Consider the following 288,358-nt stretch of genomic DNA (forward strand, 5'->3'; position numbering starts at 1 on the left):
TGTCTGGCCATTGCCATTGGAGTTCCAAATTTTGACTTTACACTAAATTGTACAAAGTTTATTAACCCCAGAGGGGTGATAGGCAGAGTCAACCCCGACCGGGATTTGAACTCAAATTGTGAATCAAAACGCTCCAACCAGCTCTTCTAATTCTTTACATGCTTGTTATCGAACATTTTAATTAATAAAACACCACACGATAAGTAAAGAGCAGCCGTAATTGAACGTGCCATACATTGCAATTCAAAGCTAAAGTTAACGAGAATTGCAAAGGTTGGGGCAATTGAACCTTAGCTTGACCGAAGGTGCAGCTACTGATTTTAATACATTTATTTCAACCTTGATGCGAAATTTCACTGAGGGCATCGGCCTTCTTTTGAACCATAAACAAATGGAAATATTGACTACCTTGGCCAGGACCTCAAATGCCCGCCCATTGCCCTACACAATGCAATGGAATGACCTCTTGGAAATGAGCACCCGGCAGCCCAAGCCAACCACTCCGATGATTGGAGGTCTCTTGTCATGCGCCGGGAGGTGCCAAGCTGCCTGGGGACTCAGAGCCGTTTGCTCGTGGATGGGTGATCACTTTACCGTCACTGAATGCCAGAACCCATTCCTATGACTGGCGCGGTGTGTCCACGCTGTCTGGGACTGAATCGATACATTTGGCAGTGGAGAGACACCGTGAGCACAACTCTGCTTGGTGTCTCCGCTCCAGTCCATCGGCCTATTGGCTCTCGTGGCGGATGCTAAACAAATGCAGACTTTGTTTAGCGTGCCTGCCTCTGTGGATGAGACCCAGAAGTTTGAAACTCTTCCAGGGCTTCCTTGCTCAAAGGAACTACAATCTAAGTCATACCCGGAGTATGATTTTAACTTGGATCATTAAAAAAGAACTTTTAGTGCACTCTTTAAAAAAAGGAACTGCGTCCATAATAGAGGTTTTTTGGGGTTAGATCGCGTGATGTATAAATGTGTCGTTAAAACCCGCCACCACCCGACACAGCCAACTCGTAAGGGTTGTCACGTAAACAGAACGTGGCCAATTCGTCACTAGTACAGCACACCGGTGTGTTGGAGAGCCAAGCCACAACATTTGCAATCTGAGTGGTGGCGGGTTTAAACGACACATTTATATATTAATGCGATCTAACCCAAAACACCTCTATTGTGGATGATATTGGTCGCGAAAGCCGGCGTGTTAAACTTCCTCCGATGTGTTTGCTTGGTTGTAGCTGTGCGCTGTTCGGCATCGTGTCCAACATTTTTCTCCACATCCTGGGAGCTTCTTCAGACTATTCAGAAACGAATGAACTAAAACTATTCCGATATTATTGGGTTTCTGAAGAAGCTCCTGGCGCGTCAAGAAAAACGTCAGACATCATTCCAAACACGCGCTACATCCCGGATAAACATCGGGCAGATGTACAGCACAAGCGCCAAAACCTCAGTAGTGGTGCAACTACCAATACTTTCACAAAATTTGGACCTCATTCTATTGATTTTGGACGGAGGTTGAAAGTAGTGATGGGAGAAACGGTGGTTGATCAACAGCCAAGTAAAAAAAACAGAACTCATGTGTTACAAAATGATGTTAAAACGAATAAAACAGCTGTGACTCGTTTTACAGGACGGAACGAGTTGACAAACAGTGGGTGCTTTTTCTCAGCCGTTTCTGAACACTGAGTGGCTCTGAGTTTCACAGCACGGAAAGAAGAGTCAGGTCCGGTGTAACTTGAAACAGCCGAACCTAAGTTGAACATCTGCCATCGGACGGAGGCTCTGTCTGTTAGATAAAGTGGTACGAACATGTTATTGTTTGTCCTTTCTGCAGGTCTCCATTATTCTTACATTTTGATTGTGAAATATTTCAAAAATATACCAACATGTTTAAAAATTATTAAATTTTAACCAATATCGAGTTCGGTTGGTGCCGTATTTAGATCTTTTGACTGACAATTGCAAGTTTACAAGTTCAAATCACAATTGTCGAGTCAACTCAGCCTATATGATTACCTTGAGAGTTGATATATCTGAGTTATAAACGTGTGGGAAGTTAATCGTGGTAATCTTATGCCATGACTGACCTCTGCCAGAGTAATGTGGAAATTCCACCGCTGGCTCAGCACTGCCGCTGATTGGAGCGGGGGAGACACTTTGACTTGAAACAATTTGTGATATTCCTCACTATAATTTGGTGTGTTGAGATCGAAGCTCAGCAGTAATGAAAAAAAGTTTGCTTGTGACTGGCAGCAGTTAGCGCATCAGCGCTACCAACCCGGCGAACCGAGTTCAATTCCCACTCACGGCCAAAGCGCTTTTCCTTCCTTACATCGGAGGAAAGAACATTCCGAATGGCCACAGAAGCACATCCGAAAGCGCGTGATGCAGTGACCGTCTTTGTTCGATGATTATCAAAAAGCCGCTGCTAGTTTGACTCGAGATCAGAACAAATAATTGCAGCTGATTCTTCACAATTAACTGTAACATCGGCTTAAAATTGCTTGCTCTCACAATATGAAGTGATTTTCTTTACGTCAACTTACATTTCCAGACTAATCGCTTGTTAATGTCCAAATTAAGCATTATCTCATAAGCCTAATTGTGGATTCTTTGGTTGGATGTAAGTCTCCAAACTTTGTGACCTGCAGTCAAGCCTGTCGACACCTTGACCCCAAGAGCTGTCAGATGTTCATCTGGGTGCTCTATCAATTGTAGTCTCCTGTCTTCCGCTTGCCTAACAACACAAAGGCCTTACAAGATTATGTTATTTTTTTACCCATTTCCATTTATGTATTTTTGAAAAAAATAAGAACATAGGGCATTTCGCACAAAAAGTGCATTTCGAATTTCACATCTCCTCCGTTTTAGTTTAGACACTTTATTTATGATGTAGGTTACATGCTAAAGATTTCCCACGGACTTCAGCATCAATTGAGAATTCGAGGTAATTACTGTTGGAGCAAATACCTTTGTAGTTATTGCCAAGACCTTGCAAGTGGAACACCCCCTGCCAGCCCTCCTCCTAAAATTGTAATAACACATCTGAATCTGGAGACCGTTTAAACACCAGCCGAGTGGATTAACTTTGCTAAAGCCAGGGCGATCGCTCTCCAGACTGCATTGCAAAATGAGTGTTCTGTCCAGGCAGGGATTTCACAACTTACATGGGTTTTCTTCCATCAAATGCATAAGTGAACGTGGGGTGACCATGGTAGTTTTTTTTTGTTTGGGTGTAAAACAGACCACATAACCTTAAGCTGTCGGCTTGCATGGGCGTCTGGATGGATTAGGGACAAGGCCACAAACCACAGCCAACCTAGAACTGCAATTTTCTCTTTGCCACTTTGCTGTCATTTGAACCTGTCACATCATATCCCAAAGCGCAGCATAAGCCTCACAATCAAACAATAGCACAATACAGAGTGGTAATTACAGCTTCTCTTACTGTGTATGTGGGCGCGTGTGTGTTGTTTGCGAGTCCTCACCGTGACCATTGTGCCGATCCCGGCCCTCCTCTAGGTCGACTCAGCCTCAAATAAGTACCTGGTGCAATGTGTAAACATCGCCAGTGGGGAGACAAAGGCGATGGGACGTGGTGTTGGCCACCGCACCATGTCGGATATGACGGCCTTCATCAGTGCTTGCTGTAACATCACTTGCCAACCGTCTTGTCAAGGCTACTGGTCAGTGCGATACACGGCAATGGCATTGACCCATGCTTGACCCCTTGCCGACAACACACACGCTTGTGAGAAATTGTCTGTGAACAGAGTCCGAGCTTCCCCTTGGGTTTACTCAGCCTGAAATCAGTGTCTTGTTGAGGTGAGTTCAACGAGGGGAGAGGGGGGGGGTGGAGACAGAAGGAGGGGTGATGTTGTTTTTGTCCCCAACTCCTGCGCACTTTGCAAAGCTTAATTGGTGACTCACTGACTACAGCTGCCCTCATTGTCTATCCAGGCTTACGCTGTGGGGGGGGGGGGGTCTTTGTCGTCATTATTTTTTTTCAAACAGCGCACAGCAGCTGAATGAGCAGGTAGTGTGGGCGCCACGGCCGCGAGATGTAACTCTACCACGTCTGGTTTGCAGGAGGTCGTGGGTTCAGTCCCGACCCTGACGCCTGTATGTGTGGAGTTTGCATGTCTCTCTCCACGTGGTCGCGTGGATTTATCTCCGGGTCCCTCCGGTTTCTCCCTCCGCATTTAGAAACGTGCTCTTAGAGTATTTGTTGCCTGGTATAAATTTCCACGTGATGAGCCACTTCATTGAGCGATCATTTGTGGCCAGGTCGCTTCTGAAAACGAGTGACGTAGCCCAGTGCGCCTTACCTGGCGTTACACTTCTTTCACACCGTACATAATCGGAGGCGCGCATTGCTCCAACGAGTAGCCAGTGCAGCGTGTCAACACGGACAGGGGAGAGACAAAGGTGACCCATGCGTGGCACTGGTCGCAGCGCAGAAAGCGCCGCAGCAATTAGCACGGTTGCATACGTAGGGGCGTGCGTGTTGTGAGAAACAGTGAATTTTGTGCTTGTGTTTTGTCACGCCACTTCACAATCCAAACAAGAGAGATCGACTCTGAATACATTTGCAGTCGCCGCATGTATCACATAGTCCCTGCATGCGGAATAGGGATTTTTCACCAGCACGTAGAGCACTTTCCCAATGTTTGATTGAGCTTGAGGATGCCTTGACTTGACTTTATGAATAAATAACTGCTTCCTGCCACATGTTTGTGGTATGTCCATGGCTGGGCTATGACCGCCAACAGGGATAAGTAATTCCCAACACTTATTTGAGCGCGAGGGACCATGGCATGTTTTGAAGCGGTGGTTAATTTATCAGCCCAATACAATTTGATTAGAGCCACTCGTTAATTAATAACGATGCACCGACAATCTTGCATCACGTTTCCGTGTGACCCAATTCCCTTACTTCCGTGTGTCTTTCACTCCAGAAGAGAATGCCGTGCATCATCTCTCAGCGGCCCCTCTCTACTTCTCTCCACAGAGGGATGGGTCACGCCCGTCTCGATACTGTCACGGCCCTCGAAAGCGCAGGCGGTTGCCGCGTTCGTCATCGTACGCCAGGGTCAATCCACTGCTGGATGAAGGTCTCCTCAAGTCGTTGCCGTGTCTCTCTCTCTCACAATCTGCCTACCACCTGGGTATGAGATAATTTCATGAGACACGTTCCATCCCCTGGTTGCCTTCATTCATTCTTGATCATCATCTCACCTGGCCGAGTTTCCTGCCCAAACCTACTTCCTTTTTTTGTTACAGTTAGAACGATGCTTTTAACCTGCGTATCTTTGCGAATCCATGTGTTCCTGTTTGTGTTGCCACATTCATTAAATTGATGCAAGAAATTGCGGACCATTGTGCATGCACAACGTGCTTTCAAGTGTCCAGACTCATGTCTCTGCTCGAACAAAAGTGATGTGATGCTCATTTCCGTTGGTAACCCGAAACCATTGCTGAACATTCCACATTTTCATAACAGATGTCAGTCTCTCCATAGAGCAACCACTGTGGATTTGAGAAAGCAATACCATTGACCCCAGAAAGATGGTGGACCAGAATTTTAACTTGTGACATGATTGAGTCAGACATTGAAGCCAAATCACTATTGTAGGCTATAAAGGCACTGCCTTGCTGTGGTAAGGAGGTTTGAGTGCATGGTGCATGGTAAACTAGACTCTTATGGTTAACTGGACTCCCTTGGTAAACTGGACTTTTATGGATAATGGACTTCCATGGTCAACTGGAGTTCCATGGTCAACCGGACTCCCATGGTAAACTGGACTCCCATGGTAAAATTGACTTTTATGGTAAAATGGACTTCTATGGTGAACTGGACTCCCATGGTAAACTGGACTCCCATGGTAAAATTGACTTTTATGGCAAAATGGACTTCTATGGTGAACTGGATTCCCATAGTAAACTGGACTCCCATGGTAAAATTTACTTTTATTGTAAAATGGACTTCCATGGTGAACTGGACTCCCATGGTAAACTGGACTCCCATGGAAAAATTGACTTTTATGGTAGAATGGACTTCTATGGTGAACTGGATTCCCATAGTAAACTGGACTCCCATGGTAAAATTGACTTTTATGGTAAAATGGACTTCTATGGTGAACTGGACTCCCATGGTAAACTGGACTCCCATGGAAAAATTTACTTTTATGGTAAAATGGACTTCTATGGTGAACTGGATTCCCATAGTAAACTGGACTCCCATGGTAAAATTGACTTTTATGGTAAAATGGACTTCCATGGTGAACTGGACTCCCATGATAAAATTTACTTATATGGTAAAATGGACTTCCATGGTGAACTGGACTTCCAGAGTAAAATTGATTCCCATGGTGAACTGGACTCCCATGGTGAACTGCACTCCCATGGTAAAATTGACTCCCATGGTAATCTGGACTCGCAATGTCAGGGGTTGGCAACCAAAATAACAAGAAGAGTCATTTTTATTGAAATTTGGTTTAAAAACAAAACCCTCAGTATTTCAAGAGCCGGAATGCTCGTGAATAAGAGACGCTGGTCCTGAATAAACAAACGTGTCTCGAGGCAGTCCTTAAGAGAGCCGCGTGCAGCTCCAGCCACAGAACCCCCTGGTCACCTGTACCAGTCAGCTACTCGGAGGGACAGAGGTGAGACAAAATGCGCTCGCTTTATCAACTTGCAATGACCAGCATGGTGAAGTATGGACCTAACAGCCTCCCCCCCCCCCCATCCGCCCGCCAACGATCGACGCGCCTAAACCACAGCTACATCAGAGATGGCAATGGCTTGAAGAGACCATCATCCTGCAGTGGATTTATCTTAGCTGATGAAACAAATGGCGAAATGTGCAGTGGACACCAACGGGCTATCCACCCTTGGACCATGATGATTCATTTTAAATAAATACAAATTTTTGATATTGCACGATGTATTTTCGTTTCTTCGTTTAATAGCGTCAAAGGCTCACATTCTGCCATGCGCTAATGCATCTGTGCAGAATTAAACTAATCTAAATTACCCATTTTCAAGGATTAATGATTTAAATCAATTACGTAATTCTATGTTCTGTCCTTATGTTTTCCTTTCTCCACACCAGGTTATTATTTAGTCTGCTTCCATTGTTATTGCACAATGGTGCTCTTCATTGTTTTGCTGTTTAATATACCACTGCATTTGTGTAAAGCAGAACACAAAGGCTAATTGTGGTTGTGTTCTGTGACATTTTATTCCTGTCGTCTTAAAAAAAATACTGAAAAAACAATGTGTAAAGAAAAGAACAACTTGGTTCAGGAGGTTCAATCTAAATTCATAATTCACCGTTATCTACGTAAAGGAATATTTAGATTTTTTTTGTTGAAGGGCGTTCAGTACTTTGCTATTCTATTTAATGTTGTTTCAATTGTCTGTGAAATGAATCTAATTTAATCTCACGTCCCAGTGGGACAGCTCAGAGTTAGCATGAGTGTTTTTGCAGCAGGGGTTGCGAAAGGAGCCGGGTGTTTATTTTGAGTACCATTATAATACAAAGCAGTTAAAAAAAACACATCCATCATGTGAAAGCAAGTCTCATTTTAATACATCAGAGTACGTGAGGTCACTTGCACCATGGTTGTACTGCTCTCACCATTGTGGTGGCAGGGTGCTGCACTGGGTAACGCTTTTCCCTCATAACAAGAAGCATCTGAGTTCGATTCCGGACTCGGGCACCTTTCTACGTGAAGTTTACATTCCCCCCTTGGTTTTGCATGAGTTGCCTTCAGGGTCGCTGGTTCCCTGCCATAGCTACAAACACACCCGATAAAATTGGTGTTGGCCCCGACATCCCAATGTACGATCACCCTGGAAAACTGTTTTTGACTAAGATTGGCTTTCCTCGGTAAATAAATAAGCGTGCCATAATGCAGAATTTACGCTGGTGGCTCAGAAACGTCAGCTGATGTGAGTGCTGACCCATTTTCTTGTTTGAGCAGGGAGACAATGTGGACCTTGAATAGTGTCTGCAATACATTACAGCTTAACAATTAAGGTAATTTATATTTTACAGCCATGTCAATCCACAGACGCCCCCCCCCAATCCTCCTGTGTTAGTGATGGTGGTTATTTGACCATACATCACCAATGTGGTCAATGCCGATTCGAAGAAGGGAGGCGTTCAGATATAACTTGTCACGAATGTTAGCCATTTGTTAGGATGCAATTCAAGTCGCGAGGTTATAGCGCAGTGCGATAACCCACTGCGCCACCATTGTCTTCCCGAGTTTAAAAATACATATGTATGTAATAATAGTAACAACAATAAGAAAGGACATTGACAATGATATCACTATTTCATGTACCGCTTTATTTTTCATCTTTAAATTGGATGCAAACAAAATAGAGATGGGCACTTCTGACAAATCTATAACAGAATCGCACGCGTAAAAATGGCTTTGTTCTTCATAAAATGAAAAAAAAAACTATACCTCAAATTAACAAAAGAAAGTAAACTAACGAGGAAACAACTTTTTTAATTTTTTCCATTTTCTTTTCAATTGATTCAACTTAAATAAATAAATTGCAATTCTGCGCGTTTAACAAGTCCATCGTTGTAAACAGTCAAATCCGCAAAGAACACATAGTGTTAGGTTCCCCATCCATCCAGGCTATCAAGAGCATTAGGGAATATACAAAGAGATAAAATAAAACTCTGTACATTGGAAAACAACACGCAAACATTTACATTTTTCAGCCACGTATGAGGATTTTAAGTTCATGAGAGTTAATACAGTACATGCCTACGCTTTACATTTGTATTTATTTCATATCACTTTCATTATGTTCACAAGTTCCACAGGCTTGCTGTTGGATTGCGCCTGAGCTGCGGCAATCTATTTTACTTTTTACAGATGTGATACCCACCTCTAGAGCGTACCCGGTTAAGTGTGGCGTGCGTGATAAGCTTAGCTGCGATGCAGATCAGTCGATGATTGCAAAACACGTCGGAGGGAAGTTTCGACAAACGGCATTCGGGACCTCCCAAAAACAACCCGGGTTGTCGAGAGGCAGTAGAGTGGCATCTTAGATGCCTACGGTAGGCCCACGAAACATTTTGTTATCCATTTAATTCAAAGCAAAAAGAACGTCTCTAACAACGACACGTGGGTTAAAGAGATCTGCCTTTAAAAATGATACACTATGTACACATTTATGATACAAAACAAAAGCGGGATTTGAAAGAAATTCGTTGGAAATGGAGCACCAGTTGATTTCACCGGCTGGCCGTGTAGATGATGATGATGATGGTGATTGGTAGTTAACCCTTTTCCATTTCCAATGACGTATGCGTACGTCATTGGAACGGAATCGGAAGAAAAACTGAAATTAAATAACTGTCGGTACGTCTTCAGGTCGGAAGACGTACCTTTGCTCATGCTCAGATCGGAAGACGTACCGAGGCTCCGACAAGGCCATGCGGTAGGTCACGCGGCACGGCTTGCCGCCAGCTATCGTAGAGCGTGGTCGTGTTGCTACGCTTGTCGGGGGTGAGTCCAATGTCTTTAAAAACAACGGTGCTATTGCATCTCTAAATACAATTATCTCCGACACGCTTGCACATTCTGAGATTCAGCGGTGAACGGGACACCCACCCTGCAACGTCAGGACGTCTCAGAACGGGAAACGGTGAATGTGAATTTGATCTTTACCTTACATCGAAAAGGGAGTGTTTTTTTCATTTACTTCATACATTGAAGGCATTCAAATTGAGGTCATTGAAAAATGACGGTAGCGATGGTCCTAGTATTCACGTACACTTCTTTTCAGAGAACACCACGCAGCAGTTTGCACAAATGGATGCTGAAATATTGCTTAAATTTTTGCAAGCTCCCGTCATTAATATTGCAACACATGTCGATTCACTTTTGAGTTTGACGGCGTGAGCGCAGGAGCAAAGGGGTGGATAAGGCTAGAGGGGGGCTCAGCCCCCCTTGTAAAATCTTGTTGCCAAGTAAAAAGATGTTGGTAGGAAATGAGTCGAATTGAGCGCCCGGGTGTCTAGCAGCCTTTGTTTGTATACACGGTGGGGGGGGGGGGGGGGTGAGACTCAGGGCAGAATGTACGACAGACGGCAGCAGATCGCCGTCGTTACTCATTCTGTTCAGCTTTTAACGGTGGGTCACACCGCAAGATTGTGGCCGATGGCTGACTTCTGCGTTGATTAAAATGGACATCGTTTTGCAGCAAGACAACCGCTGACCGTCGTGTGATTATACAGGGACCAGCCATGGGAACGTGGAATTTCAGGGGCTGCCCAATGAAGATGAGCGCCAATGCCAATTATTTTCTGTTTTCATCATGGGACCTCCCTTGCCAGTATCAAAATATAAGAATAAGTTGATAATTGGTTCTTTACCCTTCTATCTGGCAACAAAACTGACACCTTTCTGCAAGGAGTCATGTTTGCATAGACCGCAATACCTGCAGTCATAATACAAACAAAAGAACATAACTCTGATAATGTGCACTGTCCTTGAAGTTGAAGTTGATTGGTCCACACCCGAGACATCAACTTCAAGGACAGTGCACATTATCAGAGTTATGTTCTTTTGTTTGTATTATGACTGCAGGTATTGCGGTCTATGCAAACATGACTCCTTGCAAAAAGGTGTCAGTTTTGTTGCCAGATAGAAGGGTAAAGAACCAATTATCATATTTTTACTGGCAAATGAGGTCCCCATAGTATAGGAATAAGTTGTACCCTTTCTGGCAATAAAACAGGTGTTAAGATGTTAACACACGAAATTGAAACCGTGTATAGATTTTCTTTTTGTTTTATAAAGCTTGGGCTCGCGGCGGCAAATTTGACTTCCCATTCAACTCGACGGCAACTCTGTTTGATTCCGCTTTGTTATTATTTACGGGTCTGGGTGTAGCCATTCGAAGCACGCAGGCCGATGTTTTAAACCGAATTTCTGGTCGCATCAAGGAAGCGGCGGAGGAGGAGGATGTGTTTGTGGCCGGACGGGATTTGTTTTGTGTTGTCGGGAGGCGGAGTGCTCTGGACTTCATGAATCCAGGGCTCGGAGAGGCACGCACGTTCTCCCTTTCTGTATATAGTTTTTCTCTCTGTATGTAACCTGACCACACATCCACATCTCTCACCACGTGTATTTACAGTACAAGACAAAGACCCCCCCCCCTCCACTATCGCCTTAACAGACTGTTGGGGCAAGTGATGTTCGCTAGCACCTATGAAGGCCACCACGACACACGAGGGGGTGGGTGGCCAGCACCACGCCTGGCCGCCTTTGTCTCCCCAGTGGCGATGTTTACACACCGCACCAGATACTCATCTGAGGCTGAGTCGAGCTGGGCAAAGCCCAGGACCGGTTCAGATAATCGTCACTGGGTGTTTGTCGTGAATCAAACTCAGGTCCCCGGATTCGTAGCGTAGCATGCTAACCGCTACACTACCGCTCCCAACACACACACTCACACACATCGTATATATGTATATACGTATATACGCACGCGCATACAAAGACAAAAATAGCCTCCATTTCGCCTTACAGGCTGTAGAAGCAAGTGCTATTAGCGAGCACACACTATAGCTCGGCATGGCATACAAAGGGGCGGTGTAGCAAGGAGCCATTCCTGGCTGCCTTTGTCTCCCCAGTGTCGATGTTTATGCACTGCAGCAAGTACTCAATTAAGGTTGTCTCAACCTAGCGAAGGGCCATGGCCATTTCATGTAGCGTGTACCATTGCTGTCATCCATGACTGAATAAAACCCTGGTCGCCCAGCATTGTAGCGCAGTGTACTAACCATTGCACTACCGCTCTACGCGTACGTATATCAAAGATGCACACACATGCACGCACGTCGTACAAACCTGCAAGCAACGGTCTTTCTGTCCTGCCCCTTCTCTCGCTCTCTCACTGTGCCTCCCGCCTCCACCCCCCATGGACCCCCCCCCCCCAAACACCCACACAAATCCACAGCTCCCCTCTCCGCGCCGAGCTCCTTCACCGTTCCCGGATGACCCAAACAAATGAAACAGCAACAACAAAAAAAGTTTTGGCCGTCTCAAAATAGCGCGCGGTGGACGGGGAGGGCCTTGTGTTTAGGCAGCTGGGTCAATCTCACACGTGCACTCCCTGGTTGTGCAATTGCACGAGGTCCGCCTTCATGCTCTGAACGCTGCTCAGGATCTTCTTCTGGTGCCCGATGAGCGTGATGCCTATTCTCACGATGTCACTGCAACGACAACGGACACGACGCAGCGGACACGTCAGTGCACTGCTTATCCAACCCGAGGTGGTCCCTGCCTCTCTTTAACACGAGTGGCCGTCACCAAACCCGCAATGGCTTTTAATGACGACGACGATGACAATCGTAATACATAGCAGCAAAATAACAAAAGGGTTTAAAGGTGACGCCCTGCGTTCGCACACCTCACGCCACCGCTGGCGGAAGGGCCTCCACTGGAGGGAGCTCTAGGAAGCCAATGGAGGGGTATATTGGCCTACTCTTCCAAGTTGGTCAGACATCTCGTTGCACCACGGTAGCACCCAGCATATAAAACTAAAATAATAGCGACACCCATCTGTGTGTAATTATCCAGAGGGGTGACGCAGATGTTTGGGTTCACGAGTTTGCAATGGGGAGGTCGCGAGTTCGAAATGCCGGTTTAGGGGGGGGGGGGCTCGGCTCATCTTTATTATTAGTGTGAAACGTGTCTCTCGTGAAATCTCTCTGAGGTCGATATAACAAGAAAAATTCAACTTTATTGGAAGTCAGCGGTGGTTGTAGTTTGGGAAAACCTGCCCCACTCACCCACCCCTTTGCACGCGATTCTTGAAAATGCTCCACTCACGTTGTGACTCTCTTTATTATTTTTCATAAAAATACAGGAAAGGCTCGGGGAGTCTCACGACATTTCATCCTTTTATCAGGAGGGTCCCCTGTAATGCGACGTTTTTCCAATATCCTTTTTCTTTTTCTAAAGACAGTGTTTATAGAGAAAATGTGACACGGGAGGCAAAACATTGTCGCACACCGCTGTAAAACTAACAGACGGCGTGTTTTTTCACGGAATCCTTTCTGTTGATATTACCGTTATTAGTCGTTGGATGCTCAGAACGGGGCGTTATTTTTCCAACGATTTTCACCGCGACATAACAAAAGGTGTAATTGCCATACTGCGAAAAGTTCCTAGAAAAATACACAATTTCTACACAAAACCTGGAGCGCTTCAGTTGGGAGGCTTAAGTACATTGACCGGCAATGTTGGCTTAGCCTATTCTTTATTTGTCTTTCTTTATGCAGTGCAGGTCTATTGACCTTCATTCCACATCATGAAGGATCTATAACCTCTCCGCTGGGGATGTCACTGTGGTTGGGTTTCTGCACAATCATCTATGTGCGCGTGTGTGACTAAAGTAAAATGCCATGGAATCGCACACGTAAACGGAGGTAATTACTAGTGAAATACGTAATAACGTTCAAATCTTTATATTCTTGGTTCTTTCGGTAAAGTCACGTAGAAGGGAAATAATGAAATAATATTTATATAAAACAATACAAATTCTCACGACGTTTCGACTGCAACACAAGCAATCATCATCAGGTGTGAAATCCACAGCAAAAAAAAAACTTCGTGAAATTTTGTATTGTTTTATATTTATATTCTTTTATTATCTCCCTTCTACGTGACTTTACCGAAAGAACCAAGAATATGAATCCCTGCAGTCACGAAAGCTTTAAATCAAAGTTCAAATCTTTGTCAATGGACTGCTAGACACCTCAGCAACTGTCCAACGTGGTGACCATACTTCACCGCGCTACTTCTCCGGTCGTTTTTTTTCATATGCGACCTATTCTTGCTCTGAGGGAAAACAAAAACTTTTCCTCATATGCATGAGAGAAATAATGATGATGATGATGATAATAGAGCTAAAACAAAGGGGAAGAATAATGATACATTCGCATGGCATGTATAACCATTTCTAATCTGGATCTGTCCTCTGAAGTAATTGGATATAATGATACCTGTCAGGTCACACAACGAAATGATGTCACACGCAATTATGGCATTGCAAATGCCAGGAGGGAATCGTTTTTGCACTGCTTATTTATTCTTGTTGTTTTTGTTTAGTTTAAGGCAACCCTGCGATCAATCCATCCGATTTTCAACGGGATATGCCCCTAATAGCACAACAAATTTGCACTAAACTTTCGTTGGCATTGTATCATCTTCACGAGAGTTATCGTGACCCCCTGGACACGAACAGATGGACAGAGCTAATTCAGAAGTGCTTACAACCGTGAACAATTTTACAAAACATCAATCAAGAGACAGAGAGACAGAGAGAGAGGAACGACTCTTTCTCTGGTCATGGAGAAGGGTGCTATACTCACTCGGAGTCCAGTTGGACCATTTGCTCAAGGGACGTGTACCCTGCAGAGGCAAAGTTGTCCTTGTAGCGACCCATCTTGATGGCATCAAGCCACTCCTCCACCGAGCGGAATGAACCAAAGTCTGGGATGCTCTGGTCCAGCAGGGAGTTGGAAGACCTGGACAGCGCAACAGTGGAGCAAGCGTCGATGTAGCACCGGCGTATTGAACGGCAGAAGAACATCGCGCGGCCGATGCAGGCCACCTCATTGCAAACGCGGTCACCGATCTAACGCCACTGCTGCGATTCATTGAAAAAACGTCGCTTCGGCTATAATACCAGGCTGCTGCTGAAGCTGATTCGCCAAATCTTGACCGACATGAACACATGAAAGTTACCGGTCAACTGCCCCCCACGACGTTAAAGAAAGTTAATAAAGCATAACAGCTGGAAGCTGCCACGAGAGTTAAAATACAAGCCCCGTTCTGAAGTTGCTCTCACGTATCCCAAGTGTTATCTGGCTTAAGCTTTGGGTTTTGTTAAACTGGAGCCTTGCAAGTATCGGGTAAACTGAATCGGTCTATTGTGTATACGTCCAGTGGTACATTGAATACTCCTTTTGAAAGACATTTGATGTAATATATATTTTTAAATTCTACTATAAAGTTACAGTGTAAAATAAAACAACTAGAATTTAGACAAATTTCTTTTATTAAGGTCATGTAATTAACGAACCCCTCCTTGGGTTACTGTAAGTATCTAGTTGTCACAGTTTTGTTCATTATATTAATATTTCCCCCCTATTTTATGTCAGTTGTACTGCTCGTGTCATGAGATAACTTATTCGTTCAGAACTCCCAGACTAAGTGTCATCCCTTCAAATTATCTCTTTTTCATCTGCACATCAGGGGGCACACGTTCCCATATGACCTACTGCAAAGATATGCTCATCATGTGCGAGTCCAACTGTTATGATTTTAATTCTCAGATCTGAAGTGAGTTGCCTAATTACGTGAAACCCACATTTTATTTGATCAAGATGCGACCACGCTGCATTTCGTAACCCAAATTAATATGTGGCTCTACCAACTCGGTGCACTGACCCTTGAGTCACCAGGTCATCTCGAGAATTGTCAACATATTCTCACATCTCAAAGAGTCAAAGTGGTCCTCCTACTAAAATGAGCAATGGTTCATTTCTCTTGGTGGACAAGTGGCGGAAATTCCACATTCCTATGGAAGGGGCCAACTTTTCCTTTGGATGACCACGGCTGACTTTCCCACGAAGTTTAACTCGTGGCATTGAATCTGCAGGGATGTCACCATAGGTTGAGGAGTCAAGTAGTAAAACAAAAACTCAGCACATTCTTCAAAAACACTGCCTTATAGTATATTTATAAGTCAACGTTTTGGGAAACAAAACAAAAATGTCCCCACTTTATTGTACTATGAAGAAGGGGCATTTCCCAAAATGTTGCTGATTATTAACGTTTCCTTTTAAGGTCACGGCGTTATTGAGGAATGTTAATTGGGCGTGTGCACCGCTGCCAATTTAGCATCACCAAATAATGTAAAAGTTTTCTCACCACCTTGAAAAGTTCAAACATTTGCATCATACATGCGTATGATGCCATTGTAACACTCGTCTTGTACAGCATTATACTCATAAAATATAAATAACTTTGTTCAAACTAAATAAACGTATGACTGCACTGGGATTGCTGTGAAAATGTTTTTATTTTATTAGCCTGCAGCATTATCAGCTCGAATTATATACTCCAAAGTAATAACCCCATTAATTGGAATGCCGTGAATTTTTTCAATGATTACAGGCATAAAACAAAAAAATGTTCAGCCTTATCTTAATTAAAATCTGCAAATGACCTTTTTCCTCTACTCCCACGAACTGGGAATTGGCAACATTTTTTGGATGATTATTTTAATAGTCAGCTGATCTATTCAACAGTGTGGCGTATTCACCTGAGACCAATAAAATAATAATAATCACACAATCAATAGCGGGGGACTTAAACTCACACGCATCATTGCAAATGTAAAAAAAAATGGGCCTCAAATCAATATATTATCTTGCAGGGCAAAGCTACACAGCAATTTCTTTGAATAAATCTAATATGTTGCAACAGAGAAGTTACACGGGTATTATCAGCATTATTGTCTGGGCTGGGACACATGACAATTACAATTTTACGTAAAAAATAACACGTACATGTGACTCCATCTGGCAGACAGTCTTGAAATATTTAGCATTTCATTCAAAAGCACAAGCACACTGTCCTTAAATATCTAAAATACTGGACGAAAGTACATGCATGCAGCTTAAATTGTGGATATTTAAACTCGAGTACTTGTCATGAAAACACATACATATAAATATTCCCCACTTGGCATTATAGACTCGATGGGTGAGTGCCATTAGCGATAATCTAAGGCCAGCATGGCAAATGAGCAAGCAACGTGGCCAATGCAGAAAATCCACGCGTTGTCACAAAGGTCACCCGTATAGCCTCAACACACTGTAGGTGGCAAGTGCTGTAAGCGAGCATCTATGAAGTCCGGCACGGCACACGAGAGTGTGTGTGGCCTATACAATGCCTGGCCACCTTTGTCTCCCTTGTGGCGATGTTTACACGCCACACCTGGTATTCGTTTGAGGCTGAGTCAAAATATGAGAGGCCCAAGACCGGTTCGGATAATAGTCACTTGTGTTGATCGTGAGTGGGAATCGAACACATGAGTTCAGAGTATATGCAACTAATGTCGAATTAAACATTTTCAGCACGCACAGAAATGTAGAAAATGTTTCGTGATAATATTTATCTATCTAACATGTGTTTCCCTTATCGTAGTCAATGTTTTTTTAGCGAAGGATATTTCACGGTAAGCCTCGCTGTATCCCTGTTTGGAGTAAAGAGCCAGGAAGTGTAAAGCCATCAGCTATTAGGTCCTAAATTAAGGTACTGTGCCAGCAAGCGGCATTCAGCATTGTGAGTGCTTTACAGATAGATCTTTTGATGATTGCGAAATGCCAAAACACCAGCATTGGAAAGTAACAAGTACTGAATGCAATGGCTGTAATCGAATTACAAAGGGCAAATAACAATAATATCCTTAGATTACTCCATTTGAAGTGTGCAATCGGAGATGACTTAGCATTTAGAAGCTGATAACTTGCATAGTCGTTTTACTTTTTGCTCGAGATTGATGCCAGCGGCAACTAAAATGAGGAAATTAGTTAATCGGAAGCACGCGCGATTAAGAGAAAAGCAGCAACCCCGTGCACGTTGGCCGTACGTTTTATCCGAATGCAAAGGCATGCAAGTAAATCTGATTGTTAATTTGGAAATAATAAGAAAACATTGTTATTCCATCACACTACTTCTATACGTTCAAAGTATTCGTATTGAGAGAGACAGAGAGAGCCGGGCTGACTTTTTTTTTTAAGTTACTCTCCGAACCCTGTCCGTCGCACCGCCGCGTCACCCAACACACCTGGTCGTGACCTCTCCAGACGCGGACGTCTTGAGGACGTTGGGGTTGCGAATCATCTTGTCGAGAATGCCGACGATCTGGCCGAACTTGGGCCGGTCGGAGCGCTCCTTCTGCCAGCAGTCGAGCATGAGCTGGTGGAGCGGCAGGGGGCAGTCCATGGGCGCCGGCAGCCGGTAGCCCTCCTCGATCGCCTTGATCACCTGCGGGGCGTGCGGGGGACATCGTCAGCAGCTCGAAATGTCGTCGCTAAAAACCCCCCTCGATAACTTCTCTGCAAGGCGTCAGGTCGATTTACGTTCGCGTGAAAAGCGCGCGGTGAGAAAGAAGAAGGACGCCTGGAGGTACCGCTGAGAGAGACAGAAAGTGGAGCACGTGCAATGCCAGAACGCACGTGGGGTTAATGGCATCGTTTCAAACTGTTCGCAAGAGTATGTGGGCTTGGGCAGGACACGCCACGAGAAGGGATGATGGTGAAAAGTATGAATGGAGTGGTAGCCGGTAGCCCTCCTAGATCGCCTGGGGGCACGGGCACACGGGGGCATCGTCAGCTCGAACGTCGTCGCTATACCCCTCGATAACTTCTCTGCAAGGCGTCAGGTCGATTTAGATATTTTCTTTAACACTTTTTATTTTTACCAGGTAAGGCCCACTGAGCTATACAGATTTGTTTCAGAAGTCACCTCGCCACAAATAATAGCTTAACGAAGTGGCTTATCATGTGGACATTTATAGCAACCAAATACTCTAAACGAGCGCTCAAAATGTGAAGGGAAAAACTGGATGGAGCTGAAGAAAAATCCACGCGGCAATGGGGAGAGCGAACGTGCAAACTCCAAATATACAGGCGTCAGGGTCGGGATGGAACCCACGGCCTCCTGCATACCAGGCGAGGTGATTAACATCTCGCCACTGTGGCGTATAAAAAGTGTGCAAACAAGCATGCCTGGAATTATCACCCGAGAGACACAAAGTGGAACACGCAGATACCAGAACGCACGGAGGTTCATGGCGTCAAGTGTTACAGAATGTCACAACCCCTCCACCCAAAAGTAGAATATACCGTGCGGCAAATGGAAACCTAAACATACCCACTTTGGTAAGAGAGAACAATGAATAGAGATACATTGCCAATGCTTTCAACAGCCTTGCGCAGGTATCAAACCTAGATCGTTGCTCGAGTATGCCTGCCTCAACATGAAAGTATCCATACTCTTTGGTTCTTTCGGTAAAGTCACGTAGGTATAAAATAAAATTAAATAGATCACGATGTTTCGGGCGCAACACAAGCGTCCGTCATCAGGTGGGACATTCCTGCAGTCACGAAAGCTTCAAATCAAGAATGAAAGTATCCAGCCGGGTGATGTTGCGGTTCGAGCATCGATTGTGGTTATGGCACTTGGAGGATGTGGGTTCAAATCCACCGTGGGAGATAGATCAGTGCCTCATTCCTCCTGTGTGTATAAGCAAGCGTCACTTTGTTTGTTAGCCGTTAATGGCGGCTATCTTCTGGAAACGCTAGCCCCTGCCATTGGAACGTGCAATTTCCATAACTGGATAGGAGGCTTCACGACCGTCTGAGGTCACGTGATGCAATTATGTTGCACTCATTAATTGTCCTCATGTCGTATTGGCAGCCAATGATGTGCATCCAGCACGGGACTTGACCACTCAACAACTAGGAATGATGCCGGCGGTGCGAGGTTGAGGTGGGAAGTTTTGACTTAAAAATTAGTGAATGCAGGAATTCATATTCATTGGTTCTTTTTGGGAAAGTCACATAGATAGAAAAATAATAATAATAATAATAAAAAATGAAGTGAAAAAAAGATATATAAAAAGTCTTTTATTATTGATTATTTTATTCACTTTTTATACAAATAAAATATTTTTTTTATTCACTTAATTTATTATTATTTTTCTATCTACGTGACTTTACCGAAAGAACCAAAGAATACGAGGTGGGAAGGCTTAACGTCCCAGTATTTTATAGCAGCACCTCAGAGGAAGTTGTCGTGTGTGTGTGTGAGAGAGAATGCTTAACACTGTTGATAAACGGCGAGTGGAAAATACGGGGAAACTGAGGCAGGATACAGAACAACAATGATCGTGGCTTGGGAAAGCAGCGATGAATGGTAAAAAAATGACCACCTACCAATCCATCATCAGTTTTTTTTCTTTTTGCTAGTCCTTCATTCATAACGTGAGCTTTTACGTGTCCTTCTTTATATTATATTTGCGAATGTGCACGGACACAACGAGTTTGCTTTTGCTTCCATGAGCATGTTTGAGAATTTGTATAAATAAACAAACAAGAGACATTTCTTGCGCGGGTTTTTTTTGTTGATTCAAAGATTGCCATTCGCCATTGTCGAGAGCAAACTCGAGCGCTGCCTTTTTGTTATTGGTGTATATTTTGTCTCCATGGCATTCACAACTTCGTTGGGGTGTGTGTGTTTGGAAGCGGTAGTGTAGCGATTAGTGCATTCCACGAGGGTTACCCAGTGACTTGGGAATCCCCTAGGTCGACGCAGCCTCAAATGAGTATCTGGTGCAGTGTTGCCAACATCGCTACTAGGGAGACAAAGGTGACCAGGCGTGGTGTTGGCCAACCCACCCCCTCGTGTGCCGTACAGGTGGTGCTCGCTAAGAGCACCTGCCCAAAAAGGTCTGTGAAGTCTATACGGGGTATCTTTGTCTTTGTCTTGTGCACGTGTGCTCATGTTGAAACATTGGTTAGCACACTGTGCTAAGATCACAGTGACCTCGCTGGGATTCCCAGCCATTCACATCAATAATACATGTTTTTTTTTTTTAAAGCCTGTCCTGGATATCCCCTAGGTTATCTCGGCTCCATACGAGTAGCTGGCACAATGTTGAACATCAGCAACTGAGGAGGAATACATTGACGAAGCCCCACAGTGGGCCACGGTACGTGCCCTTTCAATGTTAATTTTCAAACAGTTGTTAAATCCCCTACTGATGTACATTTTATATATTGTTCCAGGTCACACTTTCAGGAAGATTAGTATCGCAATATTCTGTTGTTAAATCAAAAGATGTCCTATCCGTTGTGTTGACACTGAAGGGGCTTATCAGTCTGTGTCGATTTCCAGATGGGATTTTAACTTAAACTCTTTCCATTGTGAGCCAAGGTGGTCCGCAACACTGCCACCAGGAGACATTGTGCATGTACGCGTGTGATTATATTTATAGAGAGAGAGCGGTAGTGTAGTGGTTAGCGCATTGTACTACGAACCTGGCGACCCGGGTTCGATTCCCGCTCACGGCAAACACCAGTGACGATTATCTGAACCGGTCCTGAGCCTCCCCTAGGTCGACTCAGCCTCAAATGGGTACCTGGTGCGGTGTGTAAACATCGCCGCTAGGGAGACAAAGGCGGTCGGGCGTGATGCTGGCCACCCACCCCCTCGTGTACCATTCCGGCCTTCATAGGTGCTCGCTAACAGCACTTGCCCCTACAGTCTGTTAAGACTATACGGGGGGTCTTTGGTCTTTGTCTCACATGTGTGTGCATGTATCTATAATTTCCCTTAGTAGACTGGTGAAGGTTGGTGAAGATATGTGTTTCTATGGGAGGCGATTACTAAATAGTTCATAACTAATGTTGCAAGTTTGTGATGCTAAATGTTTGGCTGCAGATGATGATGAGCATATTTTTGTCATAACACAGCATGCTATAATATTCATTCGACAATTTTACCTCGCTTGTGCAAGCAACCTAACTCTGCTGTTAGTAGTAGCAATTAAGCTACAGCGAAGTATAAAACACCAGCCACAATGTACATTTCAGCTATGCGCAGCACTACCCCAAACTCCAACACAATAACACGAATGATAACTTTTTTGTTTTAATAAGCGAATAAAAAGGCAGCATGAAAAGAACTTTGAAAGTTGTGGTATCCATGTATGGGCTAATCAGCACAAAAAAAGCCAAATATTTAGTTTTATTTTCATCGTTAAAATATTTTTCCCACTGCCTGTTTTACCAGCTTCCATTCAAAGGAAACTCTCTTTCAACTCGCTTGTGTATATCCCCCCCACCCCAACTATGTTTGACAGCGACAGCACTCCGTGTACAGGCAGCACGAGTGTCCTGTGAACCTTTCTTACTTCTCAAAGCACGGATGCTCTAGGCACAGGACAAAGAGAAGGGAGAGAGAGAACACTGTGGCTTAAAAAAAACAAGAATATGTACAGAGATTGCTCGAGCAACCAACGTGTGGAAAGAGTGGCCCAATGCGTGACTGACCAGCAACAATTACGGTTGGACTTTACAATCACGTGCGGTTGTACATGTATAGTGTACGTGTCGAATGGGCGATGAGGAAGTTCATGAAAAGTATTATTTTTGCCAGGGTAAGTAAACAATAGGGTTACGTTGTAGCTCCTCTTATCCGCATACCGATTATTATCCAAACAACTGCTGTTATTCAAGCATCTGAATGAATACATACAAAGAATATCAAAGAAAACTCAAAACATTCGTCCATAACACTATGGTCTGAAAATGAAAAAAAATATGTGATTGGGAACATATCAGGAAATGGCCCTTCTTCAGAGCACACACAACATATGTTTGCGTTTGGTTCTCCAGTCGAATTGTTTGCATAAACGTCTTCTCAAGTAACTGCTGATACATTTGGCGACAACATAGATCCTTATCCGCCTCCGTTTCTCAAATGTGTTCTATTTTGTTCCTTAGAGACACTGTAGCTATTCCATTCTTGTCAAAGGTTTTTTTTTAGTCATTCCTTCATGTGCGTTTTTTTTTTATTTCGGCCTTGGCTGTATCAATTTCTACCCAGTCAATGCATTTTAAAATTCCACAAAGGCCAAGCAAAATGGTACTTGATATTCACTCTTTTCAATTTACAGAATCTGATCTGATAGCACGTGCATTTAAGCAGTCACGAGTGCTTGTTTTCATTATCTCTCATGTATGTCATTGGGAAAGATGAGGCAAGCATTTACGATCTTTAACAAAGGTCCGCGATGACGTCTCTCATATGTGTGACGCTGTGCATTCGTTAACCCCAGCTAGTTGTGTGCCATATTGTCTTTGAATGACTCACTTCCATACCTACGAACCCATACGGATTCATCCCGTATTCCTGTACATGGAAATTGAGTTTTTAGGTCCTTACGGCATACAGCGGTTTCAATACGGGCAACGTTTTTTCGTCTATTTGTTTGTGTTTCTCCCTTGTGATGGGACTGCGTAGGACGAGTGTTGGCCAATGAGGTCTGAATTGGTCTTTAATAAGTTAGAGGCAACACTGATAAGTGTGTCGACAGCTGAGCACTTGGGTCAAGCTGGGCCGAAACGACTTTGCAGCTCAACTAACGCAGCCGACGTCGAGCATCGCTCGACAGTTTAAGTCTGCAGAATGCCACATCGCAACCTTGCTGTTGCAAGGAGGGAAACAGGTAGACGTTAAAATGTGCAGTCGCCGCAAATGAATTATGTAAACTTTTCCATTAGAGTACTTAACACGGTACGCTGTTATTCCGCGCTCACAGATGGGTTCAGAAAGCACCTCCTGTGCACACACTCCCTCTCCATTGTGAACCTGACATTCGGGGATCTGCGCCATTCATAACGTGCTTTTGAATATTCACAAAAGCTCGCAGCCTAATTAACACGGACAATGCCGAATGGTTGGCCATTGTACTGCGTACTTAAATGGGGGTGAGATGTTTTAAAATTGTAAGCTGTTATTAAGCTGTGAAAAGCGTCTGTGATTGGTTACGACCTCCAACCAAGGAGCAATTACCCTTCGTACTCATTTTAGTCCGTCACAATTTACGTGGACTCAATTCGAGGGTCTCTCCTTGTCCGTTGGCGATACAATACGCAATAACACGTGGACGGGTCGACCACGGTCAGTTTATGGGCAGCTCGCCTGTGGTGGGGTAAAGTGTGGGTATGCCCTCCTCTTTCAAGACACCTGGGCATTGTGGAAGGGGAGGCCGATAGAGCCGTTCCCCATGGAGGGCTTTCTGCCAGCTGTGGATTGAGCGTGCAATTGCTGGGCTGCACCTTTAACAATACCTTTTATCAAACAAATCACGAAAAACGTCTATAAAAAAATATTCAGCATATATATTAAAATATTTATCATGTATACTTTTATATATATGTACTGTACAGTGTATATATTTATACCACGAAAGACTTCTCATGCTTAAGCAAGCACTAAGCACTACTCATCTCCACTGACAAGCCGTTGGTGGAAATTACATGTCATTATGGCAAGCGTCAGTTGTTTCGATTAAAACCATACTTGAATTCCCAAAGTGGCATTTATTTTAGCGACGCCAGAGGAATGATTGGTTGAGTCGACGACTGACTTAGGATTTAAACTCGTAACCTTCCCATTGCAGTACGGGCAGTCTTATCGTAGCACCACTTGGCCCGGTATATTTTTTTACGAACGGCACAATATTCATACATCTTACAGGGCCACGCCCTCAGCAATTGCCGAAGCCTCTATTATTATTGCGTCCTAAAGTAGACTCTAGGATGATAGTTCTGTGTATCCTACTTACACGTGTAACGTAGCGATGGGAAATGATTTTGGGAAGGCGACAGAAAACTCTTTCTTGTGAAATGCGATTTGAAAACGTGCTATGTTGGGAAGCATCTCATATCGCCCTCTCACATGGATTATTTTTTCAAACGTTACAGCCATCCGCGCCGTAATGAGTGGCGTTGTTGTGCACTGCATCTCAAGGGTGAGATTTTTGTTTTCATTCAATATCTAGTCAAGGTCATTTTCAGTGGTGCATCAAAGCAAAGCAAGAGATTTCTGCTTTCATTTCTTTGAATCAAAGAACCAGCTGTCACAGTCTGCTTATAATATATTTGTCCTCTTGAATTTTATACATATGCATGTATAGTATGTATACTTGTATGAACATATACAAATACAAAGATTGCCTGTGCAGCCTAAACAGATTGTTGGGGCAAGTGCTGTTAGCGAGCACCTATGAAGGCCGGCACGGCACACGAGGGGGCGAGTGGCTAGCATCACGCCCGGCCACTTTGTCTTCCTCGTGGCAATATTTACACACTGCACCGGCTACTCATTTAAGGCTGTGTTGACCTAAGGGAGCCCCAGTGACCGGTTCAGATATTCATTGGTGATGTTGGCTGTTAGCAGGAATTTAACTCTGGTTGCTCAGTTCGTAGCACAGTGCACTAACCACCATACTACCACACCCCACTGCACATATATATACACACTCGCACAAATACTCGCATATGCAATAAGTGAATTATGAGCAGTCTGACACTGACATAATATAGGTTTGTGTATTGGGAGGATCCCGTGGCAGTACTTATCACGCTGTGTTACAATGCAACGTGTCACCATGTTTTACAAATGCAACGTGTCACCATGTGTTACAATGCAACGTGTCACCATGCCCTAATGAGCACTGAGACAGTACCTATCTCTGTTGATGGGCCCTATGCCATTGGGTCAATTCTGCATTCGCATTGTGGGGGAAAATAATACAAATAATATTTCAAATTCATAATGTGCATTCCATCCGATGATCCCAATGCGCGATGCATGACAAGCAAGAAACAAAAACAGAACCAGGGCAACCGACCAAACTAAAGATGGAAGGCCACTTTAAAGAAATGGGTTTTCAAAGCGGACTTAAATGTATCTACTGACTCCGTTCCATAGCGTGGGTGCCACGCTAACAAAAGCCCGATCACGAAAAGCCCACAACCTAGACCTGGTAGTGCTGAGCAGTTGGAGATCAAAAGATGTTAAGGACCCTGATGGAATATATAAATGTATTAGTTCCTTCAAGTTTAGTGGGGTGTGCCCTTTTAAAGCCTCGCAGGTTAATGTGGGATAGTATCTCCGAAGAATAATCCCTTCCAACTTCCCTCAAATGGTACTAATTTTATAGAATCTGCAGAGATGATTGGCTGGATCACCTCCGCAAACCAGAATTTGAAGACGTAACATTCGATTTATGAATCGAGTGGCTCTGCCAATTTGTGCAAAATTAACTATTTAAGATCGGGTATTGAAGTCAGATTTCTTAGTTTGCAGTGCTCCACTGCTCCCACACACACACACAGTGTCTCAAGCAGAGAGAAAAATTTAAACTTGGAGATACAGGCACTTCTTTCATGTGTCTCCACATAACAATACCATATTTTTTAGACCATCAGACTTTTGCCTGTCCAGACTAATGCTATCCAGTGGTATTTGTTGAAGAAAGCAGACTCTGGACTGGTTTGGACCTTCTTGGCCTCATCAGCAGAGTCGGGTTCGTTAAACAAATGCTGCTGGTTCACCAGATTGTAGATAACATTTTTTTTTTGTTAGATCGCGTAAATATAAATGTGTTGTTAAACCTGCCACCACCCGACACAGCCAACTAGTAAGGTTTGTCACGTAAACAGAACATGCCAATTCGTTACTGGTACAGCACACCGGTGTGTTTGAGAGCGAATACACGTGTCCAATTTGAGTACATTATGGATGATATTGGTGTTTAAAACTCACCAGATTGTATTGGCAAGAGCACTCCGTCTACAAGAATGGGGGCTCTGTTCAATACAAAAAAGTGAAATTGGATCCAAACTCATAACAGCGGGGGGGGGGGGGGGGGGGTGGAGCTGCTAAACGCACGAAGCCAGATTTCGCAACGGGTGGGTGTACAACACAACGCATCCGACGTGTTTGTTCTGAATGACATAACATCATAAAATCAGGAGAGCGATGACTGCCAGGCAGGTGTCCGGCGGTCGAACTCACGTCCTGGTTGCTCATGTCCCAGTAGGGCCGCTCGCCGTAGGACATCACCTCCCACATGACGATGCCGTAGCTCCACACGTCGCTCGCAGACGTGAACTTGCGGTAGGCGATCGCCTCCGGGGCCGTCCAGCGGATGGGGATTTTCCCTCCCTGCACGCAACGCAGCGCCGCGGGACAGTAAACAATCGTCAGCGATGCGATGGTGTTTTTTTTTTAACTTACCACCGCCACCCAGGAAAGCCTCACCAAGGCTCCCTTTGAAACTTGTTTCAAGCGCTGTCCGGAATTGCGATGATTGGTCAATTCCCACGAGTGTGTGTTTTTTATTTCATTTTTTTACCTATGTGACTTTACCGAAAGAACTAAGAGTAGGAGGAAACCAGAGTTAGCAGGCATCTTAAGTTGGGGGGGGGGGGGGGGTAACACTCAAATGCATTGCTGTTCTTGTATTTTCTGGCCACATTACAGCCAAAGTCTGTTACCAGAAAATCTCTCATCTAAGGACTGACCAAACTCAACCTTGCAGGGCTGTAAATTCTCCCGGGATTTCATGCATTCACGGTGATTTGTACACGGGCAACGCGAGAAAGTGGGGTGGGAGGGGGGGCGGCGTGACTGGACAGTGGTTCACGCATTGCGCCGTTACCACGGTCGATCGAGTTCAATTCCTGGCCACAGCCAACATCGGCAATGGGTGATACGTGAACTGCTCCCCTTCTCTCTCAACTTCCCCCTCTTCACCGAGCAGCGCTGACCAGCCTGAACTCTGATCAAACAGACTCCAAGATTGACGTGGTGTGGAGATGCCTTCATCTAGCAGTGGAGTTGCAAACACCATTCATCTAATCCACAAGAGGTTAGGTTTTTTTTGGTTTGGGTTATATCGTGTAAATATAAATGCTGTCGTTAAACCCGCCAACACCCGACACGGCCAAATATAAAAATTAGTAAAAACCTCTAGAATGAATAATAATGATCGCGAAAGCCGCCGTATATGTCTTACTGATCATACGCAGTCTTGAAAGCTTGAGGCTCAACATTACAATCCTGGTGCTTTGCAAAAAAAAAGAAATCTGAAGGCAGTTGATTAATTAAAATTGATCACTGCCCACGTTTTATCTTATTATAAGCGTTTCCATTCTGAGGCAGCATCAATGGTTATCGTTGCGATGTCTTCCATTGTCAGTACAATCCCTGATGCTTCATTAAGTTCGTGAAATTTAATTGAACCCGAAAATGTTTTGCCCGCACAAAATATATATTTATAATTTTTTCTCATTCTATTTACATGAAACGGTTACAATTACGCGACCACCGCTTGGAGTGATTTAAGTCAAGCGGGGTTCTTAAATGTCTAATTTAGCAAAGTGCACGGGGCGTGCAAATTTGTCAAAAAAAAAATTTTAGCGATTCGACCGATTTGGATTGGCGCTCAAAAGGCACCCCTTATCACTGTGTTTAGACTCGTTAGGCATGCACCAGTGCCCCATGCTGCTACCAACGCTCTCTGTTGCGTGTTTGAATTATCCGTGACGGGGTCTCGCAGCAAATCAACCAGGTGCCGTGAATGTAATTTGCTGCACGAGTCTTTGAATTAAATGAGATGCACAGCACAGTCCACTAAGTGGGCCTTTCAATTTAAAAACGAAGTTATTAGCAGATGTAAATTACTGGCTGGCCACAGCATGCGAGGACTTGGCACAATTCATGACGTACCAAACAATTATGACCTCCCTGATTTATTTGTGCATCAATGAATAAAGTGGGGGACTGCTTTTTGTGTGTTCAGTTTGTTGTCCTTCCCTCGCACCTCCGATGAGGACGGTTGGCTACAGTACGGTGTGAAAGAAGTTCAAAATACATACGTCATTATTCACAGCAAACACACTGTGCGTATAAATATATATTTATAAATGTGGCTTTGATAAAAAAAAAAGCTGTTTTCTCTATAGTGATAAAAGTCGCGTAAGTATGTTTTGATGCTGGGTAGAATTTTCATGAACGTTTTCTCTCTTTATCGATAATGCACGGCACGTGCAAACCGCGTTGGTCCTAATTTGACAAGTATGCGTGGCACGTTGGGCGCGGAGTATTTTGCGTGGCATATGTTGAATATTAACATCAGCGACTAAACAGTGACACATATTTGTACCCTGACCATATGCCCTGAAGGTGCTTTTTACCCAGATGCCCCATTAGGTTCATTTGTACTTTTGCCACTTGTGCCCTCTTCTTTGAATTGCATGAATTTGTAAAGCACGTGCTTTCAAGAAACCACATCCATAGCTATACAATGAGCTTTGGATTCAGAATATAATTTCCCGATACAGTCTGGCATGTATGTACGTTGAACTTGAACTTCTTTCACACCTAGCGTAGCCAACCGTGCTAATCGGCGGGGTGGAGGAAGGCCAGCAAACTAGGGCATATGATGTAAGGCATACTTTAATTCATATACAAAAATCACGCGACCGCATAGTTGACGAGTAAGCACGGTTGACTGCCACAGTTGTGTGGATGGTATCCCATGGTCCTCCTCCATATCAGAATCAGAATTTGTATTAATCCTGGAGAAATACTATGAGCTACGAAGCTCTTCTTTCACAGATGTCCATGACATATGACACATGTCACGCATAAATCCATCAGGGTGATACATTGCCAATTTTCTCACCTTTCAATGAAAAAGGTGAAAGCTACAATTGTCCTCTGGGGTTTTGCTCGTCCCGTCGTCCCTTCTCGGTCAACAACCATGACGAGCATTTCGAGTGAATAACAAAAAAATCAACCGGTCCTATGCTACGCAGAGAGTGGTCCCTTCCATAGACATTTGAAAATTGCCTCTCATGGCTCAAGGTCACCGATGGAGATCGATCCCACCCCATTGGCTGTTTGAACAGGGAAAGGCGGGCGACATGGCCCACGTGGTTTTCGTGTCGCGCCGGGACCCTCTTCCGGAACGGATACCCTGACGCAGCGCGCGGAGAGCGTGATACGTTGGGCCGCACGGCACGGCGGCTGTCGCCTATCGAACGCCGGCGGGGCTGCGACGCCGCTGCTCACCCGGGTGGTGTATGCGGCCTCGGGGTCGTCCTCCAGCACCCGCGACAGCCCGAAGTCGGACACCTTGCACACCAGGTTGCTGTTGACCAGGATGTTGCGAGCGGCCAGGTCGCGGTGCACGTAGTTCATGTCGGACAGGTACTTCATGCCGGCCGCGATCCCGCGCAGCATCCCCACCAGCTGGATCACCGTGAACTGGCCGTCGTTCTTCTGCGTGGGTAGGGGGGGTAGGGGAAGGAGAGAACGCAGAGCAGTGTTGAGCTGCGGCGGTACGGGACCACTGTGCCAGGCGCAAGCTCGTTTAGTGAAACATTTCGCAGACACAAAGTACTCGCCACAGATGATAGGCTCTCTGCCTAACTCGTCAAAGAGCACAAACCATCGTCACACCAACTCCGGCCATCCTTGCAGCAGCTGCGGATTTTGGCTGGCCATCGAATTAAAGCGGCCACCGCGTTGCGCGCTTTCAAGGTGCGCATCTGCGGCCGTCTGGAACACTCTTCTTGCCGATATTAGGAATCCGCTGGAGCTGTGCACTTTCAAAGCTACATAGCAAACTCATTTTTGTTTGTTTAGTTTGTTGTACTTCCCCTGCATCTCTGATTAGCACAGTTGGCTACATACCGTGTGAAAGAAGTCCAACATACATACACGAAGTGGCTCATCATGGAAACATTTATAGCAGCCAAATACTCTAAATGCAAGTTTCTAAATTTGGAGGGATCAAACCGGAGGACGCGGAGAAAAATCCACGTGACCAAAGCTTCAAATATACTGGTGTCAGGGTCGGGATTGAACCCCCGACCTCCTGCATACCAGGCGAGGAAGATCACATCACACCACCGTGGTACCCCTGAAATAAGTAAATAAACAAGCCACATAGTTCAAATCTCAAGTATATATTTTCCACGTCACGTGAAATTGCATTTGCTCTGACTTGGCAGAACAGACATGTGACTAACACAGTGCAGCGCTTGCTTCTTGCCAGACTTAGCGCATGTGCTCCAAGGTTAAGCTGCTAAATAATTGGATGCTACTGCACGAGGCCCATAGCCTTAGCCATGGTTCGGCTCAGGGTCGGCTCTGGCTTCAAGTGAACTGGATCAAAGCCATGCTCATGCTTAATTAGAGCTGGCTCCAAGGATGGTCCCAGACACTCAGTTGATTTACATCAACGGAGCCAAGCCACGGCTGAGCTTCCCATGCAAGCTTGAGCGCAAGTGAGTGACTCAAGGCGAAGCTGAGCCATGTTAGAGGCCAAGCGAGAGCTGATCCGTGACTCGGAATAGTGCACTAAGTGGTTGTGTATATATGTGACTCCAACCAACTTCATGTGTCTTCTTGGTTCTTTCGGTAAAGTCACGTAGAAGGGAAATAATAAAAATAAAACATTATAAAATAATTCTCACGACGTTTCGGCCACAACGCAAGCAGCCGTCCTCAGGTGAAGACCTGTCTTCCCGACAGACCTGGTCTTCACCTGAGGACGGCTGCTTGCATTGTGGCCGAAACGTCGTGAGAATTATTTTATTATGTTTTTTTTTATTTCCCTTCTACGTGACTTTACCGAAAGAACCAAGAAGATTAATCCCTGCAGTCACGAAAGCTTTAAATCGAAATTCAACTTCATGTGCACTACCGCATGTGTACTGTGCTCTGTTCAAATGTGCTTCTTCGTTCCCATTGGCACTTTGAAAGCTGCTCTAACTTGAGTGAAGCATGAAGTATGAAGTGATTAATGATGATGATGATGATATGTGGCCACTGCATATGCTTCCTTACGTATAGGTTGATCTATGAGAATAGGCGTGTAATTATGCATAGATTCATGGTTTAAAATATGTTATCGATAAGCAAATTAAATTGTGCATGTGAGAATGATTTTTTTAATGAAAATTACATGATAAATATATGGCAATACTCCATTTATGCTATTAGAGGTAACTAAAATGTACAAACGAGACGGGAAACAATACGACTAATATTGAAATAGAAAGGCCATGAAACGAATTATTTAATCAATCAATTGGCGATCGAGAATTGTACCAATTCATTGAATCTCTGTTGGAATGTATGTATGTTGACCTTCTTTCACACCGTACTGTAGTCAACCGCATGCATCGGAGGTGCGGGGAACACAGCACCCATTCACTATCTTTCAATATCCTCTTATGCACAGTAATAATATGAAGGAACCACAGATAATTGAAACAAATGTAAATCTATCTTGTTTAAACAATTTTCCAATCCAAACCTCTAACCATAAACCCATCACAGCATTGCCTGGCATTGTCACATTTAACCGCAGTACCAACGGCATTAGTTTTACTTTGTCGCTCATGTCTGCTTAAAATAATGCTTTGCATAATACCACAAAACAAATGAAACGCCAGGGTTAGCGTGATCATTTTCTCCTGGGCCTTGCATACACAGCCTTTTATTCCTGAGCAGCAGGTTAGAGATTTAGCTTAGCTACCTTCCCGTAATTAAATTTCATCCCGACACTCAGGGAATTACTTTTGAATGGATTACGCAACACTACGTGGTCATAGGCTGGCAATTGCTTTGTTAATTTTTCTTTTCAATGGGGGATAGTTTTGGTTCTTCTTGGCTGTTAAATAGGCGTGCCAGTTTACCACTTGATGTGCGTTTGTGTCTGTACCTGCCCACGTGTGGAGAGACAATTGTGGCAAAGTTGAGTGTGTGCTCTGCTAAGTTCCGCCTAAGCAGGCCTTTAATCCTGGCGATAATTCACAACCCACAGTGGCAATTGGAATCTGAACTTGCTGACCTGTGGCCCTTCCCAAGATAAAAGTCAGCGTAGTGATGCATATCTGGTCAAATCCGAGGCAACGCCAATCGTCTCCGTGCTCAAATGAGCATTGACGCGGCATTGATCTCCATCGGTGGCCTTGAGCCAGCAGTGACATTCCACATTGCCAGGGCGGGGAAGAGTGTGCTCATCTGATCATTGCAACACTTTGAGACTTGATTTTGACTGCATACAAAAAATAACACGCGTGTTGGTTGCTCACCCGTCATAAATGGGTTACACGTTGGTTCGTGCAACTGCCTTCGGCATACTCGAGTTTGATTCCTGGCCACGGCTCACAACAGAAATGCTCCTGCAATCCCCCAACCCCTCACCTCCCCCCCCCCATATTCACCAAAGTATGGTCGGGAAATCCCCTCTAACTGAATATGCATTGGGAGATCTTCATTCACTGGTGGAGTGAAATAGGTTGTAATTTTGGCATGGGTACATGTATAAATAAATACAACTGAGTTTATAAGCATTGTTTCAGGAGCAAACGATTGACTGTGAATGCAGTTTGCTTGCAGTTTAACGAACAGGTTTGATTATAAACTAATCCATTGCAACAACCTATCCATTATGCGAACAGCGGCAGGTTAAGTCAATGTTACGTTGCTTTGGTAGGTAATCAGTAGGTCTATTACACTGCGAGTAGCATAATTGGGCTGATGAGACAAGGGTGGAGTGCATTAGATATTGATGCTTCTCAGTCAATTCCCAGTGTTTCTAAACAGCAGTTTTTAGCACGTACATTTGCGGCGATGGAATGCGCTTTGAAAAGTCTCCATTTGAATGAATGCTTCCCTGAAAGAAATTCCATTTCCCCTCTCATGCTTCACACTCGGCGTGGTGGACTGCAATGGTTTAAATGAGTATGAAATGAGAACAATTTACACAATAGATCATGGCCAATTGGAGTTATGCAGCCATATCTCACCACATCTGCTTTACTCTTGCGAGATATCTCAGTTGCTTGCAGTCAACACTTGACCTCCAAAGTCCACTCTTAAAGTAGTCTGCTATTCGTGCTATGTCCCTCTGTTACCGACCTCTCGGCAACACTGTCGGATGTGCATCTCAGTAACCTTCCCTCCATCTGCATTGCTTGTCTTCTTGAGTTCTTTCGGTAAAGTCACGTAGAATGGTAATAATAAAATAATAAAAATAAAACATAATAAAATAATTCTCAGACAGAGTCTGAATGAGACTCTGTCTTCTCGACAGACCTGTTCTCCACCTGAGGACGGCTGCTTGCATTGTGGCCGAAACGTCGTGAGAAACATTTTATTGTGTTTAATTTTTATTATTTAATTATTTCCATTCTACGTGACTTTACTGAAAGAACCAAGAAGATGAATCCCTGCAGTCACGAAAGCTTTAAATTGATACATAGCTTGTCTGCCGGTCTTATGATCCCATCAAAAGTCCCCACGAGACTTGGGACCCATTTAATTTTTTCAAGCTTTACATTTTCACTGGCACTGTTTAAGCATTCTTAAGAAAAAACAATAAAAATGCAGCACCTACACTGCACATAGGCTCCTAAGAAAAAATATTAAATAATTGAACAGCATTGTAAAGCGACAGACGTCTTTACGGCACAATTCCCTATGACACATGACTTCCTATTGGATTTTGTGCTCAGTAAACACGCATCACTATAAAGATGATATAGCACGGCACAGGGTGCTGTGTGCTCTGCATGTATCTGGTTGTAACACCAGAATCTCACACGTAACTCTCCCGGTGAAAGTGCAATGAAATGTGAACCTACAAACTGCTCTTTGCAAAGATGTAATTCTCTTATGAAACGATGATGGTGGTCATCATCAGAACCGCAGCGCACGGATAATAGCAGCAGGAGGAGGAGGAGGATGATATAAAAGTCCCCGCTGTGACCCGAACATTAGTGGAGATTTATCTACACCAAACGTCCAGTGAGCCCCGTGGTTGTATAGAAACGTGTGCCTGTGTGTGTGCGTGTCGAGTCGTGGGTGTGAGTGCCGCGCGTGTGTTGTGTGGCGAGCAGTTACAGTGGTTAGCACATTGCGAGATACTATTCCTATGCACCTCTCCGGTGCGTGTTCGGATTGCCGTTCGCTGCAGGAACTGAGAGATTCTGAACATTTCCTGAATGGTTCCTTTCGGTTTTTGCCTGAATAAAACTAATGCGTGAGACATTGGACTTGGGCAAGTTTCATAGCACAACACGCTAACCAGTATGCAAACACTCCGTAAGACACGGCCAAAAAAATACACACTGATAATTTTTGAATTATAAAAGCCTGAAACAGTGCCAACAATTTTGCTAATTGTTTATCGGTCCGCGTAAGTAATTTGTCTATGATCTTTACGTAGTTTGTCTTGCACGGAACATTTTTATTAGTGTAATTGATAATGAAGCTCATGAACAAACACGGCTCATTCCGGGACGTACAGCCATTATATGGCATGCACACACACGACAGAGCAATAAATCCCATTAATTCTGCTGTCATAGTCCGTGATCTCATTAATACCGGGTCACTAATACCCACCATGCAGTGCATTATATGCATGCGTCTCATGTAATCCGCTAGTCAGGCAAGCCCACTGACCACCCCAACTTTAAGGCCCGTGCCAGATAGACCTAGCTCATTAAGAATCTATGTTGGCGTTAACTCACAGCCGTGCGCACTTGCTCATATCAAACTATTGCGTTTATATATACATGCGTGAATGAATGGGTGACTGAGTGCAATTCTGTGCCTAATTCTGATAGCGAACCAAAAAAAAATGTTAATTATCACATTGGAAAGTGTTGGCAGGTGTGGTGCCGTGTGGGTAAACTGACCTCATTTGAACCAATATAATATTGGCAGATTAAATTTAAAGCAAGTTGGAGTGTTGTGCCTCTGCTTACACGTGCAGATGTGGAGACTTGTCTACAGTTGGTAACCATTAGCCACAGATGTACATTTCACAATTTCTACGGCAGAGACCAGTTTGTCCAAAAATACAGAAATGGGTGGAAAAAAATAAACCCACTGATGACTTCCATCAACGTTGTTCTGATTTAATCACCCTGAGAGTCAGAATCTGATTGCGATTTTAGATTTCAATTTTCAGATCGCACCATCCAGACAGAACTCCAATCAGTCTGTCTTAACCATTACTGATGTTTAACATAGTCATGTTCATGTAATCAACGCATTCATGAGTCATTTCAGCCATAGTTAACACTGGTGGCTGTGTTGTGGATGTACTTGTCCCTGTCATACACATGTGGAAGTTTCTACCACTTGCTCAGGATCAGCAATGGATTTGAACATTGTCCAGTGTTCACTTAAACTTTAAGTTGCTTTGATGTTTTTTTCTTTCTTTTTTAAAACATGCAAGTCTATAGTGAATTAATTATGTAGGGCATTTAATTAGCCACTGCTTGTAATATCGCAATAACCTTGCTTCCTCTAGTCAATATTTGTTTAATTGTGTCCCTCATAAGGAACCACAGGACTCGTGACAATATCGATGTCTCAACGTAATTTTTAAAATGTTTCTTATGATTGATTGCCCAAACATAACAGTTAATTAGATTCATTAATCATCATTGCCAATGCATTTTTTCCAAACTTAATCTCAAACTTCTCAATCACAACTCGTGGAAGTGGCCCGTTTATGGCAAACACCCTTTAAACTGTCACACTCTGGATGAGTAAGTCAATACTTACGAAGATTAATACATGAATATTCTGGCAAGACTGCCTTTCGATGCAGATGTTCTAATTACTGTATTTTGAAGAAAAAAGCACTGAGAAATTCATATACTTTGCCACATATGACCAAAAATGACACTCCATCAACTTAAGTAGCGTTGAATAGTCATTAATTCAGACGGTTAGGCATTCCGTATAATTTAAATGTCCATTTGTCAAAATTTGACAGGCCTTTTTCAATGACCGTGATCAGGTCATGGTACAGTAATAAGTAATAACCTTCTCAGCCGCACACGCTTGGAGTAACGCATTTTTACAGGTGATTTGGTGTCAATGTATAGAACGGGTTTGCCTGCCTTCTGCACCGCTTTAACACTCAGTTGTGACCTTCAAAAAAAAGGCCAAAACGAACTCTACCATGAATAATGTAGGTCTGTTGGGAGTTTTGTGTTGGTACACGAGTCTGTAAACTCTCACGCGTACGTGGCACTGTTTTCAGAAGTGTTGGACTCAAAATTGCAAATGTACAAGTTTCCAGGTCACGATTGTGCCATCACCACTTCGTGGGGAAGTCATCATTGGGACATGGAGGCACTCTACATGTAACTGCATATGTGTATAACCATATATATCTATGGGTGTGTAGGGAATGTTAATGTGGTATTTAGTACAATGTGTTGCAATGCATTCACATTCCTGGCCACACGCAATACCTGCGCAGTTGTGTATCTGAACATGGCACGTGTTTCACTCTCTGTCAAGTCGTCCAAAAATTATCTGTTAATGTCAGCACTAAGGCAGCCGAGTGTGGTGCTGGTTCTACGAGGCACTTGTGTACGTTGCCTGCTGTAATAGGTGCTTACTAACAGTGTCCGCACCTAACAGTCTATGTGGTTGAACGTGTTTAAGTGTGTCAAAGTGTTTCTCTGCTCCAAATGAGTAAGTGAATGACACTAATCGGCATTGACGACCCAATATCCATTGGTGTAAATTTCACATCCCATGGCGGGGGACCAATCTATCCATAAGTCAACCATCGTTGACCCCCCAAAAAAGTGGTAGTAGCTTTATCAGCGGGGCATGACGCGTTGAGTTGAGCCCCATTTGCGAGGCAAATTTGACTCTGACCACTGTGCCACAGATGGCCGACTCCTGTGTATACGGTTTACTACACTCACCATAAGCATGCAAGGGTGAGTTACAATCATTACAACCGTCGCGATAATCATTGCAATCAGTGACCGAGTTGAATCGCGCGCAAAAAAAAAAACGCACAACGCGGGTTTCAATTTCACTTGCCCATTGTACGACTAGGCAGGCGCACGGACACCGCATCAACGGAAACGAGTTAATGAAAATAATGTGCTTACCCGTACGCAGATTAATTAGTAAAATCCCATGGGCGGCTCCTTAAAAAAAATGTGCTCATTAGGCCTCGCCACGTACGAGTGTCAGTCATTTCTGCGGTGCAAAGTAATGAGGTTGCTGGCTCGGCTCACCCACTGGGGAAATGGTTCCGTGTACGTTGCAGGCAAACACACTTAGCGCGTCGGTATCGGGTGGGAATAGGGTGCACTGGCACTATTAACCTCACCGCACCTCGCGCACACCGTGAATATTCGCTGGCCGAGACACCGCTGGGCACCTCGCTATCGAACGGAGGAGCCTTGACAGAGCCGATATGCTCGTGGGCATTTGCAACGCCCTTCAGGTTTTGCCCGCACTTTTATTTGACGTTTATTTATCTCTGGCGCGGCTGGAGAAAGTCAAAGTGTATCTCTCTCTCTCCGTTTAAATGAGCATTGTGGTTGCCCCACACTTAGACATCTGGCTTTGAGCCAGTGTTGCAAGTTCCACATTCCGACGGCAAAAGTCAGTATCTTTTTATTTTGTTTCGTGATTTGCTTACCTTTCCTATACTTTGAACTCATATGGTGTTTTTGTATTGTTCGTTGTTGTGACTTTATGAACCGCCCCTACTGGGCATCTGTGAAATAGAGCTTTATAGCTCATCAGATTCCTCCTACAGTATCAATATTCTCATTCTGTATCTGCATTGCATGACCAATGTTGACTTCCCCAAAATGGTACTAATTTGATTGACCCTGGAAAGAGCCTGGGCTGCAATTACCTCTTTAATTTAAATCAATAAGGCATCTGCAGGCATTGAATTTACGTCTCTATAATAATACTTTCACATTTATATAGCGAATGTAGACACTGTGTTTTATTTGCCCTGCCAAATGGTGAGGGTTGCCATCACTGAGGTACAACAAAAACCAGGCCACGTCGTGGAAAGAAGAATATCTCAGAATAAAAAAAATAAGAAAATCCTGAGAATCCCAGGACAGGTGGCAAATGTACCACTGGCCTAGCTGGGTGTCTGTATATACTGTCGTGTAAATGTTGCATTGTACGTAGCTTCAGTTAAGAAGCAGCTTTGAGTATGCTTGAGAAATAGTTCTGGATCAGAAAAGGGTATAAGTCAAGTTTCAGTCGTTAATTTCAACGTAATTCCTGTGCCCAGTACTAACGATGAATTCGTTTTTGAGCAGGGACGACGGAGAGAATAAATGCAATACCAACATCGTTTTGCCCTAAGAACAGTGAATCTGACTTGCCAATAATAGCAGTGATGTAAAGTGGCCTTGCTACTTACCCTTAAGAATAAATCCAAGGATCCATTCTCCATGAATTCAGTGATGATCATGACAGGTTTACCTTCAGAGAAGAAGAACACAAAATGCATTAATTCACAAAACCATTCACAATTAATAATTTCTGGCAAAATAATAACCACTACACGGTAGCATTCACATATTATATCACTGCTGACATGCATCGCCATGTGTTTATATATATATATAAATAAAACATATGAGCACCGTATCAATCTTCTATGACCATGGTGATGCCACAGTATATGATATATTTCCATCCTCGTTAAGTTGAAGAACTGATCAATATATAACAATAACAACAAACGTGACGACCGTCACTGCTAAATTTTGATTTAAAGCTTTCGTGACTGCAGGGATTCATCTTATTGGTTCATAAAACATAATAAAATTATTCTCACGACGTTTCGGCCACAATGCGTTGTGGCCGAAACGTCGTGAGAATAATTTTATTATGTTTTATTTTTATTATTTTATTACTTCCCTTCTACGTGACTTTACCGAAAGAACCAAGAAGACCGTCACTGCTACTCGGACTGAGCGGACTTTGCAATTGAAGCACCACTTCACAAGTATCGCCGATCACATAACGAATGCCTCAAGAGAAGGTGCCATCATGAATAGGCAGCTGCGAAATGTTTAATGTATTCCGACGGTTATTAAGAAGTCTGCGCGCTTACACTTCAGGGGCAGAAGCGCACGGCAGTTAGGTTAGCGCACATCACAATTGGCAGGCAATCATATTGCTTCGGCAATCGCCGCATTCTAAATGCGCTTTGGCTGCGTGCAACGGTGGGGGGGGGGGGGCAGGGGGTGGGGGTCTGAATTCTAATGGGCTAAAGCGTTTGTCGGCCTTTGAGATTGCTTCCCTCCTGTCGGTGTGTACCGAGTCTTGGGCAGGCGATATTCATCACACATTCTGCTCTCGTGTTGCTCGAGCCGTACTTAAGAATGCACACCAGACGCCAGATCTTGATTAATTCAAAGCTCGCGGGCAAGGTGGCCAATTTTGTGGGTCCCACCCACTTATATGATTAAGTCACCCTGCGGAGACTCGCAACGGGAGCCGGGCGTCCACAAACATCTTTTTTCTTTTTGAGAATTCTTCAAAGGAGCGTTCTGTTGTTGTTGTTGAGAATATGCAGCTATCATGCGACCCAAGGGCGGGTTCACGCTGGGTCGTGCAAAAATCACGTAGCCTAGCGTAATGGCCACTTGGAGCCCTCACTTAAGTGACGTGGTCACCGAGGTGGAGAGTTAACGTGGCGCTGTGTTGACAAAGTTGCGCCTTTGAGCGTCAAGTGAACGGTAAGAGAAACCGCCTGTCGATCGGGGTTAGGGAGGAGCAAAGAGGGGTGATCGCACGACGATGAAGCAATCATTATCAAGAAGGTGGCACGCTGCGTTACACGTAGCGTCGCGGTCAACCGTGGTGATGTGAGCACGCTTCACACAACGTAAGTCGTGATTTTCACTTCACGGATTTAAACGATCCAGTGTGAAGCCACCTTGACCCTTCTTAAATTAGCCTGTGCGCTGACTATCCTCTGCCATAGCAATGTGGAATTTACACTGCTGGCACAGAAATTACATTGGAAATGAACATTGAACCCACTGCTCATTTGATGATAGACACTCAAAAACTTGGCGTTCTTTAAGACTCATCGAGTACGTGTCTAAGCCAACCTTCATGAAGGTACTGATCTAGTAGAGGAAGTTCGAGAAAACGACGTTGTTAAAAATCACTGCTGCAGAGCACATTTAAAATACGGCCCTCAAATAGAGTAATAAGGCCAATGCGGCCGATTATAATTAAACACATTTCTTGAATTGAGCAAGTTATTATGAACTTGTAAAATTAGATGATGATCGGGTAGGGGAAGGTGTCACTCAGTAGGAAGTAGAAATACAGAACAAAAGAAAATGCTGCTTCCTAAGTTAAGGTAGTTGCAGACAGTATTGCAGGGCCCTTGTTGTGGTAGCGACTTTATCGACCCTAGTGAGATGATGGGCTGAATTAACTCCTGATTGGGTTTTCGACGACAACCATTTTTTTGTGATTGCGAAGCGCTCGCTTGCCGCCCGGTCAGGGGGCAACTCGGCCGATCATCTTTTTTTGCGGTTAAACAATTAGTAATCCACACGTGAGAAGTCAGCAATGGTTGTCTGACGGTCTCTGCCGCAAGGCCAAGGGCGCGTGTGTGAGCACAGAGACGTTTCGACTCGACTCAGTATGCGGTCCCTTCGTACGAGCATCAAAGTCGTGTAAATTAGATAGAGCGTGCTGACACCGCGTCGATAAAGACAAACAACAAGGGTGCCCTTCTCTCTATTCCAGCACAGTGTGGTTCACGGAGCCGCATTCTGTTCACGGCAGCACGTAGCGCACGGAGGGCAACAAAGGCGCCTCTCACAACAGTTTTAAAGCGCAGATTAATCACTTTTTTTTTTCCGTCTTGAGCTGCACTGGAGCAAACCCAACTGCCAGCTAGCGCGCGACAGCAGGTCTCAAACCCCGACTTGCCGGGATTGCATCTCTCAGTCTGCTAGCCCGGGACACCATCATTCAGCGCCGCGCGCACACACAAACACTCGGGCGTGCACAACTTATTAGGTCTCATTAGAGAATGCTCCCTTATGCAGAGAGATGGGAATTTGGCCAAGTTGAGATTGTGGGGGTGGGATCACTTGCTGAAGTTCAGCCAATGCTCTCAAGCCGGCAATATGCACTGAAGTGTCCCCTTGTTCGTCCACACAACCCATTGAAGGCTTCTTTAACTCAACAGACATCTTACGGGCAACTAATTAAAAGTGTCCCGTACAAAAACATTCCTACCTTGACATTGAATTACAAAGGCGGATAATATGAATCGGGTGCTCTGCAGTGATAAAACTCAACTGAACGACAAAGCAGCATTGCAAGATTGTGTGGGTGATCGTAATTCTAATAATGCAGAAAAATGTTTAAGATAATTCATTCGCCAGTTACTTTTCACGAATAAACATTCCGATATAGCATTGTACGTGATTCCCATTTTTGCACAGTTAAACAATTTGGATCGGATAACTCTGAGAGACAGGACTTGGGGAAGCCTTCATCCAGCAGTGGATTGTTCATAACTAATGGTGATAATACAATTCTGTAGACTATGTAAATAGACTTCACTTGAGTGTTTGTTGTTGTACAGCATTGAGTAAGGGCTCATTCTGACTGGAAGTATCTAGGGAACTATTGTACTGTCAATTATCAGCTATGATCAATTAACTTGGCAAATAAAAAACACAAAAATAACATTTTCACTTTGATAATCTTAAAGGATTTGTACAAATTTGGAAAACTCTCCATCAATTTTGTAGCGGGGGTAGTTTTCCATAAATAAGAAAAGTCTGGGGAGTGTGATCCATAACTTTCAAAGTAACTTTCTTTCATTGGGTAAACTTGATTATGGTAATGGTCACCGGCTGGCAGAGGACAATGCCTTTAGAGCCTTCCAGTTTTGCTGATGTGGTGCACTTTCATCAAGGGTTGGAGGTTAAGGAAAAAAAAAATTGCATGCACAGGGCAGAGGTCGCAACCGGGTACCCGATACCAGTACCCTACCCGATACCCGGCTACCCGTACCCGGCCGGGTACGGGTACGGGTACCCGTTTGCGACCCTGGTGCGGCCGGGTAAGGGTATGGGTAGACCGTGAGTTACTGGTGAGTAACTGTTTGTCACTCATTTCCCAACGTCTTGTCTCTTCTCACAATTCAAGTTCCTAGAATCAACCCACACGCGCCTGCAACATGGCTTCATACCAGAGGTCCCAATCAGGTACCTGATACCCGTACCCTACCCGTACCTGGCCGGGTAGGATACAGGTACGGGTACGGGTAAGGAATCAAAACCCGTTTGCGACCTCTGGCACAGGGTGGCCTCGTTCCACATATTCGCATCACACGCGGTAAAGGAGCCCGCGCGTGATTTTAAATGAGTAAACTGTAAAGCGATCCGTTGGCAGGCGGCGGCAGCCATTGCATAACATATTAAAGCATGGGCAATTACACGCAAGTACGGCAATCATGGGCAGCAATCCTGTTAATAATGCCACACCTCACCATCACTTCCTTCCCGCTGCCTGATGACTCAGCTATTGAAACCCGACCGCTGTTATGTTTTCGTACAGTAAACCAAAGTGACAAACAGGATGGCACCAACAACGAAATGTACACAAAGGAAAACGAATCACGATCCGGGCCTAATTGTAAGACGGGAAGGGGACAGCAGCATGGGATGTTTAGTGAACAGAAATACAAAACACGACACCCACTGCAGGGGACGGCAAGCAGCGGACAACACTGGCGATGGAGGACATGTGATGGATGAATCACTGGGGCACATAAAAAACATGAGATGCACGGTGCACATCAAGGGGTAAGCAATTATACTGCAGAACCAAAGCGGTTATAGTAATGCATTTGGGTGCAGGACTAGATTGAAAGTGGCTTCATAATGATGTCGTCAACATGGTAATCATCATCATCGTTGTAGAACTACACAGATGTCCAGTAGGTGCAGCCGGCTTTCAGCATCTTAGTTGTAGAACTACAACTATGAGGTTAAATGAAACCACTAGAACAAACAACAGGGGCGACTTTGAGTCTCAATATTTTTGTCATCAAGGGTCCTGCATTGGAAAGTTGGTCCACTTCATTAACGTGCATGCGATTCAACTGGAGTACCTCAAGAAAATCCCACAAACGAAAGGGTACAATTATACCAATCTAAATCTGGACAGACATAACAGCAATTTGGTGTGTATATGCTGCCATTGTACAGATACCATCAAATGTATCTGCCACAATTCATACATGTGCATGCGTTTGTTCTTCCTCGTCTAGAATCTGTTTGATTGATTGGTTGAGGTGCCTTGGTGGCAATATGTTAATTACCTCGCCTGGTCTACATAAGGTTGTGGGTTAGATCCAGATCCCTCACATCTAAATATTTGGAGTTTGCATGTTCTCCTCGTGGTCGCGTGGATTTTTCTCTGGGTCCTCGGGTTTTTCCCTCCACATTTAGAATTAAGTATTGGGCTACGATACATTTTCACACTGTTAAAACCACCTCGTTGAGCTGCTTTCACTTGTGGCCAGGTCGCAAATGTGAAAATACCAGACATTTGTGAAACTACTGGACATCTGTGAAAAACAGCTTCATAGCTCATCGGATTCCTCCAGTATAAATAAACACTCTGATTCTATGACAATTTCGATTTAATGCTTTAGTGACTGCAGGGATTCATCTTCTTGGTTCTTTCGGTAAAGTCACGTAGAATGGAAATAATAAAATAAAATAAAAAATGTATTATGTTAAATTTATAATGTTTTATTTTTATTATTTTATTATTTCCATTCTACGTGACTTTACCGAAAGAACCAAGAAGATCTATTACGATTCTGAAAAAAAAAAACTATATCGCTCGGTGGGCCTTACTTGGCGAAAAAAAAATTAGTTTAGGTAAGTTTGATTGTGTGGAACTCACTCTTGGTGATGACCCCCTCCAGCCTGATGATGTTGGGGTGGTCGAACTGGCCCATGATGCTGGCCTCGCACAGGAAGTCTCTGCGCTGCTGCTCCGTGTAGCCGGCCTTCAGCGTCTTGATGGCCACGCACACCTCCTTCTTGCCCGGGTGCTTCAGGTAGCCGCTGCACACCTCCCCAAACTCGCCTGGGGGTCCACGATGGTGACAGTGGGTGGCACATGCCATGGATGTCACTTTCTTACTGTCATTATATACAAGCGTGTATATAGCAAAGGCCGGATATAAGCACACCCTTATATGAGCGCAGTTCTCACAAGTAACGCGTCATTATATTGCCCTGGAACAGGGGTGGCTAACCTGCAAATATCTGGCTTTCTGTACAGCACGGGGGACATCCTTCATCTCTTTGCTACGACGGTGATCGCGCGTTTTGCGTCATGCCCCTTCGATAGAGCCACGTGTGGTTGACGTAAGAGCCCCACGTGGCTCGGGAAGACGCCGGTTTGACCACCGTTACCCTGGAAGAAGGGACGGCGATGGGGCAGCCCTCTGACACGAGCACATTTCGTGCGCGCGCGCGCGTGAGTGGCCTCGCTTCCGAGAGGTGTGCCTACGGCCAGCTTCAACTGGACGAGTTAAATGTGGCGATGTAATCTATAATGGGCGCATGGTCTGCATTTGAGCTTCCGCAGCAGCTCGAGGTGTAAGCAGCGTTAACCGTGGGATGTGCAGCGGCGGCGCCGGTCGATTCACCCACCGCGCTACGAACCCGGCGGCCCCGGGTTTAAATTTGGGCTACGGCCAGCATCAACGATATGCAAAGCGATTATTGACACGACGTGGGGAGGCCTTCATCCGGCAGTGCGTGAAGAAGGGATGTACCTAATCTAGTATGGCTATTATTACAATGCACATTACGGAGAGACTGGCCGTTGCTATAGAAATGTGAATTTAATACCAGTGGCTTGGGGTCACCACCCATGGAGATGAGTGCTACCCCACTGCTCGTCTATACCTTGACTGCAAGCATTGGATCACCGCTTGCGTGCGTAAATTTTAGTCCCCGCATTCCTCCTCACCGCTCTCTACCCCAGCCCACCTGCCCCACTGCTTGGGTGTGACGATCCCGCGACGGGCATCGGGATCACGAGGTACAGGCAACGCGGACACGGTTTATGATTGAGAGTCTCACCCGCTCCGATAACTCGTTCGATTTTGACGCACGAGGCATCAATTTCCTTCGCAAACTCGTGCACCGCCTGATTGGGGTCCTCGTACGTGTGCGGGTCTATGTACATCTTCAAGCCCGGCAGTTTCACTGTGGACGACAAAGTGACAAATTACCCAGGCTAGGCACAAGCCGAAGGATGACATTTATTATGCACAGGTAAAAAAAACTATAATCACACACACACACCCAGACAACACTACAAATTTGCACGTAAACAATTACTTTTTTTTTGTGTCCGATAATTCGTCATCTCTGAACCAATTACTTTCCTTTGCAGCAGCTTTTGTGCCACTAAGGATTATCCTCCCAGTACGGAAAGAGAAATTATTTTCCCAGAAAGTGTACTAAGAAGAGAAATCGTGCAATTGTACTCCAATTCCATGTGGTTCGTCTAATTTGTCATGATTGGGCCATTGCTCTGACTTATTATGCAATGCCTCTTTAGAAAATATAAAACAGGTTGTTGGATAGAGTGTAAATATCACGTGCTTTATTCGAACCACTTTGGGAAGTCAACATTGGTTGTTCTGCGGAGAGATAGTCTCTGACATAGTAATGCGGAATTGTCACCATTGGCTTAGCACCAGCAATGGATCGCTTAGGACAACGAATGGAGATCAGCATGAGCCCATGCTCTTTTCATCAGAAAGATAGTTCCATGTAACAACAACTTCTTTGAATTTCTCATTGTACGTCAATGCAACGCACACATCAAAACGTAAGGACTTCCATTCAGCCAAATTCTCCGAAAGCACATCGATTCTACACGTGGAGCGACAAAACCAGAGGACCTGGATATAAAATCCGCGCGACCACGGGGAACACATGCACACTCTGAATGTGCAGGTGTCGTCAGGGTCGGGATCGAACCCACGACCTCCTGTATTCTAGAATTAAGGCTTTACTGTATACCACCGCGAGGTCGTTAACATCTCCTAGCCACCGTGATGACGACGCTGAGAGAGACGCGCAAACTTCAAATACACAGCAGGCGTCAGGATCGGGATCGAACCCACGAACCTCCTGTATACCAGTGCGAGGTCGCGAACATCTCCTAGCCACTGCAGCGCCCTTGACAGGACAAGCGCATGGCAGGGCAGCTTCACACCCCACCACCCCCCTCCGAGTGTGCCACACATCATCCACACTGCGGCTTCGCGGCGGGAAGTCACACTTCTCCACCCCTGCCACTGACAGCCGTGGCATGTGTCTGTGTGTGTGAAAGTGACGTGCTGAGTCCGGTGTCGTTGCTTTGGGGGGTCGGGTGGGGTGAGCATGGCACTTCAACTGGAGGCTCCGCTTTGAAGGTGGCACGTCACGGGCCGTGTTGACTAAATGGCATTCTCTTAAACGAGACGGAAGCTTCATTTGACTGGCATGCTTTGGATTGCCGAACAAAACTGTTTTGGTGATGACATGTGTTATATACGCAAACATGGTATATATTTATATATCACAGCCATCAAGGGTATGTATCCAAGTTGCCGATGCATAACGCCGTCGCCGAGTTTCAAGTTCAACAAAATATGCCTGGGAAGAGCGTTCACGCAGCTTGAGAGTGGCGGCATACGCCGTGTGGTGTGCGTGGGTGTGGAGGCGAGAGAGGCGGTGTGTTGTGCGTGGGTGTGGAGGCGAGAGAGGCGGTGTGTTGTGCGTGGGTGTGGAGGCGAGAGAGGCGGTGTGATGTGCGTGGGTGTGGAGGCGAGAGAGGCGGTGTGTTGTGCGTGGGTGTGGAGGCGAGAGAGGCAGAGTGGTGTGCGTGGGTGTGGAGGCGAGAGAGGCGGTGTGATGTGCGTGGGTGTGGAGGCGAGAGAGGCGGTGTGTTGTGCGTGGGTGTGGAGGCGAGAGAGGCAGAGTGGTGTGCGTGGGTGTGGAGGCGAGAGAGGCAGTGTGTTGTGCGTGGGTGTGGAGGCGAGAGAGGCGGTGTGCGTGGGTGTGGAGGCGAGAGAGGTGGTGTGGTGTGCGTGGGTGTGGAGGCGAGAGAGGCGGTGTGGTGTGCGTGGGTGTGGAGGCGAGAGAGGTGGTGTGGTGTGCGTGGGTGTGGAGGCGAGAGAGGTGGTGTGGTGTGCGTGGGTGTGGAGGCGAGAGAGGCGGTGTGCGTGGGTGTGGAGGCGAGAGAGGCGGTGTGATGTGCGTGGGTGTGGAGGCGAGAGAGGCGGTGCGGTGTGCGTGGGTGTGGAGGCGAGAGAGGCGGTGTGCGTGGGTGTGGAGGCGAGAGAGGCGGTGTGCGTGGGTGTGGAGGCGAGAGAGGTGGTGTGGTGTGCGTGGGTGTGGAGGCGAGAGAGGTGGTGTGATGTGCGTGGGTGTGGAGGCGAGAGAGGTGGTGTGGTGTGCGTGGGTGTGGAGGCGAGAGAGGTGGTGTGGTGTGCGTGGGTGTGGAGGCGAGAGAGGTGGTGTGGTGTGCGTGGGTGTGGAGGCGAGAGAGGCGGTGTGATGTGCGTGGGTGTGGAGGCGAGAGAGGCGGTGCGGTGTGCGTGGGTGTGGAGGCGAGAGAGGCGGTGTGCGTGGGTGTGGAGGCGAGAGAGGCGGTGTGCGTGGGTGTGGAGGCGAGAGAGGTGGTGTGATGTGCGTGGGTGTGGAGGCGAGAGAGGCGGTGTGCGTGGGTGTGGAGGCGAGAGAGGCGGTGTGATGTGCGTGGGTGTGGAGGCGAGAGAGGTGGTGTGTTGTGCGTGGGTGTGGAGGCGAGAGAGGCGGTGTGCGTGGGTGTGGAGGCGAGAGAGGTGGTGTGATGTGCGTGGGTGTGGAGGCGAGAGAGGTGGTGTGTTGTTCGTGGGTGTGGAGGCGAGAGAGGCGGTGTGCGTGGGTGTGGAGGCGAGAGAGGTGGTGTGGTGTGCGTGGGTGTGGAGGCGAGAGAGGTGGTGTGGTGTGCGTGGGTGTGGAGGCGAGAGAGGTGGTGTGGTGTGCGTGGGTGTGGAGGCGAGAGAGGCGGAGTGGTGTGCGTGGGTGTGGAGGCGAGAGAGGTGGTGTGGTGTGTGTGGGTGTGGAGGCGAGAGAGGCGGTGTGCGTGGGTGTGGAGGCGAGAGAGGCAGTGTGTTGTGCGTGGGTGTGGAGGCGAGAGAGGTGGTGTGGTGTGCGTGGGTGTGGAGGCGAGAGAGGTGGTGTGGTGTGCGTGGGTGTGGAGGCGAGAGAGGTGGTGTGGTGTGCGTGGGTGTGGAGGCGAGAGAGGTGGTGTGGTGTGCGTGGGTGTGGAGGCGAGAGAGGCGGAGTGGTGTGCGTGGGTGTGGAGGCGAGAGAGGTGGTGTGGTGTGTGTGGGTGTGGAGGCGAGAGAGGCGGTGTGCGTGGGTGTGGAGGCGAGAGAGGTGGTGTGGTGTGCGTGGGTGTGGAGGCGAGAGAGGCGGTGTGTTGTGCGTGGGTGTGGAGGCGAGAGAGGTGGTGTGGTGTGCGTGGGTGTGGAGGCGAGAGAGGCGGTGTGTTGTGCGTGGGTGTGGAGGCGAGAGAGGCGGTGTGTTGTGCGTGGGTGTGGAGGCAAGAGAGGTGGTGTGGTGTGCGTGGGTGTGGAGGCGAGAGAGGCGGTGTGTTGTGCGTGGGTGTGGAGGCGAGAGAGGCGGTGTGTTGTGCGTGGGTGTGGAGGCGAGAGAGGCGGTGTGTTGTGCGTGGGTGTGGAGGCGAGAGAGGTGGTGTGGTGTGCGTGGGTGTGGAGGCGAGAGAGGTGGTGTGATGTGCGTGGGTGTGGAGGCGAGAGAGGCGGTGTGTTGTGCGTGGGTGTGGAGGCGAGAGAGGCGGTGTGATGTGCGTGGGTGTGGAGGCGAGAGAGGCGGTGTGTTGTGCGTGGGTGTGGAGGCGAGAGAGGTGGTGTGGTGTGCGTGGGTGTGGAGGCGGTGTGGTTACCGTGGCCGCTATGGAAGCGTGTTTTCTCCTCATCGTAATCCTGCTTCGCTTTGCTGTAACCGCACCTCCTTAAACGAGAGGAAGCGTGACGCATGCAACAATTCAACTCGACGCAACGCGGTCGCACACGCGCAACTTTATTATTTTATTTTTTGGAGGTCGAAAAAAGGAGAAAATTACATTAAAATAAACGCGTTAAAAAGCCAATGTGTGCTCTGTGGTGGTACGATCTCTAATCAACTTCAAGTGAGATTGCCTATTTATGCCACAAAATAAACAGTGGACCACACAAAATGAGAATTGGACCCATTATGCAAAGAGGAGCATGCACGGACGCGCGGCATTAAATGAACACGCGCGTGTGCGCGTGTGCGTGCGTGCACACAGGCGGCTCAGATGAAAGGGAGGGGAACGGCAAAAACGAATTTGTTTGTGCGGCGAGAGAGCAGAAGAGCTCGCCCCGGTGCCCTTGCTTATTACCTCCTTTTGATGATGAAAAAAGCGGTGATGAGTAGGAGCACGACTATGACGGCAAACACAAATGCCCAGATGAGGGTGTCCTGCTTCTGTTCGCTCGGAGAGGCGACGTCTGTTGGGAAAGCACATCAAATACTCCTTTCATAACAGGGCAAAATAAACACGCACGCGCGTGCGTGCGCACACACACGCGCGCGCGCACGCACACGCACCGCTTAACAAATTCCATCCAACGCTATAGCTGCTGCCACCCTTTGTTTGGTGGGTGCGATGCGTCGTGCCGTGCGCTTAGCTGCTCGCCGCAGCTCCTAATGACCGGAACGCCCGCTAAATTTTTTCATGGCGACGTGCTCACTTCACTTGGGCGATGCGCGCCCCACAGCCAGCGTTTGGCTCACCGAAATGAAACGCTCGTGACGCCTCGTGAGCTCGGCGAATGTCACCAGTGACCGCAACCGCATTCGCGAATAATCGGAGATAATTTCGATGTCGCCGTGCTCTGAATGTCGGCAGTGGAGATTGTGATTAATCTACAATTCGTGGCGAGTTATACAATAGTAATACTTTCATTGCATAGAGCGTCATTCATGGTCATAGTATCCCATAATGCTGGATATTAAATATATATGGACGAAATCTCATATGCAGACACTATCAAGCTAATTTAATGTCTACTCCCAAGCAAAATCTAAAATGAATAAACAAATTAACTTACAAAAATGAGAAAATGTCACCAAAACAAAAAGCACGAACAACAACAACAACGTTATCACCACGTAAGACAACCACTGTTGACTTCCCACCAAGTGGTGCCTGTATCGTCAACGACTCAAAGGGGCGATGGGTCGAGTCGAAACACCCAAACACCGGATGTTTGAATTCACAACCCTCCGATGGTGAGCTGAGCGCTCGGCCGCACAATGCCACCTGGAACTTAAACTGAGCGCTGAAATGAACGCGATCAAAAAAATATATACAGACCGTCCTTTCTTTCTCGTCTTGATATCCTCAAGTATGCACGCACTTATTGTGAATATTTATTGTGGATATTTATTGCTGAATATTTATTGCGAATATTTATTGTGAATGTTTATTGCGAATGTTTATTGCGAATGTTTATTGCGAATAGTTTATAGCGAATATTTATTGTGAATATTTGTTGTGAATATTTAGTGTGCATGCACCGGTAAGGCGTTCAAAACATTTCAATGCAAGACACCGAAACTAGCACCACCAACCCAACTTCGGGCTTAATTGTAAAAGTCTGGATGGAAATGCAGTAAACGTTGGGAGGTAAGTCAGCAGTGGTCATGCTCCAGACAGAATGACCCCCACCATAGGAATGTGGAATTTCCACCACTGCTTCAGGACCGCCAAGGGACCACGTCATGCGATTTTGAAAAGGGAGCTGCTCTAGTTTTACATTTTTTGCGAATTTAAAATAGGTTTTGTGCTTGAAAAAAACGTGCCAGTCAGTGCATCGAGAACTTCACTTGAGTCATCTGCCCAGTGGCATTGGACTCCAACTTCGTCCACTCTGTCCCATATCTTGGAGATTTCCTCTTCATTTCACTGTACGGCTTTCCCTCCCCGTTCATTCAAAGTCCATCGAGCAAGCATCTTTCTTTCTCTGGCGCGTGGCCTGAGTCCCGGCTTCCTTCCGGAACGCTCATCATCATCATCACCATCCACATCTCCTCTCGTTCATTGCATTGTTGCGAGGATATGCGGCAGCTGAAGCTGTTGACCAATCGCAAACGTGCTCGCAGTTCCGCATCGGTGTGCGTCGGATAGAAAATGGCCTGGGGGAAACAAAATTCGCCCCTCGGCATCTATTGACCCTCCCCCCCCTCCACTTTGCATCTCCGCCCAACGATATCTGCAGCAATCCTGTGTCTATCGATGCGCTTGGCCTGGGTGATCCTCATGGCAGTGTTACTCGCTCTATTCGCAAACCACTACAGCACGCGAAAGTTCACATCGATACAGGAGATAGTGTGGAATAGAAGCTTGCACTCAATTTGTGCACATCCGTGTGATGAATTCCTCATTACGCCTTGGGAATCAGCGGGTAAACCCTGCAGTAGGAATATATAATTGTCGGTCTAAAAGTTTTTAAGGTTATATTTGTTAAAATTCACATTCATGACAACTTTTTGAATACTATTACCCTTACAATGAGCGTACTTGTGTAATAACCATTACATGCAAATGAAATTTTATATCTGTATATTTTGATCGCACTTTCATGAAAATGCACCAGCATTTGAGTGTACATCTATATACAAGGTTACATGCTGCATTACATTTGAGTGACTCTTCGTACCACGATCTCCAAACCTTGTGACCATGCTCTTCTTCGGCATGAGACACTGCGGTTCATAATGCAAATGATCGGCCAATTTGACCAGTCAAGTAACGCCATCGTGACGGTTTTGTTAGCCACTGTCTCCGCACATTATTTTTTTTTTTGCCAACTGCGGTTGATGATCCTTAGGTCAGCCACTTTGCGTCAAGGCTCCAAGGAAACAACTGAAGATGGGGATTATGGCCATGACGACGATGATGAATTCTGGCAAATTGGCGAACTGAGATGTCAGTTTAACGCGTATTCGGCTTTCGCGACCAATATCATCTACAATGCAGGTTTTTTTTTCTTGGGTTAGATCGCGTGGATTGTAAATGTTGTGGATTTGTTCTCCAACACACCGGTGTGCTGTACCAGTAACGAATTGGCACGTTCTGCTTACGTGACACAAACTCACTAAGTGGCTGTGCCGGGTGTGTGACGGGTTTAACGACACATTTATATTTAGGTGATCTAACCCCAATCCCCCCCCCAAAAAAAAAACCTGTATTATGAACTGAGATGCGAATGCAACCTCACACCGCGTTGTTGCCACCGTACTCGAAGCGCACTTACAGCCACGGGACACGGCGTGAACGGCACTTCATCGACACGAGCGCTATCTTCACAACGCTGTCACTTATTTTTTTTTATAAAACGTGCCCGCCGGTGTCCGTTGTGAAAGACTCAACACTTTCACCATTAGCGGTGACTTAGTTGACCGTTCCCATACGTCTTGCTCACAATTTCGAACAACCTGCTTTGCCGGCATGAATCAGCGTCACAAGCAAACACTAATGTAATTACATTGTACCAACGTCTGTATCGAGCAAACACTAAACTATCTTATAGGGACTTTATCAAATAAAGTCTTTATTTGATCGGTGAGCCTTTGCCTAGTACGACAGCGTCTGTATAATTTTCAAGGGCATTGGTTTTTGCAACCATGTGGAATTGATCAGATGGGAAACATTTTAAACAAATTGCTTAATATATGTATGGGGCCACTGTATATTTACGTTGGATATTATGAGCTTGGAAAGTTGTTTAGAGCACGGTTCTTATACACGGTACGACTTGTATTACATTTTTAGTTGAAGCAAGAATGTAAAAAAAAGTGTTCAGAATGTAAAAAAAAAAATCAGGGATGGAATCTATGTGCTTCAGCCAAGACCACGCACATCAAATTAGAGAAAATCAGTTTGATGAGCATTGAACAATACTTGCTGTGTGTGTATTTTGCAATACGTGTCAGTGCGAGTGTATGCACGCGTGTGAACATGTGATCGTGCATACACACACACTGTGTCATCCCATCTGTACTGTGCACGACCAGCATATTGCAGGTCAAAACGCTTCTCTTTACGCTCGTTTCCTCACACTGCCCAATTTAGAATTCCCCCCAGCCCCTCCCCCCACGCTGCGCTACGAACCCGTCGACCCCCTGAGTAAATTCCCGCTCACGGCTAACATCAGTGGCAATTATCTGAACTCGTCCTCGGCCTACCGCCACCCCCACGGGTCGACTCGACGATCCCAGATGCTAGGCCTCTCGCAAGCCGACTCCACGCAACTGACCCGTGCACAGTTCCGCCTCCATAGGTGCCCACTGCCGGCACTTTCACCGAGAAGCGTGCGCGGAGAACGCACGCCTGGAGAACGTGGTGCGTTTACACACACGCGTACCGTGGAGACCCAAGCTGCTTTGCTTTCTGAACTTCCGCGAATCCATTAATATCGACACAACGGGTCGGTTACCGCCCATTCTGCCGGCGTTGTCTAGGCAAGTGCACAGCGATGGGATGAGAGATATGTAGGCCGCGCGCGGGGAGGGCGGCGAGATCTGTGCCCGCGCGCGTGCGTACGCTCGTGCGTACGCTCGTGCCACGGGGGCGCTTGCGCCGCTCACAGTCGGGGGACGTCTTGAACTCGACGGCGGGGCTGTAGTCTCCGTAGCCGGCGGCGGTACGTGCGCGGATCTGCAGCGCGTACACCACGGCCGGCTTGAGCCCCGTGATGGTGGTGCTCGTGACGTTGGAGCGCAGCGTCGTGTACTTACTCTCCTTCTGGTCCTTGCGGGTCCGGCAGAAGGTGACATAGGAAGCAGGGGGGGGGGGGACACAGGGTGTGGGGGTGGGAGTCATGGCGTGCACCAGGTGCCTTGTCCTCACCGATGCAGAGGGGTGTTTTTTTGAGAGGGGGGGGGGGGCGTGCCGATCGTTCCACCACTCCCCTCCAAATGCACTTGACATTTGTCCTGGAAAAAACTCGGCAAGGCGCTTTACGAGCCACCGTTATTTGAACGAGTGGCCTCTATCGATGTGCTCATATGTATGTATACACACGAGGGGAGAATGCCGGGCTTGGGGAATGCAGGGAATGCAGTGCATTACACGCACTGCTTTGCTTTCTAAACGTCGCAAGCCATGATCTCACAATGGGTCTGTTATTACGGATTCTTCCCAGCGTTGTTTAGACAGTGCACAGCGGTGACATGAAAGATGTGTAAGCTGAAGGGGCCACTGCACAGTGTTTAACAATCTTGTCCTCAGTAGTAAATAAAGATATACATGAATAGGGATGCTGCCTTGATTTAATCGTGAGCGCACTCGACGTGAAATTTAGAGGTCGCCGGTTCGATTCCATCTCCTGGCGCGGAAGTTGAAACAATGGGGTGGGTTTCATAATTCACGCTGACTTTGTCCATCCACGAGCAAAACAAAAAACGTGCGCAGCACAGTTTGTCGACTGGCAAGTCGCATATGCCAGGGGCCAAAGCTCTGGGACTCCCTGCGAGACATCTGGCCGGCTTGGAAGAGCAGGCCCAATACCGTCTATCAGGACTCTAATCTTGATTTGAAGCTTTCGTGTACTGCAGGAATCCATATTCTTTGGTTCTTTCGGTAAAGTCACGTAGGTAGAAAAATAAAACGAAATAAAATAATACATCACGTCGTTTCGATCGCAACACAAGCGGTCGTCCTCGGGCGGAAAAATTAATCCAGCAGTGGAACTGCTGAACCAGCGAAACAGAAGTGAAACTGCTGAGCTATGTAGCTCTTTTTCAGAAGCAACCTGGCCGCAAATGATAGCTCAACCCAGTGGCTTATCGTGTGGAGATGTATACCAGCCAAATACTCTGAAGGCATTATTCTAAATGTGGAGGGGAAACAACTGGAGGACCCGGAGAAAAATCCTTGTGACCACGGGGAGAGCATGCAAACTCCAAATATACAGGTGTCAAGGTCGGGATCGAACCCATGACCTGCTGTATATCAGGTGAGGTAGTTAACATCTCGCCACCATGGCATAAGCAAGCACTGGTAGGGCTGCACCTTGAGGACTTTGGTTGTATACCACACGCGCAAAATAATGCAATAAAAAAAAGTATTGGCCACACTTCCCAGAGCAGAGAATTTCTGAAAAAAGATGCCTCAAACTCAGTGAGGCCTTCCTAGGCATTTGAATTCTTGTAAAATTCATTACCATTATTGAATTGTGTATATTTATCTGTAATATGCCAGTTTGAAATGCTTGTTGATTCGAAACCCTAGTTCAAACAATGATAGCGCTACCACAACCAGGCCAGAGACCAGTAACCCCATGCCTGTCGATAATTAACATGTGACTGCTTATTACATTATTACTTATTACAGTTTATACACCACAACCAACTAATTATAGTCCGATCAAAGGCAACCAGAATGAATGTATGATATTACAGTTACGTCATAAACTCATGACAAGCTGACATTATTAAACTGCTAAGGTGTAACCTGATATGTGGATACTTTTAAACTTAAACTATACATATGAAACACAAAAAACAATGATCACCCCTCTGAAAGCATGAACATACTTTTTTTGGCAAGTACTGATGAACGAGCATCTATGAAGGCTGGCACAGCACAATAAAGCATAGTATGACCATACCAGGTACTCATTTAAGATTGAGTAGAACTATGGGAGGCCCACTACCGGTTCAGGTAATCGTAACTCATGTAAGCCATGGCCATGAGTTGAACTCGGGTCACCGGGTTCACAGCGCATTGTGCTAACTCTACTGCGCTCGACTTTCGAACGCAAAGACAGTGATTCCACCGTTGAGCCTCAACAGATTGTTGGGGCAAGTGCTGTTAGCGAGCAACTATGGAGGCCAGAACGACACACGAGGGGGCGGGTGGCCAGCACTATGCCGGGCCACCTTAGTCTACTGAGTGGCGATGTTTACGTACCACACCAGGTACCAATTAAAGGCTGCGTTGGCCTAGGGAAATCATATCTGGTCCAGTTAATCACCACTGGTGTTGGCTCTGAGTGAGAATCAAACTCGGGTTGCCGGGTTCATAAAGCAGCTGCGCAAACCAATGCTCCATCACTTGACACACACATGTATTCATTTATATATATACAATACATTCCAAAATTGTAAGACTTTCATACCTTCTCATAGTATTTGACCTCGTAGTCCAGAATGATTCCATTAGGCTGCTTGGGTTCGGCCCAGTTTAAAATGATTGCATCTTCCGAGATGAGACCCTTCTGGACGTCTGTGATGGGCGATGGTGCTGCAAACAATCCCAGGACAAGCATTGACACTATAAGTACATACATCTTTAATCAGCTGTGCGTGCGTGTGTGTGTGTGTGCTTTGTGATGGGCTCACCATACATTAGTAGTGAGTATACATTTGGCTAAACACCAACATGGCAAGCAAGGAAGACTTATAAACTAATTAAGTGATGTCACTACCCCTGGGAGCAATCTAAATATGTGAAGGATAAAGAAGTGCTGAATCAATTACTGGGGGAAATGGCCAAGGCAAGGTGCTTATTTCATTACATGCCTTATTACATTAGGTTGCAACCTTGACTTTCACATGTTTGGACAGGGCTTAGTATGTGCACTGCATAGTGATATGAAACCATATTGTTATATTTTCCACAATCGTTATTATTGTACTCAGTGGCAATATAATAATCAGCTTCATAATCATCATTGATGGTATCATCACCATCATTGGCATCTCGTTACTACATTGGCCAAATCATAAGTATTACTTTGCATGCAATCCACAATGTGTAATAGCGCGGCATTGTGCTTCCGACTAAATCAAAGGGAAAACAAAAATGCTCAAATGAGCATTGGGTAATGCATTTTGGTGTAGATGGTCCCAATTCAGTGTTTAAATTCCATATTACAATGACAGGGAGCAGTCAACCCAGGCAGTGCTCACGTGACTAACTTCAGAGAGAAAGATGGGTGAGCCCTTCCTCGGCAGGGATGTGAACTCGTGGTTGTATAATTGGATGGCTGCTGTCCCACATACTGAGCTGTGCCGTGTGGTTGGCTCTGTACCCTCAAGTTCAATATATCCCGTAATTGGCTGCGCCAAGTAACCTGTGCTTGGCTACGTAATTATCTGTCCCAATTATGTCAAAAAGGTGGTACAAATTGTTCAGACTGTGTTACGGCTCAAACTTTATTGGGGCCGCACTCATCTTTGTTGAAAGTCCTAAGCCAGAATATAAAATTCTACGTTTCCATGCTGGGGCCAGACTACAGAAGTACGACTGTTGCATATGCGTGCATTCAAATCTAGGAGACTGGCTGATGTGGAAACGTAGTCTGGTGTAGAGTCAGGGAATTCCGTTGCCTGCGGGTTGTAAGGGCTTTGAGTGAAAAATCTGTAAATCAATGGCCCAATTCACGTGTTGGTGAATGTTGCTTTTTGTCCGTTTTTTTTGGCAAAAACACGCCAATGTCTCTATCACCAACAATGGAGCAAATTCCCACAATGCAGTGTGTTACAACGGTGCCACCAAGAAGCGAATTGTGGCCCTCGGCACATAAGGCAAGAGGATCAAAGCCACCATGCAGAGGTTAGAGATTTAAATCCCAGTTGGAGGTTGTCTCAGGCCCAGTTTCTTTCCTTGGTCATATGAATGGACCACCCCTCTATGTAGCAAGCCAATGGTTGCTTTTTTTGTTTTATTATGACAGCATGGTTTCTGCCGTAGGAATGTGGAGTTATTATCACTGGCTCAACACTCTCTTGATTATGGAAAGTCACCTTCAATTTAATAGCGCAAATCGTTGCAGTCTGACATTCACAAATGTAGATTGACTCTTTAGTATGTTTTCGTTGACGAAAATGCGTTGGTTTAGAACGTGCTGCTGCAGTGAACTTGTACATAAAATAGGAGGTTTATTTGAAAAATAACATGTTTTATTTTTTTCCACATAAGGCCAATTAGCCAAACATTGAAATGCACCATTCCTCCCAGTGCTGTTATCAAAACCCTATTACGATTCATTAACTTGTTGTTTTACAGGTAGTTTGATTGATGAGTGGTCCGTTGAAAGGTATTTTCAAAGGATATCTGATTAAAAATAAACACATCAAACACTAATAATGGACAATTGAGGTATAACACTACCCTTTAGAATCCAATGTAACTGTATGTAGTTATTATTCATACATAATAGTCAACTTTGATATAGCCATTGCTTGATGTTGCATACATATGTATTAAATATACTGTGTGTATACCGAATATAAAGATCCCCTTCATAGCCTTAACAGACTGTTGGGTCAAGTGCTGCTAGTGAGCACCTATGGAGGGCAGCACTGCACACAAGGGGGTGCGTTAAGCCAGCTCCATGCCCAGCCACCTTTGTCTCCCGAGTGGCGATGTTAAGACACACCGCACCAGGTACTCATTTGAGGCTGAGTCGACCTAGAGGAGGCACTGGACCGGTTCAGGTAATCGTCACTAATGTTGGCCGTGAGCGGGAATGGAACGCGGGTTGCCGGGTTTGTAGAGCAGCGTGCTAACCGCTATGCCACGGTTCCCCATGTGCGCATATCAACAACTACAACCACCATTCGCCACTAAGTAGTGGTGGTGTCACCACGGCGTCTGTGCCAGGCTAAGTGCACTTTAAGGCCACATGAGGTATCGAACGATCGCTCGCAGGAGGTCACGGGACAGAACCAGGTGCCACGGGTCGACTGACTGAGATGACTGGCCGATGCACCACCTGTATACACAAACACGTAGTTTATATATACAGGTGGTAAATATACACAAACATGTACCAGCCAAATAGTCTTGGGGATTTTTTTTTTACAATTCCCACCAAACGAAATGTAAGGTTTATTAGAAGTCTTTGCAATAAGCCCACGGTAGGGTTCTTTGTGAATTTATGAGCCTTTTTTTTCTATCTAAAGAATATTTTATGTATCATCGTCTGTGAATTGTCCACTGCCCTAGTGTCCTCGAGAGCTGACACCCAACTCATTTACCCTTTGGTGCGGTGCGACTTAGGTGGAGGAGTCCAATAATGCCGGCCCAATATAATCTCATATACAAATAATAATGCGGGGATTCTTTCCTTATTATTAATATTATTTCAAACCATATTCCTGATTAGACGGCGTGTCTAGTTTGGCAGCATTGAATGAAAGCTTAATTCTCTTGTGCGTTGCAATGAAGGCGGATGATTCCACGCTTGAATAATAATTACTTCAATTTTTTAAATGAGTTTTTTTTTTTCCCATCGGGGATAGATCGACAGACACAACTATATCTTGACACACAGCATTGCACAGTTGTATGAAATTGTGACATTATCAGAATGCACTTTTTAAATAAAAATGTGTGTCTCAACGTCCAGATACCTTTTTTGCTCTGATACAAACTATATATTCATTGTATAATGTTTGGATATGGATTGCTTTGCGTGTATAGTAATGTAGTGATGATTACATTACTCTAAAATATTGGTGACTTAGAATCAATTCTAGCCATGCCCATCACGTGTTTAGTTTGTTGTCCTTCCCATACACCTCTGACTAGCATGGTTGGCTACATACGGTGCGAAGTTCAACATACATACAAAAGTTCATAATCAACGTTTTTGGGTTTAGATCGCGTTTATTTATAAATGTGTCGTAACCCTCCACCACCCGACACGGCCAATCAGTAAAAAAAAATGTGTCACGTTGACAAAGACAAATAGTTCACTGCTTTAGCCCACCGGTGTGTTGAAGCAACAACATTCACAATTTGAGTACGACGTTTCGCTGGTAATTGCAACCAGCATCATCGGGCAATTCTCCAGAATGGTGAGGCTCTCCTGTGTCTCCCGTTCTTATATAGAGCAGCAGCAGGGTGACGTCAGCATTAACTCATCAACTCATCAGGTGCAAAGATTCAAGGGGGGAGTGATTGTAATTATATACTAGATTAGTAATCAGGCTATTGTTACGATGCGAGTTGTAGATCAGTTCACCATGGAAATGGAGGTGAATAACACACTCCCGTTCCTGGATATTTTACTTGGGCATGGCCCAAACGGTAAAATAACACACAGCGTTTACAGAAAGCCAACGCACACTGATGCCTATCTGAATGCAGATTCGCATCATCACCCAGCTCAGAAATCCTCTCTTATCAAGACGCTCATACATCGGGCTAAAACAGTGTCAGATGGTGAAAGTCTAGTGAGATAGATTAAACATGTTAAAGAAGCACTAAGACAGAATGGCTACAATAATGCTCAAATTAACAGAGCACTAAAAGCCAAATCACGATCGCAAAGCAACACTGCTGAAAGCGATCAGATTATTAAAACAATAAAAATACCATTTATCTCAGGAGTAACTGATGCGTTGTGGCCGAAACGTCGTGAGAATTGTTTTATTATGTTTTATTTTTATTATTTTATTACTTCCCTTCTACGTGACTTTACCGAAAGAACCAAGAAGATGAATCCCTGCAGTCACGAAAGCTTTAAATCGAAAAAGTAACTGATAAATTAGCCCGTGTTTTGCAAAAGCAAAACATTACAGTAAGATTTGGTACAGTACACAAAATTCAACAACTAGTAACGTGCACTAAAGACGAATTACCTAAATTATCAACAGAAGGTGTATATCGGATAAATTGTGTATGTGGCAGATGCTATATTGGACAGACAGGGCGTAACGTTAGTGTAAGACTAAAAGTACACCAGAGAAATATTAAACTATCACAAACACAACTGTCGGCAGTAGCAGAACATGCATGCCAACAGGGACACTCAATTGATTTTGACAACGTGGAAGTGTTGTGTAAAACTAGTTACTACTGGCAAAGACTAATTAGAGAATCGATTGAAATTGAGAGAAACAGAAATAACTTTAATCGCTCAGACAGCTACAGGCTTAGTGCGGCCTGGAAGCGTATTATTAAATAAGATACATTACAATTACCTATAAGGGAAACAACCACTAACTGATTACTAATGTAGCATAATCACAATAAAACACATTCCAAATGATTACTAATCTACAACTCGCATCGTAACAATAGCCTGATTACTAATCTAGTATATAATTACAATCACTCCCCCCTTGAATCTTTGCACCTGATGAGTTGATGAGTTAATGATGACGTCACCCTGCTGCTGCTCTATATAAGAACGGGAGACACAGGAGAGCCTCACCATTCTGGCGAATTGCCCGATGATGCTGGTTGCAATTACCAGCGAAACGTCGTACTCAAATTGTAAATGTTGTTGCTTCAACACACCGGTGGGCTAAAGCAGTGAACTATTTGTCTTTGTCAACGTGACACATTTTTTACTGATTGGCCGTGTCGGGTGGTGGAGGGTTACGACACATTTATAAATAAACGCGATCTAAACCCAAAAACGTTGATTATGAATAACATTGGTCGCGAAAGCCTACGTGTTAAAATACATACAAAAGGTTTCTTAAGCTGGTCCAACTCTGTTATAGGTCGACTCAGCCTGAAATACGTACTCTAGTTCGCACTGTATCGTGCATCATCACTATCATCCCCACACATCACCTCTTACGCTCTGGCAGCTTGAATAGGTGCTTGCTAACAAACTAGCTACTGACAATGTGCATTGTGACGGTGGAGAGATTTGATCGGTCCTCGTGCGGGCGCTGGGCTGATTGTTACATCGTAAGATTGCGTGAGCTGGTGGTGGCTTGGGGAGGCTTTCATCCAGCAGTGGATTGACCATGGCTATTATTGATGATTATGATGTTCGTGATCATATGGGCAAGTGTCACTGCGGTCGGAATGCTATCCTAACAACTGAAAGGTTGTGAGTTCTAATCCCAGTTCGGGATTGACTTACCCATCTGCCCTCTGGGGTCAATACCACTTAATGCATCTTATTGATCTGACAATGCCCAGTACCTAACCTCGACACGACTAACGCTATTTAAGACGCACTTCTCTGCACACCAAAATATGCATCTCTCCGTCACGTGCAACAGTTGAGCGTGGACAATTAATGCCGATTATAGGAAAAGCAGATAGCGGGAAGAGTGGTTAGGAGGAGGTTGGCAAACGACGAGCTGTAGCGCTTAAACTGAACGGCGACTTGTGAAAACCCGCATCAATACCCGGCGTTTTATTCCCACGACCGAAATAATATTATCTCCCTTGCATGCAATACCCTTATGTTTTGGAATGTCTGATCATTACTTGAAATCACTGTTGCTGCAATAATATGCAAGAAGTCACTGCTATGAGCATTATCAAAACTGTAATTAGCACATGCTATGCTGTTACTTTTCGCTGGAGTATAACGTCAATGAGCTAATTCACTGGCGTGTTTTTTTTCTTACAGCATTTCGTGCTGCACTATACCATTATGGGTCATATTTATCGACAGGGGTGGGCGGAGTGGTGGCGCAGCGGTTAACGCACTGCGCTATGGACTCGGCAGCATGTCTTTGATTCCCCGTCACGGCTAACATCCGTGGCGAGTGATACCTCAGCCAGTAGCACGCCTCCCTACCCCTCTTTTTAACTGACCAGCATGGTGAATTATGGTCACACATTTTTCTCATTTGACTCCCACGGTGTTGGAAGACCTTGCTCCAGCAGTGGATTAACAACGCAACGCACATTTTGGACGGTAATATATCTAGAAACATAAATATATAACTCTTAAAATGTAGAACATTTTTTTGAATACCATGCCTTGTCATTTGTACACGTTCAAGCATTGCGTTGGAGCGAGCGCGCAGTACTGTGCTCAGCTGTAGTATCAGCGCCGTACAGCCTGTGACAGCACGGTCTGGTTCACTACACACCCCACTTAAGTGCAAAGCGTCTGTCTGGTCTTGAGGCTTGGTATACGGAGGAGAGTTGCCTGCATTGGAGTCTGTCTGGTTTTGGGGCTAGGTGTATGATTGGGGGTTGCCTGCATTGTGCTGTGTTGGTTTGCAGAATAAAACAAAATACTCACCTTGAAATCTTCCACTCTTGGGTACACAAAGGCACGTGTTGTATTTTTTAAACAATGCGCATCTCCTATTAGCGGCCACACGCTCGCTGCCTCGAGTGGAAAAGCGGGCGGGGGAGGAGATTTTGTCTCGGCTGGCAACATCATGCGCGTGTGTCATTCCACACTCGCGCGCACTGCTCTACAATCAAAATAAAGCCAGAAGAAAACTGGACTAAATTTCGATTTAAAGCTTTCGTGACTGCAGGGATTCATCTTCTTGGTTCTTTCGGTAAAGTCACGTAGAATGGAAATAATAGATGTATATATAAAATGAAATTCAATGGTAAACAATTCATCCAACTACAGCTCAGACTTGCACTCTTTTTCTTCTCTTCAAAGCGGAATTTAGCACTCGTAGGGTCGTATCAAAGCAGGTGATAGAACAGATGCTGAAAGGTCCACGACTATGCGTGCTCGTGAAGAATACCTTTGGGCCGAGTATCAGAACAAAGACGTACAATGAGTCGTATTTAAGATATTATCCGGCAAACATCGCAACAAGCTGTTGATGAATGTCATAAGACTGACATAATATATTTAGAATACCACGTGGTACATTGAACCTCTTAACCCCTCTCTCAGATATTAGCATTGTGTGTGTTCTTGATCAAGAGTGTCACTTCCGAGTGCTTTGGACGTGACAGCGTAGAGACAAATAAAGACTCGATATGCAGATTCTGCACGTATTGCTCACGAGTTTGTGGAACTCGCCCGATTCTAGAGTGATCAGCCAATTCCCCCCGCCCCTGCCCCCCTCCTTGTGCTAAAAGACTGAAGAGTGTGCACGCATTTTTTTTTGCCCTGGCTTGAGCAAAGCAACGACGATTGTTGTGCGGAGAGACTGGCTGTCCCCTCTCCCGTAATATAGAAATGTGGAATTTCCACTGCTGGCTCAAGCCAAACCACCAGCGAGCTACATTGGAGGCTGCAGAAGTAAAAACAAAATTGACACGGGGGGGGGGGGGGGGAATAGTCAACTTTGGCAAGTCGAGGAGTCAACGTATTCCCACGCTAAATCAAGACATTATACACCGGTGAGTCGTTGGAGAAATTGTACATTTACGTGGCGGGAAACAACACTCCATTGAACCACGTTTCATATTTGGGCAGCAGAGGATAAAAAGCCATTTGTCTGAGGTTTTTGCAGCCTACTGGTAAATGGACCTGGTGCCTCGGGATTGCAAATATCGTGCACATTGCCAGCCCACGCAGAGAGAGAGAGCGGTGGTTTCATCAGCGCACACACACACAACACCATATTAGTGCTGTCAATCCTGATATAATCTTGCCAGGTGATATTGCAGCGAGCTCAGACTCCAGGTTTGAGGGTCAGCTCTGTCAATCCGATCGTTCCTCTGGGATCCTTGAAATTAGTACCATCGCTGTGGCTGTTACATGGTCACACTAGTACTTGCCATAGGAATGTGTGATTTGCACTACTAGATTGAGACTGCCAGTGAGGATACATAGCACCTGCTCCTCATTTTGGTATGTGGGGAGACAAAAACACACACCTTTGAGGCTTTTAATATCTTGTTTTAAAAGCTTTACGATTGCCCATTGTATGCAGAGAGAAAGCAGGACGTGCCTGCACACTTGTCTATGCGCGGGGCCTACGCCAATATTGCATTTTTCATTCTCTCCCGATATTGATTCATCTATTATATATCGCTGGCACTTTCTCGTGCATGGGTTTATTGCCATGCTCTTTCCTCCACACTTCTTTATTACCACGGCACAAGCACGTGAATCCGTCAACTTCTTCCGAAGACAGTGCCGTTGAAACCTACCAGAGCAAGCTGCCCTGCTAAGGTACTCATACTGTACGGCATTCGTATGATTTATAAAAAAAAAAATCAAGGGGATACAACATGATATTTACTTTTTAAAAAGTACAGCATTATCATTTATGCATTAACTCAAAGAGGCGGTTGCCATCGATGAATTAATTGATGAATGGAGCTTAGGCCCCATTCACAGCACGATGACAATATTAGTGTTAAACAAAAGCAAAACGGTGGAGGTGACTTCGTGCGAAAATGAACATTGAGAGGTGTTGCTCATCTCAAATTTAACAGCCCTGAGACATTGAGAGAGTGATGTACATTGCACATTCATATGGTGGCGTGAGTCTCTTCACAGGACAACCACTGTTGACTTCCCCACAAAGAGGTTCTTGATTTATGGACCGCAGAGGGATGATGGGCTTAGTCAACCACCAGCTAGTATTTGACATCATAACCTTTCGATTGCCAGCTGCTCGCTTTACCGCTGAGCCACGTGGCAATTGAACTCTCTGGTCTGGTTTTGGATTATCTGGCACGATGTCTTTCCATTTCACTTCACTCCCAAGTTTCTGGAAAATTGTTTTCGAAAAGTGAAATTGAGAAGGTCACTTTCTGCCCCTATTATACAGCACTGCGGGCTGCTGCTGCTGCTGTCATTGTCCATTGGTCAGAAAGCCGAGCCTAATCAGAGTTAAGAACCGGCAGCAGCAACATCAACAGCCACTGGATTACAAATCACGAATGGTGAAAAAATAAAAAAAACACTTTACATTTTTTTTCTTACCAGATATGGCCCACTGAGCTATGCAGCTCTTTTTCAGAAGCGTCCTGGCCATCACAAATGACAACTCAACGAAGTCGCTTGACATCACGTGGAAATTGACAGCAGCCAAACACCCTAAACGCACGTCGATTCTGAGCGCGGAGAGAGAGCGGGGCGCGTGGTCTCACCGGCCTGGTTGGTGGTGACGTTGACGGCGGCGAACCGCGATGGGACTCCGCTCAGCTCCGACACTCCGTTGTTGCCGTGCACCTCGAAGGTGTAGTTGGTGTGCGCCAGCAGGTCGCGCACCACCACCGACGTGTTCAGCAGCCGCGCCTGCCGCGGCAGGAACCTCACGGCGGTGCCGCACGGCGCGCAGACGCCCGCCGACTCCGAGGGGCACCGGCGGCACACGATGGAGTAGCTGACGTCGCGGCGGCCGCCCGTCTCGCCCGGCGGGCTCCACTCCAGCGTCACCGACGTCTCGTTCACGTTCGAGATGACGTTCCCCGGGGCGGACGGCTGGCCCTGGCGGGGCGGGCCGCGGAAAGGACGCACGCGCGGCGATGGTCAGCGATCTCGAGCGGCGATTAGCGGCCAGGGTCGGCGAGGTTGTTCAAATCTAGCTGCCGCGCGGTGCCCTTTGGAACGCCGTCTTGAGAGAGTACGTCCACCGGAGAGATGGAGCAATGGATTCGGCTCGTGCACAGGTGCTGCTGGGTGGATTATTACACGATCAGTGGGGGATGCGGCAGCTTGCGAGGGGTGGGCCTTTAGCATGGCTGATGATGCTGATGATTTATTAGCAACGGTCTCCGTGTGCTTATTCTTGCAGCGGGGGCTTTTGTATAGGGAAGGGAGCAGGTGGAATGCCTCTTGCTAAGGAAGGCGTGTTTGTTTAATCATGTCCTCGGTGCAGATTTATTATCAGGCAGACCAACGAAGGGGGGCTTAACGGGGTCGCAGGCTGGTGAACTTTAAAACTCGCTGAATGCCTACGAGAACTCAAGATCACCCATCCATGCAACATACACAAGCGTAGGAGCCAAATACCTCATTATAATGAGCAGGGTAAGGGAGTAAAGGTTTCCTGCATCCCCATTCATCAATATCCCCTGTACAATGATTTGCATACCGCTGTGTTGGATTCAAAATCAGACCTAGGAAATATAAAACACACGCGACTGAACACACAGGGTTGTTGGATCACATAGAGAATGAGAGCCGCAGTGTGCACTTGGTGGGAAGTCAACAGTGGTAAGCTTTAATATGGACTGGCCCCCACCATGAGAATGTGGAAATGTCCCCGCGGGCCTTAAGGCTGTCGAACGTCCCGTTGGTTGTGTGGGTTGCGTGTGCACCGAGGCAATCTGACTTTGGGGCTTTATCAACGGCGCCGCTGGCAGAGGTCATTGGCTTGCCAGGGGCTCCAAAGCGAGGTTCCGCTGTTGCGTTGAACTTTTGGGCGCAGCAGTTAAGGAAGCAGCCGGGTTAATGTTACGTAATGATGATAATAACTGGCTTGGCTCAGGAGTGCAATGATCAATGTCTGCATGCCTGAGCTTGCTGCGTTTGACTCCAAACGCAAAACCAGTGTAAAGGCAATGAGAGTAGCATAATGAGCATTTTGTCCTGAATATTTAGTTTAACGAGTAGGCTTTTGCGACCAATATTATTCATAATAAAGTTAGTTAGGTTAGATCGCGTAACCCACCACCACCCGACACAGCCAATTATTAAGACATGTCACGTGAACAAAACGCGCCACTGGGATGTTGGAGAGTCAATTATGAAAAATCACCCAACGAAGCTGGTTGTAACCACCAGCGAAACTTCATACTTACATTGTGAATGTTGTGGCTTCACTCTCCAACACACCGGTGTGCTGGAGAAGTTAACGAATTTGGGCCGTTTCGTTCACGCGACAAAACATACCAATTGGCCGTGTCGGGTGGTGGCGAGTTAACGACACACTTATGGGTTCACGTGATCTCAGCCGTGGGTTGTGCTGCACAGCTCAGCGGTGCGTTTTTTGGGACTGACGTTCCCGAGGAAGCTTCTGGCACGCGGAGCAAAACGTTGGCCGCTATGCCGAACAAAGTGCGCGTGTGCATGGAATTCGCTTTTCACACCACCGCCTTTCACACCAAGGCAGCAGACATCAGTGCTGATCGCAGCGGACATCGCGGCTATCGCGATTTCCACCTGAAGACGGGCACTTGCGTTGCGTCCGAAACGGCGTGATTTATTTTGTTCAATTTCTACCTACGTGACTTTACCGAAATAACTAAAGTGTATGGATTCCTGCAGTCACGAAAGCTACAACTCAAGATCGTGAAATAGCTTGTACGTGGAACGCATGCGACTGCTACTTGCGTCGCGCGCAATTGCAGCTATTGCGAGAGACATACGGTGCTTTGAGAGGGAACGTTCAAGCTCATTGAGAAGACTTTAGGGGGCATTGTTTCAAGGGATCTGGTCTTGAGAGCACTCGATAATCAACCAATTACGCTTAACTCTTTAACAACAGCAGCAACAACAACAGCAGCAGATAGATTGGTGAACAAACTTCAAAAACACTCTCCACTGCTTCGAGTTCCGATCAATAGGCAATATCAACAGGTCCAATGCAATAACAAAAGGGGCATTTGGAAGCAGAGGCTAAGTAATTAATGTCCCGATTTGTTTCAATGATAACAAGTGGATTATTAAGCCGCGTGCTTTTTGAAGTCGCAGTGATAAGAAAGCCCCGCTTCCAGTTTGATTGATTCGGATTCAAACCTGTCCTGTGTTTGTGCTCGGGATACCAACCTACGTCTTATCTAAAACCTTTTTCTCACATCTTGAGCTCGCCACTTATCCCTTGGAAATAAACCGGAGCGAGGATTGATGTGTATCATTGTTAAAAAAAATAAAGGAAGTTTTTTTTTCTTCATTAGAAGAACACGGAAAGCTTTATATTGCAAGTGATGAAGACAAAAAAACAACCCGCTATAGCCGAAAACGGTGTTAGGATAAGTGTTGTTAGTGAGCAGCCTATTAAGGCCTGCACATCACACAAGGGTGTGGGTGGGTTGTCAGCACCATGGCCGGCAGCCTTTGTCACTCCAAAGCTGATGTTTACACACCGTACCAGATTATAATTTACGGCTGAGTCAACCTAGGGGAGACCGAATATCAGTTCAGATAATTGTCATAGGTGTTGGCCGTGAGTGGGAATCGAACTCGGGTTCGTAGCGTGGCGCACTAACCGCTACACTACCGTAGCCCCGCACACACACATACAGACACGCAGACACAGAGACAAAGATACACAGATGCATGCAAACACAGACACATATCTCCCGTATAGCCTTAACAGGCTGTTGGGGCAAGTGCTGTATAGCAAGGAACTATGAAGGCCGGTAAAGTACACGAAGGGGTGGGTGGCCAACACCACGCCCGGCCGCCTTTGTCTCCCCAGTGGTGATGCTCACACTCCATACCAGGTACTTATTTGAGGCTGAATCGACCTAGGGGAGGCTCAGGACCGGTTCAAATATTCGTCACCGGTGTTGACGCGCTAACCGCTACACCACCACTCCCCACATGCATGCACACACAGACATAGACGTGTATGCACACATACACACACAGAACTCCCCTACTCTCAACCCCACCTCGTGTATCTGCAGCCTTTCATCGCACAGCCACGAAAGTGCCCAAATCACACCAGGTCTCTGAACAGCGAAGCTTAATGGAACCCGGTTTGTGTTTGCAAGGGAGGACTGCCTGTGAATGCCAGGTGTTGCAGGCTTGGGATGCAGGGTCATCTGAAGATAGCAGATTCCAAGAACACAGGATGAGATGTTACTATCCTTTGTGCAAGCACTTCCAAGAGTTCATGAAGAGTGAGCCTGGTGAAATTTGGGGAGCGCATCGTCAGTAGTGTACCTTTGGTTTCTAGGGTGTTTCGGCCTTTCACACTATACACCCTCCCCAAAGGCGGCCAGCGACAGGGTGATCAATCCTACGCTTGCGTCCCATTCCCAATTAGTCATAGGAGTTGCCTTGTTGTTGATAGCCAACATCCCATATATCAATGGAATTCTTGAATTCATCTGTGTGGATCGTGGGAGCGTTTCCCCCCTCTCATATGCGTGGTGAGGTTTAATCCAGGTACCCTCATTTCCTCCCACGTGCCAAATAAAATACTCAGTATCGAAGTTAACCAAGCCCATGAAAAATACAGGGTGTATGAAAAAGATAGGACCCGATTTGAAATCGCTATATCTTTGAAATTCGGTCCTTGTTTTTGAAACACCCTGTAAGACTAGGTTTTGCCCTTTCTGGCAATCAAACAGGTGTTCAAACAGCAAATAGATACGTTTTGCAAGGAATCAAGCCTGCATTAAGCACACGGACTTGTGGTGAACATGCAAACAAACATGCTCTGATAATATTTGGCATTGTCTTTGGAACTGATTGGTCTGCACCAGAGACACTGTGTAGAACCAAACAGTTTCAAAGACAATGCATATACAGAATTATCAGAGTAGGTCTGTTTGCATGTACACCACAAGTACGTGTGGTGAATGCAGGCTTGATCCCTTGCAAACTGTTTATATTTGTTGTTTGAACATCATCTTAACACCTGCTTGGTTGCCATGAACTGGTAAAACCGAGTCTTATGTTTCATCCTTTGATACTGGGGAAAAAAAGATCCCATGATCTAACCAAACGCATTGCTCTCCTCGGTAAATGATAACGGATTGTTAGTGTTATTGTTATTATTTTATCATTTCGTGTCCAGCACAATAACTCTGGCCACCTCTGCCTCCCTTGTGCAACCACCGTTACACGCATGCCACGTGTTTATTGCATAGGCGGAGTCCAACCGAAGGGATTCCTGAAACAACAACAGCAAAATATATTTGCGTTGCATCACGGCGCAATTCTGCACCGTGTGTTTAATGCAAGGCAGCGTCATGACAAATTGATTGCCCGTGCTGCTAAATTGCGGACAATCGAAGCAACGCAGCTTCATAGCAGTGCGTAAATCACAATGTTGCACGCGTGAGCTGTGCATACAGGCGCGTGTACGTTTGCCTGTGTGAGTGGCTGTGTGGAGCGGTGGTGCAGGGGTTAGCACGCCACGCTGTGGAAGCTGCGCAGAAAAAAAAAACCGGACTTCGACTCCCGCTCACGACCAATAACAGTGGCGAATGTTTGATCTGGTCGTGGGCCTCCCCCTAGGTCGACTCGGCCTCAAATGAGTACCTGGTGCGGTGTGTGATCATCAGCACTGGGGAGACAAAGGCGGCCGGGAGCGGTGCTGGCCACCCATCCCCTCGTGTGCCGTGCCGCCCTCTCGGCGGTGCTCGCTAACAGCACTTGCCCCAACAGTCTGTTGAAGTATAGTAATAGGTTTTTACCCTTTCAACTGGTACAAAAACACGGTTTTTGAGTTGTACGCCTATTGGGGTCATCTGGTCCAACACCAATGGAGACTAGGCTCTAAGAAAAGCTGTCTCGGGTGTGGATCAATCAACTTCAAGGACAGTGCATATCATTATCAGAGTTGTTTCTTTTGTTTGCATTTTGACTGCTTGTGTTGTGGTTATTGCAAACATGATGCCTTGTATAAAGGTGTCAGTTTTTGTACCAGTTGAAAGAGGTAAAAACCTATTACTATATTTTGCCACTGGTAAAGGAGATGTCTCATAGTATGTTGAAGGCTACACTGGGCACCTTTGTCATTGCCGGTGTGTGTGCACGCGTGTTCATGCGGTCTGCAAATCCGGCGTATCATATTCCGCTGCCCATGCGGGAGCCACGGGGAGAGCGCTCGCGCAGTCGGTGCGCGTGCTCATTCGGTTCGCAGAATGCGGCCGGGTCGTTCTAATTTTACCATCCGCAGCTGGCAACGAGAGGCATTTTAATGATCCCGAAACAGCTGCGGCAAGCGTGGAACTTCCATTGTGCCGCACGACGCAGAGTACAGCGTGCAATGATTACACCTAGACTAGAGCAGCAGACAACAGGGCATTATATAACAGAACGTAACATTGTATTATATAACATTGTATCGTGCAACATTGTGCATGCCCTGTGTATACATTTAACCGATTCCAGCCAAAACATTTAAAAGAGTCTGCAAAGGCTTCTTACAATTATTTGGTTTCCGTTTTGTCAATCCATTCCTGTACGGGGGACCCCTCCGTACACTGTGGCAGTCATCGCAATTGTTGATCCATACCTCACCTCACTGGCCAGAGCAGGTCAGTGAGGCAGAGATGTGTCCATGACCGGTTCAGATTTCACTTGCTGCTGAAGTTAGCCATGGCTCGCTCATTGACCACGTGTGTGTGTCTGCGTGAGTGCACAGTTTAATCAAGCTCGCTCAATCTGCTGTCTTGTTATAGTGGGGAGCGGTGGTGCAGTGGTCAGCGCGCTGCGCTACGAACCCGGCGTACCCGAGTTCGATTACCGCTCGCGGTCAACACCGGTGACGATTATCTGAACGGGTCCTGGGCCTCCTCCAAGGTCGACTCAGCCTCAAATGAGTACCTGGTGTGGTGTGTAAACACCGCCACTGGGGAGACAAAGGCGGTCGGGCGTGGTGCTAGCCAACCTCCCCCTCGTTTACCGTTCCAGCCGTCATATGTGCTCGCTAACAGCACTTGCCCCAACAGTCTGTTAAGGCTATATGGGGGATCTGTAGCTTTGTCAGTGCATGCTTTTGTTGAGCTTGCTCAATCTGCTGTCTTGTTCGAGTTGTTGAATATTGGATGACATCTGTATGGGAATGCCTTGTATTTTGTGTACGGCAGGAAAGCAGAATGCATGGGGAAGCTCCATGCATTCTGACGGGTAAACGCTCAGACATTGAATTTTTATTTAAAGCTTTCGTGACTGCAGGGATTCATATTCTTGGTTCTTTCGGTAAAGTCTCGTAGAAGGGAAATAAAGTAATATTAATATTTGTTATATTAATATTATTTTATTATTTCCCTAAATATTGTTTTATCTTTATATTATTTTATTATTTACCTTCTACGTGGCTTTACCGAAAGAACCAATAATACTCAGACATTGCACAGAACATCAGGAACTCTACTTGCTCGACTCCTCACGGCAACACTTTCATTGCCTTGCACATTTAAGAGTTCCACCTCTGTGGGAACCGCCAAACCTTTCGCCATTATTTGCTGATCCTCCTAAGTGCAAGCTCGTGTTGAATGTCATCAAGGGCGAATATTCATTGGCGATTGAAAGCAGAGACACATCCACCCACTCCCACAACTCCCCGGAATCTGTCTCTACGGCGTGGTTCAAGTTACATGCTCGTGTTGGCAAGCACAAATGGCACATTACTATTTTTTTCTCACAGGTCAGCCAATCACATGTGTACACCCTTCATACACAACCCTCTGATGGGAAAGCAATTATTTAATCATAAACAAACATGCGTGTACTTTTTGTAATACTTTCTACAGATTGCAATGCGTTTGTGCCAGAGAGATGTGCATTTAGCCCATTCGAAGAAACAATATGTACACTTCAGGTTGCTTAAGAGTATAAAAGAAATGCATTTTTGGGGGATGCGCAGACCATTTTAGCGTTAGCCTGGTCAACACTTAGCTAAGTGAACCTCCTTGGTTTCCGCAGTCGAATAAGATGAAATACTTAGGTACGAAGAGCCAAAGCCGTGTGATCAACATTCGTATTTGAGGACCAATTGCATGTGCACGGGCAGTTTTAATCGCCGGATCAGCGAGTGCCTATGTCCAAACGTGTTATGGGAAAATGTTCAGCACTTGAACCAGTGGTGGAAATGGTGGGGCCCAGTATACCACAGGATCATATCCAATACACATTTTGAAATCGTTGTTTGAAGAAATATGAAATGTGTTGCGGCACAGAAAGCAATATGCCCGAATTTAAATTGCATTTTCGAATGCTATTTTAAGCATCATACAATGCCCAGTCATACGAGTCATGCTGGGTCTTAATTATATTATTATTCACAGAGCATTCAGATGAAATGGGGTTAAATGTGTGGCCCTGATGCAATCTCGAATGCGTAACGATTAATCAGCTAAATTTTGTACTTAGGTAGAATTTATATGTAAAAGAAATTGAAAGGTGTTATATCATGCCTTGCAATCCAAGTCCGTAATTGTCTGCCAAGTCATTAAAAGTTTACCCTTGTCCCCTAATGCATCCACACTGGCTCTGAATGGCTGCTGTTCAAATTCGCACGCAAGTACAATTCTGCTTGAAGTAATGAGATGTCAGAGCTCCATCTGTTTGAAAGTCATCGCCACAAGTTAAATGTGCTCGTACCCGTGGTATAATAGTGGTGAAATTAGGCATCCTAAACCAGATCAGCGCTTATCAACGCAGCCTCGACAAATTCCTGTTCATTTGAACGATGGCAGCTGCGGGGTTTTCATTGCTTCATTAAAAGAAACACTGCAACATAAACACATCGAAGTAGAATTGCTTTTCGTTACTAAAGCTGATGCTTCGCCCGTCTCATGCTAATTGCAAATGACTTGAAAATAAAGTTTTTTTTGTTTGTTAAATACACAATAGCCGTTCTAAGAGCATGCATTTGTAAACTGCATACGATTAACACGAACACATCCTTTATTTTGTCTGGGAAAACCTCATTGAGTGTCGAGACTCTTGCTCGGCAATAACTTGAATACGTGTGTTTGGCATGCAATGGGGACCTACTAAGGGCAGCACAATGATACGCATCTGGAATGTTCAATGAAGCTCTAAGGATGTAAAATGCATCAACACTTTAAGAAATACATCAGTGAATGTCCGGACGCATTTCCGTTGAGTCCTGATTCAGGACATTTGACCAAATTCGTTGATTTATGGTTTGCGTTTTTTTGTTCACGAGACTTTCTCGGAGAAAACCCAATTTAAACAAGGGGGGAGAACACTCAACCTCTGTACAGATCGACCAACAAACTACTTGCTCTACTGTTTCTATGGCCTCCTTGTATTTACACACAACGACCACAATCTATGCATGATCCACCAAATCCCTCATCGAAGCTGCAACATCATAGGTGTGCTAACCGCTAAACGCTGGATGCAAACGTTCGGTTTTAGTGAGTGGATTTCGTAACGCTGTTCAAAACGCGTTTGTCCTTCAAAGCGATTTGCCAGCGATAATAACATTACCGTCTGAGCTGCAAAACGAGATGACATGATATACCGTATACGCAAATTATAAATGCATCACCGAATAACGATGTTTCATCTCCCTCGGTGCACTACAGGCCGCGGGAGCGTAACTCGATTATCTCAAACCGCCACCGCACGTTGAACGAGACTCGCCGATTTTGCGCCGTCATCGTCGCGCTTGGCGATTTCCATCCACAACTTTACTCACCGTCGACTCAAACAAACGAACAACAAAACGCCTCGTCGACAAGTGTTGTCGACCGGCGCCGGGCAGCGCACGCGGGGTGAAGCAGAACTTTGCAGGTTGGATGTTGACTGCGACAGCTGGTGTGTACGCACCTGGTGTGTACGCACCTGGTGTGTACGCACGTGGTGTGTACGCACGTGGTGTATACGCACTTCTTCCGCGCGCCGTACATGGCCAAACTGTGCCAAATGGGAGGTGCGGGGTGAACGTACTTGCGCAGGCCACAGACTGGGGGTCGGTTTTTGGCCGGAAGTATCCGTCCTCGCAGCTGCACGACGCGGCTCCCCGGGCACGGGCGGAGCTGTGCGGAGGACACTTGGAGCAGGAATTGTCTCCGGCAAACTCCTTGTAGAAGCCCCGCTCGCAAGCTGCACACCCAGAGGACAACCGGGAGGGCGCAACGTCAGGCAGAGCGAGGGTTGACGCACATTCAGTCTGTGTTTTGTTTGTGTTTTTTACGTCAAACGCACGGTTTATGGCAAGCTCAATGGCACGGCGATTGTCTCCCCCATCAAAACGAGGCACGGGGCTGGAGCTCATCGCCCATACGTGGTGCCACAAGAGACAATAGACGAACATTCTTATCTAAAGACCTGAGTGTGGGAAGCGAATACACCTGCTTTTAAGACTTGAATGAGATTGAAACGGAAGGTCCCTGTGCCCTGTTGGGACACTTTTTGTTTTGTGTTGGCCCATCTTTGACATTTGCACTAAGTCCTAGGTGGAGGTCAAAGTGCAGCCCTCTAATTCACTTCCCCATACAACCGCAGGCAAAAGCACCTCCATGAGTGGGAGCTCTCCAGATGTATGTATACATACATCTGACCTAATTTAAAAAAAACCTGTATTATGTATGTATGCATATTGAACTTATTTCGCACCGTACGTAGCCAACCGTGCTCAACGGAGGCATGGGGGAAGGACAACAAACTAAACACAAACGGCAGTTCTACAGAAATTAGTTTGAAATCTAGAACACCTTGTTGGCTTGATGTCTTCGAAAATGAGTGAGTACCCACATTTTACCGCACTACACACGACCTGTTGATTGACTAACTGTGTTGCACCCATTGCCGCAAAATGGGTGGACAGAGGCAAGGGGGATTCAAGAAACTTCCACCATTGCTTCAACTGCCTCACTGCAGGAGATCAAACGAGCATCCTTTGGATTGTAAGTTTCTAATGCCCAACCATGAAACCATGGCAGTATCCCACGCATGTGCCAGCGATTTTATTTTCAGCACGAGCGAACGTCATTCGCATTCAGTTGAGTCCGCACTCGTGGCAGTGAGGCACTCCGTAGTTAATGGGCCTGTCGAGATTCCAGTACTTAATCCAACGGTAGTAAGTATTTCCCTGTGGGGGGAAACTGTGAAGCTTCATTATTATTATTATTATTTTGCTGAAGTTTGACAATAACCGTTGCATGCCGTGAATTTGCAGAACAGGACTGTGCAACCATTCAACATTAATGCATCTGTGTTCTGCAAGTCTAAGTAAACGCTGTCCCGCTGTGCAGCGGAGAATCATTCCGCTGAATGAACATTGCTGCGGATTCCCCGAGGCCTGAACAGAATGTATCAGGGTGCGTGAAAGAGTGGAGGTCGCTGTCCAATGCGAACCAACATTGGTTGCTGCAGTTCAGCGTCCTGCATTGAACGGAGGCTCCATACGTTGTGACTATAGTGAATATGGATTTAGCAATATATTTTAATTAATCAACGTCAAAGAATTAAAGTTAAAGGGTCTCCGCGCTCGAAATAACGCTGGGCTATGCCCGTCTCTGATGGAAGTCTTGACTTAGTCGTGGAAATTACACTATTCCCATTATGAGAACAAGGAAATCCATAGCAACCACTGTGCCTGCCATCACGTGGTCCTCGTTTCTACCAATCCAGAATTAGAGTCTTGAATTATCCTGGATAAATCCGATGAGCTATGCAGCTCTTTTTTCACAGTTGTCCAGTAGGGTGGGTCAGAATCCCTGGAGGGATGACCAGGATGTTAACTCATTGCCCCTGCAATTGCAAGGAGGGGCAATTTTGATGACATTACTGCCAGATCAGACATTATTTTCCATGTATAATTGCTGGCAATCATAATTCTAATTAAATATAATTAATATAGTGTCTAAATAATGTAATGTTCTTTAGATGCGTTGTTTCCCGTGATCGTGCTGTACATCTCTCTGATGTGTTTTATACCACGTGTTGTACAACACGAAAACGCATCGGAAAAGCACATCGTACATAGAAAACCCGGTATTACCTAAACACACGTCAAAGAGGCACAGATTTTTTTCTTCTTCTTAAAATGGAACAAATTAAGGGGAGTAAAATAACCACCGCAAGCCACCCTCAATGATGGCGATTGTATCATTGTAGGCGATCACAGGATTCACACACCTACAAATGGTGTGTGAAGCTCTTTCAAGATTAACATCAGATATCAAGTAACTGGACGGTGGTGAGACGGTGAGTTTAAAAGCCACCAAGTCCTTGTCACATGCCACCTCTTTGGCGAGCACTAAAACCGCAGCGGGCAAATGAAGACGCGGCTTACTTGCCAGACACTCGCTCGACAGAATGTCCTGAAATGTATTCATAGTGCGTTCTTCGCGTGTTCTTTTTGTTGCACGAGCAAAAGTGTAGGCACACCCACGGGCCGTCTGATATATTGACAAGGGTATCGATAAATCTGCGGCCGTTGCATAATTCAGAGACGAAATGTGTGTGCGCCGGGCGACAGAGGCAATGCCAGTCTCCTCGAGGTGAGCGAGCTTAACTGAAATGTGAATGTGTCTCGTGTGCAGCCCGGCACGCATTAACTAATGTAAACCTGTCAGAGCACTCTCACATTAATGCGTTTAATGTTGTCCTTCATGTTATAATATGACATCGACCTTCTGACAGCCAGTGCCTGCACACAACATCATCACAAATGCAGAGTTCAATGACAGATGGGTCCCAATTCATTGCCATTCTAATGTGTACGTTTGAACTTCTTTTGCACAGTACGTAGCCAATCTTGCTCATCGGGGTTGTGAGTACTAAAGGTTACCCATCCATAGACGAACTGAGAGGGTGAATCTTGCATGGACCTCCAGTTAATACAACATAGATTTAGCACACGTAAAAAAATATTTATATTCAGTGCTTACTAAGTCGACCTAAAAGGGAATGTTAAAGGCACAAGCTTGTAATTGCTTGTGCATGCAACAGCTTGCGAAAGGGGCCTCCACTACGGGAACCCCTTTAGAGAGTATCTTGGCAAAATCTTCCACAAGGCCAGACATGTTTGTCCACACGTGACTTGCCAATCAAGTAACTGTAGCAGACGCATGGATACTGCCCTAGTTGGGTGGACAGAGGCCCTACATAGCCAATTGGAGGCGCGGGGGAAGGTCAACAAACTAAACACAAACAGCAGTTCTAAATAAATGAGTTTTCAGTCTGGATTTGAAAGTGCATAGCTTCAGTGGCTTCGTAAAACATCGGAGGGAAGAGCGTTCCAGACAGCCGCAGAATCGCATCTGAAAGCGCCGCGCGATGCGGTGATCACCGTCTTTGTTAGTTGGGCTCTGCGAGCGTGACTGGAGTTCGAGCGATGGTTTATGCTCCTTGACGAGATGAGCAACGCATCGTGGTTCATTTGTGGCGAGCACTTTGTGTGTGTAATGAGTGCTGCACACAAACTTGAAAGTCTGCTGTCACTTGGATGGTACATTAAGCCTCGCTGCCAAAGTTGCTTTCAAACTCTCAACAAAATAGACTCCAAACTTTCAAGATCGCGCGATGCTCTCAGACAGAACAGTTGCTTTGTGCCAATGTCACGGTCAAAGCATGCACCTGCTGACATTCATCAATGCAATTAGGAAATAATCCCACGTACAAACATCGTCTCAGTGTAAACAAGACGCCCTCGCTATCCGGTGAACATTGTCCATTAGGTAAAACCAACACTACAGCTGCAGAATTATAATTACACAGTCATCCTTTCAAAACGATTAAGACTGATAAGGGGGAAAATACCACACCATATATTGAAATTAAACTCTATGTTTGTTTTCAATTGGGTAGACAACACTTTGGCAGGAGGGCTGGTGAGATGTTGAACCGCCAATCCAAGTACAGAATCCTGGTCCCTAGAGTTCCCACCTGGTTAAAACAAAAGAAACTGAAAGTGTTTATCTCTCTATCTCTTCAATCGAGCATTGGGTACTACTGTCCGTGTAAATTGTCAGCTCCGAGCCGATGGACGTGAGCTTTCTCCTGCTTCCATCTCGCTCCCTTTATGGAGATCACTGGGTCCATGAACTTCTGGCAACAGCAACAGCAAGTCCTCCACTGTTGGCGATCATCACATCCCATCTGCTGCTGCCGTTTCCACGTCATTACTCTCCATTCTCGTGCCCCGTCAACCCCATCAGTCAAACGTGTTGTCGGTCATACTCGCATCGCCCCTTGCTTGTTTTCTGGATTCCTGTTTGGTGGCATTCATCTGACCTGTGGGCACGAGCATCACCACCATTCGTATGGCAGTGGCCAGTCTCTCCAAAACACAACCACTGGCCATCGAACAAAGACGGTCACCGCATGCTTTCAGATGCACTTCTGCGGCCGTCTGGAACGCTCTTCCTTCCGACATTGAGAAGCCACTGGAGCTATGCACTTTCCCATCTTGACTGAAAGCGAATTTCTTTGTAACTGCTTTATGTGTTATTTTGCTCCCCTTCCCCCGCACCTCCAATTCACACAATTGGCTACGTATGGTGCAAAAGAAGTTCAACATACGTACCCATTTAACCTCCCAACCCGCCATTTGCGAATAAAATGCTCTTGCAAAGCATCATCATACAAATGTATAATTACAGTTTTTAATAAGAATGATAACGGAGATTAAATCCCACGCTATTTTCGCAAAACACATATACATTTATTTCTGGTAGACCATCACTAATTCTTTCGCGTGCACGTGTCGCTTTGGAAAAAAAAAGTTTAACAATCGTGTTAACGCGCATTTAATTGGCCTGCTCGAAAGGAAAAGCTCAACAAGTTTCCAATAAAGTTGCGCGACACTTTATTCAACGACAGTGAGAACTGCCGGGTGTGGCACACCCATGTCAAAACGAAAAAGAACACTCTGCCAAGATGTAAAAAAAAAACAAATATTCACGCATGTGAAGCGTGCGTTCATTTTTTTTTGTAAAAACTCAAAGTCTCTCGGGTTATGCTTTTAGAGTAGGTTTGGGTTGGGGGGGGGAAGGATTGCCCAAATGGGAGTGAAAACAATAGCGCTTGGGAATGGAATGTGACCATTGTGGGTTCTTGACAGCTCCCTGCTGCCAATGCAGATGAATGGACAGCCAACAAAACACAAGAGAGCGGGGGATTTGCATACGGACAATTGGCTAGCTCGCATTAATGCACGGGGGCCGCGCTTTCTGTGCATCTGTAATCGCCGTGGAACTGGATACGCGGTCCGGTAAAACCAGTTCTGCAACACGGGACCCTCCCCTTCCTGACACGCCAGTGGGGGGCCCTCCCCTCCTCCCCTCCCGCTACCCCCTCGATCCCCCCTCGCACCCCCCCCCCCCTTGTCCAGTTGCCTCCTCGAACAACCCACGCGCTCGCAAAGTTTCACTGCCGTGTAATGCGAGCCGCCAAGGCTGCCCCAACAGATTTTGATTTTTCTCCAATCGTATCCCAATTGCGCTTTTGATGTCATTTCGCCGGCGTTAGGGAACGGTCTGCAGAAGTAGATATCATACAACTACATCTTAAATTGTATGCACACTGTGTAGCAACACTTACAAAAGCCGCCGTTCTATATCAAGCAATATTTGCTGTATGAAAGTCAAACTGATCATTTAAATTCTCATGACGGGAATGCAGTCAAATTACCTGAAAATGACAATTCTTAAAATTTGTACTTTTTTTGGTGCAGTTATTGGTGACTGGATTCAGACCGTCCACTCGCTCACCTTGATTGAGAACCTGGTTTCATCGAAGGCCGCTGTCAGGATGTTTGAACCCAGGATCACAGCTGATGCTCGTTCAGCGCTTTGACATCTGAGACACCCATCCAGCATATCCTGATTTATTTTATTAATTAGCATTCTTCATTTTCCAATGCTTCACGACAGCCAAATACCATTGGTTGCCACCACGCCTAACCATCACTTCTTACGCAGGTTTTTAGCTCTATTTACCGAAAGACCCAAAGAATATAACATACGGACAGACGACATACGGACAGACCGACATACATCCAGCAGCTGTTGCAGTCAACACACAACCGCCAAAGGCTGCTCTCACAGCCGGTCGCGCCAGCTTCAACGCCACCACGCAACCCCCGATGAACCGCCCATTGATGCAACTCCGATGCTCGTCTCGATAAAAGTCTCCTGCCGCATCCTGCCACGAGCATCTTGTCCCTTGCCACAACGGCTTCTCGGCCATGGGAGGAAGCTGCGTGACTTTCCAGACATGCTCTCATCTGAACTTCCACGTGGCTTACGCTGTCCTCGTACGAACTCATTGTAATTTCGGACAATGGCTCGTGTAAAAAAAAAACATGTTTATAATGTTGGACTATTTTTCAAAGTAAATATTTAATCGTTTGGGGGTCTCCATGCTCAAATTAGCGTTACACGGTTCATGATTGCTCTTGATAGCCAGTTGTTGAAATGCCACGTTCTCATGACAGGGGCCAGCCGAGCCATATCATCACAACGATTCGATTAAGCGACGATGTGCTTTCAATCTGCAATCCAGAGGATCGTCGGTTCGATCTGCTGGCCTGGCAGTTGAAACATGGGCGGGCAGTGTGACATTGGGCAAAGCACAGTCAGTCAACCAACAGGTCGTGTGCAATGTGGTGAAGTGTGGGTCTCCTCCCCACCTCTTCCAAGACAACGGATCGCCAAGGAATAGTAGGCCAAGCAACTTGTGCGACCCTATATAGGGGCTCACGATAGCTATTTCTCGTGGAGGCCGTTTCTACAACAGTTGGGTGAGGAATCAAAACTAAAAACATTTTTTTTTTATTCTACCAGACAAGGTCCACTGAGCTATATCTATATTCTTAGGTTGTTTCGGTAAAGTCGCGATCTGCCTATCACCAGTGATAGCTGAACGAAGTGGCTTATCACGTGGAAATGTATCGCAGCCAAACACTCTATAAAAAGCACGTTTCTAAATGTTGTAGAGAAAAAAAAGGCAGTGAACCCTGGAGAAAAATCCAAACCACCATGGGGAGGACATGCCAAACTTTAAATATGCGGGCATCGTCTGGGTCGGGATCGAACCCACGACCTCATGTAAACCAAAAATCAAGTGTCAGGCTGCGCCGTTATCCTCTTTATAACACTGCCAACACGGTAAAGCCCCTTTGAACAAGGGGCAGGCTCTTTTAAACATTAACTTTTATGACATTTCTGTCAAGGTATAAAGCTACCAGTATTGTTGTGACTACGAGCCCGAGTTGACTGTTTAAACGGCTGTTACCGGGTGTATCCCAATTCTGCTGTGATAATCGCACAGGTTGCACGAAGCGTACCTTTAAAGAGAAAAAAAACCCAGTGCTTCATTTCACTAATTTCGGCCATGGCCATTAACCGTCGTCCAAGGAGGGTTGCAGATGGGGCTTCTTTTTTTTATTCTAGAAGTTCCCTTCACAAAGTGGAGCAACACCCCCCCTCCCGCACCAAAAAAAAACAGGAGTTTTTTTTGTTTTGCCACATTGTAAAACACGTCAAAGAATCGCCCCTAACGCGCTCCCGTCTTTCACCACAGCCGGCAGTCCGGGTGGGTGGGGGCAGAAGCGGTGGTCGTTCATGTGAAGTTCGCTTTTAAACGCGGGGGGAGGGGGGGGGGGCTTTTTCACGCCAGGTCAACGCGTTTGCCCGATTGAAACTTTGTCCACACGAGGCCGTGCCACCACCACCACCACCCAACCACTACCACCACCACCCAACCACCACCACCACCACCCAACCACCACCCAACAACCACCACCACCCAACCACCACCACCACCACCCAACCATCACCACCACCACCCAACCATCACCACCATCACCCAACCACCACCACCACCACCCAACCACCACCCAACCACCACCACCACCACCCAACCACCACCACCACCCAACCATCACCACCACCACCCAACCACTACCACCACCCAACCACCACTACCCAACCACCACCACCCAACCACCACCACCACCCAACCACCACCACCCAACCACCACCACCACCCAACCACCACCACCACCACCCAACCATCACCACCATCACCCAACCATCACCACCACCACCCAACCACCACCACCCAACCACCACCACCACCACCACCACCCAACCACCACCACCACCCAACCACCACCACCACCCAACCACCACCACCACCACCACCCAACCACCACCCAACCACCCACCACCCACCACCACCCAACCACCACCACTCTAGGGTTGTCAAATCTAACATCCTTGAGCCCTGCCGGCTCTCTCCAACACCCGGAGGAAGGAAGTTGTGGGCCCCCTCTGGGCGTGAAAAAATAAAAGGCCGCTTGTAATTTCACACTTGCACTGGGGGTGACAAAAGGTGTGAAGATGAGTGTGGACAGTGTGGTGAGAGCCAGGCGAATTATCCTAAATGTGTGTGTAGAGGGGAAGGGGTGGCACATATATTTAGCTGTGTAGTACCGATGAAAATAATTACATTTGTATGAACTATCAGCAAGTTGTTGAATGTATATGATGATTACGCAGTGAAGTATTATTCATATATTTGTTAAGCATGCCTTCATTCTTTCGCCTCTTAAAATCGATTCTTACGCTGGCAATACATGCATCGAGCAGTGTCTGTAAGAATCAATCTCTTTTTTTGATTCTTATCGTCGCATGCACTTGGGTCACGTGACTCCAGCAGCCACGAGAGGCTCCCCATGCAACAGTGGCAATGAGGAAATGATTGTTGTTGAATTAAATTGTAACTTCAAAGTGAGACTACATTGGATCTTTACATGAAGACTTTTCATGCGTAGAATAGTCAAAGCGAAAGTAGCTCCATCCTCAAACGAGCCTTTGGCAGCACTCATCACCGGTGGCATATCAGTACCAACAGAGGAAATTCCACATTCACATGGCAAAAGCCAGTCGACCCATACGCACGATAAAACTCGATACAAAGACTGGTAGCCGCCAAACGGAAAAGTAGACATGTCAATGGCTTGAGCCAGAAATGTATTGAATGAAGCTGTGGAAGCTGACGAGTTAAATGTTCAAGTGCCACACGAGGATGGACTAAGCATCGTTTGACATTTGGCGAATTCTATTCCTTGTGCTCCACGTGAAATAATCTCCCCCAAAATGCAGATCTGGTGCAGAGTCATCAGCAGTGAAGGTCATAAAAGGTGCATTTGTGCCCAGTCGCCAGAAGTGAGAACGGTGCCATTATCTCTTTACGTATGGTAAAACACATTGTTGCTGCTTCAGTGGATATACACAGTGCATGCAAAGTGGAGTGGTGGCATAGCGATTAGGGCACACTTCACTAAGACCCCAACAATCTCGGTTCCATTCCTAGTAATACAATTGGTTGTCTGAACTTGGCCTTGGTCTCCCCTAGGTCTACTCAGCCAAAGTTAGTATCTGGTGTGGTTTGTCAGCGCTGGCCACACAGAGGTGATGTTGCTGGCTCGGACTGCGAGTTGTTCAGGAGCTGCTGCGTTGCAGCGATGGACTGAAACCAATCTGCGTGGAGCTTCGAGTATTAATCCCATTCACATGTGTATGGGGTTATCTTTTACTGGTACTACAGTTTCATCCCACATGATGACAACAGACTCAGTCGTGGAATCAGTCAGCGAGGCTTTTCTAGATAAATCAAGGGCATTGTTGCTATTCTTAGTAATTGAGGTCAAGCAGTGGAGCATTGCTTCGTGCACTCCACCTATGAATCCAGCGACTTGAGTTTGATTCCCCACCATGGGGCTAACATTGGTTTAATCTAAACTGGTCCCGAGCCCCCCATTCACCAAATGGCAGGGACCAGTATGGTGAAGTATGGTCAATCAACCCCCAAGAAACAGCATGGCATGGGCAGGGATCCAATCATTATATAACATAGAGTTGCAAATGATACGTTTAATTCGTTTTAGTCATTATTTAGATACAGGAAGTTTGGGCAAGGGCGAAACTGGCCAAATCACCGACTGGTATAAAATAACAGCGTTTGAAAATATTAACTGAGAGCGACAGTTTACTTTGTGTGTAGGGCTACGACTTGGACGTTGTGTGTGTGCACACACATACTTGTACGAATTATTTGCAGTAGTGGTGGAGTTGGTAACAGGTTGTGTTGCGATATCAGCGGGGTTTATTTAGTGACATTGTGAGCTGGTACTTGCACGCGCTAAAGTGTGAACACTCTGGCGAGAGAGACAAAGGTGGTCGGGAATATGTCACTGTGATGTATTGGACATCATTGATTAAAAAAAAAAGTTCAAACAGCACTAAACGCAAGCCATCCAACCAGCCAGGAAATTCGTAACCATGTCCAAATGCGATGAATAACACTGCTGAAAGTAGGAGAGGCAACACTGGCAGCTGATATTTCAAACGCTCGTTCATGGAATTGGCCAAACATTCCGACGCAAGACACTCCTGGCAGAGTCTGGAGACACAGTGAGGCTTTCCTGGCTAAATTGAAAGCGTTATTATTTTAACTCGGACACGACTACTTCTGGCAAGCGTGGAAGAGTCTTCCAAACTGCCTTCTGTAGGGGCTTTCAAGAGCTTCCTCTTAGAAGACCCCCTTCTTAGGTTTTTTCGGTCAAGTCACGTAGGTAAAACATTTAAATTAATAAAAGTAAAATAAAACTAAAATGAAAATCACGACGTTTCGGAGGCAACACAAGCTTCCGTCTTCAGGTGGAACCGTCACAGCACGATAGCTGTATCAAGTGAGAGAAATTCCAAGAAAATAGTCCTTGTATATATACTGGTTGAGGGTGGGAGGAGCCAAGGTAGGCCCTGAATATTATTTTTGTGACTTTACCAAAAACACCTAAGAATATGAATCCTTGCAGTCACGAAAGCTTCAAATCTAGAATTAAGACCCCTTTCTGCCAGCAGGAACACAAACAAGCAAACGCAGGGCTGGACATTTTACCTCATTATACTTTAAACTATCTTTTAAACAAATGGTTGATTAAAAACAAAACAAATATGAATCGGTCAAATTGCATTGCCGCTTAAACATACAGTGGGTTATGCATATCTCTCTAGTTGTGGCCCCTTGAGAAGTGATGTAAATTGCTTTTAGCTAATTTAGCGGCCCACTACCGCCACTGGTTAATGTTTGTTGATTTTACTTCAACAACCCTCCAGGTGATGATGGGCTGAGTCTACCCTCGACTGGATTTGAGCTTGCGACCTTGAGTTAGCGAATGTGACGCTTTAATCAACAGCACACAGTATAGAGCTCCATCCACTACGAATTTTGTATGGACTAAATATTACAATTCATCCCAAGTTACTAATCCCCCTCCCAACCCCTTCCCCATATCCGAGCTGTTCCCTCAGTACACATCCTTGGAAGTGCACTTTGTCGTCACCCAACACACTCTCACTGCAATTAGTGCCTCCGTAAATATCTGGCACTCGTAGGCATTAGGTTTGTATGGTAAACAAAACCTGGTTCACTCTACATTCCATGCTGCAGCCAAAGGTATGGCACCTCCCGGGTACATATGCCCACCTCTCATTGTGGCTGTTTGCATCTCTGGGCAGCATGCTTCAACTGTACATACGTATGTATGTTAAACTTATTCTGCATCATACGTAGCCAACCACGCTAATCGGACACCCACAGACTGCTGAAAAATCAGCAGAAAGTTTCTGCTGATTTTACGTTCAACTTGACATTTTGTACCCGCTCCCCCCCAAACCTTGACCCCGTCACCCCCGGTCGCAATGGCGCTCACCTCTTCGTGCCTGGCCAAGCTGCCTCTCCCCACGTGTCCCCTCGTTACCCCTCTCTCTAGCCATCTTCACCGCCACAATCCCAATAGTACCCCTGACCCCCTAAGCCTTACCCCATTCACTCTGGCAGCCGCGCCACGGCGGCGGGATGTTAACTGCCTCGCCTGGTATACCGGAGATCGTGAGTCAACCTAAAAGTAGACCAGGCCTCGTACATGTCCACGCAACCAATTACCGCTGGTGCAGCATTCGGTGACAAACGCTCCATCGCTGCAAAGCATGAGAAGCAACAAGCGAGCGCATCCCCCCCATCCGCCCGTGTGATATTCGCACTGCATTTCCCCATTCGGCATTCTTGCGGCACAGCGACACTTCCGGCAGCAGGTCAACGCGAATGCCCCGCGCCGTCATCGCCGGGGCTCACGGTCGACATTGGCCTTGGTCGCCCCAGCGCTATAAATAGCTTCGCGACAAAAAACAAAAGCGGCGGCCTCGTTGCTCCATAGGGCCTTCAGACGCGGGACATTAATCAAGGTGCGGCGGCGGTTGTAGGTTGGTCTCTGTATTAACAAGTGGATCTGGGGTACGTGGAGAGCTCCGGGAATGCGGGCGGGGAGGGGTCTGAGTTAGTGCACCAGAGGAGCATCTTTCCCACCCCCGTCCATCTTCAGACACGAACACAGATCGATGGCCAATCACTGGCCAAGGCAGGCGGAGGCAACAGGAATGACGGATCGTCGGCAATCTCGGCGCGATTGAAACGCGGGCACCGTCAATGCCACCCCGAATGGCGCGATATATCTAGGACTTGACGCTGTGAGAACCAAAAAATACCACGGGCCGGGAACACAGACTTCTTATACAACAATTAGGACCTGTGTATGTATGTTGAACTTCTTTTGTGCTGTACGTAGCCAACCGTGCTAATCGGAGGTGCGATCTGCGCACGTGGATGCTGCTGCAGCTGCGGTGTAATGGTTCATATACTGGAATTTGTAGGATTCGGTTCGAATCCAAAGAAATGTAAAAAATATATATTTTTTATTAACTTCCCGCCTCTGGCCAGCCAGCAGTATAAATGGATACGTGCCAGTTAGTTTAACGGCAGGTTGCTTGTGAAGACGTCTAGTCGAGCGTGGAAGAGTAGACCAGATATCCTCAAAATGGGGCCCACTAGAGGTACCTCGAGTGGTGGCACTTCGGCCAGCAGTGCAGTGAGCGAGCAGTTGTGGGGCTGCTCCCGCTAGGTGCCGTGACTTGGCTTAGCGGTAGCGCATTCACCGCTTGTTGCAGAGGTTGACGGTTCGAATCCAGCCGCTGCCTTGGTTAACACTGAGGCGCCATGGTGGTGTGATGTTAAATACCTCACCTGGTATACAGAAGGTCGTAGGTTCGATCCCGATTCCTGATAGCTGTATATTTTGAGTTTGCATGTTCTCTCCGTGGTCGTGTGGATTTTTCTCCGGATTTTCGGTTTTTACCTCCACATTTAGAAACGTGCTTTTAGAGTATGTGGCTGCTATAAATATCCACATGATAAGCTACTTCGTTGAGCTATCATTTGTGGCCAGGTCGCTTCTGAACAAAATAGCTACATAGCTCAGAGGGGCTTGCTGGTAAAATAAAAGCCAAACGTTTAGTTTTTGTTTAAATACTGCGTGCGTAATAACCATCATACACACCGTCTGCTTCACATTGAACATTAAAGATTCCCTGACGTCGTTCACAAGAGTAGGTCATTGTGTGCTGGCGTCACGATACAAATGAACCAAATTCGAAGACTTATTTCACAAATTCTTCAATTGGGATAATGCATAGCAATCATCGCCCCGTACTGGCAGAGTAATGCCCCGTTACGCTCGTGCAAATTGAGACTACCCTGGTCTCGTGAGTTCTCATCTGGTTCATCAAAATAAAGGTTGACAATCCAAATTGAGTTGTTTTTTTCAATGCGAGCATATACATTATCATAATCGTTATTCAAACTGGAGGAATCCTATGAGCGATGGAGCTCTTTTTTACAGATGTCCAGTAGGACAACAAAGACATGGAAGCTAACAAAAAAAAACACTTAAATAGGCCGCTAACAATCCGAGCAGGAAAGGCCGAGAGATTCCTTTTTGGAATCTCTCGGCCTTTCCTGCTCGGATTGTTAGCGGCCTATTTAAGTGTTTTTTTTTGTTAGCTTCCAAAAAGGAATCTCTGATAAATTAATTGGCCGAACAGGAAAGCGAGCAAGTGCCGTTCTGCATCAGGGCACACCGCCGGCTTTAGCTCCCGAACACAGCGGCAATTCAGTCTTCGTGACACAAACTTTAAAAACAAACCCCAGGCAGCGACTGCAGTTTCCTGCTGTGGGAGCGCGTCCTGTAAGCGATGGCGGTCGTTGTTCAAGTGTCCCTGCGAGGAGCATACAGCTGTTGAAGTTTGTAAACTAATTGAAAAGTTTAGTGTCTTGTTAATTTGGCGAAACATTAGGAGGAGAGTACATTTTGAGCAGTGCGTTTATATATAAAGAGTATTAAAGAAATGTGAATTTAAATTTGGATGTTTGGGATGATGAATTATCGAAACTCTAATTTTGAAAATTATCTCCATGCATTTTCATAGAATTATGGTGTGTATATTCCATTTACCTGCTATAGTAATACAATTGAATATTTTTTATTAATTAACTTTGTAAATTATGTGGTTTGTATTAATTTTATTCTGTCGATGGTGAGCACAATGGTGAGCACAACGCAACTTACACTCTAGAGCTTATGGCTTAAATTATATCATCCGGCAGGGCTGTTAACTCGCCTCCTCCACCTCTGTCCACCCAGCAGTATAAGTGGGAACACCACCACAGCCGACTGGCAGGTTCTGTGTGGTGGGGTAAAGTGTGGGCACACTCCCGTCCCATACAGCGGTGGAATTAAGAATCTTTGTTTTAGTTGACAATGTTGCGATGGCAAACACTTGTGTCGAACTAAATAAATGTTAATTCCAGATTTGAAGCTTTTGTGACTGCAAGGATTCATACTCTTAGTTCTTTCGGTAAAGTCACGTAGGTAAAAAATGAAATTAAAATTAATAAAAATAAAACAATAAAAATCACGACGTTTCGGAGGCAACACAAGTCTCCGTCATCAGGTGGGACCGTCACAGCCAGATTTGCTGCATCAAGTGAGGGAGGGATTGAATTGCCTCCGAAACGTCGTGATTTTTTTTATTGTTTTATTTTTATAAATTTTTATTTCATTTTTTACCTACGTGACTTTTACCGAAAGTACTAACAGTATAAATAAATGTTGTTTTGTTATTGAACTGCTATGCTTCAGGAGGGGAAACAACTAAAATAAGCCCTGTGATCACTCAGTAGGGCAAAGCTTTAGAGATTGGCAAGGCATTGCTTTTTAAAGGTTAAATGGAGAGACGCACAATGAAGTTGGTTGTCTGCTCGAGCAACGATGCCAACGGACCGGAAATAAAATGAGAAAGTCAATTTATTTTGGCCGAGCACGTGTGATGGTTAAAGTTGATATCGCGCGTCGCGGCGCACACGATGCGAGAAAAGTTCACTTCTCCTACAAATGGTTAGGAGGGCATTTGCTTTGGATACACACAGCTCACGGGCGCGCGTCAGCCAATGATGTTGGCCTAAGATGAGCTGTGCATGGCGTGTCTTCGCCTGATAAAATTATTCTAAAAACACATTTGGAACACGATTGTGGGATAAAAAAAAGTATGTTTTTATGCACTCGCATGCAATGTCATTGAGCCGAATGGATCCTGTGTAACAAGTAGCACAAGGTCAAATGATTAAAAAGGAGTAAGTGTGGGAGTCTTTTGTTGCCAGTATCAAGATGATAATAAAAATACTATGCTGCAGACTTCCTGGCAATAATACCGGAGGTTCAAACTAGATTCGAAAAATGTAGCAATATTTGGAAGAACGTAATCAGCCAAGTGCGGTGTTCACTGTTTTGTTGGCCGACTCTCTGTGTTGTATTGCATTACTTTTCCAAGTTTCCTATGTTTGTTTTCTCATACATTTGTACCTGATGATGGTTGCTTGTGTTGCAATCGAAACGTCGTATTCTATTATAATTGTATTTATTTATTTCTACGTGACTTTACCGAAATAACCAAAGAGTACATCTATTGTTAGGCATCAAGTCTGCATTGACCACGCGTGCTCGCGGTTAAAACATGCAAGCAAACATGCTTTGACAATGTACACATTGCTCTTGAACATGATTGTCTCGTCATTACATATATCATAAAAAAAAAGTTTTCACAGAGTGGAAAGGCAACTGACACATACTCTGCCCAACTTCAACTCCCCCAGGGTGCAGTGCGAGGGCTGCCACACCGCCTGCGAGGAGGGGTGTTGTCACGTGTTGTGTATTGTGGGGGGGGGGGGGGGGGGCACGTCAGGGGCGGCACTAAATGCCGCCATTGGCCTGCGGGCCTTGCAATGAAAAACACTGGTCTCGTGGTGAACGCACTGCGCTATCAACACGTCCACCTCGACTTTGATTCACGGCTAGCGATATCTGAATCTACCCTCGGTGCCCCATTACCAACCCGCACTGAGCCAACCTGGTGGAGTACGGTCAAACAAACCCCTGCGACCAAACGCGGCGTGGCGTGAGCCTTCGTCTTGCAGTGGATTGCCAGTGAGCTGTCCATCATTATTGCTTCACCTACAATATCATTATTTTTAAGCTTAACTGACAAATTGTCTTGTCAACGTTTGCGACCGCGTGACGCTGTTGGAGCAGAACAGCTCCTTCGCACCATTGCCATGGAGCGGCAACCAACATAACAAAAATAACCCTTTTTTCAGTAAAAAAAACCTAAATATTTCAAGAGCAGCAATGCATGTGAATAGGTGGTCCTTAATAGATAACGTCATGAAACAAGTCCTTGAAGAGCTGCACGTGGCTGCGTATCCGCAGGCTGGCGACCCCTGGCCATGGCCAAGCACCGAGCCATCGAACAAAGACGGTGATCGCATCACGCGCTTTCAGGTGCAGTTCTATGACCGTCTCTATCGCTCTTCCTACCGATGTCAGGAATCCACTGGAGCCATGGACTTTCAGCGTGGGTTGAACGCTCATTCCTTTCGAACCGATAGGCACGATTGTCAACGTGCGGCGCGAAAGAAGTCCAACAGACACAAACGTGCACCGTGCAACGCAACTACTACTTATCCCACCTCGTTTTGTGAAACTGGCTTTCGGGTAACGACACGCACACACATGCGCAATTACATGCGTACACCCGGCAACGAGACAAATCCGCGGACTTACCATCAGACCGGACCGTGCGTCGCGTTCCCAACCCCCCCCCAGCCCCCACCCGTGCCCTCTCTCACCTTGGCACCCCTCCTCCGCCTGCTCGTAGCCGGGGCCGCAGACGCACCTCCCGATGGGCACGAGCCACTCGCCGTCGACGCTGCAGAACATGCGCGGCGCCTCCTTCTCGACCGAGTTGTCGACGCACGCCCCGCGCACCTCGACGAGCGAGGACGAGTCGGCGCCCGTCACCGTGTCGGGGAAGACGGCCAGGCCGCGCACGGTGCGCGGGCAGCGCTTGTAGTAGACGCGCACGGAGACGAGCGCGATGCACGCGCCCACGTCCTGGAAGGCCAGGTGGAAGCCCTTCTTGGCGAGGGGGCCCACGTCGCGCACCTCCGTGTTCAGCTTCATGATGCGGCCGCCCAGGTCGATCTCGGTGAAGCTCTCGTCGGCCGCGATGGTGTCCACCTTCACGTACTGGCTCTCGTGGATGCCGGACACGCGCTCGCTGTCCGACTCGTGGTAGTAGACGTTGAAGGTCTCCTTGCACGTGCCCGGTATGCCCGGGATGCTGTTGCAGTCGCGCAGCGTGAACTTGAGCTCGAGGAAGACGCGCTGGGCGCCGCCGCGCGTGATCCAGTTAGTCCGCAGCCAGTTGTTCTGGTTGGGCTTCATCACGTGGCAGACTTGGTACGTCCGAATGGGCGTGTAGAACTCATCGTACCCGCTTATTTCTTCCCACTGTGTTTGTAGGGGCGGGGCGACAGAGGAGGTTGGTGGGTGGAGCGGGGGGGGGTGGAGAGTGGCGATATTTTTGTTAGTGAAATTTGAAGATCGGGAGTTTAAAGTCTCATGATCAGAATCAGAATCGTTATTTATAGCTAGGGGAAAACTGATGAGCTATGAATATATTTTTTTTCACAAGTGTCCAGTCGGCAGCGGGTCAGATTATCGGGTCGATTCAGCTCCTTGTCACCCCAGGATTCACATTGCGAGCACCACTTTGTAAGGAATCGACAGGCGGTTGCTCTATGACATCTTGACCCCTGCCATAGGAATGTGCAATTTCCACCAATGGCTACGAAAGGTAAATGAGATGAGCACCTCCAAATGCTCAATCGAGCATTATGGCACTCTGACTTTTAATTCAATCCTTTGGCCTCTATGTACAGTACTTTTATATAAGATTCACAATTGGATACCTCAGCATCATGCAATTTAAGTCGCCACACGACAAAATATATAGATCCATCAATCGATGTATTATTTCATGGTCATCGTGGCACAGATTGAATGTTGTCCTTCGTCACACCTCCGATTAGCACGATTAGCTTACGGAGGGTTCGAAATAAGCTGAACGTGAGCACGTACAAACGAGACCGTAGATTAGAGACCATTTTTGGTGACTCGAGTACCAATGTAGAATCGAGGGTTGACTGACCTCGACATTTTGGAACCCTATGAGTTCCACTGCTGCCCAAGGACATAGGAGAGACAGTTACTTCCATTCGATCAGATTGCCGGCCTGCCATACAAAAATAATGTACATGCCCAGGCTACAACTGCACAATAGATCACATTCAGGAAACACAAAATGGAGATTGTTTCGTGTCTTGGAAGATCAATGAGACGCTAAGTTGATAGGCAGACGGACTGCGCTACGTTGTGTTTCATTTCTATGCGTTTCAACCTAGCCCTACATGTATTTGTCCAAGTGGAAATAATACAAATGATAATTGAACAGTCAATTGATGTAAATTAAAAGCACATGGAGATGTGCCCACATTTTAAAGGACAGCGGCCCGTTTTAGCCACAAAAAATGCATTATGTTACGGCCAAGACTAACGTTACTGTGGTGTAATTGCACATTTTTAGGCACGCCTTTCATTGCCAAACTCGGCTCTAATTAAAACATCGCAAAGGCTCTTACAATGTTGTGGGTTTAAAACTCAATCAGTTTGAAAAATGTCAATTCACCCTGCTGTCTGGCTGTGCTACACGTGTGCAACTTTTAACTCTAAAAGCGCTTTGCTATGTCATCAAATTTAAACCGTGATTTCGCGCCATTCAAATTGCCATGCTGATTGGCTGCTCAATGTGAAATGCATGTTACAGGGACTCCCTTACTTACGAACGAAGTCGATTTGTTCGTAAGTCCAACTTTACTCCTGTCGATTCGAAACATGGTGTACGGGCATGTACACGAAACACGGGGAAATGGCTTTAAATTTGTGTAATCTCCTGTAGACGTAGATGCCACCGTTTCTTCATGTTCTAGAGAAGTAGATGCCACCACCGACATGTATTGTGCAGCGGTTGAACTTCTGACTCTCGTTCTGAACAGGCGACTGGACATACGGACAGGTTTGTTCGTATGTCTGAAAGTTCGTAACTCGAATGTTCGTAAGTAGAGGAGTTCCTGTATTCACATAAATTGCAAATGGAAGCGCTATTTGGTTTAGTTTTTGCATGCGAAAACGCGTACTATATATTCACATATCAAGGGCGATTGATCACGCTTCGTTCTAGGGATGGGAAATTAACAGTGCACATACAAACTCACCCTGTATTATGTCTTCTGTAAAAAACAAAAAACGATAATAGCAATATTGTAAATTTTTTCCGGGAAAAAAAGGCTCACAGCATCTTCCCCGGATATGGTTTGGCACCACAGACCTGCCCAACTGAATGTTGTTTGTGGCCGAAAACCGGAGTGGCCGGAGAAAACCCACAGTTACGAGGTGATGCCACTCAGCACCGCCATCTCCTGACCACCCCTGGCATCCCCGTGCCAACAAAACACCTGGTGGTGGCACCTGGTGGTCACTCATCCAACGACCGACCAGGCTCAATGCTGCTTAGCTTTTTAGGCAACGATCACAATTATTCCGACACTCAATAGTCGCAACAAATTAAACATTATTTTAATGTTTGGCTGAAAATCTGATGATCTCCTGGTGATTGCTGGCATGTTGTATGAGGGGATGTTTTTACACGATTGCAAGTACTCTTTTAGGACTAAGTTGACCTCGTGGAGGGTCAGTAAACGTTCCAAAACCGGTGTACATGGCCGGAAATCAATCCCAAGTTGTGATAAGCACTACACCACCACTCAATACTAAATCTAATAAGGTGAAGAACCCCCATATAGCTTAAACATGATGTTGGAGTAAGTGCTGTTGGTGAGCACCTATAAGGCCGGGACGACGCACGTGGAGTTGGGGTGGTCAGGACCACTGCCTGGCCACCTTCGGCTCCCCATTTCAGATATTTACACACAGCACCAGGTACTTATCTAAGCTTGAGTTGACCGAGGTTAATGCCCAGGACGAGTTCAATTGATCTCGACTTATACACGCCTTGGCTATTAATCAAAATCAAGACGCTGTGTTTGTAGCGCGGCGCAATAACCACTACAGCCACCACTCAATACGACAACGACGCACTCACAGAAACAATGACAAAGATCCCCCCCCCCCCCCCCGTATGACCTGAACAGACTGTCCTGTTAGCCAGCAGCTACGAAGGCAAGTACGGCGCACGAGGAGTTCGGTGGCCAGCACAACGCCCGGCCGCCTTTGTCTCCCTAGTGGCTATGATTACACCACACCAGTTACTCATTCGAGGCTGAGTCGACCTAGGGGAGGCTCAGGACCGGTTCAGATAATCCGCCGCTGGTGTTGGTGGCCGTGAGCAGGAATCAAACTCAGCTCGTCGCTCGCTGGGTTCGTAGCGCAGCGCAGCGCTAACCGCTGCACTGCCGCTCCCCACAGACAAAAATAAAGAACAAAAAAACAAAGAACCCCCGTATAGCCTTTAACAGACTGTTGGGGCAAGTGCTGTTAGCGAGCACCTATGAAGGCCGGAACGGTACACGAGGGGGTGGTTGGCCAGCACCACGCCCGACCGCCTTTGTCTCCCTAATGGCAATGCTTACACACTGCACCAGGTACTTATTTTAGGCTGAGTAGACCTAGGGGAGGCCCGGGACCAGTTCAGATAATCGTCACTTGTGTTGGCCGTGAGTGGGAATCGAACTCGTGTCGCCGGGTTCATAGCGCAGCGCGCTAACCGCTGCACAAAACACACACGCTCACACAGGCAGAAGAAATAAATTTTAATTTTTATTTATTTAATTTTTTACCTATGTGACTTTACCGAAAGAACTAAGAGTATGAATCCTTGCAGTCACGAAAGCTTCAAATCTAGAATCAGAAGAAATAACATTTGAGCCAAAAAAAAAAAGCCTGCACTCATACAGTAACAATATCCGTAGGTGGTCCTTTTTTTTCCCTTACCCCTTCAGGCGGCGAGGCAATCCAGCCAAGTTCCTCCTGCGCGGTCTTCGAGTCGAGGATGTTTACTGCAGGAGACAAAGCACAACATTCAGCCCCGAACACCTGGACACAACGTGAGGATGTTGCAGAGCGCGAGAGGCGTGCGAGGGGAACGTCGCTCACACGTCGGGTTAAGACCGAGCGTGAGTTTGGCGAGACACATCAAGTCAAACACAAAGAGAGTCACGTGGGTTTTTTTTTTGGTGAAGTGTGCGAGTGAACCCTGCACCAGCAATGGCACAATGCCATGCATTTTCCTAAACTCTACTCATAGTAAACTAAGCTAGTAGGGTCGTCTGTCAGAGAATACTAATGGGAAATGTTGTAGTATCACTGAAATAGTATTCTCTGGATTATAAGAGCCCTCCCCCCCCCCCCTCCGTATTTAAAATTTCTTATTTTCAGGAGCATTTTATACTCGAGAGAATACGGTGTTAAAAAAAAACAGTAGTTCACGTAAAACAAACGATTATTTAATAATGAGGCTAAAATGTGAAGTATTGTCTTTTCCCATCATTGCACAGAAAGCATGTTTTTTATCTCACTAAACCAGTTATATGTTTACAGGCACATTCGACTCAAAACAAACTCTCTCTGTAACTACCGTGGATGGGCCCTACCAGGCTCCAGGAGACACTTGAAATTCCAATAAGGCCCCGTGGATGTTGTTGAAATCGTATAGGGATTTTTTTTGCTCGTAATGGAAGAGGCTAGAACTTTTCACCCAGAGGTCAGCTGCCTGTGGGAGTCGCTGGCAGCGATCCAGAGGGCCAACTGAGCGCACATGCTCACTGCACATGTCAGCGAACCAGCCAGCCAGCAGCTTAGCCAGCTTGTCAATGGGGAAGGGGTGCTGACAAGCTATCCGTCAATAACAATAACACTAATTAGAATGTTACAGTGGTAATTCATTAGAATGCATCCGGAGCGGCGTGTGCTTGCCTTGACTAAAATGTAGAGCCTCAATATCAAAACACACAATAAGTGTTTTTTTTTATATATAAGGAATTATGGGAGCGTGAGTGTTGGTAGCAGCTTTTGGAAGCCTTCATCCACCAGTGGATTGAGCATTGCTGATTATAATAATAATGAACACAATTCATAGCGTGCGTATATTTCATGAATTAGACTCATTGTTCGAACGAGAACGTGGAGGCTGAGAAACTAAATATGTGAGAGCCTGGACAGGTGAGAACTTGAACCAAGTGAAAGACTGAACCAGGTGAGAGCCTGAACAGGTGAAAGACTGAACATGTGAGAGATGGATTGGATGTGAGCGTGGACAGGTAAAAGCCTCATCCAGGTGAGAGACTGGTTCAGGCTCTCAGCTGTTCAGGCATAAGGGGAGGTTGAATTATTACATGCTTCATAACCAACATGTGTTCGTTTGCTTATTCACCAATTCAAATTGATTCTCATGGTTGTCATACACACATACAATGAGATCAGATGCAATTATTTCAAATTTAGTCTCTGTGCTATGTCTAATTGGTTTGTGGATGCCTTGCATGGAAAAGTAATAATCAAACGTGGGTTTTCAACCTACATCACGACAGCCTACATAATTGCGCTGAATCTGTATTGTTACCAGTGTACCAAAATTTGCCATCTGCTGAAATGTGGATGTTCAAGATCCCATGGCACCCTGTGTGTGTGCCGATGCCACAGCCCAATGCACCCAACCTGACAACGCAATACAAGTGTGAGCAGATAGTGTTGCGCTGGCAATGTAGAGTGTGTGTTTGACAACAGGTGACAGTTCTATTTGGTGATAACATGTTTGTTTACGATACCCACACAGACACGGCCTAAATAGTTGCACAGTGTCATCTGATTTTATCCCTGGTCTCCAAATAATCACAGCTCCATTTTACACGTGTCCTTTCATCATCAAGCACTCATGGCTGTATAAGCGCAGTTAAACAGCGTGTGATGCATTTGCCGATACCTGAACTGGATTATAATTTGAGGCCAAGTCACCCTAGAGGAGACCCAGGTCAGCCTCAGATATCATGTATCACATTTGATCTGTGACTGAGAATAAAAACTTGATCAGAAGGTTAACGATTTTTTTTTAACCAGATAAGGCCCGCTGAGCAACACAGCTCTTTTTCAGAATCGACCTGTCAACGAATGATAGCTCAATGAAGTGGCTTATAACGTGGACATTTGTAGCAGCCGAATCCTCTAAATGGATGTTTCTAAAATGTGGAGGGAAAAACCGGAGGACCCAGAGAAAAATCCACGCGAACATGGGGAGAGAGACATGAAAACTCCAAATATACAGGCGTCAGGGTTAGGGTCGAACCCACGACCTCCTGTATACCAGACGAGGTAGTTAACATTGTGCCACCGTGGCGCCCCGGATGAGGTTAACTCATTATCAATACCATGAGACCCTGGAACCAGGCCATGCTCAACTGAGCTCGCACCTCGACTGTGGACTGCCCGAGCAGGAATGTCACATCCCCAGTTACACAGGGGATCGGTTACAAGTGGGAGATTATCAGTTTGTTCGGAACCTTTGATGTGGACGATGCGCTTCAAATTCGGGCCCTAGAGCAAAGACAACAGTTATTCTAACAAGATTCGCAGGGTTAGTATTGTACAAGGTGGTCCAGATGTATTGTGGCCGTCAATTAATTGACGCCTGCCATTTTTTCCTTTGCATATCCGTTTCTGTTTTAAATAACCTTACCTAAAAAAAAGATATCCACAACTCAATCTCCCGAGTGGTCAAGCTCGTACACCGCACGAGATTATAATTTGAGGCCAAGTCACCCTAGGCGAGATCCAGGTCAGCTTCAGATCACACGTATCACATGTGATCTGTTCCCAAGAATAAACAAAAACTTCATCACACGGTTAGCTCATCATGAACACCACAAGACCCCGGATCTCTCCCATCAAAATGAGGCCTTACTCAATGCTGTATGGCGAAAGCCACTCGTTTACTGTGGCCGACAGCCTGACTCACAGATGGACACCTCAAGTACATTACAATGCAGATTACAGTAGAGCTTTTTTTTAATAATCCTACGGGGTACGCTTAGAGCGACTGTGTGGGTGTAACATAGAACCCTGCAACTGACGGATGCAGCCAGAGAACTTATTCTATTTTTTTTTCGTAATCTGCATCAATCGGGGGGCTTACTGGTCCCAGCCCAACACTAAAGGCCAATTCTCCACGCTTATTTAACGCCGCTGCCAGCAACAGACCCCCTTGTTATGCATGCAGTGGATGTACCGGCGTGTATGTGTATTCCATATATGAAGAAGAAGAAAAAAAAATAAGGGCGCCATCTGGGAAACGTTGATGAAAAGTAAGGGATTATAACTGGCAGTGCTGTCATTGCTATGGTTTTGCACATTCAAAACACGGCCGTGTGCTTTGACCTGCAGTAAGGCTCGATGACATGGCCTTTCATGAGTCGTTATTATTCGTAGTACTTTTGATAAAGGGGCCGCGTGGGTTTCAAGCGAGGTGGACGATGGTCGTCTTTGAAATTCCGAAATGCAAGAGCGGGTTGGGAAGCGATCGTCTCGCTGAGAGCTCTTGCGTTTCTCAACCCACGATTATGGGAGTTTTTTTTTCCCTCCGCTGGTGAGGGATTTCCCTTTGCCGCTTAGGTGTCTCGTGTCTGCAGAAAAACTATCACTTTAAAGAACTCGAAGAAAGCCCACTTGGCTCAGGGGTTTTTTTTGTGTGTGAACGGCACTACAATTCCAGTGACATGGATCTACTTCCCAGACAGGGTTCGTCATCAGTGAAATGTGGTATCTGAATCCGTGTTGGGCCTCCCCTAGGTTGGCTTAGCCATGAATGCTTACCTGGTGTGTGATGTGTAAACGCCCTCACTGCGTAGTTCACCACACTGCTCTGTTATGTTTCATGTCGGCCCGAGTGTGTACTCACTAACAGTGCCATGTCCTATGAGCTGTATGGCTACAATTGCATTTTGGCAAGACTGTTTCATTATCAATACCACTATTAATATATTTTTAAGCTTCTAAGCTATTTGTTGCGTGTGTGCATGTGTGAAAGTGTCTACTCCTAAAGGAGTGAGTGAATATTAAAATAAATATTTATTTAAACAAGAAAGGAAAAAATATACATGGAGTTAACCAACTTAATATTTAAGGCAGTTTGTAAAGTAGCATGTATTCTTCAGTAAACAATTGGTCTCTGCACCACCTGATGTTTTCCTGTGGATGGTTTTCTCAGCGTATACAAATTGTTAAAATAAGTAAATAAATGTAAATGAAACGTACCGTTATTATTTATTTATTTATTTGTTTATTTTAAAATTAAAGGGTATCCCTTCTCAAATGCTAATTGGGGCAGCGCTCATCACTGCCATCGGGGTGAAGTATATACAGACGAGTTAGACAATATTTGCAGGTTAATTATATAAATAAAAACATTTGTTTAGTTTAATGATGAAGTTAAAACTGTTAAGAAAAAAAACTGAAGTGGGCTTGGGCAGGACGCGTCGCTCGACTGAAATTGTGAACATTCTACATTCATATGGCAGGTACAAGTCCATCCACAGAACAAAGAAGTACTTGTTTTATTAACCCAAAATGGAAAATGCTCACGTAAGGCAATATATCAATTTCCTGCAATGGGCTTCACCGTACAAACCTTTGAAGGGGCTCAAATATCCTTGAACTTTATTGCAGAGAACTATGCCAGCCACGCCATGGGCACAGTAAAACGCAGCGTGTAGGTTATAGTCTCGTAAATGTATCTGTGAACTCAGTGTGATGGGTTTTTTTTCGTTTCCACCCCATGTGTATACGAGCGTCGTACGTCACATAGCGTGCTAAATCTCCATAGGTCATGCGGCATGTGTTTAGCAATCATCGGGCAGGTGCAGTGTGTAATGACATTACATTTTGTATTCGAGCGAAGAAGCCTAGTTCCCGTGCTGGGTAGCAAGAACTCGAGCTTGCGAAACAATGCCCTGAGCTTAGTAAAGCGTGTCAGCTGTTCACCCCCCTGTTCCTTAGCCTTGTTTATAGAATATGGGATGATCATGGGTTTTCACACAAACATGCTATTGCAAAATGCTACCGTTCAATTTATTTTTGTATTCAGACATTTAGACGTAAAAAAAGATGACGCCTCAAACTTGTGTTATTAATTTGCTGCACACATGTTGTGCGCTCCAAAGTGGTCTTTATTGATGACGGGCTACCAGTGATGTAACTTTGTAGTGACCATGTGCCTAATGACAACGCAAAAAACTATCGGAAACTATCATAACATTTATCTTGATTTGAAGCTTTCGTGACTGCAGGAATCCATACTCTTTGGTTCTGTCGGTAAAGTCGCGTAGATAGAAAATTAACAGATTGCGACGTTTCGATCGCAACACAAGCAACCGTCATCAGGTGAAACAAACACTGCAGGAAAAATGCTCCTACGTCAGCAGTTCTCCTGCTGTGTTTGTTTGTGTTGTGATCGAAACGTCATGATCTATTAATTGTCTATCTACGTGACTTTCCCGAAAGAACAGAAGAGTATAACATTTATCACTTCGTCTTTTTACAATTTCCCCATGAATTCATATTACGTTTGTATTCACCAGCCCAACATTGAAACTACTCCTCACTCACCAAGCTCAGCACAATAACAGCAATGTATATTTCCAAGAGACGTGAACATGTTCGTATCGTTTATAAAATGCATCTTTGATGACAGCTAAATAAAGCAATTCATGTAAAAGGAATCCTGCAAACAATGCTTCACAGTGCATCGCCTACGATGCCTTGCGAGTAAATGTGATACCAAATGTGCACATTGGATGGAACTGGAGTTACTCCAGGTAACAACTGTTCGCACGAAGAACGCTCTAAAGACATCGGCGTAGATTGATTTACATCGGAAACTGGGAGTATCTCATGCAACGTTATTCAATAATATTGTTCTTGGACGGAGCTAAATGGACAGGCCACGATCCCCGACGTCTTTAAGAGAGGGCAATCAAGGTAGGGGTGCATTGAGAGAGAAGAGATATGTCAGCGTCCTACTTGCTATACTGCCATCTTCTGGCCACCTCGCAGTTTAGCAAGTCAGTGTCAACATGTTGTGTTCCACTCGTAAACGCGAGACATCACAGCGCAACCACAGCACGCTTGAACAACCACGTGTGTTTGTGTGGATGTATGAGTACACGTGTGTGCTATGCCTCCATTTCATTCGGTATGTCTGCTCTTGTCGATTCGTGTGTTTGGATGTGCTAAGTAGACATGTATGTTCGATTGCACTGGCATGTACTGTGTGTGCGTGCTGTGGGTACATGTTGTGTGTGCTATGACTGACTTTTTTTACTATTCCATGTGTTCCACGACCGTCTGGAACACTCTTCTTTCCAATGTCAGGATGCCAATGTAGCGATGCACTTTTACATCTAGAATGGAAACTCATGTCTCTTGAACTGCTTATTGTGTTTAGTTCTGTTTCCTTACCCCCCCCCCGCCCCCCCGCACCTACGATTATCACGGTTGGCTATGTACGATGCGAAAGGAGTTCAACATGCGCGCTATGTTTTACGTGCGGCTATGAGCACATGCGAGTGTGCTACTGCTGAGCTGTTCGATACAGGTCTGAAACTTCGCTCATGTGAATTTTTTTTTTATTTAAAACCTCAGGCGCCCCATACCAGCATTCTCGTGGCGTTCCAGAACTTCGGTCACGGATATTCTCGAATTTAAACACCACCCATGTCCAACCTAATGTCGCCTTCAGAGAACCGTGGGGCTTAAATCATTTGTGTCCTCATTAACGAAACTTCAGGGTCGCGTGGGATAGCTCGGGACACGACCTATGTAACATATTTACAAGAGATATTTGTTTCATCGTGGGGGGGGGTTTGGGTCTTCAAACATCGAGGAGACGCGTGGGAAAAGGATAAACAAACTATCACATGCAGCAGTCACGGGGGAGCGGTGGCGCAGTGGTTAGCGCACTTGCCCTGCGTTCAACTAGGCAACCTAAGTTCGATTTCCAGCCACGGCTAACATCAGTGGGTCCTGGGAACCCCCCCTCCCCCCTTCATTAACCCGCACAAGATTAACACGAGTTAGAAACTACATGCAAATCCACGATATTTGATTAAAACTATTACAAAAAGTGCATGGGCTTGGGCACGAAACGTCGCTCAAAGTGATCACCAATGGCGATGGAGTGGCAGCCGAGGAATTGAACGCGTCCGTAGGGGACATCCGCCGAGACGATTGGAGCGATGCAAGCATCTTGTGGTCAGGGCGTTGGGTTGGATTTTTGCATCACGGGGTCAGCTTGAGGAGGAGGAGGCATTCGTGCATCGGTGGACTGACGGATAGGGCCAGTGACTGCACCCTTTGGGCAGAGCTACAGAATGTTGACTAACGCGGCCCTTGCTGGACTCCCAGACTTTTAGGGCAGGCCCTTTGTCCGTGGGTTACAACTATAATTAAGACGCCGTGTTTGCTTTCGTGTTTCCTTCACGGCGCGCTGACGATGTTGCTCTGTCCGTTGTTGTTTTACAGGTCGTTAGTTTTAACGGCCTCGCGAGGGTTATCTCAGCGTTATCCAATTGCACGTCAATCAGTGCCACCACCGCCTCCTCGTGCAGACGCGCGTGCGTGGTGCTCACGTCCGAAGTTCCTCTTCGCGAAAATTTACTCAGAAAAGTGTATGTGTTTGTGTATATAAGTGTATATGCAAAATTGCATCGATGCAGCGTTGTATATACACTGACACACAGTAGCATTCTGCTGCGGACCGATACATTGGTAGGTGCTCATATTCTTTGGTTCTTTCAGTAAAGTCACGTAGATAGAAAAATAATAATAAAGTGAATCAGAATAATAATGGTTTACATTTTAATTATTTTTTATAATTTGTATTCACTTTATTTATTTATTTCTATCTACGTGACTTTACCGAAATAATCAAGCCATATGAATTCCTGCAGTCACGAAAGTTTAAAGTCAAAATTGGTAGGTGCGTTAAGGAATCTGATCGCAGTCACGGATTACTGAAGCATCTGATCGAGTCACATGCCGAGACCGTAGTCCACACATCATGCCGATGATATACGAGCCTTATACGTAGCCGTCTATGAGCAGAAATTCTGTCAACGCATTTACATTTACAATCCACAGGAACAGGAATCGAACCCGGTTCGTGTTACTTGCATCATCACAACTCCTCTGCGAAGCGGGCCGCTCTATTCATAATGTAAACGGGACATGTTTATTGACTCCTAGGTGGCACCCCATTAGCATTATTAATCACAATGAGTGGCCCTCAATGCGTCTCGCACTGCTGTGGTGCCATCTCCACACGGAGTACATCACAAAGACAAAGATCCGTCGTACAAACTGTACGGGGCTACTGGGGCAAGTGTTGTTAGCGAGCACCTATGAAGACCTGCAGGGCGCACGAGAGAGAGGATTAGCACCACGCCCGGCCGCCTTTATCTCCCCAGTGCCGATACTTCACACACCTTTGCCAAGTACGGTACTGTACTCATAAACAAAAGGCTGTGTCGACCTCGAGGTCGCCCGCGACTGCTTCACACATTCGCCACCGATGTTAGCCGTGAGCGGGATTCTCCGAGTCTTTATTTGAAGCTTTCGTGACTGCTGGAATCCATACTCTTTGGTTCTTTCGGTAAAGTCACGAAACGTCGTTATTTATTTTAGTTTATACCTACGTGACTTTACCGAAAGAACCAAAGAGTATTCTCTGAGTCGTACAGCAAAGCAGAGGCCCTGGCCGCTACCCCCACAGATGCATTCACGGAGATTGTTGAGCTGAGCCGGTGGGCTCCACGTGGACCGAGCCGGGAGTCGCAATGGGCCCTAGCTATCGGAAGCTCGCGATAAATGAATGAACTGGCGAGGGGAGGGGTGGGGGTTGCCCTTTGATTCGAGGTTGATATATTCAGGGATTGCGGAGCAGCTAGCGGGTGTGTGGGTGGGGAGCTTTCGGTCCAGCGATCCACGTGGCGTGCTTGAACACTTGCAGGACCGACGACAATCTATGCACGCGCGCGTTGTTTATTTATATTCGCTGTGACCCATTAATGCGTGCGCGTGCGTGTTTCGTAGCGTGGAAGCGGTAGAGTTGGAGGCGAGTGCACTGCGTGACCTAAGAATCTGTCCATCTTACGAACCCCACCGCCGTCTGAGTTTGACTCCCTGCCCTTGCTAATATCGGTGCGCAAGTTGGCATCAGAAGCTGCCCTGGGTCCCTCCCTGGTGCAGTGACTATGTCGGCGCTGGCGTAGACGGGTGCGGCTGGGTGGAGTCTCGACCCGCCTTAATAGGTACTCGCTGATAGCCCCTGCGCCTCGACACGGAGCCATCTAAGTTGTGTTCCGTAGAAGGGAGTAGTGGCGCTGTTGCGCTGCAAGCCGTGGCGAGTTGAATTTGACTCCGAACTATGGCCAACATCAGTTCCACGGTTGTATCACTACCTTGGCCTGGGACTCCCCTAGGTCGACTCGGCTGTAAATGAGTTCCAGCTAACAGTTCCACCAGCCTGTCGGATATGTGGAGAATATTCGTATGCTGCGTTCTAGTCGTGGCAGACAGCGCCACGATAATTCTATTCCCGCCCCCATTGTCTCTGTATCTTTTCCATTGTTTGGTCCGAGCGAATCAACGGTTGTTCGCATGCTAATAATCTGAATAAGAAAATAAGTCGATGCCTGTCAATGTAATTCAACGGCTGCACTCGAAGACTAATTTATTCGTCTAAGGTAGCGAATCGAAATTCCTAAACTACAATGCGGTCTTAGTGTATTCCAGACTTTTTCATAGCCGCGTGTGCGTATGCGCATTCCCATTGCGCGTGTCGTGATCGGCTCAGCCTTGCAAGAGTCCGCATCGTACTGAAAGTAAGCACTCTATTGGGAAGAGTGGAAAGACAAAGGCGGCGCGGGGTGGTGGCCAACACAACACGGCCCTTCTTGTGTTGACGGTCTTAATAGGCGCTCGCTGACTAAACTTTACCCTCCCTTGTAAACGACGGATTCGTCTTTGTGTGCGTTTCATGTGTGAAATGTTAGCGTTGTGCATTCACGCACTGGAACCGAAAGTACCCTGTCGGGTCACGCACAGATGCCCGACAATGGCACCAGCTGTTATCTGCATCTATGATGCGCTGGGCGCGCCCCTAGGTCGGCTCGACCCAAAATAAGAGGTGCAAAAAAAACAAGGAGACCAGACATCGAGATGACCACACAAGACAAAGATCGCCCGTATAGCCCGAACAGACTGTTGGGGAAAGTGCTGTTAGCGAGTAGCACCTATGAAAACCGGCAGGGTACACGAGCGGGTGGTTGGCCAGCACCACGCCCGACCGCCTTTGTCTCTCTAGTGGCGATGTTTACACACAGCACCAGGTACTCATTTGAGGCTGAGTAAACCTAGGGGAGGCCCAGGACCGGTTCAGATAATCGTCACTGCTGTTGGCCGTGGGCGGGAATCGAACCCGGGTCGCCGGGTTCATAGCGCAGCGCGCTAACCGCTACACCACCGCTCCCCACACACACAAGGACACACACACGGACACACACACGGGCAAACACACCCACACGGACACCCACACACTCACACATGCCTGCCCACCATCCCCGTCGCGTTCAGTTCCGCCCTTAATAGGCGCTCGCCAACAACGCTCGCCACCGCAGTCTATTGAGGCTGAATGGGGGAACCTTTGTCTCCGTGTTGTGTCTTCCTTTGCGCGGTTCACGCATCGCTAAGCACCGCAAGACTGTGGTGCAAGTTCCGCGCAGACAAGCGGTGATTCGGCGTCGGAAGTTTCCGAAGATTGCAGCCCTCCGATAAGTTTAGCGGTGCAATTATGAACGGCAGAAAAAAAAATCATTATCTTACTCCCGCACCAGAGGCAGGCGCCAATGCTCCGAAAAGGGTCTCGTCTGCCTGCCCATTGACCGAATTGAGGATTCACTCGAATAGCCGCTGTGTGTGTGTGCGCATCTCGACTCAGCCTTAAATGAGTACCTGGTACGATGTGTAAACATCGCCACTGGGGAGACAAAGGCGGACGGGCGTGGTGTTGGCCACCCACCCCCTCGTGTGCCGTACCGGCCTTCATAGGTGCTCGCTAACAGCACTTGCTCCTACAGTCTGTTAAGGCTATACGGGGGATCTTTATCTCTGAGAAAATGGGGTGAAAACTAAGATGATGGAATTCCGGACGCTCGGTGGGAGATGTGAGCGCGGTAAGTTTTACATGCGCGTTCGCAACGTGCGATGTGTGATTCGGCAATACTTCGGAATAATTTGACAAATATTCAATTTTATTCTGATTAAAGACGCACTCCATCAGTAGCGGGGGGCGGGGTGGTCTTATAATCCGCTAGATGTGTGAAACCATATCTGTTTGACTTTTGCTGCCACCTGGCACAAGTTTGCGTTGAGTCTAAACTTTCAAGAGCGTCTCGTATACAATCGGGTTAATACGGCCTGTAGCCAGGAAAGCAGGAAAACCCTCGCCGTGTCTGAAGTCGTTATTATCTCCCAGAAGATCCCTGCCCTGGTCGGTCATCTTTGCCCAATACCATTCATGAGTATGCAGCATTGTTGGGTAGATGCTGGCGAACTCGGATGAGCTCGAGTGGCGGTGGGATAAAATCGCACGCGAACTCGGCTGCTGTGTGTGGGCCAGCTTAGCCATAGGCTAATGAAGCACGTTGGACCTCTCGGGGTGCCATGGGGGGTTGCTAAGTCGGTGGGTTATACGGAATTAAAACGTTCTGGTTCACTTGCGAGACGGAATATAGTTGTATATGCATGCGCATGAGGCTGTGGGAGCTCGTTGGCACATTGGAATTGTAACCCGGGTCCCACCACCGGTTTAGATAACTTAGATTCCATCTTCCGGCGTGGCAATTGAAACAATGGAGCAAGGTTGTTTTGTGTGTGTTTAATCCCTAAGCCATGTGGGCCACCTAGCAATACACGCGGGGCACAGCACAGTTCGTCAGGTCCACGTGTGGCGATGGTAAAGTGTGGGCAATCCCCACTTCCACCACCCCCTCCAGCACTCCGGATCAGCATGGAAGAGTAGGCCAAATATTGTAATTTGAAACGATGTTTATTTTACCATGTAAGGCCCACTGAGCTATATTTGTATTTTTTTTGTTCACAAGCAAACCTGGCTATCGCAAATGACAACTCAACGAGGTGGCTGATTACGTGGACATTTATAGCAGCAGCCGAATGCTCTTCAGCGCGTTTCTCTAAATGTGGAGGGAGGAAAAAACCCACAAAAGACCCGGAGAAAAAAATCCACGCGGCCACGAGGAGAATACGCAGGCTCCAAATATAGCAGCAGGCGTCATGGCCTGGATCGAACCCACGATCTCCCGTATACCAGGCGAGGTAGTTAACATCCCGCCACTATTCCAGTAGAGGTCCTTATCCGCCAGCAGTGCAACGAACAAGAAATTGCATGGCCGCACCTTTGGCTTTTGTTTGACACGACACTGCCTTGCGCAATAGAGCGTGGTAAACGCCACGACGCATACTTCTTTTGCGTGCGTGGGCTGTAGGTTATTGGCACGCACTCTAAAACGACTGCTCGCCACAGTAAACATTTGGGAAGTTCGTGAATGCGGTGCCGCATGGACATGTGCGCACGCTCGCGTGCTGGTGTCTTGAACCCGCCTGACTCGGCTCGATTCCCGGTCAAGGCCAACATCACTGGCCAGTGATATCTGAAACGGTGCTGACTCCCCTACCGTTTTCGAACTCGCGTTGAGCAACTTTGGTGAAGTATGGCAAACAAAACACATCCCCGTGTGTTCGATGCGTCATGGGGAGGCCTCCATCCAGCAGTGGATTGACAAAAGGTCTTTAAGTGTTGTCAAATTATTATCATCATCATCATTATTATTATTATTTCGAAAGCCAATGTTTTACTTACCCAGTGAAAATGTATCTCAATTTGTTGCTTGTTCCCGCTTGGAATGTTTCTTATTCAGTTCGTGTGAGACTGCCGCAGAGCCAGGAGGAACCCACACACGTGAAGTCCATAACGACGAGTGGATGCATCTCTTGGCGCGCCTGCGCCTGCCGTGCGTGCGCGCGTGTGCGTGTGCGCGTGTGTGTGTGCGCGTGTGCGTGTGTGCACGTGCGCGCGCGTGTGTGTGCGTGTGTGTGCGCGTGCGCGTGTGTGTGTGCGTGTGTGTGCGCGTGCGTGTGTGCGCGCGCGCGTGTGTGTGCGCGTGTGCGTGCGTGCGCGCGCGCGTGTGTGCGCGTGTGTGTGTGCGTGTGTGTGCGCGTGCGTGTGTGCGCGCGCGTGTGTGCGCGTGTGTGTGTGCGTGTGTGTGTGTGTTCTGTCGCTAACAGTGGGGAGCCGGTAGTGTCGTGGTTAGCGCGCTGCGCTACGAACCCGGCGGCCCGAGTATGATTCCCGCTCACGGTCAACACCGGTGACGATTATCTGAACCGGTTCTGGGCCTCCCCTAGGTCGACTGAGCCTCAAATGAGTACCTGGCGTGGTGTGTAAAAATTGCCACTGGGGAGACAAAGGCGGCCGGGCGTGGTGTTGGCCACCCACTTCCTCTTCCTGCCGTTCATAGGTGTTCGCTAACAGCACTTGCCCCAACAGTCTGTTAACTCTATACGGGGGATCTTTGTCTTTGTTGTCAGGAACAGTGGGGAGCGGTGGGATAGTGGTTAGCGTGCTCCGCTACGAACCCGGCGACCCGAGTTCAGAATCTTTTATTAGACTGGAAGAATCCGATGATCTATTAAGCTCTTTTTAACACATATGTCCAAGTAGGGGCGGGTCAGCAAGTTACAACGACAAAAAAAACAACAACAGATAGGGGTGAAATGTATGGGAAAGTTATCCAAGTCACTAAATAGAAATAAATAAAAACAATAAAGTCTACAAATACAAATTGCATAAGCACATCGATTCCTGTCGTTGTTTCAATACCGAATGCCATCTTGGGCAAGGCAGAAAAACAAAACAAAAGTCCAGGACCACGCCAAGACACCACACAGCCCCTCAATAAGATTGCACATTAAAATTGAATTATCAATGTACGAATAGGGATCAAAGTTACAGATCACATTGGCAAATGTGGTTGTGTCCGGCACTTTTAAGGAATATTTAGTGTGTTAAGGGAGGAACCAACGTTGTTCTAAAACGTTGGCGCTGCAACGGCTTTGTCACCTATTCCAATTCTTGTTCTTGGGATCGTTAAACGCCAATTGGACGGACGTCTTAGACTTCTTAGGTTTTGACAATATGGTATATGGTTAATAAATTAGCAAAGCAACGTGCAGATTTGTCAAAACGGATTCTATGGATGAACATGGCCCAAAAAATGTTCTCCTCACTACGGCCAACACCAGTGACGATTATCTGCACCGGTCCTGGTCTTCCCCTAGGTTGACTCAGCCTCAAATGAGTACCTGGTGCGATGTGGAAAACATCGCCACTGGGGAGATAAAGGCGGCCGGGCATGGTTCTGACCACCCACGCCCTCGTGTGCCGTGCCGGCCTTCATAGGTGCTCGATGACAGCACTTGCCCCAAAAGTCTATTAAGGCTACACGGGGGATCGTTGTCTATTGGCAAGGTATGCAAGGTTAAAGTTTGCATTTTTTCTTACGTGTGACAACCCCCAACATAGCCAATAACCGGATCACCCGGAATGCGACCGCTCTCATCGGATCTCGCAAGCTAAGCAGGGTTAAAAGCATGGGATAGTGCTGTGTGTAGGAAACTCCCGCACGCAAGGCGGCCGAGTAATAAGCGCTGTGAGGAATAGATGGCAGTGCAGCAGCATCCATTGTTATTCTGTCCTCCGCCCACACCTTCGCCACCATCACCTGACCGGCGTGGTCAAGAGTGGCCAAATGTCTCACGGCCTCCCTAGGCGTGGAGAGGATTGAGGCCCCACTGTCCAGCAGTGGATTGACAAAACGACGCGATGCATGTCCAGTCCAACAACCAAGCAGAGAGTAAACAAACTCGGATATAGCATGCACCAATGTTCCCCGATGTCTATATAAACACCGATGCTGGCAAGAACTTAAGAATGTACTGCAGCCCTTTGTCTGTGCACTGCTGTTGAAAATCTTCCGCAAGCCGCGTCAATCACCGATGTTGTATGGAGCGTACCTCAACAGCCCGATTGACCAGCGTGTCGCGAAATGCACGATTCGGTCCAGAACTAGAGTTCCCAAGACAAATTGTTGACGTTAGGATGCCTAATGACTTATTTGTAGCAACTAATTAAACGCTCCACTTGAAGCTGCGGCATGTTGTTAAGAGCAAGGCTATAGCAACACTCTTTGATAGCATTCCAACGTTAACCCTGTAACTGCAGAGCGCAAGTTGGACTCTTCGGCAAACCCATACGTTCTTTGTCTTCACGCGAATATAAAATGTGTTACTCCATCGGGCCTTGGATATTTCCAGACCGACGTTATTTGGCAGCGTTTGTTCAAGCAAGCAAAGTCTCTCCCGCTTCACGCCTTTTGGGTGTCATCAGCATGCAAGCCTGTCGACCGTTCTGCTAGGGTTGCCGGGTGCTTTTTGGCAAGAGTACTGCGTCTGCACAACGATGCCATGTTCAGCGCAGAAGAGCAATGCCGCGTACCGTGCGTTGTTGCTGTGGAGCGCTGTGTGCTGAACATTCGGATAACGGATAAAGTCAGAGCGATTGCCTGCTCCAAATGAGCGTTGAGGCAGCGACGGATGATCGTAGTAGCGACTACTTATGTAGTAGCTACGGACCCCGCACTTTCAAGGGCCCCGCGCTAAATGTTTTCAAGCGACCAATTCCGGTTCAGTGATTCTGTACTTGCTCTATTACTATAGTAATATACTGCCTTCAACTTTTATGAACGACTGGGTGTTTAAGGTTAGCGATTTGTCGTATTTTCTGGCTGTAAAGCAAATGAAAAAAATATTATTACTTTACTATGCAAGTAAAAAATTTGTGTTTAATATTTGTCTTTTTATTTTTATTCAAGACCCCTTCATAACATATGCTACAGGCCCCACACGAGCTTAGTGCGGAACTGCTTTGAGGCGGTACTCGCCAACCGTTTGCAGCCACGAACCGGTGGTGGAAATTCCTCTTTCCTATGGCGAGAGTCGGCGCCTCTCCATAGGGCAACCAACAGTGTTTTTAGTCACAAAGCAGCACTCATTTAAGGCAACCCAAGCGCACGATGGGCTGAGTCAGACAGACACCCCCCCCCCCCCGCAAGCGGGATTCGAACTCTCAATCGGACGCGTGTGCGTCCGTGTGTTTTTATTTTTATTTTGGCAAGTCCATCTGCCCATTGGCTTCCCCGCACCAACATCATCCACGTCCCGACAAAACCCTTGCTAAGCTCGCTCCAGCGGCCTCGCAATCGTGTGTTTTTTTTACAGCGGTGCAATCGCCCCTGAAAGCTTAACGTGTTAATTTTAATTGTTTAATTGTCGTCCACTTCCTGCCTCCCTCTATTGAACACGGGCCATCATACAGCGCGGCCTTTTAGTGCGTGCCGGCCACCTAGTGAGACGTCGGGTATTGAAATGCACGGGATTCTTGCTGGGCTTTACAACAACAAAAAGAACCAAAGCCCCCCCCCCCCCCCTCGTTAATTCTAACAGATTGTTAATGTTGTGGATTTGCTCTCCAACACACCGGTGTGCTGTACTAGTAACGAATTTGCATGTTCTGTTTACGTGACAAAGCTTCCTAACTGGCTGTGTCGGGTGGTGGCGGGTTTAACAACACATTTATATTTACGCGATCTAACCCAAAAAAATATATATTATGGATGATATTGGTCGCGAAAGCCTACGCGTTAAACCAAACGCAGCTTGCTGTGTGTGTATCTGCAACAGCAGCAGTAGCTGCACTGGTGCCCAAAGTTTCCATGTCGTGTGTTTGTGTGAGTGCGTGTGTTAACACGTAGCCAGATTTGTTTTTGTTTGCACACGATTAAAACAAATTACCATCGTCATCATTAACACAGGCGCTTCCGCTTAACGAACGGACGTGGGCTATTATTCTACAACCAGCAAGCTAACGCCAAGTCAAATCAGCCTTTATTCAGAACACGGCTGGAGGACATTCATGTAAATGCTCGCTGATTGTGGCGATTCATCTGAAACGTCGACATCCCCCCCATCCCCCAGTTGTTGGCGAAACGTAACCGCTTTTTAAATCCTTTATATTAAGTTTGCTTGCTTGCTTGCGTGCTTGCTTTCTTACGACCGTGTAAATCTTTCGGTAGTTTTTTAACCCACTTCCCATGATCCAATCGAGTTGACATTTTCCACACAGACTCGTTGTGCGTGACAATTAATGTTCGTGAAATTTTTTTCCCAAAATTTTACACTTTATAGGACAAAAATATTATATTTAATTACCAATTGTTTAATACTGCAGACAATCATCTGACCCATAGGTGGCAGCCATCTCAAGCCAAAGGACGAGATGACTCAAGCCGCCACGCATATAAAGGATTTAGAGTGAAAAACTTTGTTTTTACGGGTTTACTTATTTGTGTTTATTTGGCTCGTTTGCAACGGCAATTTTCAGAACGAGGAGCACCGATGCGAGAGGATCCGTAGGTTGCGGTTCAAATCTGTCAAGAACAGTGAGCTTGGGATGGCTCAAGATTCATGACGGATTGGCGGCCAGTAAAATGGAACGCGTCCCCGAAGGAAGCCCACCAAGTAGATGGAGCGATGGAATTGGCTGCACGTGGATTATTAATGACACCGCACGACCGTGAGATACGGGGAAAACTCGAGGAGGTCTCCATCCAGCAGTGGATCGATCATGACTGACAATGATGATATAGTGCAACAGTATTGGTGCAGCAACACGCATTTCTAATCTGGAGGGCGGCTTTTGTTTTTGCTGTTGATATCAACGTTTTGGCGTGCACGGTTATATATGTTCAGCCACTGCCCCTGTACGCAATCCTGTGTCTCTTGGATTATATTTGAAAACAGTTGTATGCTCTAGCCCGCAAGGCACGTTTGAGTTGGATGTTGGTGGTGGGCATTCGACACGTCCGCAGAAACCACATCTCGCACACCGCCTCGCTGCCTCCCCGATGCTAGAGCGTGCATCGAACGGGGAGGTTAGCACTGCTTTGATTTGAAGGCGCAGCGTAATGGGGAAAAAAACGCTTGTCGCTTTAAATAACTTAACAGTGCTTATAACTAAATGAAAATATCATGTCTGTGTGTGTGAGAGAGAGCGAGAGGCCTTTTCTTACTCGTCTGTTTATACGTTTTCCAAGTGTGTGTATAAATTTCGATTTAAATTTCGATTTAAAGCTTTCGTGACTGCAGGGATTCATCTCCTTGGTTCTTTCGGTAAAGTCACGTAGAAGGGAAATAATAAAAAAATAAAACATAATAAAATAATTCTCACGACGTTTCGGCCACAACGCAAACAGCCGTCCTCAGGTGAAGAACAGGTCTGTCGGAAAGACAGCGTCTGAAGTGTGTGTATGTTGTTTTTTCTCTCCATGTCAATTGCTCTATAGTCTATACAGACGTTGTGCAAGAGCAGCCTACATTGTGACACTCAACGTACTTATCCTGTGGATGCCATAGGCATAGACGACCCTCGTGTTCGGGTCGGTAGAGCTGTGGTGTGTGTTGTGTTGCGGCACATTCACTTTCGTTTCCTCTATTCAAAGTAGATGCGCGTGAGTCAAGAGTTAACAATGTTGAACGATTCCATCGTCCAGCGTTGTGGCTTCCACACGTCTCGAAGCAAAGTCCAAGCTGTGCGTGTTTGTGTTTTCCAACGTGTGGAGCCGGTGGTTGTAGCGGTCAGCGCGCTGCGCTACGAACCCGGTGACCCAAGTTCGATTCCCGCTCACTGGCCAACGCCGGTGACGATTATCTGAAACGGTCTTGGGTCTTCCCCTAGGTCGACTCAGCCTCGAATGAGTACCTGGTGCGGTGGGTAAACATCACTGCCGGGGAGACAAAGGCGGCTGGGCCTGGTGCTGGCCACCCACCCCCTCGTGTGCCGTGCCGGCCTTCATAAGTGCTCGCTAACAGCACTTGTCCCTACAGTCTGTTAGGGCTATACGGGGGATCTTTGTCTTTGTTTTCCAACGTAAGTCTCTATGATGTCGACGTAGTGGCGTACGTATCTTTCTTAAGGGAAAGCCATCCACACAAATATCCCAGTCGCGTGTGTGTTTTTACTCACGCTTCCTATCAACTTTACTCACCGAATGACTCATGCGCAACAGCGTACGCTTCAAGACAGTACTACGCTGTTATCATTATCCTGCGAGCTGGCGAATAGACGCAAGGCCAGGCACATCAAGAGATTCTTGACTCTATCTGTGCGGAGTTATGAGCATTATGCGTATCTCAGAGAATTCGGGTTTTCGCCGCAGGCGAAGCCAACCAATTACGAATGGCAGTTGCCAAATCTCCTCAATCAGGACTCTCATGAAGAGCGATCCTGAGACTCTCAGTCTTTCTGGGATAAAGGGCACTTGAAAAAAACACACATCGTCATCACTAGCATCAAGAGGTCTGTGGATGTGTCTCAGCTCAAAAGAGGAATTGAGCGGCCCTCCTCTCGTTTTGGTGGAAATTCCCCGTGCCCGTGGCGAGGGCGGGGACTTTGTTTTTCGCGTTTCATCATTCCATTAATTCCCGGCTCATGAGAGAAACTGCGTGGGTGTCGGAACCCGAAGAGAACTGAAATTCGCCTGCGCTACATTAATTTATTATTTTACCAAGTCAGGCCCCCACCGAAATATCTTGCTCTCATTAACTAAGCGACCTAACCACAAATGACAACTCGTCGAAGTGGCTTCATCATGCGGAAATGTACCGCAACCAAATCATATTTTCCGCATGTTGAGTCTAAATGTGTCAGGGTTAAAACCGGAGGTACCAGGACGAAAAAAAAAATCCACGCGACCACGGGGAGAAAGAGGCATGCGGACTCCAAATGTACAGCCTTCAGGGACGGGCTCGAATTCAAGACCTCCTGTATACCCGACGAAGTAGTGAATATTTTCGCACACGGCATCGCATCTCTTTGACTTGAGCCACCGGGCCGTTCGCAAACCCCAGGCAATGCGCGCACTTGAGCAGAGGAACTTGTCAAGAGCACAGATTCCTTTGTATTATGTCCCCATTAAAACGGACCCTCTAATCTAGTACCCACATTGCGATGTATCATAGACCTTTATAGAATTACTTTCTCCGTAGAACTTAGTAATCACGCTCTTGCGTGATGTTCATACGTTTTTCTCTAGAATAGAGGTCTGCGGGGCAGGCTGTATTTAGACGCTGTGAAATGTCGCATACACTATACAATGTGATGCGTATGCCGGACGGCGCCTGCTGTACACACGTGTGTAAAATGTCTAGATTACAAGTACTTTATAAAATTGCATAGAGTACTCCCAACGCCGCTTTCAGTGCGTGGGTACACTTTTGCAAAACTTGACGGAGGATATACTGCGCCCTGCCATGGGAATGCGGAATTTCCATCACTGCGTCAATGTCGCCAACGGAGATGAACTCCTCGTTTCTATCGCTCGTGTGACCAACAAACGAAAAGTCATTGACTTTCTTCCAGTGCCTTGAGTGAGTAGGCGACGTCTAGTTTGGATTACACATTCTTTACTTACTGCAGTTAGACCCGCCACTTCTGCAGAGTGCACTTAAAGAACGTGCTCCAAGTGTTGTCAATCTTATACATTCATGAGACGGTTAAAACTGTGCCGTTGTGACACTATCCCTAGTCTCTGACACTGCTGAAGCTTCACTGCGCATTGCCGTGCTGCATGCACAGCAGTTGCACGTGCATGCGTGTAGGAACGTGCGTGCGACAAGTCTGTGATGTTTCAATAAAACTTAAACAAAAAACACAACGCTACAAAAAACACACGCACAATGCGAACGAGCGGTTTCAGTGGACGCGGCCGCTTTACCTTCGTTTGAAGCCACGGCGGTGCAAATCCCAAGAAATCCGGCGAAAATCCATGTCAGGGAGAGAGCGGCGAAATTTCCCGAGGCCATGGTCCCTGTGTGCGCGTGCGTGCGTGCGCGCGCGCGAGACGTGCAGAATTCGGGGGGGTTCCGAACGAGGACGGCTCCCTCTGCGAGACGAGGCGAGTGGAGGATGCGAAGCCCTTAACCCGCTACCATCCAGCCGAGGAGGCGGCAGAGGAGCGAATGATTGCCGGGCTGCGCTTGCCTCGCCAGCAGCGAGCAAAAGCGCTGAGCCAAACCCCTCCCTCGATCCAAGCCCTCCCCCACCCTCCCTCCACCCTCCCCTCCCTTCATCCACCCCCTCCCTCCCTTTACCCTACCCCCACACAGCGCTCACGACTGACCCTACCCCCACTCGCAGACACAAAGGCAAAGATCCCCCGTGTAGCCTTTAGCGGACTGTTGGGGCAAGTGCTGTTAGCGAGCACCTATTAAAGTCCGGAACGGTACACGAGGGGGTGGGTGGCCAGCACCACGCACGGCCGCCTTTGTCTCCCAAGTGGCGATGTTTACACACCGCACCAGGTACCCATTTGAGGCTGAGTCGACATAGGGGATGCCCAGAACCGGTTCAAATAATCGCCACTGGTGTTGGCCGTGAGAGGGAATCGAATCCGGTCCGCTGGGTTCGTAGCGCAGCACGCTAACCGCTGCACCACCGCTCCCCCAGTCACTCTCGCAGACACAAGGACATAGATGAACCACTTCCCTCTGTTAACCCCCTCTCCCGTTTAGCCTTACGGACTGAATGGGGCAATAGATGTTTGCGAGCACCTATTCAGAATCGGAATATTTATTCATACAGGGAGAAAATACGACGAGCAGCGAAGCCCGTTTGCACAGAAGTCCTGAAGTTGTCACAGATGTGCAGTATTAAGTGAGGTCGGCGTTTCACGCGAGGAAACGGCGCAGCTTGAACCACCCCCAGCGCTGATGTGTGTAACTCACTCCATCAAGAGCTCATTTAAGGCTGGGTCGACCTACGGGCAGGTCGAGCCAGGTTCAGACAGCACTTTGCGCTGATGTCAGTGGTCGTGAATCGAACCCCTTCTCCCGAGACACCGACACTTAGACCTTACGAACAAACACGAACGCATCCCAGATGGTCTTATAGACTGTTTTGGGGCAAGTGCTGTTAGTGAGCACCTATTCAGCCACCAACAAAGACACATACACATGCCACCAACCATAGCTACCACCACCCACCCACCCAACCCCAAACCACAAGCTTCCCACCCTACCCCCCCACACACATATCCATCCACTGCCGAACTCAACCACCCATTTCCATCTCATCCCCTCCTTTCCTACCCCCCCCTCTCTAACGCCCCTGCCTCCACCCTGTCTCCTCCTCCCCCACTTCGCCTTTCGCTGCTTGCTTTTATTCTGCCCCTCCACCCGTAGACAGAGCGCGTCGAGCCTTGAAACCTCCCTCTCCGTTGCACCTCCGCAGCTGACAAACGTTGGTGCTGCGGCTTCGACTGAATTGTCTCCTTGGCCTGGTGGAATGGCAACTGGTTACACTCTGGGAGACGTCGACGTTGTACGTAGCGTTGAACTTCGTTCGCGCCGTACGTGACCGACCGTGCTCATCGGACGTGCGGATTTCGTATTAAGTGGTCCCGCACGCCTGCCACGGGGAATGTGGAATTTCGCACCGGGTTCAATGTCAGTGACGGAGATGAGCTTCGCCGTGCTTGGTACTCATATCCACATTGCTACGGCAGTAAGCAGAGTTATTAATAGTCCCAGGCATTGGGACGACGCTCATCTCCGTTGGTGGCCTTGAATACGTGGTGGGAATGCCACATTCTCATGGTTGAAGCTGTTTTTCATAATTAGTTACAGTTAAAAAAATAGTGCACGCGACCTGCGATGACATGCGTTTCAGAAACGTGGTTATTGAAAAAAAGGGGGAAAAAGTGATATGTGCTAATTCAAGATGCATGCTTGGAATGGCATTGGGAGACAGAAACACACGAAGGTTAATAACACCACCCTAACCGGAATTGGGCAGGACATATGGCGAGGCGAGATGACTAATGGTCAGTGGCGTACGATTACTGACGCCTGTATATTTGGAATTTGCATTTCTCTCTTCCCGTGGTCGCGTGGGTTTTTATCGAGGTCCTCCCGTTTCCCCCTCTACATTTAGAATCAACGTACGTTTAGAATATTTGGCTGCTATAAATTTGCACGCAATAAGCCACTTCATTAAGTTATTCTTTGTTGGCCAGGTCGCATCTGAAAAATCTATATAGCTCAGTGGGCCTTGCTTGGTAAGATCAACATAGTTACGTTACATAGTTTACTTTAAGTTATAGTTAATTTCAGATTAATTTATGATGGAATTTACATACAAGAAATGAGACATCCAAGAGGATGCCCACCGAGAAGGTTGGGCAATAAATAAGCTTGTGGATTCGTACATCCCAGGATCACAAGAGATGATGATGGCGTGGGGAGGCATTCATCTAGCGGTGGATTCATCATGGCTAAAGGTTATGATTATAGGAACCTTTCTGAATCTATGTCTGTCAGTCATAGCACTGTCTGAAGTAATATTTGTCATACGGAATCGCGTAAGATGCTCGTTCTGAATGAAAGGAGTCATTATGAGGTCCGTTGCTTTGCCTTAAAACTTTCAAACAGGATCAGTTGTTGTTGAAATACACTACATATGATATCTGGCATGTATTTGGCTGTGTGCGCGTTGAGTATCTGTAATGAACCTGAATTGGCTCTTGCTGGCAGCAGTAGCAAAACCATGAAACTAATTTTCAGAATTTTTAATGAAATATAAAGTTTCACTCCAATCAATTATTCATCATATATATTCATCACGACCATCGCCAACCTCACTACCACCACTACCACCGTGTTCTTTCAGTCCACTGTGTGGAGAATCTGTAAGCAGACACGAATATACTTGGCTTCTGAGAAGCCGCAATCCATCTCACTCCCCAATGTTTGTCCTGATTAATTCATTCCATCTCCACTTTGGCCATTCATCCCTTCATGCGCGTTCATTCTCTCCACTGTCATTCCTTCAATAGCTTTGTTCATTGATTGCCTTCGAGCGGAATAGTCCGCTCACGCCCGTTTTTTTTCTTCTTCTTAATACGGACTGTGATGTCTGCCTCTATAGGCCCTCTTCTTTCTTGCTTGGTCCACATGTCTGTATGGTACAATACAAACCTCGCATCTGCTCGTTTGGACGGTGACATCTCACAACATTCAGGGGCGGTGAGGGTGCTCTACGTCTCACCATGAAGCACGTAACTCAGCGATTTGTCATCACCAGTTAATTCTGGTAAAGCCAGTGGCGGGGGGGGGGGGGGATAGAAAAGCGTTGAAGTTGACCACGAAAGGAAGTCTTTCGTGGCCAACTGAGCAAGGGCATTAGGCAAGGATCAATAATTTGCCAGGAGCTGTCAAGCTCCACATTAAATACGGTGCAAAGGCAGTTTAATGCATCGTTTTTATGTTTCTTATACTTCATATGAACTGCCGAATTGGTTAACCTTATATTTCTAAAGCAAACATTTTGTTATCGCAACGTATTAGTAATCAGTGGATATCAAATTCCACAGGCAAAATGTAGTACTGCTCTGAACGTAGCAAAATACTCAATTGGGATGACGCACAGCAATCACCGGCCACGACTGCCAGACTCAAGGCCTCTGTGTGGCCCGTTGTGCCATGCAGAGACAGCTGCCACCAGGGCTGCCCTTCGAATGTTTCAGGTGAGATGTGATGCAAGGCGCCATGAGTTTTTGAGGCATTTAGGTACCTTATGAAAATGTTATTAGGATTTTGTATCATAGCTCCCTTTGTGTTACAACACAGTCTACTGCTGTTCGTATGTTTTGTAAGATGAAAGCGCGATGCGATGTACACTGTATCAGCATTGAGAGCAAAACACTCGCCATTTAAACGTATTTAGTCAAAAACTGACGAAATAGATGGACAATAGCGTGACCAGAGCTTGACTCACGAACGAAAGGTTGCAACAATTCCGATCCACAGTAGACTTAGCTTACGCACCCTCTATGGTTGGTGGAATTAGTATCGCTTTGTGGGAAGTCAGCGCCGGTTAATTACCAGTTACTTCTAGAGACTGGCTCCTGCCATGGGAATATGGAATTCATACCAGAGGCTCGGGGTTGCCACACAAAAGCGCTTAGACTTTGATTTAAAAATCTAATACACATTACAATAGCCTACATTACAACACTTTGTTAATATTTATTGTTTCATTTTCTTGCCTCATACTGCATCAAACTTTGAGAAAAATGAGCTTTGGCTGGTTCTCTGGCAGCCTATAGTTAGGCAGGAACCCAGCAAGGACAGGTAGGTGTATGTCATGTTAAAACCCAAGCCTGTCTTTAACGCCTGCACCGCCAGTCACGTGTGCGCGCGTGTACGCGTGTGCTGCGGACGGTGTTGAACATAACAGTGAGTAGGAGTTCTCAAACAGCACCTGTCGGTATGATGTATCGGGATCTTATGTGTGGGAGTGTGTGCGTGTGTGTGAGTGTGTGTGGGAGTTTGAGTGTGTGGGGAGCGGTAGTGTAGTGGTTAGTGCGCTGCGCTACGAACCTGGCGACACGGGTTCGATTCCCGCTCTCGGCCAACACCAGTGACGATTATCTGAACCGGTCCTGGGCCTCCCCTAGGTCGACTCAGCCTCAAATTAGTACCTGGTGCGGTGTGTAAACATCGCCGCTAGGGAGACAAAGGCGGCCGGGCGTGGTGTTGGCCACCCACCCCCCTCGTGTGCCGTGCCGGCCTTCATAGGTGCTCGCTAACAGCACTTGCCCCAACAGTCTGTTGTTACATCGACCTCGAATTATTTTCCCCGTTTACGAATTGCAAAGATCACAGTTACTGTGTCTCCATTCTTCAATGAGCATTTACCGGTGTCGATCTTCATAGTGGCCCCGGGCCAATCCAATGGCACGACCCAATCTCCACTATGACCACAAAGGCAGTCACTTTACGTGTATATGACCAACACTCCGAATTGAAATAATTGTGTACCGCACCACTCTCAAATTCTAATTCTCTATACATTTATCTCCATCTAATGAGAGTAAATATCCCAATATGCAGTATGTACGCATGCAGTATCATTGCATGTCACGTACACAGATTTAATGAATGGCAAACTAATACATAAATCAGAAGGCGGAGTTAAGCAAGACGATACGCCGTTTCCAAGGTTATGTACGCCAACATTAGAAGGAACTTTCACACAATATAACGTCTAGGTGCAAACATTGAACAAGGGTAACGCTGCAGGTGCGCGTGTATGTTCACACAACCAGCGGCTCGGGTTTGAATCACAGCATCGGCGGCTATCGGACCTTTGTCCTGAACGTTCCTTGGCTGAGATTGTCGACTAAGCTGCTGCTACAACTTTCCACGTGACAAGCCACTTCGTTGAGCTATCATTCGTGTCCAGGTCCACTTCTGAAAGAGAAAAAAAAGCTACGTTGCTCAGTGGGTCTTACCTGGTAAACGAATAAAAAAAAGTGCTTAGCTTAGTTTAGTTTTAAACAAGTAGCTGGAATGGTGCGTCAACTGGCGACACGACGCCGGTCACGGCGTCTGATTGTGGCCAAACCACAGCGCCTCGCCCTTTGATAGGGCAACGCTCGCTCAAAAAAAGAAAAGCCTCAACAGCCCGTGTGTTTACACAATGGAACCCTCGTCTTATAGCTCCTGGCAATGGCCATCAGTAGGTGTGTGTCTCTGTGTGTGTCTCTGTGCGTGCGTGGGGAGCGGTAGTGTAGCGCGCTGCTCTACGAACCTGGCGATCCGGGTTCGATTTCCCGCTCACGGCGAACACCTGTGACGATTATCTGAACCGGCCCTGGGCCTCCTCTAGGTCGACTCAGTCTCAAATGAGTACCCGGTACGATGTGTAAACATCGCCGCTGGGGAGACAAAGGCGGTCGGGCGTGGTGTTGGCCACCCACCCCCTTGTGTGCCGCGCCGGCCTTTATAGGTCCTCGCTAACAGCACTTGCCCCTACAGTTTGTCAAGGCTACACGGGCGATCTTTGTCTTTGTGTGTGCGTGGTAAACGAGTCCGCGCCACGTGCGCGTTGCCGACCGGGGCATTGGATGGTGGGTGGTGTTGGTGGTGGTGGGTGGTGTTGGTGGGTGGTGTTGGTGGGTGGTGTTGGTGGGTGGTGTTGTTGGGTGGTGGTGGGTGGTGTTGGTGGGTGGGTGGGTGGTGGTGTTGGTGGGTGGGTGGGTGGTGTTGGTGGTGGTGGGTGTTGGTGGTGGTGGGTGTTGGTGGTGGTGGGTGGGTGGTGTTGGTGGTGGTGGTGGGTGGTGGTGGTGGGTGGGTGGTGGTGGTGGGTGGGTGGTGTTGGTGGTGGTGGTGGGTGGTGGTGGTGGGTGGGTGGTGGTGGTGGGTGGGTGGTGGTGGTGGGTGGGTGGTGGTGGGTGGTGGTGGGTGGGTGGTGGTGGTGGGTGGGTGGTGGTGGGTGGTGGTGGTGGTGGGTGGGTGGTGGTGGGTGGTGGTGGTGGTGGGTGGTGGTGTGGGACGCGTGCGGCCCACGTGGCGGGGCATCACCAAGCCGGGCCAAACGGCGAGGGGGCAATGCGTGGCCGCTACTGGCACCGGCACGGCCACTATGACGGGGCGATGCGCCTGTGTGACTCGTCGTGAGCACTTTGACACGCACGCGCTTGCTGTTGCACGGCGTCGAAGCGGGATGCTCGGGATACTTTCCAATCTATTGACGCGACAACAACAACACTGAAACGTATCAACTGAGCAGAGGGCATCACGTATCTCCATTGGTGACCCTGAGTGTATTTATTTCGATGCAAACCTTAGGGTGAGCTTAGTTCACCCCAAGGGGTGATTTGGGTGTTGTACCGGACATGGTATTCCGACTGTGAGCGCTCTAACCGCGGCACCATCCGATGAGATTCAAAATGCAAAGCGCCTCCTTCAGCTGACATCATCAACTCTGGGGCCAGGGTGGTGGCCACCAAAGGCATCCGACTGCCGTATCCGTGGCACACCTCGGTTCTGAGTGTGACCACTAAATAAGTTACTCATTTTAAAATGAACAATCCCGGGTGGAGGCCCCGGCGTGATAATAACATCGATCATGCAGTAAAGCACACTGAGACAAATATATATTTACTTATTTGGGAGGGGGGGGGGTCAAGCAAACATCTATTAAAGCTTGCAAACCGCACGAGAGGATGGTGTAGCAACACACACGCGCGCATTCCTCATCATTATACGTAGGGGATGGAAAAAGGTTGTAAATGCAACATGACGTTACTCGATACTCCCAATGGCTAACGTATCATAAGGTGTATCTTTCACGCTAAGATGACAAAATAAGACTCGGTGTGAGAGAGAGAGAAGGGTAAAAAGGTAGCAAACTTGATCAACCTGTTAGGATCATTGCTAATGTGTAAAAAAAACCTCGGCATTGTATGAGAAAGTTGCATTGTGCATTGTGAGCGCAGCGTTTTTTCGTGCCCAGCACATTGTACTAACGGCATTATAGGTGCAGTAGTGTGCACATAGCTTGTACTGCATGTACTAAGAGCATTACAGGTTTAAAGGACTGTAAAGTCCACATTATCGGTTATTTCTCGAGTGTTGCAGTATTTTATCTTAGTAAAAAAAAAGCATTTCGATATTAAAATCTTGTAGCTCAGTAACTGAGTAGAAGTCATAAAACTACACAATAATTATCATCATTGATCATCGTCGCATGTCCGATGGTGCTATAGCAGGAAGGTACCGTGTAGGGTTTGACGGTTGTACCGTACGGCTTCCTGGTTTGTACCTCGTATTGCTAAACAACACGTGGTACGATCCGAAACGCGGAGTGCAATATGGCAGGGCATTTGTGTACTCAACAATGTTCAGCTCAGCTCAACACCACAGCTGACATCATATGGATATACTTGCCACGTCATGGGAATGCGGAATTTCCACCACCGGCTTAGGGCTATCAACGGAGGGCAGTGTCATGGCCAGACACTTTGAGTCACTTTGGCACCCCCCTCCCCCCCCCATGAAACTGAAAAGTGGTCACCACAACTTGGATGGAAAATGGCATTTGTTGAAATGAGAAAATAAGCCCTTTTACTTCAAACAATTCAATATGTATACAGTAGATATAAAAAAAACATTTGGTCTTACAGGAAGCTAAAACATAGTGCAGTGTTCAAATATACACCCTGTTACAAAACATACAGTATATATATTTAAGTAGCGCCTTCATGAAACGATTGACAAAGTCCAGGGATTTATGACACATTCTTTACATGTTCACCGTCGACAATCTGTTATCATTCGTAATAACAGTAATCACTGCGCACGCTGCACTGGTGCGTCATGAGCACACATGCCAAACAACAAAATAAAAACCACTCTTGAAAGTCAAGTTGCAGACAACGCAACAACAGTCAAGACGGAACATCAGAAGGCCCTCCACGTGGATTTACTCGTCGTAGCCATGACACCCGCTGACTTTGGGCTCGATCTTCGTCATTACCCTTCAATTATGTGCGCTATGTCGCCATCTAAAGGCGAGCTTGTGAAGCTGCCGCTACTGCTGATGCTGATGCAGAGGTCGCAATCGGGTACCCGATACCGGTACCCTACCCGATACCCTGGTGTGCCCGGGTACGGGTAGGCCATGAGTCACTGGTGAGTCACCGTTTGTCACTCATTTCCCAACGTCTTGTCTCTTCTCACAATTCAAGATCCTAGAATCAACCCACCCGCGCCTGCAACATGGCTTCATTCCAGAGGTCGCAATCGGGTACCTGATACCCGTACTCTACCCGATACCCAACCGGGTACGGGTAGCCGGGTATCGGGTACCCGTTTGCGACCCTGGTGCGGCCGGGTACGGGTAAGGAACCAAAACCCGTTTGCGACCTCTTTGCTGCTGATGCTGCTGTTGGGGAGGTTTGTGCAGCTGTGGGCGTCTTGCCCACCCAGTGTGCAAGTCACGCCTGTGAGCCGTTCTGTGGGAATGTGCCCGTCTCTGTGAACAACACGTGGCGAATCTCCGCTTTTATTAACACCCTTTCACTATGGCTTAACACGTAGGCGTTCGCGACCAATATTATTCGTAATAAAAAGGTTGTTGGGTTAGATCGCGAACGTATAAATGTGTCGTAACCCTCCACCACCCGACACAGCTAATTGGTAAGGGGCTTGTCACGTGAACAAAACGCTAATTAGTTACTACTTCAGCCCACCGGTGTGTTAGAGAGTAAAGTCACAACATTTACAATTTGACCAGTACGACGTTTCGCTGGTAATTACATACAGCATCATCGGGCGATTTGCCAGAAGTGTGAAGCCATCCACCTGCTTCCGGCCTTAAATAGCCCAGCAGCAGGACGACGTCATCACTGAGCCCATCAAGTGAAAAGATCAGAGGCGGAGGGAGGGTAATTATATAATAGAATATTAATACGTTAATTAGTATGTGTTTCCTCTATGAGAAATTGTAAATGTAAGATGTATCACTTACACTATGGTGTTGTCTGCCGTTCGAGTGGCCCTTCAAAAAAAATCTTATGAGCTCCAATGGGCTTTATTCGGGAGATTGACTTTTGATTTTGGTCAACCAAGTCAGAATCACAATATTTATTTATTACTGGAGGAATCCGATGAGCTATGAAGCTCTTTTTATCACAGATGCCCAGTAAGGCAAAGTGGCTCAGCGATAGCGCTCGCAGCTCGCGATCAGAGAGTTGCAAGCTCAGCCCATCATCCATTGTGGCGTCAATAAAATTAGCACCGCGTTGTCGGAAAGTCAACATTACTTATCCTTGGGATCGATTCGCCTCGGCCATGTGAATGTGAAATTTCTATCACTGGCTTAGGGCTGGACGAAATCCTTTCAACTTCGACTAGAACAAAAGTTGCAGTCAAAAGGACAGTTTGCGTCTGTGCTCACAAGAGCTGTCGTGCGTTCTGCATGTTTGTGAGCTAGTGGTAGAAATTCCAGTTTCATATGGCGGGGAAGAGTCTCATCACAGAACTACCAATGTCACAAAGCGGTATCTATTTTATCCACCCTGGAGGTTGATTGGCTGCGTCGACCTTCGACAAATATTTTAGCTCACACTCATCTAATCGTGAGCCAGGCAAGTGCCCTGCTAAACTACCATCTGGCTGCAATATTACGTACACACTCCTTCACTTATATGCAAGAGGTTATATTTAAGTTGGCAGTTAATCTGCATTTTTACATAATTTTACATGCTGCCATTTATCATTTATAAAGGTCCGGTGGGTGGGCAGGGGTGTCTATCCATCATCTCCCTGTCTGTCTGGCCAAGCCGCACATTTCCTCAAGAACCAATTGGATGATCTTACCAACACTTTCAGGAATAGTGCTAAGACTTTACAAGCATCTCATTGTGAAAAAAAATGCAAGGCTGGCTCCCATGGGCAAAGGTCAAATGCAAAATCCTTGTATCACCTTCAGAAAAAAGACAGCCTCCAAAGTAATCGTAGGTCGCATCAGTGCAGCTGCAATAGAGGAGCTTGTTGAGTCCGTTTGCATACCACAGGAAGCATCACTAACCGTGAGAAGCTACTCCCTGTTTCGTTTGTTGATTTTTCAGAACTATACCACGCCTGTTACCGGTAGCGCAGCTCATATATCGAGGGTGGTTAATCAAAATAAAATCTGCATCCTGATGTAGAAAACTCTGACCGAACTGCGTGATTGACCACAATGGAAGTTGCTCTAGAGCAGAGGTTCTTAATCCGGGATGCACTCACCTCCTAGGGGTGCGAGATGCCCTTTCTGGGGGTGCGAGACGTGGCCAGATATTTTTCAGAAGGTAAATCATCGGAATTCAAATTAAGAACGGGCAAATAAGTAAAACTCATTGTTTCATAAAACCCTATGTATTTACTAACATTATACTCTTTTTTTACGATTAAGACCCAAGGCTGCAGTAAAGGTTAAGAACCACTGCTCTCGATAATATAAAGTGTTGGTACCCTTGAAGTGCAAGGCATTTGTGTCCAGAAATATTCCAATATATTCCAGAAATATTCCAAGTGTTTATTTCCAGCCCCGAAGACCTCTTTGGGTCACTCCACAAACTTCTTGTTGATAGAATAAAGCATAAGTCACTAAAACATGTAAGTGAGTGCAAATAATTACTTTTAAAACTCTGGCAATGTGTGGAAAACATTGGGAGCCAGCTCTATTGAGTATGCCATTCATCCAGATTCCTTTGCATTAAATAACGTTACCATCATTTTATCTGGATTTTTAGACGATCTGCTGTATTTGTGTTAGTTAATAAACAAGGTGGTTTCAAAACAGCTGTGACAACATCACCTACTCTCAAACTGAACAGTGCCTCTTTTGTTGTGACACCATTCCTTGTATGTGCTCACGATGACAACAGCAACAACAACTCTGTTTTTGCATGTGTTCTGCATATGCTGCTAATGAGAGTTCATTCATTATAATCGTGACATATAAAAACGACAATAATAATGGGAAAATACAATTGCAATCCGTGTTTACAAAAAAATAACTGTACTTAACTCTTGAGACAGTGAAAGTGGTAAAGATTCAAAGAGCAAACTCACTGGAATAATATATTATTGTTTAGCCGATCTACTCAGATTCCTTGTTTACTTCCGTAAAATATTGACGAATTAATTGTAATGAGATCAATGCTATGTGAGCAGTGTGAATGTGTTTTTCAACAATGTAGAGTTTGGCAGAATACGTTAAAAAATCATCACGCGAATGCTTTTCTGCCTCGCTTTGCTTTTGGTGCACGTTTAATCTATTATGTATGTTGAACTTATTCTGCACAGTACGTAGCCAATTGTGTTAATAAATTACCCAACTGGGTAGCACCACAGCAATGACACTGGCAATCAGGTAAAAGTGAATTGCGAATTATGAGCAATGAAACAGTGATCATTCCTAAGATCTGAAGCTTATTTACGACATAAAAACAAAGATCCCCCTATAGTCTTTTTCAAGACTTGTGGGGCAAGTGCTGTTAGCGAGCACCTCAAAAGGCCGCGACAGCACACGAGGGGGTGGGTGACCAGCAACGATTTTCTTCTTCCCATTGTTGCTGTGACAGTGAATGAAGAACATCTTCATGGTATACGTGGGGCTCATTTCTCCAACGAACAATCAGAAACGCAGTGAACGATGCTGGGCCAAATTCTGGTTAGCATGTGCGTACTGTATATGTATTCAGGTCAGCAAATAGCACGTGGAGATGGTGCGTTCAAATCCACGCCTTGCCGACTCTGTGTCCCGAGCGCTGACGCTTACACATCCACCCCAGCCAGGCACTGAGTTAAGCCAAAATAAACTTCCAGGAGGAATCCCCAGGACATGTTTTAGACGCCACTTTCCACTGACAGTGTCTCTGTGTGGTGCCAACTGTTATCGTTTGCGTTGCAGCGCCGTCCGCAAGCCGACACCTTCCTGCAATATGTTTGTGGCATCCACATCCAAATGTCATTCATAAGAGAGGTGTCTGGGTTAGGTTGCGTGAATATAAATGAGTCGTTAAACCCGCCACAGCCAATTAGTAAGGGTTGTCACGTAAACAGAACATGCCAATGCCTTACTAGTTCAGGCACACCGGTGTGTTGGAGAGTAAAACCCACAACATTTACTATTCGAGTACGACGTTTCGCCAGTAATTTCAACCAGCATCATCAGGCCACACATTTATATTTACACGATCTAACCCCAAAACAAAATCTATCATGGATAATATTGGTCGTGTTAAACTGACATGCAAAATATATCTTGTATAGCCTTGTCGCCTGTTGCACACAGTGCTGTAAGTGAGCACCTATTTTTTTTAAATCCTTTATATTAAGTTCACTTGCTTGCTTGCGTGCTTACGACCGTGCAAATCTTTCGGTCGTTTTTTAACCCACTTCCCGTGATCCAATTGAGCTGACATTTTGCACACAGACTCGTTGTGCGTGACAATTTATTTTCGTGAATTTTTTCTCTCCAAAATTTTACACTTTTTAGGAAAAAATAAATTATATTTAATTACCAATTGCTTAATGGTGGCAGGCAATCATCTGACCCATAGGTGGCAGTCATCTCAAGCCAGAGGACGAGATGACTCTAGCCGCCACGCATATAAAGGATTTAGAGTGAAAAACTTAGTTTTTACGGGTGAAGTTTTATTCTGGCGTGGTACGTGAGGGAGTTGTGGGATGCCTCTCCAATGCAATGTCGGTCATTGGGATCTGCTGGGCATCTGTGAGAAAGAGCTTTACAGCTCATCGGATTTCTCCAGTATAATACATATTCGGATTATGTTTGACCATACTTAACCTATCAATGCAGATTGGTGAATGGGAAGGTTTAGGGCAAGTTTAAATACCAATTCCCATTGCTTCTAATTCAAGTCACTGGGTTAATTAAATTACCACTTCATATATAGTTTGTTTCACGAGCGATTTATATATATATTTTTTATTTGCACCGCAATCACCTCCAAATTAAAGATACGTAAACAGTGTCGTAGGAAAATTACAACCCTCTTAACATGGCCCGAATTAACGTCAACGGGTATTTATTTATTTAAAAATGGTGACTCATTGAAAAGAAATGGCCGTGGAAGTTGTTGCTTGTTATGGTTCGCAGGTGTGTAATGAGTGATTAGACGATTGGTGCAGCGTGCGATTTGGAAATACAGATGGTTTTTAACAGGTCTAATGACGATCCTGCAAACAGGACGAGCACAATAATTCCATCCGTTGCAATGCAGTCTCCATTCTCGAGGCCATTTCCCACCTGTCCTGCTTAATTCCTGAGTGAAACGTTCCAGTGTGCACCTGCAAACAACGATGGCATCCGCTGCATTTGCTTCGCGTGGGTAACTTGCAGGGGAAACTTTGCGAGTCCGCGTACAAATGGATGATCGTCGTCTCATCTAGTGTCGACATGCCGATGTTAAGGGCAGTTCTTTCGATTAGCACGGTTTGGCTACGGACGTTGCGAAAGCAGTTGGACGTACATACACGAATACAGTTGCGTACATTGGAAACAAGTACCGTTATTGTAGCGAATGAAACAAATAATGTACAGCGTTATGCAAGTTCACTAGTATGCAGTTGTCAATATGTACCAAGGTGGAGTTTAAAGGGCACTGAACGCGATCCTTGACTTCGCCGTGATGTTAAACTCTTTAGATGAATTGTTCGTCACCAAGAAGATGTCTTTACTAATAATGCATGAAGTGGATTGGGGGAAAAAGCCTCCCTGCAGGTATGTTTTATAACCTTACACACATGCTTTGAACTTTATAATTTGGTTACCTATAACGTACAATTTATTTTGCACGTGCACAATATGCATGTGTGTATGTGCCACGTGTAAAATCACATTATTTTCAATATTTTGTCGTCGTTTATTACGGACACAATTGAATTCGCTTGGAAATTTACCTTTTGAAATGTTCTATTTTATATTTAGTTATGTTGGTAAGAAAGCCAGTGCTTTGAATGCAGTACAGCAAATATATATTTTGCAGCGTTTGTGCGTTTCACTAGCTTTCTTCAAGGGATGGTGTGATAAGTTCGTATCTAATTACGTATATTATCTGTTTGAAAAGGACACCATTTATCAATTGCAAACATATATGTTTTGCTGGTCCTCAAATTTTTAGTTTTTGTTTTAAGGACATTACAGAATATATTTGTACGGGTACTGGTGTGTGTGTGTTTTGTAATATACACAACGTGTTTATTTAACCAGGTAAAGGACCATTGATTTTAACCAAGTAGCACTGGTGAAGTACATTAGTCTGCGATGATAAGGTGGAATTGACGAACTTTGCAGATTATATTTTCTGCAGTTTTCCACAATACGCTACTGATCCTGGGAGTATTTTAAAAAATGCATACACTGTAATATACTGTAATAGAATGGATTCGCCAATTAACTCTTATCCAGGAAAACGTTGCAGGTAGAATGCTAATCGATACGAGCACCAGCACTCCCAATGCGTTTTGACTTGCCACAAAATTATCGTTAATTTTAATCCACCCCTGCCCATTTATTAAAACTTTTGACCTTCAAATTGTGGATCCAGCACTTTACCAAGAGCACCACTAGGTCCCAAAAAAACCCACACATTTGACAACCATATGTTGGCACGCTTCAACTGTTTTGTTTATCCCCCACCCCCACTAGTTTGATGGTAAACTAAAACAAATGCACTGTAATTACCAACAGCCACTGCGAGGAAACAACGTGAACACACAACGGTATGAAAGGGGGAACCGTTACACAAACATCCGCCACAATTAAAACCAACGCGCCTCTTAGCGCTGGAGTGGGGAAACGAAGTGATGGATGAAAGGATGAACACATTTATGGGAAGATTTGTGCACCGAGAATCGGCCGTCCAGTGGTGGAATGTAAACGTCTAGGAAACGTGCACCTTAACGAGCTGCTGGTGTTAGTCGTTTGTCTTTGTAATATCCCAGACTCACGAAGTCGCTGAAATGTACGAAATAAAATAAGAGTTACGATGCCTCGATTACCTACCTCTATGTCTGTGACAACCAACGTATCGTTGTATTTGTATGTTGTATAAAGCAGCTACTGCAGTGTACACAAACAATCTAAATTCTGAATCGAATTGTGTCCCGGCATTTAGACGATTAATCCGATTGCTGCAAGGGTAAATCCGTCCGCACCATCACAACCTGGCCAAAACGGTGTAGATGTATTGTGCGTGATTTTAATACCGGGAAATATTGAATGCAGGTGGGAATGTGGTCAAGGGGCAGGCCTTTCATCACAAGTAGCACACCCTTAGTTTGAGCCCTTATTGGAGACAAATACCTACCATTTGAACCGCTAAAACTTCCACGAAGACAACAGTTGCATTGTAGAGTAGAAATATGGACTTCTATAGCAGCGTATGGTATTGGTATGTGCTTTGACCCTTTCGGCGGTATTTTAGAAATTAATGATATTGAAATATACTGGATATATTTTTTAAGTAAAAAAAATGGTCATGGGCAAGCTAACATTTATTTTACTGAATGCATTTTGAAAGCAATTTTAAAGAAGTAAACTCATAATATTCATGGGGGTGGGGGTGAATGTGCGTTGGTTAGTAGACTGCACTACGAACCCAGCCACTAAGTTCGATTATATTATCTTTGACTTGCCATCGGACAAAGACGGGCACTGCATCGCGTGCTTTCAGATGTGCTTTTGCGGCCATCTGGAACGCTCTATCTTTTAATTTTAGGAAGCCTCTCAAGCTATGCACTTTTAAATCAATATTGAAAACTCCCTTGAGAACTGCTTTTGTGTTTGGTGTTTTTATTCCCCCGCACCTCCCGATTAGCACAGTTGGCTTCGTACGGTGCAAAAGAACATCAACATACATATGAAGGAAAGTCTGAGGTCCGAGTATCGGAACCAGCCTGGGCAACCCCTCTGCTTGAACCATACGATACTGAGCAGCAGCATGAAGTATGGGCAAGCACCTTCCATGAGCAACATTGCATGGGGAAGCCTTGATTCAACAGTGGTTTTGGCAAAATGTTGAAATTTATTATGAATACTTAATATTAAATACTGTAATACATCGGGGAATGTTAGGAGAAAACTTCAAATTTTGTCTCAAAGAGTTGCTTAGGTTGTTTGACTAATTTCGTTTTTTTATCTTCCAATTAGTAAAATCTGATGTTGCCAAAGTACATATATTTTTATTGACATTTACTTATACACGAACCTATGCAGTGAATAAAGGGTGAGTTTCATTATCATTTTGCACCTTCTGCAATATACACACTTCCCTTATTACAGGAAAGGCATTTCTTGCATGAGCCATTATTGTGCAGGAAGTCCCTAATGAGCTGATAATGTGACTGATTCGATGTACGTATGGAAAGACCAGTAGCCGGATAACGATAACTTTTTTTCCCCCTTTAAATTGTGCATGCCAAAACCGTGTCCATTCTGAAAGTATTAAAATCCATTGCTATGAATTAATCGGCCATTCAATCCGACGGTAGCCAACCTTAGTCCCAGTTTAAGTTGGACTGAGCCGACCTGCTGTTGACAAAAATGTGTAATACCACATTAGATTCCCATTGTGTACGAGCTGTACTGCGTGTTGCTCGGCATAATGTCCAACGTTTAACTCGCCGTGCCGGGAGCTTCTTGAGAAACCCAAGCTCCTGAATTGAGGGAGCTGTTGCAGTTTTGTACCTATTTGTCAAGAGTCGATAGTGGTGGCTGTACTTGAATGATGATGGATCTGTAGTACAAGAATAAGTAATTTCTACCCATGATTTAGATGCTCAAAAAAAGGAATACACATTTGAGTATGGAGACATTTTTACTTTCGGCTTATTTTAAATACTGTGTCGCAACATTTTTACGCAAGATTAGTTTTATAAAAAAAAGTTTAGCTAAATACTTCAATTTTTTTGATATGCACAATTATCTACGTTTACTTTACCTTTTGTTCAGCAAGCATGCATACAAACCGAACCGAAAGTAGTTTTAAGCTTCAATTCTATTACCCAGCTGCAATCGTAAATCAATATACAACGTCCCGAGCCCAGCCCACACATTGTTCAGTAGCATAGTGAAATTCTCCTCCCATGTTTGACCATGATTGTTAGTGCCTTTTTTTTAAAGCGCACGTTTTGCGGGAACAGTAGTACCACGTTTGCTTAATGGGTGGGGAGGTATGCTGAAAGAAAAGCAAGAACTCGTTTCCACAACAACCACGGCATCATTGCAGGCGTTGGTGTACCCGTGTTTTAATCATTTATAAATCCGCCACAGTGAGTCTATTGGCCGTTTGCAAGTGGCGGGGTAAAATGTGGGTACACATTTTCCAGACGGTCTTGTCCGTGTTGGAACCGAGTGGGCCAAAATATCCTCCGTCAGCTTTCTAGGCTCGAGAGCAGTGGTTCTTCACCTAGGGTACACCCACCTCTCTGGGTGTGCGAGATGCCCTTTCTGGGGGTGCGACACATGGCCAGATTCTTTTAGAAGGTATAAATTATCGAGAATACTAATCACGAGCACGCAAGTACAACTACCTTTTTTCCATCAAACCCTACGTATTTATTGACATTTGTTTAACTCCATTGGAACCTCATTTGCCAGTAAAAATATGATAATTGCTTTTTTACCCTTCTATCTGGCAACAAAACTGACACCTAACCCATGTGAGACTAGGCTCTAAGGAAGGCTGTCTCGGGTGTGGACCAATCAACTTCAAGGACAGTGCACATTATCAGAGTTATGTTTTTTGTTGGCATTATGACTGCAGGTATTGTGGTCTATGTAAACATGACTCCTTGTAAAAAAAGGTGTCAGTTTTGTTGCCAGATAGAAGGGTAAAAAACCAATTATCATTTGTTTAACTGTTGAGAACCAAAGGGGTGCAAGGCTGCAGTGAAGGTGAAGAACCACTGCTCTAAAGCCCTCGTCCACTGGGAAATCGTTCCGCCCTGTCGATGCGTGAGTAGGAAGTATCAGTGCCTGCGTCTTTGCCCCCTTATTTGTATGTCTTTAACCAGCGGACGAACGGACGGCAGCAGTGCGATTTCGCGAGGGAATGTCAATGGCTCTGTTTCAGATGTGTAACGTGTAAGTGCGCGGGAGAAAGTAAGCGAACGACTAGATCAGGGGTCGGCAACCAAAATAACAAGAAGAGCCATTTCTTTCCAATTCGGTACAAAATTCAGTATTTCAAGAGCCGCAATGCATCTGAGTACATACTGTACATACGTACATATCGTCAAGAAGCAGCCCGTAAAGAGCCGCATGCGGCTCCGGAGCCGTAGGTTGCCGACCCCTGGACTAGATAAACATAAGCAGCGCTTCCTCTCGCTATTGTTTCACACGGGGCTTTTGGGAGGAGCGGGTGTAGTGGCGTAGGGTCTCTCTCTCTCTCTCTCGCCTTAATTGCGGGCCATCAGCCAGAGCGCAAGGCAAATTGCAGGGCAGGAGACGTTGCCCCTGCTGATGTCTCTGTGGCTTGTCTATGAAGCGGCACCTGTTGCACTCGCCTCACCAGCTGTGTGGTTGGATAATATTGCAGGCGCTTAATTTCTGGAGAGCTTAAGTAACAGGTTTTCTCGATTTCCCCCCCCTTACCCCTTCCGCTCAAAGGCAGTGCGTTTATTTAAAATGTAATGTTGTTGTTGTTGTCAGATTCCTACTCATTATTTATTCGTGTTTCCTGCCAGCCAAGCGATAGACGCGTGATTGCATCTTGGGCAAGGACACTTTGGTGCGTTCTGAAGACGAAGTGGCCGAATACGCAACCATTGGTAACCACGTCCCACCAAATGAAGCTTATTTCATCCACCCAGGAGGTATGATGCGAGCCGAGTTGAATCTCCACGTTCTGGAGGTAATTGTGAATGTTTTACACAACGGCATTCTACGCGCATTCATGTTACATTGTTGAGGCAATATGTTATAAATATTCTAGATTTGAAGCTTTCGTGACTGCAAGGATTCATACACTTGGGTTTATTCGGTAAAGTCACGTAGGTAAAAATAAAAATAGATAATAAAAATAATAGAAATAAAATAATAAATCACTATTTCATTTCTATTTCTATTATTATTTTTTCCTACGTGACTTTACCGAAAAAACCTAAGAGTATTGTTATAAACAGTTATATTATTTGCAAATATAGTAGAATTCTATAGTCATTTGACCTATTGGCTTTCCAGACCAAATAATATCAGCAGAATTTGTGCGACTAATTGACAGGCAAGCATGTATGTACTCTACAGTATGTGTGAACTTCTTTCGCACCGTTCGTAGCCACTAGTGCTCATTGCGGAGGTGCAGGGGTAAGGACGACGAACTAAACCACAAAAAAGCCGTTCTAAAGAAATTCGTTTTCAATCTATATAAAAAAAAAATTCGTCGAGTGCGATGATCCTTTAATGTGGAGACAACCGGTCGGTAGTTGTGCCCCTGTTGTCTGACTGCTCCCTGCAAGTCTGTCACCTTTATTTACTCTGGCTGTCACCTGATGAGGCCAGTTGTTATTACCGGCGAAACGTCGAACTTAATGTAAATGCTCGTTGTGCTGAACTGGTAACGAATTGGCATGTTTTTTTGTTTACGTGACAAACCTACTGATTGGCTGTGTCGGGTGGTGGCGGGTTTAACGACACTTTTATATTGATGCCATCTAACCCAACACAACCTCTATGCAAAATTAGTTTAAATTTATTTGATGACGACCTCAAGCTGATCACAATGCAGTTCATATACTGTTGATGGTTTTTGCATTATCCACAAAGGACGATCTTTTTCTTGCGAGCGTTTTCTCTGCCTTGTTTGTTTTTAAACATAGAAAAAAAAAATTCCCGACCTGCGCCCAATGTTGTCTTTGCCATGCGGTCCAGAGTTTGCGTGCACTGAATCAATCCTACTCAAATGAGGCACTCCCATGGGTTGTGTGAAATTCACTTTCACCTCTTGCATGGAGACACAGATCTATGAAGTGTTGTTAGGTTGCATCGTATTATATGAGGAATCCTAACATCCAAGCACCTGTACAGTTATCTCTATGAAGTGCCATTTACTTTCCCTCTGTGTACACGAGCGCGCAAACACGCACCGCTTGTAAAAGTGGGTTGCTTCTGTTCAGCCCACGGCAGATTGCCTTTTCTGGTGTTAAAGTGCCTTTTTGTGTGTTTATGGGTCTATAAATGTGAAGCATTTGATGGCTGCACAGATGTCTTAAATGTGGCCACTGTATTGTTTGGGATGGTTACATGGCCTCTAAAGTAGATGCCGTTGAGGCAGAGAGAGCACAAAACAGCCCAGTTCGTCATCACCTCCACGAGCAGTGAGTCTCGCTGAAAATACATCGCTTTTAAGTTAGTTTACTTAAAATGCATATGGCCAAATGGTTCTGTGGAAGGTTGCGATTTCAAATCCCTGGTTGGGGTTTAACTCGACCCAACATCCTTGGTCCTATACAATTGGCAACGGCGTTGCGAGATGCTGATGGTGGTTGTGCTATGGAGGAACCGACCACGACTATGACAATGTGGAATTTCCATTGCCAGCTGCGGGTGACCAATGAAAAGATGCACCACCCGTCTGTGCATTTTGAGCAAGAAAAATACTGGGCGTTAAAGCATATTTTTCTCGAGCTTTATACTGTTTCGCTGTATAGTTCGGTGCATTATTATTACAATTGTAGAGGAGTACTGCGGGGAGAAGGGCGAGGGAGGAGGGTAAGTAGAGAGAGTGAGACGTCTGCTAGTTAGGGGAGCCAGGTAGAAGGAGGAGAGCCAGGAACAATGGGCTGTAGGATGTCCCTCAAAGTGCACATCCTTGATGCTCATCTTGATAAATTCAAGGAGAACATGGGAGCGTACTCGGAGGAGCAAGGCGAGCGCTTCCACCAGGATATACTAGACTTTGAACGCCGCTACCAAGGACAGTATAACGAGAACATGATGGGAGACTACATTTGGGGGCTGATTCGTGAAAGTGATTTACAGTATAATCGTAAATTTCGAAAAACTACTCGCTTTTAAATCTTTTGTAGTAATTTTTGTATTATTTTAGTATAAATACATGCTAATTTTGATTCGTATGTTGTTTTTTCTGACTTTATGTGAACGAAAATACACATTTGCCCGTTTTCTCATTGAAAATCGGTAAATTTCAAAATATCACTGTCCTGGTCACAAAAGCAAAGTTTGTGGGGAATAACAGCCATTTTTCGTACTTTTAAGGCATAAGCAGTTCGTAAATAACACTTACTACCCAGGAACAAAAAAAAAGGTGTTACAGTATTATGAACCCTTGATGAGGTGCTGGGCTGAACCCCACAAACTTGCTGCTGGGAGTCAAGTTGCTCTATCCACGGTGCTTCTAGTTGGAGGTTCTGTTCATCGGCAATTATTAGAGGTCTTTCTGGGCTCTGCCGCTTGTTTCTCCAAGTCCTGTCCGACGCTCGCTGCATGGTACTGGGCGCTGCCGCAGGATATCAAATGAAAAAAATGCGCTTGGAGTAAAATGTCTGTCTGCTATCGACCCCAAAAAAAAACCACGTCGGCGAGCTAGAGAGACGAGTTCTTTTAAACTGACCATGTAATGGCTCGCAGCGAAATTGAATTTCATTTCGTGACGTGTATCAATTTTTTTTAAATGATCAGGTTTTTGTATTTCACACACAAAAAGATAATTGCTACTTCACTGTAAGCAAACATTCTTTAAGGTCCTGAGCGACGTTTTTTTTTTCTCCGTTGACCTGACTTGCCTTTTAACGACACAGACAATTGAAAGGTTATCCCTTCATATATATACACATACAGTGCTAATATTATTACTACCACGCGGTCTTCAACTTCCAAATGAAACAACAGCGCACGGTTCTCGGCACCGCAAGCAAATATTTGCCTTGCATGAGCTTTCCCTTCATAGGCACCCTTCCCTACTTGGAAACACAACTGTTCCCTGGGTGCAGCGTTTAGAAATCCGTAGCAATAAATATATAAATATAGCAAGCTGTGCAGCCTGCACATAGAAATTCCGGGCCCCGCTGAAATGTCTCTCCCAAGAAAATTGTGCAATTAACAAACAATTTGGTTGCAGTTGAGCGGGTGTGAAAGGGAGGTGCGTGCTTGAATGGAGACGGTGGATGATGGGTAAAAGTCCTCCCAGAGCCTCATCCATAATGCACGGAATTCCGTGCATGCATTTCCCTGCTGGTGAATGGAAGTGCCATTGGGCATACCTCGGGGGACAAATGCCTATCACTTATGTGGAAATTGCACAGCTTGCCGCTTTCACCTGCTGCTCGGCTTCCTTGGGCTGTAGAGGGTGCCTTGCTTCCTCGGTTTTATTGTAGTTCTTGGTCTTGTCTCCTTTTGTTACTGGATGGGGGGAGCTGGCGGATAAGAGGCTGGGTGAGGGGAAGTGTCGTGCCGTTTGCGGGGGAAGTGGTGAAGATATATTTGTCTCCCGAGACACAAGGCTATATATATACTCTTGAAATCTGCCACCCACCTTCAAACAATAACTCCGCGAATGCAAATGTTTATTACGAGGTTGTTGGGTGTCCTCGCGTCTCTGCAGTGTCGAAGTGTGATCTCTAATTTCAAGTCTGTGAGCTCTCTGGACTCCTGCCCTGAAGAAGGGCTGTTCTCCAAAACGTTAGACCTAAATTTCGATTTAAAGCTTTCGTGACTGCAGGGATTCATCTTCTTGGTTCTCTCGGTAAAGTCACGTAGAATGGAAATAATAAAATAATATATTATTTTATTGTTTTATTTTGTTATATTATTATTTCCATTCTACGCAACTTTACAGAAAGAACGAAGTTTTGGTCCTCTTTCCCCCCCAGAAGTATTTTAGTGAACAAGCCATTCGAGTACACAAAGGCCATGTATGCGAATTGATACCAGTATAGACACAATGCGAAGTACAATGCATATACTACTGCTAGAGGCTTAATCTTTAATAAACGGGAGCTCTAGAAAACGTGCAAACTCCAAAATATGCATGCGTCGTCGGGGTCCCAATCGAACGCACGACCTCCTGCCTAACACGGCGTGGGAGCCGACATCTTGTCACCGCGGCACTCAAGGGGATGATGGCTATGATGGTGTCGCTGTCAAACGGGAGGCTATCACGTTCGACCAGCACCACCGTGGAGCTGGGAAAACCACGAGGCATCGCGAATAACTGGGGAGAGCCTCGTCCAACAGTGGATAGATTTTGTTTGGTGATTAGAGACGGAACTCGTCTCTAATCACCAAATAGAATGTTAGTACTCAACAAGTGTATAGTGTGTGTTTGTGTGTGTGTTGCATAGACCGAGCTGAAACTGGTATGGAAATGTAATACATAATGATAGATGCTGTCTGTTATGGGCACAGTGTCGATGTATACATGTACTAGATTTGAAGCTTTCGTGACTGCAAGGATTCATACTCTTAGGTTTTTTCGGTAAAGTCACGTTGGTAAAACATGATAATAATAATAAAATAGTAATAAATGAAAGAACTAAATTAAATCACGACGTTTCGGAGGCAACGCATAACAACACAAGAAGACTTGTGTTGCCTCCGAAACGTCGTGATTTTATTTAGTTATTTTCATTTATTATTTTATTTTTATTATTATGTTTTACCTACGTGACTTTACCGAAAAAACCTAAGAGTATGTGCTCTGCTATGCACAGTTCTAATAATAGGAAGGCGGAGATATGAGGATGCCTTTTATGTCCTTGCATGCTTTGTAGATGCAGTTCAAATCTAAATGTCATGGTTGAGTGTTGGGAAATTAACCCTCTCAACATCCCTGTCTGTCCTATCCTCCCCACTCTCAATTCCCACCACGCGATTTCACAAGCCGGTGACCAACCGTCTAAACATTGACCACAAAGGATCCCCGAATAATTTAGTTGTTGAAAATGTTTATCCTTTGTTAATGCACATTTGTATTCCTTTTTCTAGTGGGGTGAAATGTTCTGACAGCTAAAGTGAACTCCCTCTTCTTGCAGTCCTTTTCAGAGCAAAAGTCTCCCGCATTGTTGCTGTGCTCCATTATACAACAAACTGCTTTCAAGCAATTAAGCATTGCTGGGGTGGCATTGTGGTCAGAGGGGTTCTGTTTACAATCGAAAGGTTTTAAGTTCAAATCCTAAAGTGGCCATCGACTCGGCCTATCATCTCTCTATGGGGGTCTGTAAAACTAGTACCACCTGTGGCTTGTGAACATAAACAATTATACAGAGAGACTCGCTACTGCAATGTGGAAAGTAGAATGTTCAAAACTGGCTCAGGGCTGTCAACAGAGATGGAGGCCAGCTTTTTTTATTAAGTTACGCAAGAGGCAATGTGTCTTAAACGAATACAACTTTATGATGAAGTAACTTAAAAACAAACGTTCACAGTGTAATTTAGTTTGCTGCAAAGTAATTGTTGGGTTTACAAACAATTAAAATAGGGGCCGAGTGCCCATCCGAGATGTATTTTTGTCAGTTAATACAATTCGTGGCGAGCGATGTACGGAGCCAGTTTTGGTTCCCTCCAATTGGCCAACTCAACAACCTGAGCGTGGTGAACTATAGTCAAACAACTCCCATGGGTGCAATGGCAGGTCTTCATCCGAAAAGTGGCATTCAAAAAAGCTGAAAAGCCGCTATAATTGGGAGCGGGTAATTAACGGGGGATTTTTTTTCTCCAGAATTCGTGGAGATGGAACGATTTGTTTAAATCGGTTTGTGTGCACGAGCCGGATGTGTTGTTGCATGACGAGTACATTAGAGCTTGGGGAGGCCCCTGTCCACCAGTGGACGATGCATAACTCGTGGTGATAATGACGACAAGGTTCTAGAACCTCCCGGTGGCCATTCCGATTTTAAATACTGTTTAGTATTTGTTAAAATATCGTGATTTTTTTCAAATGTAATTTTAAAGCAAAGTATTTTCAGATGTTTTAAATAACATGCCGTACATATCGAATAGTAAAGGTGCAACCCTGCAATTGCCTGCTCACACCACTGCTGGCAGAAGGGTCACCACCAGAGGGAGCTCTGGAGAGCCACTACGAGAGGGTATATTTGGGCAACGCCGTGTCGCTGGTCTGGACAATCTTGGAAGAGGTGGGATTATTATCCTCACGTTAACTCTCCACGTGAGACCTGCCGATCGACTCACCGCGGGATATCCACAAATATTTCACCCATTTGTATTGACGTGCCAAGAGGTGGGGAAGTCCAGTGTCGCAACACAGCCAAGTATGCTGCTTGTACATGCCACACGCATTTAATTTCCATCAAGGGAGATAAATATTGGCACTCGTTGGGAGCGATCGTGTCCGATTTTAACCTGTAAAGCAAAGTCATAGTTACAATTTGCGAACCGATTTTGTGGAAACGCGTTCCGAACAATAAAATAGAATGCTCATTTGTATTGACTTTCTTTTTTTTTTGCTATAAACGTTTCGAATGTCGAACAAAACCAGACAAAAGGTGCAACCGAACGAAGTCGTGGCCTGCTGAGACTCGTGAAAAAGGCAAACCTTTTAATTCAGGCAGGCCTCCCAACAAGCAGAAGGCCCCACACCCGCTGGTTAAACAAAAACCATTGACTCTCGTTAATAGAGTTAGAATGTGTGCTCTAAAGGCGCTTTTACAAAAAAAAACCAGCTTGAAAGCATTGTAAACGTTGCCTCAATGGAAGCTTTACAAAGAAAAATGGGGCATGTTGTGCCCCGGTAGTTTTACAGTAGGCCTGTGTGCTTTATAAAACATGGTACGTTATTAAAAGCTTATGCCGAAGCTAAAAGTATACCGCGGTGCATTGTTACGTTTTGCTTGACCTACATCTCGCGAGACACGTTTCTGATGTTAATGAAATGGGTTCTTTATTTGATTACAATTTCTTTTTAAAACGTGGCAAGCATTTCCAAGCCATGTCTCGTAAATTGTATATTTTTGTGTTTAAATAATGTATACATTTCATGCATTCCGATATTATTCCGTGGCAACTTTAAGTACACGTAGAAGTGTACGAGGAATTGCAGTGCGGGGTCTTTAGGCCAGCATAATAAATATGAAGCCTTCAATGCCGCTGTTGGCTTAAATTATTTGCGTGTGTTTGCTGCATGGTAGTCGGGGTTTTCAAAGATATTTTTAAAATGTACCAATACATATATTGCATTTTTTAATTAAAGGTCCCCTTTGTAACGTAACGAGGGTATTGTTTTACCCATTGACCAAGCGATTCCAGGTCTCCCCGAATCCTCGTTGGTCAGTGAAGTTCATAGCGGTATGACGTGACGCTACAACTGTTCGAAAGCGGGCAAAGTCTAATCCAAGTTACTGGGTGCCGTGGTACACACACCATGATGCTGGCTTTGTAAGAGTTACAAACTGAACCCAACATCTCGATACACTGGTCGGGCAGGTGTGGTCCTGTTCACGAGATCGCTTGCCTACAATCGGCATATTTGCAATTTCGTATCAAGGATATGGGTTGACGGCCCATCATCCTCTTGGGGCAGTAAAATAGATGTTGCTTTTTGGGGAGTCATTGTTTTTTTTGCAATATGCATAGTTACACTCCTGACACACAAAGTTCTAAATTTCACCACTCGCTCGTGGCTGTGAACTGGAGATTGTTGTTAAGCATGCTGATTTCAACTGTGTGTGTGTGTTCCATGTTCATTTACATATTTTGTAATCGGCAGTCCTTCTTGTGTTGGGTTACCTACAATTAAAGCCAATCAACACTTTGATTGCCGACATCCGATGTACTTGCCAAGTAATAACTGGAAAAGAGCATTGCACTATGGTGAATATTTAAGTGTTGGGCATCCTAATAAAATACACAAGTATGTGCTGTGTGGCAGATTGCTTCCGTTTTGATGAGACTGTGATGCAAATTGTAAAATGTTTGCAACCATGAAGCCAACAACAAGGGCTTGAAACCATTCGGTTATCGCAAAAGAAAGGCAATAACGTGTGGTAATTGTGTAATAAAGGCACAGCGTGGCTTGATGCCAAAGCCGTAACTTGTTAAACATACAGATGTCTCGCTGTCATATCCCACTCGTATGGCAGATGTAACATCAATGGGGAAAAAACGGTTCTGGTACAAAGTCCTCGCTTGTAGCATTCTTGGAAACATTGGCTTGCTTCTTTGATGCCTGGAAGAGCCAGTATTTTGAGATTAGCGGTGTTCTTTTCGGTTAAATTATTTCCATTTAGACGTAACATTTTACTCTATGAACTGCCTCTTTAAACTGGATTTTCAAAATGTATTTGGACTGTGTTCCGGAATGTGTAATTAGTGATGTTAAAGGACAGAACCATGCAATTAAAGATAATAACTTCAACCACTGCACAAACTTTATGATACGATCATAAAGTATTTAAAATAATTTTTCAAAATAAATTCGAATAAAACCCATTTTGCATAGTAGATATCTGACCAGGTGGCACATTGATATGATTGTCTGGCTCGCAATCAAAATAATGTAAGTTCAAATCCCTGATGGGGTTAATCTACCCATTAAATGTTCTGGGGTCACATGGTGCAGGTTTCATTATCTATATGTAGGGCATGTAACCTGCCATGAGAATGTGACATTTCCAAAATTGTCTTGGGGCCATGAATGGAGATTATTGTACCTCCCTAATGTGTATTTGAGCACTGATACACTTAGACTTTAAACGTGCTTAATACATCAGACCCTAGACTTTAATGACCAGAAATGCCTCCACTTACTCTCCAACGTCTTAATATCCAATATCTATTGTACTGCTGAAATATATGTACAGTGCAATGATACAAATAATAATCTGGTAAATTCCTTTCAAATGTTCATGATGAACATCCACCCACACATTCACGTTGCCCGTCCAGTTTCAGATTGGCATCCAGGCAGTTTTTTTATGGGACTTGCAGAGATCACAATGATCATAGCCAGGCGAGCTTGAATGCTTGAAGTCGCACAGGTGTTCTTGTAACGTTAGTCCATGATTCATAAGCACAGAGATAAGAAAACCATGATTGTGGTTTGAAATACATGGAGTGTCATGAGGACGTGTCACTCCTCCGAACCGCACCATTTACTTATGGAGAGAAGGCATTTAGAGTGATCAATGACACATTCCAGGGGCAGTTAGTAGTTTTCTTTTTGGTGCAGCTGATAGTAAGGTCCGGCCTCTTCATGGGGGTCTCGCATGCCATATCTGAAGAGGCAGCAATCGACGGGTCATTGCTGTGTATTATATGGTTGCCCATTTAGGGAGCCATCCCTTGATTAAACGCTGGCATCGATACGCTTCCAGTTGTGTCCGGAGGCTTATTCTACCCCTACGATTGTGAAAGGCTTCTAAAACTCGCAGATCAAAATATATATATATATATATACAATACTCGTAGTTCTTTCGGTAAAGTCACGTAGGTAAAAAATGAAATAAAAATTAATAAAAATGAAACAATAAAAAATAAAAAATCACGACGTTTCGGAGGCAACACAAGTCTACGTCATCACTTGATGCAGCAAATCTGGCTGTGACTGTCCCACCTGATGACGGAAGACTTGTATTGCCTCCGAAACGTCGTGATTTATTTTTATTTTTGATTGTTTTATTTGTATTAATTTTCATTTCAATTTTTTTACCTACGTGACTTTACCGAAATAACTAAGAGTATGAATCCTTGCAGTCACGAAAGCTTAAAATCTAGAATTAATATATATAATAGTCTAAAGAGGCAGAATATATCCATGTAGCACCCTTAGGTACAAAGGCAATGGTTCGGACACTTACCCACGTAGCTTCACACAAGATCGTTGCAAGAACTATTTAATATATTTCGAAGCACATGGAAATGATTGCAGAACTCCAGTGTGTTCATGCAGAGGAAACGCTGTACAGATGGCAGTCTTTATCTGCTACAGCACGGGATTATAGAATTTCACACCGTTGCTTTATCGACCTTGTCAAGGTGTACGGAACCATTTTTTAGGCCCAAGATTGGCATTGTACGTTTCTTGTGCATAGGCGCCCACAAACACAGTCACGCCACCTGCCATTCGCCACCAAATGTCAGTGACTTTATCATGGTGCATTTTGTGAATTTTATAGAAAGTATCAAACATGCGAGTTTTAGTCTTGTGCTTCCTTTTTGGTTATACAAGTCATATAGCCATACACACAGCAACGTGCCCACATGAACAAACACATACTGCTATGTATTTTGACATGTGCAGTACTCGCATCTCCTACCCCTCCTGATAGCGGTACAGAACACGAGAGCAAGTGCTATTAGCGAGCACCTATTAATGTCAGGGTGGCACGCGAAGGGGTGGTGTGGCCTGCTTCGCACCCATTCCATTGCCGGTGTCTCCCAGTTCTGATGTTTTGACCATTGCACGAGGTACTACTCATTGCAGGCCAAGTTTGACCTCAGAAACCCGACATTCTTTTCATGATACCACTTCCCACTAATGTTAGCCACGGCTGGGAAGCAATCTTAGTTGGCCATTTTTTAAATGTAATATTTTACTTTGTGTATGTAGAAATGTGCAGCTCTTAACGTCTACACGAAGCATTCTTATTAATAGCTAACTGAAATGTCCCAAGTTCAATGTTGGACGGACTTCATAGGTGGGGGTAGCCCTTTTATTGGATTAAGATCAAGTTTTGTGGTGGGGGCCATGAATAACCCTGGGAGCCTCCGAACACTGGGACGCATATTGGATCCAGCACGACGTTTCCTTGCAGCACTGCAGGGGTTTGTGTACCCTCCAAGGCGAACTACACAGAAATGTATACCCACCTAATGAGGTGTAAGAGTAAACTACCACAGGCCCGACACACTCGCAATATTCCCTGAGTTTAACTCACTACAAAACCACCCAGGTCTTTAGAAGACATTAAAGTTATTTTGCAGAACAGTCGTGCGACTCCCTGTTCACCAAATGAACATTGGGCAGAGCTCATCACTGCTAGTGGCGCAGGGCAAGGAATGGGAATTACACTTATTGGTGGGGTCAGTTGATTTAATTAGGATAAGTACTGTTCAGTAGATATTTAATTGAACCATGTAAATATTATGATGGCCTTAAATGACCCCCCGAAATGGGGATAAAAAAATTTGTAACGTTCTGATTGCGAGTTAAGCACACTAACCACAGCACCACCATGCAAAACAAGTTTTGCCGGGTTATTCAAATGGACGCGCCATTTTATACGAGACAAACTATGAAAAAAATAAAACGAAGGCGTCGTAAAACAAAATGGTAAAAGCGATAAGGATTTTAAATTATCCATTTGTAGTTCCGAACAATGTATCGCACAACATGCACTTTGGGAAACATTTTTTTTATTAATTTGTTATCGTTTTGTGATGGTCACGGGTGGTCTTAAAAAGATCACAATGCAAGCTTGAATGTGCGAGGATATCGGCTCGGCCTGCAGCACTGCTCCACGCCAGGGTGAACCTATTCATCACATGCAACCGGATTGAGATTTTAGACTTTTTTTTTCTATTTTCTCTCCGTGAGCAGGGTCTGTTCGTTTGTCCAAGGCCAATGGACTCTTGGTAAGTCGGCAGCGAAAGCAAAGTGACATTGAAGGGTTTAAACTTTAAATAAAAACTTTCTAGATTGATTTTGTTGATGTTATTAGTTGTTGGGCTGGCGCGATTGCCAAGTGGTTAGTTAAGGCACTGACCAGCATGGTGAAGTATCGTTGAATAGCCCGCATGATTGACACTGCATGGTATCTCTTAATCTAGCAGTGCATGGACAAAGTGGACTGCGACTCATCACGTTTTGATTATTTGGTTGACATCTTTCATGACCATAGTATTGTCTATTTTAAATATCTGTTCGTGTTCATTGGCAGGCCCTGCGTCTTGAGTGATGGAAATTTCTGCATTCTCAATGGCGAGGGAGCAGTCTTTCATGGCAAAACCACTGTTGAGGTTCCACAAAAATGTTACTCAATTTAATGACCCCAAAGGGATGATACTGTAAACACTGATTGGAAATCTGAACTCTTTGTCAAAAGATTGAGGACGGTTTAAGGCACCTTAATCCAAGAACCATAGCAATTAACGATAGTCTACCGTGCTACGTACTGTGTTGCATGTTTATGAGCTGCACACGTGTGTATACCAGCGGGCCGTTAGTTGGTAGCATGTGTACTTGTGTGTATACGTGCTCTATATAATCCACTTTTTTAAGCATCAGAATATAAACCAGCAAATATATGAAGTGTGTCGTAATGTATAAACACAACATTGCAGTGAAAATGGAACTCATTATACTGCCCCCTCTTTTATATTTTCGCCCCCCCCCCCGCAACCTCGTTGCCAATTTGCATCGCTTAAAAATAACAAAATTATCGCTCGGCATTAGCAGAGCGGACCTGTTTTCGGGCGATAGAAAGTATTGTATGGTGGGTGTCAGGCGTCCCATTCTCGCAGCAACGGAAGCATTGTGCACGACCGCTTTTAATGCCTTCCTTGGCACGCAACGTCTTGTCGTGTCGCCAAAATCACACCCGTCCAGGGGATGCTAATGCAATTGGCAATGGGGAGTGTGGATTTCAGGAAGGGCCGGCTAATTGTGGCCACAATTGGCTATTCTATTTCAAATGTATTATGTGATATTTAGCACTTACAATAAGACCACAACACACCTGTTTCAACCCCTTCACCAAATGTCACAATTCACCGTGATACTTGGCCAACCACCTCCCCTGGGCTTCAGTGATACGAGAATATTTTAGCATTAACATGTCGCCTCCTTTATTTTTTTCTAAAAACCGACTTGTACAGCTTCATTTAGTTAAACCCGCATCAAAGAAGCCAAATGATGGCGACTGCAGATTGAACAACGTACAGAGCTGTGCAGCCCTGCGCGTACATAAAGCTCTCGGCCATATCCAGACCACCAGCTCCATCCAGAGATCTTGATGCTGTAGACATGTTGTCGCTTGGATCGGTGGTCTTCGCTCATTTGCAGAGGAGGGGGGGCACTTTCGCCGATAAAACATCATCAGTGTGAGGTCTGCCACACATTTGAAACCATTGGATTTGATAGTACGATGATGATAATGGGGTGTGTTGTTTCACGTGTTGTGTATTGTTAGGGGCCGCACGTCAGGGGCCGCACTAGAGGTCACCAGGGGCGCCAGCGGCCCGCGGGCCTTGCAATGAAATGCGCTGGTTTCGACCATCAACTCAAAGAGTTGGGCAAAGGGCAGTTGTGAAATGGACACAACCATAGACTGGTTTTGTCCTCGCCAGGACTCCTCACTTGGCAGACCAGATGCATTTGGCAGTGTTGCACGTGATTCATTGCACGTAAGATTGTGGCCCCGTGTGGTTGGTCCGTGTAGAAGGTGTGCTGGCCCTTTTGCTCTTCCGCGAGTGGTTAGTCGTGAGCATGTCATCTGCTCGCTCAGATTAACGTGTTGCCCCGAGCGGGCTTCTGTTGTGCAGGTGAACAAAGATCCGCCATGGTACATCACCGACTCCTGGGTGCGTTGTCTATGCGATGCGGGGACTCCCGGGAGCAGAACGCAACGCAGAGTAACATCAGACGCTTCCCGAAGTTTATGAACTGACCCTGTCAAATCGGTGGTGGGCATGGCAGCAAAGCGAAAGACACGGGGGGGGGGGGGGGGGACACTCCATTCGCAGCAGCAGTTGCAAATATTGATGACTGTATTGTACTGATGAGTTCAAAGGAGGACAAAACTGGTCGACACTTTATTTTGTTTCACTGCAGCCTGGTGGCATGGTCACATTTCCTCAACCTTTTTAGTTGATTGTCTAAATGGCAAAATGGCCACACACGTAGTTCCTTTGGAGCTGGTGGTCTAGATAAGGTCAAGCAAGAGCTTTGGCACGTGCAATTCACACCTTTTTGTGTGTAAAATATATACCCTATGCACATTCGTTTTTATATTGTGATGGCATTTTTTGTTGTCAATGCAGAGGTCATCTGATCCGATTTTTCCGGTGCGGCAATTGGAAATAATGGGCAAGCTTCCGATGATGCTCGTGCGCGTCTCTGTCTCCACTCGACCAAGTAACTGGCATGGTCACACGTGGTGGCGCAGAGGTGATTTTAATCCCACACTTTAGGGGCAGTGTTTATTGCACGGGAGTCGAACCAACATTGGAATCCTTCCTCGAGTTGGAATGTGCTGAACTTAAATGATGCACCAAGTTTAACGTGGTCGGTTTGGTGACTGTGCTGAGACCATCAATTTTCTCTACTTGAGATCTGGTTTAATTATTGTTAGTTTCTAGTCGTGTTGGCTCAGTGCTTTGACGTAATTGTGAGACCCTTGGACCAACCCAGATACCTCCATGTTAACATGATTTGTAATGCTCGGTGCAATTATGTAAATATTTTATCTCGGTCATAAATTCCTCCTCGTGTTTGCTCGAACGATATCAGCAGAATGGGTAATAAAGTTTCTCAGTCTTTGATAACCGGTCCCCATACCAATCAATCACTTCCAAAGTTTGTACCTGAAAATAAAAAGCAACGTCTTTATGGCAACGGCTGAATTCTCGTTTGTGAAATGCATAATTGTCGAACAGCAGGTTGTATTCGTGGGGGACGCTTAAACCGCTGCTTGCGAATGTGTGGGAGCGCCTTCAAAGCAACCAATGCGCACGGAGCCTCATTCCACTAAAACATGCAAGCGTCAAAGTGTCAACCTCCTCCGTGTTTCCACAACAGTGCACGCAACACCCAGGCTTAAAAAAAGAGAGAGACTCCCGTTTGTGTTACGTTTTAAGACCCGGCGAAAACCCTTTTTTTACAACAGAAGCACAACGTTTGATATCACCTTCCGAGTATTTTCCTGCAATGTTCTTGATCTCATTCCTGCCTTTCCATCCACATCCCAACTGTGTCAGGAACAAAGCACATTGGTGGGGTGGGGTGGGTGGGGTGGGTGGGATGTATGGTGGGCTGGGGGACCTCCTTAGTTACCGGCGATCTGTGTATGCTGTCTGGTGAACGTCCTTGGCAGCAGTTGTGCAGGTTGAATGGGCCGCTTGTGGGCCCACTTTTTTTTTTTAAGCCCTTGATGTCTTGTTGGTGGGATTGTGTCACGGGGTTTTGAATGCTGACATCTACATTGGGGCTGGGTAATGGTGCGTGGCTTGCTTGTGGTGGTGGTGGTTGTGGGCGGTCGATGTGTACGTGGGGGAGGGGGTGGATGGGATGTCAAGCTGGCGGGGGGCGGGGGCAGTGGGGGGTAGGGTGGCCTAGAGGGGACAATGGGACTTGAGGCGGTGGGAAGTTCGGTGGGGGGTCTATGGAGATGAGCGATCCTACAACCGGGTATCTGGGAAGCTTTAGATGAGGCGTCCTATTGTAATGCTGGTTGTGGAGGATGGGTGAAAGCAATGGGGGGGGGGGGGTGGTTTATGGCAGCAAAAGTCTGGTGATTGAAAAAAAATGGTTATGAATCGTAGAGTTTTGTTGCTGCAGAATGTGTGGTTTCCGTGGCTTGGCTGTGGCGTTTCGGTCTTCAACAAGCTGACCCGTCGGAGCTGTCCACCACGGCTGCGTCTCGCGGGTGAGCTTGGGTCAGGGCGAAACCTGTCAATATCTTCCGTGCTGTCCCATTGCCCGTATTTGCTTTCATCTGGGCCCTTTGTCGAAATGACCGAGCAGAATCTCCACCAAATGTCCTTTTACATTTGATCAAATAAATGCATTTTGAAATTGCTTTAAAATCAAACTTGCCTACGTGTGATGAATGTGATCCAATCGCAGACGGTGTTAATCATTGCACTCTTATAATACGATTAATGCATTACTTCACACGGCATCATTATTTGGAGTTTGAGAGACAATTCCATTTTGGAAAACGAAAAAATAGAACTTTTAAAAATACGTTTCCAAAGGTTAATGGGCGTAATTATTTATCCTACCTGTTTATTTAAAACCCAGTAACAGCATCGCCCGTTCGGATAAACAAGACGCATATGCTGGTAGAGTATATTGTGAAGTTTCCAGTGCCACTGTTGGGCAGTTTACTTCTACCAATCCTGCTACCCAGTTCGACGATTTTCTAGACGGGGCCTGTGCGTTGTACGTTGTGAAATCCAAAGGGGGGGAGGCAGCCTCTTCGTACTCGGTGGCAAATTAGTATGCCGTGTTCTTACGCCTAACCCGACCGTCACCACGTGCTTAAATGGATCCAGAGCCGCTGGTCACCGAGGTGAATGGGTCATGGGGGTGTTGACCATACTTCACCACGCTGGTTCGGTCGGATCGGTGAAGGGGGACACGTTTGTCGCGTTACACGCCAACGTACGGCGCATTGGGATCTACGGATGAAATACGTCCTTCAAATGTTAATTATAATTTCTTGACTGGTATGGGTTCCCTAAGCTTATTGTTTATTCCAGAAGAAGTCCAGGATAGTATCAGTGGGAAATTTGGCCTTCAGAATCTATTCATATCAACACAGATTCAAGTTTCGCTCGCTACCCAATAGGCCTTGGCATTGCAATTACAAGCCACTTAACCAAGCGTTGCTCTGTTCTCTCTGACCAGATGCACAGGGAGATGTGCATCCACATCAGCCATGAAAATAAAATTGCTACCACTCCCCCGTACCTACCATGGGTTTTATTCGTCTCTCGGGGGGCATACCATTTTAACTAGGCTATGATGAGCATTGGACTCAACGTAATGGGAGTACATCTAGAAGGTTTTATTAAGGGTCCTGCTGGCCAGTTATTTATCATGCATTGCTTTAGTGCGGCAATCAAAAGCTAATGACAGCTTAGGAGTTCATTTTAGATTTAGGGCACCACTTGCCAGGAGTATCTCGCAACATTAAAGCATCAATTACCAACACTTTACATGCTTAAGATGGACTTTTGACCTGGCTGTTCTGTAATCTTTCAATGCAAGTTATGACAATGCTTTTGGTGCATTGTGAAAATAAGCACATGGCCCAACGTTGGTGCACTGAGTTAAAATCCCATTCAGGGGACGGCTTAGCTCCATCTCCCCTGCAAGGTACATACAATGAGTATGCAATTGGGGGAAAAGTCAAGCTTGGCTATTCTCTTTGCATTTATTGGTCCTTATCGTGAGGATGTGGAATTTCTGCCACTGACACATGGTTGCCAAAATAGATAAGCATAACTATAATGATTGTTTGAGCAGTTTAACACTTGCCTTGACTTTCAGCCTGAGACACCCATCATTGTACTTCAACGGTTTTTTTACTACGATTTTGTCATTAGTTATAGTTTTTTTTTAAATAAAATGTATATCATGGAATTCTGCTGTCAGTGCAATAAACACACTGGGCTTGCAATCCATAGGTCTCTGGTTCGATATCTCCCATGCGGTGTATCGGTACACTACAATTGGGTCCATTGTGGTGGGGTAAAGTGTGGGTACTCCCACCTCCTTCCAAGAAGTCTGACCAGCGTGGAAGAGTAGGCCCAAAAAAATCCCCGTTTTAATTTAATTTAATTTTTTACCTACGTGACTTTACCGAAAAAACTAAGAGTATATTCTAGAGCTGCTTCTCGTATCTACGATAAGCAGTGTTGAGTTGAACATATGCCGTCGAACGAGGCCTTCTACAAGCAGTGGCTTAAGCAAAGCAATTTCTTGACTGCACCTTTATATTGACGCTCGGCCACCTCTTTCTAAATGAGTGTTCAACTACGCCTTTTTGCAATACAATGGGCTTTAAAAAAAAAGTGCCTCCCATGGCAGCGACAGCGTTACAACAAATACTGCGGGCGATATCCTTTTCACCCTCTCTGCCGAGCCGGGTTAAATACATGACAACTTTTTCCCCATTTTTATCCCTAACCCTTGACCTCCGCGAGAGAGGCAGCACAAAGGAATTCACGGCAAATATTTACCAAAGGCTGTGTCTCGGCAGGTAGGGCGCGCTAAGTCGGCGGCAAAGCCAACGGGCTGATCGGAGCACTAATGCTGCTGAGCTCTGTATTTTATAAAAGGTGCCTGTTGTCGGAAGAGTACCAATCACGTGCACAGAACTTACGTGTGGACGCCTGTAGAGTTTGTGAAGTAGCATTTTGTCTTTTTTTAATGGACCGAAAGGCTGAAAGAGATGCAAACAGGGCTGCACCCTTTTTGTTTTGCCAATGTGAGGTATAAAGATGCAGACCTGCAATTGCCTCCGTATGCTACTGCTGATGGAAGGGCCTCCACTCTCTATAGATTCCCTCTGGGGGGGAGGGGGGGGGAGGTCGGCGTCCCCCTTCCATGCTGGTAAAATATCACGATACTTGAACTCACCAAACAGGAGCTGCCGATGAATTATCGACCTGGCAGTGATGGGACCCATGTGGACAGTGCTGGAGGGGGCTTCAGAGAAATTTGCGCCAATGTTTCAATTCCTGACCCAGTGGATAAAACCCAGCCGGTAACTTCTGGATCGCAAATCCAGTGTGCTCACGATAGCAACATGCCAGCTTTCCCTCGTTTGGTTACAAGGCAGCAGAGTTAATGGTAATGGTATTGCTGAACGCATTTTGGGCCGAGCGTAGTATATTTAACCTCCAAGAATAAAACCCTCTCGATTTTCCGCGTGTTTTTTTTTTTATTTCCAGCAACAAGCTAAACGTTCTATTCTAGATTTGAAGCTTTCGTGACTGCAAGGATTCATATTCTTAGGTTTTTTTCGGTAAAGTCGCGTAGGTAAAAAATGTAAATTAATAAAAGTAATTTTTTAAAAATCATTTTATATTAATAAAAGTAACAAAAAAATTATTTTATTTTATTTTTATTTTACTTGTATTAATTTTATTTTTTTACCTACGTGACTTTACCGAAAAAACCTAATTTGGCGAAATTAAATTCGGTGTCACAACCCACGAGAGCCAGCAACAATCACGTTCGCTCGACCTTGTTGTGTCTGGGTGAAAACAACGATGACTGGGCCTTGCCTGGTGCTGCCATAGTGCCGTGATTAATGGCACAGTTAATGACTGAGGGTTGTTTGAGCTGCAGTGAAGTGGCTTTTTCAATTAAACACTCGTCCGTTTTCTCGAGCTCGAGAGGAAAGTTGACAGATATGCCAAAACAAAGCAAAGCCCTTCTTTTTCCCCGGAGTTTTAAGGGAAGCGCTTTGGTTTGTCACCAGCCGTCGAAACGGATATGAAAGAGTTTTACTTCTATACTCGTTTGTTCTTTCGGTAAAGTCACGTAGGTAAAACATTTTTTTTAAATGAAAACAACTAAATACACATTTAATTTAGTTTATATTTAGTTTTAATTTCAATTTATTTAATTTTGTTATTTAGTTTTTTTACCTACGTGACTTTACCGAAAAAACCAAAGAGTATGGATCCTTGCAGTCACGAAAACTTCAAATCTAGTGTTACTTCTTTTGGACTGGCAAATCGTTCAGGCGGTAATGGATATGAAAGAGTGTTACTTATTTTGGCAAATCATTCCGGCGGTAACGGAGCCAGAGATATATTGCATTCCCTTTATCGTAATTAAGTTAGCATTGCTTAATTGACGGCAGCAGAAGAAAAAATAAATCTGCCGTGATATATGATTAAATATATAATTGGAGCGGGTTTTTTACCATGTTGCCGAGTGGAATTTCTGGTAGCTCTTGCACAGATGTGTTAATACACCGTGAATCATCGGGATTGCCTCTTAGAAATATGTATAATATTTGCATCAATAAGGACAATAATCCGAGTGGTGATAATTATTTTCATTGATCGTCATTGGCTAAACTGTCATCGTGAACGCATAAAGGACAATCCAGCATTCCCCACCCCCCCCCCAGCTCAACATTACAACCCTGCACACTTAGACACAACACAATGACCAGCAATGATTTCATTATTTTAAAAAATGCAATATGATGTTTAGTGTTACAATAACATAGCTAATAATGTTCCTTTTTAATTTAACTAAAACATTCTCAATTAGACTCAAGATCCTATTTTAGGAAGGTACTGCTTGGGAATTTTTTTTCTATTTTGAAGGGAACCTGAGTACAAGGGAAGAACCCTGGCGTTCTAGGGTACAAGCAAACAAATCCATTCGCACAGATATTGCAACTCGCTTGATGGGCTGCCACCTCATGGTCACTGGGTAGCTCTGCACATGAAATGGTTCATGCACACGTGATCTCTCTACGAAATGCCGACCCAGCATGAAGTCAACGTTATGAGCTCTGCATTGCCCAACTAACTACCAGCACGGTGGCGTTCATCTATCTTGTTGACTGAAATTCCACATTAAAATTGCAAAAGCCAGTTTCCGATGGAATGGGGGCCCCCAACGGTGTGCATTACAGCTTAGACCAACTACTCGAATGTTTAGAGAACAACATGTGGCTATCCAAATGGGCAGCGGTGAAACTACTAGATCGGGTCGTCAAAAATTGCCACACATTCAGTTTTCTTGAGCTGATGGTCTGGGTAAGGCTGAGAGGTTTTGTGCATGGAATACTTGCAAACCTTTTTACGTGATGTTTAATTTAATTGTTTTCAAGGCCGCATGATTGTTTTCTGTTGTGATGGGTCTCTTATTTACACTTTTAGTTGCATTGCTACAACTGTTGATTTCCTAATGAAGGTATACACATCAAGCAAGGTGGAATAATGAGACTAGTTGTAGCCCTGACCTGAGTTTTCGATTCATAATCTTTAAAATAATGATTTGAGCACTCTGCCACAGGACTACATGGTCAGATCATCAAACTATACATTTGTGGAGCACTCCTGTGTGTTTTTGGTTCGTATTATTTAGTGCGAGGTTTAATGTTTCAATGCACACGCCGAGAGCCATTTTTAGGAGGTGAGGGATTGAGAAGTGAGAATTGATTTTGAGTTATTGAAGAAACTCCCAGCATATGGAGCAAAAAGCCAGACTTTGTGCCAAACAAAACTCGCTAAATTTGGCTTTCGTGACCAATAGCATCCATTATACAAGTTCTATAGGTTTTATCGCGAAAATATATATTCGCGGGAATATATACGTGATCTAACCCAAAAATCTTGTATTATGCATAAACACGCGAAACTATATTTATTTCTTTATCTTACCAGGTAAGGCCCACTGACCGATTTGGTTATTTTCTCATAAGCAAGCTGGCTATCACAAATGATACCCCAACGAGCAGTGGATTATGCTGCAATTCAGAGCAGCCACGCACTCTAAACGCGTGTTTCTAAACGTGGAGGGGGGGAAAACCGGAGGACCCGGAGAAAAATGCACGCGACAATTGAGAGAGAGAGAGACATGCAAACTCTAAATAAACCTCAAGGTGTCAAACAACACTCGTTACATCCATAAACAAAAATCCGAGAGCTTTAAAGCACAACGGTGAAAGCCAACGCTGTGTTTGCCTACTGCGATTTGAATTGTTAATAATGACACGGTTTACGATAAGCCAAATATGAACAACAACAAAAAATGAAAAAAAATCGTTAACTTTCTTCACACCACCTAAGAGAGCACATTATTGATTGAGTGTCAGACCTGTACATGTAGATTATTTGTGCGTGGCATTCAGGGCATTCTACAAACACAAACATACATTAATCAGTGCCTTGAAAGCGCACACTATTAGTGTAATTCCCGGCAGCAGTACACCCGTGACTCACCTTCAGGACGAATAATTTAATATTGATTTACTTTTTCTTCCATAAACAATGCACCGTGGCGCGTAATGTGTGTTTAATGCGTTGGCTGTGTCTGTGAGTGAGTGTCGTTTTGAAGCTGAATCGTAGAGATTCAATTTCTGCCTAGAACAATGTCATTTACGCTTCGTCTGCCCGAGGGACATGTCTCCCTGTTGATTGAATTGGAATGACACGAGTACATGGGGGGGGGGGGGGGGGGGGAACTGCTTACCAACTTCCCTGCACATGGTTTGGTTGATAAGAACATGTATGTAGAACTTATTTCGCACAGCAGGTAGCCAACAGTGGTAATCGGTTGGCTACATACGGAGCTGGTTGTCAAGAAATATCTCCTAATGACCCGATGGTTGCCTAGCTGGTTGCCTAGCTATATAGCTATATAGCTAGGCAAGTAGCTGAAAAAGTGATATTGCTCAGTGGGCCTTACCTTGTAAAATAAAAAAAAGAGTTTAGTTTGCGTTGGTACGATGTCTTTTTCAGGAACTCAAATCGGTTCTCGTTCAATTCCCTGAAAAAAGAAACCGTCTCTCGGCGTGTGGAGTGAAACTTCAAACATCGCATCAAACAATATGCAACTACTGAGGCAAGCTTTGACTATACTTCACCACACCGGTCAATGTGAAATGGGAGAACAGAACCAGTTCGGATATCACACTTCACCATCAGCCTAGAATCAAACTCGGGAATTAAAGTTAACGGTGCAGTGTGCTTACCACTCTGCCACTACTCTCCACTGAATTATCTGTAGGCTGCAATAATCTGGCTTTTAGGAGTCTTAAATAATGTTAATGCTATATTCTTAGGTTTTTTCGGTAAAGTCACGTAGGTAAAAAAATTAAATAAAATTATTTTATTTTGTTTTATTTTACTTTTATTAATTAAATTTTTTACCTACGTGACTTTACCGAAAAAAAACCTAAGAATATGAATCCTTGCAGTCACGAAAGCTTCAAATCTAGAATTAATGTTAATGCTGCTTCAGGGAGATTAATAAATAAATATATATACGTGCAGGTTAAATCGCCAAATGATTTGGCATATTTATCAGAAAGGTGAACCTCACTTTTTAATGGTATGTGTGTCTTCGTTTTGCTTGGGTCCCTCCTAATGACCCAATGGCTATTAAGGTGTGTCTCATTGTGTTTTTTTTTTTCCTGGCCACTCGTGGTTCGTCCAATTGCAAAAAAAACCCATGAAACTGGATGTGGAATTTAGCAAACAAATCAAATGAATTGACTTTGTTTAAGGGTTAGAAAATTGGCCCACTCCTTGTCGTGTTTTGGTAATGAAATCTCAGAAGACGATGCTTATGAAAAGAGAGCACCCTACGTGTCTCTTATGGCGTAAATTTGATATCAACGTAAATAACGAATGCATACCGTGTTCGGCAATTTGAAATGCACGCATACCATTCTGGTGCGGGCAAAAACTAATTTTGAGAAGATAGTTCCGAGCAATGATGTTGAGAAGTTATGGTATGCGTGTGCATTGTCATTGTTAATCATTAGACCGGGACCAATATCATCGTGAAGTCGCACATGCCGTTAGGCAGCACTAAAGAAGAGAAGAATCATTATTGGTTATTGTTATTATTGTTGTTATTATTATTTTGTTATGCACGATCACAATACTCTTCATTGCCTCTGCCCATTTAGCCCTAAAGGGCCTCTCTTTGTGCACAAGGCAAGCTATTTCTTTCATCTTGCCAGATGCAACGATTCTTATTCCTAGTGTTGTGTGCTGAACGTGATTTGCGGTTAGTAGAGATAATTCATTGCCATTTTGGTGTATCTCACTATCATAAAATATGTATATTTTTGTAACCGTGACATCCATCAAGGAATGTTTTACTGGGAGTGTGAGCAGCGCTTAGGAGAGGGGAACAACGTCATCCAGTTGTTGATTGACGTAGAACTGTAAGCTTATTTTCAATTGATTTATAAAAACAAAATAGGTTATCGTTTTCGTGTTGTTGTTGGGATGTGAAAAAAAATCGCATATTTACTTGGTAAGATAAACGTGTTTTTTGTTTTTTAAGGAGGCGTATTGTCTGATCTACTTATTGCATCCTAGATTTGAAGCTTTCGTGACTGCAATGATTCATACTCTTAGTTTTATCGGTAAAGTCACGTAGGTAAAAAATGAAATTAAAATTAATAAAAAATAAAATAATAATATTTGATACAGCAAATCTGGCTGTGACGGTCCCACCTGATGACGGAGACTTGTGTTGCCTCCGAAAACTTCGTGATTTTTATTATTTTATTTTTATTAATTTAAATTTAATTTTTTACCTACGTGACTTAACTTATTGCATTTTAAAGTAATGTATTACTTTACCGATGATCGGTCTCATCACTCGATTAATTGGTCCACCGGTATAAACATTATGGGGGTGGGGGGGGGTATAGGGGTCTGATGTGTTTTTCATCGTTTAAGAGACAGGATGCTGGGACGTCACCTCCCTTAATTGTCCCAGCTGTGACTTCTTCAACCAGAAAAGTACCCCCCTGAGCCTCAACTATTTTCCAGGCGAGTTCTGCATTAGGCTGCTTGGGGCAATTCCATTTGCGGGCGTTTTTTTGTTGTTTTGTCTGCCATGTAGAATGAGAGACGCGCCTGGAGAAACCCCCCACACACGCACGAGAGGGGAAAACACTCCCCAAAGCTGCGCAAATGACTTCAGTATTTCGCTTTGCTGTGCTCTCCCTGGCCACCTTGCACCCCATGCCTCCCCCCCCCCCCCCGACTCATTACGTGTCGTGCATTGATACATTTCAAAATGAGTCGGTAGCCTCTGCAAGTAACGTTTGAATTACACGTGGTATGCGCCCATAAAATAGATTTGTTGCCGTCGAGGGAATCGGCTTGGCTGGTTGAGTGCTCATGGCCCTCTACACCCTCCCCCCCCTTATGCCGACCTGTCAAGAAAATCGAGTCGCAGCAGGACGTCTAAAGCATCGGGAGTGAGCCCCAGCGCTCGACACGCCGACTCTGCCGAATTCTCCTGGAATCAGACGGGGGGGGTGGGGGTGCGGGGGTGCGGGGGTGGGGGCCCCCTTCCCTTTTCGGAGGGTCGGCCTGCACCTGGTTGGACATAACGCGGGGGGGTGGGGGGAAGGAAGAGTTCGAATTCTGTGGATGCAGTGGAGGCTGCAAGAGAGCTCCACTGAGTCCTGCCGCTTTAAGGGCCATCCATTTAGTGCGTACGCAAAACATCTGTCAAAACTTGACCCCTCCCCCCCCTTCTTCCCTGTACGCACGCGTTTTTTTTACCCCCCCCCCCCCCCACCTGCGTACGTACGCCTGACGCCCCCCCCCCCCCGAATCCTATAGAACGGCCGATATTTAATCCACGCAGAAACGATCAAGGAGTAATAATATGAACGTGTTGAAGCAAACAGTCCACCGCTGGACTATCTAACTCATTTGAAGGCCAATGTGGACACATTATTACGGAGGCTTCATCCTTCCCCCCCCCCCCCCGTTTCTTATGCGTACGTACATTGTCAGTAGACCCCCATTTGGGTTGACCCCCCCCCCCACCTCCATGCGTACCTACCTAATGGATGGCCTCTAACTCGCCGCAGATGCTGGAACGGAGAGAGAGGGCGCGCTGGGCTCTGGTGGGTCTGTGACCTGCTTCAGCCAAGTTCACGCAGCAGCAGCAGCAGCCGTTTGCGGAGGAAACTTTTTTTTTGTCCGTACGCTGCCTTGCGTACGAAATCAAATAATTACGCGCTGCCAAGGCAGTTTGTGGGTAATGAAGTATTACGACTGCGTGGGCTTTCACAGCTGTGCTGTAGAGCCCTCCGGCGAGTATTTTAGGGGAGCTTCTGTACCTGAAGCAGCTCCCCAAAATGTGGAGCAAAAATGCTGTGCAAGGGCTAACAAATCCCCCCGCACCACCGATTTTGCGCGGTTGGCTACGTACGGTGTGAAAGAAAATTCAACAAACGTGCATACAAACATATGCACACTTTGGGTACATCATTGACTTGATAAAAAGTGAGTTGGCCGGAATAGATCACGAGGAAAGGGGGTAAAGGCTGATGGACGAGGATGACAATGGTGCGAGGATGACAATGGACGAGGATGACAATGGACGAGGATGACAATGGACGAGGATGACAATGGACGAGGATGACAATGGACGAGGATGACAATGGACGAGGATGACAATGGACGAGGATGACAATGGATTGGGAAGCTCCAGGAGGGAACGCACGCGAGAGGGTGACCACTACGGAGATGGAACAATGAGATATTCTCCTGTGCAGGAGCGAGATGTTGGATCCTGGGATCCCGGGAATGTGGAGGGACGGGGGTGGGGGGTGTTAGAAATGTGGGAAGAGGGCCTTTGTCTGGCTGTTGATAGAAGATAGCTGATGATGAATTGTAAGATACGGTGATTCATTATTGAACTTCTTTCGCACAGTACGTAGCCAATCGAGGTGCGGGGGAAGGACAACAAACTGACTTGCCTATTAACGGATACTCATTGTGTTATTGGTAGAAACCTCCTGGTTACACCAGCCCACAGGGGATTATTGTGTCCGTCGTGCATCCAAAAATGTGAGGAGTGGGGCTGGGTGGAGAGGGGAGGGTGGGGAATGGCTGGGTGGGGAGGGTGGGGAGGGGCTGGGTGGGGAGGGGCTGAGTGGGAAGGGGCTGGGTGGGGAGGGGCTGGTCGCCCCGTGGTGCCCTTATAAAACTCAACGTTTAACCTACTCAAGTCGGCTTGTGCCCGCCCTCACAGTCGGCCTTATTTGCGGAATACACCACGCTGCCGTTGACCCTGGCCATTGACCGAGCAACCCAACGTTCCTACCATCTCCCTCCGCAGGAATGTGTTATAGGCAAGTTTTTTTTGTCGGTGATTCTCCGTTGGCATTGGTGGACGAACAAAATATAACAACAACATAACAACAAAATCCACTCAAGTCAATTACATTCTCTTAATCAGGAAAGCATAACATAGGTTAATGAGACCATGTAAAGGACCGTGTTGAATGTCACTCTTGGGCTCTGCTGTGTTCATCACTGACTTTTGCCTGTGACTTGAGGCCATCCAATGGAATTCACTTAACAGGACACACAGCCTTCCGATGAGACTCGGAGACGTTAAAACACTTTCTCGGTGTTCCTTGTTTAAATCCTTGACAATGGCCTGATTTGTGAATAGATACTGTTTTTATCGGAATGGATGCCTCCCAACTGACGTCCCCCGGGAGATGGAGCTGTGGAATCTGTTGGTGCGTGCAGGTGATAGGCTAATTATAGCATCCCAGGTTTGTGAGAGGTGGCGACAACTTGGCAGGTACGGCCATCCAACAGTGGGTAGACCATGGCTGATTCTGATGACGAGTGTTAACTCACTCGCCTCGTATGCAGGAGGGTCGTGAGTTCGATCCCGATCCTCTGACACCTGTGTATTTTGAGTTTGGATGTATCTTTCCCCGTGATCGCGTGGGTTTTTCCCCCCACATTTTAGAATCGTGGGTTTAGAGTATTTGACTGCTATACATGTGCACGTGAAAAGTCACTTTGTTGAGCTATCATTTGTGGCCAGATCGCTTCTGAAACAAATAGATACCATGGTCTGTGAACCTTACGTGGTAAAATAAGATAAAAAAAAAGTTTATTTTATACTTTAACCTTGAAACTAATGCATTTAATGTGAGGATTGTAAAATGCACCCACGGTCCACATTGTAATATAATTTCTATGTGTGTGTGTGTGTAGGTCCTGCTGAGTGTTTGTTGGTATCCCTATATCAGCATTCTAAAAGTGCAGCCTTTAACACCCCCAAAGGTGCATCCTGCCATGATGCGCAGTATCAATCAAAGAATGCAAGGCGTGTGCATTATTGGATTTGGTTCCGAACGGCGAATACAGTATTGCTAAACTTTTAGAAGTGAAGTGAGCAGTTTAACACGTGCTTAATTCCCAGAAACACTGATCTCACGATGTGTCATTGACATCTCAGCATCGCGCCTGTCCTTGACCAACCCCAGACTAGAACACAATGCTACAATCCCTGCCCCTCTCCCTCCCCACTGGCTCCTGCTATAAGAGGAATGTGTTGGTTCACTTATTGACTCAGATCCACCTAAATAGAGATGAGCATTGCACATTACTCACTTCTACATATTACTTGACTGTGACATGACCAAGAATATAATGTGAACAACACGCTATTGCACAGTTGTCTCTGCATGCCATTCTAAATCATAGTAAAGTTTTGCAGCAGAGCAAATAAGGTTTGTGTGGGTTTAGTGTGTAAGCACAGCAATACACGAAGGGCAGACTTGAAATACATTTTAAAAAATTGCATACTGATAAAACTTTAATCTGCAGTTTATTTTGTTGTACCAATACCATGATTTACTCCAATGCCTCTGGCCATTCCAGATTAATTCATCAATGTATCATGCTCGGCCTGTGTTTTACAGTGGTGCGAGTTTGTGTTTGCAACTCGTAGAAATTAGAAGGTTTTGCTCAATGTTTCAACCCAATCCGGGTAGCGTAATTTATGAGAGGCCTTCATCCATCATTTGATGAACAAAAGTCTGTCAAAAATATCTTCAGTAAAGTACATGAAAGTTTACCATTTCGGTCAATGACCCTTTTTCAGGACACAGAACATTGATTTTACATGATTATACTTGGAAAATACTGCCCTGGGAAATTTGAGATGTTGACGATTGGAATTGAGTGATGTATTATAATGCAAACAAGTTGAAGCTACATTCCATGAGTCGTGTGAGACCCCCCCCCCCAAACCCTTAAACGCATACCAAAGAAAAATGTGTATTGCTAAATGAGTCCAGCCCAGCTTGGAGAAGAGGCTTATGTGGTGCATGAGAAACCACGTCGCCGAGGCAGAGTTGTGTCACCTAATGTCAGGGAACGATCTACTTGGAAATGAGGCTTGTTGAAACATTCTTACTGGGGCAATGGCAGCAGCCATCTTCCGCGCATGACAAGAAGGTGGGGGAGTGGCGCTTAGAACAATTCACTGAGCAGAGGTGGCCAGGTTACTGAGAGGTCGGGTCACTGAGCTGGCACCGCTGAGATCCAGGGTTTGAATCCTGGCTGCCTCCCATGATTAAACTGGGTTCTCCAAAAGAGAAGTTAGTTGACGGTCTCGGCTTGTTTACAATGACTGGTGCATGAAACGGAAAGAAAAGACGCAATTTTGTTATACTCCAGATTTGTATTAAAAGTATTAGCTCGACTGTTATGCACTGAAAATTGGTCTCTAGCAGGGGGTTTGTCAAAGTTCTGCCCCCTAGTGTTGAAGTGAAATGGTTTTAAGAAGTACTTCTATGACATCCACATCATTATCTAACACGTGCAATGACACGGCTGTGTGTGACCGCTAACGGGATGCCTTTCTCTCGTGGCACGACACCGAAAGTGCTGTCGGGATAATGATGACATGAAAGTAAGAGACATAAACTGGCCAAAATGGAGCATCGCCTTAGGGCATTAACAGCGACCACGTTCCGATAAAACCTGGCGACCACCACGGAGATACGAAATTTCCCCCCTGCCGGTAAAAAAAAAAATGAAAAAAAATCTGCCACTGTAGAGGAAGTGCCATCCCGCCGCACTGCAGCAACGTGACACTTTGCCTGACCACAATAGAGGCTTTTGGGTTGGATTGTGTAAATACAAATGTGTCGTTTAAGCCGCCACCACCCGACACAGCCAATTAGTAAGATTTGTCACGTAAACAAAAAAAATGGCGAATTTGTTACTAGTTCGGCACGCCGTTGAGTTGGAGAGTAAATATTTTATTTTTATTTTACTATTTTCTCTGACCACGATGTTCCATCGGCCTCGTAAGTTCCTCCTTGACTTTCCAGCGTAAGGATCATTGCTATTTTATGAGTCCTTGGCTGTAACGAACGCATAAAGGCAAAATATGTTAATGGTATTATGCGTAATATGGAACATATATTAAATCCTCTGAGCTGCATGTCCCCCCCCCCCTTACTCTAACGTTAGTAAATTAGTGTGGGAATTAGGAACATCAAGCATCTTAAGGCTATCTCAAAATGACAGCACTGATTAAGCATTTCCTTTAACTTGTTCTGTGGGAGGGTTTTTTTAATTGTCATGTTAATGAATAACCTGTTGGACGGGACTTCACAGAGATCATTGGGTGCCTGATAATGAAAAGGCAACAACATTCATTAGCCTTAAACCAAAAAAACCACTGACAGTCTCTCAGGCTCATACTTAGCAATTACCCTGTCTGGACTTTGATCGTCTTATTTCCCGGTAATGTTAGTGCAAGAGCAAAGGAAATTCGAAGCGTCTTACTGCTCAAACAAGCATCCGGTGGTGTTCATCTTTTGATGATAGTCTCGGAAGCCGTGCTGACAAATCAACGTCTCTTTCGCTAAACACGAGTATTTTAAAAATAAAAAATGTCGTGGACTTTGCAATGCTATTCGGCTACTGATTCTGAATGCAAATTAAACATATTACTCGACTGTTATCTAACATTCGAAAAGTGACGAATGCATCTTTGCGTAGCACTGCATACATTATTTTCTCACGAATAAATGCTCTATAAAAACTTGAAAAACGTGATTTTTGTATTTGTAATTGTTTATTTTAGTAATATATGTATTCCACGTAAACACATTTCTTAAAAAAAAACTCACAATTTTTCCAATAATTGCGACTTTAACTTGGACCCTTTTCAGCAAGATAAAATATGTAAAATTCAATCCTAGATTTGAAGCTTTCGTGACTGCAAGGATCCATACTTTTATTTTTTTCGGTAAAGTCGCATAGGTAAAAAATGTAATTAAAATTTATAAAAATAATTTTAATTTCATTTTTTACCTACGAGTAATTTTTATTAATTTTAATAACATTTTTTACCTACGTGACTTTACCGAAAAAACTAAGAGTATAAATCAATCGTTACGATTCTGTACATCGAATCCGCCAAAGGTAAGCACAACACCTGCAATAACGGAAAGACCATGCGATAGGCAGGAATGGGGACACCCTTGTATTGTTTTCAAGGTACACAGAGCTGTGCAGAGCGTGCCACTTGATGGGCAGGATTAGCTTATCGCTTGCAGGCCAGACACGTGTGTGGTGACTCAAAACAATGAGCCCCATCCGAACTCTGACCTATTGCGGCTCGGGAAACACTCGCAGCGATTAAGTGCTGACGTGCAGCAGGGGACCCTTTGCGACGGGAACAAGGTGGGTTACCACAGCGCAAAAAAAGGCCCCCTTCTTCTCTGATGTGATAACGATCAAGACTATGGTGAACCCAAAAAAAATATACAGCCCGGCCAAATGCATTCAGCCTCCCCCTTTTGTACGCCTCCTGAATGGGAAACCCATAGCCTCGTTTTGTGTGTGTGCTCGCATTTCGAGCACCACATCTTACAAGCTACGAGATGCACTCGGTCATGCCTGCTTGCCTTGCAATACTGATGTAGTTCTTTGTATTCTACAATTCACAGGGTAATACTTTCTTCACATGGAAAATGAGCAATGGGGTAAAACTAGTCTCAGTTGGTCGCATTTAGCAGGTGTTTAAAATTGAGCATTAAAACTAAACTAAACTATTGTTTAGGTAAAGGTGCAGCCCAACAATTTGGTGCTCGCACCACTGCTGGTAGAATGCCCTGCAATCGAGGGAGCTCTCGTAGTGGAGCCCCTCTAAGTCGGTGTTTGGCCTACTCTTCCACACTGCCAAGCCATCATTTAACGAGCCATCCAACAAAGACGACCACTGGATCACGTGCTTTCAGATGCGCTTCTGTGGCCGCCTGGAACGCTCTTCCTTCCGATGTTAGGAAACCACATGGTGCTATCACTTTCAAAACTAGATAGAAAACACATTTTCTGAGAACTGTTTTTTTTTTGTGTTTCGTTTGTCCCCCACACCCTGCCGCACCTACAATTTAGCACGGTTGGCTACGTACGGTACGGAAAGTTCAACATACGTACATGCGCACACTGGGAAGACTTATTTTCAAAGAGGAGGATCGCAGGCACACTTTGCTCGATCCCACGCAACCTGCCATTCGCCTCTGCTGCGGTGCACCCATTTATACAGCTGCGTGGACAGAGGTGCGGTGGAGGGGGGCTAAGAAATTTGCACCGCCGGTTTTTATTTTTACTGCCGCACTGGGAGACTGAACTGGCGACCTCGAGAATGGGAGTCCAGTGTTTTAAACCATGACACCATAACAGTATACCTCCTTGGCGGGTACCCACCTATTGAAAACTTAAAACTAAACTAAAAACTTTTTTTTATTTTACCAGGCAATGCCCACTGAGCTATATTTTAAGAAGTGACCTGGCCACAAATGATAGCTGAACAGAGTGGCTGTCGAATGCTTTCTATTAAAGGGACATCCATAGTTCTCACAACGTGGCATTTTTTTTTGTAATTGCCGTAGGTTGATGAGCAGCGTTGACCCGTGATTGGGATTTCAACCCACCCACAACCTTTAAATTGTGAGTTCGAGGTACTCATTCAAATAACTACTTAGTTGGATATGTACAGATTACCAAGACAATATTTATCCCACGTCACATGCCATGATAAAGTATAGTACCTCGGTTCTTACATTTGTATGTGTGACACGGGGATATTTTTTTTTACTGTGGCATACCATGTGTCAGAAGAAACCACAATACCTATCTGTTATCGTCTCGCAACAATGGCACACTAGTAACATTAATGCAACCAGAATCTGTTCTGTGGTGGTGTAAATCTTAAATTAATTGTGGCTTGTGTCTCCGTGTTGACATTGCACCGAAAACCCCAAGCAGTAGCGAAATAATTCTCATGAAATTGGGGCCACAAAACGGGACAACCCTTCCCTTGTCTTGCTCGGCACCCAGACATCTGGTGCCGCTGAACGCTTTTATCTGATCGCGCGCACTGTTCGAGGATCTAGTGTCAATACGCACGGCAGCCATTGGTCACGTTTGTGGGCCACAGTTAAGAAGGGCCTCTGTTCGATCCCCAACTCGGACGTCTCTTCTTAGTGGAATTTGTACGTTCTGCCCACAGTTCTACGCGTTTCCTCCAATTGCTAAAAAAAAAATCCCTACAGCGCCACTGGCATTGAGCAAAGCATTCCAATGCTGAACTATTGCCTGCAAATGACTCGGTTGGGATTACAATTAGCGAGCATCGCAATATCTACCCCTGCAGTGCTTGGCAGCACTGATCATCGCTAGACAGGAGCCTCCTGAATAAAAAAAAAAAGTCTCGAGTGAGACTCCAAAGAGGCTTTCCAGAGTAAGCGAGCATAACAATAATGATGCATGATTATTAAATAATCATACAACATTTCTGTTATCCCACTGTACTTGTTGAGATGATGGGGGGGGGGGGGGGGAGTTTTTCACACCTGGGAGGATGGGGTAATGGAATCTGTGTCCACATCGCAACCCTCGTCATTACCACCCCCAACCGAGGAGCGTTGACTGAATTTTGCGAGTGAGCTCAAACTGTCCACGGAATCCCCGTCTCAAATGCGCACCCGGATTTAAATAATGGCACGCCATTTGTTGTTTGCGTGTTATCAACTCACGGTGTACATATGTTGAACTTCGTTCGCGCGCCGTACGTTCTCAACCTGTGCAACATTGCCTATGATGCGGAGTTGTTGATGCACAATACAGAATATATCTAATTATAATGACGTGCAAACTCGTTGTCGTGATACAGCATATTTATTCCGATCAATAGTGATGGTTGGATTAGTCGGAGGCGGTCCAAAAATGTAAAGAATTTTCAATAGGATCTGACGTTAATATTAATTGAAAAAACATTAAATGTGCTATCATTGTTAAATCTTAATAACGTACCACTAGACAGTCCTTAAATTCTTTGTAAATATCTACGGCATTGCATGAGTTTTGTTACACACATCGTACTTTTGCTATTCTGCTTATACAACCTTTCTTGTTTTTCATAAAAAGTACCTTGGTGCCACTTTTTTTTCAACTCCTCAATATTTATCCTGAACGTCAGCCCCAGCGATGGCGCTGAAACAATTTCAGCGGTGGTTCCCTTTGGCCAAGACGACCTGCTCTGCTTCGTTCAGTCTCAAATCCCCCTCGCGCTTTTATCGCTCAGCCACCTATTGAACATTCGTTCAAATAATAACTTCATTAAATAAAAACGGGCACGCATCTATTATTTTTAGTCGGCACCGATACGAAACGCAGTTGTGAGCCTGTTCGCGTTCGCGAATACGATTGCACCCTTTTGAAGTACAATGTAAACTTAGAAGTTTTCTCTTAGGGTGAATCTCATATCGACGTTCTTAGAGGGCCTGTATACCCCCCCCCCCCCTCATCTAATAATATAATTGCACGTTGCATGAAAAATGTGCTTCACTTACGTGACTGGTTGGTGCTGAGGTTAAAGCAAATTGACTCTCATTCTTCAGGGTTTTAAGTCCACACAGCAGTCGAGAGTCAACCTTTAGGCCATGAACCCCCCCCCCCCCCCCCCAACTGGTGTTGATAAATGAGGCGTCGCGCTTTGTGATGCGTTGACAATGGCTCATCTACGGTGAGATTGACCCATGCCAGCGAACATTTCTGCCGCTGATGACCGCCACCAACAAAAACAAACACCGCCACCCTTCCCCACCCTCCTCGGCTATTTTATGGTCAAGGAAGACACTGCGGACCTAAACGTTACTTTTGTTGAATCACAATGAACCCCCACGATAAAGGTGCTATAATTCAACATTCTGTCCTATCCAGATTCTCCCCAGCCTGGCATTTAAAGCCAATGAATTGTTTTTTTTCTTCTAAAAATCCCCCTCCCCCCTCCACCCCACATCTGTCGTCTACCCAGTAACCAGCAGTCGACAGAAACACGTGTGCACCACAGTCGATTGGAAGGTTGAGCGTGTGGTGAAGTGACACGTGGGTACTCGCCACCTCCACTAAGAGCAACATGTTCGCTATGAGTAGCTCTCTAGGGCTCCCTCGAGTGGGGGATGCCCTTCTGCCAGCAGTAGTGTGGAGCAAGCGCTTGCAGGTCTGCACCTCTGCTGGTGCAGCGGTTGGCGCACTGCGCTATGAACCCAGCGGAAACATTCCAATTCACCTCTCGTGGCCAACATCGGTGATGGAAATCTGAACTGGTCCTGAGCCTACCCTAGGTCGATTCGGCCTTTGCGTACCTGATGTGATGTGTAAGCATCACCACTGGGGAGACAAAGGCGGTCGGGCGTGGTGCTGGCCACCCACTCGTTCGTGTGCTGTGCCGGCCTTCATAGGTACTACTCGCTAACAGCACTGGCACCAAACGGCTGTTAAGTCTATACGGGGGTGGGGTGGATCTTTGTCTTTGTCTGTGCTCATGCTGGGATCGTCTTTGTTTCCCGCGACGTGTTCGTTGTGCAAGAAAAACGCCACGTGGCTAGTCCACATCAGAATGCTCGTACCGGAGTCGCGCGGCTCGTTTGTACCCACGCGAGAATGGTGGTCATCCCTTTTGAAGCTCAAAGCAGTGTTGAGCGAAACGTCATCGTAAGTTGATGTTAAATTCACTCGTGAAAAGTATTAAGCCACCGGTGACATTTTGCCGTGGCACGCACCCAGAGAGGCGTTTCAAATATGATGCCATTGGTGATGAAGAAGACTATCTTTAAGAATCACTCACTTAAACAGAATGGGCATTTAATTGACCAGCGGTTGAGCGAGCGAGGGGGGCGGGGGGGAAGGACGCCTTTGGAGGGCACTAAAGGAAATTGCAGTTTTGGGAAAATTGATGGAAATGTTGACCCCCAAGAAGCCGGGGAATCCAACCGAAATCATTGACGGAAGCGCAGCACGCTAGCCAAAACAGCGACGCTCACATCACACGGCACTTGTGGAATTTAATCCCAAAACGTCACAGCGTGGGGGCCTCTTGAGCACAAGGTCATGGCTCGTGGGCAGGTTGTGAACTGAAAACATGTGCAGAATGCGGCTCTCTCTTTCTATTCCTTCTGATTATGATTATAATTTTTTTGCGCAGCCCCAAATTGCTGTGATCGGCAAAACACGATAGCTTTACGCACGTGCTTCTAATTAAAACGTTGTAGCCGGAGTGGAAGTTGCGGCAAGTAGTGAGCACTGCGGGGGGGTCTGGCCAGGTCACTGAGCGATCTTCAACCTGATATTCCAGTGGCTTTATGGAATGAGCCAAAAAGTGGTGACTTCCTTTTAATTTTTTAAACGGAATTAGTTTTTTTCTTCGAAAACTTAATTGTGGTAGATGGGTTACAAAATGTCGCAAAATGTATTCCCATTTTTTGATTAGCGGAATAACTCGATTGGTCACGCTTTGGGGAAAAAAAAAAGTAGAGTTAATGAATTAATATATTATTTAAAAAAATACGTACCGAATTTCCATCACCTGCGGGCGAGTTGAAAGGTTCGCTGATTGGAAACGAAACTTTTTCTTTCCGTTATTCTAGTCTGTAATCTAACCTCCTGAAAGTAAAAACGTGGTTTGTGTTACCGTGGCAAATGAAGTAAAGTTACCACTCGCCCTCTTTTATTATTACTTGTTTTGAAAAAGTGAGAATTCTAACCACCCATGCAGCAAAGTTTCAACTCATTTGACCTGCCAACATTGTATTCCTTGCTCCTCTATTTCAATGCTTCTAGATCTAGTGAGGTATAACGGAAATGATTGAGTGGAGATGGATAAATCCGTTTTTTTCCGATTCACCGTTCTTTATACGGGAAGGGCAGGGTCTCATATTTGATCCCGATGGATTTTCGTGAAATGCGAAGCGAATGTGTGAGCAAAGCCATGTTACCCCTTATCAAGCTTTTGGTTGAAACGAGAAATATCTAGGCACTTGAGCCCGTTTGTGTTGCTCCATTAGGTAGGGGTTTAGAGAGATTTGTTCTGCTTATCTGTGGTGCCTCTCTCTCCCCTTTGTGTAACAATGATGCTGTTTATTTAGGGCCTCTGCTTGGTCGTGCAACTGTGTGTGGTGGGGAGTGGTGGTGCGGTGGTTAGTGCACTGCGCTATGAACCTAGCGAAAAAAAATGGAATTGGTCCTTCGCCAACCCTAGGTCGGCTCGGCCTTAATCGAGGACCTGATGTGATGTGTAAACATCTCCACTGGTGAGACGGTTTCGGCCGGAATTGGTGGTGGGCATTCATCTACCCCTCGTGTGCCGTGCCGGCCCTCATTAGGTGCTACTCGATTACAGCACTTGCCCCAAAAATCTGTTAAGTCTATACGGGGGGGGGGGGGGGAGATCTTTGTCTTAGAATTCTGATGTGGCTAGTCTGCATCGGAATGCTAGTACCGTAGTCCACTGAGCTAGTTTGCACCAACGCGAAAATGGTGATCAACCCTCGAGAGCCGATTGCCCGACGAAGCTCAAAGCTTTTTGCACGAACGAAACATCGTTGTATGTTTGTGTTAAATCCAGTCGTGAAAAAAGTCAGAAGCCACTGGAGTGGAGGAGTGGCTTTATTGATCATGATTTGTCACCTACGTTGGCACCATCTAAACAATATAGCATCTTGTCAGGCGACGGAAGGTTATTGACAACAATGTCGACACGAAGCTATGACGTGGATTAACCCAAGACAATAAATATAGATCGATTAATAATGCATTCGCAGGCATTTATAAACCCCCCACTGCCTTTGTTTGTATAGAGTGTGTCGTGGTTAGCACAACGCTACGAACCCCAGCGACGCTGAGTTTTGATTCCTTCTCACGGCCAACATCGACGATGAATACCTGAACCGGTCGTGGCCTCCCCTAAGTCGACTCGACCTCAAATGTGTGCCTTTTTTGGTGTGGCGTGTACACATCGGCACCAGACAGACATGCAAAGGTGGGCCGGATATGGTGTCAATGCCACCCCCACTCGTGTGCCTTGCCTGCGTTCATCGGTGTCCGCTAACAGCACGTCCCTCAACAGTCTAAAACATCCTATAATGAGATGCCTGTCTAATTGGACATCTGTGAAAAAGAGCTGGATGGCTCATCTGATTCCTCCAGTATCAATACAGATTCCGATGATACAAATAAAGCAGGAAGTGCAGTGGTTGCGACACGCATTTGGCGGAATTCCACGAAGTTTCGAAAATAAATTCTACACGCATTAGACGTATGTGTTTTTCCCTTGCCCAGTTAAAGCCTGTATTCAAAATGACACCACGATAATTTATCTTCAGTGATAATTTGCTGTCCGGTAATGTGACTTCACTGCCCGTAATAGCTTCGTGTCATGGATGATTGTGTGTATATATATATGAATTCATTGTAGCTGACCACACAAGCAGAATTCACAAAAATACGCATCCCTGTGAAATGTACATTGCAAGCTGGTTCCGTGACAAGCTTAACACCATTGATATTTTTCATCAGAAATAACACTAATTATACTCTTACTGGGGATAATCCATTCTCATCGGACGTGTGCTGCTGGTAATCATAATGTAATTCAGACACTTGCAGCAGAGTCATCGTGGTGATCCATTGAAAGTTAAAACATCGAAATGACTGCAGGTGTTTGAAATGTGTTTTATCTGCACCACTTATAGCGTGAATCATGGATGGTGCAGGTCAAGGAAATGCATTTCATTTAAACACTGTGGGAACTCTACATTGACATGGAATGGCAGGCACACGCCATCCATAGGAATGGTGAATTCACATTATTGGATAGGTAAGTTGCTCAACTTATTTTGCACCATAAGTAGCCAACTGCGCGAATCGGAGGTGTGGAGGGAGGACAACGAACTAAACACAAAAATAAATTCAAAATAAATTACTTTTCCATCCAATTGGCTTCCTAATATCGACCGGAATGGCGTTCCACATGGCCGCAGAAGCGCATCTGAACACGGGCAATGCGGTGACCATCTTTATTCGACGGTTAGGCCAAAATCAACCGCTGCAAGGATGACCGATAGTTTGCGTGATGGTTTATGCTCGACTACTTTGACACGGTGGCCTCGGCGTTTAGAGGCTTGGCACAGTTGCTCATCCTACATTTCAACCCAGCCAAGTGACGCGATGTGGCAATGTGCTGGACTTTCAGTCGGAGGGTTGCGAGTTCACATTCTGATGGGAGGTTGAGTGTTCATCGTCTTCATCATCATACTGGGAACCGTAGATAAACAAGCCCCCCCTGACCATAAACTATGGAATTTCCACCTTGAGTTCAGGACCACGGATAGAAGAAAGAGCGTTAAGGCCCTGAAATATTTTTTTGGCTGTTAACTTACAAAGAAAGTTTACCAACAGTGTTGGCATTACCAATCGTCCACATCTGATTACACTTATGCACATATATTTGCGAACAACGGCTGCAAGCACAGATGACATTGAAAGCAATGTGCTGTTTGCAATTCTCTCCCATTCCTTCCCTCCACCTCCACAGGGAGTGAAAAACCATGGGTGCAGTAATCATGAGCAAGTGCAAAAGCTTGTGACTCGCAAAGCTGTAGGGAAAGGGCTGAGGAATTGTTGATGGGAAAAAAGTTCAAACTTTTACAGCTCCTCCTTGTACGTCGGTAAAATCCAAGGAAGCCTTTTTTTTGGGGGGGGGGGGTCAGAAAAAATATTTGTTGAAAAGTACCCGTTTTTCTCAGCTTGATTTCTGTTGGGATAGAGGGGGATTACTGGACGAAATATGATGATTGCACAGTTATCCCTCCCGCTGACTTATTCCCACCGCTTGTGGTCCCAGGGTCTCCTTTTCCGAGCAATCACAGGCATTTTGTGATTTACCAATCAAGGAGGCAGTTCTCATTCGGGTGGAACTGTGGCGATTTAAAAAAAACACAAGACGCCGCTCGCGCCTAGGTCCCAAAGCAGATTACCGTAAGCCACGCGAAAGCAAACGTATTAATTTTGACTCCCCAGTGTAAATGGTTACTGCGGCTTCCCAATTCTGGTAATTCTGGTCATCTTCTGGCACAAAACTGGTCCAGAGCATTAACGTATTCTGTTAATTTACTGCGTGGAAGAACTGATTTAGAAAAATATATTTACTTTTCATTTAATAAGTGCGATTTTGAGGGTGAATGTTGCCTGCACGAAGGAGCAACGTATCTTGCGGGCAGGACTTTAATTTCAATCGCTCAAACGTTTGCAAATTCAAAACAAATGAGTTTGAAATTTCGCCCACATTCTCTCTGAGTTGGATAAAATTAGTACCATTTTGTGGGAAGTTGACGGGGAATTTCCACCACTGCCTGACTGCCAATCAAATTGAAAACTGCACCAGGATAATTTTCGTGTGGCGATAATTTGATGTGGCCGTTTTTTTTTAACAGGTTCAGTCCTAAAATGTCTCGCCTAATGTAAAAAAAAAATTCTATGGAGAAACGTATTTGTACGTAAGATGTAACATGCGCCTGTTCTTTAATGTACTGCTATACACTGTCAATTTTTTTGGTGAACTAATATCGTTCATGCAATAAATTACTTGGAAAGTTGTTCTTTCGCCTGTCGGTGTCAATTTTATCTGCTTATATGGGTGAGTAGAACGTGTGTCTTTGGCACGCGGTGTCTGTATTTGCTGTAAACTCTCCTCTCTGTGCTTAATGCCTCCAGATGGCCTGGCGGTTTGCAATCCCAAGAGAGTCAATTTGATTCTGCCTTCACAGGATTAAGCACCTGTTCCTACAAATTGCAAAGGCGGAATTACCGCTGAGAAAATGTATATGGTTTTGTTAAATTGTACTGACGAGCTTGTACACCGAGATTTTTATTCTGCAAAATGCAGACAACTGTACGTCATGCTGCCGTGTACTTGATATATTTTGTAGGCAACTGCCCTTAATACGCTTTTTTGGTGAGTCGTTTTTTTATCAAGTTGTTTTTATGGGTGTGTTTCTCGTATCCGCGGTGTTCAATTGCATTCGTGAAAAAAAAAAACTGCAATGTGGAATCAAACAGAATGTTATGTTACCTCGTTTACCCTCTGTCCCATGATTTATTATAGGGTACGTGTCTACATAAACCATATGGTGGGGTTCTGAGTGTCTGCCCCTCTGGAAAACAAATATACGTCAATAGAAAACATTTAACCATGATGACGTGTGCATGTTTGAATTGTTAATAGTAGAGCAAATGTTTGATGATGTAACTTATTCACCTTGCATTGCTTGGCATATATATGTGCGTTTGTCAAGGATAACGTATTTGATAATTATCTGTAATTAAAGGCAGTGTGTAGACTTTTCCATAAATAATAATACCCAATACACAATATCAACACATTATTTCCAGATATTTGCAATGGATGCACAACATATGTGCATGCATAGATAGCAGAGTTGGAACGATTCGCCTAATTACAATGTATTCAGGTATATCCACAGCAACAGGCATCAAATCAGATTTGTAAGCCTCTGCTCTTATTCATCTACCGTACTGTTGCCTGTGATTGTGTCAATGAAAACCTACACCCACAGGGTTGTGGACCCACCTCACAGTGATAGCAGAGTTACTCTTTGAATCGAATCATCGTCTCCAGTTGTGACAATTTATTATAGAGGAGTGCATTGTGACATTCCTGTTAATTGAATCTGATCAGGTGGGCTCTGGTAGTGCGAGTGGCTGGTTGGTGGCTAACCCAGCCCATCATTCGTCTGAGCTCTAAAACACGAGTACCACTTTGTGGGGAAGTCAACAGACCCGACGCAGAAGATCCCTGGCTTTGATTTTTCCACAAAGCTCATGCTCGAGCCTTAACTGGCAGCCATACAAACCGTGGCAGACGCGGGACACCTGATGCACAAATTGAACATTTTAAAACTATCCAGTCGTGTGCGACTGTGGTCATCTAGAACAGGCCATAGGACATATCACGATGCAATGCCGCTGGTCCCGACGCGGTTATCTGGCTTGACCACCTGAATGTCAAGTTGGAGTCGTTACTCTGCATCGACATCGGTCAACAGAAGCTGCCCAATGGATAGGCTCACTCTGTCTCGCCGTATAAAATGAGAATGTTAACCACAGGCTGTAAAAAGGAGATGTGTGTCACCTCATTGCTGAGTTGAGCAGGAAATCACTCCGACTCGTGTTTTGTAGACGTGATCGGGTTACTCAGTGGGCTTGAGCCGTCACAGCCGAAGTCCTCAGTTTGATTCTGAGTTTAAGCCACCCGTGATTTTCAAGCAGGGTCCTTAAATTTATAGCTAATTGATAGTCCTAACCTGGTCACCAAAAACTACACACACACAAAAAAACCCCATCAAATTTAAGTTCGGTTTTGACAATTTAAAATATCAGTTTGGCTCGCGTGACAAACACTTTCATACCGTTGCAAGCATTGCCGTTACAAGCATTAGCAAGGCAGGTACTTGTATTGTCAGAACCAGTCTCTGGTCATAGAGGAGGCTCGTAAAAGGCAGAACAGAGCAACTGGCATCGACTGCCCCAATGGAACGGCGAGAGGTGGATGAGTGAGGCTCGGCGGGGGGGGGGGGGGGGGATGAGCACGGTTAAAACGCAGCGAGCGGCTAAAATGCACCGAGGTGGAGACAGTGGGGAGTGCGGTTGATGATTCTGCGAGAATCTGCCGATCTTTCAACTTGTAACACCTGTCTGGCCTCCCGCTGGTGAGCCTTTGCCAAATTTAGTAAATACACCTCCCGAAGCTGCCATTTTCTGCCCCCTTGATATCGAGGATGGGCAACATCATCAGCACCAAAAAAAATATCTCAAAGCCTTGACTAAAATGGTTCTCGTCCAAGATTGAAGACCATGGCTGCCCATCGCTCACGTATGGGGTAGTGTTGCCTCCTGCCATGGTTTTCCCAGGAAAGTCTCCTAAGCAATCTGCACGTCTTGTATATTTTTTGTTAGATTTATAATAATAATCCTTCTGAAGACAATGCATTTAAATGTAGATCAACCCTCTCCCGGCAGTGATATACTCTTCTTCTTCCCGTGAGACGTTCTTGGTTTTTCGTTCCGCCAAAGGTAGCAAGCCCTCATGGGGAGCTACAAAACTCCACCTAAGCATTTGTGGGGATTTTCAGTGTCACGTTACGACGTACGGAGTTTTTTTTATTTTATTGGTAATTGCAATGGGAAGGCAACACTTTTAATTGCCCCAACCATGCAAAAGGCTCTGTTGCGATGAGCCCCGAACGGTTCTCCCGGGAAGCCGCGTGCATCCGTTCCGGTGGAGGAAACGGTGGTGAAGTCGCTGCCGGTCGCCTCGTCGCGGGGTTGGTTCACCTGGCGCGTGCCACCTGAGCTGAGGAAGGCCCAAGGCGGAGTTTGTAACTTCCTCCGATTTGGAACCATGAAGCCCCCCCCCCCCCCCCCCAGCACTGGTCATGGGATCCCTGTGTCCTGTTCTGTTGTTTTGTTTTTGCTGTGCCCCCTGATGCCACCCAGACCAGGCAGGAGGAAGGGTTTCTCTCTCTCTCTCTGCTGGTCTTCTCGGCAAGTGGTAGTTGGCCTGGGTAATCTGTAAATCTCCCCAGCCAATTGCATGATAATACGAATAATCGTGATAAATAAACTGTTTTTTTTTTTTTTATAAACGTCACACTTTTGTCAGTTGAGGGAAGAATACACCATGCAATTCTCCCCTCTATATTTAGGTATCGTTCGTCCCTTGAAAGGTGACAATTTCGTTCGTGCTGTACCTCGGGGTGCAACCCACTAGGAAGTGAGCCGACTGGTTCGGTAACCAGGCAAGAGGGACTTGGTCCGGATTCCCACAGAATCGGGAAACTAAAAATCTCCAAACACGCGGAATGAAATGTTATCAAGGTGCCGAATAACCCCCAGCAGAAACCAAGAACACGTTTGGAAGACCTACGCGGCACGACCACGGAAACCGACGTGGTGGAGAGTGCACCTAGCCTGGCACCGACTGCGGGCGACTGTTCCGCCACTCGGTGCACAATGGGCAGCTCGTTGCCGCGACTGTTTTTTTATATTTCGAGTCGACCCAGGGCGCAGCACGAATGCACATTTGCGATTGTGCCGAGTGTGCTTCAGATCAGTCAGGGAGTAATTATGTTACTGGCAATTAGCCCTAGAGCCATATGCCGTCCAGGAGATGTATGGGATTAGAGGGGGGGGGGGACTGCACAAGAAAATGACCGTGTGTGCATTTGAGAGCCGCGTGCGCGCGTGCGCGCGTGGGATGGGCGTATGAATAATGCGGCAGGCAGGATGTGTAAGGAAGGGTGACCTAACATTACCCTCGGAATGGCCTTCCTTTGTCACGCCTTGAGGACACTGCTAAGCGGGTGCATTCCTCGCAAGCGACGTGCAATTAAAAAAGGCCTTTCACTGCCAGCGTGAGTTAATTTGCAACTGATAGGAGGATGCTGTGCTGTTGGCTTTTTGTAAAAGTTTGAGTTCCTGCTTGCATGGCATGCAGACAAACACCACATTCAGATACAGACATGGGAAGGAGCGTGTGGTTTATTAGCTTCGTTTAAAAATACGTTGTAATTACACGTCATCACGATTTCGTAATTTGCCAGCCCGAGATGCATTCTGGGCCATGGCTAACATCAGCGGAAAGGAATTTCTGAACGAGCATGCGGCACAATACCACGTGAGCATACGGAAATGGGAAGAGCATCGGGCAGCCGGAGCAGTGTCTAAACAACACCTTGAGAGACCCAGGTATTCGGGTGATAATGGTTACATCACACAGTTTACGTGCCACTCTTACCTTTTTTAAATAGGTGCTTGCTAACAAAACTTGTCCCAAATAGGTGGGGATGCGACGGCATTTATAATTGACGAACAAATGTTGCGCAATCCTAACTTCCAGGTTTCAATTTCTGGCCATGTACAATTTCGGTGGCCAAGTGGTATTTGAATGTTTCGGCTCCTCTCAAAGCTTGGCTCAGCCTTTTAAGTGTTGCGGTCTGTAAAACCTCAGCACTGGCAACATTTTTTCAAACGTGTATGCCCCACGTTCAGCTTTAATAGGTGGTCGTTATCAGCACTTATCACACACGGGGATCTGTGTCGTCTATGTGTACGTGTGCGTCTGTGTGTCTCGAATGTATTCCTGATTAAATAAAGATAAATGTGTAAACAAATCAACAGGTGTTGCACAAACTGTAAGGATGCCTGTCTGTGAAATATAAACACATTTGCCAACATTCCAACCTTAATTCTACGGCCTCTTAGTAATTTGTATTGCAGAAGAGCAAACGGAGCCCTGCTAAGCTTAAACTGGGATGTAGCTCAGTTATTGCAACAGCGGCGCTCTTAATTCGTCAGTTAAAATCCCGGCCATGGTTTCATCTGCCCATCGTATGTCCAGGGTTATTAAAATCATTACCAACTTATGAAAATAATTATTTCCACCACTGACTATGTGACCATCGGTGGAGGTGATTCTGACCCGTTCTGTGGACATGTGAGCATTTGTGAATGCTCAATAGCTCACCCGATCCTCTTTCATGTAAGAATGCTGTGATGTCCGTTGTATTTCCATGCATTGCTTCGTGGTTTGTATATGTTGTCTTTGGATGAGTTGACAGATGTGTGTGGTCAACCAAGCTCGTCATGCGTTGTCACAGAGAATTGTGGGTAAATGAAATGTATAAATCGACGCATGTTCTGTGATGCTCCATGACAAATGGCCAATGAGTTTTTTTTTATATAGATTATTGATGTTTATTTTGACAAGAGCCCCCGTGGTTTAAATGGCGTGCTCTTGCCAGTAACTTCTGGTAACCCAGCAGTAATTGTTTCATAAGCCTAACTCCATAAATCACAAGTACACCCCTTACCAATTGCTGGTGGAAGGGTCTCTATTAAAAATAGCTTTACTTGGTATTTGGTCTACTTTTCCACACTGGCCCGACATCTCGGCACTCTTCACCCCACCACACGCAACCTGCCGAACAAATAATTGTGCTGTACCCGTTTGTACCTTTTTTTAGGGGTGAACAGGGCCCAGGAGATTGAAGAAACGTGTACCATGATTTATAACTGGCACATCGCCAGACAGAATTGAACTCGGTGACCTCCCTTTGTCAATCCACTGCAAGAATTTATCCTGCAGTGGATCAACAAAGGGTAATTATTTATTTTGAAAAAAAGATTTCAAGGGGTTAAACTGTGTTTGCTGGGCTATGGGGGAATGGGGAAAAGCAGAGGGACTTGGGCATATGGATTGCAGTATATGGTGAGTGGCATGTAAACACGGCGGCGTGCTTGGCAAACATTGACGGTGCGAATTGGATCCAGAGCTGTTGGCGAATTGTTTGTGTGATTTGTGCAACGAGTTGTGAGCAGGCGGCACTTTCACGCCACGTGGCTGTAATTTGCTGGTATTGTTTCTGTGGGTCCGTTCCTGGATTTGCAAGTGTACAGGAATGTGAGCACAGGTGGTGCATACAATGCCCCCCGCCCTCCCCTCACAACGCCTTCACATCCCCTGCCATAAGTAACCATGCTTTCCATACCCACTTCCTATCATATCACCTAAATGTTAAACTATTATACGTATTATTTTGCCAGGGCCCACTGAGCTATGTAGCTCAGTGGCTTATCATCTGAACATTTATCGGAGCGAACTACTTGTAACGCATGTTGATTATAAGTTTGGAGAGATAAACCGGAGGACGCGGAAAAAAAGAATCCACACCACCACGGGATAAACATGCAAGCTCCAAATATGCAGCATGCGTCAGGGTCTTCTGGATTTAACCCACGACCTCCTTGCACACCAGGCCAGGGAGTTAAAATTCCACCACTACAAATCCACATAGAAGCGGGCAATGCCGATCCAAAGGATAAATTATTTGTAGGCTACCAGATGATCATGATACTGATGATGACTATTTGTGATGCTGTTGTGGTGGAGTGGTCGTGAAGTGTTTTTAATGTGAGAGGAGAACCAGTGTCCAGAGAGACTCCACGCGTGTGAAGGAGTAACATTCAAGAGTCTGCTCGGACAGCCCAGCTCCACTTGCTCTCTTGCTGTGTCCTGGTCATCTTGCAGCCCATCAGAACGGCATCTCTGCGTGGTCCACCAACTCCACACCCAGAGTGCTGCATTATAGGGATGCATGATTGCGTTTGGTGTAGATTTTTTGTTCATTTGTGATCGAGAGATCTTGCAGTTTAGATGCTAATGATTTGTTTACTCTAAAGAAGAGTCCACATTTTCGCATTATGTAAACCAAATATCTGCAGTGCTATAATGGTTTTAACAGTTGTGTTTTGCAGTACATTATCATGTAAAAACACAGAAAGAGAAAATTGGAAATGTTCTTTGTTGAATAGACTTTTCAATAAAATTATATTATACCACCAACTTTCAACATTATACAATTTACAGCCACGAGAATAATTGTCCAACCTTGCAAATCCATGAAGTTGTCGATTTCGATGACTCCGTTGGTGACGAAGAGTTACCCTTTCACATTCACTTCTTTTGGCAGCCAATGCATTTCGAAAGGGGGTCCCACTTCTCTCCCTCCCCGCGCGTCCGTTGCAAGCAGCTGGCAGCTGTTGTTTTAATTGCTCAAACACCACACATTAGCGACACTTCCACACTTTACCTTTTATCTAGCGGCACAAACACATTTGTGCAAACACCGCGCTCGGTAGCATTTTGTTGCTGTACAACTTTCCCATTGCCCCGTGGCCTTATAAGACTTCAAAGTTTTTCAAGAAGGTAATTTTTTTTTCATTCTGAAATGCTTTTTTCTTTTTCTTCACAAAAAAATCAAAACATTCTTGAAATTCGGAGGTGACCGTATAGACATTTCCCATTCCAAACATATTCATTTTCGACAGAAAACAAGATTGTAGAATCTTAACCGTATACCAAAAAAACGTTTTTTTTTCTCAAGGTAGTGTAATGGGTAACTAAATGATAAGATATGACATGGATGTACAAAACGTCTGTCTGTTATGGGTTAGCCGATTCATGCCTGGTCAGAACGCTCTATACTGCACATACGGCAGCAATGCCGGTGTGGCCTTATGCACGTGCTAAAAGGCACACGCATTGCTTCGGAAAATTTTCCGCAGTCCTTGCGTACAGCTCTAGTTATGGGCCCAAGTGCGCCAGTCACCTGGGTTTTACATGAATAAAATATATAAACACGATCCCAAAATTCACACGTGCCATTTAATTCGGCACGTGCCATAAATACCTCCTTTTCTTCGCCCGTTTCCAAAATGCCCTGCCTCGCGCGTAAGAGGACAAATGGCCCTAATTTCTCAATTTATGCTAACTGCGACGTAATTGTATTACTTTAGCGAAATTTCCTCACATTAGTAGCTTGGTAACCGGAATTTGTCGGTGTTTAGCCCGAGAAAGGCAATCCCAGAGAGCGTGTTTTGGTGGCCACACAGTGTGTCATCATTCCCCGCCAGCTCGGGGAGACCCACCTTTTGCCAATTGCATAATTCCATGCAGATGCAGCAGTGTGACATAAAGGACTTTGAGGAAATGCTGTTGTGTGTGTGCGTGCGTTCTCCTGTTGGTCCATTATTCTGTAGTAGTTTATCAGGATAACAGTACTATTTCGATTTAAAGCTTTCGTGACTGCAGGGATTCATCTTCTTGGTTCTTTCGGTAAAGTCACGTAGAAGGGAAAAAATAAAATAATGAAAATAAAACATAATAAAATAATATAATATAATAAATAAAATAATTTTTCATGTTTTCCTTTTATTATTTTTATTATTTCCCTTCTACGTGACTTTACCGAAAGAACCAAGAAGATAACAGTACTGTTTTATTGAAAAAAAATGAAGTGTTTTTGTTTAAAAAATCTATGCCCTTGTGTGTTAATTTTTTTATTGTAAAATTCCCAAAGCAATATACCGATATGCCCCATTTGGCGTCATGGGATAAAGAAACAATCCATTTGGGATTCTCGCGGAGCGTTGAAACCCTTTGTCTTGGAGAGCGACCCCCCGCCCCCCCCCGGAAGTGGATATGACAGAGCTACCTCCGAGATCTCTTTAAGTGGCCTCTGGTCCACACAGTAGAGGAGAGAAGCACTTTCTCACGCACTGCTCGTGAAAGTAATGTTCATTGCATGACGGTTAAACCGATATTTTAATTCTCAGCAGTGGGGGAGTTAAATTCCCCAGAGCTCACTCCAGTGGAGGTCTTTCCAGCAGCGGCGGCATGAGCGAGCAATTGGAGGTATGCACCTTTGCATGTTTTTTGTTTTGTTTGAAGAGAACGATTAGCAATCTTTTTGGTTCTTTCGGTAAAGTCACGTAGAAGGGAAGTAATACAATATTATTTTTATTATGTTTTATTTTTATTATTTTATTACTTCCCTTCTACGTGACTTTACCGAAAGCTTTAATTCGATTAGCAATCGTCTAGAAATCATAATGCGTACGAGACGTCCATCTGCAGGGTTACGAGGTGGATATTGTGAAAACCAAACGCTATGGTAGAGTAATTAAGCTTTCCTTCCGGTGTACGAGTGTTTTTTTTCATATATCCGCCGTCCGTCATGGTGCGCTGTGCCAGCGAATGCTGAGAGGTGTTGCGATGCAGCGATTCCGTCGATCTTCGCTCCAGCAGCCAGGATGTTCCGTCGACCCCCCCCCCCACCCGTCCAATCAACCTTAGATCAGCGGGAGGACGCTCGGTTCTGTCCTGCCCCAATAGTCCGGAAATTCCTTTCCCCAGCCAACCGTGCTGAGGACTCTTTGTCCCTGTTAAAGTCCAGGCTCTAGACCTTCATTTGATTTTTTTTTTTACTGCCTTTGACTGACTGGCTCTGCTTATAAAACGAATGCCCCGTGTTTCTGTACAGCATCTTGAGATTCCATTGACATGTAGATGTGCCGTATAGATGAAAATTGTATCGTAAAGCGCCGTCGCTGTTTCTGTACTGAGAATACTGGCGCAAACTAGCTCGTGTCCAAGAATTAACCCAGATAAAATGTACACGTGGGTATGAGTGTGTGTTTTTTTGCATATTGCTGACTCAGCCGCAATTGAGTACCTGGTGCGATGTGTCAACATTTACAACTACGGAGACAAAGGCGGCTGGGTGTGTAGTGCTGCCTACCCTTTCGTTTGTGTGCTCTTCCGCCCTTAATAAGTGTCCGCTAACAGCACTTGCCGCAAACGCCTGCTGTAGACTATATGGGGGGGAGATGGTTGTGTGTCTGTGTTCGCGCGTTTGTGTGGTGGGTACCAGGTGGGAAAAGTGCTTAGCGCCCTGCGCTATGAATTTGGCGACCAGATTTGCATTTCAGAATTTTCACATTGGCGGTAAACGGTATTATAACTTGACACATAGGCTTTTGCGGCCAAATAATTACAACTAGGTTTTTTGGGTGAGATCGCGGGGGTATAAATGTGTCTATAACCCTTCCAGCAAGGAAGCAGGTGTGGATGTCTTCCGAATTTTGGCAAATTGCCCTATGATGCTGGATGTAATTACCAGCGAAACATTGTACTCAAATTTTAAATGTTGTGGATTTCTCCAACACACCGATGAGTTCAAGTAGCAACTAATTGGCACGTTTTGTTTATGTGACCCCAAACCTTCCTGGTTGGCTGTGTCGGGTGGTGGCGGGTTGCGACACATTTATACTTACGCGATCTAACCCAAAAACCTTGATTATGAATGGCATCATAACTTGTCCTGGGCAACCCCTAGGTCGACTCAGCCTTACATTGCTACCTGCTGCAATGTGTGACTATCAGCAGGAACAAAGTGTTGTACTGCCTATCTCTCAAATCTTCTTGTACCATGCCATCCCAAATGCACACATGCTAACAACGCTTTCCACCATGGTCGTTAAAATTTATTTGGCATCGTCATGTGCGCGTATCTCAACGTGACTTCAAGAAATACGTTGGCTAACGTGTCCTTTGGCCGACAAAGTGTTTTATCAATAATGCATTCCAGGTATTTAATTGTTGGATCTATAGAAATAAAGTTAGAATAATACACTTACATAGGATGTGCATGGTCGTGTTCCTATAGTCACGTGCACATTTGCACTGGCTATATAGAAATCTGTCTTGTGGATTTTTATGTTCATATTTGATATTAAAAATTTATGTCAGTTTTTTGTAATCACAGTTGTGATGACTAACACACATGCACCACGCGTCAGCACACTCGCACACAATAGTGATTCATCGTCGGTAACGCATATACCTAGTGGTATTGAATCCAAACCCATCTGGAAAATAATTTTACCAACATTTTTTCAGAAATATTTTCTGTAAAGCTTTTGTCAATCCATGAAATAGAACGTTATTATTTTCAGTTTCACATTTCACAGGCTGTAATTTATTAACAAAAAAAAGTCCTAAGTGCCTTTTTTTCACAGAGTTTATGGAGCTGTTCTCATTTTGTTGACCATGATTCATTGGTGGAAATTCTACATTTCTACGGCAGGCGTCGGATAAACTAGACAACCGCCTGTCGTAATTTACATTAAAGGTTATAATACATGTAATATGAGCGTCTAACAGAATAATTCCTTTACACAAATGGCATCGTAATTCGTTTTAAACGATTAGTACGTTGTATCATGTACACGTGTGTATTTATAACCCATGTTACAATACACAGCATGAGAGATATATATATAACCTAGTCTGAGTCACAATTGGGAGACTGTGCGTTTAAATTCTACTTAACCGATAATGCATTTAACCCATCATCTATCGAGCTTTGCTAAAATATCTACTGTTTCAAGGGAAGATACCAGTGGCTGTCCTAGAGACGTTTTCCCACCGTAAGAATGTGGAATTTCCATCACTGGCTCAAGTCCATCGATGGATATGAAGCGCCGTATATTGCGCGCTCAAGCGGGGGGATATCTTTATTTTTCCGAGGTCATATAAATATGAAAGCAAACACACACACACATAAGCACTTTATAGATAAATTGATTTACACTTGTGCAGCAAAATAGATATCGTACATAAGATACTTTAGATAGATGGATAACATGCATTATTGAGGCTGATGGGCACTCTTGAGATCACATTTTGCTAACAATGACTCTGTGACATTCAGAAATAGGGCCACTGCATGGGCAGCATGCTCTATAATGGTGCCCATGGGACATGCGCACGGTGGATATTTGAGGCTGGCCCAGAAACGCAGGCGCCTGGAGATTGGCAGGCGCAGCAAGGGCATGTACTCATGGTAAGCGGTCTCGAGTCCCCCTATGGGGACGCATGAACCACACGAGGCTGGATGAAACAAATAGCCCCCAAGCAAACGTGCACTTACATCGCAACTTAATCACAGGACCTTTATATGCAACATGAATCCACATGTTAATGTCCGTGAGAGCACTGGTGTGTGTGTGTGTGCGTGTGTAGCGGTTAGCGCGCTGCGCTATGAACCCGGCGACACGGGTTCGATTCCTGCTCATTGCCAACATCAGTGACAATTATCTGAACCGGTCCCGGGCCTCCCCTAGGTCGACTCAGCCTCAAATGAGTACTTGGTGCGGTGTGTAAACATTGCCACTAGGAAGACAAAGGCGGTCGGGCGTGGTGCTGGCCACCCACCCCTTCGTGTACCGTTCCGGCCTTCATAGGTGCTCGCTAACAGCACTTGCCCCTACAGTCTGTTAAGGCTATACAGGGGATCTTTGTCTTTATCTTTGTGCGTGTGTGCACATGCACGTGTGTGTGTGTTTTTGTGTGTGGGGGACGGTGGTGCAGTGGTAAGCGTACTGTGTTACGAACCCGGCGACCCGGGTTGCATTACCGCTCACGGCCAACATGAGCGACGATTATCTGAACCGGTCCTGGGCCTACCCTAGGTCGACTCAGCCTCAAATGAGTACCTGGTGTGGTGTGTAAAAACATCACCACTGGGGAAACGAAGGATGTGGTACTGGCTACCCGACTGCATTACGAACCCTGTGTCCAGAGTTCAATTCCCGGCCATGGCTTAAAGTCAGTGGCGATTTATCTGAATAAGTCCTGGGCTTCCACGAGGTCGACACAGCCGTAAATGTATGCTTTCTGTGATGACATAAAAAGCAGCTCTGGGAGACATAGGTGGCCGGGTTCTACCACCTTCGATGTACTTTGCCATATTTAAAAAGGGCTCACTAACGTTACTCGCCAAAGCAGGCGAGCATTGTTAATGGGAGATAATTATTGTCTGAATCCAATAGTTTGTGAATCATCCATTACTGTTAACGATTTTTTTTTTGAAATGTAAACGTGTCTTAAACTGATTAAACACAATTTTAGTGCGGTCACTGCCAATTGTAGTGATTTTAGTTTTACGTTCAAGGAATATACAAAAAGTGATCGTACCTTGTTCGATGATACAAAATTATCGATGTTAATTCGTGGAAATGTAACGAAGATTTCGCTATTTTTTCCTTCCATAGTGGTAAAACAATGCATATCACGTAGCACATTGCAGATACCATCCTCGACTGACAGCATTGTCATCCTTCAAAGGGATAAACAGATGCATGTACGAGGGTGGCAGCTTCTAGCAGCAAGGTCTATGTGGTAACGTGGTCTACCTGAACTGTGCAATGACGCCTCATGTGTGGTCTGCAATGGTACCGGAGGAGGACGTGAATTAAAATATAAACGTTAGTTTCAAATTAATATAGCACTGCGAATATCCCATATTTAGGAGGGCGTTATGCGGTTGTTTTCACATTAAATTATAAAATTATTTTGTACAGCTCTTGATGTCGTTTATAGAATGTAGAATTCTCCAAAAACAATGCAAACTAATATTAGTTTATTAATACTAATAACATTCAAATCAAAGCGTCTACCTACAAAAATGGGCAAAGGACTGTTACTCAGCTCCTATTGCTGTTCCTGGAAAAGTGGTGAAAATTTCCACAACAACACAGCTCCTGTTATTAACCCCAGACATGCAACAGTACGAGTTGATCCTTGATGAGGATTTGAACTCACAACTGTCCGACCTGCGAGGAGAGTACTCAAGCGACCAGTGGCCCCACCAGGTGTTGCTGCATTTGAGCAATCGTAATGATAAGGAGCAGACTTGGGTAGAGCCACATATTGCGTATGCCAGATGCATACACGAAACAGGCACGTGATGGCCAGCGTCCTCGATGAATGTCGTGGGATCCTTTTCGTTTATTTTAGCAGAAAGGCAGGTGGGTAGCTCTCTGGGGCAATGCCTCTTCCGAGAAAAGAGTCTGCGGTATGGAAGGAGGAGTTGGAAGTGGTGAACCCTGGTTCATGTGGAAAGCGTCCGTTCCTAGACCACCCCGAAATATTGTGTGTATTTATTTATTTACCTACATTTTTATCCACCGTGGTTTGATGGATAACACAATGGGCTTTCAATTCAGAGGTCGATGGTTCGATTCGGTATTTCCCGGCGTCGCAGTTAAAACCATGGGCTTTTTGACACGCTAACTTTGTCCACCATGACATATGTACCAATGTATGTTGAACTTCCTTGGCACTGTACGTAGCAAACCCCGCGAATTAGAGGGGCCGGGGAAGGACAACAAATTAAACACACAAAAACTGTTCTCCAGAAATGAGTTTTTTCAATAAAAATGTAAAAGTGAATAGCTCCAGTGGCTTCGTAATACCAGAAGAAAGAGCATTCCAGACGGCCCGCAGAACGGCATCTCAAAGCGTGCAAGGCAGTGACCGTCTTAAATCTTGACTTAAAGCTTTCGTGACTGCAGGAATTCATAGAATATGAAGTGACAGTCTTTGTTCGGTGGGTCGCCAAAAGCCGCTGCGCAGATGACTAGGGTTCGCATGATGGTCAATACGCCGCAATTAGTCCATCAACGGGTCGCGTGCGCTGCGGTAACGTTTACGGTGAGGGAGGGTGGAGTAAAATATGGGGGAGGAAATGAGCAATGTGTAAAACCAGGGAGAGAGAATTCCAACACGTCAAGGGCAACAGAGGCGAAGAACCAATGATCCAGCAGCCGAGTTACAATTCGTAGAAAGTCAGTCGCGGTTGTCCTTAGGCGAGACTGGGCCCTGTCATGCGGAATTTCAACTGCTGGCAAAATACCACAAATGGAGGTGAGCAGTGACCAATGCTTTTTTTTTGAATAGAGACGCTTTTTTTGCACTAAAAGCAGTATAATGTGGCATGGCAGTTTAAAAGGTGGGAACATTGTAGGTTTACCAGCTGTATTGGTGACACCTTGAATAGAACATGTCAAACATACGTTTCGAGTTAGTATCTGTCTCCTTAATTAAAATGTGCAGTTTCATTGTGGGCTCAAACGTAGTACAGATGTTATTTGTTTGTTCTTTCGAAACCAAAGAGCGTTGAAAAAGTTAATTAAGGGTACGTAGTTTTGTGCCTGCATTTTTCAACAGTACGCTTTAACTATCTTAAAGCTAAATGCAATATGACATTAATACGTATAAACTGGTAAGATCAAAGATATTAAACGTGCTATTTATCGATACTTGTAATGCTTCATTTTCAAACACATGGCCCTATCTCACAATAGTAAAGTGTATTACTGCAAATCAAGAGTTTGGAGTCCGAAAACTCACCGAGTCACTTTTTTCAAATTTTCTTTCTGTGGATTTCACACCTGATGATGATTGCTTGTGTTGCAGTCGAAACATCGTGAGGAATTTTTATTGTTTTATATTTATATTATTTTATTATTTCCCTTCTACGTGACTTTACCGAAAGAACCAATAATACATTAATACTCCATTTGCTTCATCTCTTATCATTTTTTTTCTCAAAGTTTATAATAAAGTACGATTTTTTTTAACGATTGAATTAGAGGAGGCTGTTACCTGTATTGCTTTGAGCTGTCAGAACAGCGAACGGGGCACCCTCATTGTATTGCTTTCCACATGTAAGCAGCTATTCCACCACAAGCGAGAAGACGGGGCAAGTTGACCCCAAACGATTATGCCGGGTCGCTGTGCGTGTGGCTTTTTTTGTCAAGTGGAAAAGAATATCATCTGCTCCTTGACTCATTTATTGTTTGCTCCCCTTATCAAGAGGAGTTCTCCTGTGGTATCATCGTGCTGTGTGTTTATCTTCACAACGTCGCTAAACCAATAATTTAATTGAAACAACAATACAAGTAATCCGATTGCGTTACTTGAAATACATTTAAGATGGAGATTATATGGTGCAGGTTATTTCTAGAACCCAAGCAAGGAGCTCGACAGCTGAGCGAGCAGCCGGCCATCTGAAGGTTGAAATTTAAATGTATGGCTGGGAATTGAGTCTGAAACATCGATAAAGTCATTCGATTACGTTACTTGAAATACATTCGATTAAACCATCACTCCTGGGGTGGTTAAATGACTACCACTTTGTGGGGAAGTTGACAGTGGTTGTCCTATGGATAGACACCCATCTCCCAGGCATAAAAATGTGGAATTTCCACCACTGGTTCAGGGCTGTAAACGGATCACCGCTGCTTCATTTGCAGAAAATCACTTGACGTTTTGTTATTCACTAAAAAAATAATCTGAGTTGGTCGTAATTAGTAACCATGATAAAAGTGAGTTTAAACACCTTACCATCACTGAACATGATATCAACACATAATATTGACAACTTCTTTATCAGTTCTTTAGCTTAATTAATTTGGAAAAAATACCACAATAAAATATATAAATGAATAAATGATTACCATTCAATTGTTAATTCACACTTGCTACGTATTTCATCAAAGTCGATGAATTACACGACATTGATTCATCTTCTTGGTTCTTTCTGTAAAGTCACGTAGAAGGGAAGTAATAAAATAATAAAAATAAAACATAATCAAATAATTCTCACGACGTTTCGGCCACAACGCAAGCAGCCGTCCTCAGGTGAAGACCAGGCCTCCCCGACAGACCTGGTCTCCCCGACAGACCTGGTCTTCACCTGAGGACGACTGCTTGCGTTGTGGCCGAAACGTCGTGAGAATTATTTTATTATGTTTTATTTTTATTATTGTCTTACTTCCCTTCTACGTGACTTTACCGACAGAACCAAGAAGATGAATCCCTGCAGCCACGAAAGCTTTAAATCGAGACATTGATTCAATAGACACAAATTGGTGTTCACAAGTCCTAAAACACGAAGAAGAAAAGTTGTGCAATTGTGAGCGAAAGCGTGTGGCTGAGTGTAACAATCGCACATTGTTTAGCCATAACCTTGCCGTGGCGCTCCGCGTTACGCAGCGCTGACTCCTAAGTGATTGTGTCCGCACTTGCCGCCTGCCTGCCCTTCACCCAACCTTGCTGGATGGCAATGAAGAATGCCGTGCTGTGCCTCGCTTGGCAGGTAAGATTAAGTGCGTAATGTGACGATTTGTAGGGCCCGGCATGGGACCCGCGTATGACAGATGGCACGAAACACCGATGGCCAAGATATCTGAGGCCTGGGGGGGGGGGGGGGGTAGCAGTGTGCCCTCGCAATACATCACTTACCGCGTTATTATATTACCATTTGGTGCATTGATAGCGCTGCCATATGGCCGCATAATTAAGCGGCTTCCTTGGCAATCCCGCTTTGGCCGTTGTGCATTGGCTGCGCAATTTGGGTATCTGTAGACATCGGCCGTGATCTTTTAATTACAAAAGAGATTGCGTGCTTAATTGTGTTAACCGGCATTGTTGCTCTCTCAAAAAGAGACAGCAGCGGGTGCTTGTTGCGTTATTAATTCACTCGCTTTGAAGTTAAATAGTGGGGCTCATTGTAACAAGGGTGAGATTTATCCCGAGTATAAAGCCACACAAATACAATGTGCTATGGCAAAGCGAAATGTTCATGCGATTGGAATAATGCATTCGTATTCGTCTGCAGCAAAAGTCTCGTCGCCCTGCTCATGAACACCGCTGTTATTGCATTCTTATTTTCACGTGGCTAATTTTCACCACGGCTACCCTAAATACTGCGCTGGGATGGCTGGGTGGATGGGTGACACCGTGAGATTTGCATTCTTGTCACGAGTTGACTCGGGACACCATCGTCCGTTCCGGGTCGCTGAAAATGAGGAGCAGTTTTGCAGGACATCAATTGCAGATATTCTGTCAATAAACTACACCCCCACCCTTAGTTTTTTCGGTAAAGTCACGTAGGTAAAAAAATAAAATTAAAATTATTTTTTATTAATTTTAATTTTATTTTTTACCAACGTGACTTTACCGAAAAAACTAAGAGTATGAATCCATGCAGTCACGAATGCTTCAAATCTAGAATTACACCCGCACCCCCCCCCCCCCGGCCATAGAAATGTGGAATATGTCGAACTGGCCGAGTGTGCTCTGCAGTTATGAGCATTGCTCAACACAAGCCTGACCATGCAGATCCTGCCCCTTGTATTTCAGGAAGCGTTGATTAAACAGTTGTCATTAATGGCATGTTTTCTAAATATATGTATGTGAAAGGCATGTGTCTGCATGTATCTATCGTCATGCAGTCTTCCTAACATTGATCGAAATCCATACACAATGATGATATACAAAATGGGGAAAATAATCAATCATACTTGTGGGATTTTCTTCAATCGCGCTGTATGTAGCCAACCTTGCTGATCGGGGATGCTGGGTAAGGACAACAAACTAAACGGAAAAAAGCAGTTATAAAGAGATGGGTTTTTAATCTAGATTTGAAAGTGCGTAGCTGCAGTTAGCTTCCTTATATCGAAAGGAATAGCGTTCTAGACAGCCGCAGAAGCGTATCTGAAAGCGCTCGATGTCGTGATGTATGTGTAGCATGTGCACATTCTCAAGTTTTATTCGGGAATTAATCCAAATGTGCTCATTTAAGAGCTAAAGACCACTGGTAATAAACATACCGGAAAACTTTATGTACGTGTGTGTGTGTGTGGGGGGAGCAGAGGCGCAGTGGTTAGCACTCTGCACCACGAACTCGGCGACCCCAGTTGCATTCCGGCTCACGGCCAACGCCAGTGACGAATATCTGAACCGGTGCTGTGACTCCCCTATGTTAGCTCGGCCTCAAATGAGTACCTAGGGCGATGTGTGATAAACCATCACAACTGGGGGATATCAAAGGCGTGGTACTGGCAACCCTTCATAGGTGCTCGTTTAACAGCAATTGTCTTAACAGTCTGCAACAGCTATATGGGGGATATCATATTTTTGGTTATTTCGGTAAAGTCACGTAGAAGGGAAATAATAAAATAATAAAACATTAAACATAAAACTCACGACGTTTCGCTTGCGTTGTGGCCGAAAAGTCGTGAGATTTTATTACATTACGTTTTATTTTATTTTATTGTTTCCCTTCTGCGTGACTTTACCGAAAAAACCAAGAATATGAATCTCTGCAGTCACGAAAGTTTTAAATCAAAATCTATATAGGGGATCTTAGTGTACCTGTGTATGTGTATATGTTAAATCTCTCCCATGGTATGCAGGAGGGCGTGGGTTCGATCCCGACCCCTGATGCTTGGCAAATTTGGAGTTTACGTGTTCTCCTCGTCGTGGTCGCGTGGATATTTCCCCCCCCCTCCGGGTTTTCCCCTCCACATTTAGAATCGACGTGCGTTTAGTGCGTGCGACTGCTCCGCACGTCGGCACGATAAGCCACTTTCGCCGAGCTGTCGTTTGTGGCCAGATCACTTCTTAAAAAAAAAAGCTCTCGAGCTCGGTAGGCCTCACTTGTTAAAATCAAAATAGAACGGTATCGTGAGGAATGTGTTAAAGCATTCGAGCTCGTGCTGGGCTGCGATGGAGTCAAGACGTTGACATTTCATTACGTCCACAATCAACGTTTTTGGGTTTAGATCGCGTTATTTATAAATGTGTCGTAACCCTCCACCACCCGACACGGCCAATCAGTAAAAAAGTGTCACGTTGACAAAAGACAAATAGTTCACTGTTTTAGCCCACCGGTGTGTTGAAGCATGAAACCACAACATATACAATTTAAGTACGACGTTCCGCTGGTAATTGCATCCAGAATCATCGGGAAATTCGCCAGAATGGTGAGGCTCTGCTCTGTCTCCCGTTCTTATATAGAGCAGCAGCAGGGTGACGTCATTATTAACTCATTAGGTGCAACGATTTGAGGGGGGGGGGGGGGTTATTGTAATTATATACATTTCATTACGTGCTTGTGGACCGTCAAATTGACACGGTGTCTTGATGACTGCATGTGGAACGCTGGCGAAGAAGCCGGGCGACTCCAGGTCGAACGTTCAACTCTCATCACAGAAACTTGGAAATGTTAAATTGCCACTACTGCAGTGTGACGTGGAATGTGTGAACCGCGCGCTGCAGTGTTGCTGTGGTTTAATGTGCTTTACTCAAATTCGGATGCTGCGAGTTCAAATCGTATTTGGTGGTAAATTTGGCTCTCCATCCCTTCTTGCCCGATAACATCGGTGCCGCTTAGGTGGGAAGTTACCGGTGTTCATTTCATCCTCTCCGTGTGCATTCTCGAATTATCAACAAGAGCACAGGTCCTGCAATAGGGAGCGGGTGAGAATCTTACCTTACTCACCTGTCGCGCTCCCTTCTCTGAAGACCGTAAGGTGCACACTCCTGAAACGTTTTTCGGATCGTTGCCACGTGCTGTTCGTCGCGACGTCAAACATTTTGCTCCGTTGTCGTGTGTTCCCGGCCCGCGGAGGGAAAACGTCGGACATCGCGTGGAGCGGCACAACGACACAACGTGAAAACGCACCGGACTGCGGTAACGGCGGAATCGGGGAAAACCTTCCGGCGGTAGCACGAGTGGCTCTCAACGTGTTTTGAACAACGTTGTTGTTGTTGTTGTTTTCCCCTCTCTTAAAAAACACCGTACATCTATCTTGAAAAAAAAATTGCCACAAACAGAAGATTAGTACTGGACACTGCCGCATTTGCAAATGTGAGTTGTAACTTTGATCCTTACCTGTGTAGTATCGATGGTTCATCATTGACGTGTCTTTTTATTGAGGGTCTGCTACTCTGTGTTATCGTCTTGGGCTGTTTTGTTGTTGTGTTTGTTGCCTTGCCTAAGCTTGATGAATCGGACTCCTATGATTAATGTACGTTTTATTCATATTTAGTGAATTGCTTACGCTTTTTTCACTTTTTTGCACTCGTATCGTTTTTATTGTTGTTGTAACTTTCTGACCTACCCATACTGGACATCTGTGAAAAAGAGCTTAATAGCTCATCGGATTCCTCCTCTAGTCTAAATAAAGATTCTGATTTCGAGTTCATTCACGGGCGTACGCAATTGTGTACTCAAATCACAAAACCAAATCTGCCGAATGTGACAATTGATTTACAGTGATTCATATTTTGACCAAACGCATTCCCCTCCTCTTCTTCCTCCCCCTTACCCATTGCCACTGCACATTTCCCCGCAAAGTAAATACACGACATCTCGGCAAGGTGCGTGCCTGTAAAGCCGCTTGGATGTGAATTTAATTGAAAGTCGGCAGCAACCGTCCCGTGACGCACGGCGACGTGGGAACGCTCCTCACTCCTAACGTGACCGTTATCTTGAACACCGTGACGCGACGTGTGTGGTGACACCATCTGCGCACTGCACTGGCTCTGCCAAGCGCGCTGTGCAAATCTCGCCTGGATTGATCGGGTACATCCGAGGCGTTTCCACACAATACCGGGCTCAAGTGTTGGAGGATTACGACGGAAGGCTCCGATTTCGGCGGGGTACATTCGAGAATGGGGCAGATGGCAATTGCTGCCGCACAGGATCGGATGGACCGAAAACGATTCGTCAGAGTCTATTCACAACGTGTGATAAATGAGTAGTCGAAACGGGGCATTTATTAAGCGGTGATATCGTAACTTTTGTCCAGTAACCTCCCGCACCAGTTTGAAAATAATGACACCATCGCATGTCGGACTCGCTGGGGGCGGTCGGATATTTGAACCATGAACACATTGGTTACTGGACAAAAACGCAACCCAAACAGCTTTCAAACGTAGGGAAATGCTTCAATCTGCTTTAGAAGTGCGCGGATGTACACGAGAACCAGAAAGCATTGCTGCGTGTGAGATGATGCGATTCTTGAACATCTATAGAAAATAACGGTTGCCTGTCACGCACAAACACTGCACTGTGTGTGGCAGGTGAATTTGTTAGGGAAGATGCGACGTCAGAGAGAGTAGAACTCTGTTTTAGCACAAGCAAAATCATCGCCACACTTCAATGTCTTGATTTGACACTCTTAGGCGAGTCAACATTTTCAGTAATGCCATCTTTTGATTTCTCGGCTGAAATCCTGACCGTGCTTTTCACACACCACAGTCTCCTCCCGATACGTGGTGTGCAATGTGACGAATATCTCGGCAGACTTAGAAGCCGTGCGCTACCCTCGCAATTCGATCACGGCTCTTGGCTTGAAAGAGGCCATCCGCCCAAGCCGTCTTCTTTATGACTAATGCAGTAACCTCCACGCAGCTATGAGTAGCATCGCTCGGCGCTTTGATGTGACAACCGCTCGTCGAAACGTAACGCAACACAATCGCAACTCTACTCCATGTACACTTGTCAGGATGATTAACTCCAAATTAAGAATGTCCGTACGCTCAGCGAATGTGCATGAGCATTGGTAACCTTCACTAATCCTTTATTTTCCTTGCACACACGCAGCTTGCTCTGCCCTTTGCCTTTTTCCCGAATTATTTTGGTCTATTTTAGGCAAATGGATTATCTACTCGTGCACCGGAAATGTTACTAATAGCAACACCCTTAAGTGGATTGTGTTTTTTTTGGCATAAAAGCTCCATTGGCTAAAACACTTAACACGCGTTAACCTTGAAGTCTCCCTGCAGTCACTCTCAGGGTCAAATTACCAGCCCCATGGATCTTGGACTAAACGCCCCTTTTAACAGCAACATCAAGCATCGTCTCACATCCCCAAACCGCAGCATATGTCCACTCCAGCGAGTGGCATTTATAGGGTAAAACCTTTTATGTCTTTATTAAAGATAAATTGAATCAATCGGTTGAGCTGCCACCACTGCAAGAGAGTTTACGTGTTTTCATGACCAACAACAACCTACCCATCAACCAAGACCCAATAGCCCCCCCACTTCCACGATCGTCACCCGAATCCAGAAAAATGCTGGTGAACAGTTGGAATAATTCTGGCGTCCAGAATGAACACTTAATTCGAGATCCAAACATTATATACCTCTTGACTTCGACATTCTTCGAGGACATTTGTGTAACCATCAACCGCATCAGAATATCAACAGGTTGATGTGCACATCTCCTTCATATTTGGGCAATTAACCACAAACCACGGTGCAATTGTGGCCATGCAACTCAAACTATGGACCATGAATACAACTATTGAAGTCTTGAGCTGCTTCAATGGATGGAGGAATAACAATACTGACAGCAGAAACTCTCTCTGCCGGAGCATTCATGTGGCTAGCAGACCTCGACAGTGGCATTCATCTCCAGAAAATATTGCCGCCGTAAGCAAGAATAATATATTCGAAATGCTTCACAGTTGTGTGCGTGATATTCTTTTTTTTTTAATGAAGCCACTCGGCTTCACTTGCATCTGTCCCAACATCGATGTTGAATATTTGTCTTTTGCATTTTTCCGTGTGTGTTCGTGAGTAAGCGGTCTGGGATTTTGGAGTGCCTGGGTGGCCTATGGGGGTCTAATGAGTGAACCTCCGAGGCAAAGGATCACCAATCTGTGACCCCAGCAATCTGTGCATCTATCGGAATCTGGTTTATGATTCTGATAAATAATTCCACCTTTCTAAAGTCCATCTCGCATACAAACGTAATAACGAACACACGCAAGAAAAGAAATGTTCTAGACAATTAGCCTATGTGCCTTCTGCACTAATATTTATTTACAAATGTTAATGCAGGCAAATTGGACTAATTTTGACATTAGAGGCATCATCAGTCGGGCCAGTAAAAGCAGTGCTGTTTCATTAACAGATGTTGCAAGCAGGAGCCATACATATGATCTGTGGGGCCCGTTAATGCCATACAACACCATACAGAAACGTATTTATGCAATGTTGTGGACAACAGTTTTGTTGTATTTATGTGCCCTTAATTTGCCAGGGGAAAATTAATTAATCCTGGCAGGGAAAAAAACGGATTTAACTTACGAAGCCAAATGTTTGTAAGTTAATATTTGGGTTGGGGGTTGCAAGATGCCCTTGAAATTAAACCTAACCGCCTATTGCATCCTTCTTGCTAAAATAAATAAAATGTATCCAAATGTATAACGTGCATCTAACTTCGACTTCTCTCTAATGCTCTGGGGCTAAGAAAATACATGCTGTTGTATGAAGAGTAAAGCAATGGTTATTTCTAGATTTGAAGCTTTCGTGACTGCAATGATTCATATTCTTAGGTTTTTTCGGTAAAGTCACGTAGGTAAAAACATAAAAAAGTAAAATAAAATAAAAATAAAAAAATAAAAATCACGACGTTTCGGAGGCAACACAAGCTTCCGTCTTCAGGTGGTACCATCACAGCCACGACAGCTGTATCAAGTAAATGAGAGATTTCAGGAGCTACCACTCCGTTCATATAATGGTTGGAGAAGGTGGTGGGGCAAGGGCCGCATACTTTTTATTAATGTGGTAAGGTGAGGCTTAAGACTAAGAATAGACTGCATAACAAAGGCTGAGCCTTTGTTATGGAGAGGTGCGGTTTGTGACTCAACCTGTGACAGGGAGACCACCACTAAACATGGTAAAACAGTAATGGTTGTCTGTCAAATAAGATTGGCAAATAAGTGTAGTTAAATCTTCTTTGCATGGTTAATCACATCTTTCCAATGATTACTCAGTTTGTAACCGTCATCACGGTTGAAATTATGTCTGTGTTTGTATATTTGTATGGCTTCGTGTACAAACCTTTGATGGTAGCCGGGAGGTTTGCAGAGAACCTTGGTCTCGGAAAAGACAATTTCATTAGAGCCCACAGAGTTGTAGCAATGATCGGCAACGGCCGAAGAATCAGTTCTGCCGTGTTTCAGATCTGAGTTGTGCTCGCGGACACGATCAGAAACATCAGAAACATGACATTTCGTTTCTCCAATGTCAATGGGAAGGAGATTGCCATGTCCCTTGTCATTTAAATGTGGAATTTCCACTGGCTCAGGGCCAATGAAGTAGATAAGTGCAGGGATATATGTCGACTGTATTAACGTGGTTTGTATTTTCCACATTTTTTGAAATATGACTTTGCATTCATGTGTTGATTCTTACGCTCGCAACGCTTGCTTAGGATCACGTTAATGTAATACCTAGAGCCACTAGAGGTGCCGCAATGCATGTCAAACTGAGACAAAAAATAAAATTACGTACGTGTTTGCCCCAAATGTTTACATATATAAGATGTTTTTGTTAAATATATAAAACTACGTAGAACACTTATTACCATGTAAATGTTCAATGACTGTCTAGATTTCAGACATATCTATAGACATAGATGGCATTTGAGACTCACACACTGATTACAGCTAGGGATGTTGTGTGGGCACACATTGTCAATAAATGCAGACCGCTGTTCGTTGGAAATACGCCATCGTGAAACCGTTCACAATGTTGATGCCACCTTTAACCCATTGCGACAATTCCTCTGAGATAATACTTCAATGCTTCCTGATTAATCTCTTGCATCTGGCATGATTAAGTGAATAAAGCATTCGGAAATAAAATATATATATTTTTCAATTATTAAACTACAGATGGGATTTTGAACAATGTTTGAAAGGTACGTGTTATTAACATAGTGGTCCTCTGAGGGCCTAAAGTTGTCACTGGCCCCTCCCTCAACAACTCCCTTTTCCATCTTCTTCCCCCCACCCCCCCCCCAATTGAGACGCAAGTGAGCCCTATCCATCCTTTGGGGTCGCTACATCTGAAGGATTTTTGTCATGAACCAGCTGTCTGGCATTTCTTAAAACCTCTCAGCCTCTGAAATAAATATCACGGATCAGTCAACCGCCATCAGCAAACCTTGTTAATTTATAGTCACGTGTTTGTCATTCGACTTGCGTAGGTTTTGACGTTCGGTGCTGCACAGCGATTCATCCGATGTGGTTTTTAGGGGGATTGTGATACGAGTTGTTCAGCACGATGTCCGCCGATTCGCTCCGTTCCTGAGGAAGCTTTCAGCATGTGCAGCGAAACGTCGGGACGGCATCCTCACTCCACCGTTGATAAAAACAAAACGAGCGCTGACTTGCGGTAATAGCAGTGCTAGTTCAGGACTACTGTTAAAGAAGAGCAATGCAACAACGCTTGTGTTAGCATTTGGGGCGCTTTCACATTATGTGAATCTTCGCTGATTTTCAATAATAATAATAACAAAAACGTTCAGAGTGCCAACGCCAGAATGTTTAACACACAATGTCCAGCCTCCGTCAATCCACTGCTGAATGAAGGGACCTCAAGCCCATGTCAGTCATGGGGGGTTGTTCGACTCGACTTCACCACGTGGCTCAGCACAGGTTGGTGGTGACTGCAGAGTGGGCACCCGTTCCGATGTTTACGCCATAGGTACTCGTAGGGTAGGCCCGTCGTGACAGCTTTAGATATAACTCGCCACCGATGTTAGCCATGGCTGAGAATCAAACGCAGGAATTCTGGGTTTACAGCGCAGCGTGGCAACCGCGGCCAGTAATGGCTTAAATAATGCACCTGCCATGCGCCTGTAATACGGCTATTCTGGTGAACTCATGCAAACAGCGTGTCAAAATGTCTCGAGGATTAAGCATGGATATACGTCCTGATAATTATACCTTGCTGAATGGTCACAAGCTGGGAATATTAGCATACTGCTACTGATGCAATCCTATTATGCTTCAGTGATCCATTAACCTCTGCCCAGAAAGATGGCAGGTTAAAGTCAATCCACCCAGGCCAGGATATGAATGATTTTAAGAAGCAGTAATTTGATTGAAACCGTTTTAGTTTTTAATCTTCATCAAAATAATCGATTTTGAAGTGCACAATGTTAAAATTATTTTTTACATGCGCAACGTTTGGAGAATGTGGATGCTGTACACGCTGGCAAGTGTGGTGGCAATGTGATTGCACGAAGACAACGAACTCCCGTACAGCCTTCACATATTTTTATGGCAAATGCTCGAAGCGAGCACCTAATGAAGGCAGGCACGGCACGTTTACGGGGTGGGTAGCCAGCACCGCGCCCGACTGCCTTTGTCTACCGAATGGCGATGTTTACACATTGCTGCACCAAGTACTCGTTTGAGGCGGAGTCGACCTAGGGAAGGCCCAGAACCCGTTCAGATGCCTGTCACTGATGTTGGCCGTGAGCGGCAATCGAACTCGGGTCACCAGGCTCGTAGCTGCACTGCCACTCCCCATGTGTGTGGGTGTATGCACGCGCATCTACATGCATCGACTGGATATACAAATTGTTTTTTTTTCTATTCTATTATGCACATAATAGTTTTTGAGCCATGCTGTTATTATTAGGCAGGATATTAAACAAATCCCCATATTTTTGAGGCATCACATTATTACGAGATTTTACAATGTACGATGCCCGAATACAAGTTTTAAAACTTTTTTAAATTACTGTGTTGACCAGAATGCACTTTTCAGCCTGCAGAATATAAACGGATGCAGGCATGTTCAGAATGAGAATTTACAATTAATATTAGTGGCAGACAAGAAATGGTCCATCGCAATATTGTGAATACAATGTTAACTCTGACCAAATTATACCTCTGTGGGCAATATATATACTGTACACACATAACGTAATAAATAAATAATAAATAAGCCAATGCAGGGTGGCATCTTTACCACCAATTTGTCCAAGCAACACACTCACCACGTTCATGTGCATCGTTTTTCAAGAACAATTGCTTAAGCTGACTTCCGTGCAAAACGCGCTCCAGTATTGCAGCTAAAAAAAATGTACACCCAAGGACATCAATGCACGCTATCAATCAAGATACATTTTTTTTTCACGGATAAAAACGTACACGTGATGTTTACTCAATCTGCGAGACGTGGGCTGCTCGGTCGGTTTCGTACAAAGGGAAATGCAAAACGATGCAAGCAACCCTTTGCCAGGAATAACAGGCTTTTAGGGTTTTGTCGCCATTAGCCTCCGCCGAATGGAACCCAAAATTCTCGGAGGACGCAATTGGAAAGCGAGACTCATCTTACAAAATGCACTTAAAGTAAAGATACAACCACAAGTCCCGGCGGACCTGTGAACCCCCCCCCCCCCCCCCCCAAAAAAAAGGAAATAAAGACGGATTTTTTGTTGTTGCTGTAGGCCCTCGAGTGACTGGCAGGGTGACGTTGATGGTATCCTGTGTCCGTGTGGCCAATGCTCCCTTGTTACCCTGGCAACAGCTGTGCTCCTGAGATGTATATCATTGTTTCAATTCTTCCCCAGGAAATTGAAGTTTCTGTATAAATAAATAAATATCAAAGTCATTTGCTAGCCGGTGCAATCTGAACTTGGTTATTGTGATGCGGTTTTTGTTTTGGTCCGAGATATGACACGGTCGAGTAAAGGTAACTTTCTGCTCAAACAAGCATCATCTCGATCCGGCGACAAAATTTCCACAATCCCACGATGGGCAAGACTCGATCACAAAGTGTAGCGTTCCCATGTGTTTTCGGGGTTGGTGCCGCGCGGCGATTGGCACGGATGTGCGTTGATTTGCTTCACGTACTGGGAGCTTTTCGGGAACTGAATTCCCATGACTTGGTGTGGTATGTCGAACATCGTGCCGAACAGCGCGTGGTACTACTTGAAAACATATCTCGGCGCTATGCAGCACAACCGTGAAAACCTACACAAATGCGTTGTTGTTCAGTGATACTAATTGTATGATGTTATGACTGGCTGGGCAGAACATCTGATTTAGGATTAAACTCCCAAATTTCCAAACAAATGTTGGTCAGCAAATATAGCTTCAAGTATTGTGCATTGTTGCAAATAACGCATGTTTCTGTTTAGTGTTAAGTATATTTCAGCATTCATGCATTTGCGCATATCATACATGAAAAACACCACGTTTGATTGGAAAAATTTATTGAAATATTTTAAGACTTGTGCTGGATATATACAAGACTGTCAACAATATTTGACTGAATTATGTAGTCTGCCATGAAGTCACTGACAAATTATAATTACTTCCATATATAAATAAAAAAACATTACAAAATAATGCAATGCATGCAAACAATTACGACTCATTGACATTCCAGGGAAGCAACAATCATGAGTAGTCCTGTACATGACTGTTCACACGTGCAATAGAAATTGTGAACATCTTTGTGTAATTGTAAAGGAGACCTTTTAGATAGCACATTTGACCAACACTTGACCAGGGAAAAGATTAACATTACGTAATGCTGGTGCTTTCGATGTTTTACGAACCCACTTGTATGTAGATTTACTCCTTTTTTAACGAGGCAATTGAGAAGTTTGGGCATTGCAGCCTGCCTTGGGGGGCCACCCTTTCACCGCGATGGAATATAACCCTCTGTTTTATGATATATGCATTTATTAGCTCGTTGAAGGTCATTCAAATTTACGGTATATATATGTGCTGTATATCTGTCCAGGTGGCACTATGGTCCGTGCTTGACTCACAATTTAAAAGTTGTGAGAAAAAATCCTTGTAGAGCGTTCACTCTGTCCATATTTTTCTCCAGTTGATAAAATGATCACTACTTATTGGAGCCTCAACGATGACCATGCTCGGGATAGAAGGCTTCTGTCAACCGAGATGAGTACTTGCTTGGAGTTATATATGTATGTTGAACTTCTTTTGCACCGTACGTAGCTAACCGCGTTAATCGGAGGTGCGGGGGAAGGACAATAAACTAAACACAAAGTAGTTAATGTCAACAGGGAGAGATGTCTTAACGTTTTGACTTAAAGCTTTCGTGACTGCAGGCATTCATAAAGTCACGTAGATAGGTTCAAAGAAAATATTAAAATAACAAAAAAACTTCCTGATGACGATCGCTTGTGTTGCGGTCGAAACGTCGTAGTTTTTTGTTGTTTTTTGTTATTTTCTTTGAACCTATCTACGTGACTTTACCGAAAGACCCAAAGAATATGTATTACCGTGTTGCTTGATGTTGTTCGCTGTAGTTTAAAGCACTTGAAAAGGAGGTGATTGGGTAGCTCAGATGTGAGCACTGAGCCAGAGCCCCTGAGAACCTTGGTTCAAGTCCAGGCAGCCGACTGTGTTTAAGTGGAGAAAGTTGATGACCGCAAGCTGCTCACCAAATGCCCGCACAAAATAGCATTTAAATAATTGAGGTTTACTTAACTGAATTTGTTATAAATCGTTCAGTCTGAGAATTATAGATAAAATGTGACTTTAACTGCTATGCGACACACATCTTAACACTAGGGTGTGTGGCAAAGTGTAGCGGTTAGCGCTACGCTGCGCTATGAACCTGGCGACCCGGGTTCGATTCCCGCTCACGGCCAACACCAGTGACGATTATCTGAACCAGTTCTGGGCCTCCCCTAGGTCGACTCAGCCTGAAATGAGTACCCGGTGCGGTGTGTAAACATCGCCACTGGGAAGACAAAGGCGGTCGGGCGTGGTGCTGGCCACCCACCTCCTCGTGTACCGTTCCGGCCTTCATAGGTGCTCGCTAACAGCACTTGACCCTAAAGTATGTTAAGGCTATACGGGGGATCTTTGTCTTTGTATATTCATGTACCGCCAAACGAGTTTTACACTATCTAACTTCTGCGGGCCATGCTGACACTGACGTGGGAGAATCTTGAATGGACCCCTCATCTCATGATATGATATCAATAATAACATCGGAATATTTTTTCAAAGACAAAAATCCCATATGAAATTTATGTACTGGACAATAAACTAATGCTCGATTCAAATCAATTGTAAGTATTTATCTTGATTTGTATTCAATACTAATACAATCAGTGAGCTGGAATTATGGAGTATTTTAAAAGTGAAATATGACATGCGAGTTTGAGTACAGAATACCATGTTCTCTCAACCTTTGCACAATGATTCTTGTATTTAAAGTATTGTACACATTTAATGCATTATTGTGTTGCATTGTATTCTCAATTGGCCAATAAACGTTTGATTGGCAGAAGCTGATGATGGCATTGATGCACCGTGTGTTATTGCGTATTGCCTAGTGTACGTCCGATTGATTGACTGGGTTTTACACTCGGGGAAAAAAATGAAATGAGTTGTCAATAGCAGTGGTGCTAGCATGAAAACAGATGTCTGTGCTAAACACTCCCCCAAGTGCAATAATCAATGGTTTGTAGCTACAGGCCAGCCAAGAACCTTGTGCCGCTTAATTATTCATAGCTCATTTGTCACAGTCTTTCCTCTTTGTTCCTCATTGTCACGTGAACTTGCACGAGGATCGTTTAAGTTCTGACTTTGTTTTTAATGTCAAAAAGATGCGCCACCTGCAATGTCTTTCTCGCGCCACTGCTGGTCGAGAAGGCCTCCTCCCACTCCAGGGCGCTGTGGAGAGCTTCTACTCGAAGGTAAATTGGAGTTGAGAGGACAGCCACCGACCCCCTCCACCCGCGACCACACCTGACCCGCCGATTGGCTAAGCGTGGCACACCCATTTGCACTGCTGGCTGGACACAGAGGAGAGCGAGCGGGTGTGGTGGAGGGGGGTTGGTTGGGTATTTTACTGGTACGAACCTCCTGGTTACACCATCCCACAGGGGATTATTGTGTCCGTCGTGCAGGGAGGGGCTGGGTCGGGAGTTAGGGGCTGGGTGGGGAGTGTGGGGAGGGTGCGGTTGGGTGGGGAGGGGCTGGGTGGGAAGGGTGGGGCTGGGTGGGGAGGGGAGAATGGGGAGGGGCTGGGTGGGGAGGGTGGGGAGGGGAGGGTGGGGCCGGGTGGGGAGGGGCTGGTCACCCCGTGGTGCCCTTATAAAACTCAACGTTTAACCTACTCACGCCGGCTTGTGCCCGCCCTCACAGTCGGGTATATTTGCGGAATACACCACGCCGCCGTTGACCCTGGCCATTGACCGAGCAACCCAACGTTCCTACCAGCTCCCTTCGCAGGAATGTGTAAAGAAACTTGAACCATTGTTTCGACTGCCTCGCCTGTAAATAATAGGTCTTAGTTTTGGCCTCATGAGGTGTTAGTTTTGGTTTTAATGTTCTTAGTTTTGCTTGACGTGTTATCTTGATCATGTGTTCTTGTGTCGTGTCATATGACAAATATATGTAACCCTGTGACACACTTATTAGACCTTCTTGAGAGAGATCATGGATTTGGGGTTTCCTAGTCGGTATTTTCAAGCTCAAACAAGCTCCATTGACAGCCTGTAAGTCTGTGTAAATGATACGTTTCTTTTGGCAAGAGTGTGCGCATCCGTGGGACAACTGGTGTGCATCTTCTTGGTTCTTTCGGTAAAGTCACGTAGAATGGAAATAAAAAAAACATAATAAAATATTATTTTTTTATTATTTCCATTTTACGTGACTTTACCGAAAGAACCAAGAAGATGAATCCCTGCAGTCACGAAAGCTTTAAATCGAAACTGGTGTTCACTTTCACAAAGCGGAATTCATTTGATTGATTCTGAATTGGTGATGAGCTGCGTCGACTTCTGACCGTTTAATCTCATGTCCCTCCAAGTATGAGTTGAGCACTGACCACAGAACCATCAAGCTAGTCAGTGGGGTTATTGGTCAATAGTATTATAAATTGGTGCTATTAACTTAACGCGATTCAACCACGTGCAATTTTGGTATGCATGTTACACTTGTGTATGTCCGTGTGGAGCAGTAGCGTAGTAGTTTGCGCACTGCTGTAAAATCGGTCGGATTCCACTCACGGCCAATATCAGTGGCGAATATCTGAGAGGCCCAGTAATCTGGACCTCTCCTAGGTCGATTCAACCTTAAATGAGTACCTGGTGCTCGACATCAGCAGTGTGAATCAAAAAGGGGCCAGGCTGTCCACACCGCCCCTCTGAAGCACCTTTTGCTGACCTTCGTAGGTGCTCGCTTAACACGTAAGCTAAAACGGCAGATCTTTATGTGTCCATGTGTGAGTGCTTGTGGATACGGGTGTTGGGCAGCCATGTTATGGCACGCATTGAGCCTCATAATCATTAGCATTGTTGTGGAGAATATAAAAATGACAAATAAAACAAGGAGACCATACGTGTCCTTAGCATATCCGTCTTCACATACGAAACAATATATTCCTATCACACCTCATCAGCCGCACGGCTTTCTGGGAGTGCGTCATTTCAGCAGCATTGTTTCAAAAACAAGCACACTCAAGATTTTGCGAAACGGTGTCTCATCAGCAAGCTTGAATATCAGCAAGCCCCCCTGTGCTCTGCTGATGAGACACGGTGTTTACATACGGATACATTGTCCAGTAACCTGAATTGGATCCCTGGCAAAGGGGCAACTGACGTTATTTGCCTGACCTGGCCCTCTTTTAAATCAACTCAAGCCCACAGATTACTGCACTGCATCTGCTATTGCCATAGTTCCTGTCAACACGGAGGGGGGGGGGGGGGGGGGAGTTGAGGCTGATGCTGACCAGTCACTCTCCATATGCCGTTCTCTAACAGTTGTTCACGAAGTGCGTTCGGCTGGACCGGTCCACACGTCTGAATGGAGAATGAAACGATACGTGTGCAACATTTGGTACAGGCAACATCCAAAGTATCCCGCTGTTAAACATTTATTGAATACAAACAGTTAATTTCACCCCTGTACGGCCATAAAAAAAAAAATGAAACCAGAATATGTATTTATTTAAAATAACACCATCCCTTTTCTAGATTTGAAGCTTTCGTGACTGCAAGGATTCATACTCTTAGTTTTTTCGGTAAAGTCACGTAGGTAAAAAATGAAATTAAAATTAATGAAAAATAAAATAATAAAATAATAATAAATCACGACGTTTCGGAGGCAACACAAGTCTCCGTCATCAGGTGGGACCGTCACAGCCAGATTTGCTGCATCAAGTGAGGCAGGGATTCCAAGATGCAAGTTCTTAAATACAAGTTAAAGGGGAGGAGGGGGGGGAGCTTATCCCTTTTGTCATGTTAGGAATAACTAAAAATGCAACAATGAAAGCTGCATTCAATGAAGCCATTACACGAAATACACCTTTTTTAATTCAGACATCCTCATTACCTTCAAGACCGTGCATTTAAAATGTACGTTCATTACTTAAACCGTAATAACAATCGCGTGTTTTAATTTTGCTTTGTGTTCATTCATTATTGTGGTCTCCTGAAATGGGAGAGAAATTATGTCGGGAGCAGCTTGCACCTCTTCCATAATAATAACAACAACAACACTAACGTAAGGAAACATTTAAATGGAATACCGCTCTGCCCATTCAGCTCACTTGAGAGGTGGGTATGGGATAGTTTTGGGGGGAAAAGCAGCGACCCGATGAACCACCCCCACCATTCCACCTAAGAACCATTTGTCAACCGATTATTTGGGCTTAGCTGCTGCCCATATGCTGTGAAGGTCGTGTCGAAAACAAAAAGTGGGAGAGTCTTCGGCAGAGAAGAGGGAAGAGCCGGCGAGCTCCTCCGGACTTGCGGACACTGAAAAACACGCGGGTATGTCGCGCAAGCCGCTCGCTCTCGCTTCGCCGCATGGGAGCTGTCGCGCGGGGCTTTCAACGAGGGTGCCGCCAGGAATGAGTTCACCGCAGAGAATGTGGCTCGTCGCCGCTTTAGCTCGAGCGATTTGGAGCACGTCGAAGGTGACCGTGACGCTTGCCCGCGCGAGCGATGAGTCCGACGGGTATGAATGCCCGGGGCTTGCGACAAAACGAGCAATGCTTATAAGGGGTGAGGAACACAAATCAGCGTACCGAATGCTCTGCCTTATCGTGTCAATTCAACGTTAAATAATCGTCGTCATAATCGGCATCAGCGATTGTATATCCACCGCTGTATTATACCGTACGTGAACTGGCTTCATTGTTCCATCTCTGTAGTAGTCGCACTATCGGACGCCTTCCTTGGCCAAATGATATTGATGTTAATCAAATAGAAGGTTGATAATTCACTATGTAACACGATTTTTGTTCCAGGGTAGTAAGTGTTATTTTCTTCTTGCTTATGCCTCAAACGTATAGAAAATGGCTATTATTCCCCAGAAACCTTGCTTTTGTGACCAGGAGTTTACGTGAAGGAATCACACATGCACACGTTTTCTCATTGAAAATAGGTAAATTTAAAAATATCACTGTCCTGATCACAAAAGCAAAGCATGTGGGGAATAATAGCAATTTTCTGTACTTTTGAGGCATAAGCAATTAGAAAATAACACTTACTAGCCAGGAACACAAAACATATTTTTGTTACATAGTGAATCGCACTTCCGATGAGAACGGTTGGCTATGTATGGTACGAAAAAAAGTTCTACGTACATACATTATAAAAATTCATTAGTGAAGTCATTTTCACCCCTTGTTGATAGTAACATGAGTAGTGCTACACTGCCGAAAACGTTGCATTAACCTTAATTTTTTTTGTCTTGTGATTGTGAATGGATAACAGTTTTCTTTGTGGAAGGCATTAAACAAGGCAGTTTTGGCTAATATTTTTCACGGCGTTCGCAGAAAATCATAATGTGCAAAATGTATAGTACTCGAAACGTTGCTGTGTTTTTGGAATATGCATAATACATGAATTATGCGAAGACAACACAAGTGCACATATAGAGTAATATGTCAGTAAGAATCATTGTATTTATTTATTGTAATACATTCCCTGTTATTTAAAAAAAAAAATTCTGCAGCAAAACGCTCGACTCACAATTGTAAACTCGTAAGCTCATATTCTGGGTGGATTTCAACCTAGATACTGGTCCCTCAGCGGTCCATAAAATTAGTGTTTTACTGGGAAGTCAAATGTGTTTTTTTTTACGGTGAGAATCCACCTGCCATAGGAATGTGGAATTTCGACAAATTATTTAGGGCTGTTAATGTAGTTCAGGACCAACCAACACTTCGATAAGGGGAATACTATTTTGACCACATATTCCAGAGAACAAGGGATTACATTCACTGCTTGAATGCACCATAATTTGTACGCTTTGTTAACACCGTCACGTCACGCAATTTTCCAGTCCATACCCATAAAATATGTCTAAAAATATACATAAAGAACCATTTAGAACCACATTACTGCATTCTACCAAATGAGTCCCCTTTTTTACGCAATTGTAAAACGATAATTATAATCATTTAAGACGCATTCCTTTTTTAAATAGAAATTCTGAAATGCTCTAAGCATTGTCGAGTACGTGATGTATTTAATGTGGGTGGCGCCTTTCACGCTGCATTAGCACCGTGGAATTGATGCATTTCCGAGACAGCCAGTTCATTTTGAAAACAAGAATTCGTGTTAATGGACACAGGGTCAGAACCAAACATTTTTACGGAGTCCCTTATAATGAAAGCTTTCCAAATGTACAGATAAATTGCAAATTAGAGTAGGAGCTGTTCTAATTGATTCTGAATAACTGTGCCAATTGTAATTTACAGTCGCTATTCCAGAGTATTTTTGAGTAGCACTGTCACTCAATAATTTGAACCAAATGGGAATCCTTGGAATTGATAATGGACATTTAAAATTCACTGAACGTTGTTTGAATTTGATTGATGGTAAAGAGACTAAATTGAGCGTTTTCTATCTTAATACGGTACATTCTGATTTTTATTCGCGTCATACGGAGAATTGCATGTGTTTCTTTTGCAGAGAGACTGACACATTAAGTGTATACACTGAATACAGCTCTCCGATGTGTTTTCGGGTTGTCCTGCGTGTTGTTTGGCATGATGTCCGACGTTTCGCTGCTTCAGGAACTTCATTTTAAAAAATAACGCTTGGAACATCCCGAAAAAATTATTAATTAGTTATACAGCACAGCCTCAAAAGAAACCTAGAGAGAAAACGGTGGAATGCAGTCTGTATCTAAATTACATAATTCACGAGGCTTAGAGTCCAGTTGATCGCAAATGATTATCAACAACATTTAGTTATATCTCCCAGGCAATGTTGTTTGAACAGAAAAATAAGATCGTAAGGAATTTGGCGTTTCATATTCTTCATGTGAATTCCTTCTAAAACCAAATGGGAAACAACCTGGAGGTTAAGAACATTTGACCTTGCAATCACATTCTGTGCACACTGCAATTGGCAGAATGCAAGTGCACGCATACGATAAGAAAATATAAAAAAACATTATTTCACATCGGGTGTGTTACCAAGACTATCAAAGCCAACCTAAGACTTATTGAGTTCCACTGGTTCAGTGGAAGTGCCCAGAACTTAAACATCCAAACAAATCCCACTATGCTTGTAGTGTCGGCAGTCTAGGAATTTGTCCATGGGCCAAAGCAAAAATCGGTACCACCAAAGCGAGCAAAACTTTAGTTATACAGATTTATTTACGTAGCCATTGCGAGTTCATAATTTAAGAACGTACATTTTCCAAATAGTTATCACATAATTCGCTGTTATTGGCCATGAAAAGTTATTGGTGTCTTCAACTTGTCAAGAAATTATATTCTTAGGTTTTTTCGGTAAAGTCACGTAGGTACAAAATCAAAAATTAATAAAATAAAAATAAAATAAAAATCATGACGTTTCGGAGGCAACACAAGCTTCCGTCTTCAGGTGGAACCGTCACAGCACGATAGCTGTATCACTTGATACTTTTATTAATTTAAATTTTTTACCTACGTGACTTTACCGAAAAAACCTAAGAATATGAATCCTTGCAGTCACGAAAGCTTCAAATCTAGAATTGTCAAGAAATTGCCCAAACATCTGAAGCAAGACGACTTTGTAAACCAATCTTCAAGACTTGGTGAGGCTATGGCACCTCAGGTGGTACCGACAAGTGAGATCTGATCTTTGCCATTGTGCTCAGCCACATCCACTCCAACCCCTCCACACATCCTCCTTGTTGAAGACCGGTTGAGATATCACTCTTTACAAATGTTTGCTATTGCTTTGAATCAAAATCTGGTTGCTAGGTTTTGTTGGGCAATATGTTAACCACTACACTACCACTCCCCACTCTGTAAAATATATTACAACCGTTCCTGAAGTCACTGCTTTAGAGATTTGCTTTTGAATGTACGTAATTCATATATGATAGTCTATGTAATGTATGGTGTGGAGTGGTGGTGCAGTGGTTAGCTCACTACAGTGGCTAACATCAATGGAGAGTCCTGGGCTCAGCCCTGTACTGACCAGCATGAAAAAGTATGGTCAAACAGCAATCATGAACAACATAGTGTGGTAAGGTTTTCATCCAGCCGTGGATTGCCAAGGAGTTAATAATAATCACATCCACTAAATAATAAGAGTCCTGTACCAATACTATATTTATGTTTCAAAGGCCTCTAGTTGATACAATACATTTTCAATCAACGCTTCAAGTCTTTGAAATGGTGAAACTAATATAGCAACAATGATTTGAAGTCAGATGTCTGGCCAGTTGATGCTGGAATTCAAACGGTTGTCACACAATAGGGAGGTCATGAGTTAAAATCCTGGTTTTAGATTGACTCAGTCTATCACCTCTCTGAGGTTTGTAAAAATCAATATTTCGCACAATTTTCTTGAGAGTCTGCATTAGTGGAAATGTGGAATTTTTAATTTCCACTGCAGTGTTGATGAGTGGCAGCCCCAATGGCTCACTCGTACCGAGTATTCAAACACTTTGACTTGACTTTTGACTGGTGCACTTACATGTGCGGCTGTTCGTCGCATCCTGTTATTTGTAAAGTAAATAGAAAAATGTATGCTGCAGCAGTAATGGAATTTATTGCTTTAATAAATCTGATCTCTGGCAACTATGACACACGGCACATTCTTCAAATTGAGTTTATTTTGAAATGCCTGGCCCTTCCATGCGCATAGATCTCATTATTGTAACATCTCATTAATGCTAATTTGTTTGTATATCGGAACTGGCACTACAGTGCTTGACAAGCCTCGTACCCCACTCTCATTAGGTCTCTTAACGCAAAGCCTTTATAATAAAAACAAGCACGTTTTCCCTGCAGCATATCACGTTTGACCAGGAATGTACGAAAATGTCATCCAAGCAAAATACGGCAAACTTTTTTTCCACTTCAATATACACTTTGTAATAATTTCACTTCAAATGTACTGTAGCTAGGCAGACACAGATACGCGCAACGCCTGTTAGTGTATTCGTATCTTTATAACAGCTCACTGCCATCGCGGTGAGCTATCCACTGCTGGATGGAAGCCATCACTATCCCCAAGGGTCTTTTTGCGTTCAACAACCCACCGGTACATGAGCTCTGTCTATTCTTTATTTCGGCTTCAATTCTGTCACAAGTATTGTCCATTGGCCACTGGGCATTATCCCTTCTGTTGCAGTGTCTTATCCAAGTAAAGTGCAACCGTACATAGTGAACTGCCCATGGAAGCAGATGTCAGAGAACTACATCTGAGATGCCTTCAAGTCACCGCTGGTCCACAGAGAAGTGGACGCACTTTCGCACCTGTTCTGTATATACGAGTGTAATTATCATTGCATGAAATTTCGTTTTAAAGCTTTCGTGACTGCAGGGATTCATCTTCTTGGTTCTTTCGGTAAAGTCACGTAGAAGGGAAGTAATAAAATAATAAAAAATAAAACATAATAAACTAATAAAATAATTTTATAATATAATAATATAATATTATTATTTTATTTTTATTTTTTTTAAATTATTTTATTACTATCATTGCATGCTCAATATTTGATTGCCAGATCTATTATTTAACCAAATAAGTAATTAAACCAAGTTTAATTACATGTTTTTTTGTAGGGTTAATTTGGTGACTGGAACTTGAGAACTCGGTTTAATCACAGGCAACTACTTTGATTCAAACCCACGATCTCTATGGTGGTAGATCACCCATCTCACCCCTGAGCCATCCGATTATTTCTATGAATTTGAAACATAATTAATCCAGTATTGAGCTTTAAGGAAACTAAATAGTGGGATGCACATTCAGAAATGACTCCCAGCATAAGCAACAATATATCTCATCATGTGTTATAACATCAACAAGACTCATTCTATGATAACAATTGCATGCTCATGAATCTCTCGCTCCCGATGTCATATCTGGAATGCATAATTGACTGCGCAGTCCGTGTCTGATTTCTGGAGAGCGTGCCACATTTGTATTGACGATCGCTTGTAAAGTGGACAGCTGCAAAAATTGACATGAAATGGAATGTAATTAATAACGCATTCTCAAGGACGAATTTCCCCGATCGATGTTTGATTTTTTTGTTTTCTTTAACAACCTTGGGTGATGAAATTGACCTCGAATGCAACTCTATTTATAAAATGACAGTCGTGTAGATACATATTTACGTTTATTGAGACACGCCATCATGGTTCAAAGCCCGAATGAAACGAAAAAAGTGTTCTTCACTCTGCACAAATTGGCATCATCGGGGACGATGCCTATCAATGTTGCTGGTCTTCGACAGGAGTCACACGTATCAATAGTTTTAATTAATCAATTGGAACCTCATTTGCCAGTAAAAAAAGTATGATAATTGGTTGTTTACCCTTCTATCTGGCAACAAAACTGACACTTTTTTTTACAAGGAGTCATGTTTGCATAGACCACAATACCTGCAGCCATAATGCAAACAAAAAACACAACTCTGATAATATATGCAAAAAGGCATCTGGTCCAACCCATGTGAGACTAGGCTCTAAGGAAAGCTGTCTCGGGTGTGGACCAATCAACTTCAAGGACAGTGCATATATTATCAGTTATGTTTTTTGTTTGCATCATGGCTGCTGGTATTGTGGTCTATGCAAACATGACTCCTTGTAAAAAAAGGTGTCAGTTTTGTTGCCAGATAGAAGGGTAAAAAAACAATTATCAGTTTTAATTAATGTTGACTTTTCAAGCGGGTAGACCTCTAATTTAATTCATAACCTTGCGATTGTGAGATCGGTGTTCTTTCACAGTGCCAGAGTAGTTATAGTTACTTGAAGCATCATCATCAGACTTGTTCAAATTCTGTGGAAATCCGACAAATGTAGAAATTCTGTTAGAGTGTGAAAACAATATTTTTAAATTATTCTCACCATTTATAGCCATGTTAAATTAGCAGTTTCGTTTCGTTATTTATACTCTTCACAAGGATGCTCATGATTATCTTGAGTTCTATATTTCATGAAGATGCTTTCGAGCAACAGACTATTCTACGTAATATGAACACTGTTTCTTGAATTTGATTATCCGGGAAAACGTCACCGAGTCTTGAAGATCGGCTTACAAAGGAATATTACTTCATGTGTGTGATCGTTTACTTGTTAATGTTTTTGCTTTTCTTTACGAGGGAAGGCACCAGAGGCCCATCAAAATACAGTGAGAAAAGCACACCCAACTGCTGCACAGATGAACTACGGAAATCTACTTGCTGTACTGCCCCCTACACTTGAGTGTGAAATCTGCATATTAACGATGAACAAAATCACCAATGAAAATCGATTATTGCCAGCGAGATACGCGCATCTAATTGTGCACTTGAGAATTATAATCTCATGTGAATTTTAAACTCGTGCACTTAACCAGAACGGCAGTAAACTACATACAAGACAGACGATAAATGTGTAAAGGAAACACGACGAAGACAAAATGCATGAGACGAGTGAAACGGATGAGAGAGAAAGCTTGAGAAACAGAGAAAACATACGAGACAATACAAATGAGACAGACAGAATGCATGACACAGAACATATCAGCCACGACAGTGGAAACATCACGAACAAAACTCGATTCTTGACTTGAATCATAAAAACGGATTGTGACAATACACCTACTGACGGCTGGGGCCGGTGCAGTCGTTGCAGCGTTATTTTGTCCAACCCACACGATGACCCCTTCCCTTCATGATCCACCAACTACTCCTGCAAGTAGCTGCAATGACGGGTATGCATCATCACAACCATAGCCACCCATTATGAACAATACAAAAAAATGTGCACACTTTTTGAAAGTGATGCAACTGCAGCTCACGGTGATTAATGCGCCCGCCAAAAGCGCAATTCAGACGCATGCTAATTCGAGTACTTTAATTTCACCCATCATTTCTCCGAGCGTGGGCCTCGGAGAGATCACGCCTGTGTAACTAAGGCCATTAATTTTCATTGCAGAATATGAGCCCTCTCATCCGGTTGGGCGGACCTGTGGTTGGAGCATGTGACTCGATCAGACATTTTCCAATTCAAATCCCGACTGGGGATCAACTCGGCCGATCATCCCCTGACGGTGTTGATAAAATAAGTACCACTTTTACCTATATATGTATAAAACCGGCCAAGTCTAATTTGAGGGTGAGTGTTTTTGTAGAAGCCCCCACAATGGGCGCCACAATGGCAAGATGTTAACTACCTCGCCTGATATACAGCAGGACGTGGGTTCAATCCCGACGCCTGTACGTTTAGAATTTGCATGTTCTCCCTGTGGTCGCTTGGATTTTTCTCTGGGTCCCTTGGTTTTTCACTCCACATTTATAAACATGTGTTTCGTGAATTTGGCTGCTATACATTGCCACGTGATAAGCCACTTCGTTGCGCTATCATTTGTGGCCGGGTCGCTTCTGAAAAAGAGCTACACAGTTCTGTGGGCCTTACCTGGTAGAATAAAACTTTGTTGTTTTGAGATATTTGGCTAATTACATTTAAATAAATGTTGCTTACATGTGTAATGTCCCAATTCACATTCACTAGTAGGAGGCATTCTCTCTGTTATTCCGGCCTTCACAGCTATAGGGGATAGCTACATATCGGGTCAGGAGAGCCAACATGCTTCCAGACCCACAGCTCGAAGAAGCGAAGACCACGAAGACGGCATCACGACGAGTTCCACTCCCGATCACAGCAGCCCCGACTGTGAATCGGGGCTCACCTTTTATCCTCCCCAGCGTGACCAGGCTCCGCCCTCGGCCCCGCCCCCCTCTGGATCCCCCAGAAGGCTCAGGGCTTCGCCCACGGGTCCAACTGGTAGAACGGGTTGCTACCCCCAATCCCATTGTTTACCAGTCCCCAGCGCTCCGTGCTCCAGTGACCTATTCTGTGTCACTACACGTTTGTGTGCGTGTGTGGATGGAAACCACAGTAACTACAGAAAACCAAATAAGGGTGTGAGGGGGAAAAAACAAACACTCAAAGCTCTGCACAGATGGGTCATTTTAAACCTAGTTGCCGCACTGCCATCTCTTAACCGCCTCGTAGTTCATTTGGTCTGTGAGTTTCACAAATCTCCATGCAATCCAGTATCCCTTGCATCCAAACGTCATAGCCTCGTCGCCCTAAAAGGCTTTCAATATATTTTTTTCCCACGTTAAAAATTATTACGACACTTTGTGCATAGCATAATATATTCTGCCGTCTTCTGAAAAAAAACTGACACCTGTCACGTGAATGTAGAATTTCCTCTCCTGTCTCTTGGCAGCAAATAGAGTTGAGTGCTGGCTGGGGAGACCCCAAAATTCATACTTTATTGACATATACCAAAGAAGAATGTGTTTTATTGCAAATTTAGTATTATTTACGTATGGCCCTATCTTAAAAAGCTTCATATCGTCGGAACCCCATCCCAGGGAAATGTCTCGCTCCAACTCTCACCCCATGCTAATTTGAATGGGATGATGTTTATAACTAACCTAAGAACTAAGTTAGGATGTTTTGAACTAACCTAAGATATTTTGAACTAACCTATGAAACCTAAGATGTGTAGAACTAACCTACGACTGTACACGTTTTACTCTGAAAAAGACATAAGTAATTATATTTTATGTCTTCTGTTGATTTCACAGACACTGCACCTCTGATTGGCACGGCTGGTTGTGTACGGTGTGAACGAAGTTCGACATACATATATACATGAGGGAAGTGTCTCGTTGTGTATATTGAATCGGTTTAAATTGTTGACTTTGTTTACAAAGAAAACGTCTGGCTATTGAATGAATGTGATAGGAAAGTGTAAGCAATTGGCTTTGGGGAAGGGAAAACAGAACTTGAATTATCCCCAAAACACTGACACTTGCCAATAACAAATGATGTAAGGTTCAACTCAGGCAGTCACACAGTGACTCACTGGAGCAAGTTATTCAAATTAGAGATGTCCCTCTGTGATTCCTTGAAATGATTATGAGAACTGCACAAATGTCATTTAGTCTGGAATATTTGCCAGCTTCTGACATACTCGTGTTGATTGACAGCTTGTAGCATACAAAATATGTGCTGTTTGTTTTGCTTGTTTTAACTTTTTTTTCATTATGTTGTTTTATTATTTACGTCACAATGCTTTTGGATTTTTTAATTACCATAAATTTAGATGTCTATTGGCTATAACTGCAGCAGCAATTCTAAATAATGGAATATAATTACTCATTCAGATACTTTGCTATAATTTCAGTCATTACGTCCATTCGTTGAGGACTGTAATAAATGGGGCTATTATTTACATGTGTTTAACTCTACATATTAATTTTTATTAAACTAATTTAATCATCCTCCTACATTGTCTATCCACTGCTGGATTAAGTCTTCCCATTACTTAGTGCATCTCTCCTCATCACCTCATCCTTGCAAATTTAAAGATCCCCCATATAGCCTCAGAATCAGAATCAGAAAGGGTTTTATTCGCCATGAATGTTCGCACAGACAAGGAATTTACTTTGGCCGGAAGGTGCATACATTCAACATTTAGGATATCTTAAATAAGTGGTTTACAAGTCTAACTATACTAAAGGTACAAGTCTAACTAATACTAAGGAGCTAAAGTATGTAAAAATTGAATAAAATAAAATAAAAAATATACAATAGCTATAATATACAATATAAAATTACAAAAATGAAAATAGGGTAGCATAGTGCAAATATGTCAGGGTGTCATTGTGCAGATATTGTGTTAAAGTCAGTTTGAGCGTTAAAGTCAGTTTTACCATTGGGACAAGTGTTGTTAACGGGCACCTTTTTGAAGGCCAACGCGGCACACGAAGGTTTGGGTGGTCGGCACCACGACCATGCGGTTGTGGCCATGCAACCAAAACTCTGGAACATATCGTGAACCACTTTAGTCTGCAAATTCTACAATTGAAGAATCGCAAAATGCCACAAACTCTCTCTTCTCATGGCGAGCACGTTGCCGTCATACACAAGAGTAGAATATAATTCTCGTAGCGGGAAAAACTGGTCTCCATTGCAATAATTTAGATTTTCCACCACTGGCTGAAGACTGCCATCGGAGATTAGCAGGACCTATGAACACTTGAGCCAGACTGAATGTGTTTTTTAATGACACTTCTAAACCTAAAGGAATATTCTTTATATGAAAATCTAGTTAATATACATTATATACTGAAATGTTATCTCATAATTTTGAAGGTTGTGCTTCTTGACACTACTGATATTGCAGTTTTCCAAAGCGACAAAAAATTAGAATGGGTCACCAAGCATCATAATCACTTTGGAATGTCGTTGCCTAAAGGTTACGGCTGACTCATGGATTTCCATCTCTGTCAGACATGCTCCAGAAATTCCATTTTCATGGCCAGCCTTGGAAAGGTACAGTAATGAGTGGCACGCAATTGTCAAAATACCATAGCGGTTCTCGAATTGAATATTCCATTTCAAGACAATACCGAGTGTGCATTTCTGCTTTGAAATTTTTGGGTTGATTGCAAAAGTGGTGTGGTGGAATGGTGGCACAATGGTGAGTACACTGCAACATGAACCCAGCCACCTGAGTTTGATCAATGAGTGGCAAGTAATATGAACCTCGATGGGATGTCACACGCCATCCCTCCACCAATCCGTAATGATGAGCATAGTGAAGTATGGTCAAAAACTCCCATGACTACTGTGGCACAGGACGGCCTCAATTCAGTACTAGATGAATATTTATTGACTGTACAATATAACGTGAATTGGAAAAAAATTTTAAGCATATTGCTTAAGCCTACAAACATTCAATTGCGTTCCCAATATTGGCAGGACCACCACTGGATCCTGCCAATTCATTCTCGGAACTTGTATTTGTGTCAAATGAAGTGAAAACGCGTAATTAACTTGATAGGATGTTCATTTATGTAGTCTTTAATGACTGGGCTAAGACCATTCACTTGCTCCACTTAAGAATCGACTTGGTCATAAGTGTCTGAAACGAGACTTCCCATGGTGCCCCCCCCCCCATGAGCCACGTGACCTCCTAAATTATGGAGTTAATAATATGGAATTAAAGTCCAAATAGTCATTCATGCAGCAAAGCTGAAACGAGGCAATAAAACGTGAGTCCCTTACTTGGCAATGTCAGAGGAACATGTAGTAGTGCTGGGAGAAAAAAACACATGTCACGCGACTTTACCGAAAGACCCAAAGAAAATGAATTAATGCAGTCACGAAAGCTTAAAGTCAAGAGATACATATATATAGGGGATGGGATTCCAACATTTACAAAAAAGATAAGCAGATACTATAGCTCCTTAAAATCAATATTTACTGACATATCGGCGACCTGTTGCCTCGTTACATCTTAAAGGCATCTTATTGTCACTGGTGGTGGGTGTCCCACATATACTAATTGCTACTTCATTCAACAGTGGCGATTATAAGAATTGGAATACATGCAAAGAGCAAAGCCAGTACATGTAGATGAAAATTACCATAATTTAGTGAAAGTGTGAGTGCAAAACCTTACATTTTTTCTCAGGATTCGAATAACACAATAATTTTGTTGTATGCGTCTTCAAAGACAAAGGACATCACATATGCTTGCTTTTTATACCATTGCACAAACACACCCATAATGCAGAAATTATCCACGCCTTCCTGCCCACAGCAGTTGGGTAATTCACGATCCAACGCTTTAATGCTCAGGCGGTATTTTTGTGAGGTTTTCCTTTGTGCTTAACATCCATTGCACGGAGTTATTAACACAATCGTAATCGTGCAAGCAACGGACATTACCACATGATTGTGTAATTGAATGGCTTTTTTTTTACTAAAATTCAATTTGTACTGATTCCAAAGCCAGACTTAAAACAAAAGAAAATTGCAGTGGCACATGCATTTTCACATGTTTGCTCTTAAAATATGTATCACTATGATCCTCATCACCGAGATAACTTTCAGTAGCTCTAAGTTAAGCAGGTGTAATGATGATGATGCGTGGGAAATATTTAGTCATTATTGATCTCAGATATTGCACAGTTCTGCTCTTCATGAAATGAGTGCCTCTTTGTGAATTCCGTCACCAGTGATCGGCCCATGAGCTCACTGGTCTCTGGCAATGTAACGTGGAATTCACCGGCGTGGCTTAAAAACACCAAGAAAAACGAGATTGTCTCATACGTGAAAGAACCGAGGGACGGATTGTTTGTGGCGAGCTGCAAAAAAGGTCACGTGATAAAGGGTGACGATCACAATTGGGTGTATATCATTAGAGATGCTGTCATTATGTATTTGCTTTTCAGAGGTGTTTCTCCCCCCCCTCCCCTTCGATCTCCAGTCACAGCAGTTTTCATGAAATCGCCCCACCTCTGACCACCGAGAAGTAGTAGTGGATACACGGCAGTTAGTCCATCGGTAGATCGCTTGCGCTGGGATAAAAGTGTGGGAAACTCCCACGTTTTTCAAAGACGTCTGGGTAGCTTGGAAGAGTAGATCAAATACACTCAAATTCGCTCTTATGGGGAGGCCCTTTCTACCATCTGCAGCAGTGCAGCACCTTATTATGTTTACCATCATGTCATTTACTCCAGTTTAGGATCAATATTCAGTTTTTTGGTAGAATTTATAATTATTGTGACCTGGTTTGTCAAGGGGACACTATTATTGCAAGCATAGCTTGGTTGAGTGGTGGTGTTTATACTTTGGTTTGGTAATGGGTAGATGTTCACCTCTCTTGTTGTCATCCCTGATCGAGTGGTGGAGATTTCACATGCTTCTTAGCATGGTCCAGTCACTCCATGAGATCAATTCCACAGGAGTGACTGCCAAGTTCCTACAACGCGGTTCACAGTTTATGATTCCCAGGGAGATAATAGGCTGCATTGACTTCTGGCTGTGATTGGATATTTGAACTTTCCAATTCCAAATCAAGTGCACTGCCAAACCCAGAATTGTCCCATGTTTGCTTGCATTAGACAACTCTCTGATGTGTTTCTGGGCTGTGCCGCGTGTTGTTTGGCACGACGGTCTGAATATTCAAGAAACAAGCTCCCGGCATGTTGAGCAAAACGTCAGACATCATACAGTGCAACCCAAAAAAAACATCGGGGAACTATGCAACACAACCGCGAAAACCTTCACAGCGGGATGTCACGTTGGATTGCACAAATGGCCCCAATCGATATGAGTCAAACCTAGGTGGCAGCAACTGTAATGCGATGCAATCGTTTCCATGCAAATACCAGTGGTTGCTGCCATTTCCTTTCCGTGAAAACATTTGGGGCTTGATTCCATCCTCTGTGTTACAGGGCCTCCCTTAGGCCAACTTCACTTAAAATGAACACTCAACGTTGCATTTACCAGCCCTGCAAGAAGTGGCTGATGAATAAGGGCATCTGCAAGTCAGACTTGTGCCTCAAGCCATTGGAGGTTGTGGGGCTTTATTATAATCTCCAGATATTCATTCAGCGTGTGTGTCTGTGCTTGTGTCTCTAGTATTGAGAATCTAAGAGCGTCTGAGTTTTGGTTCCAATTTCAGAGAGGGTATATTTTTTTAAAGAGGTTGAAAAAAAGCAACTACCATATTATTCATTTTTATCTTGGAATGCCATTTTTCAACATTAAGTTGTCCTGTTATATTCTTTTGTCGTTTAAATGTATCTGTTCTATGTTTTGTACATTTTAAAGTTGCGTTTTAAAAATATAGATATTTAATTCATCTGCTCGGTTGCATTATTTTATTTTACAGTGGCGACTATCAACTTAAAATAGTTATTGAAATGTAGTTGTAAAATGGCTTCACTCAAGAGATGCGTGGCCCAAAATATAGACTGCAATACAGCTGAGTGGAACTGCCAGAGTACTCAAATTACAGCTCCAGGGTCAGCAAAATTGGGACCACTTTGTGAGATATCAACAGTGGTCACCTTACGGAGTGCCTGGCCCCCTTGTTGTAAGAATGTAGAATGATATGATTGGCTTAGTGACTCCAATGAAAATCAGCGCCACGTGTGATTTACGCCAACGAAATCTGACTCGGTGACAGTTGATGGAGGTGTTGGCCTTAACCCAGCAGTGGATTGATCATGGCTGATGATGTAGGTAGGAATCTACATCACGTCTAGTTGCACATTTGATATAAATAAAAATTATACCACCAAGCATTCGTATTCTGACTTGAAAGAAAAGCAAGACAAAAGAGAAATTATTTTATTTCGCTTTGAAAAAAAGTCCATTACTCTTAAAACATCTGAGATTTGATTGAATCAACATACAGTGTTTGTGAATATGCAGGATTACCAAACATACTATTCAGCACGCAGAATTATCCAGAAATTGCACGTGCTTATTTTTGTTTGCATACTAAGAGCACCGCACATTTCCTCGTAACTGCATAACGGGTTTCAGCAGAGGCTGATGTATGTGTCTGTGAGAGCCACTAAAATTATATTGAACCATTAATAAGCAATGTTTTCTATGCCTGCATCAATTCTTAGTTTCACCCATTGAATTCATTATGACATCTATGAAGTAATTCCAGTTTAATAGCAGCAGCACATTAACATAAATAAGTAGTTTCACCTACCCTCCACATTTTACGAATGCTTGTGTCTATAATTTGCCATAGTGAGATGTTATTTTTTATGGCATTAATTACTCATTGCATTAACATTGCTACTTACTCGAGACAAATGTGATTCATTGCAAATGGCTTTGCTGTGGGATATGTTTACTTTTCCTCGGTTAACACTTTCGTGCCTTTCTTCATCAATAACAAATGTGAACTTACTAATGTGATAAAAGCCCATAGAGAGCAATATTGAGGTAATGAAAGCCATTGCCATTAATGCTACATTTCACACTTACTTTGTTCCCGATGCTAAACCTCGAGCTGCCACTGACTTGGCCTTGTTTTCCCGGTATCATCCTCTTGTGGAAATAGATGGCCAGCGTAATTATAAGTCTTCCCGGACCTTTTACAAATCCTGTTTTTTTGTTCTTAACCATAATTTAATAATACACCACTCAATCTTGATTTGAAGCTTTCATAACTGCAGGAATCCATACTCTTGGGTTCTTTCGGTAAAGTCACGTAGGTAGAAAAATAATAGAACACGACGTTTCGATAACAACACAAGCAATCGTCATCAGGTGTGACAACCACAGCAAGAAAAACTGCAGTTGATATGTAGCAGCTACGGGCACCGCACTGCAGTTTTTCTTGCTGTGGTTGTCACACCTGATGACGATGGCTTGTGTTGCGATCGAAACGTTGTGATCTTTTATTTTTCTATCTACATGACTTCTTTGAAAGAACCAAAGAGTATGATACGCCACTGAACACAACGCAAGTGCGGTTAGCCCAGTTGGCTACATACATTGTGAAAGACGTTCTACATACAGTGACGAATTACCCTCGTAGCAAAAGTAGCTACATATGTAGTAGCTACTTTCAAGGGCCCCACGCTAAACGCTTTCAAGCTATCAATTCTAGTTCAGCGATTCTGTACTTGCTCTATTACTCAAGTACTATACTGTCTTCAACTTTTATGAACGACTGGGTGTTAAAGGTTAGCGTTGTGTCGTATTATATGGCTGTACAGCAAATGAAAAATTACAATTACTTTACTATGCAAGTATATATATTTTTTTTATTTTTACGTGTTTTTTCTTTAATTTAGGCCCCTTTTTTATCATATGCTCACAGGCCCTGCACTGGCTTATTTCGGCACTGTCTACATACATACATACATAATTGTCTTCACATTATATTTATTCGATCTTGTACCACAAAGGTGGCAACCCTAGTTATGTGCTAAAGTTGCTGCACGCATTAATGTATGCACGCCGGAAACCTAACCTCCAACGTTCTTTCCTACAAGTTCATCACCACCTCCCTGTGGCTATAGGCCCTCCCTTTGGTCACACATCTCAGGGTGTCACTAATTTCCTGTCTCCATATATTGGCCATGTTCATCCAGCGCCTATTGCAATCTCTTCATCACTATGTCCACAGCACATTGTTGCGCGGTTCTATTTCTATCACATGTTTACATCACTGTCCGCTGAGTCTGTTATTTAATTGTGTATTGCACTAATCTACGTATGTCATTGCCATGAAAGATACATTGCAAATGCTGGCTCGGCTAAGTTGTCCAAAGCAACTATGAACAGTACTCCATTATGTGTTTCCACATATTGTAGTCCATCAGCCAACTGTCTTTCCAGAGTAAACGTATTAAGAAGCGGTCCAGTTGGTCGGTTAATTTCAGTTAAAGCCCTCTGAGATAAGGCACTCTTTTTCAATGGCAACGAAATGGCCGAGCTCATGACTGGACATCTGTGGAAAAAAAAGCTTCATAGTCCATCGAATTACTCCAGTCTAATGATTCTGGCATAAGAAAGGAGAGTCGACGGGGTTTGCATAGAACAAAAGCAGGAAAATATTACGAACATAACACAAAAAAACAATACATATGAAACAACCAGAACTACGTACAGTAGGAATATAGTAAATAATCTTCAATAACAATATGTATGACACTCGTGATAATAACTCACACGTGACATTAAAAATGGTATTTATAACAGCAAGGATTACAATCACCATGTCCACGGGGAATCATGTCGTTTTATATGAATGGCATTCTATTTGAGTTTAAAGTTAGGCAAGTGATCCCCTTGTTCTCGGCAAAGAAACAGGCTTGTTAAACAAATGCTGCTGCCTTACCAGATGTAATTGGCAAGAGCATTTCACGTAAAATATGAGGCCCCATATTAAATTGAGCTGTACAATGCTCATTTCGAAAGGGGCCATTTCACATTATATATATATTGAATGGAGCAGTGATGCAGTGGTTAGCACACTGTGCTATGAACCTCATCGCTTGAGTTCAATTTCCGGCCACGGCTATGATGCATTGCGAGTGGTATCTGAAGCAGTCCTGGGCCACCAACCCTCGTTCACCAGCATGGTGAAATATGGCCAGGCATCCTTTTTCACTGACACTGGCTGGCAAAGGCCTTTAAACAGCTGTTGATTGATACAGATTTGGACATTTTTATTTGTGATAATTAATTATTATTACGTGACTTGTTTGTTAACTTGTAAATGCCCTTCTAAAGGTGCCCATAGAATGTGCTGAAAAGAAAAAAAATCTTCATAAAATATCTGTGAATGTTTGGAGGTTAAAAGCATTCTTTCACCTTTTGATAATTACTAAGAAAGAGGCAATTCATTTTTTTTCGTGCACAAGTGTCATGCAATTAAGGTGTAAAGTACTTGGGTCTGTCAGACTATACACACTAATATACTGTGCTTTTTGTTCCAATTAATCTTAGTGTATGACCACTTTTAACATTAGGGTTGTAATTGTTTGTAAGCAGTGCTTTAATAGAACAGGCTAAATGGTGTTAATTACATATTCTCTGGGTGTTTCGGTAAAGTCACGTGGATAGGTTCAAAAACGAATAAAATAAAATAAAACTGCGACGTTTCCATCGCAACACAAGTGACCGTTATCAGGTCAGGTCTGATGATGGTGTTGCGATCGAAACGTCATAGTTTATTATTATTATTATTTTATTATTTTTTGAACCTATCTACGTGACTTTACCGGAAGACCCCAAGAATATGAATTCCTGCAGTCACGAAAGCTTTAAGTCAAGATTGGTGTAAATTACGTTTACAAATGTGCCTTGAAGGTGAGTAATTTATTTTCGGTTGCAAAAATACACATTGACATTGGCATCAACATCATGCATGCTAATCTTGAGGTTCAAACTGTGAAAACGAGTATTTTGTAGACGAATCAAGCTTTTATATTTGTTCGTACTGTGTGGTATTAGTGAATTACTTAAGAACAGGTGGGGGACATATGCACATGTAGATTGCGGTGCAAGGATCAGCATCGTCAAATAATTTGTGCAAGAATATCGATTTTGGAAGCTTATGAAAGCTTTGGTATGCATTGAACTCTTTATGCAAACATGAATGCATTGCGACCTTCATGAAAATAATTAGCAACCCTCTGTCAATCCACTGCTAGTCAACGGCCTCACCATGCTCTGTAGGTGATGTGGGTTGGTGGACCAAAGTTTATCATGCCGAGCAGTGCTGGTTGTTAAAGTAGGAACCCGCAACTGGTTCAAATATTGCTTGCCACTGATTGAGAGTCAAGTGCTCTGCTATGCAGTCATCCATCCTGATACATATTGTATGCATTCGATAGGCACGGTTGGCTATGTATGGTGCGAAAGATGTTCAACAAATGTACAAGCATAATCCAGTAGATTTTTGCAAACCCCCATTAAGCAGCTACATACAAAACTAAAGTGTGACTTGTGCATAACAGACCACAACAGGTCCACAGTAACATACCTATGTTAATGTCTTTTAAAAAATGTAAATAAAAATTGTGATTAGTTTGTTAGTTATGCTACATAGGTGGAGACTTTGCAAAAGAGTCGCAAGACAAACTCTTTCAGATCCATTTTATTTGCAAAGTCAAATGACAAATGGAGAACCCACGTAACAAACACTAAGCTCTTCAATCGATCAAAGGCTATGCCACTTAAATGGAATAATGCCGAGCGAGTGACTTTGCTGGGTCATTCAGTTTTCCAGAATCTCAAATGGCGGTGAATACACAAGATTACATTCATTTGTATACTGGAAGGTGTAAAGGAAAAAAAATATGAAGGCCAGATAAAAAATATAAAAAAGTTCCTTTGTAGATTGAACGTTCTTATTTTAGATGTATTTATGGAAATTAGATCCATCTAAACTTGACCTTGGGAGGGAAACGGAGAGACCTCAAGCTAGAACAAACAGCCGAAGAAGGTAATTATGACTTGCGGTGGGTCTCTGGTGGTCTATAAGGCATAATGAGCTGGTGATGGCTATGGTAAATGGTGCGCAAATAAAAACTCCTTAACATTTGTGCCATGAAATTGCGGTAGAGATGGGGGGGGGGGATGAGAGCAGTGTCCCATTGGTGGTTAGCACTCCGCAATACAATGTGGAGACCCGGGTTCAATTCCCGCTCACCAGAGGCGTAGCGATTGTTTCGCTGCGGCAGCAATCCTAGCAGCCTGAGTTTGATTCCTGCCCATGGATAACGTCACTGGCACGAATGGTGTCAGAACCCAATGCCTCTGTGTTAATAAAATTGGTGTAGTGAGTAAACAGCAGGGACAGTTTAACAAGACAAGCATTGAAGTGGCACTCACCCACAAGTATGCAAGAGGTCATGAGTTTCATCCCAAACTTGAGGCCTGTTAAATTTGGAGTATGCATGGTATTTCCCCGTGGTCGCGTATATTTTTCTCCGGGTCCTCCGGTTTTTCCCTCCTGATTTAGAAACATGCCATTACAGCATTTGACTGCTGTACATCTCTACATGATACGCCACTTTGGTGAGCTATCATTTGTGACCAGGTCACTTCTGAAAAATAGCTACATAGTTCAGTGGGCCTTAACTGGTCAAGCATAATTGTTTAGTTTTATATCAGCCACCATGGGGAAGAGCTGCAGTCAGATAGATTGTCTTGTAGGTTAGATGTTGACTCTGTAATCGCTGAGGAGTTGGGTGAAAGGCAGGAAGTGATGATGGTGTAATGACATGATTGTCTTGTCTCTGAAGATCTTTTGATGTTAACATTCGCATAATCTGGAAAATGATAATTTTCTTAAATTTGTAATGTGCTCTTTGCAGCAAGCGGCATATTTTGAGTGATTTCCTGTAAAATAGAAGTGGCTGTCTTTGGGAATTTAATCAGGTCCGGTTATAAGTCGCTGTCCCATCACCACGGTGATGATTACCCTTCTCCCGTTAAATTCACGTCATTTTATTCCTTAAACCCTACGCGGAGGACTCGGTCGACAATCTCATCCACCACGCTTGTGTTCACCCACCTTACTGCAGGCCATCATCTCCACCTCGATGTCTGCCTCTTCCTCTCGTGCACTGCTCCACTTGGGAATTCCATCCCATCGTCCCTTTTCTCCCAACTCTTATGAACGTCGCTCAATTCAAGACGAATGCCAACTCTCACATCTTATGCTTCCGATGGTGCTGTTTGTTGTTGGCCACTACACGTTTTGGGCCTTTGGTCCCTGTACATGGCAAACCTTGTCTCTAAGAATAGGTGCAATTGGGATATTATTCAAGTAATGCTAAGAGACAAGCTTTGGATTGAAGACAATTAATTACGAATATGTCTGTCAAGTCTTGGCACTTATTAGTAATAATTACTTGACCACAAGTATGTTTTTTTTGTCTCTTCCATATAATGGCTATACAATTGGCTATGGAATTGTCTAAAACATGTCAAATATGTGTCAGTTTAAGAGATTTAACTTTTTTATATTAATTTGTAACCGTTAGGGGGGAAAAAACGCTTTTAAACTGTCAGCCACGTGAGCTATACGTGTCAATGTTTGACAAATGAAATCGACAGCTGCTCCAAACATTACACGCAACAGCGGAAACAAGTTAGGTTTAATCACTGCCAAAAATCGGATGCACGGGCAAAGACCTCGCTGTCTTACAGCTACATGGAGATTCCTGACACACCGTATCTTATCTCGTCAAACTCCCACCCAGACGCAAGCATTGATCTTCCAGGGCACTTCCTGATTAAGCCAAAAAAAATATTGATTGATGAAACCACCTGCTATTTAGCTAAGAGATTGTGCTCAATGACCCAAAAAAAATGGCATTGTCCGCAATTAATTATTTCGTCTTGTGTTTGTTATGCCCCTCCTTTGTCATTTGAAAGCTTTTTCCAACTCTTATTTTTGATTATCCAGCATTCGTATTGTGAACAATGTTCAATCCTTTTCAAAGTGCCGTGTACTCAATATTAAATGGATTGTACAGTATGTATTAATACGGACCGGAGTTTTCATTTGAAACAATATCCTTGTCACGTGAATGTGGAATTTCCACCACTGGCTGACAGCCATCGCCTGAGATGTGTACCATCCTCTACACTCACATGGAGATGTTTGAACTTGTTCCAATGTAAAGAATGACAGCCATAGCTCCACAGATTAGACTATCTAAAGTACTGTTGGTGAATATATATTTACAAGCCAGTGTGGCATCCAATATACATACGTAAACTCACGTGTTTAGAACTACGTTTTATGTTTAGCTTGTTGTCCTTCCCCACACCTCCGATTATCTTCGTACGGTGCGAAAGAAGTTCAACTGATGCTAATACACCACACCAGGCACTCGTTTTGCCGAAGCAGACCGAGGTAATTACCAAGCCAGGTTTATATATTATCTCTGGTTATCTATAGACACAGAATGTTCACACCTGAGCCTCACTATGGACGGGGGATGTGTCTTCAGAAGACGCTGTGCAGAGGAAATCCGTGTAGAGTAAACCCAGTTGGACATCTGTGAAAATAGCTTCATCGCTCATCGGATTCCTCCAGCTCACGTGATTTTTGACTACCTGGTGCAGTGTGCAAACATCGCCACTGGGGAGACAAAAGCGGCCGGGCGTGGTGCTGGCCACCCACCCTCTTGTACCGTCCGAGCCTTCATAGGTTGCCCGCGAGCAGCACTTGCCCCAACAGTCTGTTAAGGCTATACGGGGGATCTTTGCTTTTGTGGAGATCGGTGGCATGGTGGTTAGTCCACAGCTTTGTTGACCTAGTGATGTTATTTTTATTGTCGGCAACTGATTACGCCAATGGCAAGAGGTGAATCAACCTGTCCTGAGCCTCCCCAAGGTTGAGTCACATTTGATTAAATTTCGATTTAAAGCTTTCGTGACTGCAGGGATTCATCTTCTTGGTTCTTTCGGTAAAGTAACGTAGAATGGAAAAAAATATATATAATGTTTTATTTTTATTATTTTATTATTTCCATTCTACGTGACTTTACCGAAAGAACCAAGAAGACACATTTGATTAGTTTTGTTGTGCACAACACACTTGCATGTCATGTCCATTTTTTATTAAAAGCTACTCACTAACATCAAACTAAACTTTTAATTTATTTTACCAGGTGAGGCCCGCTGAAGCTCTCTTCCAGAAGCGACCTGGCTACAGATGATAGCTCGATGAAGTGACATATAATGTGGAAATGTACAGCAGCCAAATATTCTAACCGCATGTTAATTCTAAATGTGGAAGGAACAAAACTGGAAGACCCAGAGAAAATCCACGCGACCACAGGAAGAACATGCAAACTCCAAATATACAGGTGTCAGGGTAGGGATCGAACCCATGTCCTCCTGCATACCAGGCGAGGTAGTTAACATCTCGCCACCGCATTACCCATCACTTGCCCAACATACTGCATGGCTTTAACTTGGGTATTGTTGGGTTCATGTGGGTGTGTGTTCATGCTCACATACACTATGTGAATGACACAAGGATCTTCGATTCAGCTTTGCATTGTTGTAAGTTCAGGCATATTATGCATACAGGTGATGGTGTATTTAGCAGGGCAATGCTGAGAGCCAAAGTCGGGATAGAATTGATGGTAGTAATATGATATTACATGCAGAATTTTGCGGAATGTCACTAAACAAATGCATTAATGACGGTGCCAGCATGAGGAAACATGCATCCAGGCAATATGAATGTTACAACGGATCGAGGAAAAGTCTCAGGCAGGCTCGCTTGGCATCGATACAACACGGGTGCACAAAGTTTCGGCTTCCAGGGAGAAGTGTATCTGGAAATCTGACTGGGCTGCGTAATTTGGCATTAACATCGGTGTTGTATTGCTCTTGGCGTGCCATTAAGCAAAGTGTAACAGTGACACGAATGCAAAAGTATGGAGATTCGTATTGCCTATCGCATAACTTAAGATTGCAATTACAAATTCATATAAACAACATTCCATTGCAGGCTGTACAACGAGAGTCATTTGCCTAATTTGAATCACTGTTTATGGAGGGAGAAAACAATCCGTGATAGTTTGCGGAAATTGATGCTTTGACAACAAACGCTGCAATATGGAAGCATATGTAGCAAAATACATATTTCACTCGAAGCAAAACATAATTTAGAAATTATGACATGTCGTTTATTTATGATATCATTACTTACTATTGTTATTATTGTAGCTGCCAAGGAATGGAATGCTTTCGAAAACACATCCGCCTAAGAGATGAAGTGATAAAATCAAGTTGTGTGCAGGTGCCATTATGATGTGGCTTGGTGGCAGGTTGTGGAGGCCTTCATCCAGCAGTGAATTAACCATTGTGGATGATAACGAATGATGACTCGGTAGCGTGCCTACATCAATGGGCATTTGCTTGCCAGAAGGGTGGACAATGATTGCCATTTCTCGTCCCGATTGGGTGATAACTTAAGAAACGAGAGGAATACTTAAGGTGGTAGAAATCACAGTGAAGATGAGAGAGAGAAATGAGTATAACCCGTAAAAACAAAGTTTTTCACTATAAATCCTTTATATGCGTGGCGGCTCGAGTCCTCTCGTCCTCTGGCTTGAGACGGCTGCCACCTATGGGTCAGATGATTGCATTGCACCATTAATCAATTGGTAATTAAATATATTTTTGTCCTAAAAAGTGTAAAATTTTTGGGAAAAAATTTCACGAACATTAATTGTCACGCACAACGAGTCTGTGTGGAAAATGTCAGCTCGATTGGATCACGGCAAGTGGGTTAAAAAACGACCGAAAGATTTGCACGGTCCTAAGCAAGCAAGCAAACTTAATATAAAGGATTTAAAAAGGCTCTGGTGTGGTTCGCGTCATATGGAGAGACCACGGGAACATTGTGTGGGGTCAGAAGGATGCAAGTTGAAGGAAAGAGCTCAAGTTGAAGGCAGACGAAGAGATGGGGGGCGATGCGGTGCGATCGGACGCGGAGGCCCGAGGAGCGGAGAGAGAGCGAGAGAGTGAACGAGAGAGTGAGCGAGAGGTGGGGCTTTACATAAAGCAGAGTTTAAAAAAATGTAAAAAAAAAATTACGAAATGATGAACGAAGAAAAGTGCCGAATACACCGAGCATCTAATTGTTTCCACTGATCGTAAAAAAAGAGAGAGATGGCGCAGGACAGGGCAGCGTGGGGAAGGTTGGTAAGGAGAGCAGGAAACACCCCCACACGAGTGGGACGAACGCGCGTAAGAAAAAAGAAGAATCTCGATTGTGATCCAGCACGCAATGGCCCTACTCGTTTCGATCTATGGCCGGCGGGGTGGGTGGGTGGTGGGAATATTTGACACCTTCCGCGAATCAGATGGTACTCTCACTTTAGGGTTACTTCACAGCGCGGTACAAATCAGGGCGACTGCTGCGTTGGAACAGTGACCCTCTTGGGGGCCGTCCATGAATGACGTCACGCACCTAGGAGGGGGGTCAGACATTTGTGACGATGTGTGACGAGGGGGGGAGGGTTGAGAAATGTGACGTCACATCAAAATGCGCAACTTTAAATAAATATAGACAACACGTTCTACTTAATTAAAAATACTTTTTAGTAAATGTTTTCTCCTACGACATCAGAGTGCAGCGCCACATTAAATACCCACTACAATGACAATAGTTTAAATCGATTTGAAGCATGTTTTATTTTATTTTGGGGGGGGGGGGGGCAGAGCTTTGTGACGTCATATTTAAGGGGGGAGCGTCTGACTTTTTGTGATGTCGTGTGACGAGGGGGGGGGGGTCAAAAATCGTCCAAAATCGCGTGACGTCATTTATAGACGGCACCTTGCAAGCATCGGGCCGTGGTGTCTACACCCACAACGGCCAGGGTCGCATCTGGAATGCAGCAAACCGATGGACGGAGTTTAAATCCTCGCCGCGGTCAATTCAACCCACGATCCCTCGGTGGTCAATAAAACGAGTTGCACTGTAAAAGGATGTCAATCGCGGTTTGTTTAGCCAAAGGAATGCAGCAATTAGAACAGCTGGCTCAAGGGCTTGATCAGATAGGGCCATTGTCGTTTGAGAACACTTTGACGATTAGCATCATGCGAGTCGAGACGATGTCTTTTTTATATCATCACTTGAGCAATTAATCAGCATTTGCGTCATGCTCACTTGGTGGTTCTGAGCCAGTGGTGGAGATTAGACATTCCGGTCACGGTAACCAGTCTATTCATAGGACAACATTAAGCACAATCTATACAGTATGTGGGCATTTAGTTATATGATTCAGAATTAAAAACGAATACCAAAACTTTAATTAGAATTTGTAATGAGCAGGATAATTACGCCATATGTAGAGAATTACTCATGAATTCCATTTCGGTTTTTTTTTTTTGCCATGGTACAAAGAGTTATACATGATTTGTTATCTGCATTAAACTTATTTATGCTTAAAGTAGTTGAAACAAAACAATAATATGCATCACTGCGCAATAATGGAAGTGTCAGTGTTCTTAATGAGAGAGCTGAATGCACTCAGCGTAAATCAGAGCATGTTAATATATTAGCCTTCGCAAAATGTATTTGCTTCATGCGTAACCTTTGAGTTAGATTTCATTGCGCGCTGCAATTTCCTGGAAATGTCTCATAAAATACTGCTGTGTGCTAAAGGGTAGAATAAGTTTGTTTTAGAAGTACATTTTCAGCAGGTAAATAATCAAGTAATAAGTAAAATATATCACTGACTGGCTAACATCCACATTGGTTTAAGGTGCAGCCCTGCAATTGCTAGCTCACTCCACTGCTGGCTGAAGGGCCTCATTATAGGCTATTTGGCCTACTCTTCGACACACCTTACTCCACCACACGTGACCTACTGCCAATGGACTAACTGTGCTTGCACCCATTTAAACTGCTGGGTGGACAGAGGTGGACAATAGGCTGCGATATTTAAGTAAATTGCCCATTTTTATACTCTTTCGGTAAAGTCACATAGATATAAAATAAAACAAATCACGACGTTTCGGGCGGAACACAAGCGTCCGTCATCCCACCTGATGACTTTACCGAAAGAACCAAATAGCTTTTGGATTGCTGCAGCCACGAAAGCTTCAAATCAATATTGCCCCTTTTTAGTTGCACGGCCGCGCTGGGAGACTGAATCAAACTGGCGAGCTCTGGATTGCAAGTGCAGCGTACCCAGCCAAAACACCGAGGCAGCATCCCCGTTTTAGTTTTTTAAGTTCTCGAAGACGGCATCTTCTGTTTTTTTTTTTAAATACCACTTGCACGAAAACAACCCTGTTGCAAGCCAAGCAACACTCTTACTTATCCTCCGAAAAAAGAAAGCTATATAATGCTCCGGCCAAATGTTGCTAATTAGGGGGCATCCTAGGTTAATCCCCCCGTACCTTTGCTGTTTGTGCTCCAGCAACAGGAAATGGCCCACTGGCGCGCGCTAAAAGCGTACGGGTGTCCCTTACCAAATGGGATTGGCCCCATCTCTGTCAATATTAGTCACAGCTGCAATAGTGCTATTGATTTGTACGAGGGCAATAGAAATGTGGCAGCATTAGATTCTTGTCTTTCAAGAGATTGTCAAATAGTGTGGGGGGGGGCGGCGGGGGGGGGAGGGTGAAAGCTGTAATCAATGGGTCTTCGTTTTTCCTCTCCGCGAGGTAAATGGATGCTTTGTTAAAATAATTGAAGTCTTTGAGTGGCGGGTTTTTTTTCCGCGCGTGTGTGTGTAGACACTAAGAGCACTTACAATGTTGTGTTCAATAATAATTTGTGTTTTGAAGTTACAGACGTCGAGAGCGCTTGCGTACAAGGGCGGGCCCGTACAACTTGGACTCTTTGTTTATGAGATTCGAAGTTGGTGCAGTGTAAATTATACGATTGTTGTGTTAGTACTTTTAGTTCACAAAGGTACATTCTCAATAAGACAACTCTCTAAGGTGGTCGTCACATTTCACCATTATTTAAAGAATACATACTTATATATATATATAAAACGAAGATAAATGTTTTGTTTATAGTCGTATATATTGCATAACGATCCCTCTTGCAATCCAGAGGTCTCATTTTCGATCTCCTGGTGCAACCGTTGAAACAATGGTGCAGATATCTCAAATCCCTCTGCCTCTGTCCACCCATCAGAATCAATTAGGAGACCACAGCTGGTCGATGGGTAGAGGTTGCATTTGGCAGGGTGAGGTGAGGGTGACTGCCATCTCTTCCAATGCATGTGGGCCAGCAAGGAAGAGTATAGAACAAAGAATACCCTCTAGAGGGAATGTCCAGACCTCTCTTTATTGGAGATCCTTCTGCCAGCAGTGGCACGAGCAAGACATTTTAATTTGTGTAATGCAACGTAATATGCGTCGCCACCGGATGGAGAGCGGTGATCTTCTTTGCAAGGCCCCGGGCAACTGGCGGCCCTTGGTGGCCTTTAGTGTGGCCCCTGGTGGCCTTCAGTGCGGCCCCTGGTGGCCTTCAGTGCGGCCCCTGGTGGCCTTCAGTGCGGCCCCTGGTGGCCTTCAGTGCGGCCACCCTGACGTGCGGCCCACACGAGTGACACCACCACATGCAGGCGGTTGTGGCGGCACCTCACACTGATGTCGTCTAATCGCAAAAGTGCCCGCGTCCCCCCGTCTGAGTACTAAGTGAAGAACACTGGCCTGGACGTTACTACGCTGCTCCTCTGATTCAAAGGCCATTTGTTTGATTGCTGCTCGAGGCGTTTTGTTTCACCGTTCACTCTTTTTACTGAGCCGTAGTCCTGTGCAAATCGGTGGATAACTTGTGGTGGGATGAAATGTGGGTACCGTTCCACTTCTTACGGTGTTCATAATATCTGTACGTATGTATGTTGAACTTCTTTCGCACTGTATGTAGCCAACCGTACTCATCGCAGGTGAGCGGGAAGGACAATAAATTTAACACAAAAAGCATTTCTCAAGAAATGAGTCTTCAATCTCGATTTAAAAGTGCATAGCTCCAGTGGATTCCTAATATTGCCACAGAAGCGCATCTGAAAGTGGCCGTCTTTGTTTGATGACCAGGCATTTAATAAAATGAGAGACTCAATGAGACTATCAGTTTATTTTACTTTCAAGGAAGACCTTGATTATACGAGCAACCAAATACAAAACAAGTATTTACAGAGAAAAAAAACATGAATGTGGAGCCCTGGGAGCCAAATTCCACGTTTACATCTAGTTTGAATCGTTCTATAAAAGTCCCCTTGCCACATTCCATCGCAATCGCTGTTGTCACGACATTCATGGCAATTTAGGAAATGTGGTAAGGTGGAGTCCTGCAATGTCTCGCTCACAGCTCTGCTGGCAGGAAAAACCTCCAATTGGAGCTTTATCGAGTCCTCTCTCGATACAATTCTGCCAAACTCTTCCATTTTAAAACCACACAGTGTAGTACAACAATTACAAACCCCCGTTTGTGTCAAATGTGATGAATGAGGACTTACGTAGTTTTTTTTTTCCAGTAAAAAAAAAATGTATTCACACAATAATATAAAAAATATGAATATGAAATAAATTAGACGGAAATGATTAAGAGCATTTACCTTCTTGTCGTCCACACTTGTGAATTCAGCTTGTCGTAGAAAACCGAGTGGCAACAGTCGTTAAACATTAAAGATGTCACAGTAAACCGACACCCCCTCTATGGCAAGCAACTCGAAGGAAAGACTGAACTAAATAATTGACTCAAATTAAAATCGTTCATAACGCCGGTACATTTCAGCAACGGCTAAGAAATGTATATGACAGGATTAAGAGTATCACCTTCTAAGTAAATGATGTGGCAACAAAGGTCTTGGCAGATTAACAGGTTTGTATTTCCTTTCTAATTAGCAGCGCGTTGACAGATGGCTCCCTGCTGACAGGATATCGTTCCGCTTAGGCAGGGCTCCGCGATCAAAGTTGGGAAAGTCTGTTTGCGTTCAGCTGCGTGTGTTGTGTAAAGTCCTGTAACATGAACTTCAGTAAGGCGGCATATTCCTTTCTCGTTTTTTTGGGTTATTTTCTTGCCAATGACACGGCCTTTTTAAAGTCGCATTGCGATAGCGAAGTCGCTACTTTTAAAGAAATGTGAGGACGAAACAAAAAAAAACACTGCTCGTCGAGTCAAAAGTCACCGCTAAAAGCGACCGGAGCAAAGAAGCACGTTCGTTATCTCTCTCAGGCGATGGTGTGAATTCCGCGTTTCCGTGACGTGGTCCGGTTTTCCCAAAAGGGCCACCGCTATTGAGATGGCAGACAGTGGTAAATTGTCACCTCGGGCGGACACGATGGGCTGAGCTAATCTCCTGACGGCGATTTCACACCTTCGGACGGTGAGCGGTGAGAATGTGGCAACTGCGAGCGTAAGCAGTGCTTCAGAGGGCACACGCACCCAGAGCAATCGCTCTCGGAGGCTGGCAAAGGAGGGGAATTTCGTTAATTGTATACACCGGGAGATGCTCTCCCATGTCCCAATTTGCAGCTGCTCTGCAGCTGAGAGACACGGCTCAGTGCTGTGTCTGGGGGAATGCACCAATTGTAAACTCTAAATGCTTCTTCACCCGCGCATGTAGCGCCCGACAGAAAAAAAACAAAGGTCCCAAAGACAATGATCCCCTGTTTACTCGCGTACCCTCTCGAGGTAGAATGCTGTGAGCGAGTTCCTATTAAGGCTGTTGAAAAAGCACAACGTGGGAGTGTTGTGGCCAGTGCCTCAGACCCCCTCTCCGTGCCCCGAGTGTTGGCGTTTAACAGCGTCAAACGCTGCCCTTAATAAATCACAAGTTTGCGACAATTGGTCAATGACAGTGCCTCATCAGATCATGATATTACTGGACATCTGTGAAACTACACAGGACATTTGTGAAAAAAATGTGCTTTGAAACTCGTTGGATTCCTCCAGTATGAATACAGATGTTGATTCTGAAATATTCCGTCTTCATGGTTTTTTTGGGCACCGAGCCTGTTTCAGAGCAGGGAGTACAACAATTAGTTGGCGTACTTGGAGGGAGTTGCTTCTCCATACTTCACCGCACTGGTCGGTGTGGGTTTGTGGAGTTTGTACTACTCGCCAACTGATGTACAATGATGACTAGGAATCAAACTCAGGTGGTGAAGCTCATAGCACCACGCACTGATCGGTGTATAACCACTCGTGCAGAGTAACGACATGCTCACTGACGTGAACTGATACACAGACATCAACTTTAACAACATAGGAACTCATACCTCATGGTGCGTAATGCTGCGGGGAAAAAAAAAACCGCCCAATCTCTTAATGAAAGGTTGTGAGTTGAAATCACACTTGTGGGAGACTCGGTCAATTATTTCTAAGGAGCACGCCTAAACATCCGAAAACTACCTCCCACTATAAATTCGTAGCATCATCCACCTTCAAGCGACAGCTCAATGCTCACCCATTCAGGCACTCACCCATTCAGGCACTCACCCATTCAGGCTCTCACCCATTCAGGCACTCACCCATTCAGGCACTCACCCATTCAGGCACTCACCCATTCAGGCACTCACCCATTCAGACTCTCACCCATTTAGGCACTCACCCATTCAGGCACTCACCCATTCAGGCACTCACCCATTCAGGCACTCACCCATTCAGACTCTCACCCATTCAGGCTGGCACACGAGGGATTTTTAGTTCTGGTTCTGCACCTCCAAGGTCTTGATTGAACAGCACATCCAATTCGCAAGATATGTGCATATTTGAAATTTGGTTTGTAATTATTTATTAGTAGGGTCATTAAATACACAATTTGTGGAAAGTCACCAGCGGTTATCCCTTGAGAAGGACTTTTCCCCTGCCATCGGGATGTGGAATTTCACTTTTATGGTGTGCCAATCACAACCCATTTGGGCAGGGTGAAAATATCGGTATTGAGCGGCAGACATGGTCAGTTGCACGGTGGGCAGGTGCATCACATTGGTCCTGTAACTCATTGCACCAGAGCATATCCTGCTTCGGAGGCATTGCATGCCATTAAATCTTGTTTCTTAGCTGTAACTTTATGAAACCATTAAAATTGAATTACGTTTAATTACAAGCTGCTGTTTGATATAATTGCCGGACATTAACGTTTCTCCACTCATGTTTAATTGCAGATAGTCTCCCATTGACACCCGAGTACAGCACCAAGATTTAATCACCTTATTACAATAAAACTAAGTGTAGCCCAGGAAATGCTTATCATATTTTATAGTGATCAGCTGGTCATTGATGACAGCCTACACCCTGTTAAATAATGATTTTACAATACCATTCTTCAGTCTAGCTGGGATGTGATGTTAAGCAGAATCCAGAGGTCACCACTTTCGAACTCCCAAGACGGCAGTTGAAACAACGTCAGTTTAACACGTAGATCTTTCGCGACCAACATTATTCACAATCAAGGTTTTTGAGTTAGATCACAGGAACATAAATGTGTCTTGATTTGAAGCTTTAATACCTACGTGACTTTACCGAAAGAACCCAAGAGTATGGATTCCTGCAGTCACGAAAGCTTCAAATGTGTCGTTAATCCACCACCACCACCACCCACACCGGTGTGCTGAAAAAGTAACTAATCGGTACATTTTGTTTCCGTGACAAACCTTACGAGTTGGCTGTGTCGGGTAGTGGGTGGGTTAATGGTGCATTTATATTTACGCGATCTCACCCACAAACCTTTATTGTGAATGCAACAATAGTCCAGGTTTCTTGAATAACCCCGCTTCTGGCCACCGAGCAGTTTCGATCGGCACGCCGCTTCGCCGATCGGCAGGTTTGTTGTGGTGGAGTAAAGTGTGGGCACTCCCACCTCTGCCAGGACATCTGGCCAGTGTGGGAAAATAGGCTGTCTGGAGCCTTTCTCAAGTGAGGGCCCTTCTGCCGGCGGTGCTGTGAACGAGGAATTGCAGGGTTGCACCTTTAGCTATTGATTGGTCAAATAGCGGCTCCAGTCTGAAGTAATTTTTGTTCAATTGGCCGATAACACAAGAGACCATGATAGTCTTATTTGTGATAGTGACCTAGATCACCACAATGTCCTTCCCCCGTACCTCCGATTAGAACGGTTGGCTACGTACGGCGCGAAATAAGTTCAACATATATATACATACAAGCGAAATAGAATAATGAGAAAAAAAGAGAATATAGCAAAAGTGACCGAATATAAATCGACAAAGAAAGTCTGTCGAAAGAAGTCGACTTACAACTTTCTGAAGCGTCTTCAGTCAGCATTCGGTTTTCACGTCAATTAGCGTCGTCATCGCAAAGAACGTGACCAGCAACACGCACGTGTTCTTGACGGACGAATCTGGTGCGGCCACGAAAGCCGGCTTGCGCTAACCACTGCATTATCACCAATTACAAGCGAATTGACTTTGTTTTGGCAGCTGTGCATCGAGGAGGCTTCACGCCGCGAGGCCTTGTTAACAGCGTGACAGTCGTCGAAGTTGGTGCCTTATTGATGCGGTCCGGTGCGGCGACTGGAAATGTACGGTTTCTGAAGAGACAGTTTAACACGTAGACTTTCGCGACCAATAGTATTCATAATCAACGTATTTGGGTTTAGATCGCGTTATTTATAAATGTGTCGTAACCCTCCACCACCCGACACGGCCAATCAGTATTCTAGAGAATTGCCCGATGATGTTGGATGCAATTACCAGCGAAACGTCGTACTCAAATTGTAAATGTTGTGGTTTTACGCTTCAACACACAGGTGGGCTAAAGCAGTGAACTATTTGTCTTTTGTCAACGTGACACTTTTTTACTGATTGGCCGTGTCGGGTGGTGGAGGGGTACAACACATTTATAAATAACGCGATCTAAACCCAAAAACGTTGATTATGAATTCTGAAGATACGTTGGGGGGGGGGGGGGGGGGGGTGCGTGGAATGTATGCATGGATAACTTTTTTCACACCGTACGAATCCTGATTGGTACGAGGATTGTCATCACGGGACCGTGAGGTTTATGGCGATGGATTGGGGAGGCCCTTAAGCCAGCGATGTATTGATTACACTGGTCAACACAAAAAAAAATATTTCTGGCCTGGACTTTTGCAGCTGTTTTAAACTAATTTCAGGGTGCTGATTCCAAATCTGATCTCAGCTTTGCTCTATCACATCTCATTTTTATGCTATCGGCATACCCCATTTTCATTGATTTTACCCGAAATTAACTCTGTCACTTATGATTGCAAGTTGTTGCGAGTCAGTGACTGCTTTAGTGTTAAAATATGGTGCTGTATTTTTAGGATAGTTTGTTTATAATATCATTTTATGTAGATATCCACATTTATTTAATATTTTTCTTCTGCAGTTTTTATTGAAAATGCAATATTTGATATCTCAAAAACCTGATGTGATAGACAAAAACACATGCCAGATTTGGAATCAGCACCCCCAAAATTACCTGACAACCGTTGGAATACCTTATGCCAGAAAAAGTGTGTTGACCAGTGTTATGGCTGATGAGGATGACCATGATGATGGAATGAGATATTAACGTTTTACTCATGATTATCTCCGTTGGCAGTTTTGATTCATTGATGGAAATTCAACATTCCTATGGTGGGAGGAAGTCTCTCCAAAGAACAACCGATGTGTGTAGTTTAGTCGAGAAATTTGGGAGCATACGATACGTAATAATGTAATACTTTCATTTAAGATAATTCGAGTAGCTGCTTTAGTTGCCGACATTAATTGTGTGCGTATATATCTATAATTAATGTTCATTATTATTATCCATTAGTAATTAAAGCTGTGCAATTACATTTTATCGAGATGCAATCAAGTTGGAAAACGTTCCCTGAAAAAATATATCCTCGAGTGCATTTATCCCGCAAAGCCTCAATGTGCACATTCCTATTACTTTATATTATTTATTTTTTAAAAGGGACCAGCTTGCGATATTTGACCAATTCTTAATTGAGTTTTTCACCCAGTGGGGAAGTAATCAGAAATATATGGAGCAAACCCGCACATACGAAAGGATGAAACTCAACGGAAACCTACGGGCATTCGCGCGTCGGTCAGCAAGCTGGCTACCACTCTGTAACCAAGTAGTAGGTTTGAAGACTCATCCCAACTTAGAATGTCTGATCAATCCACCAAACATACCTCCAAAGCTCTCAATTATTGGCGTGCACAGCCATGCTCGGCCGCTTGAACAATCCATCTTGTTCATTCACACAAAACCCTTTCCGGTGAAAGGGTTTTCCATCAAACTCATGTCTTTCCTCAATTCTCTATTTACGCATTTTCTGTGTGACCAGGAGGGGGGGGGGGGTGGGGAAGCGTTTTGATCCACCAGATTTTAACCGCTGCTGTAGAACACTGAGAAGGATTGCCTGCCTTGTATGCACATGGCATCGGTTGGTTTTAATCCATGATAAATAGAACTTCAGTGAATGGGCCTGCACATTGTGAGAGGACCTGACCCGTGATGGTTTTGGGCTAATCTCTGGCGAACGGGAAGCGCGCGGTCTTTGCGAACACTTCTTTAATTTGGACTAGGAGGGAAAAACCCATCCCATTCACCCATAAAGGCCAATTGTGCCCATGCAAATGCATGCAAAACGTTGCACGCTCTGCAGATGATTTCAAATTCTACAGCATTGTGCAAGAAAGCTAACAAAATATTACACGATCCCATGGGAACCTTAAGGCTGTAATTTACTTACTACGATTATATAGGCCACTTAAAAATAATATAGTTTTTTTATAACAGAATAAATAAACACTTCGGTTGGGCCGTAGTTAGCTGTAAATCTTCGTCGCATACACTGAGCATATTTTTTAAAAACAAGACCTGACATTTCTTGCTTTGTTTTTCAATAATTCTTTACTTTCATTGCGAGATTATCAAGGGGATCTTCATAATGGATATTATAGCATTAAGTGCATGTCGGTTTGTGTGTGTGCATATCGTCTGTATATCGAACGGGTACAACTGTGGCATGATGCCCATCCTTCCCGTCGATATCACTCTGTAGGAAACTGACAGTGGTGATGGCCTATGAAGACTGGCCCCTGCCATTCAGGAATGTGAAACTTTCCACTTTCCACAGGGATGCTTACTAAAGAGAGGCAATGCTCCGCACACATTGGAGCATCAAGACACCGATTTAAATCTACACGGTGATCCATTGATATATACTTAATTAAAATAATTGAAATAATTTACAGAAAAAAAATCAAAATTTAATTTCAATGCCCTCTGCATGCCCCCCCCCTCCACCACACTAATCTTAAACCGTTTAACAGACTCCCTTGTTAGATTTTAGCCATCACGTTCACAGTCTTCAGTCACATGCTAACAGGAAAACAAGCTGGTTATTAGGAATTCACGGGGTATCTGTGAAAGGATCACGCTGCGTGTAATGTATGTGGACAAGATCATTTGGTTTTGTATTCTGGCTATTCACGACTTCATGGACATTTGTATCTTGAGCATGCTTGGGCTTCCCATGGGTTGAAATGGCCTGTAATGAACACAGTAACTGGTATGTCTTTGGGAAGATAAAGGCAGCCAGGCATGGTGCCTGGTATATCACCCAATTATTCGCTGTGCTGGCTTTAATTGGTGATGTTCTAATAACAACTTCCAACACACCCAATCATTCTCGACTATGTTATATTATTAAATAAAACAAACATTTTAATCGATTTAAAATCTCGTAGGAAGTACGGTCAAAATGTTTGCAAAGTCATTGCTAACAAATGAAGAGACACCGTTAAAATAATGTTTTGTGCTATAATTGTGACCTGTTATTATTATAAATGAAATATAAATAATGCTATAAAATACATCACATTGTCAATTCACTGCTGGACGAAGGACTCCCCATGCCACGTCAATCGTAGGGTTTATATGACCATACTTCGCCACCTTGGTCATTATGGGTTGGTGAAGGTAGAGGGGGCAGGGAGGGAGCAAGGGCTGGTCTAGATATCACTTGCCAATGACGTACACAATTGGTTGAGAACTGAACTGTTCTGGGCCAGTTGATATTGCAGGATACTAAGCACTCCACCGCTGCTTCTCCCGGATCATTCTACCCCCTCCCAAATTGTACGCTGTGGGCGATTACAGTAGCAGGCCCCGGCAGTATGAGTTTTCGGCACCTTTTGAACGATCATGGAGAGAGAGCAAATGATGCAACGTTAAATGTTGTGCTGCACTGAGGAATTCGCCCTCCGAAACGCTCGCCACATCAACTCAGAATGCGATGCGTACAACTCACATTGAAGGCATTGAGGACATGACAGTAAATGTGATTATTCAACTGAAAGACATTTCAACGTAACACTTTCAGGACTGCTTCCAAAGCTATGCTATAGCTGATAGCGATATATACACATATATATATAATCTCCGAGACTACTTTGAAGTAGGGCATTGCTTTCATTGTGTGTTGGACTTGATATCTAGAGGATGCCAGATCGGTGCGGCAGTTACATCAATGGCACATGTTTCTTCAATACCACTCCCACCTGTGTCCCCCCAGCAGCAATGATGGATTCACCAGAGTTAGCTGATCACGTGAGGTCACGTGTGGTGGTGCAAAGTGTGGGTGCATCCCACCTCTCCCAAGGCATGCACCAGTGTGGAAGAGTGAGGCCGAAATACACTCAGCAGAGCTCCTGCCAGCAGTGGTGTGCGGTGAGCAATTGTTGAGCTGCCCCTTTACCTGTACATACTTTTACATGAGACCCACATTAGAAGCTCCACTGTTTTACGACAGACATTACTTTTGTGATATATATATATATACATTTTCGTTTACTGGACTTAATGCATATATTTGGTGAAATTACATTGATAATTTTAAACGTCCACATGAATTTAGAAAAGATCGTTTTCACGCAGGAATACCACGTGCAAGAAAAGACACGCAACTCATTTTCTGTCCCATGCATTATACATTGTATCCCAATAGTCGTTGAAATAAATACTTTATTTAATCAAATGTGATCGATGTAGATTGATGTATGAGACATTACATGGAGGCATGCATGTGCTGCTTGCTTCAGCAGTCACTTGATTCAATAAAAAGCCACTTGAAAGCAAGTAACTCATTCACTGAAGTGTCCTCAAATGCACGGTGTAACACAGGTCTACATTCATTGATTTTTTTTTCATAACACTCCGACCACACACCATGTGCGTAAGGCGACGAATATATAATGTATGTACTTTCATTACTCAAACTCACGAATGTCTTTGGGCGGTATGACATTCTCGCAGTGCGTTTGCAGACCTAAATCCTACCTTCACAGCCTCCACCTCTGGCTACATATTTATTGCAGTGAGAATGTTACATGGGTGTAACTATGAAAGTAAAACTAAATTACTAGATTTTTTTTTATTTTCACCACGTAAGACCCACTGAGCTCTATAGAGCTCTTTATTTTCCAGACGCGATCTGGCCACAAATGATAGCTCAATGAAACGGCCCCGTCGTGTGAAAATGTATCGCAGCCAAATACTCAAAACGCGTTGTTGTTCTTGTTGTTGTTACTAAATGTGGAGGGATAAACCGGAGCACCCGGAGCAATATCCACACCACGTCTTCGTGGCCGGGTCGCTACTGAAAAGGACCCATTTCGCTCAGTGGCATTATACCTGGCATATTCGCCAGTCTGGAACGCCATCATCCGTCTGCACATTCGCAGCATCACCTTAAACGTCTCCTTCAAGAGACACTTAAAGACTCACCTCTACAACCACACGCTTTCGAGCGACTCTGAGCTTGGCTCCGTGCCTCTGTGAGTTGCGGCCGTTACGTCCGCAAATTTGCGCGCGTTATACATTGCATGAATATTATTATTAAAAAAAATTGTTTAAGAGTTTATTTTTAATAGTTTCGCTCAACGTGTTGGGAGCTTCCTCAGCAACTGAGGACAAACGTTGAACATTGAGCGGAACCACTCCTGTCACACATCGGACAGCTCTCCAGCACGACTCTAAAACATTTACACAGCGGTCGAGTCAAGCCTTCACCAGGGATTTAAATTCACAACTCACAGCACCACTTGGCCAGATCTATTGTATACAAATAGTGGGCACATAACTACATATATAAACAGAGACTGAGGTTCCTACTTTAGCCGTATAAGGATTTTGTGACAAGGACTGTTAGTGAGCACCTGTTAAGACCACACAGGGGGGGGGGGGTGTGACCTGCATTAAGCCAAACTGCTTTTGTCTCCCCAGGGATTGTGTTAATGCATTTCGCCAGATAATTATTTTCATCCTGGTTGACCTAAGGGAGGCCCAGGCCAGTTTCAGATACCAATTGCTAAACGTGTCCAACCTGGGTCTCTCGTACGGTGGGATGGTGCGGTCACAACTGCTAACAAACAAAATCCTCCATGTGCAAAGAAGACAAACATCTGCCTTTTAACCTTCCATGCTCTGAGCGAAGTGACGGGGAGCACGCATCAAGTCCAGACTGCCCACACATTGGTGCCGTTGTGGTGTTAAACAGTCACTCGGCTCACAGTTGACACAAGATCGCCCATGTCGCCTGAACGAGTGCTGTTAGCGAGCACCCATTAAGGCCAGCGCACGGCTGCACAAGTGCACTCAGTGCTGATGTCTGCACACCACGCTCGGTACTCGTTTAAGGTCGGAGTCGGCCTCGCAGAGGCTGAGGACCGGATTCCGATATTGTATTAAACACTGATGTTAAGTTGTGGCCCGGAACAAAACTCACGCTACGGTGTTCGTAGCAAGGTGCGCTATTCACCATGCAACTGCTCACACTATGAACACGCACACGCACGGCTGATGTGTAACCTAACGTATACAAACACAAACACCAGATATGTGTATTTTTAAATGAATATTTATATTGCATTCTGCTATTGGCACTATCACGGCTTGCCTTCCACCCGTCGCTGTCTTGGTGATTAACTGTAGAGTTGGTTAGGGCCGTGTTACTCGCTAAACTATTTAATTTCCTCGATGTCCTCCGATGGAAACGCCGCTGCGGAAAATTAACTCGCCGATGTTTCTTTTTTACCACGGCCGCTTTCCACCTCGGCGCGACGTGCAACAAAACGTCGGTCACGTGAGCATCCATAGCACTTTTGGAGAGGAGAAGAAAAAAAACTGAATAAGAAAAAAAAACAGAACACACACACGCGCGCGCAAGCCCCGGCAAAGCAGTGTTCATTTCATAGCAATATTGAGGAGAAATAGAAGGTTGAATTGGTAAACTGATGCAAGTTGCTGCAAAGGAGGCAGCCGGGCTCCTATAGAGAAATCAGCGTGGGCCCTGTAATTTCCCAGGAGAATGGAATGTAATCCGGATTGGGAGAGAGTGTCGCCCCACATTTGCTTTATCCACTTGGAGACATTGATTCGTCCAAACAGGCTCAGTTTCGTCATTCTGTGGCCGTGATGCGAAGCTTATGGAGAGATCGCGTCTTATCACTCGCCTGACGCTGAATTCGACGCGTGATAACCCCCGTTACAGCCCCTCATGAAAATCTGTTTGACGGTCCGAGAATAATTAGGCGCCGCCCTTGTTAATTATCCTGCCAAGGTGGCAACGACAGTGTTCGTAGGCTCATATCGAGAACCACTTTCATCATAATCACCATCAGCCATGGTCATCCCGCTGCCGGATGGAACGTCTCCCTCGACATTTGGTGTCATCTCTCGTGGTTCTGCAATGAGCGCCACTTTGTCCGAAGCAGGGAGGTTGTTCTGTTCGGCTCAAAGACGTTTGTCATTTCAACCAGGTCCGGGGCTGGAAACGAACGGTCAGCAGCAGTGCCACCACGACCACCACATGTTTAGAGAGACAGGGACGTATCGTTTAAGGTCACGGGCAATCAGTCATCACAACCAATGCTGTTAATTGCTCCACGCCTTGCAATTACTTCTTTCTGAACACGCAACGAAAGCTGATTCTCATGTTTAGCTTGCCTGGCTATATAAAGGCTCATGTATCTATGAAATGAGAGTACCATTCCACTGCTTACGAGATGATGTTTGTATAATTGCTCTTGAAACTTATTTTGCACTGTATGTAGTCAACCGCGCAAATGGACGATCAAGATCGATATTATCACGGTGTATGACCTGTAAGTTGTTACCAAAGTGCTCTTATTGCTGTTCAGGGCGGTGAAATGGCATAGCGGGAGCACAATAGGCGGCTCGTTGCAGGGGTTCACGGTTCGATTCCAGCGGCCGCCCTGGTTATTTCTACAGCTGCTGTTAACTTTTACTATTATGGGCCATCCGGTTCACAGTGCTCAGTTAAATGTCCCGTGACATCATTCGGAATAGTCGGCCGTTTGCCAGCGTCGTGGTCAAGAATGTGCCAAAGGTGAAAATAGACCGGGAAATTTATCTGATAGAATATACAGAGCGAGCGTCGCCCACCTGCCCCCATCGACGGCAACATTTGGCAGGACTCTCTTGAAATCGTGCCATGAGACTCGGTGAGGATTTGCTGAGTGACCAAGTGCAGTAATATAAGGACAATTCGTTTTCGATGCGTTACTTTCATTTATATGTGCATATACGGTCAACACCAGACGTCATTAGGGCCAATGTTGTTTGTTTCTGCCCCATGGACAAAATCCCGTTGAAAGGCGGTACAGCAAATAGGCGAGTGAACCATCTGCGTGGGTCTTTTGAGTGCTATGGCCCTCATTATATACTGGCGCGTTTTCGAAAAGACACTTGGGTTTCCTGACCCGTAAAATAACCACACGTTTTAAAAGCACTGACCAAATATCCCAATGCAGTCGACCAATAAAGCGACGGTGGCAAAGGTGCAGCCCTGCAATGTTTTGCTCAAACCACTGCTGGCGGAAGGGCTTTCGCTCGAGGCAGCTGAAGGGAGCACCTCCAGAATGTATTGTTGGCCCGGTACTTCACCCCCACCACACGTGACCTTCTGATCGACAAACTGCGCTGTGTACCCTTTTACACTGCTCGGTTGACAAAGGCGTGTGGGGCGGCGGGGGGGGGCATTTCGAAAGCTTTTCCACTGGTTCAGCTGCCACGCAGGGAGATCAAACCGGGGTGACCACATGAACGCAAGTGCAGCGTGCTAACCGCAACGACACGGCGGCATTGTTAGTAATACACAGTAACTGGAAATAAAAGCACCGTTGGAAATATGAAACGTAGAAATGTGTTAGCGCTCAAAAAAAAGATGCACATTTTAACGTGCGTCCCCAATGCGGTTCACGTGCAAACGGTTCACGGTCCACTTTTGTTGCCGTGCATTTTGCCGCACAATGTCAAAATCCCTATTCGCGACACAGTCGCTGGGCTATCTAGCGGAGCACAGGTTCAGAAACAGGTCTGTCGGAGTCACACGCCAAGGGTTCCCATTATTCCTCCGAAGGGTATTACAGCCATGGGTGCTCTTGCATTGCAGCATGCGGCTTAGGAGATGTATGGGCAGGGTGGGGAAGAGAACGGCAGCACGGAGGCAGAAAATTGTTGGGACCAGGCCTGGAATTAGTTTCCATTACAAATCACCGGCACAAGATGAACACGATAACTGGCAAAGCAATCGACAGAATGTAACCACTTTTCACAGTTCGAATGCGTCAAATGAATAGCAGTTGTTTGCAATATATATCCGCATATATACAATGGCTTTTGTTTATCCAGGACTCACTCGATGAGTTTCACGACTGCATTGGGATGTTTGGTCAGTGCTTTTGAAACGTGTGGTTATTTTACGGGTCAGGAATCCCAAGTGTCTTTTCGAAAATGCGCGAGTATATAATGAGGGCCACAGCACTCAAAGGACACACGCAGATGGTTCACTCACCTATTTGCTGTACTGCCTTTCAACGGGATTTTGTCTATGGGAGCTGCCAACTCCGCTCGTGTAGGAGTGCTTGGGTTGGCACGTGTGCCATCCTTGCGCAGCGCACCAAACAATCACAAACACATGCCGCCTGCTTCACGATGGATGTTTACGATCCCATGATGCTATTCGAAAACGAGTAGGTCATATATAGTTATGTGTGTATGTATGTCAGTGCTGGATTAAGCTAGTGCGGGGCCTGTAGTATATACTATAAAGGGGCCCTAAATAAATAATATATATGAAAACACAATTTATTAACTTGCAAAGTAAAGTAATTGTATTTTTTCATTTGCTATACAGCCAGATAATACGACAAATCGCTAACCTTAAACACGCAGTCGTTCATAACAGTTGAAGGCAGTATAGTACTATAGTAATAGAGCAAGTGCAGAATCACTGAACCGGAATTAGTAGCTTGAAAGTATTTAGCTACTTTTGCTACTAGGATAACCCGACACTGTTGTATGTGGGTGTCATGGCCCACGCTCGTCAAATGTGAACGTGACTCGCACGTGACTTAATTGGGTAAAACCACGGAGCAACATCGCCCCATAGCGGCAGACTTTGCATAGCATGCGCGTTATTCCCTCGCACCTTACAAAGGTTGCGAATGTTATTATTAGTAGTATTATGCTCATGATTGCGTATTATTATACATCATTGCAGTATTGGAATATCTTGTAACTTCATGAAGGGTCGGGAATTCATTGGCATGCATCCTAATAGTGATTTGGTATCTCAACCCAAAGCGTGGGTCTTCCCTCGGTTGGTTTTCGCCGAAAATTGAGTACCTGGCACGGTGAGTGAGTACCACTTTGTCGGGAAGGCAACAGTGGTCGTTCTCTAGGACAGAGTTACCCCTGCCATAGGAATGAAAAATTACCATCACCGCTTCCAGGGGCGTACACAGGAGATGAGTATCACCTCAATGTTAATTTCATAATGAAATCATGTTGGCCAGTTTGTGTGTGAACGTTACGCAGACAAAGGCATCTGGGTGTGGTTCAGACCACACCCCACTCATGTGCTCCATGCTGGCCTATATAGGTGCTTGTAAACAAGGAGATTTATTTTTGTATCTGTATTCGTGCATTGTATGTTGTGTATATGATCACATTAAGCACGTGTGCTTGTGTTCATCTCCAGTGATAATTGTGAGCTTGCATTGTGAATTCCACATTCCGATATTAGGAACCAGTGCATCCATCCGACAATCGCATTTTTTTCTATAATTTTAATAGATGCTTGTGACTGAATGACTGATGTAAATTTCATTGGCCTTCTGGACAGGCCATTAAGTTTAACACGTAGCAGGCTTTCGCGACCAATATCATCCATAGTAGAGTTTTTTTTGGGTTAGATCGCGTAAATATATAAATGTGTCGTTAAAACCCGCCACCACCCGCCACATACAACTTGTAAGGGTTGTCAGGTAAACAGAACGTGCCAATTCGTCACTCGTACAGCACACCGGTGTGTTGGAGAGCCAAGCCACACTATCTACAATCTGAGTACAGCGTTTCGCAGTAATGTCAACTGGCCAGAAAGCTCAGATATTACAGAAATATCATTCAGTCTGTAATTATGACAATACATATCTTAAAACGAAAATGTTTGAATTTAGACCTCCAAAAACGGATCCAGTGTGTGATTGATTTTACCCAATGAGCAAGGTTAGAGACAACGTTTGTAACTGCGCTGAGCATTGTGCTAAACACTTAAACATTTTCAATCTCCAATCATCACTGACAACAGCAATTCAACTTCTGTGGCGTGTGACGTTAAAGCTAATAAAAAAATCCCACTCTTGGTTGCTGTTATAAACAAACTGTGCATTATTATGTGGAAACTAGAGTACCTGACAGGAACACGCTTAATGATTAGGATTTTTATATTGTCCTATTGCAGTAAATTTGTACACTGGAGATAGCACTGTGGGGATTTAATTCCACGTTAAAAGTTTATGTGACATTAAAATGCAGTACAGTATTGTAAAATCATCGTGTACCTTTAAATTGTCTCTTTAATACTTGGCATTTATAAGGATGGCCTACAATGCATTGATTTAATATCTAAGAACATTCGTGAATGTGGCAATTGAGGAATGGAAAGCGTCTGACAGCATGCCCACCAAGGAGATGGAGCGTTGAAATCAGTTCCTGTGCAGGTGCTTGGTGGATATTGATACCGCAGGATCATGAGAGGTGGTGGAATATTTGGGAGACCTTTGTCCACCAGTGTATTGACCACGGCTAATGATGATTTTGAAAAAATATCGCCACCATACTACAACCAGCCTGGCAAGATTTGAATAGGAGTTACTAATACATTGGCATTGACATTGCGAAGACATCAATTTATACATTTTTCGAAATTTTGAAAGACCGTGATTTTTAATTGTATTGCATGGTACATATATTAGAGTGTAATAGATGGAACGTAAAATTTTTGTGCGGACAATGTCAATGTGTTTGTAAAGTATGGCACATGCATAACAATAAAGCACAAAAATGCAACATCTAATTTTCCGCGCAGCTGTGGAGCATAAATGTGAATGTACAAACCTAAACATGAATCACAAAGTATCACAACATCCATGTATGCTGCAGGTTTTCCATTACGGTGTCATAATTTCAATATTAATGTTTTATTAACTCGCTCGCAAGGCAATGGGACACGTGTGTTGGCCGGATGTATTACATTAGCATTTAGACTGCCACTGCCCGTTCATGTCCATGCCTGCAAAATGTATTTTTTAATGGCCAATATCAATGTCAAAACAAGTAATGTATAGGATGAGGAATACTTAACCTATTGTTGAAAACGGTGCATTGTAGCATTCAGGAATTGTGTATTTCACACAGTGTCCTCAAATCTGACAACAACAACAACAGCAGGAAATTTCTGACACGAAATTGAAATCGCTGTTTGTAAAATAATAGGATTATTTGGATATTTATTTGCAAAATATGCTAGCAAGGGCTGTGGTTATCTCTGCCGATGTTTTCTTCCGTAGTCCATAAAACGTCACGGTCTTCCTATGGAAAGACTGCCTGCAGCACAGGAATGTGGAATTTCCTCTGCTGATACAGGGGCACCGACAAAGATGAGTAATGCTCCAGTTTGTTTTTTTCGTGGGGGATCAGATGCGGAGCGAAACGTCCGACATTCCGGATTGTACAGCTCTCCAAAAACACATTGGAGAGATTTGAAGATTTCGTGACTGCAAGAATTCATACTCTTGGTTTTTTTCGGTAAAGTCACGTAGGTAAAAAATCAATAATGCAGACTAATTTAGTCTAATTTAGTTTGCATCAGCAGTAGGGCATGCTTTCCCACCTGATGACGGATGCTTGTGTTGCGCCCGACACGTCGTGATTTAATTGAGTTGTTTTCATTTATTTTATTTTTTACCTACGTGACTTTACCGAAAAAACCCAAGAGTACACATTGGACAGCTTTGCAGCATAACCACGACAATCTATGCAGTAGTTATATTTACTTATGGCTCTTTTTCAAATTATAAACTTACTAACTCACAAATGATAACTATAATTCTTGACTTACAACCCAAACATATACTAGAATGTGCAATATGGATTTTTTTAGCCTCAACGAATGAATCTTGTTGTGTATACAACACGTTAGAGATGAACTCTGCTTAAAGTGAGATATTGCCTACTCAATATTCAGTCACAGTGTGTCCCTACTCAATCGTGCATCGAGGCATATCTGAGCCAAAGCGAAAATTCCACAATTCCATGTAATTGGGCCAGTCGACACAACAACCCCTGATAACATTCTACAAAGTGGTACTGATTGTGTTAACCTTGAAGGTGTGATGGGGTTGAGTCAAACGCCGATCTGGAATTAAACTCGTTCCATTGTGATTGTGAGTCAAGCTTTTAATCACACTGCCACCCATACAAATGCATTACACACAGCACAGTAAATTACATTTTTAAAATTATACTCTACCATGTACTCTATTTAAAAACACATTTCTGTGACAAATAGTTTTACACTGTTCCACGTAAAATATCAGTGTGCTTGATGCGGTATAATTTGCCATTGCAAGCCATCTGAATGTTATCGGCTGAGGGACACTCACAGTGGTTGTTGCTAGGGTATCTGGACTATGTATCTGGACTCCCCAGAAACGTTTAGATATAGCTGAGAAACACCAACAACATGTTGGACAAAAGTGACGGTATCTTTTTGAGTAGCTCTCCAACAAGGTGACATAAATGCCGGTTGAACTGATGACAAAACTTGTGATAATACCAGGGCGCAAAACAGCATACTCAGTACTCTTGAGTAGATTTAACGCGGTTACAGTACAGTAGCCAATAGCCACCTGGAACCACGCATTAGGATATCCTCAACTTTGTGCGAAGAAGATGCATGTTAAACTTCTTTCGCACCGTACGTAGCCAACCGTGCTAATCGCAGGTCCGGGGGTAGGGACCAGAAACAAAACACAAAACAGAGTTCAAAAGAAATTCGTTTTCAATCGAGATTTAAAAGTGCGTAGCTCCAGTTGCTTCCTAATATCGGAAGGAAGAGCGATCCAGACGGCCGCAGAAGCACATCTGAAAGAGCGCGACGCATTGACCATCTTTGTTCGATAGCTAATGATCACTTGGGACGTCTGCCGAGAATCGATCCTGTATGGGTCCGCACGAACAAAGGTTGAGGCTCGATCCCTCGTGGCAAAGGCCAGAGGCCTGGCTAAGACGCATCAGCCATGACCCTGAAGCCCACACAAAGTCCTTGACCCGATGACGATCCTCGGGGAAGCGAGCACTCATCCACAACCCATGGGCCGTTGGCCCTGTAGCAAGCTCGTGGTCGTTGACCTCTGAAATTCTGGTAAACAAAATCTGGCAAAGATTGTGATGACGCTTTTCTAGGGATGGGGGTTTACAACAACATGTGCACCTTGCCGTTGATGCATTTGTTTTCTCTTCTCAGGTTGTCATTTGTAGCAGCGGTGCATGGAGTATATATGCTTATAAAAAATGCATGTAAAGATGAATATCCCTTGTAAACTGTAGAGGAACGCACTATCAGTGAGAGAGTACCTGTTTTTCTGGAATGGCGTATGAGGCGCTTGCGTGGTGAGCTCCACACACAGCAGCTTTTGTCTTTTCATTGCCGTTGTTTATTACATACCACACCGGGGTATTACTTTTAAGGCTGAGGCATCCAAGTAAGAGGCCCAGACGCACCATTGAATGCAGTTACCACTGAGGTCCATGGCCTGGGAATTTGATTGCAAGCACACACACACACACACTCTCTTAAACACAATGTGAACTCGTATGTGATTAAATTGCGTTTATTGTGCATAATTCTTATTCTAATGTCACGAAATGTGTTTGTGCTTTGACATTCAGAATATCTTGGGTCACCGTCTTTGGCAACACTGCATTTTTAACGCGGTTTATTTTGCATTTTTTTTTTACGTTTGAACCGTTCACAGTGCAATTTTGGTCAATGCATTTTGACACATTCACGTTTTGGGTCAGTGTCTTTGGCAGCGCTGATTTATTTTTGTATGCAAATGTGGTGCAGCCGCATTGGCTTCAGCGCGATTATACACACACACACAGGCATAGCTCTAAGGTTATAGTGGAATGAATTTCATTATCCGGTGGTTAATTACTTTTTTATTCATGCAATTGCTCCCCGGGTTAAATAATGTTAATGTTTAATTTATATATATATATAAAACATGCCATTGCCTAAAGTATGTTTTTGTGTGCCACAAGCCTAGAGCAGAGTGACACTCAGGAAGAGATAGCAAAGCCATGGCTAAAATCATAATAAAATAGGGGTCATGTAAGTGGATTTTGTTTGCAGGCTATGAGCACAGCAAGATCAATAAGCAAAGCATTAAGTGGATCAAATAAAGTGAGAAATCGGTATCAATGACAGTCTCTGTGCAGCAATCATTCAACATCTGGATATGCCCCGTGGTTCATCATCATCCAACGGGTGCCCCTGCAAGGTTAGCAAGCGTAAAGCACGTGCCGTCGTAATGCCACCCACCACCTAGAGGCCAATTTAGTGCTTTTTTAACTCTAAAACATTATATGTAAAATGTAAAAGCATACACTATGAGATCCCTTTTACCAGTGGCAAAATATAGTCGTAGGTTTTGACCCTTTTAAACTGGTACAACATTGGTGTCAGTTTTGTACCAGTTTAAAAGGGTAAAAAACTGGTGTCAGTTTTGTACCAGTTTAAAAGGGTAAAAACCTACGACTGTAAAAGCATAGTTCTGTAATTGCTTGCTTACGCCACTGCTGACAAAAGGGGGTCTCCGACAGAGGGAGCTCAAGATAACCTCTCTCAATCTTGATTTGAAGCTTTCGTGTCACCAGGAATCCATATTCTCTGGTTCTTTCGGTAAAGTCACGCAGGTAGAAAAAATAATCTAAGAAAACACGACGTTTCGGTCGCAACAGAAGCGGCCGTCTACAGGTGATAAAACTATCTGCTGTTGTGGCTTTATATACGCACTGGAGGGGGGGAGGAGGAGTTTGGCTGTAGGAGTTTTTTTCTCACCTGAAGAAGGCCGCTTGTGTTGCGACCAAAACGTCGTGTTGTCTTTGATTATTTTTTTGTATCTACGTGACTTTACCGAAGCAACCAGAGAGTATAACCTCTCTCGAGGGTATTTGGCCTACTCTTCCACGCTGGCCGGCAGGCAACTTATAAGATGTGTGAAAACCCACAGCTTTACACCACCACGGGTGACCTACCCATCGACTAGCCGCGGGTACGCTTATTTACACTGCTGAGTGAACGCAGCTGGCTGAGGTCTTAAACAAAAAAAAACGTGGCCACGTTTTCAACTGCTGCACCGGGAGATTGAATCCAGTGACATAGCCATCAAACTTTGGCAGTATTCCTACGTAGGGTGTATGTCCTCGCCATGTAATGAGTCACCCTGCCAACAATTTAATGAATTGTCACAATTATGGGGCCACGATTCAATAAAAAAAATTGTAACGTCTCGCTTTACTGCCTATTTATTTTTTCGTATTTTTCTTTGCGTTGTGTTTGTAGAGTCACATTCACTCCATTGTTCTCAGCGGAACGATTCGTAAATTAGTGACTCTCACGAGCAATATTTGTTGCATTTACCATTAGATAGTTACGAACCAAATAAAAAAAAAACATTGATAACAAGTTTGCTCAAATAATTAATTTGTTTCTTGGAGGGGACACGACCGGGAAGTCCTTCAGAGCATGCATTCAGAGAGTAACTGTTCATGCCAGACCGAGATATGATTGGTGATAATTATTTGAACCAACACTGTGATGCATAAAAAACAAACATTCCAATGGATACAAATCCACCTGCTATGATATATGGATCACTAGCTTTACTACCCCGGCTTCGCCCGAGACTTGGATTCTAGTCTTGGATTAATACACGGCCTACTCGGAGGGTGGGGGGGGGGGTGCGTGACGTCAGCAAGCACACTGCGTGACGCTGCCGCATGCGGGTGACATCACTGATGTGACGTCACTGCTCACTTGCCGTGCACAAAATATATCCATGATGCCCCCCCCCCAAAATACAAAAGTATGTTTTTATACTTTTTGCATTGTGCCGAATTTCTAGTTTGTTGCATGTTGGGAAGTATGCTAAACATTTCGAACAGACACACATTCACTAATTTCATTATATATATAGATAAACGTGGATGCCGATTACTAAAATGCAACGAAATACGGAAAGCGTGCTTATTATAAACACGGAGAGATGCATTATTGGAATGACACTGAAAGATAGACGACAAACCGGATCCGAGAATAAACACAAATCAGTGGTGTCACATTGACTGTTGGGGAAAGTTAAGGTGGACTTGCGCAGGGCCCATCACTGAAAGGGATAACATCTGAAAGTTGAGCCTCGTGATGAAATGACACCCAAAGCATGGAATTATGCATGTTGGACTTCTTTCACGCCGTACGTAGCTAACCGTGCTAATCTGGGGTGCGAATTAAGCCCTGGAGAGTAGCCACCTCAGAGATTGGGCAATGAAATGAGATTGTTTGCAGGACGCTGTTTGGATGGCTGCATCGCGGGACCAGCGAGGGGACTATGAAGGTTTATGAGATCCTGTCAACCAGCCCTGGCTCGCGCATGGCCAATGATGATGAAGAGTTTAATAATACAATTTAATCCGTGCGTCGATACGTCGTTATATCCCTAATGTGCGAGCTATATTCATTCCGTGAAAGTGATTGGATCTGCCATCGGCACCGTCACCCTTCAAGATCCCATGTTCCACTTATCGAACACCGAGACTCTGTTAGCATAGACACAGCCCTGGGCAAGGTTAGTTAAAGTCAACGTGTGTCTCTGCTCAAGTGAGCGTGGGATGGTGGTTGTCCTCTCTCAGTGAATCCTGAGTTTTATGGAAAATTCCCGTGGTTTTTTTTTTTTACGCAAGTGGCAGGCTCTATCGGACAACCAACCCGATAATATGGTACTCATTTAAAATCGACCCCAAAAAGTTGATTGGCTCTATAGCTAATCGGAATCTATGAGGCAGGTGTTGCACCACTTTCTCACCATGCTCATGGGCAGTTTGTCCAGACATAATAGTTTTAAATATATTGTTGGGATGCAATTCAGATTTTTTCGTATTTTTGGGGGGATATCAAATTTTCGGGATTTTTGGGCCTAGTATTTTATGCATATTTTTATTTTATTTTCTGTTTTAAATATGTAACATTTTGATAATATTAATTGTTTAGGGAATTATATCACGTGACTGCATTATTGGCGGATGAGGCACGGACATCTGCACGGTGACTTCACTCCTCACTATTTCAGATAAGTAATGACCTTTTTTTTTAATCTACACTGGTTCGATTATTTTTTTGGTTCAGGATGAATCAGAAAACCCTGAGCAATCCATAATATATAGTATAGACCGAATAAAAACACACGTACAGTATTAGTGTTTCACACGAACACCATTTAGACAGATGGGATGAGCGCTCCGACTCAGGCTGCAACCAACACACACAAGGATATTGTATCCAGAGCCACCCAAATACTGTGTGGCGTGGATATCTAAGTAACTCGGGATTGTAATGCATTGTGATACCACCTACTCCATCTCACACACACATTAACAAGGGACGATGTCCCATTGTCAGTGATGAAGACAGCAGCACATTTTTTTTTTACAATGGCCTGTGTGCATGCGGGCGTTGTAATATGGTACAATCGGACAGTCGACGATCTGAACAAAATCTACATCATACCTTGATTCGGGTTCAACAAGACCATAAATTTCGATTTAAAGCTTTCGTGACTGCAGGGATTCATCAAAGTCGCGTAGAAGGGAAGTAATAAAATAATAAAAACAAAACATAATAAAATAATATAATATAAAAATATAATATAAAATTATTTTATTTATTATTTTTATTATTTTATTACTTCCCTTCTACGTGACTTTACCGAAAGAACCAAGAAGAAGACCAGAAATGAGCATTTAACGCCAATGCGTGCAACGCCACACCTCTTTCTTCCACACGTGGGCTGATCGCGGTTTGAGAACTGATTGGCGATTTCCTCGCATGTCTGATTTGAGCGAACGAAAGCACGCAAGCGGGCGGTGTGGCCAGCATCGCACCTCGCGCATCGAATCGGGAGCTCATTTAAGGCTGTGTCAACCTAGCGGAGGTTCAGGACTTCTTCGGATATACACCACTGACGTTAGCCATGAATCGAACTCAGGTGGCGGGTTTTGTAGCGCAGTGTGTCAACCACGACGCTACCGCTCTCCACGAAATATATATTTATTTCACACGTCCAAATGTACAAGGACAAACACACACATACCCAGTGCTCTGCCGATTAGACCTCCTACTCAGAATCCTCACTTGCATGCCGTGTGCTTGTAAGATGCTTGTAAGTAAAAGTGGTGCTAGGCATTGAGCCCCATCATTGATGTTCGCACTGGAGGAGTGCCTGAGAGAGACCCTCTCCTCCTACACACGTGGGATTGCTGTGCTCCTCCAACACTCCTCTCCATCTTGCTCAAGCAGGACATCAAGTGTTCATGGCTTTGGCCCCAAAGAGCACATTCAGGGCAGTCTCTTGCGCCGATGAAATTGATGCTGCCGCTTCTCTCCTTTCCGCCCGCCCCGCCAGCAGATCCCCGACCCTGTTCCATCCCCTGCTCCACCCCTTGCTCCATCTCCTGCTCCACCCCTGCTCCACCCACTACTCCACCCCTTGCTTCATCCCCTGTTCCATCCCCTGCTCCATCCCCTGCTCCATCTCCTGCTCCATCTCCTGCTTCATCCCCTGCTTGCCACCCCAAACACCCCCATCCCCCCAACACATCCAGCCCCACCTGTTTCATAATCCCTTGTATACGCCCGCTGCTCTGCATTCTGAAAAATGAAACTTGACAGGGGGACAAAGAGGGGGAGGGGAGGGCTGAGCCCCTGAATTTCCAGTAACCCTTTCTGCTGCCGGCATGGCTGATGCACAGGCACACACGTGGATTATATATATATAATCATAATTATGAAACTGGGACCCATGTTCGAAAGGGCTCCTCCATTTGGCGGTGCTTTGTGTGCGGGAGTTGGTATGCTGCGATGGGTTGAGGTTGTTACTAAGGAAATGCAATAAGACGAGATTATTCTGCATAAGCTTACTCATTTTATGTGCCCAGACCTATTGTCCTATACAGCTGCACAGCTGCAATCCGCCGATCGTGTAGAATTTGCATTGGGGGGTTATGTTTAAATATAATTTCCCGTATTGAAATATCATTCAAATGATCGCAAATGCAAGTTTACGGATTGGCAAGTATAAGCAACTTAAACACCTGGGTAAATAAGATGGTGGTCATAGCTAACATTAGTAGCTTATATTTGAATCGTTCCTGGGCCTCCCCTAGGTTTACTCAGCATCTTATTTGCCAGGAAAGCCTTGGTGAGTGAGTCGAAAGACTATATTTTCTTCAGAAGGGTCGTGGGTTATGGCGTATTTGGCCAACACTGCCTAATGTGGTAGGAAACTGCAGAAGCAGTAAAATAGAAATTAACACTTCCGAGCGGGTAACGCTCCTCACTCATCTCGCATTGCCTGGCCACCACCGAGTAACGCTGAGTGGTTTCCCGTACCCAAGTGTCGCCAGGCCGAAGTACCTGCTTGGCTTTTGAGATGCCACAAGATCTGGCACATTCAGCCGTTGCAAAAAAAAAGGTAATGTACGATGAATAATTATCAAGTCAGCATATTGCTGCTCAATCGATGATTGAAAGCTGCTCATTTCTATTGGCAGGCTTAATCCAGTGGTAAAGTAACATAATTTATGTAGCAGAGACTCCTTTTATTTTGATCATCAATTGAATTTTACAGCCCTCCTCGTACCTTGTTGATACTGGGAGTTGTTGAGCATACTTTACCACACTGGTCAATGTAGAATGGTTCACTCACCCTTGATGTAGTTGGGAATTGAACTCAGGTCACTGAGTTCAAAGGCAGATGCTCTAACCACTCTACCCCTGCTTCCCCTAAATGTATTTGTTTTACCTATTACGCACATCATGACAATGAATGTTCGTGCTAGCTAGTAAATAAAGTTACAATCATTATTCATTCTCAACGCAAACAACTGCCTCGCAGCATCACTGATACAATCTGTACAGCATGTTTGACTCATTAACTCGCTCACCACCCGTCTCATCGATTGTGCGAATATTCCACTTGCGTGACATAATCCGAAACACGCAAACCAATTCCAATGAAACGTTTCTGTTCTTACAAATTTAAACAAATCGACCATAATCCTACATTGTGTGCGCGAGTAACATTGTCACACAGAGCAGCAGCAGCAACAACAACAACCCACAACACCTTTCCCTGCTTGCACAATTCCCGAACACGGAGGGGTTAACCGTGTATCTGCATGAAACTGACTGAAGCTTATCTGCGTGATTGGCAATCTTCTCGGCCATCGATTTTTGTTGCGCACGCGACACCGGCGAGTTTTGCCGTATAATTTCGCGCCGCCTTATTTTTTTTTCTTTCCCCACGGCGTACGCGCTTGCACCCCCCACGCACGCAGCCACGGTGTATCTGTTGAAATTGACGTTGCTATTTTTCCTCCCCTCTATTTATTGGTAGAATCGCCGCTCGTAAAAAAAAAGGTTATTTTGGTTTTCTGGCAAGTTTCGGGATCGGTCACCGCCGTTCGAAGACAGGCTGCTGTTTTTATTTTGTGCGCGCGCGTGCGCCTTGCCTGCTCCAAACGATTGGTGAATGTAACGATTTTTGCTCCGGATTTTAAAATCGACCATTAGAGATGCAGTGCCCTCGGTGGACGTCGAGCGTGATGCACGCTGGCGACTGTACATTTCGAACTGCGAATGAAATTGCCATTCAACGAGAGTCTTGCTGCAGTGTGACCTGCAGCAAGACGAGTGTGCTCACCGGTACACCACAAAGCAACATCCCATCAAAACAATAATAATGACAAACTATTGAATCAATCGATGAATCTGTAATGGCAATTCATCAGATCCGATTGAGAGATGAATTGCCTACTGGCTACATTGAAATGTTCAGTGGCTGGGGGATTATAAGCTCACGATGGTGCCACATTTACAAGCTTCGGAATTTCACAGGGAGCGTTGGCACAGTGGTCCGTACACTCCGCTACCAATTACGGATTCCAGAGTTCAATTCACAGACCTGACGAACATCGGTGGCGAGTGGTATCTATACCTGTGCTAGGCGCTCCCCTTAGTCAACACTCATTCGTAAAGTATGGCCAAACAGCTCCCAGGACTGACAAAGTATGGGGAGGTATTCATCCAGCAGTGGATTAATAAACGGCTGCATCAACTCATTACTCCGATGGCGGCACACTGTCCTGTCAACAAGAGCTGAGGTTTGATGACAAAATTGGCATTTTTTAAATCTATTTTGTATTCAAATGTTTGTCTACAAATGCAGATTACAAACTATTGCTACTTAACAATGGATTAATATTGTTTCGTAAATATGATTTAAAAAAAAAACAGCACCCTAATGTTTTTTTTGGGTTGTCTTCTTTTCGCCAGTCTGTCAGAAGGCTGTTACTCAAGGACCTTTTGAACACTAAGTGACCGCTAATGTCGGCAATGTCAGGAGCTAATGGGTTCCAGGCCTCGGGATCTTGAAAAGCAAACGGTGGGCATCACGCATGTGTTACAGCTCGGTCGGAGCATAGGCAGCCACCACGAGACTGATCTGAGGCTACCGGAAGTTGGAGAATTGCGGTGAAATGGGCAACGATAATGGAGTTTGACCGGGATGACATTTTTGAACGCTTCAAACAAATGATGACATCGCCGGTTTAGCCATGACAATTATCTCCAGCTGACTCTGATCACCTCCTTGCGACTACAAGATAATTATTCCCTTCTATGTGTGTGTGTATTTTGAACTTTGTTCACACCGCCCGTAGCCAACCGTGCTTATCGGAGGTGCTGGGAACGGCATCAAACTAAACACAAAAAGCAGTTCCAAAGAAATTAGTTTGCAATTTAGAATAAAAAGTGCACAGCCCCAGTGTCTGCATAATATCGGAAAGAAGAGCGTTCCAGACAGCCGCAGAGTTAGTCGTTTGGCAGGTTCTGTGTGGTGTGGTAAAGTGTGGTCACTCCCACCTCTGCCAGGTATCTGACCAGCATGGAAGAGTAGGCCACATACCCTCTTGAAGGGGGCTCCAGAGTGGAGGGCCTCATGTGACTGCTGGTGAAAGGGTATCCGATGAGAATCTAAGTTTGTTACCAACTGAGTTTGGTGGAAAAAATAATTTTTTGTTGCGTCCAGAAATATAAGAAAAAAAAACACAAGGGCAATGAGAAAACATGCTGACTTTTCTAACAGAACAGATAGTAAGCTATTTTAAATCCACCAGTAGGCTATTGTGTTTGCCCTGAAGATTGGCTACATGGGGCAGTTGTATATCTTCAGAGGGTGACACATGCTGGTGGTTGCAGTAAGTGTTCTTGAGCAAATTTGAAAAATTAAAGTTTCCTTTCACGGGATATTTCAATAACGCGTGGGGGCCTCAGCACGTTAAGTGACATTCCCTGTCCTGAAGCCATGGGTGGCGTCTGTGTTATTGTGGCTCTTCAGAATTCATGAGCCCACGGACCGTCTGAACTTCAGTCGCTTGCACGCAAAGTGACTCCAGCTGTTAAATAATAACCTTCATAAGATGATGATAATAACCTTCATAAATAATAACCTTCATAAGATGAATACACAAACAAGCTGTACCGTAGGAAATCCAGATGATTTCCTTTTCATGACAGGCAGGAACATTTTTGTATTTGGTTGCTTATTTTCGTTTTATAGAAGCTCGCTGTTTGTTTTTTTTTACATGAAGATGAAATTACTGAGGAATCTATAAAAAGCGTCTGATTCAGTCCTGCAATGCCCTTTTAGAAAATACCAATGTTGTCTGTTTTTCTGCATATGTAATGCGACTCAAAGTTCAAAGGAAAAACATACACTCGTGTTTTCTCTAATACTCTATACTTTAATGTATTATTTCTAGAATCATGTGGTATATGGTAAAGCAACTAGTTTGCATATTAACAAGACCAACCGAGAACACTGCTGTTTGAGATCAAGGCAATTTGACACTTAATTAATCATGGATTCCTTTTCTAAGTGTAATTTAATTTACCTAATTGTCTGTCTGTCAAAGCTATGGTGACTTTACAAGTAATAATGTATAATATGAAAGTAAAATGGGGGGGGGGACCTTTTTTGTGGTTATTTGTCTGGAATCTTTCCCCGGACCTGATCGCCATAGGAGACCCTACCAGGAGTTATAATAAACGTTTTTGGGTTTATATCGCGTTATTTATAAATGTGTCGTAACCTTCCACCATCCGACACGGCCAATCAGCAAAAAAAAGTGTCACGTTGACAAAAGACAACTAGTTCACTACTTTAGCCCACCGGTGTGTTGAAGAGTGAATCCACAATGATGCTGGATGTAATTACCAGCGACACATCGTACTCAAAATAAAAAAATGGCGGGTTACGACATATTTATAAATAACGCGATCTAACCCATAAACGTGTATTATTAATAATATCGGTCGCGGAAGCCTGCTACGTGTTAAACCTACCAAGAGTACAAGACTCCAGGCGACATAGCTCTGAGTATCATTGGAACACACAAACCCCGCAACCACCTCCACCACGATAAGGTGACGATCCTTTAATTTAGGCTCTCACAAATCGTGGCCTTAAACATTAAACAAATATACCGCTTTCATATCATAATAACAATAATAATACGAAAAAAACATGTATTTATTGTGCAGCGATTAAGTACAAATCGGAAGAAAAATCATATCAGGAAGATGCACGTTCACCAATGCCATATAGAGTGACAAGATATTTACAAAAAATAGATTGAGAAAAAAGGTGCAAAAATAAATTGAGATAGATGGAACCCTCTCAGTTGTGCTGATGACACAGTCATTATAACAATCAATGATAATGAACTATGATAAATCAACAAAACACACAATAAAGACTGCATACATATCAACAAAACAAAAGTTATGTAAAACTAGCTATCTTTACCAATAGATGTAATCTATAAGAAAAAAACGAGTATTATATATATTGCAATCAATGAAGGGAAACTGGGATAACAATTATAAATGGAGCAGAGTGGTAACATACTCATGTGACAAAAATTAAAGTGTTGCCAATTCCATGAACAAATCTTCAACTTATTGGTGGAAAAACCAGGAAACCCAGAGACAATCTACGCACATGAGGGGATCACACTCATATCCCTGCACAGACGGCCTCCACATCGCCATCTCCTGGCAAATGTGTAGCCCATCCCTACAGCATCTGGAATTCCCAGGCATCTCCCATCCAAATACTAACCAGGCTGACCCCCCCCCCTCCACCTTCCCTATATCTGATGAGATTGGGCACATTCAGAGTGATTTGATAAACAGTCAACGGCTACGCTGGTTCCAACTGCTCACAGTAATTATAATTAATAGCATGTTTCAAGATGTGAAAACATGCATGGGGTAATTGGCTATTGAGACTTGTCAAAATATGACCCTGCGGTCCTATAAATAACCACAGAGTGATATTAATGCAGCTGCGAAAATATCACCCTCTGGATATAAATATGTGTAAACGGTTATGTGCAGTGATTAACGCCAATACACCAATAATGCATAAACTGTGTTGAATAATTGCCGATGCAGTGTCACCGCCCTCATAACTTAACGCGACATCATTTCTGCGGATTTATGTTTTAGCGGAGAATAGAAAGGTTGTGTATGCTCAAATGAGGGTGCTAAAGTAGTAGTTTCTCTGTTTGTGGGTTTCAGCACAGTGGTTAGCGCACTCCGCTATGAACCCAGGACCCTGCGTTCAACTCCCAGGCATGGCTAATATCAGTAATGGTGATTTGGACCAGTCCTGGGCCTCTCTTAGGTTGACTCAGCCTCAAATGATAGTTGGCGCGATCTTATGCAGGGCCCGGTCTCATTGGCACACTTTTGTAATGCTCAGAAAAGTACCGCTCGTTGCATTGATCCTGGAGGCATGATGGGTCAAGTCGAGTCCCAATTTAGATGTGAACTCACGACAGCACCCCCTCCGATTAGCACGTTTGTCTACATACGGTGCGAAAGAAGTTCAACATACGTACTTGGCCAGCACCACAAACAACTTGTATTTTGAAGATTCCTCAAATCAAAAACCTTTCTGACCGTAACACACTCAGTATATTTTACGATATACAATTCAAGCCGAATTTCCCCAGGGAATGTGATGGCAAGTGGGCAGCATTATGTCCCGGCCACCTTTTGCATCACTCCCAAGTGCTCATTGATTGCATGCCGCACACAAGAGAGTGAAGCTGTTGTTGAATTGAACGTCCGGTGTGTACATTGTCACATCAGGGAACAATAGCAGTAACTGGGTGAATAGGAGATGTTTGTTTTGGGTCAGGGACTTGCTCTCACTACTGAACATCTGTGAACGACTGGACATCGGTGAAGAATAACTTTGTTTAGCTCATCGGGTTCTTCCAGTGCAAATACATGATTCTGATCAATATTCTGATTCTGATCAATATTCTGATTCTGATTCATCCGAGGCTCAGTCGAACTTTAAAGAGGTACACGTTCTAATTGGCAGCTGACAATCTGCATTTGCACATATCGAACTGAAGTCGCTGGTTTCAAAATGCAGAGTTCAACTCACTACTCCATCACTCAGCAACAGTGGAAAGCCCGTCTAGCCTTAACTTCTGGGACAAGTGCTGTTGAGCGAGCACTAATATGGCATTGGTGACGGATATGCATATTGCATGTGGTGTGGTTAGTACAACGCCTGGCCATCTACGTCTTCCCAGCGCTTGTGTTTACACGTCGCACCCAGGTTCTCGTTGAGTCAACGTCGGGAAACCGAGGACCTGGGTTCTGATATTCACCACTCATGTTAACCACGAGTACTAGCAGGAATGAAACTCGGGCAGTATTTTAACCACTGTACTTCCGCTCACCACACTGGTATCAAAGATCCCCCATATAGCCTTAACAGACTGTAGGGGCAAGTGCTGTTAGCGAGCACCTATGAAGGCCGCAACGGTACACGAGGGGGTGGGTGGCCAGCACCACGCCCGACCGCCTTTGTCTCCCTAGTGGTGATGTTTACACACCGCACCAGGTACTCATTTGAGGCTGAGTCAACCTAGGGGAGGCCCAGGACCGGTTCAGATAATCGTCACTGGTGTTGGCCGTGAGCGAGAATCAAACTCGGGTCGCCGGGTTCGTAGTGCAGCGCGCTAACCGCTACACTACCGCTCCCCACACACAATCAAATATTGTACGTGATACACTGGTATCACGTACAATATCACAAACAATCAAATGCAAATTGTTTTCATTCGTAAACAAATAGGTACACGACGACACGTGTTCGCGCGCACACACACACACAACAGACACGTGTGCCTATATGCATGCACGCACGCGCACATATCAACATGCATGCGCGCATACACCCACAGCCAGTAAAAAACATTACTTAGTTTGAATTTCAACTCGCGCCTGTTATGCTGCTGGGATCACAAGGCAGAAGCTATCGCCAATTCAGCCGAAACAAACTCCGATCACGTCCCCTAGAGCAAGCGAGTCATTGTCCTCTACAATTCTCTTGTCTGCTGCGCGTCGCTTCTCTCAGATTTATCCTGATTTTTTTTGTTCGTGGATTTTTTTTTATTTGAGTAATCCATCCTCTCGCAAGAATAGTTTTATGAATAATGTTTTTTTTAATATATATCTAACACGGGCACTTGCCAGACTCTTGGTCCTTGTACACATCTTTCAGTGGGAGTCAATATCGCATCGAAATGAAAGTGCGGTACAAATATCTCCCTGCACAAATACAAATCAGGGGCTGGTTCTAATTTATGTTTTGGCGATGGAAATTCCACATCCTCAATGCGGGATCATTGTGTCTAGAGGTAACCCACTGCTGACATGATGCAACGATGGTATCAACAACAAAAAACTATGGAGGGGGTGAATTTGATAAGTTGGTCGGCCGCTAACAGGGATTTGCAGTCCAGCCATAATGGCACGCTGGAGCCTTAGATGACGCCTTTCATCATCATCATAATAGTCATCAGTCATGCTCAATCCAACACTGGATGAAGGCGTCTCCAAGCTGCTAGCATGCAACATGCAACCCATCCCTTGCTCAACACCCACCCATACACCCGCCTCCTCTACCCCCGCTCCCCATTGCCCCCCCCCTTCCCCCTACCCCCCCCCCAACAATATCCCGTATAAGATGGCAAACAAGCAAATACACAAATGGCCTTACTTGTATTCGGGGAGTGAGCAACATTTTAAACTACTAAAGTTTGGTGCATCAAAGAGTTCCAGTGGTAATGGAGGTTTTTCTATAAATACCGCATTGCCCAAGCTTATAATTACAATAAACAAAAATTAAGAGTATTGTGTCCCGTTGTGTCTTCTGCCGTGCAGCTGAACAGGTGCGGGAAATGTGCCAGCCTGTTTTTGTGTCAATAATCGAGAGGCTACCATGGGTGCAGTTGCTTGGTTTTGATGCAACTCAATGGGTTGCACTGTGTGCATTGTTTAGAGTGCAATTCGTATCCGTAAGTGTGTGCCCTGCATAACAATTGCCTTAATGGAATGCATTATGCATTAGTGTTAGGGCCGATTCAACAATAATCTGGGAAATGGAGCTTCAGAGCAACCCAACAGCGAAAGTGTATTCGTGGTGTGAATTCTTACCTTGTGAAAATCAGGAGAAACTCCTCGTATTTGTGGTCGCGTATAAGGAAGACCAATGTTATGGTGGTGGAGTGGCCCATTGGTAGCCAGCTGCCCGCCTGCTGTAGAGGTTCACGATTCGAATCCGGCATCGTTACAACTGTGAGTCTATTAAAAAAACGTGCACCGTCCGCTTCATAGTAGATGTTAAAGACTCTCTGCTGTCGTGTTCAAGAATAGGCCAGTATTAGGGTCCAAATTTGTATTTAATAATGACCTGAAAATTACTCAATTGGGATTATATTATAGCAATCGTCATACCCACCTGCCCTCCCCCCCTGCCAGCAAATAACTTGCCATCAGAAGGTGATGTTGTTGTTGTAACTTTCTGACCTGCCCCCACTCGACATCTGTGAAAAAGAGCTTCATTGCTCATCGGATTTCTCCAGAATAAATAGAATTTCTGATTTGGAAAAGTGGCAGGAGACTCCTGGAGAAGATTTCCTGAGAAAGGGAGCGTGATAATGCCATGACACTCCTTGGTTATCCACACATGTGCTATGCATATCCGTCAGGAAATGTGCGCAAAATTGGAAGCCGTTCCTAAATTCAAGATGATCACAGATAATTTAAAGAATAGGGCCACTGATAATAGCGAGTTTTTGCAGACCCAACAGATCCACTAGATAATAGGTGTCAAGTATAATAGGGTAAACATATCATGCGTTGTGCCGAGCAGTTATAAAATTGTGAACTAAATTTCTGGAAGGCATTTGATTTAGCCCATAATTCCATTGCGGTTCATAAACTATGTACCGTCTCATGGAAAGAAAAGTCAGCTCGAGTTGTCTTAGCCTGTATCCCAGCCTTGAGGAATGTTTGTCTAGTGGGTTTTTGCATCACTTAGCTTTCAATGTGAATGTTGAGTATTTGTGTACATTTGGAGACGCTACGCTTTGTTGCCCAACAATGACGAGTACTGAACTGGTGGAGCAGATGTTGACATCATTGAAATGATAGGACAAGCGAGAGGAGCACCAGGAAGCTTCAAATGGTTGAGTAGAGAACGCAACAATGATGCTACAGTATATTAGAAGGAAAAAAAAAACATATCAGGACATACAACGAGAGCAGCGTCAGGCCAGTTCAGAGAACTGGAGAATAACACAAAAGGGGAAAAGCAAATTGATTGGATCCAACAAATAGCTCTGCGACGAGGCTATTGATGATATTCTGGCCAAAGCGACAAGAGGCTGAGAAGCGTTTCTATTTTGAACGAAATATCACGGTTGCTGTTGAAGGTGGGTGAGCCATATGCTATGCAGTGGTGAAGCAAGGCAAGGAAAGAGCTCTGGCTTGGAAGCCATAAAAGAAAAACAGAAAGTGTGAAAGACTCGGGGCAATTCGGCTGCGGATGACCGACACGGATGATTGAGTTAGTTTGGGAAATAAATAAAAAACATTGGAGGAGTTCCATGAGAGAAGAAAAATATAGAATGAAATAATGTACTGGTGTCTTTTGCCAGTAGGCGAGAATGTGTAGATTGACATGGCACCATTATGTATCCAAATAAAAATCTTAATGCATCTCAAGGCTCCTTTTTTTCCAGGAAGCTTCTGCATCAGGATGTTTGGCTGAATACTATAAAACTATTCTGCAGTTGTTTGGCCACACACACACACACTCCGGGAGTAACACTATATGTGTGTATGTTGAACGTCTTTCGCACCGTATGTAGCCATCTGTGCTAATCGGAGGTGCGGCAAGACGGGGGGACAACAACTGAAAATCTCCACGCACACGCCGAGTCGATAATCTATTTCTGGAGTGCCATCTCCTAGCCACCTCACAGCCGCCAAAAAATTCAAGCCCTTGCAATACTCAACAAATAAAAAAAAGGGGCAGGTGCGTTATGGTGAATTGGCCAAAACAAATGATTTGGTTGGCCAGAATACGCCCCCCCCTCCTTCCAAAACTAACAACCTCATGTTTTTAAACGTGCAGTATGCGCCTTGCTGTTGTGCAATTACTCCTCTACTTACGAACGAGTAAAGTTACACAGGTGTGTTCATGAGTCGATTTGTTCGCAGGTACAAATGTACTCCTGTCCATTCAAAACATGTGGTACTGAATGTATGTGGCACATTAGAATGGATCACTCTTTTAATTATGTCCTTGTGCAGCAAGGGAGTAAAGTGTGGTTCTGTGAAAGTCCTGATGGGCTGTGCAGTGCATCAATGCAAGTGTGTACAGCAGCATGTGATGACTGAGTCGGGCCTGTAGGTGGCTGGCAGGGTTAATGAATAACCGCACGTGTAAACCAGCCACATGGTTAATGGCGACTCGGAAGAATTGCTGCGTGTAACACACGTGCTGTTAATTTTACAGAGTGACGGTGCTGTTCTTCACAAGATTAATATTAACCACAATAAATAAATGTGCTTGCCCTCGATTTGGAGCACCTGCCCACGTCCTTCATTTCGAGTGTGCAACATGTACACTAAACACGGGGAATGGCTTTCAAAGTTGTATCATCTCTTGTAGATGTAGATGTCACAGGTTCTTCACGTTCTGCAGATGTAGATGCCACCACCGGCATCCATTGCGTGGCGGTTGAACTTCCGACTCTCGTTCCGAACAGGAAGCTGGACATACGGACAGTTTTTTTTTGTATCTCTGAAAGTTCGTGAATCGAATATTCGTAAGTAGAGGAGTCCCTGCATAAGGAAACATGAGGATATCCAATTAGTTCAAATGGCGCACGAGTGTCAGGCTCTCAGTGGACTTGATTTATATTCGGTGGGCGCGACCAACGTTTTTTAATTACTTAAATTGGCTTTTAATTAGCCCCCACACCTGCCGAAGATTTCCTCGGGGGCCCACCTCGCATTGGAGCACCTGCCTTGCCAAGCACACATCCAAGGATTTGCATTAAAACTTCCGCGCATTGTTTGGATTCATTAAGCCACTCCGCAACCTGTTTCAACAAAGAGTCCCTGATATATTTTTTCTAAGAGTATCCGTGTGGCACACAAAGGCCTGCCGAGTGCAAGTTTTTGATAAACAGTTGTTCTTTAAATTGAACGCACGTAGGTTTACGCGACCAATATTGAGTGACAGTTGATTGTTTTTTTATTCGCCGATAACTATTGTTTTAGGGCTCATTATACATTTTAATCATGATTATTATTATGTTTTGGTCTGATCGTGTGGCGAGTAAAACGTGTGTCGTACACCCTTCTCCACCCGACAGAAGACGTCCGATTAGCACGTTTAACTACGTACGGTGCGTAAGAAGTTCCACATACATACATAAACACAGATTAGCCACTTACAATATAAATTTTGGCAGCCTTTTATGACCATGCTAAGAACATTAACTCATCGAATATCCACACTTGACAGCAAATGTAAATCCAGGGTCCTCTGCGGGTGCTGATTTGTTGCTCTGATAAGGGAATTATCCCACAAAACAATTTGACAACCCCAGCAAACAGCTCTATACTGCGAGTGGATCATCAAAGCTTGAAATCAGAGTCTCGGGGGTGTAGGATCAGTAGCGGAACATTGAAATTAACCTCGCTGGGCCACAACAACTACCAATATGTTTCTTTGAGGCACTCATGGATTTCAAGCATTTGTCATAATTCATCCAGTTGGCTGCCACTGGTTCAAGGGCTTGACTACAATCGGAAGGTTGCAAGTTCAAATCTCGGACAGGGAGTTCACTTATCTCATCTTCTCTCTGGGACTGATTAAATGAGTGCCACTATGTGGGAATATCCACAGCTATCATCCTATGGAGCGATTATACTCCTGCACAGGCTTTCTCTGTTGCGCTGTATCGCGTGTGTTTCGGCAGGATGTCCGACGTTTCACTCCACATCCTGACACAAGCAGAAAAGACACCAGAGAGATTAGTCAATGCCATGCGAATGTGGAATTTCATCTCCTGGCTAAAGACCAACAGCAAAGACGAACGTATCTCGCTCTTGGCGTTTGACTTTTTTGGCATCTTCCCAGCTGCTACTCATCACACACAGAGGTGGATGGGTCATGTAGAGAAATGCCACTTAATTGTGGGGGGTGAAAGGAATGATTGAGGTAAGAAATGCTTCTCGTCTGACAAGGCCCAAGATGGGAACTTTTCACGGGTAATTTTTTGCCAGAAGTGGTATAGAAACACAGTTAAATAAATGAAAAAATCCAAAACAAGTACAGTATAATTAAATGTAACTTTTTACCATTACTTTAAGCACAAAATCTACTGGATATGCAAAATATGTTTCACGAATAATAATAATCGGTTGTGAAGTGGTTTACTCTCAATTAAAAGTTGTGAGTTTGAATCCGAGTGATGGTTGACTCAGCCCATAATGCATTTGGGAGTTCAATAAAATAAGTACAGTAGTAGTTTGATACAACAAAACAATGTCGGTCATTTTGTGGAGAAAAAGAAACAGTTTATGCATGCAATATACAGCTCACCTTTTACACTAAGGTCCATAGTCAACAAACCCCCATTTTTTCTTTACTAGAGTGATTCTTCATACACACAGTATAGTAGCTGAGTTGACTTCGGGGGAGTTCCATGTTAGTTTCAGACACCATTTGCCTATGGCGGTATGCACGGGCAGGAATTAAACCTGGGTGGGTGCTCAGGGGTTGATTGGGTGCCCTTCCACCACCAAACGTTGCTTGGCGCCCTGAACTCAGGGTTATTCACAGCAATGGTGCCCTATACAGCAGCTTAATTAACCCCCCAACTCACATTCGAGAGGAGCTGGAGTCAGGCCTGAATTGAACCCATGTTGTCACAATTGTAGCACAGGGTAGACTTTTGTTGAAGTTGCATAGCACCCTGAGAACGATTATCTAAGGGCGTTTTAGCAATTAAAATGTATATTATACTAGAAATCCCAAGGCAAGTTGAGATACCACTTGTCACTGATGTCAGGCATGGCCTGGAATTGAACTCTGGTCACCGGGATAGATGGAGCAGGCGCGCGCACACACACACACACACAATCATTTGACAGGCGTGCCCTTACGTGCCAATGCGACCTTCAAATCATGTGCTTGTAAGCAATGCTTGTCTCATCAACCGTCCCATGCGAGATGAGAAAACAGCGCAGCCTCAGAGGATCAAGACCTTAACTGTTGTGTAAATATATAGCAAGCAGAAGTGCTGTTGTGAAAAGCCATCCTGGCTCCGTGGTTTGGATGTGTGGCTGAGCCACACCGTGGAGAATTTCCTGACAGCGAGGTCATTTCGTCGTGACCCTGCCTCGGATTGTTACTGTGTGGGCTTGCCTGTTTGGCTCAGTGAGCCGCGCGTGACACGCGCATTGATGTCCTCATATTTTTTGAGGTGGGTGGGTGGGAGTCTAAGCGATCAAGCCTTGCTGATGTTTACACTCCCAGCAGCAAGGTTTTTAGACAATGTAGCGTTGTTCGCTGTGCTTTTGTGTGCCGTGCTGACCCTTAATAGGTATTCACAAACTGCACGGGCTCGAAGGCTGAATGCCAGATCTCCGTGTGAGTGTGTTGCTGTGTTAAGCGGGAGGGGCGTGCGGGGAAAGAGGTCTTTCAAGTACTGGTGCGACAGTGCAGTAGCGGTTAGCACGCTGCGCTCACGAACCCGGCGACCCGAGTTCGATTCACGCTCACGCTCAACATCAGTGACGATGATCTGAACCGGTCCTGGGCCTCCCTAGTAGCTAGGTGCGGTGTGTATAGAATTTCCTTCATAGATGCTCGCTAACAGCAATTGCCCCAACAGTCTGCTAAGGGTATACGTTGGGTCTTTGTCTTTTTTGGTGTTATGAACCCAACGACGTGGATTTAATTCCCTGCCATCGATGGGATCGGTGGCAATTCTGCCCGAACAAAGTCCGTGTTCTCTCTTGTCCTGGGTCTTCCGTGCTTAGGTTGAGAATTTGGAGAACCAACGGTGGACATGCGTAGTGGTGACCCCATCTCCCCTGCCGTGTACACTGCCCCGACTCGAGTAGCTGCTCATTGACAGCACAAACTCCAACGTTGCATCAGGGACGTCTGGGGATCTTTGTATGTGCGTGCAAATAATATCAAGCAGCATGACATGATTAAAATTATTTACACTCGCAGTGCTTTGAATTGCAATGGGGAATACATAAACAATGTTGCTTCCAACTTTACGACTGTAATAAAACACATTAGAGTCATTACAGGTCATAAACACGGGTACTTTTACTTTCTCTAGTATCACGATAAGTCTTTTACCCATGGCTTCCGCTTCCCACACGAAGATGTTTTTTTTATTCATAGGCTGTTACATTTAAATGGCTTTCGAGACACAAATATAGCAACTAAGCAGTGCCGTTGTTGTGATTTGTTAGTCGGCAACACAAGTGTCTGTTGGCATGCACCGAAAAGTCAGCGTGCATTATACATCGGAGGTGATGTTTCCTAATGAGACCTCGTGAGGGCCGCATTGTCAAATTGAATGCTTTCCCTCCGTTTGAGTGCGCTGCGTAATGTCTCCCAGGATGCACGAGTGCACGTGTCTCTTCTGTTTCAAGCCGCCCTCTGTTGTTGCTGCCATCGAGATCTTCCCATCGCTTCTTGTTAAACAGGGTGGGATTGGTGGCATTGCACAGTCAAAAAGTAAAGTGCAACTCTTCGGGGAATCCAGGCTCGGTGTGACTTTGCATGAAGCCACTCGTGCAATACATTTTAAGAATAAATAAATATATTTATACACACATATACCCATCACCCTGAATGGATATGGACACGGGCCAGAAAGCGCGAGAAAGATTGAACACATCTGGAGAACGTCGATGCAAGTCTTCCGTGAACCAGGGAAAGGAAAAAATCCCAACAGAAATGACGATTCAAGTGGCGCATTCCCTTCGGCTTGTGCGTGCTTTTGTGACGCACCGAGGAACAAGAACGTCAATCGATGGCGGGGATAACGAATTTTCAGTTTTGGTGATGGGGAAAAGTAAAATGTGATGGAAATGCGTTGTAGGTTTTTTTTTTATGTTCAACGGTTGTTTGGGGTTACGTAAACCAAATTAGCTTTCAGCTTTACGGGCGTAATAAAAAAAAACACTTCTTATGCCGATCACAAATCACCAACATGGGTCACCCATTCTAAATTGCAGCATATGTGCACGTGTGTTAAAGTAGCTTTGTGTTAAGCTTGATGAAAAGGTCATTTATTTTCCTTCATATTAATAAAAAAATTCGCATATTTCAACAATAGTAAGCAGCATCACGGAATTGATTCGTAAATTAACATGTACGGCACTTTGTTAATCCACTGCTGGATGAAGGCATCTCCATGCTATTCCATCCTTGGTAGGTTTTTAAACTATACTTCACCAGGCTGAGCAGTGTGGGTTCATGACTAAGTAGGAAGGAATCCCGTGACGGGTTCAAATTCGCAAGCATGTATGTGTGTTGAACTTCTGTCGCGCTCATACATAGCTAACCGTGCTAATCGTAGATTTCACATACTACGTTGCCAGGAATACAGCTGAGGTCACCAGGCTCATATGCAATGGCAACGGCCACATACCTGTACCACTACTCCACCACACAACTATGTGTATATACATAAATACTACATATGAATAATGCAATTAAAGTGCAATGTTTACTGCAATTAGATATGGGGAAAGTTGTTATTTAAATAAATAACCCTTGGTATATTCTTTTTACAAGTTTTGAAGCTGCGAGCTACTTAACAGCAATTCCATGCGTTCTGCGCGTGAATAAATAGTCACGCAGATGTGTTGGAATCTCTCAAGAGTTGCATTGCACCCCTGTGTTTATGTTTACAAGCAGTGCTGTGAGTTCGCTGTAGAAGTTAACTTCTATACGAGTTATTTATTATGTAAGCAATGACATATTGCTCTATGTGGTTACCACTAATCAACGGTTATGCGATACTATGTTTAGCATTCTCGATGTATTGTCAGAAGATTGTGAGTTTCAAGCCGACTAGCTGAACTCAGTCCCTCTAGCAAGGGTTCATTAAAATAAGGAACATTTTTGGAAATAGCCTTCAGTGGCTTACATTTAAACGAACCTTGCCATGAAAGTGTAAAATATATACAAATCCCTTTGTCTGATCCATTTCTGGATGATCGACTCCCCATGCCATGTTAGTCAAGACTGTTGTTTGTGACCACAAGTCATCATTCTGGTTCGTGCAGGCTGGTGAAGTGAGCACCTAATCCGTATCACTCGCCACTCAACTTAGCCATGGCCTGGGAATGGGAACTCGGATAACCTGGTTGATAGAGGTGTGCGCCATCACTCCATGTGTAACATTCACGGCTGCCTTAGGGCAGCCAGATGAAATGATTGCCCCCTGAATGTTTAATATGGGGGCACTTTGATATTTAATCCTCATGGCGGTACCCCGGGGTTACCAAATAATACAAAATGGGACACTATTTTTCTCCAGGGGTGTACTTAACTCCGCGACTGGGGTACCAATCAATCCGAAATCAGTGCTACTCCGCGATGTCGAAACTCGGCGGGGACGATTGCGCCGAAACCCTGAACGCTCGTACGCACCGTGGCGGTGCATCGCGTACAGCTCGTCGAGATGAGTCGATTGCCGCGTCGCCGACCATCAACAGACTAAAAATGCTTGCATCACGGACATTATGCGAGAGCCATGAGGTTAATTTGTACTTTACGCATACGGTATCTCCACCAGTCCCTGTGACCGAATCACCCAGAGTCAGTCCAAATCTTGGCACGTCTTTGAAGCAAGATAATCAAGTTTCAGCCTGTTTGGATGGGTGACCGCCAATGCGTCAAACAGCTGCCACAGCTTGCTTCAGGGCTACCGTGGTGGTCGGCCGAATGGTTCTGTTGTTACAGGACCTGAATGCTTCCACACATATGCTCTCCACGTCCTCAAGTCGTGATTATTTACGTGAGAACTACAGGAAACCAGGATGGACTCCTTTGCACAAATGACCGACACTGACCAAGATGGTGAAAAATGGTAAAAAAAAAAAATCACACGCACATGCTTAGGGAGTTCCCCAACCATGGGCATATCAACCCGTTTCTGAAAACTACAGTTAATATGGATTTATGTTACAATCAGCCTTGAGTCAATACGTCCAATTAACAAATCTCATCTAGCATTGAACAGAGAATGGCTAATTGTGCCCAACTCGTGCCGCATTCTGAGCAATTGATAGCACATTGTTGAGGATAAATACTGCAATTAGCGCTGCCAATTTTGTTATGTTAACTACGCAACTTCCTATGTTGTCACAGATGTGTTTTGAAGCTCGGTGGGGCATGAGTTCATTATTATTTTTTGGTCTCAGCATGTCTGCGGTGGATCATTGCTGCTTCGTGAGCAGCCCTAGGATGTACTACACTGGAATTTTGCAGCTGTTTTAGACTAATTTCAGGGTGCTGATTCCAAATCTGATCTCAGATTTGCTCTATCACATCTCATTTTATGCTATCGGCATACCCTATTTTCATTGATTTTACCCGAAATTAACTCTGTCACTTATGATTGCAAGTTGTTGCGAGTCAGTGACTGCTTTAGTGTTAAAATATGGTGCTGTATTTTTAGGATAGTGTGTTTATAATATAATTTTATGTAAATATACACATTTATTTAGTATTTTTCTTCTGCAGTTTTTATTGAAAATGCAATATTTGACATCTCAAAAACCTGATGTGAGAGACAAAAACTGATGCCAGATTTGGAATCAGTACCCCAAAATTACCATAGAAACCGTTGGAATACCATATGCCAGAAAAAGTGTGTTGACCAGTGCTATGTTTCCAAATGCCCTGAAATGACCACGTGTTAGAAACATATCAATAACGGTCGTGATTTATAGCGCACCATGCTTTAAAATAAATTATATAAGCTAGGTATTGGATTTGCTGCCGTAATGTGCATTCGGCACTTTATCGATGCAAATAATAATACGTTGTAAATGTCGTGTGTACGTTTAAGTAATGTTTTATAATATTTCCTTAGGTTTACAAGTCTATTTCCGATTGGACTTTCGAGGACGATATGGTGGTTTGACATATTATAAGTGGTAAAGACAAAGGTGCAGCCTTGAAATGTCTTGCTCATGCCACTGCTGGCAGAAGGGCCTTGAGGAGAGAGAGCTCTTGAGAGCCCATCGAGCGGGTTCTAAGCCTACTCTTCCACATTACTCAGCTGTGTGGGAGCGGTGGGAGCACTTACACGTTATATAAATGCGTGCGACATGCTGGGATTGCGAGATGTTAACTCCCTCTTCTGGTATACATGAGGTCATGGTTTCGATCTCGCACACTGACATATTCGTAGTTTGCATGTTCTTTCCATGGTCGCATGGATTCTTCTCCGGGTCCTCCAGTTTTTCCCTTCACATCTAGAATCAGCATGCGTTCAGCGTATTTGGCTGCTATGGATTTCCACGCGATAAGCCACTTTGTTGAGTTCTTATTTGTGGCCAGGTTGCTTCTGAAAAGTAGCTATTTGGATCAGTGGGACATTACATACCTATACAGCTTCCTGCTGAGTGCACAGAAATAAGCGAGGGGCATTAACAAACTTGCGAGGAGATCGAACCGACAGCCCTCGAGATTACAAGTTAACTGTGGTAACGATCATTCTACGGTAGCTCCCTATGACATATACACACGTTGGTGATGTGCACGTATTCTTCGAACGCTGGGGAGCCGGAAAGGCCCTCTGCACCAGCGTGGACGGCACCCTCGTGTTCACCTTCTAAAGCGCTCGCTCGTCACCGTGGCGTGCGCGATGACACCACAACCACGTGACTTTTTTATTTTGTGTTGTGTGCGGTGCTTTCAGCACTACAGCACGTGGATTTGTAACGATATGTAACGTTTGTTTTCTTTCGTTTGCTGGTGACTGTATTTCATATTGAAATCGCCTCCGGTGCTTTTGCTGCTGGCGGCAATAAAAGTTGTTTAAAGTCCTATGACATATACAACCGTATTTATATATAATGCAATATGTGCATAGTTGTTTCATGTTTAATTATCACTTTTGCTGCAGTCTTAAAGTGCATTGAAACATTTTGGGGGGGGCTCCACGTAAAGCAACAATTTTTACTTTGGATAGACTCTTCCTCTCCATAAGAATGTGGAGTTTCCACTGTTGGCTCTGGGTCACCAGCGGAGATGATCACTACCCAATCTGTATTTAAGCTGGGACGCTTTTACAGAACACAGTGGTCTTCTCTTACGGAGTATACAAGGTATCATACATCCTACCAGCAAGTATATGTGTATCACTGGTTTCAAGAGGACATTGATAAAATATCACAATCGAATGATATCGAATTTATTAGAGGCCTGATGATTGCCTATACAGGGTCTGGCATCAAGCTTTAGTTACCTGATGCTCGTGAATCTTCCAAAATAAAATCCATCTTCGTAGCTGAATCAACCCAACAACTCCTAATTGTCAATACAAATAGTCAACATTGGCCATCCTGTTTGGAGAGACTGACTAATGCCATGGGGATGTGTAACTTATAGCAATAGCTAAGAGACACCAACAGAGATGCGAATGACCACATTGCTCATTTGACTTTTAGACAATTGGCCTGTTTAGTTGATAAGCCTCTGGTAAGTCAATGGCATCCACGAATACTGGTGAGGAATGGAGTACTGCTTAGAGCCCCACTAGCCACCATCCACAAGCATCTTAAACATAGGCTACGATGATATGCTTACTAAATAAGGGGCCATTGACTAATTTTATTTTATATTCTCAGCCAGGATGTTACATCTGCCTATAATTCCTCATTACGCTTGCTGTCACCAAAATATGTCATGCTGCAGAATACAACACTGCTTTTGCTTTGATCAGTTGCGTGTTAACACTAATGATTTTAATGTGCGTTTGAGAAGCCTACCGCATGTTAAGTGGGTTCAGCTCTCCAGAGGGACCGGGTATGGTGAAAAAAAAAAACACGAACATCAACAATGTGGCCAATAGCCGTGCATCAAACCCAGAGTCGTTCATCAGGGCTAATAAAGACCATATTGGCCAAAACAGCATTCGTCAGAATTAGCAACATTCTTGCACAGTTGAGCAATTCTTTGCAGTCCACATTCAATTTCAATTTGCGGGTGTTCCTCTCAATAGTCAGTTATCTAGACACGTTTGTTGTGTTTTTGTTGTTGTTTTTTTTGCTCCTGCGATGTTAAGAATTATTAGCGTTTATTATCAATTATTTTTTATTTATGATGAAAGTAAGATTTCCCTGAATCTTCTCTAAATGAATCGAATGAGGTGTCTGGGCTGCCTGGTGTGGTTATTTCATGTGTCAGAGCACCGCATTACAACTATAACCAGTAATATTGGATTCGAATTTAGGTTTCGGCTACCCAAAAAGTTCCAGGAGATTCTCGACTCTGTGTCATCGTGATTTATCAATCTGGGAAATGATGAGAGTAGATTTTCTCATCCAAACTTGAGAAAAGTTTAGGTTTCTCTTAAAATCCAGTCAACTGTTTTTCGTTGTACACTTAAACATACATTTTCGCGCTCATCACTCTGAGCAACCCCAATTCAGTGGTGGGAATTCCACATGCCTGGAGCACGGGGCACCTCCACTCAAAGGATGACGACTGTTGACTAGCCCACAGAGTAATAATTATTTGATTTACTCTCCGGGAATGATGGGCTGATTCGACTCTTGACCAGAATTTTAACTTTCAACCACGCTTCGAGTGAGTTGAGCACTCTCATCGTAGCTCCACCTGGCCGGACATGCTCCATACAGTAACGACCGGTATGAAAGCCTTAACTTTTGCAGTGACCTAGGCTAAGTTCTGCGCTTTTCCTGGTGACATCTTTCCTCATTACACAACAACAGCAGGCTGGTATCTCCGAGGCAGTAACTATTAGGCTGCGGATTTCAATGTGTGGAAACGAAGATTGATTGTGAGTGGCTATTTCTCCCCCTTGTTTTATTTTTGTATAATTTACCACTTCCAGTACACATTTGCCAGCTGTGCAAGCAGGGCAGTCAGTGATTTATTGAGGCACAGTGAGTTTCATTAACAGAGCCATGCTTTATTGCATTGCATAGCTGAATACATATTGGGTGTATAAATATGTGCCTTACAATGTGTACAAGTACAGCTGCACGTTTGTATGTGTGTACTGTCATCATGCATCATATGTGTGCAGTGTGTTAGCATGCATGTGTGTACATGTTTGTTGTGAAACACTGACCCCATTAAGTGAACATCCACACTAGCTTGGAACATTCAGCCTGGCCTGCCGACCATCCATTCTGGATGAACCAGACTGAATTGTTTTGAAGAATTCACCGATCCTTAAAAGATCTGGACACTGTCCCACCAGTGAGATCCTACGGCAGACAAGGCTGCATTGGCTGGGCCAAGTAGCCTGCATGCCCAGCCACACTGCATATCCAGCCACCGCATCCCCAATCAACTTCCGCTTGACCGAATGCTGCTGGGAAATAGAAGACAGTCGCCCTGCAACACCAATGGAGGGCAGATGAGCGATACTCGCAGCAATGAACGGGGCATGCCGAGGTTGACTGAGCCACTTGCAATTTTAGTACTGTGGGTTTACTCTCCAACACACCGGCGTGCTGTACTAGTAACGAATCGGCATGTTTTGTCTACGTGACAAACCTTACTAATCGACCGTGACGGGTGGTGGAGGGTTTAACGACACATTTATATTCACGCGACATAACCCATCAATCTCTCGTATGAATAATATTGGCCGCTGAAGCCTCCGACGTGTTGAACGTTACTCATGAAATCGTCCGAGTCTCCCCTAGGTGAAGTTTGCCTTTTTTTCCCCCTCCAAATCCCGTTGAATATGCTCGGATGCAATCGATTCCGTGACGCAGGGTTAGTAGCAGCATTGGAGACCACCACCGCCAGGGCACGCCAGGCGTTGTCGGCGATGGGCTGCGCAGGAGACGGGGAAATGGTCGTGTACCAACGTTGGTTTTGATCATCTGTATTTGAACACCATCGATTGTGTCTGTCTGTAGGTTTCATCTATCCGAGTGTTGTCCTCTTACACGGTTATCTCTGGGTAATCTGGTGTCCAACCACATTCCAAACACCCATTAATTGACCTGGCCAAATATCCCAATGTAAAATCCTCTTGAATATGATTTAAACTCCCAGGATTCCCAGGGTAAATTAATTGCACCATTATACTTGAAATGTAAATGTTTTATGATACATCCAAATTATTCCTAGAGTTAATATGCCCGCACACACAGGTACGTTGTCATATTGATAATACTGGTAGGGACCACCTGGTTCCACCAGCCCACAGGGGATTATTGTGTCCGTCCGTCCGTCATGCATCCAAAAATGGGAGGGGTGGGGCTGGGTGGAGAGGGAAGGGTGGGGAGGGGCTGGGTAGGGAGGGTGGGGAGGGGCTGGGTGGGGAGGGTGGGGCTGTGTGGGAGGTGGGAGGGGGTGGGGCTGGGTGGGG

General features: G+C 44.6%; 1 protein-coding gene and 1 long non-coding RNA gene across 2 annotated transcripts; one reads left to right on the forward strand and one right to left on the reverse strand.

Moving 5' to 3' along the window:
• Positions 1-10,667: 10,667 nt before the first annotated feature.
• Positions 10,668-118,547, reverse strand: LOC133352494 (ephrin type-A receptor 4-like). The gene is made up of 18 exons (XM_061568176.1): positions 118,282-118,547; positions 97,262-97,326; positions 93,040-93,703; positions 75,895-76,050; positions 72,751-72,755; positions 66,435-66,768; positions 56,821-56,945; positions 54,287-54,449; positions 50,034-50,142; positions 49,554-49,621; positions 45,686-45,811; positions 44,493-44,678; positions 38,947-39,008; positions 29,778-29,987; positions 26,715-26,864; positions 17,908-18,107; positions 14,420-14,575; positions 10,668-12,256 (listed from the first exon to the last, which is right to left on the reverse strand). The coding sequence occupies exons 1-18, from the start codon at positions 118,367-118,369 to the stop codon at positions 12,142-12,144; spliced, it is 2,982 nt and encodes a 993-aa protein (XP_061424160.1). The 5' UTR covers positions 118,370-118,547; the 3' UTR covers positions 10,668-12,141.
• Positions 118,548-132,506: 13,959 nt separating this feature from the next.
• Positions 132,507-160,150, forward strand: LOC133352472 (uncharacterized). The gene is made up of 3 exons (XR_009756268.1): positions 132,507-132,647; positions 137,615-137,743; positions 160,065-160,150. It is a non-coding gene; the product is annotated as an uncharacterized LOC133352472 (long non-coding RNA).
• The last annotated feature ends 128,208 nt before the right edge of the window (positions 160,151-288,358 follow it).

The sequence above is a fragment of the Lethenteron reissneri genome, chromosome 40 (genome assembly GCF_015708825.2).
Source record: "Lethenteron reissneri isolate LAM-NWPU_2019-01 chromosome 40, ASM1570882v1, whole genome shotgun sequence".
Classification (NCBI taxonomy): domain Eukaryota; kingdom Metazoa; phylum Chordata; class Hyperoartia; order Petromyzontiformes; family Petromyzontidae; genus Lethenteron; species Lethenteron reissneri.

Excerpts from the sequence above, each read along its gene's own strand:
- LOC133352494 (XM_061568176.1), bottom strand. The coding sequence starts at position 118,369 with ATGGCCTCGGGAAATTTCGCCGCTCTCTCCCTGACATGGATTTTCGCC. Across the intron at positions 44,679-45,685 it reads CGAACGAGTTATCGGAGCGG|GCGAGTTTGGGGAGGTGTGC; the intron begins GTGAGACTCTCA and ends GTGGACCCCCAG. Across the intron at positions 39,009-44,492 it reads GGAGGGGGTCATCACCAAGA|GTAAACCTGTCATGATCATC; the intron begins GTGAGTTCCACA and ends TCTTCTCTGAAG.